We start from the raw sequence: 288,358 nt of genomic DNA on the forward strand, positions 1-288,358 counted from the left end.
TCCGTAAATAAGGCCTTCAGGTTTTCCGAGAAGTTCTGGAGGAGATTTTAAAAGGCAGAATCTTGAGCTAAAATAAACTGGACTCTATTTAAATAAGGAGAAAATCACTCTGGCTTGTAAAACTAGACTCAAGAATCAAGCCAAGAACTGACCACAGCTGGAAATGCTAAATTTCTGAACCCCAGGACAAGTTATCTTTATTTTTCAGTTCTTTACAACTTTGAATAATATTGAAATCGTATTTTTGAAGGTGTCTTTCCTTTTGATATTCTTACAGTTTCTTTCTTTGACAAAAGTAGAAGTTCTCAAAAACATAAATGATGTATATTCAATATACCAACTTGTCCTAGTTTTGGGTTTTTTTCATATTTATTTATTTATTTGGCTGCACTGGGTCTTAGTTTCAGCATGTAAACTCTTAGTTGCAACATGTGGGATTTAGTTCCCTGACCAGGAATTAAACCTGAGACCCCTGCATTGGGAGGTCAGAGTCTTAGCCATTGAACCACCAGGGAAGTCCTTGGAAATTATTTTTGTCCAAAGTATCTATAACCCAGGTTTCCTAGACTATATCCCTTTCCCTACACTGAACTCTTTCTTCCTCTCCCTCTCCCTATATAAACGCAAACTCCATAATGTATCCATTCATCTCTTTATGAATTATAAGAGTACTTACAGTGTCATTCATTGGGCCCTGGTAGTGTCTGAGAGTTTAAAACTCAGGATTTTTTTTTTCTGTTATCGTTCCTTAAAGTGGAATTTATATCATATCCAAAAATTTATAGATATTTTTAGTTTATTTTAGTTTTGTCTGCAAACACGTTTAACATATTTGGGTCAAGTGAATAAAATGTATTTCATGGTAGCTAATAACATAAGCATAAATAATTGCTTCTTCTTCATTTAAGATAAAATTGAATCAGCCAATACGTGAAGATTTACTTTAAACCTATTTAGTTATAATGTACTGCTATCCCACAGATTTGATAAAAACTTATTGTATTACTTAATTGTACTTTGCTCTCTCGGCCTTACTGATCTGCAGGATGATAGACATCAGACACAGCAGCAGTATTCCCTTCATGATTTTAATCTGGTGGAGCAAGTGAAAGTGTGAAAGTGATAGGCACCCAGTCATGTCCAACTCTTTGTGACCCTATGGACTGTAGCCCACCAAGCTCCTCTGTCTATGGAATTCCCCAGGCAAGAATACTAGAGTGGGTAGTCTTTCCCTTCTCCAGGGGATCTTTCCAACCCAGGGGTCAAACCAGGGTCTCCCACATTAAAACAAGCCTTCAAATCACAAATCACCAAAATGACCTAAGTCATCTTAGGGTATTTAGTTATTAGAGTAGATTTAACAGTGAATCTTTTTTTTTATAGAACTGCATTTCTTCAGTTATTCACACTGCCTGCTGGATGCCTTAGCAACCATTCTAATGCTTTATTATCTTCAATTAATTTAGCTGCCCACGAAATACATGCAAATACCGCACCAACAGAGCTCTCCCGACCTACGGTGCTGCTTTCTAGAGCCCGTAATACTGGGTTTTCCAAGTGGGCCAAGGCCTGCGCCCTTGCTCTCTCACGTGTACCTAATATCCGAGTCTCTGTGAGACTCCAGCTCTCACGTGTAGGTACTTGGAATGCTCACAGATCAAACTCCACCCAGGCGCTTCACAGCACGCACCTTTTTGCGCCGTTATTACAGTGCACACCAGTGGCACGGCTCACCCTCAGAAGAGCAGACCTGGGAAGAAGGCAACTCACAGTCCCTGCAGTGAGCTCCAGCCATTGGGGTGGAGAACTCCAGGGTCACAGGTACCCAGCGTACAGTCCGAGGTCAAGGAGTGGGCTACCAAAGGAGAAGGAGTGCAAGTAGCACTCTAAAGCATGGGCCCCAATGCAAGAACCCCCTTGCCCAGGGTCAAGGCAATACCAAGGCCATGTGTGTGAATGCACTCTTAAAAAATAGACTTCTGCTTTGGTCGGTCACTTCCTTTGAGAAAAACACACACACTCATAGATATTCACATTTCTCTAAGCTAAGTTAGAAGCTGTCTTCTCCCTTCCAACACATTTATCACATCACATATAATATTAACTGTGTTTGGAGCTTAGTGTATTCAATAAACTGAGTGACTGAATAATATGAATTGATGAATCAATAAATCAAGTGCCAGTGCAAGGAAATCCTATTTAGATTTTTCTTTTATCCAGTGTCATAGCACACCAGGAGTAGGATTATGCAGGATAAATACAACTACAAAACTACTTTTTCTTCTGCGTCATTGTGTATTCATTCATGTATTATAGATAATTTGAAATATGAATGTTCATGAATAGGCATGGTGTAACTAAAAGACTGATTTTTATGAGGACAGTGAAATAATAACTCACAATTTTTAGTCACACTCCATGAGTACTTTTTAAGTAGAGCATAAATGATTTAGAAGAAATCTTAGGAATCATCTAGTTAATTGCTTTAAAGATAAAGAAACAGCATCAGAATGAATAATAACTTGATCAAGCTCACAAAGTAGTCCATGGCAGAAGCAGGGTCGAATCCAGTTCACTTGATTGCCATCTTATGCATTTTACACCCTAGATCTGCTAGATCTACACTTTCTAATATAGTAGCCACTAGCCAGAAGGAAATGGCAACCCACTCCAGTGTTCTTGCCTGGAGAATCCCAGGGACGGCGGAGCCTGGTCAGCTGCCGTCTGTGGGATCGCACAGAGTCGGACACGACTGAAGTGACTTAGCAGCAGCAGCAGCCACGTGTGGCCATTTAAACTGCAATTAAACACAATTAAATTTAAAGTTCAGTTCCTAATAATTGTACTAGCCACATGTCAAGTTCTCAGTAGCCACATGTGGTTACTGGCCACCATACTGGGTTGAGCAATAGAGACTATTTCCATTATTCCAGAAAGTTCTGTGGACAGGACTGGTCTAGATAGAAAACAGATCTGAACAGTAGATGAGTATATATTAGGGTACTAAATTTAAGTCTTCCTTCTGCTGGTTGTGGGATATTTAAATTTTAGCAGTTAGTGTTTTTTAGCATTGTTGATTTAACATGGGAAAAGCACTTACACGTTACTCCTTAGAAATATTTTTTCCTGAGCATAGTATCAGGTGATAGGCCTCCATAAACCATAAATTTGCTGCCTTTATGGTACACTGGGGAAGTATGCTTAATCACAGAGGGCAGAGGAAGCCTGTTAATTTTTCTTTCTTTCCGGATCATTTCCATTTTGGATGTAGCACTGAGAAACAATTTTTTTTAATATTTAGAAAGGATAAAGTGAGCTAATTTTGGCCCTGGATATCTGGTAGGAGGTGATAGAGTCTCTGTTTGGGGATCTGACCAGAGCATAGATTCTCAAATACCTAGATCTGTCTTAAATCTGTTGGCCGTAGTTAACATTCAATTTTTAGTCCTGGGTCCTTATTTCATCAAGTGGTAAGAAGAATGTATAGCTTCTTTAATTTCCTGAGCATTGAGAGACCTCCCTTAAAGAGGTTGGAGCTTCAGGATTTTGAGAAACACCAACAAATCAATCATCTGGGTTTAATATTTTTCCCCAAAAGTCAGCACATGAGATAGAGAAGTCAAAAAGAATTTATTCTTTAAAAAAATTAATTACTGCATTTAAAACTTTTTTCATCAAATATTCATGAATTAAAACATAGTAACATGTCATCTTATAGATAGGCTCTAAAGGAGACCTGTTTTAGAGAAACCTCTTCAAACAATAGAAATTATGGAGTGATATTATTGAAATGAAAAAATCCCAGATACTTGAACAGAAACAACTGCCTCAAAACTGAAGACTTTAAGGGGAAAAATAGAATGATGTCTAACTTCCCATAAGAAGAGCTTCAGTTCAGTTCAATTGCTCAGTCATGTCCAACTCTTTGTGACCCCATGAACTGCAGCACACCAGGCTTCCCTGCCCATCACCAACTCCTGGAGCTTGCTCATACTCATGTCCATCGAGTGGGTGATACCATCCGACCATCTCATCCTCTGTCGTCCCCTTCTGCTCCTGCCTTCAATCTTTCCCAGCATCAGGGTCTTTTCTAATGAGTCAGTTCTTCACATCAGCTGGCCAAAGTATTGGAGCTTGTCCCATGCATTTTCTAAATAGATAATGATGGATGAATTACCCTAGTGTTTTGATTCTATTAAGTACTACTGTGAGGCAACCATTTTTATTTCAAAATATTGTTTATATATACTGGGAGATTTTTGCTTTTTTAATTTGATTAAAAGTTTTAGACAGCCATCTATTAAAAAAAAAAAACACCAAGTTCTTTCCAGTGATAAGAAGGAAGATAGCAAGACTTGTAAAACAATGGCGGAAGTTTAGTAAATGGAATTTAGTAATTTTCATATTTACTAATTCATTTTCAATGTAGTCAATAATGATTTATTTTCTAGGAACTGACCTAGGTGCTGAGGATGTAAAATATATGACCTGAAGAATTTGCTTCCTAGTCAAATAGATTTTATAAATATGTAAATATATTAAAATTCAGCCAGTTAAAATGTGCTTGAGAAACATGGAGGACAAAAACAGGCTCTGTCTAGGTGGACTGGAGAAGGTCACAGAGGAAGTGAGTGAAGGTTGCTGAGCCTCAAAGAATGATGAAGACCTTTACATGAAGTCTTCATGTGTGAATGACTCGGTGTGACTGAGGAGAGAATCCATGGAGGACTCAGAACAAAACTGAGGCTCTCTCAGCTCAGCTCTGTCCCACTGTTTTTTTGTTTATGCTGTGTTCCTTCTTACCCAGTTCATCTGAATCGTTGGCTTTTGTACTGAAAACATATCAGCACACATTATATTCTAAACATTTCCCCAAAGTTTCTAGTTTGGCATTTCCACACACTTAAGCCATGAAATCTGAATCTTGTAAAACATCACTTGAATTATACTCCAGACTCCCATATAATAGTGGCTAGAGTTTATGTTTCTTGACCCTCTCTCATCAGACATCCAAGCGGAACACAGAATGTTATAAAAGTACATCTTACATGAATCTGTCTTAAGACAAGCTTCTATTAATTATTTCAAATTTCCTCTTACTCTTTATAACCAATTTTTTGTATTTTCTGATCTTGTGACCAGGTTAATAGCTTTCACAAAGTTATAATTAAAGTTCGTTGCAAAAAAATCTTGAGAAAGTCTGACATTTTATGACTCCAATAAGTTAGATTATATGTTATCATTTTTCCCATAGAAACAGACTTTAAAAATATTTTCTTCATTTAGCCTAACTTTTATTAAATCATGGAACAATTCTTAAAAAGGAAATAATTTTAAGTGGCTTAATGGATTGGGGCTTTTATTCTCTCCTTGACAGATGGACCACCACTCTTTCGTTCCCTTTGTTTTTTATTACAGAAGCTGGTTGTATATTCTTGCATCCAGGAATGACCAGCAGCTTTCAGAGCTTCAGTTTTACTGTCAGCCATCAGGGACAGAGCAGGAACTATGTCCGCCCCCTGCTCACACAGAACATCATTTCCTAATAGCAGGCAACCAGAAGTTGCCTTAAAACACCTCCCAAGAGGCATCCTAAAGCACATCATTTAGAAACTCTACATCCTGTTTAAGTAATTAATACCTCAATCAAATTTGTGCTAGCATCGGTAGTGTCAGAAAAATTCATTAATTTTTTTCTATTTCATGGTCTTTCAAACAAAAGACTTTTTAATTAAAAAAATGATATTTTTACAAGCTGGAAAGTGAAGCCAATGCATAATAGCTATAGAAATATCCATTTCTTAACTGCCTGCTTTGAAGTATACCATGGGTTGATAATTCAACCTACTCTTTGCATGATGGCTTTCTGAAGTGCATTAGAGACCTTGGACCTACATTCACATTCAAGACAGTCTCTGAGCGAATGAGACCACATAGCCAAAATGATCTTTGCTTTGCAGTTTTAATGTAGAAACTATGAATTGAATTACTCCACTCACTCTTGCACTTAGAGGTAATCTAGGTGCTAAAGCTGAAACTCCAATACTTTGGCCACCTCATGTGTAGAGTTGACTTACTGGAAAAGAGTCTGATGCTGGGAGGGTTTGGGGGTGGGAGGAGACGGGGACGACAGAGAATGAGATGGCTGGATGGCATCACCAACTCTGTGGACATGAGTTTGAGTGAACTCCGGGAGTTGGTGATGGACAGGGAGGCCTGGCATGCTGTGATTCATGGGGTCGCAGAGAGTCAGACATGACTGAGCGACCGAACTGAACTGAACTGAGAGGCTATGAGATTAGGCTTGTAGCATTAGAATGACTTGGGTGAACAGGAGTGAAAAATCTTGTCATTGTTATTTTTTTCTGTTTTTTTTTAATATTCTTTTTATTTTAAACTTTTTATTTTGTATTGGGGTATAGCCAATTAAGAATGTTGTGATAGTTTCAGGTGAACAGTGAGTGGACTCAGCCACACATATACAATGTATCCATTCTCCCCCAAACCCCCCTCCTATCCAGGCTGCCGTGTAACACTGAGCAGAGTTCCATATGCTATACAGTAAGCCCTTGTTAGTTATCATTTTAAACACAGCAGTGTGTACATGTCCATCCCAAACTGCCTAACTGTCCCTTCACCCTGGCAACCATAAGTTCATTCTCTAAGTCTGTGTTGTCATTCTTTTCTTGAGACACTATTGTCTAAGATATAAGGGGAAACTTGGTTTACTCCATGTATTCATTATTCATTCCTATATTTTTTATCAAACTCAGTTCACTTCAGTTGCTCAGTTATATCCGATTCTTTGCAACTCCATGGACTGCAGCACTCCAGGCTTCCCTGTCCATCACCAACTCCCAGAGCTTGCTCAAACTCATGTTCATCGAGTTGGTGATGCCATCCACCCATCTCATCCTCTGTCACCCCCTTCTCTTCTTGCCTTCAATCTTTCCCAGCATCAGGGTCTTTTCCAATGAGTCAATTCTTTGCATCAGGTGACCAAAGTAGTGGAGCTTCAGCTTCAGCATCCATCCTTCCAATGAATATTCAGGACTGATTTCCTTTAGGGTTGACTGGTTTGATCTCCTTGCAGTCCAAGGGACTCTCAAGAGTCTTCTGCAACACCACAGTTCAAAAGCATCAATTCTTTGGTGCTCAGCTTTCTTTATGGTCCAACTCTCACATCTATACATGACTACTGAAAAAAACATAGCATTGACTAGATGGACCTTTGTTGACAAAGTAATGTCTCAGCTTTTTAATATGCTGTCCAGGTTGGTCATAGCTTTTCTTCCAAGTAGCAGCGTCTTTTGATTTCATGGCTGCAGTCACCATCTGCAGAGATTTTGGAGCCCAAGAAAATAAAGTCTTCACTGTTTCCGTTACTTCTCCATCTAGTTGCCAAGAAGTGATGAGTAAGCACCATTTTGCTGACAATCTGTAGGCCATACACATGTGAGCTCCCCTCGCTCTCCACAGCCCTGCCTTCTACCACCCACCTGTTGCCTCCTTGGTGTTCTTTGAACACTCTGAGCATGTGCCCGCCTCTTGACCTTTGTACTTCCTCTTCCCTTGCCTGGAATATTCTTGCTCCTTCTACATGCATGACTGTCTTGCTGGCCTCTTCTAGAGTTCTATCCAAGTGTTACTTTATCCCTAGGCCCTCACCAAATCCCCAATTTAAAATGTCACCACATATACTTCTCCCAGTTCCAAACCCCCTATTTGCTTTAACACTTACCACCTGACACAACTTTATATTTTACTTGTTTATTTTATTTCCTATCTTTCTTCATTAACTAGACTAGGAAGTCCACAAGGGCTTGCATTTTCATTTATTTTGTTCACTATTGTATCCCCAGTGCCTAGAACATTGCCTGACACTTAATGGGTATTTAAAAAACTGCTAAGTGGATGGATTCATAAATAAACCCAAAAGAACTGAGCGTTTACTATGCCAACTATTGTCCATGATAAGATGTTTAGAGTGAAGAAAGAGGGAACCCAACAATCACAGCTCTGTTGGTAAATTCTGGGTAGAAGTGCAGTCGTAGGGGTAATTTGGAAAACCAAAGAAGGGGACCGAGCCCTGAGAGGGGCGGCCCTGAGCTCTGAATTATGTAATGGGTGGAGGAGGGAAGACCAGAGAGGAAAGGCCATTAAGGGAGCAGACAGCCAGAGGTGCAGAGGTGTAGAGATGAGAAAGCACGGCTTTTTCAACTGAGGAAAGGTATGAACCTGAAAGCCTTTTAAGAAAGCCCCCTCAGGCATTACTATGCAGAAAGGATTGAAGAAGACTAAAAACACGGTGGCTTTTAGCTGGGTGTGACATTAGCTTAGGTGAGAGAGATGAGGGTTGAAGAAGAACAGGGCAATGCTGCTGAAGAACAGGGTGAACTGGAGATTGTTCTCGAGTTAAGTATCTGGAGGAGTAAAAGATCACCCTCAAGCCCGAGTAAGCCACCATTTGGTAAAGGCAGTCACTAAATGGGAACTACGGTATTCCTTTAACTTACTTAACTGACATTATTATACATAATATTTTATATAATCTTTAAAAATGGAATCTTGTGGGGCCTGAACAGGAACGAGAATCAGTGCACTATATAATTTCTTGCTTGTTTATATAACTTTTCTCTTAACTTGTCATCACTCTCTGTAGTTTCTGAAAGAACATGAAAACTCAGGTGCCAACGTTTATATGCAGATGAGTGATGCTTTTACTCCACACTTAGAAGTTTTCAGTGGCTCATTTGATTCTTATGTTTTGAATAGTTATGTTCCCTATGCAAGATCCTTTAAAGAAAAAAGCTCATACATTCTGACCAAGAGCTTATGTCAAAGTGAGTATATTTTAAGATATAGTTTAACACGTCTAGAATTGAACATAAATAAATATAATTTATCATATTGAGATTCTGAATGTTTTCACAATTTTCAATCTGTAGATAAGGACAAAGAAATGATAACAGAAAATAAAAAAGACTACATAGCAGAAAATAAAAGAGAAAACAGAAAATAAAAAAGTCTACAAAGTAAATGCAAACATAAAAGTGCCCACCAAGAAAATACTTAGAAAGGAACAGTTCATTGGTTGATAAGAATGAACTAAAAAGATTGACTCAGTTTTGAGAACTATTTGATTCAAACTTTTAAGACATGGGATAACAATAATAGATTTATTTTAGAAACCTTAGAACATGAGAACAGTTTTAATTTTAGGAATAATAGGAAATACTAGCTTGACTGGTGAATAAGGATTTTATGAGTCTTCATCCAAGTCATTATTCAGGCTAAGAATATAAGTAAGTTTACGAAAGATTAGTTAAGTCAGTCAGTGGTTCTATGGCATTTGCTCACTGTTTTATAAATTTGTATTTATACTAGAGGCCAGAGAACTACTCAGATGTGGACATCTTAACCAACTGGTAGCAACATACCCTAACTTCAAAATCAATTTTTGATCAGTGAAGCTTTCATTGATTGGTAAGCTTAAATTTAATAACCACAATGCCACAGATATATAATGGGATTTTAATCAGTGCATACTCAAAAAATATATACATAAGCGAAATACTGATCAAAATAGCTATGTGTGTGTGTGTCTGTCTGTCTGTCTGTACTTACTTGAATGCATGTCTGCGTCTTACATTCAACACTGCTTTTTCCTAGTTCCCTTCTAATCATAAATGACACTATCTTTGGCTTGCAACCATTTTTCCTGCCAGCACAATCACAGGAGTATATGCATACTTTTGGTAGCTGAGGATATATCCTTGGCAACATAGTTATGAAAATCTATAAGATATGCGTTCCAAATTCAAAATTAATGCTACATCTTAAAACTGCTTTTACTTTTGGAGTTTAGCAAAAATGGCAGTAGTTTTCTAACAGTGAGAAAATATGATTTTTATAACCTCCTTGGACTTTTATTAAGTATTGTATTAAAATATGCAACTAATAAGATTTCACAGATTTCAGAGCTATGAGCAGGTTTTCTAAATCTCTGACTTACTGTGATCATGCAACAAAGACAAAATTAGAAAATACCAGACATGTTCATCTCCAGTTAAAACATCTGATTTAAAATTTGCTCTTATTTTCATCAGAAAATTTCCCTTCCAGGGTTATATGTCAATGTACAAACTGTCCAATTTAATGAACAGTATTCTTTCAAGTGGCAGTTAGGTTTAAAATGGGAAACAAACTTTTTGAACATATACATTCTCAGTCTAAACATTGAATTAATGTACTTTTTGTTATATGATTTCCTTTTCAACATCAACATTTTAAAAAGTGAAATACTCTGGAGACACTTGGAAAAATGGAATCCTAGACAATGATGAAACCCAAGTCTTTTCTTCACTCTCAGATCTCCTATCACCGCAACTTTGAGATTCTGCCTTTGCTTAGCATTAACATTCACTTCCCAAACAATTTACCCAAGTGAGGAAATGATTACACATGTTTATGTGCTAAGCGGAAGGAACCCGTGCAGAGCAGGAGGCTCTGATATGGTTACAGAGATAATTGATTGAGAAAGATCCCTGAGGATGGAGGCAAGGATGGATCCCAGAGTCTATGGATGCCTCTGCCCTGTGGGAGGAGAGCATCTTCCCCCTCTGATATAGGAAGGAGAGCCACATGGGTTTGAGTTGATGAGAGACATGATGTTGGGAAATTTATTCCTGGAGACTTTGTTTTCTCTGCAAAATCTAAAAAAGAGAAATTTAAATTGAAGGAGTACGATAAGTGAGAGTACATCATGAGGAACACTGGGCTGGAAGAAGCACAAGCTGGAATCAAGATTGCTGGGAGAAATATCAATAACCTCAGATATGCAGATGACACCACCCTTATGGGAGAAAGTGAAGAGGAACTCAGAAGCCTCTTGAGGAAAGTGAAAGAGGAGAGTGAAAAGGTTGGCTTGAAGCTCAGCATTCAGAAAACAAAGATCATGGCATCTGGTCCCATCACTTCATGGGAAATAGATGGGGAAACAGTGGAAACAGTGTCAGACTTTGTTTTTTTGGGCTCCAAAATCACTGCAGATGCTGATTGCAGCCATGAAATTAAAAGACGCTTGCTCCTTGGAAGGAAAGTTATGACCAACCTAGATAGTATATTAAAAAGCAGAGACATTACTTTGCCAACCAAGGTCCGTCTAGTCAAGGCAATGGTTTTTCCCGTGGTCATGTATGGATGTGAGAGTTGGACTGTGAAGAAGGCTGATTGCCGAAGAATTGATGCTTTTGAACTGTGGTGTTGGAGAAGACTCTTGAGAGTCCCTTATACTGCAAGGAGATCCAACAAGTCCATTCTAAAGGAGATCAATCCTGGATGTTCATTGGAGGGACTGATGCTAAAGCTGAAACTGCAATACTTTGGCCACCTCATGCGACGAGTTGACTCACTGGAAAAGACTCTGATGCTGGGAAAGGTTGGGGGCGGGAGGAGAAGGGGACGACGGAGAATGAGATGGCTGAATGGCATCACCAACTCTGTGGACATGAGTTTGAGTGTACTCCGGGAGTTGGTGATGGACAGGGAGGCCTGGTGTGCTGTGATTCATGGGGTCGCAGAGAGTTGGACACGACTGAGCGACTGAACTGAACTGAACCCTTTACCATGCTTTAAACTTTTTCTAATAAAAAGGAAAAAAAAAAAATTTCACTTTTCTTTCAGTTCCTAGGCTTGTAGGCCAGTGTTTTTTCATATGTCTGAACATTCCATCTCCTTGCCTCTATTGTCACCGAGTCAATAAAGCTACATCCTACATTTTTTAAAAAAGGAATATATAAAGGTGATATTGCACAGTGCACTTTCAAAAACCTCAGGCTGATTATATGAGGAAATTGTTAGTCTTCCTGAGGATTGCAAAATAATTTACGAGGAACAGATTCTCTGAATGTTCTTAAACACTGTGTATTTTTAATTAAAAATTATGCATGACCAATTCTTCCTCTAATTACCATTCTCTTGCTTTATTTTATGGTAGAGTCCAATTGTAAGGTGCTGATTAACTGAAATGTCACACATTGAAAATGTTAGCCATTAAGTGTAATGGAATAAAGAGCTTTTTATTAATACATGGAATTATGGAGGATCTATAACTGTTAAAATACACTGAAGCATTTTTGAAAGAATTGGAAGAAAAGTGCTTAATATTTTTATTTAAAAATAGACCTCAGTAGTTAGAATTATAGCTATCATTGTGCTCTTTTTCTACCATCTCAAAGAATGTCTTGCTCTAAATAAAGCCCACAGATCCCCAACATTGACTTGGCGGTCAAAGCACTCTAAATCTCAGAACTGCCACATTTCCATTTTAAATGTAAATATTCCCATTCATCTTCCTAAATATTATATTTCTTCCCCCCCTCCCTCCTACCCCGGTGTCATAGTTTATGCAACAGCTGACAGCAGCTTCTGTTCCGTTTTGGTGCACACTAGTTGCCACAATTGACTTTGGCATCCCCTAGTTTGGAAACAAGGTTTTGTGCAGGTCGATTGGCCACATTTCCTAAGAGGAAGAATAGAACAATACATGTTTCTTCATAATTCCATTCAATGATTTCCTTTGCAAATCTGCTTCCTGAAGTTTTGCAGATGCAGAAGTCATAGAACAAGTCAGTGGGCTGGGAACTGCATTGCATTTTAAGTCCTTCTAGAAGCAACATCTCCAGCCTTTTAAATGAGACTGAAGTGATAGATCTGCAGGTATTTGAAGAAACAGATGCGCTGGAAAGGCAAAGGCTATTTTTAAAAATTAATTTATAGTTGATTTACAATGTTGTGATTCTTTTTTTAAAAGCAAAAATTGGGATCCCAGTGCATAACGTTCTTCAATAGAGAATAAGAGAGAAGAAAAGACCCATTGTGTACTTCCAACCGAAAATTCTCATTTTCCTTGATGTACACAACATCAGCGTATTTCAGCAAAGAGAACCTTATAGAATAGCACAACTTTAATCGGCCACTTAAGTTTAAAATGGTTACAATATTATGTTAATTGAATTGTTTTTCTCTTTTAGGGTCCTCTGGGTCCTCCAGGACAAAAGGTAGAGTATAAACAATACTGTGAAAGTAATTATATCCCCATCGCCTAATGACTGGCCTGAGAAGGGAACGGAATTAGCTACTGTGAGCCATACCAAAGCAGTCTGGTTTGTGCATTCTGCTTTCTAAAAATACAATCATATAATGTGAACCATTAAATTTCTAATTGACTCCATTATAGAAAGTCCAATAAATCCAGAGCAGACTCTTTATAAGCTATCTGCCAAACATGTAGGTTTTTGAGTTTTTAATTCCAATACTAGTAAAACATTGTGACAAAACTTAGAAATCTGAAGGGTCATAAGACATAGCAAATTAAATGCATGGTCTTGCACAAATATTTGATTGTCGAAGAACCATTAAACAGACTAGAACAAAGAATGTATTTGTTGCTTGATGGCTATATTCAAGTAGCCCACTAGTAACTCCCTTTACTGAAGCAACCCAAAAAATGGCTTCCCTATTGTTATTTTAACATTGTCCAGACCATCAGACTTGACCCTTTACATTCTGGAGAAGAGAGTCTAACACTTCTAAAATTACATCAATGCTACAGTAGTAAATGCATCAATAGCAGGTCGATGGCCCTTTGCGAGCAAAACATCACTAAACCCCCACTCCCCATCCACCTCCCACCCTACAAGGAGGACAGAAAAGGATATTTAACCTGCAGAAAACCAAAATAATAATGATAATAATTGTATTACAACAGGTGGAAAAGTGATTATTCTTTATCTTTGGAATCCATCAAAGATAGAGACGTTTATCCCCCAAGCCTGGGCATGTGGCATCTGTTGAAACATGATCCCACAAACCAAGTAAAAGCCAGTGTGTAGTGAGACAACTTGTGTATAGGAACACTTTGTCCTTCGCAATAATGTCTCTATTAAGTATGGTGTGAAATTGTAAAGCTACCCTAATCCACATGCTACCAGGATAAAATTACTGCCTCAGGCTCTGGGAAGTCCTTTAATGACCCACTCAATATAATCACTAAGAAAGCACTAAGGAACTTGCCATCTCATTTTTTTTTTTTTTGCATGAAATGAGTATATTTTTAAGACTTTTTTTTAGAGAAGTTTTGGATTTCTAATTACTATTTTAATCTTTTCCATTATTCTTAAAAAATTTAATATCACACACCTACTAAGAAAAATCTGTTTTACAGTGCTAAACAAAAAATAAGCACATTGTATTTAAAAAATGATTTCTCTCCAGAGCCTCAAAGGAAGGTGTGTGGAGGAAACTGACGTCACTATTTGAAAACATTTGTCACTGTTTCTGTATCTAGTTAAACGTAAGGTTTTCTCAGGTAGTTACTACTTTTCTTTCCTATTCTCATCACCCCAGTGCTCATGTGTGCACACATCCAAGTGCATGCACACACACACAGACAACATAATATTCAATGTATAGGACTAGTATTGTTCCCAGCCTGTGTTCACCATTGGCGACATCCTGTCTAGTCTACTTTGGAAGACATATTCACCCTCACATGGTTTAAACATACTCCCTGAGACTGGGGGAAATGCTTCAAATACAACAAATTTCACTTTGCAACGTGGGTCCCTTATAGTGGTTGTTGTTTTCATTACCTTTTATTTTATGGTATTTAATTTCATGAAATTCAAGAGTTACTGGTACAGCTAAGCTTTTTTGAGATGAAACTAAGCCTATTTAATTCTCAAAAGCACCCAAATTTGGAGCCATGAGGCCTTCTGATAGCTTTGGATCTCAATTTATGATATGAAATTCTTTAAAATCATATTAGGGTTAAGTAGATATTTACAGACATGGTGAGATTTAACCTCATGGCTTCTGGAAAAGCTTGATGATTCTGTTTACATTATTGTGTGTTAGAATACAGTGGATAAGATCTGAAAAACATAGCCTCTCAGTATGTTTGAGTAAGATAAAGTGTTAGCTGACATAATTAATATGACATAAATTTAGAATTGAACTATTTTGTGCTTATGATATCAACTTATTTTAATCATTTGTCTCCTTAGGGTTCTGTTGGAGTACCTGGAATTCCAGGGATGAATGGACAAAAGGTGAGTTCCATAGACTATACTACTTTTGATCATTTGAAGAGGATTAAAATCACAAAGTTGTTCTAATCAGTAATGTTGGTAATAAGTTTATATGCTTATTAAAATATTATATATACTTTTGAAATATAGGAAAATTATGTTACAAAGGATCAAATTAGTTTAACTTTTAAATGAATGCATTAAATAGCCAAAAACGCTTACATAATTTTTCATTTTATTTGATATATATGAGATACAGTGGTATCTTTCTCATAAATATATTTGGAGTAGGAAAAATATAGTATTTAACATTGATTGTGATAAATGTGGTTTATTCTTGTTATGGCAGACTAATATGTGTTATTTCTTGCATTAACGAAAGCTATTCCTACAGAGAGATGCTATTGGAATCGTGAATTCAGATGCAAGCTTTTTTTTACAGCTAAGCAAAATTAAGAATTAGATTTGCTAAACTCTGATAGTATGCTTTTATTGTACTATTAATAATGAAGGGGAAAAAAGTTAAAAAAAAAAACAAAACAACCCACAGCTCTCCATAAACATATCTACGTGCCTGTGTGTAGTTTTTCCTGCAACATACTTGCCAGTGGGACAAAGCAATCATCAAAGTCCTGCGGCCAGTCTGCCAGGGGCCAGGGAGCTGAGCCAGGGACTTTCCTGTCTCCCTCAGAGCTTCTGGGCTGGCCCTTTGAGATCCTGTGACCCAGCTTGTCTTCCCAGAGGACTTGAAATCCAGGCATTCTGAATTGAAATCATAAAGGGCACAGCCCTTACGGACAGAATAGACCTCCTCCTGACCTCTTCTAGCTCGTCCATCTTTTTCTCCAATGAGACATAGACAATGGCAATTTAAAACCTACGAAGTGACTAGCAACATGGATCTACAGCTCAGAGAATGTAAATTTTGACCAAGTCCTTGAATTCTCTGGCCTCAATTTCTTCATCTTTAAAAAGGAGACAAGCAATTCCTACCTCATAAGGTTACTGTGAGGATTAAATGAGGAAATAGGCATAAAGCCTTTATATCCATGTCTGATATTGCTATTAAACTTTTTCTTCAGCTCATTTTAGTGAAATCCTGGATATTTGATTGACCTCTGTTGTAAGAGACTCTCTATTTCCAGAATTCCTTGATTCCCAAGTAAAATTAGTGTTCTTAACCAAATCTGACGGCAGCCTGTGATCCATAAGTCAAACACTGGGCACTCATCAGTAGTTCAATGCCCATGTCAAAGATCTGTTTTCCACTTAGTAAAATGCATACCTGTTTGCTTCACAGATCCTGATAAAGACAGAGGATTAATATTCCATTTAGAATATTGTATATCTTGGAGGGAAACATAAGTAAAAATTTGAGAGCATATTCATTCTATGATGAATTTGAAAATTTCTAAATTCTAATATTTAGAAAGGACAAAATATATATATAACGTAAATGTTGTTTTTAATATTCGTACATATAAGGTTAATGTTTTGCTTTTACTTCGTTTCTTTTTCAACTTTGAGATAATCATGAAAATTTATAGAAAACTTCACCTTGAAACAAAACAAGTCCACAAGTTTAAAACTGTCACATATATGCTTATGAAGACTGCATATTCTTTCTTTTTCCAAAGGGAAGTATGCAATTTCCTTAGCAAGAGAAAGGAATGTGACATTTTCTTGTCCTAGTCACCAAGTTTAAATTATATTTCAAGGAAATAGTTAATATTTGCAGCTTTATGTCTTGTTATACATCTTTATGGCATTTTTAAGGGTTTTCTATAAAACCTAGGGAAGCTAAATGATTTCATACTTTTATGAAGGTATCAGCAAAATGTAGTTCAAGATTTTTTTTTTAATTTATATAACTTAACTAAAACTTTGTTTATAGAATTTCTTTTAATGTTAACCATTATCTAACACCTGTAATATTTGCTATATCATCTTTAGGACAATAAAGTACAAAAAAACCTAAGTCCACATCACTGAAGTAGCAGGTCATTTAGACAGTAAAAACAAAATTGAAAATAGAGTAATATTGATAATTTAAGCTATGAACTTTGCCTTGGTTCTCTAAAATTTATTTCTCTAGAAAGAGAGCCTAGAATCACTTTAATAATTTTTTAAGCACCTTGATGTTCTTAAGCTGTCTAGGGAAAATATCTTCTTTGCATGATACAATTTCATTTTTTTCCAGAGAAGTACTTTTGATGCTTAGATCATTTTCAAGTACTGGTTAAGGAAGGATATTATTTCTAAGCTTTCAGAAACATGAGAAATAACTAGAAAAATTTTAGAAACTTCTCTATTATAAGAGAGAAAGAAAATGACTGTATTAAGCAAATATTTTACTTGTCTTCCACTAAAATATTTTCTATCCATTCAGATTGAGGTGATTGACTTTGGCCAGTAACTTGATGGTGATTTTTTTTTTTTTAACATTATTTTCCTTTCAGTTTTGGTCAGCTTGATTGTTAGTCTGAATATTTCTTATTTTTGTAATGGTCCTCCAGTTCTTCAGATCACATTAGGAAAACAGACTTACAGAAGCAGGAACATGGCATTAAACTCCAATTTAGCCCCTTCTAGCCCAGGGACGGCGGAGCCTGGTGGGCTGCCATCTATGGGGTCGCACAGAGTCGGACACGACTAAAGCGACTTAGCAGCAGCAGCAGCAGCCTTATAATCTGTCGCGGGCTACTAAACGCCCTTCTGTGAAAAGCGGGAGACAGTGTGGTGTGTGGTCTCTGCAGTCTGAGAGAGGGGGTTTCAAGCCTTTGTCCTCCTTCGTGTGAGTTGCTCAGTGTTTCTGAGGCACCAATATAAAGTATTAATATAGCCTTTCAATATTAACAAGACAGTATGTCTAAAGTGAACATATGTAATAGCTACTCAATAAATATTATCAACTATTTGTAGTATTAATATATAACACTTCAAGAATTTCAACAAATGAGCCCTAGGCTTACCCTCTAACAGGACAAGAAGCCAGGAAGAAAATGAAGGTGTAAACTCACACAGGAAGGTATAATATTTCTCTGCTACCTGCTATGTCTCCAGTCGCAATGCACCCCATTCCCAATAGTAGGAATACAAGTTCCATAGACAAGAGTAAGACATTTCTCACTCACCGGTGTGGGGTCTTGTAGGAGTGCTGTCTGGAGCCAGATTCTCTGTGCTCCTACACCTCATGTGCAGCCTTTGAAACTTCTTCCTGTATGGGCTCAAGGTGGCCTCATTGTAGAGTGAGAGAAGGGGCTATTCTAATTTCTGTCTAAGTCTCTAAGAGATACTGTGCATCCACAAAAAGTCACAGGTGTCTCTTTTCCATTCTCTGTTCCCAATGCTAAAAGCAGTTGTTTCCATAATTTGAACTTGTTTCCGATAGCCAAAACAGTTAGGGAAAATTTAATGCTAGGTCTTACCTAAAAAGAAATAAATGTTGCCTTCTTTGCCTCTGGCTAATTTATTTAGCACAGAAACTTTTGTAATTCTCACAAATAGATCTTGTTGGTTCAAAGATATTATAAACATTTTATTTATGCTATTTGATTCATTCCCCCTCTGTCTCTCTCACACACACACTCAGGCACATTATACATACATGAAGAGATACATATCTGCATGTGTACATGCTCAATCGTGCTCAACTCTATGTGACCCCATAGACTGTAACCCAACCAGGTTCTCTGCCCATGGAGTTTTCCAGGCAAGAATACTGGAGTGGGTTGCCATTTCCTACTCCAGGGGATCTTCCAGACCCAGGGATTGAACCTGCATCTCCAGCATTGGCAGAGAGATTCTTTACCACTGTGCCACCTGGGAAGCCCATATCACTGAACGTTTGTCAATTAAACTGAGCTTCTCAGATATACTGGAAAGTGGGCTTCAAAATAATTTTGTGGTAAAAAAATTTTTAGACTAAATAATGCTCGACACAATAAATGGCTGGCTATAATTTTTTGTATGTATATATATGTATATCTCAGAACTTAAAAATCTCAACTCTTAACTTGTTATTAGAACCCTGAAATTTTCTACTGCTTCCACGTTTTCGCATTAGGAATAAATCATCATAATAACAATGTATTTGAACAGCAAGCAGTGCCCCGCACTGTGCAAATGCCATAGGTGAAGAGAGCTAGGGGTAATGAGGGTACATTACAGGTCTACTGTGTGCAACCCTTAGCTTCACATCCTTAGCTCTGTTACCATAAAATTAACATTAACGAGTTTCAGGATTAAGAACAAATTATTTTGTTTAAGCAGCCTAGAATTTTTCTGAGGACCCAGAATCATAGGGATTGTTTCCAAAGCAAAAGATAAGTATCGGATGATCTTGTTTCATGTATTTTTCAAATGCTTGCTAGGGTTTATTATATCTAAAACTTCAAATACAATATAAATAAAATATTGATATTAATGTATCATCCATGAATCTATCCCAGATAACTATGTGATTTTTTTAAGTAACATTAAAATTTAATTAGTTTATGGCTATGGTATTTAGAGTTCCTTTTCATCTCTTATCCATGAGTCTCACAATTTTTCACTGACATTAATCCTCACAGCATACTTCTAATGGCATTTTTATTGTAAGTATATTTAGAGAGCAGATAAATGGAAGCCTTCAGACTTTCAAAGGTCAAGCTGTTTCTTCAAGTCTATACTGTAAGCTGTATACAATGAACTCAATACTTTTTTATTCCTGATTCATTTTCTGCAACCACTAAATAAAACTCTTCTCTTTTGCAACCTTGACTTTATCATTAAAATGTCTGAGTTAAATTCCTGAAGGATTTGAATATGTTATAGTTCTGTTTATTTCCTGTCTGGTTAGCTTAAATTTACCCAGTGATCTATTACCCAATATATTTATAATTTTCCAATTTTACACTTTAAGAAAAGATGTATAGTGTAATAAAGTGACTGATTTTTTATTCCAGATTAATATCTTGGGGAAAGTGTGTTACAGCAATTTAATACTTTGCTGGTTACAGTGGAGAATTAAATTATTTTTATTAATTTTTCTATCTTTGAAAGTTGGTGACTGTGTACATGATAGTTCTAATAATACATGATTGTGTTTTATCTGATAACTATGAAAACAGTATGCTTTCTTTCTTCTTGAAGCAGCATCATTGCTTTCCTATTATAGGATATTTCTCTTTTTTCTAGTTTTATTGAGATAAGGTATACAGCATAAAGGATTGACTTCCATATATAATGAAATGATTACCACAATAAATTTAGTTAACATCCATCATCTCATGTAGATACAATAAAAAGAAATGGAAAAAAACTGTTTCTCCTTATAATGAGAACTCAGGATTACTCTCTTAACAACTTTCACACGCATCGTGCAACAGAGGTAACTGGAGTCATTGTCTCGTGCCTCACATCTCCAGTATCTCATAAATTGGAAGTTTGTACCTTTGGTGAAGGTCACCTTTCCCAGGAGGGTCACCTTCCTTCAATTCCTCCTTCCCCAAAACCTCCAACCCCGACCTCTGAGAACTACAAATCTTATCTCTTTCTATGAGTTTGGTTTTTTTGTTGTTTTTGTTTTAGATCCCACATAAAGGTGAGATCATAAAGTATTTTCATCTTTCTCTGTCGGACTTATTTTACTTAGCATAATGCCGTCAAGGTTCATCCATGTTGTCTCAAACGGCAGGATTTCCTCGTTTATTATGGCTAAATAATATTCCATTGTGTATGTACATACACCATAACTTCTTTATTCACTCATCGTCAATGGACCTTAGGGTTGTTTCCATGTTTTGGCTATTGTAAATAATTTTGCTGTGAACATGGGATGCAGGTGTCTTTTTAAGTTAGCGTTTTCATTTCCTTTGGATATATTCCCTGACGTGGAATTCCTAGATCATGTGGTAGTTCTGTTTTTAAATTTTTAAGGATCCTCCATCCTGTTTTCCGTAGTGGCTATAGCAACTTACAATCTCACCAACAGAGTACAAGATTCCCTTTTCTCCACATCCTCAGCAGCGTTTGTTATTTTGTGTCTTTTTGATGATAGCTGTTCTGACAGGCACCATGAGATATCTCCTTGTGGTTTTGATTTCTATTTCCCTGATGATTAGTGATGTTGAGCATCTTTTCATCTGCCTGTTGGCCATTCATCTACAGAATATTTCATATAGTAAAATCACATCATCTCTGAGTTCTAGCATATACCCAGAGGCATTTTTATATATAAGCTTACTCTTAAAGAAACTTTTCACTTAATTTTACCTATTGAGTGAAACAGAAGATATTTCTATCCTTTTTATAATTAAATTTAAGTTCCTTTAGAAGGGAATAAAACGTTGGTTGAAGGAAATAATGTAATGCTTCCTGACTTGAAATTTAAAAAATGATGGTAATTAAAAAAGAAATACACTTTCCCTTGACTTCATTTAGGCATGTTGCTATAAATTTTAATACTCATTACCATCCTACTAAATGAAGATATTGGGAGAGGTAAGAATAAATAGTTGCGGAAATGGGATTGGTGGGGAAATCCAATAGGACTGGGTATGAGAGGGAAAAAAACTGGTCACAGGATGTTGCAAAACAAAGCAACAAGAAGGCAAATATCTTTGACTGAATTATGACTTCAAGTCCACTTATATTACATTTTAATTGAAAAGGCACTATATTTTATAGATAGGATCACCAAAATATTATTTACTAAATCAAATTAAACTACATATATAACCTGATGATTTTGGGGGAAGAAAACTTACGTTAAATATATTCGTTGATTATTTGCCAGTTTCTTCAATCTTTCATTCAATAAATCTTTTTTCAGTCCTTACTAGTAAGTGCAAGGCACATCTGAGCACTGACATTAAAGCGGTCTCTGCCCTCATGGAATTTCAGCCCATAGGGTGATAGGGACATAATATAAACAGGTACACTAAAAATCTGTTAAATGACAATACTGTTAAGTCCTACAGCAGAGAAGCACAGGGCAGCAAAACGGCAAGGAATGCTTCCCTGAATAGGTGACTTTAGGTGCAGCTTAAATAGTGAACAGCAGTTAGCAAAGGGAAGGGAAAATATCACCATGTTACAGTACTTCCAGATCAAGTTAGACAATCTTGGTCTTAGAATTTTGTTTCTAAAACACCATATTATTAACCACTATAGGACCTAGACTACTTTTTTTTTTTGCAAATTTCTTACCATTAAAATAGTTAGTTGATATAAATCACAAAGCCTGTTCTCTTATCATTAGATCTGATCTCTGAACGACACTCTTGATTTTGAGATTTGCGTTAAAAATAAGGCTTCAATGAAATAACTTATTTCGACAATTATAGTGGCTTAATTTTTACTCAGTTCCCAGCTGGCTCAGCAGTAAAAAAATCTGCCTGCCAGTGCAGGACACTGAGATGTGAGTTTGTTCCCTGGGTGGGGAAGACCCCTGGAGGAGAAAGTGGTAACCCACTCCAGTGTTCTTGCCTGGAGAATCCCACAGACAGAGGAGCCTGGTGGGCTACAGTCCATGGGGCTGCAAAGAGTCGGACATGACCAAGCACACAGGCGCGTGCACACATGCACGCACACAAACACACACACACACACACACACATCTGTTCCATACCAGGCGACATTGCCAAGGGAATAGGAACCATTATCCAACTGTGAAACAGCATGTGTATATGTGTGTGTAGTAGCTCAGCTGTGTCTGACTCTTTGCAACCCTGTGGACTGTAGCACACAGTCCACGGGGTTCTCCAGACAAGAATACTGGAGTGGGTTGCTTTTCCCTTCTCCAGGCAATCTTCCTGACATAGGGCTCGAATCTGGGTCTCCCACATTGCAGGCAGATTCTTTGCTGTCCAAGCCACAGAGGAACTGTGAAACAGCATCAGTGGGGTTAATTTAGGAGAGATCAAATTTCCTTCTGGACCTTCTGTGTCTTCTCTGCCTAACACAGACGATAGAAGAGTGCAGTGTGTAATATTTACTAACATGTATTCAGCATTGACTGTCAAGCTCTTCCTAAGTTTACCTCACTTATTCCTCACAGCAGTGCTGTGAAGTGGACACTATTATTATCTCCACTGCATTAATGAGGAAACCAAGGCACAGAAAGGATATTTTGCCTATGGTCACCAAGGCGTTTGTAGTAGATTTCAACTTCCAAGTCAGTCAGTCTGCTACAACTGTCAAGAATATGGATTTTAAATTCAGGGGATCCCAGGTCTGTTCTTCAGTATTTGTATGGTCTTAGACAAGTTACTTTCCTTCTCTGAATTTAGTTTCCTCATTTGTCAAATGAGGATTGTCATGTTTACTGCAAAGTTTAACTGGACAAAACAAAGGAAGTAATGAATGTAACTGTTTAACTTAAAACACTGTTAAATAAGAAAAGACTATTTTCCACTTTGAATTGGGAGTGTTAGGAACTCCACGACTCAGAAACCTCCTGAGTATGTAAGTGAATGTTTGTAAGGGCTGTTGTCTCTTTCTACTACTCTTCACTGATCTTTTTTGAAAATTATGTCTTATTTTCCCATTTCTATGAATAATTAGGCACACCTTTTCCCAAGTGAAAAGAATAATGCATCGGCTTACTATTAGGACTTATATTTAGGAAAGAAGAAATTAGCTGGGATTTTGAACTTTAAAAGTGGGTATATTATCAAAGGCATGTTATATTACAAGTCATAGAATACTTAACCGAGCCAGTTTTTTAAATACAGGTATTTATTGGTCTGTAACGTGGAATTCCAGGGCTTCCCTCATAGCTCAGTTGGTAATGAATCAGCCTGCCATGCAGGAGACCCCGGTTTGATTCCTGGGTCAGGAAGATCCCCTGGAGGAGGGACAGGCTACCCACTCCAATTTTCTTGGGCTTCCCTGTGGCTCAGCTGGTATAGAATCTGCCCGCAATGCGAGAGACCTGGGTTCAATCCCTGGGTTGGGAAGATCCCCTGGAGAAGGGAAAGGCTACCCACTCCAGTATTCTGGCCTGGAGAATTCCATGGACTGTATAGTCCATGGGGTCGCAAAGAGCTGGACACACTGAGCGACTTTCAGTTCACAACGTGGAAGTCCAGCACTAACGCAGCCTTCAGCGGTGACACCTAAGCTTGTCACTTCCATTTCATCAGTCTGTCTTTCATGTTGCTGCTGTCACCCTAACTCCCTCTCTCCTCCTGGTTCGAAGGGAGCTGCTAATCACGCCTGCGGCTTCATTCTTTCCTATCTACATCCAGAGAGTGAGTGTCTTTCCCCAAACATCCAACACCGCTTTTGAGTTTCCTTGTTATTGGATACACATAGGTCCCCTCCTCCTCCTCATTTCCCAGCTAGGGGAACGCCAGATGCTGATTAGCTATTACCACTGCAGTTCCTTTTCTAGCAACCCCAGTCATGTGGAAAGTTGCAGTAAACACTAATTATCTAATTTAGGAGAGATTCGTGTAAGACACCGGAGCTGAGCAAGTGTGTTGTTTCTGACTTACCCCAGCCCTAACAAACTCCTCCGCATCACGTTCCCCCTTCATCCATTTTGATATTTTGTCTTCCTGAAACATAAGCCTTTGTTCTTAATCTGTTTCTCTCCGTAAGAGTCCTCACAGAGAACAATGTCTCTGATCCACAGAAAAGAGAACCCCACCCCCTCTGTGACATCATGCTCCCTGGCTGGGTTTTGGCATCTTTTACCCCTTTTATAAGTCATTTAAGAGGGAATACTGGACAGTGCTTTCCTTAGACCCGGGCAGTGTTCCTCTTTGCTCCCCTTTGTCCCTCTAATGGCGTGTCCCCCACCACAGGGTGGGGTCCATAGGGCCTAGGAGACAAGCCATCTCAAAGCCCAGCTCCCCAATTGTAGATCACAGCCCAGGTACCCAGGACCCAAGAACTCCTGCTTTCCTTGTGCTGAGTCTGCTTCCATTGTAGTGGCCTCTTCCTCAGGTCCATTTTCCCAAGGGTGAACCACCAGCTGGCGTGTACACCCGTATACTTGTGAGTGGCCTGGAGCAGTTAAGGGTGGGGAGCTGTGGGCAGAGCTTGCAGGCTGTGGTGTCTACTCGTGACTCCCAGGCCCTTCCTGAAGAACAAGAGAACTGGAAGAGACGGGAGGGAGACATTAGCAGGCAGGATTGGGATGGGGGGGTCATCCGTGTGTACTCTCCCTAGACCTTTTAGGGGTGTGCTCAAGGCAGATCATTCTTCTCATTTGTGTAAATTTCACCCAAATAAATGCAATTTAACTGTTTTCTGTGACCCCTGAATTCTTAGCTATATCTTTGCATTTGAATTTCTTTGTTCAAATTATGTTTTGTACATTTCTGCCTGCATTAGCAGTACAGAAACTCGAATAAAAAGTGTTAACCACAAACTTACTTCTGAAATAGTCCTTACTGTAGTATTATTGACAATAAGATGACTATCAAGTTTTCTTAGTTACATTTTTATATATTTGTACTTTTTTAAAAGTATAATGAATGTTTGGTTATTTAGGTTTAGCTTAAGTATTATGTTAAGCAGTTAAACCCATTTTAGTAGATTATCTGAAATAAGATATTTTCATTGTTTCTGACTGATAGAACCATCTACTTTTCTACTGTTATTCATATTACCAAGGAGGACAAAGAGATTTTCATTTTAGGGAGGGAGTTTGCTGACTGGATAAATGAGACAACGCTCCCCTATAGGGATGTCAGTTCTCTGATGTATGACCAAACCCAACTGGTCAGAGTTTTCTGTTTCTCTTCCATGTGTAACAAAGCCTCTGCCTCCAGGAAACAAAAGAAGCATTCCATTCGGTCGCTCAGTCGTGTCCGACTCTTTGCAACCCCGTGGACTGTAGCCTACCAGGCTTCTCCGTCCATGGGATTCTCCAGGCAAGAATACTGGAGTGGGTTACCGTTTCCTTCTCCAGGGGATCTTCCCGACCCAGGGATCGAACCCGGGTCTCCCGCATTGGAGGCAGACGCTTTAACCTCTGAGCCACCAGGGAAGCCCCAAAGAAGCGTTAGGCGCTGAGTATGCAAGTAGGAGCTACAAACTGCTGAATTGCTCCACATAAGAGGAGCAATACTGAATTCCCAGTATGGCTGAGGAAGGTGGGAAGGAAGGAAAGAGGAAGGTGAGGTGGAAGCGGAAAAGAGGAAAAGGCAGCGAGATGAGCAAAGTCTGAGTGCTGTGTGATGACACACCTTTCAGGAACACCAGGTATTCAACCCTGAGCTCACAAAAGGCCTGAGAAGAGTGAATTTCCTGAGGCAGCTGAAGAATCACTGGTCTGGAGCAAAACAGAGAAGACATACAAATGCAAGAACTTGAGCACAGGACCCCAAAGCAGGTCCTGGGCATCCATAGTTGGTAAAATTGGGACTTGAAGCAAGTTTAATCAGATGTCTGAGGAACACAGAGCCACCACTGACATCTTTAGTCCAACAAAACAACAGCTAATAATAATTAAAAAACAACTAAATCTTAATCCTTTAAACCTGAGAGAGGGTAAGCATTTAATCTGCCCGGAAACACTGCATAGAATAAAAGCTAAACCCCATGGAAGCTCAAGCAGTTTGCTGTGTCCCAGGACCAGAAGTAGAAAACTTAAGATTCGATTGGAGGCTTCCTAATAAGCCACTTTCTTATTTTATGCAAAAATGAAAGACAAAAGAAACCCAATAAATACAAATGAATTCTTCAGACACGAGTTATTCAGATAGAAGGAACACACAATAGGGAATTGGAAGACCTGGATTCTAATCTTACATCTCCCTCTTTGCAGCATTTTGTTTCTGAAAAAGGTTCTTTCCCTCTCGGAGTGTGTTTCTTCATCAAGAATGGCTCACTTGGCTGCTTTCAACTAAAACATTGCCCTTGTGACTTCCCTGGCAGTCCAGTGGTTAAGACTCTGTTTCCTCTGCAGGGGGCATGGGTTTGATCCATGGTCAGAGAAATAAGATCCCTCATCTAAGATAATAAGAAATAAGATCCCCCATATTATCAATGATAATATTGTTCAAGTTGACTAAATCCTATTGGTTTTATATTTAACTTGCTCTATTAATTACTGAGTGAGGGGTATTGAAATCTCCAACCATAATCGTGGGTTTGTCTGTTTCTCTTTGTGGTTCTATCAGTTTTTGTTTACATATTTTGAAGCTGTATTATTTAGGATTAAATACATCAAAATTTAGGATTTCTATGTCCTCTTGATGAATTGACCCCATTGTCATTATGAAATGATCTTCCATATTCCTGGAATGTTCTTTGCTTTGAAATCTACTTTGTCTGAAATTAATAGGTGGTGCTAGTGGAAAAGGACCCACCTGCCAATGCAGGACACATAAGAGATGTGGGTTCAATCCCTGGGTTGGGAAGATCCCTTGGAGGAAGACATGGCAACCCAATCCAGTATTCATGCCTGGAGAATCCTGTGGACGGAGGAGCCTGGAGGGCTACAGTTCATAAGGTTGCAAAGAGTCAGAAAAGAATAAAACAACTTAGCATAAACTCACTAGTGATAATCATCTTATAAGCAAAATGTTTTTGTCAGCATTTCTATGTGAGGTCAGCATTGTTATTATTTCAAAAGTAGAGAAGACATTACCCGCCTCTCCCCCAAAAAACACTATGAATCTATATCTTTCATGATCATAGATGCAAAATTTCTAAGCAAAATGTTGGCTAATAATAGTTTTCGTTGTTCAGTTCAGTTCAGTTCAGTCGCTCAGTCGTGTCTGACTCTTTGCAACCCCATGAATAGCAGCACACCAGGCCTGCCTGTCCATCACCAACTCCCGGAGTTCACTCAAACTCATGTCCATTGAGTCAGTGATGCCATCCAGCCATCTCATTCTCCGTCGTCCCCTTCTCCTCCCACCCCCAATCCCTCCCAGCATCAGGGTCTTTTCCAATGAGTCAGCTCTTCACATGAGGTAGCCAAAGTATTGGAGTTTCAGCTTTAGCATCAGTCCTTCCAATGAACACCCAGGACTGATCTCCTTTAAGATGGACTGGTTGGATCTCCTTGCAGTCCAAGGGACTCTCAAGAGTCTTCTCTAACACCACAGTTCAAACGCATCAATTCTTCGGCGATCAGCTTTCTTCACAGTCCAACTCTCACATCCTTACATGACCACTGGAAAAACCATAGCCTTGACTAGATGGACCTTTGTTGGCAAAGTAATGTCTCTGCTTTTTAACATTCTATCTAGGTTGGTCATAACTTTCCTTCCAAGGAGTAAGAGTCTTTTAATTTCATGGCTGCAATCAGCATCCACAGTGATTTTGGAGCCCCAAAAAATAAAGTCTGACACTGTTTCCACTGTTTCCCCATCTATTTCCCATGAAGTGATGGGACCAGATGCCATGATCTTAGTTTTCTGAATGTTGAGCCTTAAGCCAACCTTTTCACTCTCCTCTTTCACTTTCATCAAGAGGCTCTTTAGTTCATCTTCACTTTCTGCCATAAGGGTGGTGTCATCTGCATATCTGAGGTTGTTGATATTTCTCCTGGCAATCTTGATTCCAGCTTGTGCTTCTTCCAGCCCAGCGTTCCTCATGATGTACTCTGCATAGAAGTTAAATAAGCAGGGTGACAATATACGACCTTGACGTACTCCTTTTCCTATTTGGAACCAGTCTGTTGTTCCATGTCTAGTTCTAATTGTTGCTTCCTGACCTGCATACAGGTTTCTCAGCATGCAGGTCAGGTGATCTGGTATTCCCATGCAGTTGGTTAACTCTGCCAATGTGGAACCCTCAGATACAGAGGACTGACTACATGGAACTTGAGCATCTCTGGATTTTGGTATCCCTGGGAGTCCTGGAATCAATCCCCTGTGGATATCTAGCAACAATTTTATGTAAAAACAGTAGCTTGTCATGACCACATGGCATTTATACCAGGAATTCAGGGTTAGTTTAGTATTTGAGAATCAGTCAATGCAGTTTTCCACTTCAGCAGATTAAAAAAGAAAAACCATATGATCATATCAATTTATGCATAAAAAACATTTGACAGATGTGCTTCCCTGGTGACTCAGTTGGTAAAGAATCCGCCTGCAGTGCGGATCAGGAAGATCCCCTGGAGAAGGAAATGGCAACCCACTCCAGTATTCTTGCCTGGAGAATCCCGTGGACAGAGGAGCCTGGTGGGCTACAGTCCGTGGGGTTGCAAAGAGTCAGACACAACTTAGCAACTAAACCACCACCATGTATGTATATGTTGTCCTATTTTGTGAGTGCTTCTGCTTAGGGAAAAGCAGATGTTAGAGTGAGTCTGTAAGGTAAATGATGACACGCCAGGGTCTTGGAGGAACTTGAGATGACATGATAAATTACACAACTGGCATTGTCTCAGGTGCCACTCACCCTTCACTGAGGCACACAGGGTGCGGGAAGGAGCAGATGAAAGCGGGGCGATAACCGAGTAGGTGGAAACATTTGTAATGACTGGGTCCCCGTCCGCACAGGTACAGCTGCTGGAGCCTCCTGTCCGCCAGGCAGCCACTCTCCCCGACAGAGCCCTGGCTCAGAGCTTCTCCTTGGCAGCCGTGGACGTTCTGCTCATTCTCAGCACCCTGCCTCTCAGGGGCCTCCTCCCGCCCTTCACTGACCCCAGGCTATCCCTCTATTTTTCAATTCCATTTTAGGCTGACTTGTGGAACGTGGACGTGTGACTGCTGGGTCAGTGTCTCTGCCATCTTCTTCCTGGGTCCCCATCTCTTTTCGCACCACTGCCTTCTGCCAAAGCTGAGACAAAGAGCTGTCTCTTGCACCAGAGTTACTGGTCTTTTCCAGTTTCCCAGCAGAGAAGACTTGCTGTCCCTAGCTCTCACCAGGCCTGTATGGGCTTCACATTTCCATATCGGCTTAACATATATTGTTTGCGCCTCCCGTATTCATTCATTCCTCCAACACAGATGTACTGAACAAGTATTATGCGCAAGGTACACTTCCTAGGCAATGTGGAAAGAGGAATAAACAAGAGAAACCAAGTTCATATTCTGGTGGTGGAGACAGGGTGGGAGATCGGGGCACCAGATCAAATATAAAATGCTCAATCAAATTTGAATTTCAGATAAACAAACAGCCCGTCATTTTTCATGTGCTATGTCTATTCGATATTTAGGATACATTTAATTAAAAACTCTTCTCTTTGTTGTTTATCCAGAATTAACATTTAACTGGGTGTCTTATATATTTTTTTTCCCAAATCTGGCAATCCTACCAGGGGAAACAGAAAAGAAAAAAGTTTATCTTAGGTGGCAATTAGTGCGGTAGAGGAAGCAAAGTCAGACATAGGTGGACATAGGGAGTGGTGGGGTAGGGATGGAATTCTGGACAATCCCTGTAATAAGGGGACAGTTGTGCCAAGGATAAGAAGGTGAGACTCAATCCCTGGATATCAGAGGGAAGATGGTCCATAAGAGAGAAGCCCAAATGCAAAGACCCTGGGCAGCTCCTGCTTAGAATCTTGGAACAAAGAGTTGAGTGTGGCTGGAGTGGTAGGAAGGGAGGTCAGAGAAACAGCAGAGCCAGACCTTGGCTGGGACCCTCACTCTGAGTGCGATGGGACAGCCTTGGCGAAAACCAAGGGAAGGAATTCATAAGCTTGCCTTGTTGTTTCGGAGAATGTTGCAGGTGGGTGGGTGGCAAGGAGATGGGTTAGGAGATTGTTAGAGTCAGCCTCTAGCCCTGCCCTGGCTGTGGCTCCCCCAGCCTTTCGGCAGCCTCTGCTTCAGATCTGCCCTCTGCTCTCCACCTACTGACCTTGGCAGAGTCCTGTGATTGATTTTAACACCACGGTGGGCATCTCCATTCTGAAGTCTCGCTGAACATTGACTTGCTTGAATACTGATGTGCTCATTCTCTGCTTTTAAAGGCATTTTGTTTATCATGCCTTATAATAAGTACAGAATTTTATAGTTTAAACCAATGCAGTTTGATAGAAACATAAAACGAGCTCCAGAGACAAGCCATAAATGTAAATATAGACGTTCTAGTGCCACATTTTTTAAAGTGTCTGAAAAGGATTTATTAAGAGCATGAATGACACTTTAAAGTTAGGGGTAGGAGTCTTATTTTTTTATTTGTGTGTGGTAAAATGATACATTTCTAGAGATTTCAAGGTCAAATATGTTGGTCGTTTTCTACCTCCTATGTTCACCCAAGTTTGTGTTCATCCTCACTTGCATTAGGGACTAGTGTGGAAGACTAAACTACACTGAATTGCTTGCCTGCTTACTCATGCCCAGCTCTTTGCAACTCCATGCCCGCCCAGCTTCCCTATCCATGGGATTGTTTCCAGGCAAGAATACTGAAGTGGGTTGCCATTTCCTCCCCCAGGGACTCTTTCCAACCCCAAGGATCAACCCACATCTCCTGCATCTCTTGCATTGCAGGCGGATTATTTACTACCAAACCATCAGGGAAGCCTCTAGAGAAAGAGAATAAGTAGGAATGGAGAACAGAAACCCCATTTTCCTGACTCTTTCCCGGATAGTTCTAGCTGGAAGTCCCCGTGGGCACTTCACTGCCTTCAGAGAATCCTCCTCTTCCAAGGGTTATCTACCCAATAGCTGCCAAAGCTTCTCAAGCCCTGAAGCCTCATAAAAGGTCGCCCCCCTGCCCACCATGACTGCCTGCAGGAGAGGAAACAGCAGCGGCCACTGAGATCCTTCTGGGGAGTGTCACTGTCAGGAGGAAAGACCCAGTCCATCCAGTGCTGCCCATTTTTAGTCTTCATTACACATATGCACCAACCACACCAACTCCAGAGGTAGGAGAGCAGCCTTAAGACTGACACCGTGTTTTGCTCAATATCACTCATTTCATTTGCTGCTGGTGCATGTTCTGCACAGCAGCCCCGCCTCCTTATCTGCAAGGAGTATGTTCCAAGATCCGTAGTGGATGCCTGAAACGGAGGAGAGTACTAAGCTCTATGTATACTAGTTTTTTCCCTATATGTGATGCCTAGTTTAATGTAGAAATTAGGTACAATAAGAGACTATCTGAACTACTCACATTTGTGGCCATTATTAAGTAAACTGGGCTTCCCTGGTGGCTCAGACGGTAAGAATCTGCCTGCAATGTGAGAAACCGAGGATCAGTCCCTGGGTCGGGAAGATCCCCTGGAGAAGGGGATGGCTACCCACTCCAGAATTCTTGCCTGGAAAATTCTATGGACCGAGGAGCCTGGCAGGCTACAGTCTATGGGGTTGCAAAGAGTTGGGCATGGCTGAGCGAATATTAAGTAAAGTAAGGATTACTCCAGCACAAGCACTGTGATGCTCTGACAGTCGATCTGATGACCTAGCCTGGCTACAAAGTGAGTAGCCAGCAGGATATGGTGGACAAAGGGACAATTGATGTCCTGGGTGGGATGGAGCAGGATGACATCAGATTTTAGCATGCTACTCAAGACAGCACCCAGTTTAAAACTGTTTGTTTCTAGAATTTTCCTTTTGACATTTTCATACCTTAGTTGACCTTGGATAACTGAAACCTTGGGTAGCTCAGTAGTAAAGAACCCGCCTGCCAATGCAGGAGACATAAGAAACGTTGGTTCAATCCCTGGATCAGGAAGATCCCCTGAAGAAGGAAATGACGACCCACTCCAGTATTCTTGCTTGGAAAATCCCGTGGGCAGAGGAGCCTGAAAGGCTACATTCCATGGGGTCACAAAGAGTTGGACACGACTTAGTGACTTAAACAGTTGAAACTAAAGAAAACAAACCTAAGGATAACGTGGGCAATTGCAGTTATTTTCGTCTTCTGTTTAGATGAGTTTTTTGAAAATGTAGTACTTAAAGGAAACAAATATATATTGACAAGGTGAATGTAAAATTATACTATGCTAAAAATTTTAAGCAATAACTCACTTTAAATTCCCATTGTGATTGAAGTGACAGGGAGCAGTATTACTACTAAATGACCTGTTTCTCTTTAGCACTCAGTTTTGTAAGGAAACTACATTCCAAGTATTCTTTCAAATTGCCCCTGAATAGCTGTGCCTGAAATAATTGTAAAAGCCTTGAGTGATGTTAGAGTGTCTGTTTTAAAAAGAAAAGAAAGTAGTGTCATCCTTCTCAAAAGTCAGTTCAACTTATTTTTAGCTTAAATGCACAAATTGTCATTTAAGAGTAATGCACTGGGAATTTAAAGTATAATAAAGAAAAATCTATTAGTCTACCTGTAGTTAAGATGTTAGCTGCTATTTTTGTTGATTACTATCTTTATAATGTCCTTCAGTTTAGTTCAGTTCAGTCGCTCAGTCATGTCCAACTCTTTGCGACCCCATGAATCGCAGCACGCCAGGCCTCCCTGTCCATCACCAACTCCCGGAGTTCACTCAAACTCATGTCCATCGAGTCAGTGATGCCATCCAGCCATCTCATCCTCTGTCATCCCAGTCTCCTTCTGCCCCCAATCCCTCCCAGAATCAGAGTCTTTTCCAGTGAGTCAGCTCGTCGCATGAGGTGGCCAAAGTATTGGAGTTTCAGCTTTAGCATCAGTCCTTCCAATGAACACCCAGGACTGAACTCCTTTAGGATGGACTGGTTGGACCTCTGTGCAGTCCAAGGGACTCTCAAGAGTCTTCTCCAGCACCACAGTTCAAAAGCATCAATTCTTCGGCGATCAGCTTTCTTCACAGTCCAACTCTCCCTTCTATACATTCCGTTCCGTTCAGTCGCTCAGTCGTGTCCAACTCTGTGACTCCGTGGACTGTAGCCTACCAGACTTCTCCGTCCATGGGATTCTCCAGGCAAGAATACTGGAGTGGGTTACCATTTCCTTCTCCAGGGGATCTTCCTGACCCAGGGATCGAAGCCGGGTCTCCCGCTTTGAAGGCAGACGCTTTAACCTCTGAGCCACCAGGGAAGCCCTAACCACTGGAAAAACCATAGCCTTGACTAGACGGACATTGGTTGGCAAAGTAATCTCTCTGCTTTTTAATATGCTATCTAGGTTGGTCCTTGTGAATATGAGATGCATTCAGAAACAGATGAATAGATTATCCAATAAACACGACACTATTTCTCCACATGCGCGCACACACACACATAAAACCTAATTCCTCTTTTTTTGGTCTATACTTTTCTGATATATTTCTCTGTATATGTACTTTTTGTACTGTATTATGTACAACAATAAAGTAATATAATTGTTACTATTTGAGGAGACCTCATGAGATTAATAATATTCTGTCCTCATATGGTAGAAAATACTAATACACTATATGATGTATGCTTTATTCTTCATTAAGACTTTCCTTTGATTTCTATTTATTATGCCTCTTTATGAAGAAAATTTTGCTCAAAGAAAAATGTTCCATCTCAATTTAGATATCCTTTTAAGTTATTTATGTAGATATCTCTTTTCTTACTCAAAAATAAGCTCTCTAGGTACAGACACCTGTCATGTCTATTTCATCTTTTTATCCCAGGAAACTCTGCTCAGAGTAAAACATGTAGTAAATCTTCACTAAATGTTAATTGAATGGATTAATGACTTCCAGAATCCTACTGCTTGGCCTTGGTACTCAAAGTTGTGCAATGTTTCATGTAACATTACCACAACCTGGGAAACTAAATTTGAACAATAATAGAATGTTTCATAACCTCCTAATCTGCATTTGAGTGTATTTTTCTTATTATAACTTTTTATAAAGGTAAAATGCTATGAGTCACTTTTCCTTCTTTTTATCTTGCCTTGCTTCATTCAGGAAACAGCCTTATTCACTTTTTAGCTTTAAAATCTTGCTGGATACCTATTTAACCTTACAAGGGATAAATGTGGAACTGAACCTCAGGAAGTTCTTATCTGTACTCATTAAAATAGCCACAGAAGTAATTAAAACTATGATCTAGAATGCTGATGAAGTTGGGAAAAATTAACAGAGTGAGTGCCTGGAAAAGCAGATAAAGCTCAGATCCTGTTTGGAAAGCAACTTAGAAATATTTACATAGATGTTTAATTTATCTTTAATAGCAAAAATTGGAAACAATGTAAGTATTCAACAATTTGGGACAGATTAAACAAATGATCAGACATGACTTTGATAGATGATAAACTATTCGTAAGACACAAATACTGTGTAAAACCAAACATGCAGTATAAAATAATAAAAAATCAGTACATCAAACTATGTAATAAGCTTACGATTGTTTGAAATATGTAAGCATAAATTTAAGAGACTAGAAGGAAACAGGACAAAATGAAAACAGTTATAGAGTGATGGGATTATGGATGCACTGTTTTGTTTCCTTTTACATTAAAAGATTATTTTAACAAAACATAAAATCAAAGGAAAAAAAGGATCAAGTTTTAGTCCCTCGATGTTCATATTTTAAGAAGGATGTTATGCAGATACCTAAGCAGCATTTGTCTCCCTTGTTTCAAAATCTCAGCATGTATTTTGTCTGGTTCCAGGGGCTTAACCATTTAAAAAAAAAATAATTCTGGCTACCATAGTTATTCTCTGAAAGTCTAAACAAAGTTTGTATTGTTCCCTGGCAGCATTTCTTGTTTGCATTAAACCATGAGTTATGATATTAGTGTATCCTGTTGTAGGTTCTTTGAAGAAGCAGACTGTATAGCTCTTTTTATGGTTACATGGTAAATGAGAGTACTCTTTAGGGGTGTATTTGATTTCCTTACCCTTGTGTGTGCTCAGTCACTCAGTGGTGTCTGACTCTTTGCGACCCCATGGACTGTGTGATCCACCAGACTCCTCTGTCCATGGAATTTTCCAGGCAAGAATACTGAAGCAAGTGGCCATCTCCTCCTCCAGGGGATCTTCTAGTCTTACCCTTGGTTATGTACAAAGGGCATATCAAAATTTTCTTATAATGGCCACCGTTATTCTAAGTCAACATTTTTGCCCTTTTATCGAGGAAAATGCAAATGATTGCAGTGTAACTTTATAGAGGAAGCAGAATTTCTTCCATGAGTTAAGACTTTAGCAATTATAGTACAACAACCCAGGATAATCATAAAACATTTTTTGCCCTTTTAGAAAGACACTATAATATAGCTTCACATTGCCTAGTTTATCTGGTAGGTGTACAAAATCATCTTTAAATAAGTTACATTTAGTCAGAAGGTTTGTATACATTCTGAAAGTCATTTATTAATGGGGAGTATAAACCAAATGATAATGAGGATAGAAATATTCATCACCCGTCCTCCCAATTTCTAGATACATTCATTCACCAATGCATAATTGTATTAAGAGCACAACCTCTTAAGGCAGAGTTGTGTAAATCTGGAAAAATTACTTACCTTTCTGTGCCTTAGTTTCTTCATCTATGAAAAAGAAATAAAGATAGTACTTATCTCATAGAAATTTGTGAGAATTAAGTGAGTTAATGAATGTAAAATTCCTGGCACTTAAAAAACGTTACCATTTTACTAGGGTATGTGTTTTTGACGGTAACAGCACAGATATTCAGTTCAGTTCAGTTCAGTTCAGTCGCTCAGTCATGTCCGACTCTCCGCGACCCCATGAATCACAGCACGCCAGGCCTCCCTGTCCATCACCAACTCCCGGAGTTCACTCAAACTCATGTCCACAGAGTCGGTGATGCCATCCAGCCATCTCATTCTCTGTCGTCCCCTTCTCCTCCCGCCCCCAACCTTTCCCAGCATCAGAGTCTTTTCCAGCGAGTCAACTCGTCACATGAGGTGGCCAAAGTATTGCAGTTTCAGCTTTAGCATCAGTCCCTCCAATGAACATCCAGGATTGATCTCCTCTAGAATGGACTGGTTGGATCTCCTTGCAGTATAAGGGACTCTCAATAGATATTAAAATGTCACAATTTCTGCCCTTCAGGTAGCTTAGAGTGAAAGTGAAAGTCATTCAGTTGTGTCTTGCTCTTTGAGACCCCATGGACTATACAGTCCATGGAATTCTCTAGGCCAGAATACTGGAGTGGGTAGCCTTTCCCTTCTCCAGGGGATCTTCCCAACCCAGGGATCGAAGTCAGGTGTCCTGCATTGCGGGCAGATTCTCTACCAGCTGAGCCACAAGGGAAGCCTAAGTATACTGGAGTGGGTAGCCTATCCCTTCTCCAGTGGATCTTCCTGACACAGGTATTGAACTGGGGTCTCCTGCATTGCAGGCGATTCTTTACCAACTGAGCTATCAGGAAAGTCCTAAGTCAGGCAGCTTAGAGAACATTCTTAAAAAATCAACTAAATTTAGTATGAACCTAAAACTGCTCTAAAAAATAGTCAACTTTAAAAAAACAAATCAACTAAGGAACAACTTTTTAACCCTCAGTGGAAAGAAACTTGCCCAGTAGTTGAAGCACATAATAAATGACTTGGGAATGTTTTTAAATGAAATTCTAGTTGCTGTAAGTTTAAGCTTCATGAATAGCAAAAGCCACAGTGCTTTCTGTCTTCTCCGTTATTGAGTTACAACTGATATATGACGTTGAATTAGTTTTCAGTGTATACCATAATGGTTTGATACGTGTATATGCTGTGAAATGATTACCACAGTAAGTTTGGTTCACATCCATGATCTCACATAGTTACAATTTTTTTCCTTGTGATGAGAACTTTTAAGACCGACTCTCTTAACAGCTTTCAAATATACCATAGAGTATTGTTAACTGCAGTCATCATGCAGAATAGTTTTCCTTTGCTTCTGAGCACTTGAAAAGGTTTTTCCTCTTCTCTTTGGGAAACAATTGTTGGTTCAGAGTCTAGAAAGACTGATATACCTCATTATCTTTCTGAAATGTGTAATCTTCCTAGCTAATAGACATCATTTTCTCAAATACCTGTCACTCAATATGACAATGAAAACCACAACCCTAAATGTTTATTTTAATCACCTTTACATTGAAACTGGGGAGAGAAATCAAAGCCGTTTTTATTTTTGTGTCAGATGTGTCTAAAGGAATTAGGTAGATGTATGTATGCTTCAAGATTTAGGTTTGGAGATGCTCATTTTTCTTAATTCTAATAAATACAATGATTTAGTCTCTGTTCCTGAGCTGAGGAATCACTTGAAACTTCTCCATCAAGTCTTAAATTTTCAGAGGTCTTTTACTCATTCATCAAATATTTAGTTGGTGTACCTAGCACCATGCTAGATATTCATTTCCACTGGTAATTTGCTTTTGCTTTCTTAGTAAAGAAAAGACTGAACATAAGAAAATTAGCCCTCTTGTGTCCCTGGGCCATAACACATGGAATTTTGACCCAGACAAGCTAACTTGTATAACTAGTTTAACATACTATGTACTTCTTGAGTATTATTGGATGGTTGGTTATATCCTCTCACAATCTGTATAATGTGTTGATTTTGTGTGTTTTACTTAGCAGTATCTCTTTTTTTATTTTGAGGGTGAACCTGGGTTGCCTGGAGCAGTAGGACAGAATGGAATACCAGGGCTAAAGGTTGGTACAAAGAAAACCAAGCAGAATCATTTGAGGCATGATTTTTCATGAAATTTTAAGCTGTTACAATTTTTTATATCCCACTGGTTTTACTTGGATGGAATCTTTTGTCAATAGTAAAATATGTTATAGTATAAAACTTTGTGACTATATAATAAATGATGTTCATGATTCTCATTATGTTAAAAACACAGAGTGTAGGATATGATTGTCTAAACTTTGACTTCTGGGATACTTAACATGAGAAAGCCTGTATTTCAGATATCACTGTTGTCATTTTACCACTTGATGAGTGCATTAAAACATAGGTCAGGTCCACACTACCAACGTTTGCATAATTTTTACAAGACATACTAAAGAAAATGTTTACAGTGCCATTGTGACTTTCCCTTCAGATTTGGCCACCTCTAAAACTTACATAACCCAACAAGTTAATCAAATGAAAAGCATAATAAAAATGTAGCATGTTTGAAATTTAAAAATGGATGTAGTCTGCATTACTAAATAGGGAAAAAATGTAGTGGAGATTTGGGGGGTGATTCCAGATTTCCTTCGTTTCTGAAGAACAAATGAATCTGTTAAATATAAAAAGGTTGGTGACAGTTTAGTTTAAACCAGATAGGCAGACAAATCCCAAATCCTTTGATGAGTGACCATCCCTTGAAGTACAGAACTAATGTCTAATCCCATCAGCTGTGCTGCTGTGTATCCATACCCACAGATGCCCGTCAGCTGATTTTACAGATCACATTGCTATTGACAGGCGCCTAGAACAGACCTAAAATTTATAGACCTGTCCTTTGTCCTGCAGGAGAAGAAAGAAAATATTCCTTGTGGGACTACAGCCATTTTCCTGTCTTCTTTCCTCTCTAGCTCCATGCTAAAAAGTCAAATGATAGGAGTTAATGCTTAATGCTTGTTCTCAGTACTGTTCTTCTGTTGCCTAGCAACCATCAGGATGGCTGTTAAGCAGTGAAAGGTAACCAGAAATTCAAAAAGCCAAAGGGTCTGGCCAAGTTTCAGGGAGTGAAAGGAGTGTTGCCTTCAAAATGACTTCAAGAGTGCATTAAGAGTTTTAAAAAATGCAATAACCACCTTAAAAATAATTTTTAAAGCAGTGTGACCTTATTGCAACACCTTCTCAAGCTTTTCTTAAGAAAGATATTATTGTAATGTGTGCGATTTGCTATAGATTTACTCTCTGATTCTGTTCCCCGTCTCTTCCTGGGTAAAATGAAAATGAGATTCTTTTCAGAACACAGTTTTGCATTTTAGTCTTTATATTTTGCCATGATCATCATTTTTGCGTAAAGACATCTCTCCTAAACTCACTTAGATTCTGTCTCAATCTAGTATCTTTTCTGAAAAAACTGACTTCTAAAGTACACCTGGTTTAGAACACGGTGGTTAACAACAGATTGAAGAGCATTCATGACATTGTGAAAGGGTCCAAGTTCAGGCCTTAGTCATGTCAGGGCAAGATATTCTGGCGAACTAAACTGGTACTCCAGACCCCAGAAATAATCCATGCACCAGGGGGTGCCTTGAATGAAAGATTTCACGGACAATGCTAGCTTACCTTACTGAGTCTGAGTCTGTTCGGAATAAGATGTCATAATCTCAGAATTGCTTCAATATTGCTCTCCTTAGTACCCTAAAAGCCAGGCTTTGCTGATCATCTTAAATCTCTCTCTTTAATCTTCAAAAGAAAAAGAATTAAGGTGACATTTGCTATTGATATCCATATTCAATTTTCCAGGAAATTCATCATTTGCTTTTAGAAAGCAACTATATACTGGCAAAATAGAAAATATCGCATGTAATTTAACTAGTATGCTCAATATTTGATTTTGTTTGATGTTGCTTAATTAGGTGTTTCATAATTTAATGTGTCACTCGCTCTTTGTTCTTTTGTGCAGGGAGAACCTGGAGAACAAGGAGTAAAGGTGAGATGATTCTGCCTGTTTTTAATCTCCTCCCCCCAAGAGGTGCCAAACTCAACTGCATTTATATCTGGGCGGACAGATAAGCACAGGCATACAAGTGTATCTTGGAGACATTGCAGGTTCCATTCCACAGCACTGCGATAAAGTGTATATTGCAATAAAATGAATCACGTGAACTTTTGGTTTCTCAGAGCATGTAAAAGTTATGCTATACTGTAATCCTCTAACAGTTCAATGGCATTATAACTCAAAAACAGTATGCATATCTTAATTGAAAAATGATGCTGTTAGAAAAATGGTGCCTTTTGTCTTGCTTGACACATGGTTGCCACAAATCTTCAATTTGTAAAAAATGCGGTGTCTTCAAAGTGCAATAAAGCAAAGCACAATAAACAAGCTACGCCTAGATACAGATGTAGATAGATATACCGGCCACTGTTTCAAACTGCTAATTAATGGAAGGAGAAAGTAGTGTAATTCTTATGTATGTTCAGAAGTTTGGGAAAAAAGATTTAAAGAAAGGAGAAAGGAGCAAATTTAAACATTCTGTCAGGCTTTAAAATGGCTTTCAAAAACCTCTAGGACTGCAAAATTTCTGTTCTACCTATTTGCCAATGCCATTCCAGTACTGTTCTAAGCATCCATACCTCTATTACTTCTTAGGTCACTAGGTTAAAGGGATACAGATGTTTACCTGCAGCAAACATACTGAAAGTTGTCCCACAAAGAATTCCCATAAAAACCTAAAAAGAGAAACAAAAGGGGAAGCAGGGTGCGAATGTTAAACTTCTCTCAGACAGACATCCTTCTTCCCACTTTGGGGAATGCTCTAACGCTATGTGCTTTACCAGTGTTTAGACGTGTGTTGTCTGTGTAGGCAATTACCAAGATATCATATGATGTTCTTCATAAGTGATATAATCTTTCTGACAAATCAGTATCATCACCACTAATCCCAAAAGAAATACATCTACAGATCCAGGAAGCTTTGTGAATTTTTGACTGTTGTAAAACAAAAATAAAAGAGATTGATTTAAGTGGAAGGTGAGCAAAGCAGAAGGGTGGCTTTTCTCAGTCAAACCCTTTGCCTCCTGACCACCCTGAACCAGTTTTCCTAGTAAGAAAGTTTGTTTTATTTGTTTTGTTTTTAAACAAAGGGATTTCCAAGCAATTTTTTAAAGCATGCTAACGGGCTGCCTATCAAAAGTCCTTCATAACTGATGATCAGTATATTTATTTGGCATCCAACCAGTTCATGGTAATTAACGTGAAATTAATTAGTCATCAGATGACTCTTTTGTGTAGAAAGTAAGGAGGGGAAAGCAGTAGTGCCAGCATGGTTCCAGGGGCTCATGGGATGAAATGGCTCAGACTCCTGGGCTCTGTGGTATACCCGCCTCCATAAAAGAATCCCCAAGCAGGTTAGCCTCATGCTTATTTGAAACAAGAAGAGAAACTGAAGAGAAAAAGTTAAAATCTCCCTCTCTCAACACCCCTCCTTCTCTCAAGGAGATCATTGTCAACAGCTTCTCTCTTATTTTTTGGAAAATGTTAAATGATAGAAACGGGACCTCCTATGGGAGACAGAAGGGTATTCTTATGGAATACAAGAACAATAATGCATTGTTATTGCTAATGGCCATCGTTAACAGCTTATGTTTTGTCAGCTCTAGTCCTAGTTGCCTTAGACACAGGAATTATTTCTTATAACCCCGTAAAATATTCTCGTCCTTATGTTGCACATGAGAAATTTGATGCAAATAAGATTTTCACTTGCCCAGTAGGTACTGGAGCTGGGCTAGGTCTCCGGCTACAAAGTCTATGATGTTTCCACTAGAACATGCTGTGTGACTTAAAGAATTCAGAATTTAGGACACAAAACATGGATAATGCACAAATGACTTGTTTTCTACTACATTGCTTTGTGGGTAGAAAGGAGATGTCGGTGACAAAACAGGCATAGGAGCTCTCAAAACTAACAAAGGAAACATAAACTCAAATTATTTTGCTGTGATTTTTGAAGATTTTCTAATAAGGTAAAATTTTTATTTATTTACTTTATTAAAACATTTATTTCTCAATGAAAAACATGTATGCCTAGATAAGTCAATATTCACTGCACAGTTTTGAGGTCTGTGTCATGCACTTTGAGAGCCTAGAGATTTGAGGTGGGCTTGAAGACAGAGTAGAATTTACATAGACAGAAGGGAAAGGAGAGGGCAGGAGTCCAGGAATCAGGAATGGGAAAAGAAGGAGACAGAAGGGATAAAGCAGAAAGCATATGGAGGGAATCAGGAGAAAGTCTTTGTTGGAGTGACTCTTTGAGCAGAGAAAACAGAAAGAGTTAAAGCAGCTGTAAGTGCCAGAATAAGCTATTAAAAGTCAGAGAAATTACTTTCTGTTAATATCATGGAATAGTTTAAAACTATTCAGTCATCTTCATTGTAATAAAGTTTATTTGGACGGGTTGATATCAGGCAGTTGGTCAAGTAAGGTACATTAGCTCTGTTGAACATTTACAACAGCTATTAATATATAGTGCCTCTGAAAGGAACTTAAAATAAGGAAAACTCAAAATAAGGACACTCATTGCTGAGTATCACCACTATGTTTTCATATATTTCTTTTCTCCCCACTTAGGGCGATGCTGGAGAGAATGGCCCCAAAGGTGACACAGGCGAAAAGGTACAGTATTTTTTAAAAATAGGAGAGCATGCATATGAGCAAGAATATTATTTCATTTACATGAAATGGGAGATTTTGAGAAAGTTGAGAGATCATAGCTTAATATGACAAGATCAGAGATAATTTTACAAGATTAGAAAGCATTTAAATATTTAATTGATAAGAGGTGATTAGTCTACAAATTCCTAGTTACAAATTTAAATATTTTAAAAGTAAAATGGTACGTCAAAAATTCTAGAAAATGTGTAGTTGGGTTTCTAGTAATATGACTCAAGACAAAAACACCCCACTATTTATGTATAAATAGAGCACTCCCTTTATACACAGAGATGTAAAAATAGAGTTCCTAAAGTGATTCCATTTGTCCCAGTTTTAGGACAGAAGATTGCAGGACTGGGATGGGGTCTACGAGTTTGATGAAAGTTAGTGTCCCTTGCAGAGAAGGCAATGGCAAGCCACTCCAGTACTCTTGCCTAGAAAATCCCATGGATGGAGGAGCCTGGTAGGCTGCAGTCCGTGGGGTCGCTAAGGGTCAGACACGACTGAGCGACTTCACTTTCACTTTTCACTTTCCACTTTCACACATTGGAGAAGGAAATGGCAACCCACTCCAGTGTTCTTGCCTGGAGAATCCCAGGGATGGGGGAGCCTGGTGGGCTTCTGTCTATGGGGTCACACAGAGTCGGACATGACTGAAGTGACTTAGCAGCAGCAGCAGTGTCCCTTGATTAAAACCTCTAATGCAGTCTTGAAAATTTGCCTCAACTTAAAATGTACCAAACCTGAATATTTTATCAGCTTTCATATTGTCCTGTTTGTAAAAATTTAAATCGTTACTAGCATTTACATTTCAGTGATCTTTGTTTCATCTCCCTACCTCGTGTTTTTTTTTTCCCCCAGGCTATCACAGCTTTAGCTTGGTTTCTTACTTCAGAGACATCTCTGACATAGAAAGAAAATTTTTACTTCATTTGTGGTATATGTTAAGAATTGTGGAACGTGTGTGCTCAGTTGTGTCTGACTCTGTGACCTCAAGAACTGTAGCTGACCAGGCTCCTCTGTCCATGGGATTTCCAAGGCAAAAATACTAGAGTGGATTTGCCATTTCCTACTCCAGGCATCTTCCCAACCCAGGGATCAAACCCAAATCTCTTGCCTCTCCTGCATTGACAGGCAGGTTCTTTACCACTGCCACCACCTGGAAAGCCCAGATGAAAATGGAATAGTCAGATTTAATTTAAATCAGGCTAATTGATGAGACAAAGAACAATTCATTTACGCTTGTAGTTGAGAATAAGAATGGTCTAATTTGAAAATTATTACTGTACAGATGGATAATTGTTAGTCATAAAGCCATACCCATAAAATAAAGAGAAATTTGTCTTTCTTATTCTTATAAATATTAATATAAATATGGCATGGGTTGTAGGGATAGATTAATGATAGTGTCACTGAGTAGCAATTGTGTTTGTATTCAAGGGGTAGTCTAGAAGTTCCCTGGCACCAGATGGCTCAGTGGTGAAGAACCCGCCTGCCAACGCAGGAGACACCAGAGACACGGGTTCGATCCCTGGGTTGGGAAGATCCGCTTGAGTAGGAAATGGCAATCTGCTCCAGTATTCTTGCCTGGGAAATTCCATGGGCAGAAGAATCTGGTGGGTTACGGTCCATGGGGTCACAAAGAGTCGGACACAACTGAGCACACACACAGTCTAAATGTTAGGATAGGCTCTCAGTTTCTTGCAGACCAGGGTTTCTTAACCTCAGCACTACTGACATCCAGGGCTGGATAATCCTCCATGGGGTAAATGTCGGATGTTCAGCATCATTCCTGGCCTCTCCCACTAGATGCCGATAGCATTCCCAAGTTGTGACAACCAACCTTGTCTCCAGAGCTTTCCAGTTGTCCCCTGGGGAACAAAATTGTCCTGCACTGAGAACCACTGCTGTAACCCATTTTATTATCTGTCAGATTCAAGTATCACACTGCAATCCACCACAACCTGAGTATGTTTTAATACTAATGAGATCAATGATATACCTCTATGACTTTTTGAAGTAAAAATTTCAACCCCCAGATATATAAACATGGATATTATATTTAACTTTTTGTTTTGCTTAAAAGCAGAGGTCAGCAAACTTTCCCTGTAAAGGACCAGAAAATGAATCCTTTAGTTTTTGTGGGCCATATGGTGTCTGTCACAACTACTCAACTCTGTCATCAGAGCGTGAGAGCAACCGTAGACAATATGTATACTGATGAGAGTGGCTCTATTCCAATAAAACTTTATTTCTGGACACTGAAATGTTAATTTCATGTGCTTTTCACATGTTGCGAAATATTATTCTTTTGACTTTTTTTAACCATTTAAAATGCAAAACCCATTCTTAGGTCTTGGGCCACACAGAAACAGGTGGCTAGCTGCATTTGGCCCTCAGGCCATAGCTGCCCACCTCTGCTTAAAGAAAGGAAATCTAAACGGAGAGCAGTTTCTTCAAGTGAAAACAATCTATGCCAAGTCTGAGCTACGCCTATGTGGATTTATGTAGAGAGGTTTAAGCTTTAGAAGATGTATTTTTAGAGCTTCATATTTTGAATGTAGGCCAATAATTATTTCTTTAATCACACATTTTTAAAATTTAACATTGTAATACTAAAGCAACTTTTTTACTTTGTAAAGGCTAAATTCATCTCAAAGGAATACTGTTCTTATTTTTTATATTAATGCAAATCACTTACCATACTGACTCACACATAGTAAACTCTCAATAAATGTTAGCTTTCTTACCACATGGAAATGGAAATCAACTAGATTGGTTATTTTTCTTTTTTATCAAAAAGTTTTATTAGTCAACTGAAATTAGGTACAAGAAATGCTTCAGTTGAAATGGAAATCATTTCTATAAACTTTCAATGAGTCTAAACAGAGGGTTGTAAATAGGAATATGTAACATATAATATGTAATCTGACCTGTAGCATTCATTCCCAAGAATGCTGTAATTGAAATATAATTTTTGATGTGTTTTTTAAACATTTCCTGCTTCTGTCATATAATTTGTTTCCAGCATGTTAGAAACACTCTTCTCACGGCCTTTGGGTTCAGTATGTGAAACTCATTCATCATTTACCAAGTTTGAGATGTAAAATCAAAAAATGCTTCTTTTCTGCCATTGATGTAGTAAATTACATCATCGGCTGATTCACTTTAATAGAATATTTTTCCCTTTGATCCAACTCAGTGCCTTTGGATGGTAAAGCAATCTAAACCTTTCCAGACTGGTCATCTGGAAATGCTGTGGGACTGCTAAAAACCTCTGGACTGGGTTTTCTCTGTGGCCAGCAGCTACGATGCACTCTGGACTTAAGAATGACCTGCCAAAGACTGATTTTAATCATACGTGGAGTTACTGTGGGAAGGTTAGGTTCTGCTCTTGGAGTGTTAACCTCACCAACTAACTTAGAAATGGATTTCTTATCATTTATTCCCACACTTGAAAGTAAATGTTGGTGCATTTAAGTCACTTCAGTCATCTCTGACTCTTTGCAACCCTGTGGACTGTAGCCCACCAGGCTCCTCTGCCCATGGGATTCTCCAGGCAAGAATACTGGAGTGGGTTGGCATGCCCTCCTCCAGGGGATCTTTCCAACAGGGATCAAACCTGCATCTCTTGGGTCTCCTGCATTGGCAGGCAGATTCTATACATATATACCAGTGATTACCGTAGTCCATTGGTATCCCCAGGGGATTGATTCCAGGCTCCTTGAAGATATCAAAATCCTCGGATGTCCCCTATTTAAAGTGGGGTAGAATTTTCCTATAACCCATGAACTTTCTCCCATTTTCAGTTGACCCTTTATCAATGTGGGCCTTAGGGGTACTGGGACTCTGCCACATTTGAAAATTAGGATGTAATTTATAAAAGGCCCTCCTTCTACATGGTTCCTTCATATCCCCATTTCCTCCATATTGTGGTTCTGCATCTGCCAAATTCAACCAACTGCAGATTGTGTGGTACTACAATATTTACTGTAGATGGTTTTGAAAAAAAATCCACATACAAATGGACTTTTGCAGTTTAAACTCATGCCATTCAAAGGTCAACTGTACTTTAGAAAGCATCTCTAGATCACTTATAATACCTAATAGTATGTAAACAGTTGCCAGGGACCCAGGAATTCAAGTTTTGCTTTTTGGAATTTCCTGTAATTTTTTTTCCCCAAATGTTTTTGATCTGAGGTTGGGTGAATCCACAGATGCAGAACCCAGGGATATGGAGGGGCACCTGTATTGTGAGCACAGAACAATGACAAGGTTTGAAACTCTGTCTCCCTCTCTCCTAGTATCCCTGCATCCAGAACATGGCTGGCCCAAAACCGATGCTCAATAAATACTTATTGAATGAATTAATGACTGATAGAAATGTCCCCACATTCATGTCATTTATCTACATATCAGTGTCGTGTTTAAAAATAATCACAGCCCAAAACAGAAACTTTCTGTACTTAAATGATTGATTTGTTGTTGTTGTTCAGTCCCTAAGTCGTGTCCGACTGTGACTCCATGGACTGCAACACGCTAGGTTCCCCTGTCTCCCCGAGTTTGCTCAGATTCATGTCCACTGAGTCAGTGATGCTATCTAACGATCTCATCTCTGCCACCCCCTTCTCCTTTTGCCTTCAATCTTTCCCAGCATCAAGGTCTTTTCCATCAGGGTCTTGTAATGATCAATAGCAAAATCAAATTCATTTACCTCAAGTATCTTCTAAAAGTATTTTTCGTTTTATGATTTACCCTGTAGATTTACCCTTTCATTTCAAAACCAACGGATTTATGAAGCTAAGAGTATACTTAGAGAGACACAGTTGGGTGTTTTTCCTACTTTAATCCCGTATTCATCTTCACTTTTAGAGGAAAGAGGATTATAAACACTGTTTTATTTTCACTACTTGCAGCATCATCCTTTAAAATGTTTAACTTAGAAATGTCTTACAGCAGTAGCCTTACCACTTCCTAAAAGTTATAAAAATTCCTTGAGATTTCGCAGTTCTAATTTTTGAAAAGAAAATTGAAATATCACTTATAGTTGTCCATCAAACGAAACTACTCCAATGTCCACAAATAATTCAGCCTTTCAGGAAACTGACCTTTTCTTCATATTCCCTTTCTCTGAGAACTAAATCTAGCCCTTATTCTCATTAGTGGATTATCTAGTCACTTTCTGCCTTCAATGCTGTAGACCCGGGTTCAATCCCTGGGTTGGGAAGATCCCCTGGAGAAGGGAAAGGCTACCCAGTCCAGTATTCTGGCCTGGAGAATTCCATGGACTGTATAGTTCATGGAGTCGCAAAGAGTCGGACACGGCTGAGCGACTTTCACTTTCACTTTCTATTAAAACACTGGAATGAAAAAGTTTTTATTTACAGTTAGTATAAGCAATTTCCTTTTATTTACAAGTTTACAACAACCATTATGCCTTGTTGTCAAAATGAGATAAACCAGTAATTCTTCTCTTATTCTAATTTTAAAAAGCACATGGCAATAGCATTTAAGAAGTCCAGCTAACTTGAGCACTTAGCCTCAAGTTGCTTCAATATCCTCATCTATTGAGAGTAATAATATCTGTCCTATCTCTTGGGAGTGTTGTGAGGTAAAAATGAGATGAAAAAAAGGGACTTAGCAAAGTCAAACTTGCTTTTATGAATACAAAGGTCTTATTGTGCAAACTATTGCGGCCCTGACTCACTGGTGTTGATGGCTCTCAGATTTGATTTAGTAGAAATAGAAATAAGTACTATTTTATTAACCACGTTTATTTCACTTCCCATTCAGAGCTCAATTCAGTGTTAATGTTGGGGAAAAGAGACCAGTATCATTTTACAGTAAGACAGTATTTGGGGTCCTCTTCTATATGTTTCATCATGTTTTAATTTTTCCTTGAGTAATAGTAACTACAAGTGTCAAAGAAACTCATATGTTTCCTCAAATAAGCTAATTTATTATTTCATTCTCCTTCCTAAGCTTTTTTTTTTCTTCCTCAAGATTTTTGTGTTTTCCATTTTGATTCTTGACTATTGACCTGCTGGAAAACATTCTTTCTGAGATATGTTCATTCATTCACTATATATGTATCCAGCATATTTTAGTTAGACACTGAATAAAAATAGGTACTGAGCCTGCCCACATGTAGCTGATCTTCTAATGGAGGAGCAAAGAAAGACTTGGCAGAAAACATACACACATAATCCATAGGCAGTGAGCGCGCAGGGCACGCAGAGATGCTGCGGAGTGAGATGTGGATATGAGGGGCGAGTGTCTAGGGTGGTCGGTGAGGAGTTGAGGTGAAGCCAGCCACTTAAGACTTGAACAGACAATCTGCCAGCCGTGGGAAGATAAGGCAGCGACTGAGGAGGGGAGCAAGTACCTCATGTAAGGAGGCCTGAGGTTTACCTCTTCTCTAGAAGAGACTGATGCGCAGCTCTAGAACGAGGAGGTAGACCCTGGCACTCTGTGGGCACTTGCACAGAGAGATCAGCCGAGGAGACCCCAGTAGGCGTCTCTCTCCTTGTGGCTCTTTCTGTTTTCTTAACAGTCATCGTCTACCTTTGCTTCCTTTTGTTTTCCCTGTAGCGTGTTCATGAAAGAGAGGACCAGAAGGAGCCTGGAAAGGTTAAACCTTTGCCTGGCATCACCTCAGAAATAAGCAACATCCCAAGCACCCCCTGAGTTCTCTCCCAGCAGTGTCTATCTGCCCATGGAGAGCAGATTTGCCTTAGGAATGTAGTCACCCTGCATGAAATCCAGATGGAATACAATGCCTTTTAGAAAACCAGATTCTATCTCAAGATTTCCTCTCAGATCTTCCGTGTGTCCCTGTCACCCACAAGTCATCCATCATCCTGTAAGTTTCCGGTGACCGTGTCACAATGAAATAAGTGTAGGGCTCGAAAAAACGTGCCAGTCCTAACTGTGGTGTGCTTCACGAGGAAAGCAAACTGACCGGCTCTGTGGCTTCTTCCAGCTCAACATCATTAACCCTTTGACTTCATCTGCTGAACCCTGACTTTCTAAAGACCGAAAGAGTTAGGGAACTCCTAGCAAATGATAACCAATGACATTAATACGTTCCAGAAATGGAGAAAAGTAAACTTCCAGATCGGCTAGTGTATGGCTTTAGAATACAACTGTAGCACTCTATCAGGGGAAGAGGTTCATATTCATATATTTCTATTTATTTCAAGGAATGTAGTCCTCATGCATTTTGCATTCAAAGTAGTTTTGAAAGTATATTGTTGGTCTTGGAAATTATCGGCGTCTTCACAGCCATATGGATACAGATTCTTGGGGAGCATAGTGTGACCCATTAGCTGGGGCATTTCCCTCAGGCGCTCCTGTCAAAAACAGCTTTCTGTGTGTTTGTGTTTCCTCTTCTCATAACTTGTAGAATAATCTCTCCTGGGTTTCATTTTAGGGTGACCCAGGATCGTCTGCTGCAGGAATTAAGGTAAGTATATGCTTGCAAGTGTTTGTACCCCAAGAGTTACAGTTTTGACTTTTGTATGTCTCTTATTTCTCTTCTCTTTTACCAATTTGGATGGTTCTATCTCTGTTTCTATTCTCCTGCGATAATTGGCTTCCAAACACAACATGGAGTATCTGCTGGAAGTCTAATAAAGGCTTAAACAATCCCTTTCTGATTGGTTTTAATGGAAATGTGGATTTTCACATAAGCTTTAGATATAATCAAAGCAGAAAAAAAGTTCCTAAGTCTAGTAATATAGAGAGTAATAGAATGAAATGCATGTGTCATCAGGGAGGCTGAAAGTGTCAGGGGTCTAAGGGCTCTGGGAAGTTCTTTTAAGACTGCCTTTTCCATCTTTGGTTTTCTTTGGCCAGGGAGAACCCGGAGAATCTGGTCGTCCAGGGCAAAAGGTAATATCCCTATTCCAGTGTGGTTTTAGTACTAGTTTATAGACAGCATTTGACCATGGCTACTATCCACTGTGTACTATGAGAACAATTATTGAAAATGATGCTGTTTTCATGTTTTGTATGCAGTTATTGTTTTTCATTTTAAAAGGCAAAAGTACAAACACATTCTGTACACGTGAAAGGAAGTTTTATGAACTAAACTCTGCATGTACTGAGCTGTTTAAGACTAACAAGGATCATCTGGGTTGGAATGCTAACAGCTTATCTTGCATGTTTAAAGATACTCTGCATGTTTCTATCTTTCACGAGAAGAAATGAATATTTATTAAACTGTGTCAGTAGGGGATGATGGACAGTTCTTTTAAGATTATATTCCTTTCCTCTCATTTCAGATACTTCCCAGCTGATAGTTTTTTATGTGAATAATATCTACCTAAGCAATGAATGTTATGTTGTACAAAGAGATTTGTTCATGAACTAAATTTTAGTTGGAGGCACTAGCCAAACCACTTTAACCAATAGGTAGTCACATACATTATTTTTTTTTATCATTTGTGCCTCACTTTAGTGATAAATTAGAGGACATGCAGTGTTTTATTCTCATTTGAGTCTGAAGCTGGAAACAACTGTTAGTAGTTTATCGTCTAAGCATCTGGATATCAATGCCCAGTGCAGATTTTAGATAACACATGTAGCTAACAAGTAAATGTGAATTCCACACTAGGTTCAATCTCCTAAGATCATGACTCTGCCTTTGTCTAGCAGTAACTGATATTATAGAGAAAAAACCTGAATAGAGACATAGAATATACCTCATTAGTATAAAGAGAAAGAATAAATCCCATTGTAGTAGTTTGGAATCTTAAAACATAACATTAAAAACTATTCCCACATTCTTGAAGTTATTGAGAGGATCATTGCTTTGTTTAAACACTTAGGATTAAAGTGTTTTTTGAGAAGGTCTTTCACCTCTTTTAATATTTCCCCAATTTAAAAATAGGTTTTTCTCTTGAAATTAAGAATCTGAGAGAAATGATTCATTAAGCCTAGTTTTAGATAAACTTGAGACTTTTCTGAAAAGCCCAGCAGAACGCTGCAAATTTTTCTGTCCAAAGCCTAAAATTTCCTGCTGATTCTTTATGTAAGAAATTTGAAATTAGTTATGTCACAGAGATCCATGATCTGTTTTGGTGTGAAAGAGCATCTGACTTTCTCTAATGAACTAATTTTAAGTTCCTTAGTCTTTAAAAATTGAAGGCTAAATTTAAACTGCTCTCCAAATCTGTGATAAGGTAAACAAAATGTCTGCAAAACTGGTATGTCTTTTTAAAACACAAAATAAATTTGCTATAATTTCATATAGGTTTCACTATTTTCAGAGTAGAAGATCCAAATTGATTTTCAATTGGTTAATGAAACAGTGCCTTATCATGATTATTTAAAAATACATTTTAGATTCATTTCTGGAAGTTTGTAGGTTTACTTATGGAAACATTGGCTTTTCTTTGCATTTTATTTAAAACCTATTTCAAATTATATTGAAAGAATTAGATTATATCTGAATGAATATGTGTATGAATATTACAACTCATCTGAATGAAAATGTGCCCTGAAATGAGCAATATCTTTTTCATTAATATTTAGGCCAGATTCTACCCTTTGATGCAATATCAGTTTCCCACAATATTTATGACTTCCTTTGTTTAATATCTGAATTCGGCAATACTTACTCCAACATTGATTTAAAAGTAGAGTGTTCCCATGCTTCCTGGTTGCTTAGGTTGGAAAATGACAAACAGAACTGAGTACAGAAGCCATTCAAGGACTCTTCAACCACATTTGTCTCACCACTGTAGAACTGTGTTGTGGGTTCTTTGATGTTTAAGCTTCTGCTTTGGGGATGTTCTCAGAAAGTAGAGGATATCCTGACAGAATTGAAGTGCATTGATTAGTTCTCCCCTTTCTGGTATTTTGCAATATGAAAGTTTGTTTTTCAGTAATGTAGGAATGATTTCATTTCAGTTTTTTTTTTTTCTTTTATAAACTCAACAGGATAGTCTGTGATTGATATGTGAGTTAGGGTATATATATTATAAGGTGAGTGTGTAGATTTATGAAATAGGCATTGTGTTTAATCACATGATTTTTTCCTTCCTAACTTCTCCACATCTTTTTGAAATATATATACTTTTTAGTTTTAAAGGAGTGAAAATGCTTGTTGCTCCATTGAAAGGGACCAGCACAGTAGAAGTATATCTAGAAACACCAGGCATTGTCACAGGGACATGGGGTGAAAGCAGAGAACTGACTTATCAGTAGACTAGGTCTCCAATAATGGAGAATAAAGAATGAAAGGGAGAGAAAAAAAGAAAACCAGAAGTATAATATATCAGTATAAAGTATAATCTACTTGGACAAGTAGTCTTTGAGTGGAATAACAAACCAATTCTTAGTTATGACCCAGACCTGACCTTGGGCTGTACATGCCCAAGAACTCAGCTCAGAGAAACTGAGTTAAGAAATGGCAAGAATGGAGACATTAACTGAAAAATTGTCTCTTAATTAAAAGATAAGCCTTGATGGTATAAAGATAGAGAATTTATATAAGAAGAAACATCTTCCTAAAAGTGTTGAGATGTTTCTCGAAGGGTCAAATTAAATGTTTTATAATCTTTTATTATGTGAACTTTTAAGTAAACATAAATTTGGAAAGGTCAAATTTATAAAAATCCAAGACTATGAAATATGGAATTATGGAAATATTTGTTCATTAAATAGTACATTTATAACCTGTATACCTACATACGTATGCATATGATATAGGGAATAGCTAAATGCTCAAACTCTGTAAGTATTCAATCTATATTGTAAAATATTCCATAATGTCTTATACATCTTTCTCATTGTGAGAAACATGGGTGTGTGTCTATGTATGCATGTGTATGTACATATCTTACTTTAGTCATTGATCTTTTTATTTTGGTGGGAGGGAAGAGTTTAGTGAGAAAGCTTTTGGAAAAACAGTGTTACAACCCATATGTTTCCACATGTCTTAAATAGGATGTCTTGAGTTTGGGAGCGGGGCTTTTCTAAGACAAAACAAAACTATCAACTTGTCAGTAATATGCTTACTTTTATTGGTTGCTTATTATACTGCAGCTTGCTGTATTTTCAAGGGTCTTAATACTTTTTTCTTCATAAAAGAGAATCTTCAGTGAAATATGGATAAGATCATTTTACTAGATCTTCCTAAAGTTATTTATTGAAGGGGAAAAGGGAAAGAAAAAAGAAAAAGGTATAATGTTGTATCTGTGTAAAGTTTAATCTACTTGGATAAGTATTCTTTGAATGGAATATTAAATTCTTAATAATTATTCTTTCTTCTCTGGCTTAATCTCATCTTAGTCTTGTTCACATGGCAAACTTTTATTCACGTAGTTTCAGAAGAATAGCTTTTCTTTTGCATTCCTGAAGCACCTTTGACCTAAACCATTAGGAAAGTCATTGTTCTATGTCTAATCATACAGCTTCATGTAAACAGTATCTGAAGTCATTTTGTGATCATACCAGAGCAAATTATAGTTCTCCATTGCTTGAAAGTAATAATATTAAAGATCAAATGTCTGATTGCTGTTAGTAGACTTTCCTTGGAATAAGGATTGTTCAAGCGTTTAGAGTAGAAAGAGTTTGATGCTTCTGTCTCTTTTGGTATAGTTGTCATAGCACTGGCTTGCAATCCTGAAACCGTGTGAGCCTTTTACCTTCAAATGTTATTTCCACAGTATTTGATCACCTCAGCCCAACACGGGATGGGCTTTCATTTTCTCTAGCAATTTTTTAATGTTTTTTTAGTGGAATTCAGGAGATTTTCTAAGCAATAGAACTTCCTGTCAGTATACTTTGTGCGTAAAATAATGTAGACAATCCTGTGAAAATGAGAAGATTTAGCTTGACTCCAGTGTGCTCACCCAAAATGTACCGCTTAATCTCAAACCTGTATTCAGAAACAGCTGCATGGTACCATTAGCTCTCAGTGGCTAAGCAGGGCTACCCGACTCAACAATTGTCAGCTACATGGGCTGGAGTTCAGTATAATCTTAACCATGCATTTATCTTCTCATCATTCAGGAATGGAAAAGAAATACTGTTATACTTTTTAAGTGAGGAAGACTTTTCATGTGTATTGTTTTGATGTGACCATCTGTTCTTACAGCCAACTCTTGATTATCTGAGGTAAGAGACCTCTGGAGTAGGGTGCATTGTTCAAATGCAAGTAATCCTCATTTCAGCTGATAGCTTCAGCTTCCGCAGAAAATCATTTACCAGACAGTAATAAAACATAGGGGTTCCTTCTCCTTTTCTCCCTCTCACATTCTGATAGTAATGACAATGAGCAAGGAACTGACAGGGAAAGGGAAACTCCTGAAAAATCCGCATAAGGGTCAACCCATCCCTGAATCAAGAGTTGACTGAACTGTATAATCTCACCAAATGTCTTGAAACTAGACAGTATATATTATATATATATATAATATATATATACCTACAGAAAGAATTCAACTGGGAGCATTTTCCATGTTTTTCTCAGATACTGTACCTGAGTGAATACTGTTCTATAATGCTGTGTGATTTTCCTATCTATGTAGGGTGAACCAGGGCTTCCTGGGCTTCCTGGACTTCCGGGGATAAAGGTAAATACACACTGACAGTCTTGGCGTCATAGAAATGTAATTGCGGGAGTCACAAAAATGAAAAAAAAAGTGAAAGCTAAAAGTATACTGCTGTTTTTTAAATACTCACCAGCCATTTCAACCAATTAAAATTTTTAAATTAAAAACAAAGCACAGGTAGCAGAAATAGAATTACGGACAGAAAACAAACTTATCATTACCAAAGGGGGAAATGAGGAGGGGGATAGATCAGGAGTTTGGGATTAATTAGACGCACACTACTACATGTAAAACAGATATCCAACAAATCCTACTGTATAACACAGGAAACTATACTCAATATCTTATTATATATATATATTAACTGAATCACTTTGCTGTATACCTGAAACTAACACAACATTTTAAATCAAATATACTTCAATTAAAAAAGAAAATGAAACACAGGTATTTCTGAGTTTGTCATGGCTATTTGGATATATATTCCACTATATAACCTACTATGCCCCTTAAATAAATGTAAAAATCATTTCACTTGAAGTCATAGGAATTCTTTCAAGTCTAGAATGTCTCCCTTCACTTTTAAATTTTACTCTTAAAATCCTATCAGATTTTGACCAGAATTGGAGTCTTAACATCCCATAAATCTAACATCCGGGCAGCTGTTTTTGTGATTCACCCGTTATAAGAATCCCTCGAAAGTGTTTTGTGCTTCCACTTCCTGTCAATAGTTCTCACTGCAAGCTACAAATCATGTTACTAAGCTTTACTGACCCACGTACTATTCCCGTAAAATTTGTATGTGCCTTTTTAAATAACTGCTTAAAGCTTAGTTTGAAAACGTTGTTTTACACGTTTTTAAATCATCTAAAGATGTTAAGAAATGAGGTTTTTGTTTAAAATATTTCATGTGGCAACTGACAAGGCTTAAAAATTCTATTGCCTTGGCTGTAGTCACTCCCGTAAAATCAGCTTCTTATTTTAAGTTTATTTTTAATTCTAGAACTATTTGATATAACAGAATGCAAGTAGATTTTTGTTTACATCGTTCTTATAGGATTTTAAATTAATCTCAAGAGTGCTTTCAGTTCAGTTCAGTTGCTTAGTTGTGTCTGACTCTTTGCTCTAGATGATTCTAAAATTAATGTTCCTAGTTTCAGTAAGAGAGTTGTATATGCTGCTTTATGAAGATTGTATTTGAAATGTCTTACATGCATAATATGATTTTAGAATAAATGTATTAAATTACTGAGTTCCCATATATCATATGGTATAATATATAGTATTTTATGAGGATCTTTGTTATAATTAGCAGATATGAAAGCTGGGAATTCCCGGTTGGCTCTCAGAAATTTGGGTTTTTGTTTGATGTTTGTTTGATATTTCCAGTTTAGTATCATAGATGTTTGGATAGGTCCTTTTCAGTTCAGTTCAGTTAAGTTCAGTCACTCAGTCCTGTCTGACTCTGCGACGCCATGAATCATAGCACGCCAGGCCTCCCTGTCCATCACCAGCTCCCAGAGTTCACTCAAACTCATGTCCATCGAGTTGGTGATGCCATCCATCCATCTCATTTTCTGTCATCCCCGTCTCCTCCCGTCCCCAATCCCTCCCAGCATCAGAGTCTTTTCAAGTGAGTCAACTCGTCGCATGAGGTGGCCAAAGTATTGGAGTTTCAGTTTTAGCATCAGTCCTTCCAATGAACACCCAGGATTGATCTCCTTTAGAATGGACTGGTTGGATCTCCTTGCAGTCCAAGGGACTCTCAAGAGTCTTCTCCAGCACCACAGTTCAAAAGCATCAATTCTTCGGCGATCAGCTTTCTTCACAGTCCAGCTCTCACATCCATACATGACCACGGGAAAAACCATAGCCTTGACTAGACGGACCTTGGTTGCAAAAGTAATGTCTCTGCTTTTTAATATGCTATCTAGGTTGGTCATAACTTTCCTTCCAAGGAGTAAGCTTCTTTTAATTTCATGGCTGCAATCAGCATCTGCAGTGATTTTGGAGCCCAAAAAAATAAAGGCTGACACTGCTTCCACCGTTTCCCCATCTATTTCCCATGAAGTGATGGGACCAGATGCCATGATCTTTGTTTTCTGAATGTTGAGCTTCAAGCCAACCTTTTCACTCTCCTCTTTCACTTTCATCAAGAAGCTTTTTAGTTCCTCTTCACTCTCTTCCATAAGGGTAGTGTCATCTGCATATCTGAGGTTATTGATATTTCTCCCAGCAATCTTGATTCCAGCTTGTGCTTCTTCCAGCCCAGGGTTCCTCATGATGTACTCTGCATATAAGTTAAATAAACAGGGTGACAATATACAAACTTGACGCACTCCTTTTCCTATTTGGAACCAGTCTGTTGTTCCATGTACAGTTCTGACTGTCGCTTCCTGACCTGCATACAGGTTTCTCAAGAGGCAGGTCAGGTGGTCCGGTATTCCCATCTCTTTCAGAATTTTCCAGTTTATTGTGATCCACACAGTCAAAAGCTTTGGCATAGTCAATGAAGCAGAAATATATGTTTTTCTGGCACTCTCTTGCTTTCTCCATGATCCAGCGAATGTTGGCAATTTGATCTCTGGTGCCTCTGCCTTTTCTAAAACCTGCTTGAACATCTGGAAGTTCACGGTTCACATATTGCTGAAGCCTGGCTTGGAGAATTTTGAGCATGACTTTACTAGCGTGTGAGATGAGTGCAATTGTGTGGTAGTTTGGGCATTCTTTGGCATTGCCTTTCTTTGGGATTGGAATGAAGACTGACCTTTTCCAGTCCTGTGACCACTGCTGAGTTTTCCAAATTTGCTGGCATATTGAGTGCAGCACTTTCACAGCATCATCTTTCAGGATTTGAAATAGCTCAATTGGAATTTCATCACCTCCACTAGCTTTGTTCGTAGTGATGCTCTCTAAGGCCCACTTGACTTCACATTCCAGGATGTCTGGCTCCAGGTGAGTGATCACGCCATCTTGATTATCTTGGTTGTGAAGATCTTTTTTGTACAGTTCTTCTGTGTATTCTTGCCACCTCTTCTTAATATCTTCTGCTTCTGTTAGGTCCATACCATTTCTGTCCTTTATCGAGCCTATCTTTGCATGAAATGTTCCATTGATATCTCTAATTTTCTTGAAGAGATCTCTTGTTTTTCCTATTCTGTTGTTTTCCTCTATTTCTTTGCATTGATCTCTGAGGAAGGCTTTCTTATCTCTCCTTGTTATTCTTTGGAACTCTGCATTCAGATGCTTATATCTTTCCTTTTCTCCTTTGCTTTTCGCTTCTCTTCTCTTCACAGCTATTTGTAAGGCCTCCTCAGACAGCCATTTTGATTTTTTGCATTTCTTTTCCATGGGGATGGTCTTGGTCCCTGTCTCCTGTACAATGTCACAAACTTCCGTCCAGAGTTCATCAGGCACTCTATCTATCAGATCTAGTCCCTTAAATCTATATCTTACTTCCACTGTATAATCATAAGGGATTTGATTTAGGTCATATCTGAATGATCTGGTGGTTTTCCCTACTTTCTTCAATTTCAGTCTGAATTTGGCAATAAGGAGTTCATGATCTGAGCCACAGTCAGCTCCTGGTCTTGTTTTTGCTAGCTGTATAGAGCTTCTCCATCTCTGGCTGCAAAGAATATAATCAATCTGATTTTGGTGTTGTCCATCTGGTGATGTCCATGTGTAGAGTCTTCTCTTGTGTTATTGGAAGAGGGTGTTTGCTATGACCAGTGCGTTCTCTTGGCAAAACTCTATTAGCCTTTGCCCTGCTTCATTTCGTGCTCCAAGCCCAAAATTCCTTTTAACATATATTTAATCTTTTGTCTTCTCCATTGAAAAGTACACTCTATGACAACAGTTTGCTAAAGAGTTGAATTAATTTCCTTATCTTTTGATATTTAGCAAAAATAACTTAATAAATTGTATGTGATATCATACTGTAAATATGGGATTAGTAATCCCACGTTACACATCTTCAGGAATCCCACACATAAAAAAAAAATACTTTTTACTAATATTTGGAAAATCATAGATTTTTTTAAACAAATTTAAGAAAATTATAATTAGCACTAATTTAAAAGAACCTGATAGCATTTTAAATAAGAGGGGGAGGGGTGCATTTAAAAGGAGGAGTGTTTTGGAAAGACTAGGGCAGGATTTCCCGCACTACTTGCTTGTAGGTCAGCCGGGCTCTGCCATCAACATCAGTCACATGCCAGGAATCTCAGTGCTGCGTGGAAATCCGGTTGTCCTTTCTCCTGAGCGTGAACTTTCTCGTTGAGAGACAGTACATAAGGGTGAAGGTATTGGGTTTTTTCCCTTCAAAACAAACAAACTACTATTTTTTTCTCATTACCTTTGATTTCCATCCTCCGCCATGAAAAATATACCAGTGCATTTCCCTAGTCGTCGGTGGACCAGTCCAGAGGTTTTGAGCTTTTACAAATTGGCAAAGATGGTGATTTAAATTGAATACTGGCAAGTTACCCAACAGCACTTGATAATTACCTAGAAAAGTATCTCTAGTGAATGATAGAAATGTTTTTGTCAGTCTTTTCACCATAGTCACCTGTCAGCTTAGAAAAACAATGGAAAATGTCAGCTATAAGATTTCAACAAAATTTAAATCACCAGTTCTATTTTTGGATTAATAGCTCTCTCTTCTCTAGTTCAGAATGTGAGCGATATGCTTGCCTTATAGTGTAGTACATGCTCAATATAAATGAGTAATTTTGTAAAGGAGACAATTTAAAAACACATCATAGTTGGTAGTAGTCATTGGATATTTTTAAATATAGAGTTAAAAGTTTATAAATTTATGATATAGCTTCATTAACGGGATATTCTTCATTCCTTTCATATGTCTTGCTTCTACTAGGTAGCTAGTCATAGGACAGTTAACCTTGATTTCACAGTTTGAATGAGTGATAATATTTAGAAGATGAAACCATAATGTATAGATTTAGAATGCATGGTAGCAAGAGCATTAGTCATAAACTTCCTAAACCTGTGTTTTTGTTTATCCTTTGGAAGTACTTCCTGTTGCTATTTATCTCCTTATCTGCTGGTACTCCAGAAAGCATGCAAATGCCATCCATTATTTCCAAGACATTGAGGAAACCAGCCATGACATACCAGGGAAGCTTTGATTGCCACCTGTTGCTCTCCGGGAATGGTTGGAAACTTAATGAGCATCCACATGCCCATGCACATGGCTCTCAGGAAATGAGCAAAGTGCCTAAGGACAGACAGCAGACTCATCTATCTATCACCTCAGAGTCCCACTCAGAGAAAAGTGCTAATACCTTTGGCATACATAAAAGTCACTAAGAGCAGGCATTGCTTAATTTCAAACTACTCTCAAGCTTCCTGCACAAATATTGGAAAGTGCGCTCACCATGTGGAAGACATTTGGAATTCCTATTTCATGCATTCATGGTTCATATACTGTTAAGATGTTCAACTGGGAAAATTAAATTATGCACAATGTACCATGCAAACATTGGTCTTCTGGATTAAGAATTGAGCTTAGAACGTTATTTTTATAAATAAGCCTTTAAATACATTTTTTATGGGTAAAGCTTATTGTGACTAGCTTTTCCAATATCACTTAAAAGGTGAAGATTTCAAAGTTCCTATTTTTAAACATTTTTTTCCTTTCCATACATTTTGAAACATTATTTACCCTTTTCATGGTTATGTTACCCTAGTCATTAAGTCACAACGGGCAGTGATCAAGAGCCTTGACTTTAAAACCAGACTGCCAGTGTGTAGATCCTGGTTCTACCCCTCACCAGTTTGTGAAGCTGTGGCATGATACTGGGCAAGTTACCTAATCTCTGTGTGCTGGGTTTCCTTATAAAATGGAAATTATTATTGTATATAACTCAAGGGGTTGTTGTGAGGATTAAGTGAATTAATATTTGTGCAGCTCCTAAAACAGTGCCAAACATATAGTAAAAGAGATATAAATTTCAGCCATTGTTATTTCTTTCTCTTGGAGCAACCTAGAATATTGGAAACATTGTTTATGCACCTGTTCTATATAGAGTCTTTCCTCCTGTGAGTCATTTCAAACTAGAGATCTAAGGCCATTTATACCCTACAGGCTCATAGATGTAACTGAAAACTCCTCTGCAGTGATGGTTGAATGTTACCTTTAAGAGCAGTAAGATAACCTACTTTCTTACACCATTCATCTTTTCCTCTAACCCAGTACACTCCAAGAACAAAGGCTAAAGGAGCACAGCATTCTGGGCATAAGACACGGTACTAAGTTCTCCTTCCCAACGCTGTTCACAGGAAAAGCAAAAGCAAAACCTGACATGTAATAATGAAATACTCTAGGCCCCATTCATAGCGTTGCCTAACCCCAGACATTTTTTATAGATATGGATTTTCAATGCTGGCTTTTCTCCTTTCAACACTGACTACCAGTTTATCTCATCATATTCAGGAAGTAAATTCAGAAATAATTATAGCTGATACAATAAAATGAATGCAGTAGGGAGACATAATACAGTGAAAATTACAACAAATCAGAAAAACAAATCATTTATGTGGCAAAGAAATTTTTTACAGTGTTTTCCCTCAAAGCTTGATATTTTTGTTCTGGCTTCCACATTAGTGAAAATTTGACATTCAGATCAAGAACTTGAGGATTGGGAGACAGTAACTAACTCATTATATAAAATCATCCTTGACACTAAATCATATAAGGACTAACTTTTACAGATGGCAGAAATGTTGCTTTGTCATTCTTAGGATTAAAAGCAGTGCTCACTAACCTATGGAAACTTACCTTCTAAATCAACTGGAGATGAGGTTCCTTCCTCAGAAATACCAAATCACATTTTAAAAATGAAAGAACAAAGTTCTTGGAAGTAACAGGGGATGTGTAATGAATTCCTAAAGGAAAAGGAAGAAATACTGATTGAAAGGATAACATTGTGTTATTGTTACTTATAATTATTTCCTGCTTGCACAAAGTGTGTCTGAGCAGTTAAGTAGTTTCAAAATTCAATTTGGAAACTCATACAACCAGAAATCAGAGAGTTTTTCACAGCCATAATGAAACCTCGAATAAATATAAGTATGCTTTCATGATGCAATCCCATTAAGAAAAAAAAAATCAGAAAGTTTTGTTTTCAAAAAAAAAAAAAGAAAGTTATGTTTTCTGAGTTTTAAATAAACTTGCTATTGTATTTCATTTTCATCATAGCCACCAAAATGTTTAATTTGTACTCAAATGTGATCCTTCAGGGAAGTAAGTGTTTTGGGGACAGATTTCACTTTCTCATTCTTCCCCTCTCCCTCAATAGTTTTACAAATCAATCATTACCAAAACTGACTGCCTGGAGGTTCTTATTACAACAAGTGTTCTTGCTGTTATCCTCAAAAGTAGGTATCATGCTGACTTGAATTCTAATTAGCCCTTAAGCTGGAAGAATACTGTATGGTTAATGCATTCGGTGTCAAGACAAATTAATCAAAATTATTGGTGATGCCTTTAGCACCCAGGCAAATCAGCACATATTTTCCAAACCCTGTTGTACTATTTTTTGGGCAATGAAAATTGGATGTGTTCAGGATAATAAATATCATGGAAAGCATGACTTGGTTTAAGCTGATCTATTAGGTTAAAAAAATAATATCTTTTATTCCTTAATTGATAATGACATAAAAATAAAACAAATGGTAATAAATGAAAAACCAGAGAATTTCCTATGGGCAAGAACTAATCAGTTAGGACTTTCTGGCCACCATTCCCTTTAACAGATGATAGGTTCTAGAAGTTTATAGGGAAACAACTGCTGAACCATTTCTGTATGAATGAAGCTGTCTCTACATTCTTACCTTGACTAGTAATTCCATCAACATATTTTTTGACTCTTCTCACCTATATGAAGAACACTCTTTTTGTATTTGACCAAAAAGAGGTATTAAATGAACTGTCCCAATAGCCATTTGAAACGTAAAAATACTTTCTTGTACATGTATATATGTATACATGCTGTGCTTAGGGTCGTGTCTGAACTCTTTACGACCCTTTGGACTACAACCCACAAGGCTCCTCTGTCCATGGAATTTTCCAGGCAAGAATACTGTAGTAGGTTGCCATGCCCTCCTCCAGGGGATCTTCCTGACCCAGGAATTGAACCCGTGTCTCCTGTGTCTCCTGCATTGAAGGCAGATTCTTTACCTGCTGACCCTACTTTCTTGCCATGTATTAAATATGAGTTTGCCCAACAGGATAAACCCAAGGCGAAATACTCCAAGACACATATTAATCAAATTAACAAAGATCAAACACAAAGAACAAATATTAAAAGCAGCAAGGGAAAAGCAGCAAATAACACTCAAGGGGATTCCCATAAGGATAACAGCTGATCTTTCAACAGAAACTCTTCAGGCCAGAAGGGAGTGGCAAGATATACTTAAAGTGATAAAAGAAAATAACCTACAGCCCAGATTACTATACCCAGCAAGGATCTCATTCAAATATGAAGGAGAAATCAAAAGCTTTACAGACAAGCAAAAGCTGAGGGAATTCAGCATCACCAAACCAGCTCTGCAACAAATGCTAAAGGATCTTCTATAGACAGGAATCACAGAAAGAGTGTATAAACTTGAACCCAAAGCAATAAAGAAAATGGCTACGGGATCGTACTTTTCAATAATTACCTTAAACGTAAATGGGTTGAATGCCCCAACCAAAAGACAAAGGCTGGCTGAATGGATACAAAAACAAGACCCCCATATATGTTGTCTGCAAGAGACCCACCTCAAAACGAGGGATGCATACAGACTGAAAGTGAAGGGCTGGAAAAAGATAGTCCATGCAAATAGAGACCAAAAGAAAGCAGGAGTAGCAATACTCATATCAGATAAAATAGACTTTAAAACAAAGGCTGTGAAACGAGACAAAGAAGGAAACTACATAATGATCAAAGGATCAATCCAAGAAGAAGATATAACAATTATAAATATTTATGCACCTAACATAGGAGCACCGCAATATGTAAGACAATTACTAACAAGTATGAAAGGGGAAATTAACAATAACACAATAATAGTGGGAGATTTTAACACCCCACTTACATCTATGGATAGATCAACTAAACAGAAAATTAACAAGGAAACACAATCTTTAAATGATATAATAGAACAGTTAGACCTAATAGATATCTATAGGACATTTCACCCCAAAACAATGAATTTCACCTTTTTCTCAAGCGCACACGGAACCTTTTCCAGGATAGATCACATCTTGGGACATAAATCTAGCCTAGGTAAATTCAAAAAAATTGAAATCATTCCAAACATCTTTTCTGACCACAATGCAGTAAGATTAGATCTCAATTACAGGAGAATAACTATTAAAAGTGCCAACATATGGAGACTGAACAACACGCTGCTGAATAATGAACAAATCATAGAAGAAATCAAAAGAGAAATCAAAATATGCATAGAAATGAATGAAAATGAAAACACAACAACCCAAAACCTCTGGGACACTGTAAAAGCAGTGCTAAGGGGGAAGTTCATAGCAATACAGGCACACCTCAAGAAACAAGAAAAAAGTCAACTAAATAACCTAACTCTACATCTAAAGCAACTAGAAAAGGAAGAAATGAAGAACCCCAGGGTCAGTAGAAGGAAAGAGATCATAAAAATTAGGGCAGAGATAAATGCAAAAGAAACAAAAGAGACCATAGCAAAAATCAACAAAGCCAAATGCTGGTTCTTTGAGAAGGTGAATAAAATTGACAAACCACTAGCCAGACTCATCAAGAAACAAAGGGAAAAGAACCAAATCAATAAAATTAGAAATGAAAATGGAGAGATCACAACTGACAACACAGAAATACAAAGGATTATTAGAGAATACTATCAGCAATTATATGGCAATAAAATGAATAACCTGGAAGAAATGGACAAATTCCTAGAAAAGTACAACTTTCCAAAACTGAACCAGGAAGAAATAGAAAATCTGAACAAACCCATCACAAGCACAGAAATTGAAACTGTAATCAAAAATCTCCCAGCAAACAAAAGCCCAGGTCCAGACGGCTTCACAGCTGAATTCTACCAAAAATTTAGAGAAGAGCTAACACCTATTCTACTCAAACTCTTCCAGAAAATAGCTGAGGAAGGGAAACTTCCAAACTCATTCTATGAGGCCACCATCACCCTAATCCCAAAACCTGGTAAAGACCCCACAAAAAAAGAAAACTATAGGCCAATATCACTGATGAACATAGATGCAAAAATCCTTAACAAAATTCTAGCAATCAGAATCCAATAACACATTAAGAAGATCATACATCATGACCAAGTGGGCTTTATCCCAGGAATGCAAGGATTCTTCAATATCCGCAAATCAATCAACGTAATACACCACATTAACAAACTGAAAAATAAAAATCATATGATTATCTCAATAGATGCAGAGAAAGCCTTCGACAAAATTCAACATCCATTTTTGATAAAAACCCTCCAGAAAGTGGGAATTGAAGGGACATACCTCAACATAATAAAAGCTATATATGACAAACCCACAGCAAACATTATCCTCAATGGTGAAAAACTGAAAGCATTTCCCCTAAAGTCAGGAACAAGACAAGGGTGCCCACTCTCACCACTACTATTCAACATAGTTCTGGAAGTTTTGGCCACAGCAATCAGAGCAGAAAAAGACATAAAAGGAATACAAATTGGAAAAGAAGAAGTAAAGCTTTCACTGTTCGCTGATGACATGATCCTCTACACAGAAAACCCTAAAGACTCTACCAGAAAACTACTAGAGCTAATCAATGATTACAGTAAAGTTGCAGGATATAAAATCAACACACAGAAATCCCTTGCATTCCTATACACTAATAATGAGAAAATAGAAAGAGAAATTAAGGAAACTATTCCATTCACTGTTGCAACGAAAAAATTAAATACTTAGGAATATATCTACCTAAGGAAACAAAAGACTTGTACATAGAAAACTATAAAACACTAGTGAAAGTAATCAAAGAGGACACTAATAGATGGAGAAATATACCGTGTTCGTGGATTGGAAGAATAAATATTGTAAAAATGAGTATACTACCCAAAGTAATTTATACATTCAATGCAATCCCTATCAAGCTACCAACAATATTTTTCACAGAACTAGAACAAATAATCTCACAATTTGTATGGAAATACAAAAAACCTCGAATAGCTAAAGCAATTTTGAGGAAGAAGAATGGAACTGGGGGAATTAACCTGCCAGACTTCAGGCTCTATTACAAAGCCACAGTCATCAAGACAGTATGGTACTGGCATAAAGACAGAAATATAGATCAATGGAACAAAATAGAAAGCCCAGAGATAAACCCACGCTCCTATGGACACCTTATCTTCGACAAAGGAGGCAAGAATATAAAATGGAGAAAAGACAGTCTCTTTAACAAGTGGTGCTGGGAAAACTGGTCAGCCACTTGTAAAAGAATGAAACTAGAACACTTCCTAACACCATACACCAAAATAAACTCAAAATGGATTAAAGATCTAAATGTAAGATCAGAAACTATAAAACTCCCAGAGGAGAACGTAGGCAAAACACTCTCCGACATAAATCACAGCAGGATCCTCCAAGACCCACCTCCCAGAATATTGGAAATAAAAGCAAAAATAAACAAATGGGACCTAATTAAAATCAAAAGCTTCTGCACAGCAAAGGAAACTCTAAGCAAGGTGAGAAGACAGCCTTCAGAATGGGAGAAAATAATAGCAAATGAAGCAACTGATAAAGGATTAATCTCCAAATTATACAAGCAGCTCCTGCATCTTAATTCCAGAAAACTAAGTGACCCAATCAAAAAATGGGCCAAAGAACTAAACAGACATTTCTCCAAAGAAGACATAAAGATGGCTAACAAACACATGAAAAAATGCTCAACATCCCTCATCATCAGAGAAATGCAAATCAAAACCACAATGAGATACCATTTCACACCAGTCAGAATGGCTGCTATCCAAAAGTCTACATGCAATAAGTGCTGGAGAGGGTGTGGAGAGAAGGGAACCCTCTTACACTGTTGGTGGGAATGCAAACTAGTACAGCCACTATGGAGAACAGTGTGGAGATTCCTCAGAAAACTGGAAATAGAACTGCCATATGATCCAGCGATCGCACTCCTGGGCATACACACCGAGGAAACCAGAATTGAAAGAGACACATGTACTCCAATGTTCATTGCAGCACTGTTTATAATAGCCAGGACATGGAAGCAACCTAGATGTCCATCTGCAGATGAATGGATAAGAAAGCTTTGGTACATATACACAATGGAGTATTTCTCAGCCATCAAAAAGAATGCATTTGAATCAGTTTTAATGAGGTGGATGAAATTGGAGCCAATTATACAGAGTGAAGTAAGCCAGAAAGAAGAACATCAATACTGTATATTAACGCATATATATGGAATTTAGAAAAATGGTAACCTGAACCCTGTATAAGAGACTGCAAAAGAGACATAGGCATTTAGAACAGTCTTTGGGACTCTGTGGGAGAGGGTGAAGGTGGAATGATTGGGGAGAATGGAATTGTAGCATGTATATTATCATAAGTGACCAGTCCAGGTTCGACGCATAAATTTTCCTCTGTTCATTTCTTTGCATTTGTGCTTTTTTAATAAAAATACTTTTAACTGTAAAGAAAAAAAAATTATAAAAAAATAAATAAATAAATAAATAAATTTTGAGAAAGTCACAAAAAAAATAAAATAAAATAAAATTACGTGAAATTCAAAAAATAAATAAATAAATAAATATGAGTTTGAAGAAAAATCAGTCAGGATTTTATTATGGAATTCCAGGATTTAATGACTTAATGGTATATTGTTAGATTTCAGAAAGATCATGTTTTTAAGGGACTTCCTAGCTTTTTTTTACCTTTTTGTAATAAAGCCAGATTTTGTTCCCTTATTAGTTGGTAACGATTTTTGTTTGCTTTATTTGGGGGTTTTTTGTTTTGTTTTTCAGGGCTTTTTGGCCAGAATACATGGAACTTAAGCTATCTCAATAGACTGTTTAAATTTTTTTTAGGTGATGGTGAATGATAAGTGGCTTCAGTCAAAAATCTTATCTTTACAACATTTTATCTTGCAGAGTGAATAGATCCCACCTTCCCATAACTTAATTATCTTTTGGTTTACTTTATTTCTCTGTATACATACTGCCAATTTATAGAAGAAAACAAAGAGATGAACTCTAATATTGACACTAATCAACAGGGGAACGTTTTGTTGGGTACGAAGAGAAGATAATTTTTCAAATATAGCCCATTTCGAATGACTTATGCTCATTGAGCTTTATGTTATAAGATCAGTGCTGTGGCTGCTGAAAGGGTTAGCTACAATTAGAAAACTCAGTGTGAGATCCTTAGGCCCTCCAAATTTGGTCATGTATAAGTACACCTTTGATTTCAGCTATAACTTTTCTTTGTAGATTTGGTTCTGCATCTTTAAGTACCCCCGCTGTTTAAAGTTCCCATTCAAATTAGCAACCTGTGTCAGATTTTCAGAGAGATCTGTTTGCTGCTACTGCTCCCAGTTTATTTCTGGACCTACCAATTGTGCTTTATCCTAAATTAATAACATTTATTCTGCCCAGCTCAAATCCCAGTTTACTTGGCCAAAACCACAGTCACCCCATTATTCACCTTTTCTACCAGCTCAACACAGGAAGATGTGTTACCATCTTGGTGTTGAGACCTAGTTTTCAAACTCATTGGTGGTGAGCTAATTAATTGATGTTAAGGTGAAACAAAGGACAAAACTCATGAAACAACTAAAGATCAATATCTAAGATAAGACAGGAAAGTTAAACCAGTTTTTTTTTCATTTGAAATTTGATGCTGCATTAATGCCATTTCCAATAGCATGTACATAGCTGAGATTTCTGTTTCTCTGACAACCATTTGACCACTGACAGGCATGTGGTTTGGGTAGCAGAATTTGGTGGCCAGCCATTACTTGTGTTTTAGCAATTAAAAGGTTGGATTGTATTAAGGGTTCTGATAAATAGTGTTTTGTTTTGCTTTTTTTCCAGGCTTTGGTTAAATCGCAGCTCTGTATTTAAGAGTCAGCTATTACACTGTTTATATTTTTCTGTTTGCCAAGAGGTTAGATCTCACTGGACATTGCCAGGACCAGTGAAGACAAAACAGTAAGAAAAACAGCGGATTTTCCTGGGTTTAATCGTTATGATCATGGTAGAAGAATAGAACATTTTAAGATGCTTGTTCCTCTCCATTCTTCCCCTCTTCTCTTCCTCCATCTTCCCCCGGCTAGTTATTTGCCTTCACTCTTTTAATTCACTTCCAGTGAGATCAACAACTCCAATATGAATGGAACTCTGTTTTACTTTGTAATCTTATTCTCAATAATAACAAAAGTAAAAACCTAAAATGTTATCACACTTGAGATAGTGAATGAATAGGTAGAGAGATGAAGGAAAATTTAGTATATATATGTATGTATATAAATGAGATGTGTGTGTGTGTGTGTGTGTGTGTGTGTGTATAAGTAAAGCAATTAAAGTGGCTCTGAAGTAATTATACTCTTAAGTTATTCCTATGCTATTCATTGATGTCCTGGTGTTCATAACAAACCAACGTTTGATGCCTCTGACTTTCCCTCATTTTCTTGGACATTTTTTGGTTGTCATTTTTTTTAAAAAAAGCATAACACATCATAAACTGAAAAGATTAATATTGTTTCAGAAAAGGTCATATTTTATTGTTTTCACTTGAATGGTAGAGCTCTTTTACTTGCTGTTTTCCTGTATGAATCCACATTTCTCTGATAACGACAGCCAACGTCTGCCCGTTTCAAAGGATCACTGCCTCTTGTTCTCATGTTATTCCAACAGTGGCCCACTGAAATTATAATTGGGTTTTCTAGTTCAGGTAATTGCCTTGTAGAAAAGTAAAGGAAAAAAAACTCTGGATATGATTGTTTCTTAATTAAAAGTATGATAGGAGCTTAATTCCATTATGGTGCCAATTTCCTCTATTGCATCTCTCCCACACTTTGTCTACTCAGGCAATCTGTGTGGATACTTCTAATTTAGCAATATTCTATTTCCTGTTGATTATATGAGATTAGATATGTAAAAACAGCTCTGTGAATCATCATACAGTTCAATAGAAATAGTTACTTCCCCTGCATATTGTCCTGAAAAGTTACCAAAACTCATTTTTGTGGAGTCTGATTTACTTCAAAGATGATTTTGCAAAAGCATTTTGTGTTTGAGTCATATTTTAGCTGTTTTCCCCTACCTTCCTTTGACTCAGTCTCCTTCCTTTATCTTGGATAACTAGAATTATGGCTAGAGTAGAATAACCAGTTGCTTATTTTATTAATCACGTCAAAGTATTCATAGAACCATAGGTTGTCATAACCTTTCTGCTAGACATTTTAGGAGATTCTAGGACCTGTAAACTCTATATCAATCCCTGCAAAGAGGCAAGATTTTTTTTAAGGATTACATTATTTAGGGAAATTCAACAGGTATGACCATTTTCTCCTTTTCTTTTCTTACAGGAAGAAAACTCATTCTTAGTAATCCTATCATTTGTCTACCTTACATGTGTTTGGCTTTTCAATCCTAAATGTTCTGGCAGATGGATATTGACTCATAAAATGATTACATAGTCACATGAGAAAATTTAGGGTTACTTCTCGAAAGGAGTTGAAGAAGTACTGAATATAACCCCGTGCAGGTTGTAAAGTATCAAGAAGTCAAAAAAAAAAAAAAAAGAGTCAAGAAGTCACCACGTTTATTACTAACGAGCTATTGAGTTGTTGTAATAATACTACTAATATTAATACTACTACTACTAATAATAATAATGGTAGCTGGCATTTTTGAGCCTGTAAGATAAGAGCAACAATAACATTTATCATTCACTTACTTTGTTCTAGAGTTGGTGCTGATTGCTTTGCTCGCATTATCTCATAAGTCTTGACTAAGCCACCCCCAAATGACACCAGAATCTTATATTATTTGGCACCTCAGGATTCCAGCTTGCAAAGTCAGGCTTTAACTCAATTCTGTACCTTTGTACCAACAGTTCTCAAAGATTTAACTTCAAAACCCTTTTACACACCCAAAAATTAAGATTTAAAGAGTTTTTATTTGTTTATACCTATTGATGTGTCTGTATTAGAAATTAAAATAGAGAAATTTAAACATGTCATTATATGTTAATTAAATGACATTTTATGAAATATAGCTGAGTTTTACAAAACAAACAAAAAATTAACAGGAATAGCGACATTATTATCTTTTCATTTTTTATTTTTTTCAAATCTCTTCAACATCTGGCTTAATCAAAGGCAGCTTGATTCTCTTACCTGCTCCAGCTTTCCTTCTGTTGCAGTTTGTCTTGGTTGAAGCACATGAAGGAAAACCAGTCTCATATAGATATGTAATTGGACAAAGGAAGATTATTTTAATAGACTTTAAATAAAAGTGTGAATGTTCTTTTTTAATACTACACCAAACTCTACAAGTGGTAGTTTCAACTTAAAGGTTAGGTACAATGTGAAATCCGAAACCATGTCAATGAAACTTTCCTACTCTGTACAATAGTAAGGGTAAGTGAATAGGCACTCTGAGACTCTGGTATAAGTCTAGGAAAGTAAGAAGCAGCTCAACCAGCTTAAGACCATGAGTAGACATTTATGCCTTATTTACTTCAATAATTCTTTCAAGCCTGAGACAGGAAAGGGACCAATGATTATTTCCTCCCCATCCTGCCAAGACAGACTGGATGGACACAATGTCTCTGAAGTAATTGAGAGCTCTGGAGTTAAGTAATCATAAGACTGTGATCCAAAAGTTAAGTGTGCTATTGTTTCCCTTGAGTAAATTGAAGGGAGAAACGAATGTATTGAGATGGCAGGTGCTTTCTTAGAGTGGTATGAAAATGTATAACTAATCATACTCAAAGTCTTTAATACTAGCCAGTATTAATAGTGCTAAAGTTGTTGAGAGTCCAGTCCTTTGCTAATTTTATATCTTGAAATAAAAATTTTTACCCTGAACATTCTGCTTGAAGGAAATTTCTTTCCATTTTACTCAGGAGAACTTAAATAGATTCTGTTTTTAGAAAGGAAGAAAACACTTCAGCCACTGAGATCACAAAGCCTTATTTATTTGTGAATTATGAAACTGCATGCTTTGTCTTTTTGTAAACTAAACACGTGACTGAATAAGAAAAACATTTTTGTAGCATTTACTCTTTTTTCTTCTCATTAGTATGCTTTAATGGTTCTTCCATTTGCTTTGCTAGCAGTGAAATCTTTATTTCCACTTGAAGATACATGAGTCTTGTTTACCTTTAAACTTTCCACCTGTTAACTTGCATTATATTTTCATGACAGAAAGTGGTTACTAATAATATACATTGACTTTAATACAGCCTTTTTTCTTGAGAGTGGAAAGGGAAAATTTTTGTGCTTTTGTATATCATCTTATTGAGAGAAATATCTTACATGTAAATAAGTGTTTCTTAACTTTTTTTGCTATTGTTTCAAATAAGTTAAGCTTTTTTTTACAAGAAGTAGAATGGTCATTATTGATTTTTCTGAATATAGTTGATTTTCATTTTAGGCCATTACGAGATCCATCCAAGGTTATTTGTTCAGCTTTTCCTCTCCATTATGTGTAAGGGTATGGAGACAGGTAGAATAAAGTTATAGAAATTTCACAAACAATAAACCTAGAGATTAGTTCCCCTACATTTTTTTTTCTTAAACCAGTAACATGAGCATCAGAGCTAGAAATAAATCCATTTGAGTTATTCATCAATGTGATACATTTTGCAGTACTGATATCCTTTTGTTCCCTACCCAATACTAAGGTTTAATATGGCATATATTTTTTAAAAACTCAGTATTTCAAAAATATTTGATGGCATTCTAACACTTCATATAAAACATCCTCTCTGCATCTTTCTGCTCAGTGCTAAAAAAAAACAAATGTTGAAATATAGCTACTTTAAAAGAAAATGAAATTTATCAAACAACATTAGCAGAAATAATCCAATGGGGAAAAAAATAAGCAAACATATCCCAGGAAATATGGGAACAGAGTCATGATGTTTTTGTTTTGTTTTTCTTTAAAACGTCATTACAGATTTCAAGAAGTTAGAATTTTACATTTGAGCTCATGTTGTTAAGAAGAAAACAAAACTTTACAGTTTATATGTGAACACTGGTCTTGGGTGTTCACTGGTGCCAAATATATGGTGTTTTTCCAACATGTTATGCAACTCTGATTCTCTGACACCAACTCATGTCCTATTGTGACACTCACTGCTCAGAGTTAGCATCAGATTCCACAAGTTTAAGGGTTCAATCCCACAAGACTGCCCTCACTTCAGACCCCAGTCCAAGTACCACCCCCTCCTTACCTGCACTTCCATCTGACTTGGTTACAAAGTCCAGGGTACTCACAGCCACCCACTCCCACCCCTATCCACGCTCGATAATATGCTACAATAACTTGCAGAACAAAGGAAAATGCATACTTACCATCACAGTGTAGTATAAGGGCGAAAGTGAGCAGCCAAATGAAGAGATACAGAGGCTGAAGGCCAAAGGGTCCTGAGTGCAGGAGCCTGTGTCCCTGTGGAGTTGGGCCGTGCCATCCTGCTAGCACATGGATATGTTCAGCAGCTCAGAGGCTCTCCGTCCCCATTGCCTGGGTCATCTCACGGAGGCTATGTTATGTTGGCATGATTGATTAAAGCCTTGCCCACTGGTGAGTTAACTCAGTCGCCAGCCCTCTCCCCTGTCTGGAGATGGTAAGAAGAAGGGAAAGGTTGAGAGTTCCAACCTTCTTATCACAGCCTGATCCTAAAGCTCTCTAGGGGCCCACCACAGTCACCCCATTAGCAACAGGTATGTTTAAAAGGAGCTTGTTGTGCATAACGAAAGACGCTCCTATTTACTCTTCAGTTCAATCACTCAGTCGTGTCCGACTCTTTTCGACCCCGTGGACTGCTGCACGCCAGGCTTCCCTGTCCATCACCATCTCCCAGAGCTTGCTCAAACTCACGTCCATCAAACTGGTGATGCCATCCAACCATCTCATCCTCTGTCCGCCTTCTCCTCCTGCCCTCAATCTTTCCCAGCATCAGGGTCTTTTCCAATGGTCAGTTCTTCACATCAGGTGGCCAAAGTATTGGAGCTTCAGCTTCAGCATCAGTTCTTGCAATAAATACTCAGGACTGATTTCCTTTAGGATTGACTGATTTGATCTCCTTGCAGTCCAAGGGACTATTACTCTTACTATTACTATTCAGGAAATTCCAAATATTTTAGAAACTAGGAACAAGACCAAATATATTTTTCTATTATACCACAACTGGGTTTCCTCCGGTAATAGAGAAGAGATTTTGGAGATGTGGCAAGGGGAGATTTTTTTTTGCTTTTTGTGATGAACATTCTTGAATCTCTTCCCTAGCCACACCCACTGAATCAGTCATGTATTGCTGCCTATCATATAAGCGTCCCAAACTGCAGCGACTTAAAACTACAGTCAACTCACATTTGGGGAAGAATAAGCATCTGAGTGTAGCTCAACTGGGTGCCTCTAGCTCAGTGTCTCCCGGGAGAATGCAATCCAGCCAGGGCTGTGATCTTATCTGAAGACTCTAATGGGATGGAGCACCTGCTCCTAAGTTCACACATATGGTCATTGGCCGACCTGGGTTCTCACTTTGGGAACCTGTCCATAGGGCTACTCACAGCATGGCAGCTTGTTTTCTCCAAAGTAAATTGACTCAAGTGAGAGAGAACAAGAAAGAGCCCTCAAGATGGAAGCTACAGTCTTTTTATAACTTAGTCTCAGAAATGATATCGTATTACTTCTTTCATATTCTGCTCATTAGATATGAGTCAGTAAATCCTTTGCACACTCACGCAGAGGGGTTTTGCAGGGGAATTGAATACCAGCAAGTGGTATCATTGAGGCCCATCTTAGAGGCTGCCTACCACATCCACCCCGACATAATGGACCTGATTTGGTAAATGATAAGAAGCACAAGACTAAAGATGAGAAAGAAAATTGTAAAGACATTTATCTGGTTTCTTTGTCACTTTTACTTTTCAGAGCTTCTCCAAAGTTTTGCTCAAAGTGTTGTCACTGATCAAAACCAATTCTAATTAATTTTATAGTTAGTATCTGGATCTCAGCAAAGAAGTAAAATCCCAGTGAAGTGAAAAGTGAATGTCACTCAGTCTTGTCCGACTCTTTGCGACCGCATGGACTATGCAGTCCGTGAAATTCTCCAGGCCAGAATAGTGGAGTGGGTAGCCGTTCCTTTCTCCAGGGGATCTTCCCAACCCAGGGATAGAACCCAGGGATCAAACCCAGGTCTCCCACATTGCAGACGGATTCTTTATCAGCTGAGCCACCGGGGACGAACAATAGTTCACATATTTACTGTCAAACATGTGGTGATCTCATCTGTCCATTTTTTTTTAAAGGGAGAACCAGGTTTCATTGGTCCTCAAGGAGAACCAGGCTTACCAGGGTTACCAGGAACAAAGGTAAGTGGAGTGTTTTCCCCTTCCTTTCTTTCTGAAAAATTTTTGTGACATATATTTAGTCCATTTTGTTACTCAGGTGGCCAGATAGTTTTGCCTAATAGAGAACTAAATCAGCTTAGCACCCATTCCCAACACTTCTAATAGGAATAGCATGTTATTATAATTAGAGTAATAGGAAGTTAATTCCAGAAAGCCTTAGGCAAGGCAACAGGGTGGTGGAATACATTCATTGTTCCAGTTGCCCCCCAGTTGCACCTAAATTGATGTGATGCTGTTAGTCTTCTGGCCATATGGAAAAGTGAGGCAATTCTGAGAAGGAGAGGTAGAACTCATTAACTCCAGCTCCTCGTTACCCATTTTAAGACATACTTGTAAATCAAAAATTATTAGTATTCCCCCATCACTCCCTAGATTTCAAAGGCAAGTACTGACGTCATATAGATTCCTAGTGCCTCATCCTGAAAGGATCCATCCTGAAAAACGTCTGCAGAAAATTTCTGTAATGAAAACCATCTCGTGATCTTCCACTTGGCAACCCAAGAGAGGGCCCTGAAAGCAAAATCTATATGCCGCCTTATAAAAAATTATGTTGCTGTGGATACAGTCAGAGCCATGGTTCCCTTTTTATCTACCCGGAAAGACATAAAAAGGTACCGTTCAGAGGATGGAACTTTATTCATGACAGACTCATGAATCAAAGAAAGAGCAAAATTAGATCAAACTACATTCTTTTATTTTTAAACCATAGCAGTCTTTGCCTCAGTGTGTATTGCATTCACCAGAAATAAGCCAGGATGATTTCCAAGAGCTCGAGAAATATGTTCCTGGTCTGTTCTGACAGAGGAGTCCTCATTTCCACTGGTCAAGAGAAAATAACTCTAATCCTAGTAAATGGAAACTATGCATGGCCTAAGGGGGACTGAAGCTCGGTTGAATTTACACAAAATTGCTCTTTTTTCAGCAAGTTCTTTTTCACATAATGAGCTGACAAACTTATTAACAAAATATGAGGAATGCCTGCTTTAGCCTGAACAGATTTACACACAAAATGCACTTTCTGGAATCAAGAGAGCAAGATCAAGAGGATAATGGGCATCCTGTGTTCGTGTCAGAACTGTTGTATGGCTTGCAGCCTCAGAGTCAGGCAGAGAAGGAGGTGGCTTTGTGGATAAGTGCAAAGAAGCGGGAAACCTGCTCAGTGCCAGAGAGGACCAGGCATGAATGTGATTTCTAAGTGTTTGTGGCATTTTGTTTGTGAAACAAGGGAAAATAGAAGAAACACAGACAGACCCCTGGAGAGTAGAGTTCATCCCTAAATATCTTTTCTTTTGTTCATTTATTTTAAACTGTTCCATAGTCAAAAAATTCCAGATGTAGAACTATAAAATCAACATTAATTACTGTTCATGAAGAACCTGGGCTGATTTTACAGATCCCATACTTTTATAACAAATATTACTTTGCACTCCCAATAAAAGTAAAGACTGTACTGTAACTGCTTTGTAGTTCCACAAGAAAGAATGTGAATAAGAAATTCATTTAAGAATATTTTGAAGTTAATTTTTGGCGAAATTGCCTAACATGAAATTGGTATCATAATGGAAAAATCATGATTATTTAAAAATCTCTTTCAGTCAAATATTAGTCTATTCCAGTCATGTAGACAGTCTGGATTTGTAACAATAAATTCAGATTTTTTAAAAACTAACACTGCATATTTTATCCCCAACACAATGAAGAAAGAGCATAATGAAGAAGATGTATAATGGTATCTAAAAACCTGTTTTATGTGCTGCTGTATTCTCAGCATCTGTATCAGTGCCTGCAAGAAATCTATCCCTTTATCATGAATAATTTAGAAAACTTTGAATAATATTGCTTATTCATTAATTCAACACATTTTTTGCCAGACATTTTTCTACTATTGAGAATGGAGATTAAATGCAACAAAAATAGTTTCTACTGAAGCTTACACTGCAATATGTGTGAGAAAGTGATGGAAAGAAAGAAAAAAAAAATGTAATTCCAGAGAATAATAAGCAATTAATTAGGGGCATGATGTTAATAACTGATTCTAGGTAAACATATATAGACTTCACACCTGTGATATATATACTATAGAGAAATTATTTTCTAAGATTTTTGCTTTTCCCTAAAATAAGATTATAGTTACCATTTTAGAATTCATTTGTAGAATATTAAGCAAATAACCAAACATTTATATATGTAAATTCCATATACCAGTAGAAGCACTTCAGTTTCTAATCCCTGGAAAATGCCTTCTGGAGCATCTTTTCCATCTCCTGCCTCCAGTCAAGTTCCAGCTCTCCATTCTCCTACTCCCTTTTGATTCATACTGAGGAATTTTCTGAGTCTTCCATAATCCTGTCCCTAATCTATCCCACCTCCCCTGCAAACCACAGAGTCTTCCCAGAGTGGGCATGATACAGATAAAGATCTTGGGATTCAAAGCTCTCCATCACCCATAACAAATCCAACCCTATTTTCTTTTCTTTTCCAAGATGAATCCATCCTTTAGTGAGGAGGATGCCTCCTTCATCCATAAACATGCCATCACCAGAAGTCAAAGCTTGTTTGATTATTGAAATTCTACCCATCACACAGGAAGCTGAACACTCTCAACTCTGTGTTCAGGGAGTGTAAAACAGAACCATCTTCCCAGAGGGTGATTTGACAAGATTTTAAAATGTTTTTATTTTTGACACAGACATTTCCCCACTAGGAATTTATTCTAAGAAAATGATTCAGTTCAGTTCAGTTCAGTCGCTCAGTCGTGTCCGACTCTCCACGACCCCATGAATCACAGCACGCCAGGCCTCCCTGTCCATCACCAACTCCCGGAGTACACTCAAACTCATGTCCACAGAGTCAGTGATGCCATCCAGCCATCTCATTCTCCGTCGTCCCCTTCTCCTCCCGCCCCCAACCTTTCCCAGCATCAGAGTCTTTTCCAGTGAGTCAACTCGTCGCATGAGGTGGCCAAAGTATTGCAGTTTCAGCTTTAGCATCAGTCCCTCCAATGAACATCCAGGATTGATCTCCTTTAGAATGGACTGGTTGGATCTCCTTGCAGTATAAGGGACTCTCAAGAGTCTTCTCCAACACCACAGTTCAAAAGCATCGATTCTTCGGCGATCAGCTTTCTTCACAGTCCAACTCTCACATCCATACATGACCACGGGAAAAACCATTGCCTTGACTAGACGGACCTTGGTCGGCAAAGTAATGTCTCTGCTTTTTAATATACTATCAAGGTTGGTCATAACTTTCCTTCCAAGGAGCAAGCGTCTTTTAATTTCATGGCTGCAGAAAATGATTAGAGATGTACAAAATATTTGCATACCAAAACATCTATGCAAAAATTGAAGATTGAGTACAATCCATTCTAAATTACAGCTCTCCCATGTTAAAGGCTTTGGGAAAATTACTTAACTTCCTGAGCTTCAGTTTCCTCATCTGTAGACTATGGATACTAACACCTTTCTCACTTGTCTTGAGAACTCAATAGGATAATGCATGTTAAGTGTTGTGTGCACTCATCAAAACGATTGTCATAAGCATAATAATTGTAAAATACACCCTACCCATCCTTCAGGACTTGACCCAGGTCTCAGCAAAAAGTCAGTCCAGACTGTTGAAAACCCTGTGGAGTTTCTTCTTCTCTCACATATGACTTTACATTATTCCTGAACTCTAAACTATTTTGTTCATGTGGATCTTATCTTACTAGAGCACTCACCCCCTGAGGGCAGTGACCACGATCATCCTTCCCAGATCTATAAATATAGCAAAAACTGTCATACCTACATGTCTTGTACTGTGACGAGGACTTTTTATTTTAAGTTATGAAACCAGTACTATAATTTTCTCCATTTTACAGAGGAAACAGGCTTTCAGAACTTAATTAATTTTCCCCAAAACACAGACCTGGTAAATTACAGAGCCAGGATTAAAGTAGAGAATGTCAAATTACAAAACCTGGTGCTTAGTCTTTTTGCCATGCTTCTTCCTGCTGCTGCTGCTGCTAAGTCGCTTCAGTCGTGTCCAACTGTGCCACCCCATAGAGGCAGCCCACCAGGCTTTGCTGTCCCTGGGATTCTCCAGGCAAGAACACTGGAGTGGGTTGCCATTTCCTTCTCCAGTGCATAAAAGTGCAAGTGAAGTTGCTCAGTTGTGTCCGACACTTCGCGACCCCATGGACTGCAGCCTACCAGGCTCCTCCGCCCGTGGGATTTTCCAGGCAAGAGAACTGGAGTGGGCTGCCATTGCCTTCTCCATGCTTCTTCCTAGTAGATCTTAAAAAGTCACTGCAGGGTGAAGACTATGCCAGTGCCTGTGGTGAGGCTTAATGATGGCCCTTATCAGTTCCCTTTAAAGGTCCTTCTATCTACCGACGTAGGTGTCTGACAGGCATTTACCAAACCATTTCCTTGTCTATAAAATGGGCATGAAAATGCAAACACTGTATAATTGTTTTGATTATTAAATGAGATAATCCATGTTGAGGTTAATACCATGCTGAGTATGCAGTAAATAAATAGTAACTACTTTCTTTGATTTTATTCTCTTCACTCATTAATCTACAGCGACCAGTTAGGGGGAAGATGGGTCTCCATTTACTTATTTTGTGATTTGTGACAGGGCGAACGTGGGGAGGCAGGGCCTCCTGGACGAGGGGATCGAGGGGAGCCCGGAGCCCCTGGACCAAAGGTCAGTTATTCTCACACTGGAAAACAACATTCTCAGTTTGGAAATGTATACCACTTACGTTTAGAACATGCAACTAAAATAAAATTATTCAAGGGGTATTAAAACAGCCCCAAATCACAAATAATTCATTGAAATGGATACCAACTTGTTATTTTCTAAAAGGGGTTTTACAATTCAACTTTTCTAGTTTACTCCATTCTATTCAGTCAAGCAATTTAATAACACATCCAAATGTCAGTGGGGAGGGACTGTCACATTAACACATTACCACTCAAGGCATACTAAAACCTACTGAGTCCAGTGGTTAGGACTCTGCACTTTCACTGCAGAGGGCACAGGTTCAACCCCTAGTCAGGGAACTAAGATCCCACAAGCTGAGTGGCCTGCCAAAAACAAAAAAATCCCTGCATTAAAAAAAAAAAATATATATATATATATATAACAAAAATAAACAAGCAGACAGAAACCTACTGAGGGAAATGTGGATCCAGACTGCGTTAGTTTCCATGGTAACTTGATGGCGTGTAACACCTTGAAAATATGAGAACTAAGGATTTATCTGACTGTTCAATCTATTCCTCTAAACTTCCTGCAAACTGATATGGTAACACTTTATTTTAATAACCCACCCTAGAGACTGGGAAGTGACTTCCTCTTTGATGAAAAGGAAATTTGTAAGCAAACACTTTTGAGACTACTGAGAATTATCTACAGACCTCTTCCCATCCACCAATGGGTGGTAGGTCTTTAGAATTATGACGACGTGAAGGTTGGTGGAGAGACCAGGGAGTGAACTAATGATGTGGTGGTGATGCTTATGTTCAGCGTTGTAACAGTTTACATTATATAGAGCCATATATTAAAGCAGTTAAAATAAAGTGTTTCCATTTTTCTTCATTATTCTGAGTCACTGCTAATTTCTTTTTTCTATTGTTATCTCCCTCTATTGTTTTCTCTTTTCCATCTTTATATTCTTCTATAATAGGGGAAACAAGGTGAATCAGGAACTAGAGGCCCAAAAGGGTCAAAGGTCAGTAACCGGGTAACCATTTTAACATAACATGAGGCCATCAAGAGCTATGCTTCTTGCCTTTTCCACAGGAAAGTCATGTTTTGGATTGGATGCTTTGACACACTGGCATTGCAATAATTTCGCCCTTATGATGATATCTTGGTTTGCTTCATCTTGTTTTTGTGTTCTTGTGCTTCAGACCATTCTTTAAGAGAAAATGTACTTCCTGTTTCATAAATAGAGCTTATTTGGAAAAAATTAAGTACTTAGTTTACATTATGTGCAATATAATATTATTTTTTATTTCCTGGCTGTCTTTGTGATAAATGTTCAAATATGGTTTGCTTTTCAGTCAGTTGACTCCCTTCATTGCATAAAATTTCACCACCAATGGAAATTCCCTCTTTTATCATGTTCTTATAGAACCTGCAATGATCTGTATACTATTAGCAGAATCATGTTATTTGAGATTCTATTCATGAATAGCATGGGAAATGGGGAAAACAGAAAACAGATATTAGTAATTCTCCATTCAAGCAAATTTAATTATTATGGTCCATGTTACTAGCATATTGTGGATAGAAAAAAATCATAATCCTTTTAACTGCTTATCTTCACTGGTCCTTATCCAGTTTATGAGGATATGTAGAAAGATACAGAAAAATGCTTTGAATTCTGTTTAGGAAAAGAGCTCTATAAATTTTAGGCTATTTGAAAGAACTCTCAGTTCTACACAGGTTCAAATCTTTCCTCCAAATTTTCTGTTGAGATTTCCGAGACTTTCTGAAGTATTCTTAGTGATACATTTTGGAGTTTGAGGCTTAGGTGATTCCTAGTGTCTGTCTAGGGAGGGGGGTGAGGTGGCAATAACACTATAAATGGATATTTAAAGACTTTTCTTATTACACTGGAAAAAAGAGAGAGAGCCAGGTTTGCCCAGCTCTTGACCTTCAACCTGGCCACCCTGGTCTAACCCTGCTGTCCTCTTCAGCACTTCCTAAGGAGAAAAGTTTTCCTTAGATCCTTATCATCAGAGGGAGACCCAGCTGGGGACCTTTCCCTCCTAAATCTCTCAACACTGAGCTCCCCGTTGATCTCTCTCCCTTCCTTGTCCTGATTGTCTACACTCTTTCTTCTTAGAGAACAGACAACCTATTCATTGGTTGGCTCTTTTCCCCCTTGCACCAAATCTCTTCATATAAAGGCAAGAACATGGCTCAATCTGAGAGATAAAAACTTCACTTTGAGTGTCATAGAAGCCACTTGCTTTGCCTTTGAAGATCCCTAGTAAACAAGTAACTGTATGTATTGTCATTTCAAGATACTCTGTCATCTGAAAGGGGAAATTTAATTCACTTTAACAAGCATCTTAAAGAAGCGTTTGCCATGTCAGGGGTTATTGTATTTCAAGTTGCTATTTTACATTTCAAAAGTTCATATTAAGGATGATAGTAAATACTTGGATTAAATACATCAAATCCTTGGATCTGAGATATTTGGGGACTGTTGGCCTCACTACTAACTAGGTTCTTTTTCTCTTTTCACCGGGGAAAGGGCGATCGTGGAGACAAAGGGGACTCTGGAGCCCTGGGACCAAGGGTGAGTGTGTCTCATCTACAGCTTTGGCCTCCAACAAGCCTAGATTTGAAGTATGTGTCTATGTGGCTTTTCACAAGGCACTTGGATTAATCATACCCAATAATAGCACAGGAGGTAGACTACTGTAATTATTCCTGCTACCCCTCCCTTTCTTCCTATTTTTTATTGTAGTCACTGGGAGCACTGAGTCTATAAATTTGGACACATAAGATAAGCTCCACAAGAAGAAGTAAAGAACTCTGTCTACTTTCCCTCTGCTAAATGAAGGTTTGCCCAGCTCTTGACCTTCAACCTGGCCACCCTGGTATAACCCTGCTGTCCCACAGCCATCTAACAATAGAACTTTCCACTTTTCAATTAACTCAATTATAAAGAAAGAAATAGTCCAAATTTTCAGAACCTTTTTAAGACACAGAGAATTAGGACATAACTAATGGAAATGCAGTGGTAGAGCTACTGAGTAGGGTAGACATCTTAAAAATATTTGTTCCCTCCATATATATATATTCAAATATATATATGCATACATATTTATTCCCTGTTTGATTCAGTTTTAATGGAGTTCTATTCCTGTTGGAAAAGCAAGCATTTCCTATAGTATAATGTTCTATCTTCTTCAAGAATGAGGAAGCAGTCTTTGTGGTGTAGATGAGGAGAAAGATGTCAGGGGTTGCTTTAATAAATATAGATAAAGCAAGCAAAATTTTGTCAGTCAAATCAGATTAGCCTACATATAATAATTTTCAGGGAGCAGCTTTTGATATTGAATCTTTTTTCTTTTTTATCTGATTTAATATCTTTAACATACCACAGGCAGGAAGTTGGAAGTAGTTTGCCTGCTTTGAAATAAGGACAAACTTTGAACATGGTTTATTTATTTTAACATGTATTTGGGCCTCAATTGAGAATTGATGGTCAGGGAGAGCGTGCGTGTTGCTGTTTCTGTTTCTGCCACAGTCCCTTCTCCATCCTAGCCTAAGGCTCTGTTGGTTTATTTTTTCATAGGGTCCACCTGGTCAAAAGGGAGATCCAGGAGCCACCGAGATCATAGACTACAATGGCAACCTCCACGAGGCCTTGCAGGCAAGTGACTGCTCCCATCCTGCCACAGACAGGGACACCGCTGAGACCCGTGTAGTGAGTGGAAATATCACCCTCCGCCTGCCTCAGCTCTCAGAGGGCTCTACCGCTCAAAGCATACCTTCCTCCTAATCTCTTGAACCCAGCTGCTTCTCCCTGGCCTGGTTTATCCTCTTTATTTCCTAATGTTTTTCAGTCCTTCCTTTTATTTTCCTTCTGCTCCCAGATATATTTAGCTTTATCTGGTTTAACTTATTTGTTTTCTTTCTTGAAAAGTGAACTTAGCAAAACCATTAAGAGCCCTGTGGTTCTGGGGTTGGAGATGCCTGGGTTCAGACCTCTTGCTTACTAAGTGCGTGAGCTAGAGCAAGTTATTTAGTTCTCTGTGAAATGAGGACAGTAATAGTATCTGCTTCAAAATGTAAATAGGGTTGTTGTGAGAAGTAGGTGACTAAATACTTGGAAACGTGCCTGGCACGTGAGTCCTCTGTAGTTGCTTCTGAATACTGCTACTGTTAGTTCTTTTTCTTGCATCAAGTAAAAACACATAGAGGGTAGTCAAGAGGGTTACTCTTCTGATTTTCCTGAATTATCACTATTTTGATGACCCAATCTGTTCAGAAGCCTCAGTGACCCCCTTGTCTACGCTATCAAGTCTAAGCATCTCCATCTGATGTTTAAGGCCCTATAATCTGTCTTTTCTATACAGGTTTTTTATTTCTCCACAACATAGTTATCATATCTATAAAAATCGCTCCTTTTTTTCCTGGTTCATCTTTTTCCTTTCATTCATCTCTAAATCCTCTTCAACAGTTCCCTGCTACCACCCAGATGAGTTCCTCCTCTGAATCCTTTTAATATTAGCAGTCAGGACCCAGTAGTTTAACATTTAATTATTCTCCCAAATCCCCTAATTTACTTTAGTCTTGCCTCTTACCAAATTGTAAATTACTTATTGACAGAAAACTTGTTGTATGATTATTTTGACTCCCATAATGTGTCCAATCCAGGTCTGGGAATGTAAATATTAAATAAACTTATTGGTTGAATCAGTGATTACACTTCGCTATGCACAATCCATTTCTCTGCTCGAAAGTCAAATTAGTTGTTTTAAATATTTCTCCATTTTGTACTTGTTTGAATTTTTTCCATCTCTATGATTTCACTAGCATTACCAAATTATGGTAGATCTACTGCACTTCTATGGGTCCTTTGTTACAAGTGTTATTTTAAACTAATAAAGCATTTATTACATAGTTTTTATAGAATCTATCTTCAGCTTAGCCTATTTTTCATTCTTTTTCTTCTGGTAAAGCACAGAGAAAAGCATGCTTACTGCTTGGAGAAACATCCCTTGGGCAGTGTGTTCAGTCAACAGCTTGCATGAGTGTTCCTCAGCACAGGTGGATTAGACTCAAGCAGTAGATTCTGGGCTCCTGTCAAGTTCTAGAACATGCTTTCTAAATTGTCCGCTGTTCCCCAGAAGTTGCTGTCTGCATGTATAAAGAAAGAAAAGAACAGGAAGTTTTGGTTACCTACTATGTTGTCGGAGTTCTTACTTATAAGATGTAGGGACACATTTTCAACTTTCTGACCAATCTTGTCAGTTTCCCTTGAACTGCTTCCAGTGGCACCATGATTCTTTTAACTACCTATAAGAGGTATCCATTCTCTTATCTTCCAAGATATGCTCCAATCTTTTTGGCCATGGCCATTTTATGGAAAAATTGTGGAAGAGTTTTAAAGCCTTTACATGAACAGAGATTGGCATGAAGCCAACTACCCTTAGTCTAAAACAAAAATCTGCTTTGATTTCCCCTCTGTTATTAACTAGGTGTGTCCCTTTGGGGAAATCACAAAATGTCTATATTTCATTGATCTGATCTATAAAATGAGAATGTTTCTAAATGGATCTTTTCTAAGATCCATAAAATCTAATATTATGCTTATAGTTTTTTTTTTTAGGAACTGGAATATTCTTTGTTGATGTGCCTGAATACACTGTACTTTTAAAAAAATTTAACACCTACATCTTGATGTGAAAGAAGAGATGTGCACTCACTTTCTTGTTTCACCTTGAGTTCTATATGACTGTGAACCAGTCAGTATCCGTCACAACCAACTAGGTCATGTTTATCTCTCAATCTTCAGCCAGTCAGCTCAGTCTCTCAGTCGTGTCCAACTCTTTCTGACCCCATGGACTGCAGCACACCAGGCTTTCCTGTCCATCACCAATTCCTGGAGCTTTCTCAAACTCATGCTCATCAAGTTGGTGATGCCATCCAACCCTTTCATCCTCTGTCGTCCCTTTCTCCTCTTGCCTTCAATCTTTCCCAGCATCAGGGTCTCAATGAGTCAGTTCTTCGCATCAGGTGGCCAAAGTATTGGAGCTTCAGCTTCAGCATCAGTCCTTCCAATGAATATTCAGGATTGATTTCATTTAGTTTTGACCGGTTTGATCTCCTTGCAGTGCAAGGGACTCTCAAGAGTCTTCTCCAACACCACAGTTCAAAAGCATCAATTCTTCAGCACTCAGTTTCTTTATGGTCCAACTTTCTCATCCATCCATAACTACTGGAAAAACCATAGCTTTGACTATATGGACCTTTGTTGGCAAAGTAATATCTCTGCTTTTAATATGCTGTCTAGGTTGGTCTCAACCTTAAGATTTATTATTCTTATGGAATTGTTTAGACAGCTAAGCATTGTGCTTGTAAATAGCTTATCATTATTTTTTCACTTCAATACTATTTCTTTGTTTTCCCAATATAGTACTCTAGCAGACTGAGTACTTAATAAATAAACTAAATAGCCATTAGATTGAGAGGAAGTAATAGACACTTGTTCTTCTAGTTCTCTAACCAGTGATGGATAGTCACAGTTTTGCAAATTCTATGTCACTATTGCCTCCTCTAAAAAGAAGGCCGGCCAAAAAAAAAAAAAAAAATCTAGAGTAATTAGATAAATAAGACCATATTATAGTTACAAAATATCACCCTAGAAATATAAAATTTTACTGTTGCCTCTATTGAAAATTGTTACAGGCATACCTCCTTTTATTGTGCTTCACTTTATTGCACTTGGAAGATACTGCTTTTTTTTTTACAAATTGAAAGTTTATGGCAACCCTGTGCCAAGCAAGTCTATTGGTTCCATTTTTTCAACAACGTTTACTCACTACATGTTTTTCTGCCACATTTTGGTAATTCGCACAGTATTGCAGATTTGTTGATTTTGATTATATTTGTTATGGTGATCTGTGATTTTTTTTCCTGGCCCTGCCATGTGACTTGCAGGATCTTAGTTCCCTGACCAAGGATCAAACCCCAGGCCACTGGACCACCAGGGAATTCCTTTTGATCCGTGATCTTTGATGTTATGGTTGCAAAAAGATTATGATTATGACTCTCTGAAACTTCAGATATAGTTAGCATTTTTTAGTGTTATTTTTATTGAAGTATAATTAATGTACAATATTACATATATTACAGGTAAACAATATACTGATTTGTCATTTATAAAGGTTATGGTTATTGTAAAATATTGGCTGTTGTACTATATATCCTTGAGCTATAAAGTATTTTTCAATTAGGGTGTGTATATTGTTCTTTAGACATAATGCTATTGCACACTTAATAGGCACATTACAGTTTAAACATAACTACTTACACCGGGAAATCAAAAATTTGTATGACTTGCTTTATTGCAATATTCACTTTATTTCAGTGGTCTGAAACCCTAATCGGCAATGTTTCCAAGGTATGCCTGTATTTACATGGACATTTGTCATAAGTCATTTATTTTTTTTAAGGTGATTATGTTTCCACAATTAGCAGCAAAACCTTTTCATTTAAAAGTTCTTAAAATCTCTAACTCAAGCTTTTAAAATTTCTCAACACCATATAAACTAAACCTGTTCTCTAGGGTAAATCAGAGGTGATTTTAAGCTTGCTTCATTATAAGACATGAAAGAAAATAACCTTTAATCCTAAAGAGATTCACATTAGCATCTCAGAGAATAAATCACCCGGCATCTTGCTAGCCTTCAACCAATTTACAGCTTTTCTATCTCATGCCTTCCATTTCACATCGCAGTTCAGTAGAGAATGACATGGCTTTCTCCATCACTACCCAAAATTCTGGTTTTCAAATCATTACTGAAGTTCAGCAGAGAACCCAGCTGAGTTTATGTCGTGTTAACTTAGAGGAACCACATACAAGAAATCCAAAGTGAGCCAACATATTTGCGAAGTTCCTGAGTGTCTACACACTGGTTCTTCAGGATGGCAGTAAACATTATGTTTTTGAGAAGTTAGCTTAGTTTTCTGCCATTTGTTCTTCTGTTAACTGGGTGGAAACTACCCTGTATAATTTTTAGGTCTCACAAATATAGTTATTTCACAAAGTCATTTAAGCCCCATCTGTTCAATAGTTCAGTTTCCAATAATAATATTCTTTCATTTTTGCAATTCATTATAAAACATGTTGTTATCCTTAAAAAAAAAGAAAACTAGTTTTGCATTTCATTGGAAAATGAAGCATGTATGGCACAGGTTGGAAAACTTCTGAGAGTTCAAATTTTAAACTACTCCCCTTTCTAAGCTTTTCTGAATTTGCTTTCTAGTTAAAAAAAAAAAAAAAAAAGGAATTTTTAGTTGGAAGGCTATGGCAAGGAAATTATTTCTGCTCAGTAATTTTCTAATAGCCTTTTTAAAATGACTCATCTATATACAGGAGCTGAGAAGTAGCTTTCTCATAACCATAAATTCAACTCTTGGTCTAGGTGAATCCTTTAAGTATAAAATTAGTGCTATCTTACGTTACATATATATGATGGTATAAAAATCTGGACCTTGATTTTTTTATAACCTTGCCCCCAGTTTGTGGCCGTTTTGCCTTTTATCTTGGAAGCACTGGATTGTTTTTTCCTACCCTGTTCTCTCTGAAGCTGTAATGACTATGATTTTACCATAGAATACAAACTTGAACCATCTCTACATGTGCATAAATACATTGCTTCTAAGAAACGATGACACTATATCACTAAAAACTCAAGTGTCTGAAGTGAGATAGATGGATAATGTTTAAATTATTTTTTACAACACAATAAAAACAGCACCTTGAATTAGATAATGGAATGGAGTAGCGGTTGGTGATGGACAGGGAGGCCTGGCGTGCCGCAGTCCATGGGGTCGCAAAGAGTCAAACACGACTGAGCAACTGAGCAACTGAACTAAACTGATGGAGGAGTGGAAGACAAAGGGATGGAGTTAAAGTGATATTCATAAGTTCACATGTAACTAGACAGTCTTTCTTTCTAGGACCAGAGCTCCTAAGAGAAAATGTTCTCCCCTCTAAAATCCCATACAGTGGCACAGACCTTCAGGGGGCAGTAAGCCCGAGCACCACTAGTACTGTTCGTGCTCTACAGCAAGGGAAGCCATGACTAGCGAGTAGCCCCTGGTTGCTGCAACTAGGGAAAGCCTGAGCACCGCAATGAAGACCAAGCTCAGTCAAAAATAAATAATTTTTAAGGAAAAAAACTTTTTTAAATCACCAAAAAAGAAAAGTGGTGCAGAAAAGAAAAGAAAAAAGTGCCTTACAGAAGTTTTGGTATAACACCTGGACAAAACACTTAATACAAAAACATTTCATGGATTAGGGATTGGCTGTTTTAGAGATTCACAGTTTGAGAGACTATATTTTGATACAGTATTCAAGCCCTTTACTTTAGGAAACAAGGTGAATCCCTTGTTTCAAGATAAGATAGGATGTCAGTCCTGTCTTAATCATGTCACAAACACACACACACTTAAGCTAATTATAATACAACAAACAAGATACAAACTAAAAGAGAAAAGCATAACTTGTACAGTTAGATATTTCATTTTCTCTAATCAAGATACTCTAGAAATAGAGCTTTGATGAATAGCAAAGTTTCTTAGCTCAGTTATGCTGACAGACCACAGGTGCATACTATTTTACTTCATAGTTTAAGTCAAGTGAATTAAAATTTTGACATTTTCTTTCTCCTTTATCCATAGGGTTTTAAATAAAATTCTAAAAATAATTTGTGAAAAGAATCTTTACAATCTATGGTATTCGTTCAAAAATAGGATGATATGTTCTCAGTTTCTTGTCAGTTCTTACCAAAACATAATCCAAAAGTTGATTATTTCAGAAATGTATTACTGTACTTTGGCACACAATTAGGTAACTGTCTTTATCAATACGTTTTCCCAACAGAGGATTACCACCTTAACAGTCACGGTAACTCCTATTGCATGATTTCTGTGGTTTGTGACTTTGTATTCAGTGTCGATGCATGCCAGTCATAATGGTACTAATGTAGCCTTTGTTTTTATCTGATAGTTAATATATTTTCTTATGTCAATAACCTTTTACAACATTTGCTCCAGTTGAATCACTTTGTCAGCTTAGTTAAAAACAAAAAGTCAAGAAAAAATTTATTGCTATTTTTCTTGTCTTTGGCCTTTTCTCAATAATACAGCTTTGTTCTTTAGTGTTTGGGAAATTAAAGCCTTTGTGGCAGGTGGGAAAAGTGTTTCTAGAAACAGAGGAAATATCAGGAAGTTAATTCAACACTGAAAGATGAATGTGGAACAGGGCAGCAATGATTTTACATTGTCTTACAAATCAACTTGAGAGCATTATTTTAACCCAAATATGGTGGGTTGTGGGTTGTTTTTTTTTTTTTGCATATATGTAGGTAGTTTTTATAAATTTGTAACTAGTGAAATGTTTCCTCTTTGCAAATCACTACTGGAGGATATTTGATTATGATAGAAATTAGGGAAGAGTATAGTGTGCTTATTATTTAAAGTATACATTTTAATACAGACAGTTGCTATCTTTTAAAACTTTGTCTTTTCTGGATTTAGGGTCCCCCTGGACCACCTGGACCTCAAGGACTACAAGGGCCAAAGGTTATTTTTTGTTTTATTTGTTTCCATTTACTACATATGGTGCAGAGAATCCATATTAAATATGTGTGTCTTGGAAAATCAGTCTTACGAAATACTGGAAGAGCTGAGATCAGCAATATTGCTTAAGAGAGCTGAAAATAGAAACTGAGTTCTGGACTGAAGGCAGGATTAGAAAAAAATAAAAATTAGGAAAGAAATGAAAGAAATAGAAATGGCATTAAATTTAGAGGGAGGACACTCAGAAAAACAGAGTATTAAACAAAGGAGAAATAAGTTTTACAGAAATGGTAAGTATAAAGAAACACCTAATGTGGTATATGGAAAAAAGGCAAATGTTTAAATAGAGAAGGATTGAAGGAAGATTTGCTCTGACATTAAAAAAGATCCTTATCTTCAATTCTTTTGTAATAAAAAGAACAAGAAAAGTTTCAGCATGACACATTCACAAATGATAATTTTTGAAACAATTTTCAGTCATGTTTACAACACATACTGTTTATATATTCAATTGTTCTGCCATTTAAACTTCATCTAGTAAAACATACCAACTATAAACAGAAGGAACAAAATTACTTGATTATATCAAAAATTTGTTAGTAGCATTAGCTTTTCCTCCCCAAACTAAAGTTTATTCAGCCATGCTCAGTTAACACATGGCCAGCAATTCTGTCTTTTCAGGACTGAACTACATATGTTGAAATATGACTTTTATCATTGGGTTTTTTGTAGGTGATTCAAGTGGTGTCAAAATCCATCTTTTATTTATGCCTCTTAAGGCAGTTTGTTTTCAAAATCTATCACACACACACACAAACGCACACATCAGTTTTTGTACTTTTCTCTTTCAAGATACTTAAAAACAGAAAACTGGCACATAGAAACAATTATTTTTCTATTAGAAAAAGGAATATGGAGTAAAATATTACTAAGATCCTTGGCTATGTGAGATATATTTAGAACATAGACTCTAATTTCAAACAGATTTCATGTATAACAAACATTAATGTAAGTTTGGGGATTTTTTACTTTTTATTTCTCCACCACATTCTGGTCCCTAAGAGATTTAACACAAAAAAAATGCTCCAATAATATACAGCCTATATTCCTGGTAAACAAGTTGGCCTGGATCCCTATTCTTTATTTTTTTTCTAGATTTGAACATTTAATATAATTCACTAAATTTACAAAAAAATTAAACTTTCAGGTTTAATTATATAATTTATTTAAAATATTGGTAGTATAAATAGTTTGTAATTTTTGTAATATAGATTGCTTCAGTTATTTTAGAGACAAGAAACATTTTTTAAAGAAATAGAACTTAAATAGTATATTCATTTAGAGGTTCCTTAAAGAGATGGTGACAATCATGACATACAGAGTGGTTTATGTCATTAAATTAGTCTATCTTTTCTTTGATAAAAGAAATTCATGATCTGCAATCCCATTGCAGTATTTGACATGGTATGCAAAAGTCATTGGATCCCCGTTCTTTAATATCTTGGTGAGCTTGACTAGAAAATCTAAAAGAGAATCTGCAGATTCCTTTTTTCTCTGTGTAGAGTCAACCAAGGTCTGAGTTTCTTGCTTTATCCCCTCACTTGACTAAGTCTCCAGAAGCAAAATTGTCCTCAATGCTAAATGTGTGCCTTATTCTGTACAAACTTCATAAAACTTGAGACTTGACTCTTCTCTATAGCTCAGAGGCCTGCAGAAGCCCAAATGGACTTGACCCAAAAGAGGCAAGGACTGCCTAGCCAAGAAATCTATGTTGTTAAAACCTACATCCCTGTGCTTTATAATTCAACTGCTATTCATCTATTAATCATATCAATCAATAATTAATTGGTGGACCTCTATTCCATGATAAGTACTAATATCTAGTAAAGACAGGAGGATATAGTAAAGGGTTTCAACAAGGAGTTCTCAGTTCAAGGATGGAGAAAGGAAAGTAAAGGCACAGTTATTAGTAAATAGAGTAAGTGCATTGGGTAAGAAGCATATAGGAAATGTGCTGTCTGCCTTGGGGTCAATAATGCCTTTGAACTGAAAGTGAAAGGCAGCAGAAATTGGCCAAATGAATGTCTAGACAAGTAGGGTGGGGACGGGGTTAGTCATCCTCCTTTACCTCTTACCTGCTACCCTTCCCACCTTGCTGGCACTCTGGCCCACCTCATACACCTGACGATGATCTTGTAATTGGGACCCTGGGTTAGCTCCTTCAGTCTTTGATGCTTTCCATGAGCTCGCCTTGAGAAAGTTGGGATAATTGCAGTGAGATGTGCCTATGACCTGGAGTCAGCAAATGCAGTGTGAGTCAAATATAAAACTCATTCCGGCTCAGGACTCAGAGCCTCAGACTGAATGTGAACGAAGTCAATTAGTATTTCTCCTTCCTTTATCAAGCAAGGACTGTTTGACTTCTTATATATCAAATGTACAAGCTGAGTTGCTTCAGTAGCGTCTGACTCTTTGTGACCCTGTGGACTGTGGCACATCAGGCTCCTCTGTCCATGGGATTCTCCAGGCAAGAATACTGGAGTGGGTTGCCACGCCCTCCTCCAGGGGATCTTCCAACCCAGGGGTCGAACCCCCGTCTCGTATGTCTCCTGCATTGGCAGGTGGGTTCTTTACCACTAGCGCCACCTGGGAAGCCCTATACATCAAATAGCTCTTTACAAACTACATTTGGTGGGTGAAGGATAAATAATTCATGAATTGTGTTTTTGTTTTAAACATTTGTGAGTCACAGTTTGAAAGGAAAAGCGTAGCAACAATTATCCAACCCAGAGTGCTGACAGATATTCAGATTGCATGAAACTAGGGCTTAACCAGTTGCATCCAACCTCAGCAGACTTGTTTGTGCAAAATAAACTTTGCCACTGCCGCAGAGAGCAGGAAATCTAGAATTTAAAGAAAAAAAAAGATTTTTTCTTTTTTTCATTTGTTTGTCATGCCTTCCTTTAACATTTGGAAGGATCAAATTTCACACTATGACCAAACAGCTCTTAAAGTTTTTACCAGGGAAAGAAGCTCCAACCATTTCAATATTGTGGTTTATAACATCACCAAACAAGCCTTTCTAGAAAAACAGCCTCAAGTCAGCTCCCTTGGAAATCTGTCTGTGAGGCAAGCCATTCACTCACTCCAAAGAACTGGTTTTACAAAGTTTCCATGGTGTGGAAATCAGAGATATTTATACTGGGATCTACCTAAATGACCCATTGATATAATATCTTGTCTTTCAAAGAATTTGCTTGTTCGGTACGTTTCTGATTGAAAGGTGACTGGACATTTGTTGTTTGAATAAATCTCTAGCACATTTTTAAAATTTGTTTTTAATGGAACATCTTCAGTTAAGAAAAATAAATCCATATATTTGAGGTTTGTCAAGGGTTCTAATAAATCATAATATGGATAGTGACTTTAGTTCATTCCTAGCATAGTATAGGAAATTGAATTGATCCCAAAATAATTTTCTGTGGATTAAGATATTATCTGATTTATTATATCCTTCAGTGAGGCTTATCTGGAAATAGCACATTCACAATCATTATGAATTTGTATTCGCTGTTCAAACAATGCCAGGTAAAATGTTATAAATGTATGTGGCCTTGCATGTTATTTTTTCTTAACTGCTATGTTTTTGCTCTTTTCTCAAATTTGAAAATAAGAGACATCATACAGATTTTTTTAAGGAGAAAAAAATTAACTAATTGAGGCATATAGGTTGTTGCTATAGGATATGCTCTACCTTCAAATGATAGCAATTTTTTTAGCCTGAATCTCACATGAGGGGATAAAATAAAAAATAATTGCTGGATCTTAGTTCAGTTCAGTTCAGTCGCTTAGTCGTGTCCGACTCTTTGCGACCCCATGAATCACAGCACGCCAGGCCTCCCTGTCCATCACCAACTCCCGGAGTTCACTCAAACTCATGTCCATAGAGTCGGTGAGGCCATCCAGCCATCTCATTCTCTGTCGTCCCCTTCTCCTCCTGCCCCCAATCCCTCCCAGCATCAGAGTCTTTTCCAGTGAGTCAACTCTTCACATGAGGTGGCCAAAGTATTGGTTAGCTATGAATAAATATTATTATACAGAATATTCAAAAATTGTTATTTCACTTTGTGTAATGATGTGGTATATGTAGTAACATATTCAAGTTTGGATGAATTTGCTGAAAGTTAAATTGTACTGTTACCAGCTAGCATCATTTTTTGCATCATTTTTAGTGTAGTATGCTACCAACAATAAATAAGAAGCTAGCCATTAATTTTTATCTTAACAGGGAGAGCCAGGATCTCCAGGAGTCCCAGGAGTTGATGGAGAGCAGGTAATTTTCAAAGTTATATACTGTCATTTAAGGCATCATTATTAGTCACCTTTTATTATAGATTTGAAGACATTGTTGATATATAATATTCTCTTTTTTTACCTTCTGTTCTAGAGACTACATTAACTTTAAAAAGCAATTGGTTTTAAATTAGACATTGCTTTTCTTTGTAGAAACATACAAGTTATATGATACCTTAGATTTGCCTTAATAACTCTGGTCAATCTACCAATGACATATCCATGAATTTTTATTAGACTTGTGAGATCATTACCAATTTAGTAAGAATTATCTAATTCTTATCAGTGAATACAAATTAATTCAAGATTTAAATCTGTGACCATAGTTTCTATAAAGTTAGATATTGCTTACACATGTTACTTTGATATTGTTTTATTTTCCCAAATAAAGATTACACCTAATTTTCTAGATCATTAGAAAAGACAGAAACAAGCAGGACACTTGTAGTTTTGTAGAATATGACAGTATCTCTGAGGGTGTCCCCCTAACACAGAGATTGGCAAACATTTTCTATGAAGGACCAGGGAGTAAATGTTTTTAGGCTTTACAACCCATATACATTCTCTATCAAATTTTTAAATTTTATTTTAAACAGTCAGCCTGTACAGAAACAATTCCTGAGCTGAATTTGGCCCTATGCCATGGTTTGCTCACCCCTGAAAGAAATTAATCTGACCAGGCAAATGTGGACAATATTCAATATTCAGAGAGTCTAATCACAAGAATTAGTTTCAAGATATCTGATGTTTTCTGGGCTTCCATAATTTACCCAAGAAATGACTAAAATCAAAAAGATCATAAGAAATCAAGGGCATTATTTATACAACTTGTGGAATAAACTCCTCAGAAGATTGTATTAAATAAGTAAATTAAGAGAAGGGTTATTTTAATATCAGAGTTGTATATTGAAATCATATAATGTCACACTAAGTTAACACGTGGTAGCTAAGAAAAGACTTTAGATGATCCACTGTATCCATCAGAGATCACATTAGCATTTAAAAACCCAGTGGTATTTCCCCAGTTAGTCATTATAAATAATTTGATATATATTATGATATACTACATAGACATCCCTACACATACAATACCTGAATTTCTTTCTATAGGCTTTACAAAATCTTCTATACTAGGTCCATTGGGTTGGCTATCCTGCTGCTATTACTGGATTCCTAAAACCAACCAGGATCTGATTAGCTTTAAGATCCATCTATCTATTTAGGTACCCCCCCCTCCTCCTAATAGATGACTCTGAAGTAGGTGCTATGAAATAGATGCAAGTAACAAGAAAAGAACCTTCCTATCCTTAAGTAGTTTTTAGTACAGAAAAGTTGGACAGGAAGCCCTATAATCATAACTAAAATAGCTATAATCATCATAGCTATAATCATCTCTGCTGAAGAGTGGGCCATCTGGTCATAGTGAGTAGGCCTCCTTGGATGAAAATGCTTAATGACGTACATTAATTTCAGTATTAGTATTGCAAAATTCTTATGTTTGCCTTCAGAATCCACATATATCTATTTCCTCACTGTAAAACAAGAATAAAAATCACATCCTGGATCACCTCATAGAGATGTCATGAGAACAAAATAAGAATACAAGTGGAAGTATTTCTAAGCATTAATTGAACATGAGTGTGTAATGAGGGATCTCCCAGTCTGTAGATTGAACCATTGAAAACTGGTGACCAGAACTTCTGCCTACAATTAAGGAAGGATAGGGATGTATAATGAATGGAGATTGGAGAAACGTATTTGTACCTTTTTCACTATAACCCTAGGTCCTGGTTCAAAATGTGTACTGTTCTGTTTATGCATTAAATCCATTAAGTTGTTTTCAGGACTGATGACATAGAATTAGCTACCAGGTTAAAGTGTGGAATCAGAAGAAATAATGTCAACACTTATGCTTATGGTTTTCATACTTCAATGGCCTAAGTAATAGAATTTAATCTCTTCCATTACAAGGGGAAATTATAGTGATTAATGTAGAAGGTTGCTATAAGAGATGACTCTACCTAAAAATGAAAATCAGAATCATCTTAGCATAGGATTCATTTATTGACAAAATTGATCTGTAATTATGTTTTCCCTGCTATGTAACCATCAGTGGTCAGTATGATTCTTAAGTGCAAATCATGTCATTTGTAGGGACTCAAAGGCTCAAAGGGAGACATGGGGGACCCAGGTATGCCAGGTGAAAAAGGAGGAATTGGACTTCCTGGACTACCGGTATGTTTATACTTTTAAAGATGTGTTCATATTGAGATAAATTAAATAATCAGAAAATAGTTGTATTATTAGCTGCAGTCTCTTAGCAGCAGCAGCAGCATCCAATGATATATATAATGTTTTTATTTTTAAATATTTGAAGTATTTTTGGTTAATAACTACAACTAAGGCACTGGAAGAAGTTTTAAAGCATCTAACCAAATGAATTACAAAATAAACCTTTATGTTTTCTTGAATTATTTTCCCTAGAAGATAATAAAATAGAGTTGGTCATTAACATAAGGCGTAACTGATCATTTTTAAATAAATCATAATTTTAAAACCAAAAAATACAGAATAATTAAAAACAAATTACAATAGAAAGTGTCCTCTTTATGTGTGTAGTATTATGGGGTGATGTTTTTATGGTTTTTCCCATAATTTTTGCTGAGAATTTGGAGAGGTAAATGTAGAGAAATATAGGAAAAAAATATAGAAAACCTCACTGCCCTAGATCATTTTTTAAAACAAGGAAATGTGTAAATGTCAGTGAAAACTAAAAGACTGAAATTTAAAGTCAGCACCACCATTAAAATATAATAGTTATAATAGGACATATTTAGCAATGTATAATTTAACCCATCAAGCATAACTTAGTTTTTATTTGCCTTATAGTTTATTTCACAAATCATCCACAATCCTAGGGATTTGAGGAAGCTTGCTGTTTAGCTTGAAACTAAAATGCAAGAAGATAAATCCTTGTCTTATATATTATGTGCATGATCTTACAAAAATTTCAAGAGGATGATGGATTTGGGGAGAAAATTCAGCTGTTCCTTATACTTTGCAAGTAACTTGACTGGCTCCACTCTTAATGGTTATTTGTAGGGTGCCAATGGAATGAAAGGAGAAAAAGGAGACTCGGGATTGCCAGGTCCACAGGGCCCTTCCGTAAGTCCGTGGTGGCTCAACGTTCATGGTTCCCAAAAAACCCTGAAATGGGCCAGTTATTCACCAACTTCAACCCATGCCAGATGGCTTATCAACGGTAGAAAGACCATGATCCTCTTGGTCTGTCAAACTATACAAGAAATATCTGTCAGCCTTCTACAGGGAGAGACAAAAGTGTCTCAGAGGTCTGAGTTAGAAGCAATTTTTCAGAGGACTGTCTAATCCTGAGGAGAAAATCAGTGGTTTTCCCATGATGCTTGTGGGTCGAGCTCTGTGCATGTAGAACCTACGTTTTTTCTTGTTTTTTTCTCCAGAGCATAGTGAAATATTTGAGAGTTTGATCGTGGTTGTAGCATTTCTTTATAATCAGTTGCTTCCTTTTCTTTTAATGTGCTTTTGATTTATTCTGGGTTTTGTAGAACAACTGTATTTTTTTGTTTGTTTCTTTTTTCTTTTTCACAAAGGAATTTCCAAATGTAGAGAATCAAGCACATTACTTCCTCCAATATCATTCCTCTGCAACCATTAATGGCCTTAGCAGAACCCTAGCTTGAGACTCAAGCCTAACTGCCTTATCTAAATGAAGTGACCAAATCCATGTTTATTTTTCTGACATGCAGGTCATAGGCCCACCAGGCCCGCCAGGTCCCCACGGCCCACCAGGCCCCATGGTAAGTTTCCCTTCTCTCCAAAATGGAATCATTTGTTTAAGAGCATACCTCCAGAGAAAGCATGAAGTCATCCCTCAAAACAGCCAGCTTGTATCTGGTACTTCCCAGGCAGAAAATAGGAGGTGCTTTTCTGACTTTACAGTGTTGTCTTTCACTCTCCCAAACATATCTGTTGGAAAGCAATAGGGTGGTTTTGTGATAAGAAAGTTGAAGAAACAGGTTCTGCAAGTTTTACTGTACCCTGTCTGGTAACTAACATCATAAAGAATCTGCAATGTGGTAGACCCCCATTTGATCCCTGGATCAGGAAGATCCCCTGGAGAAGGGAATGGCAACTCACTCCAGTATTCTTGCCTGGAGAATTACATGGACAGAGGATCCTGGCAGCTATAGTCTATAGGGTTGCAAAGAGCTGGACACGACAGACCAACTAACACTTCACTTTCACATAGTATGAACACTGAAAAATCATTTTAACCAACCACTGTTCTAGGCCATTAATACCATAACAAGATTAATAATTGTAGCTATTAATGAATGTTTTTAACAAACTTTGGTGGAAGAGAGGGGACTGAGCCCTGAGTGACTTTCGAGATTTTAGTTCCCTAACCAAGGACTGAACCTGGGTCCTCAGTAGTGAGAGCTCAGAGTCCCGACCACTGGACCACCAGGGAATTCCATGTTTCTAACCAACTTTGGAGAAGGCAATGGCAAGCCACTCCAGTACTCTTGCCTAGAAAATCCCATGGATGGAGGAGCCTGGTAGGCTGCAGTCCGTGGGGTCGCTAAGGGTCGGACACGACTGAGCGACTTCACTTTCACTTTTCACTTTCACACATTGGAGAAGGAAATGGCAACCCACTCCAGTGTTCTTGCCTGGAGAATCCCAGGGATGGGGGAGCCTGGTGGGCTTCCGTCTAAGGGGTCACACAGAGTCGGACAAGACTAAAGTGACTTAGCAGCAGCAGCAGCAACCAACTTTGAGTGCATTGGTGGCTCAGAGGTTAAAGCATCTGCCTCCAATGCGGGAGACCTGGGTTCGATCCCTGGGTCGGGAAGATCCCCTGGAGAAGGAAATGGTAACCCACTCCAATATTCTTGCCTGGAGAATCCCATGGATGGAGAAGCCTGGTAGGCTACAGTCCACGGGGTCGCAAAGAGTCGGACACGACTGAGCGACTGAACGGAACGGAACCAACTTTGAGGGTTGTGACCCTTTAATGAAACATTCAATAAGAACATTTTAAAACAATATGAAAACGGAAGCTCACTTCTACACATGATAATATATTGTTGGATCTTTTTCTTTTCCCTTTTTACGTACTTTGGCAAATACAGTGTTCACTGCAGATAACTTTCAGTGACCAGTGGAGAAATGACTATGTCCTCATAGAATTCATGTTCGGTGAAGAAGGTAGCCGTTAAACCAGCCATTAAACCATAATTCTCCAAATGTCTACCTAATGACCGTTGTATTAAGGCTGGAACTAGAAGGCAGAGTGTTCCAGATGCTTTTGACTGGGACAGGTTGGGAACAAGTCAGGCAGCCTCTTGGGTCACGTTCATCTTGAAGGCGTCTCCATAAGCCACACGTCTTCAATCCCAGAGACTGAACAACGTGTCAGTCAGTCCTCCCTCCAGTTGTGCTTCAACAAAGAACATCAGTGGAATGAATGGTCTGAACCACAGAGGAGAGCACGAGATCCCAATCATCTACCAGGTTTCTACTTCATGCCACAAAACAGTTATAATTAACCATACTTCTGTAAAACTAAACAGTTCCTTAAGAATCAAGAAAATGGCATACTTTTGGCTTTTCTGTACTCCTACCACTTTGTTAGAAAATTAAATTTAAAATGCTAAATCCGTTCATATTACAAAATTAATTAAAGGAATTTAAAACCACTTCTAAAATGAAATAATACTTGATAAGATGACCACTTCCTGAAAATGTTTATCCACAACTTATTCAAAGGGAAAATGTTACTCCAAAGTAGACATGTATAACAAATCTATCTATTGCGTGATTAAAAAAAAAAAAAACTTTTTCTTCTTGTACGATTTTGCTGACAAGTATTTAAATACTCCTGTCTCTAAATAGTTTATTTAAATGATATTTAAAGAAATCCACAGTAACCTTTATTTAGTTAATTTAACTTAGCTAGTTAGTCTCTATATTTAGATTTTCCACAAAATACATTTGAAAAGCCCTGACTTATGGATGTGTTATGTTATAATTTCCTTCCGTTGGTAAAGAGTTATTACATTTGAGCCTTGAATAATTCACCTTTGTAAAAATAAATGCATTCTAAATAATAACGCTTAGCACTCCTCCCCTAGAATCCTTTTCTTAGCCTTAAATTGAAGAAACGATCCAACAGGGTTCCAGACTTGACTGTCAGTCTCCTCACTTTGTTCCTCTTCTAGATTTTTCACCATCTTGGGGTTAGAGGAGTTAATAATTGAAAAGATCCCCTCTACCGGTACTTAGAGTTCCAAACATACTTTTAGCAAATTTCTGTCTTTTAAGGCTGGCCTCTATTTCCTATACATTCATAATGTATCTCATATAGTCCACCTAGTTTTTTTTTTAATAGAAATTTGAGAAATAGAAGTAGTATGGGTTCACAAACACTTTTTTCTGTGTGTTTATTTTTTCCCCTCCCTTGTAACCCTGGCAGATTCCCCTCTCCCTGTCAGAGATACTCAACAGAAAGAACTGCTATTGATGAATTTCCTATTACAGAGCCATCCAAGAGCGGGAAGGAACTTTCACTGAGTGTTAACACCCACTGGCCTGCCTCTAGCTGTAGATCAAACAAGATTCTCGTTTTACATCTCTTTTGTTACTTCATGTAATAGTCACTTCTGCTGAGAAACAGTGATTCAATTCTTAATTAAAAGCTGTGTTTTCCGTTTTCAGGGACCCCATGGACTTCCTGGACCAAAGGTAATCCAACAACTCCCTTGTTTGTTTGATTTCTATTTCATTGTTAGTCATGGAGAAGCATGACAGACGCATGCCTGTCCTGTCTTATTTGTCAAGTAATGTTGATAATCTTTAAGCCTTTAAGTATCCAGATGTTTAAATTTCACAAGGAATGACTTACCACAAATTTAAGTGATATCACCTGGAGATTAATTAGTCCTCATTTTGCCTTTTTTCTTGTCACTATGTCAGTTTCTTAAGTTACTAATCACAATATACTCAAAATCAACATTCCAAAAGAAAAAAAAATAGTGAATCTGATGAGGTTCTGAGACTAGTCCAGATGCTCTTTCTTGGAATGGTGTCTCTAGTTATATATTCAGATGTTATTGGCTGATACTTCTTGTTTGTCATATAGCAGTACTGCATCTAAATGCTTTGATTGTCCAGCATCTTAATTTTGTATTTCCCTGTAGGTCACTAGTGTAGAATGAGGTAGGGCATATCAAGTGTGCTATACTGAGAAGATTACATCACATACGTGTATTCTACATTTGAGCTAACATGAGAACAATGGAGGATAGCCCTTCCTTGTCAGAATTATTGCGGTTCAAATTGTGAAGATGGATGAAGATGTGTCTTTGCTTTCGTGTAGACCAAGAGGACACCTTGGAGGATTAATATGAGACAGACTTCTTCCAGGGAGCATCTGTGATAAGGACCCATGTTCTAATCTCAGCTTTGTCGCTGGTAGGCCATGTGTCACCTTGGGCAGATTACTTCCCCTCTCTAATCCTTCCTTTACTGGAGGAGTTAACTTGCCTCAGAGCATTGTGATGATTGGATGAGGTATGATTAGAGAACACTTAGCAGTAGGTCTGGTGCAGCTGTTGATAAACACCCACTAAATGTCAGCTATTGTAGCAATCTTCTGTTTTGATGCTTTGTTCTAAACAGAAAAATTTAGCTAGTCCTCAAGACCGCTTGGCTCCGACGGTAAAAAATCTGCCTGTGATGCAGGAGACCTGGGTTCAATCCCTGGGTTGGGAAGATCCCCTGGAGAAGAGAATGGCAACCCACTCCAGTATTCTTGCCTGGAGAATCCTGTGGACAGAGGAGCCTGGCAGGCTATAGTCCATAGGGCCACAAAGAGTTGGATATGACTGAAGCGATTTAGCATGCATGCATGCATGTGAGGCTGCTTGAGAGAAGAGTCACGACTCTTGACAACTCCTCAGTAGTGAGTTGGTGCATTTAGTGGAGATGGGTTGGGGAAACACATAAATGCCACGTTGGCACTAAGAGTCGAAAAGCACATAGGCAGCCCACTGTCTCTTCTGAGGACTCCCTCTGGCCCACCCAGCTTTAGGGGTGGTACAGGGATTGGTCTGACTCCAGAAACCTGAATTTCCTTTTTGAGGTAAAGCAGGTGACTCAGGCAAGAAAGGGAAAAGTTCATGCCTATTTATTCTTCTTAGAATACTTTACCTTCTGGTAAGGCCAATGAGTGACAGTGTCTCAGTGGCATGAATGATAGTTTAAGATAAGGGCACTGTTGTAGGGGTCAAAAGAGAGAGCTTATCTACCAGCTTTGTGGTCTTAGTACTTATCTAACTTCCTTGGACCTCTCTTCCCACACTGGACTAAATACTATTTCCTTCTCTTGGCCTCTCTTTGGATTTTAAGGTACTGCTAAGGACCAGATTAATTGTAATGACTCAGGCCAAAGCCACCAAGATCATTTTTAATTCTATGAGTGATTCAATTACTCCATCACCATTAAATATCCTTTTGATATCTACAATGCAGTGATTTACTTTGCTTACACTTAACTTCAATTGTTACTTAAATCATAGATTTCAGAGAGTTGAAAAGTTGAAAGCCCCACATAGATTACCTGTGCTAGCCCCTTGATTTTATAAATATTAAACTATAGGCTCAGGAGATTTAGGTTGTTTTCCCTAAATTACACTGCTAAGTAAATGAAAGATCTGGGACTAGAATTTAGGTTCACAGTTGAAATTTGAAATTTTTGCCCCAAAATTGGGAAAGGAGTATGACAAGGCTATATATTACTTAACTTATTTGCAGAGTATATTATGCAAAATGCCAGGCTGGATGAATCACAAACTGGAATCAAGATTGCCAGGAGAAATATCAAGAACTTCAGATATGCCGATGATACAATTCTAATGGCAGAAAGTGAAGAGGAACTAAAGAGCCTCTTGATGAGGTTCAGAGGAGAGTGAAAAAGCTGACTTGAAACTCAACATTCAGAAAACTAAAATCATGGCATCCGTTCTCATCACTTCTTGTCAAATAGAAGTGGAAAAAGTGGAAGCAGTGACAGATTTTATTTTCTTGGCTCCAAGATCATTGCAGACAGTGACTACAGCCATGACATTCAAAGACTTTTGCTCCTTGGAAGGAAAGCTGTGACAAACCTAGACAGTGTATTAAAAAGGAGAGACATCACTTTGCTGACAAAGGTCCAAATAGTCAAAGCTATGGTTTTTCTAGTAGTCATTATACGGATGTGAGGGTTGGACCATAAAGAAGGCTGAACACCAAAGAATTGATGCTTTCAAATTGTGGTACTGGAGAAGACTCTTGAGAGTCCCTTGGACTGCAAGGAGATCAAACCAGTCAATCTAAAAGGAAATCAGCCCCGAATATTCATTGAAAGGACTGATGCTGAAGCTGAAGCTCCAATAGTTTGGCCACCTGATGCAAAGAGTTGACTCACTGGAAAAGTTGACTCACTTTCCCTGATGCTGGGAAAGATTGAGGGCAAGAGGAGAAGGGGTTGACAGAGGATGAGATGGTTGGATGGCATCACCGACTCAACAGACATGAATCTGAGCAAACTCTGGGGGATAGTGAAGGATAGGGAAGCCTGGCATGCTGCAGTCCGTGGGGTTGCATAGAGTCAAACATGACTGAGTGACTGAACAGTAAGCTACCTTCTCAATTAATGCTCACTGCTATCAATGCGTGATTCCTCACCAAAGAAATTCATGGCTTACCAAGGCTGCCCTGTCTATTCATCGTCTCAAGATCACTTGCTAAATCAAAGTCCATACACATACAAAGCCGTGAATCTCAAGTTTAAATCAGTTAGCTGACGTTGATTGCTGATCTCACATTGACTCTAGCTCTGTGACAGTCACAGGATCATACTTCACTGACCATAGCACGTTTGGATTTCCTGTAGTGGCAGTATTGCAGACTTCCTATCTCAGAACTGCCTAAATCCACTAGGTCATGCCAATGTGTGTATTATCTTGTGACCCCTTTGAAAGTTCAAATATAGAGCATGGTTCCATGGATGAGTCTGGCTCACTGTTCCCTAGAATTTCCTGATGAGGAGAATCACCTGGGGGACATTAACAATATTGTTCCTGTGCCACTGTGGCCTATGTGGGGCCCTGGACTCTTTACCAAGCACTGCACTGACTTTCATCTTCAGGCAAATAGGGGAGAAATACTGCCCAGGTTAATAATCCTTCCTGCCATGCAGGCATAATCTCTCCCCTCTCCCACCTCACCACTCAAGACTGTATAAGGCATTTGAAAATGAAACCATCTTTCTTCCTCAAGTCTTTCAAGATCTTATGATGAAATTAGTATCTATGCTTGAAAGGTGAAAAGTGGACAGGTTACAATTCTATTTCTATTTCTAACATGCTGCTGCTGATAGAAAATAGTGTATTGCATTTTTAGATTTTTAAAAACAGAGTTGAGAATTTATCACTTTTCATGACTTTTATAATGTCACATTAAGTTAACTTCAAACCTCCTTTATTCTAACATTGGGAAGATGCATGGTTAGTAAAACCAATAAAAGTTCTGTGATGTTCACATTCTCTTCCAGGGTTGGCTATTTGTTGTCTATCCTATCAATTAATCCACATAGGGACCTGACTTGGCAATGTCCATGAATGAGGAGTCACCAAATGGCATTACCTCAAACATTGGCCACTACATTTATCACATTCCCCTGGACAAAATGCTTAAAGGCTTAAAATATTCGTTTATAACACTGTCCTGCATATTCCAGTTTTCTATTCCAGCAGAGTGGCTCTTTCCTGCTGAACATCCTTGCACATCCTCCACTTTGACTGTTTTGATTTGCTTGGTCAGAACAATGTAGCATAACACTAATTTCCTTGAACTAAAACTGAAAATATTGGAGCTCAGCCATATATTTTTTGGTCATAAGGAGCACATTTTCTAAGGAGTTTTGCTTCCTAGATAATTATTTAATTCCAGCTTGACTGTTTTTTCCATTTTTAAAATTAGTTTTGAACTGGTGCAAGACAAATCTAGCCTGACTCTGCTGTTACCTAAAACTGGAATCTGCAACCGTGTCAGAGACTGGCTCTCTTCTCTCGCAGTTGAAACACCCATGATAGCAACCAAAATTGGCATTTGCTTTTGCATTTAGGGTGAACCAGGGTTAAATGGTGTTAAAGGATTGAAGGGTGAACCAGGTCAAAAGGGTGACAGAGGACCCCTTGGTCTTCCAGTAAGTAAAGAAAACTTTCCATTTCAGTGCGAATCTCAGACTATTCTCTCTACCCTAAGTAACAACTCTGGATTACTCGGTGACTATCCTACAGTTGAGATTTCTGTAACTAGAAAACATCTTGTGTTCAAGCAGAGCTCAGCAAGTTTTATTTTCTCTGATGTCTGCTCATGTGTCAGAGGAAGACCCCATAACAAACAACACCATGAGTGTTCAATTACATACGTGCCAGCCTTCCTCTTTTACAGCTGACGATTCTTCCCCCATCACCCTCCCCTTAAAAAAAAAAATGTTATATGGATTGTTTCATAATTTCTCCCAAATGCTTTTATAGCTTAGTGTAGTGTAAGATCCTCCCTCAATTTTTATTTTTTCTTCTTCGATACTAGAAAGCATAGCCCCTTGTCGGTGGCAGGTATGCAATTGGCCATTGTTGAAGGTGTGAGTTCAGTGCTGTGGCTCCTTACATTGATCAGTCATATCGTGGTCTAAATGTTGTGTGTTGTTTGTGTTGGAAATGCCCTCTTATGAGGCTCTTGTGACATTTATGAATAGTATGCAAGAAGTATTTTGCAGTTATTTAGAGACTTTTATTTTGAATGGAAAGATTGCATCTTTCATGCACTTCATGCTAGTCTTCTTTCTGCAGTGACTAAAAAGATACTGTTAAATGATCATTAATTATGAGGGGTTTTTGTTTTGGGCCACACTGTGTGGCATACAGGGTCTTAGTTCCCTGACCAGGGATTGAACCTTGCCCTTTGTAGTAGACACGCAGAGTCCTAATCACTGAACTGCCAGGGAATTCCTAAATGTGAGCTTTAGTTTCAAGCTTTTATTTTAGTTTCAAGCTTTTTAATATTCTTTCTATTCAGTGAATACAGATAGAAGTCAGTAGAGAACATTATAGTTTACATTATTAAAATATGACATAAAAATGGTAATAGAAAATATTACATATACATATTTTATACATAAAAAATTGGTGACTACTTATTTTACTTTTTCCACAGGTACTGTATTATAAGTACTAAAGTATTACTCTTGATAGCCAATGCCTTACATAATTTCAGGCATATAGTAGAGGCTTTATATGCATTCATTTATTGAATGAATGATCTAAGTCTTACATTAGAATATAGGTTAAATCACACCAATTAAATCATGCCACAAGTGTGAAATCCAAAACCTCTATAATGACTGTGAGTCAGGAATTCACATTCCAGGTAAATATTAATATAATATTATTTGTGCAAAAATTTTATCATCACCCATTTATTTATAAATACTATAATAGTGGTGGCTCTGAAGAAAGCAAAATAAAAATTTAGATTTCTGTTTTACTTAAACCCTCAATCTGATTTCTTAACCCTCAATCTGATTTCTTTGAAGTTTGCCCTAATTTCAAATCTAGGATGATCGACCATTTTTGTGCAACATTTAGCCAAAAGCTCTACATCTTCTAGCTCTAAACAAAAAATAACATATATACTTTTTAAAATTTTAATCATGTCTACCTAAATTAAATCTTGCAGTTATAATCTGATTCACAATAGGATTGTACAGAAGGAATTGTAAAATAAAAAAACTAAAAGTACCCCCCAAATGTATGATGTAGCATCATTGGCAGAGTTTGCAGCTGGAATAGATTGTTTTTCTTCCATTTTGTATTATTAACTACATCTGAAGCATAAAATGGGGAAATAGTTCTGCAACCTTGCCAAGAGAATTTATAGAACTAGTGCATTGTCTTTCTTAAATACTCCTTGATCAAATCAACATTTTCAAGGACTATAAATAAACATTTAAGTTTTGAGATACAAAAGCCATATTAAAAAAGTAATTGTGCTTACTCTTGAAACAAGCACTGAAAATGTCATCTTTTGGTCATACGTTATACATAGCCTAGAGATGAAGGAAAGAAAAGCGTGCGTTGCCTGAACACGGCATTCGATTTTTAAAGCATTTCCCACTCAGACTCTGGTGCTTGATTATTTGTAGTGAGCTGAGGAACAATGTTTGGGGCAGTTATTTTTCTGTCTGGACTCATGAAATTTTTCCGCCTTTTTCCCATTCGTAGAAGTCCCTCTAGTGGTGACTAACGTGAACACAGTAAGAACAACGCAGAAACAATTAATGTTTGTGTAAAATCCAGAGTCACCCTGACATGTTAAAATTCTGCATTTGTTTTTCATAAATGCTACTTTAACAAGTAAAACTAGAGCTCTTTTCTTCTCCTCTGAAATTCTAACTTGATTATTATAATGAGCCCTCACCTAGGAGACTGGCCATTATCTTTTTTCCAGAACCTAAGGAAATATATTGTGAATAGCACGGTCTTTAGAAAATTTAATTTCATATGGAAATTAGCAACCCAGACTGTTACTGGTAACTATTTCAAAGCCCACTCTATAAATCTCATTCACTTGATTTCCAAATAAGAATTTGCTGAATGGAAATGTCATTAAAATGCCATCATCTGTGGGGTGTTTATTGTCACGTGTTTTGTTTTTTTTTTAACTAACAATTTGTAGCAATGTGATTTTCATCTCAGAACCCTGTGACTGCGTATTATGTTGTTTGAAGTGTTACATTTGTTCATCAGCGCCTCATACTAATCTCTGTTCTTGTCATTTGTGTCACACCACCAACCCTGCTACACACAGGGAGCATCTGGCTTAGACGGAAAGCCAGGATCCCGGGTGAGTCAGCACCTCAACTTGCTCCAACATGTTTTGTGGCTATGGATTTTATGCCTTAGGACAGACTCCCATCAAACGATGAGGGGTACATGGGACTGGAGCGGAAGGAGACAGTGGACAAAGAGAGGGACAACAAAAGGCAGAAGCAGAGAGAGCCTGGGTTGCAGGCCTGTTTGATACACAGCCTGCACTCCAGAACATCTTCTGAAGCCTGGGTTCAGGTCCAGATAACTTGCAACACGGGAAGAATGACCAGTCTGATTGACTTCATTGTCTTAGAATCCCAGGCAGATTTTTTCATAACCAATGGACACACCCTGCAATTCCATGTGAGAGGCCCTCTGAAGGAATCAAAATCAAGTGAAATCATTTTAACTTGCTTTCCTTTTTTATGTTCATGTCTATATTAGAAATGTAACTTCTTCCTCGGAACTAACTTTCAGATCTCTGTTCATCGAAATGATTCATCCGTCTTCTGTCGTTTTGTCTCTTTTCTATGGTTCTTCAGAGCTCCCTCTCTTAAAGTTCAGCTTCATGTCTTCAATATTTAGAAGTTTTCTGAAGGTGAGCTTGGAGTTCAGGCAGCAAGAAAGAGATCAAACTTGATGATAATCCAGCAACACTAGAATGAGTTTAAAACCCTGAATTATTTCATGTCACAAGGCTCTAATATTATAAACAAAAAGAGTAAAAGAGAAATACGAATACTGTTTAAAAAATTGTGCTGGAATAATTCCTATGTTTGTAAATGCCATAACAAATTCATTACAAATCTAAGCATAGTCTTCCTGAAAATGAACAAATATATCTGAGGTCCTTGCTAATATTTTTAAATAATTTTATTTATCTTATTTTTATTTTTGGCTGTGCTGGGTCTTTGCTGCTGCTCAGGCTTTTCTCTAGTTGCAGAGAGTAGGGGCTGCTCTCCAGTTGCAGAGCTCTGTCTTCTGATTGCAGTGGCTTGTCTTGCTGCTGAGCACGGGCTCCAGGGTGCGTGGGCTTCAGTAGTTGTGGCCCATGGGCTCAGTAGTTATGGTTCCTGGCCTCTGGAGCGCAGGCTCAATAGTTGTGGAACAAGGGCTTAGTTGCTCTGTGGCATGTGGGATCTTCCCAACCCAGGGACTGAACCCATGTCACCTGCGTTGGCAGGCTAAATCTTTACCACTGAGCCACGAGGGAAGCCCCTTGCTACATTTTTAAGCATCAAAAGGAATTCCAAACTCCTCAATTTATTTACTTATTTTTTATTTTATTTTATATTTTTGCCACACCCCACGGCTGCAGGATCATTGAGGTTTCCTGACTAGGCCTTGAACCAATGCCCTCTGCAATGGAAGAGCAAAGTCCTAACCACTGGACCACTGGGGAATTCCCAAGCTCTTCAATTCTTAAAAACCTGTTTCAGAACATTAGTATTTTCACTGGACCTCAGTGTTCCTTTGTTCATTCAAATATTGCCTAGTCTGCCACAAAAGTCCTAATCCTGAATCAGAAGGCCAGAGGGCAATTATGCCATTACATCACCTGGCTGCCTGGTTTGTGCCTTGCAAACCCACAGACCTGAGCCACTGCACCTGAACCCATGAGAGGAATTCCTTCCTTCTAAGCCCCTTGCTCCTTCCAACAGAGCTGAAGAAAGTTTGAACAGTTAAAACATTGTTCTCATTTATGTAATTTTTTTTTACTTATATAACTGTTTGAGCCTCTTAAGCAACTGAAAACAAGACTTCAGAGCATTTGTGGCCAAGAGGAATGGGGGGGTAACTGTGGGGCCAGAGAATGGATGTGAAGAAGAGGTGATGTGAAGCAAGAACAATTACATTTTTCTTCATATGGTTTTAGGGGCAAAGTGAAGATGTTCCATTTAGCCAGGGAGGAAATAGATAATTAAAGTTGATGCACAGTTTTGTGTGTGTGCCTTTCATTGAAATATGCAGTTATATAAATCATTCCTTTTGCATGAGTTTCTTGAAAACTACTGGCCTGAAAGAAACAAGAATAAAGCAGTTTGAAAGGAGATGTGTTGTCTTACTTTCTAAGGTATTATTCACCCAGGAAAAGTCCAGGATAAATTATAACTGCATTTCTTATAACCCTTGGGATATGTCTCATATCTTCTTATTTTTATCTTTTTTTAGGGTACAGATGGCCCTATGGGACCCCATGGCCCTGCCGGTCCCAAAGGAGAAAGAGTAAGTCACTCTTGAGGTTATAGAGCTGTGACCTAAAGAAAACAAAGTGTGGCTTTTCCTTTTTAGCGGATCTGACATGTTCATTTCCCAGAAGAAATAAAAGACCATCTAATAATAAACGGAAATAGATACCATCTTAAGTTCTACTCAGAGTCCTCACACAGGGAGGATGACAGAGTATTAGACTATGACTGCTTTAATAAAAAGAAAAAAGCAAAAGCAATGCATATATTTTCATAGCTAAAATAAATAGCTCAGACCATTGCTTCTTAACCCTTAAGGAAGATATTTTCATTTGGCCTTTATCCAGAAAGTTGAAGACAATAGGGCTAAAATTTCTGGGACTATATAATCTGCTTGACAATCTTTTATATAAAGCTCCTGTATTCATTCAGAATAAGTTATAACCTTTTTTTAAGGGAAATTACAAAACCTAAGTGTTCTCTGCACAGTTACACATGCTTCTTTTATTTTAAGCAAAAAAATAGCCTTTCTTTAATCATAAGGAAATAATTTTAGTGCTTTATAAAACAAAAACCTTTTACAACCTCTCTGTATCTTTGGGGGTGAGGGGGAAGACACTCAGAGTGGAAGATAAGATGGATATAAAGAAAGTATCCTAATAGTGGGGTCTTCAAAATGTTAGGATGATTTACTGTGTATGATTGTGGTCCTTTAAAACTAGATGAGAGTTTCATCAGTCTGGGATAATTTGCTTTAAAACAGAGAGCCATATAGAGATTTCCTTGGCATACATTCCAATCCCATAATATCATGTCCTGTAAAGTGAATTCACTTAGTAAATATTTATCACATTCAGTTCAGTTCAGTCGCTCAGTCGTGTCCGACTCTCTGCGACCCCATGAGCCACAGCACGCCAGGCCTCCCTGTCCATCACCAACTCCCGGAGTTCACTCAAACTCATGTCCACAGAGTCGGTGATGCCATCCAGCCATCTCATTCTCCGTCGTCCCCTTCTCCTCCCGCCCCCAACCTTTCCCAGCATCAGAGTCTTTTCCAGTGAGTCAACTCGTCGCATGAGGTGGCCAAAGTATTGCAGTTTCAGCTTTAGCATCAGTCCTTCCAATGAACACCCAGGATTGATCTCCTTTAGAATGGACTGGTTGGATCTCCTTGCAGTACAAGGGACTCTCAAGAGTCTTCTCCAGCACCACAGTTCAAAAGCATCAATTCTTCGACAATCAGCTTTCTTCATAGTCCAACTCTCACATCCATACATGACCACGGGAAAAACCATAGCCTTGACTAGACGGACCTTTGTTGGCAAAGTAATGTCTCTGCTTTTTAATATACTATCAAGGTTGATCATAACTTTCCTTCCAAGAAGTAAGCGTCTTTTAATTTCATGGCTGCAATCAGCGTCTGCAGTGATTTTGGAGCCCAAAAAAATAAAGTCTGACACTGTTTCCACTGTTTTTCCATCTATTTCCCATGAAGTGATGGGACCAGATGCCATGATCTTTGTTTTCTGAATGTTGAGCTTCAAGCCAACCTTTTCACTCTCCTCTTTCACTTTCATCAAGAGGCTCTTGAGTTCCTCTTCACTTTCTGCCATAAGGGTGGTGTCATCTGCATATCTGAGGTTATTGATATTTCTCCCAGCAATCTTGATTCCGGCTTGTACTTCTTCCAGCCCAGGGTTCTTCATGATGTACTCTGCATATAAGTTAAATAAGCAAGGTGACAATATACAGCCTTGACGTACTCCTTTTCCTATTTGGAACCAGTCTACAAAACACAGTGTACTCTAGTGTGAAGTGGAAATGCTCTCCTCCCATTTGTTGCATAGTACCATTATAATTGATTCATGATCCTATAACCTTTTATTAATACACTGTATATATTTACTCAGTACAGTAAAGGAATCAGCTATATTCCATGATTTAAAAGAGTTTATAATCTAATTGTAGAGGAAAAAATATCTTCAAGGAATAACTTAATAATGATGCCAAAATGAATACAAATAGAGCAGACTGTGGATTCAGTGATGAGGAAAGCTGGCGTTACTCAAGAATGCTTCTAGAAAGAAGTGACTCCTAAAGGAAGAAATCATATGAACCTGATTATCACTGTCTTATTCCTAAGATCAAACCAATGACTTATGAAGATCATCTTACTTAGAAATATTTAAAAGCCAAGAGTCTCACACTGCTGATGCATTCAAGCATTGTATCAAGAGATCCAGCACGTGGACTAAAAATGGAGCACCAAATCTCAAGTAGTCTATTGGCAGAAGGCCCTGGGACTCAAGAGGGTTTACTGTTTGGTAAATCAGCTGTTACTTCCGAGAGCTCTTCAGTGTCACAAGAGTATCAGGTCTCAGCGCTGGGGCGGAATGCACCAGGGGAGCAAATGAAATGACGAAGAATTTGTGCAGGCATAGTTTAAGTCAAATGGTGTGCAGTGCAAAGAGTTATGCTTATATTTACTCGGAGTGTTAACTATCTCAGCTGGATCAGATAGAGTTCTCTCCAAGTGTCCCCTAAGTGCTAAGTGGAGTGTGATTCTCAAAGTTAATTGGTTGAGGTGCCATCTGGCCTCTCTTGAAAAAGTTTCAAATTTTAAAGAGGCAGGAATCAAGAAAGGGGGCCATTCTAGATTAATCCCTCAGTGTAGACAGGCAAATTAAAAATCCTGAATGAAAGGAGACCAGCCTAAAAGAAACGAGGCGTTTGATGGACAGTATTGTTTGAGATTGTCAAATACATGACTAGCAGTGTTAGTGTACAGTTCCCCCAGAGCACCTGATGGTCCTGCCTTCAGCTGATCTCTTCATCTTGGCCTTGTAACTACTTAGAAACTCTGTAGAGTGTGTTAAATTTGAGAGGTTCAGCATTCTTTTGGAAAGAATTAATCCAGGAAAAGAAGTGGTGCATTCAAAGCCGTATGTTGATATTTCATTCCTGAAAGTTTTCAAACGAGGACCATTAGGATGCTTTTGGTTCTATGTGACAGAATCCCAACTCAAGATGGCTTTAAACAGTAAAGAAATTGATAGTTTTATGTAGCAAAATATTCAAAGGAGGAAGTCTAGTCTTTGCTTCTGTGCCCTTTCCATGAGCTGGCTTTGCCTTTTGGCAAGCTGGTTACAGTGGTTCCAGACTTCCCTTCTGGAGAGGTATCAGCAGAGAACCAACATAGGGACCCTCTTCTCCTTTACCTTCCTTCGCATCAGGGAAGCCTCTCCCCACGCTTCCCAGTGACCTCCCCTGACACCTCATTGACCAGAATTGGGCCATATGTCCATTTCTGAAGCAGTCACTGGTGAGGGGGATGCAATTGTCATTATTAGCTTAAAGTAGTTATTTGGGATGGGCAGTTCTATAAACGGAGTTTTCCATAGACAAATGTTTCGTGACAGCTTAATTCAAATCAGTCACGGTGTTATTAATTTTAAAAACAATAAAGCTGATGTATTTAATCAGAGGAGGAAGGAGGGACTAGGTATATCTTAATAATCTATGGAGATATTTCAAACTAGATCTACTCTAATCCACCGAGTTTTTTCAAATTATTCAGGCTCCAAGTTATGTGAATTCTCCTTCTAAGTCCCCACCTCCCCCCGCCACACACACACACCCACATCATCATCGCCAGCACCACTATCTTGTAAAAAAATCATAAATAACACTACCAGATGGCAGCATTTATTTTGAATAAGTACTCTCTGGGTTGCCAAGCCCTTTTCATTAAAAACAAGACCTTTAACTGTACAATAACAATGATAGTTACTATTTATAGACATATTATTTGCAAAATATATCCTATATTTTATAATAACATTTAATCTTTAGAAAAATTATTGCAGAAATATGTATTCTTCTGATTTTACAGCCAATGTAACAGACACAGAAAGGTTAAGAAAGTTACTCAAGGCCACATGACTAGTAAGTGCCAGAACTGGCATTCAAATTTAAATCTGTTTCATTTCAAAGCCTGGCTACTTTACTGAATGCAACTCCTGTTCTTTCAGTAATGAACATGTAGTAATAATCAGTAGGAGATCCAACCAGTCCATTCTAAGGGAGATCGATCCTGGGTGTTCATTGGAAGGACTGATGCTAAAGCTGAAACTGCAATACTTTGGCCACCTCATGAGACAAGTTGACTCACTGGAAAAGACTCTGATGCTGGGAAAGGTTGGGGGTGGGAGGAGAAGGGGACGACAGAGAAAGAGATGGCTGGATGGCATCACCGACTCTGTGGACATGAGTTTGAGTGAACTCTGGGAGTTGGTGATGGACAGGGAGGCCTGGCGTGCTGTGGTTCATGGGGTCGCGGAGAGTCGGACACGACTGAGCGACTGAACTGAACTGAATAATCAGTAAAAGTTCAGCAAGATTTTATTGTATTTATCCCCATTAATCCTCCTGATACTATATGTGCCTCGAAGTGAGTGTTAATTAGCACCAACAACTCCTAAATTTAAAGAAGATTGTTAACAGTGACTTGAAATTTGCCCCCATGGGAATCTCGAGAGTAGAGAAACACAGAATAATCCTTGGGTCTGTATGCACAGTTATCAGCTGAACTTGTCATTTTACCCTTGAAAAAGACAGCACCTTTAAACTTCCTCAAGGGTGGTGATAAAAGAAGGTAACATTTTCTGTTTGGCCCTTATATAAACATCACTGTTCCTCCTGAAGTTTTCATACTAGACATTGACAGTCAAACTTTGGAGCTGGCAGCAGAAGAAAATACTACTTGAAATGCAGAGCATTTATTTCTTTATTATTACAATTATATTCCTGGGACCACCTCCAATTGTACTTATTTTTTATAAGTGTTCAGATTATTGTCTAAACCAAGGCAAACTATTCTCCTTCAATAGGTACATGGAGAGAGCAATGAAGGCAGTAAATTCCTACATTATCAAGCATTGAAGAGAAGGCATAAAAGTTTTTAAACCCTCTTTTTCATAAAGGAAGCAAAATGTGCATGACTGTATTGATTTGACTTGATTCATTAATTCTACAAATATTTACTGATGTGCCACACACTATTTAAGCTGTGGGCATGCAGTAGGGAACAAAGCCAGGATCCGGATACCCTGATGTACATATTCTAAGGAGGGACTCAGCAGAGAATGGACAATTTATAACGTGGGTGTGTCTCCCGGTATATGAGCACTCTCAAGTAAAATACAACTCAGTTTAAGTAGGATGGAGGGGAGGAGAGGAAAGGAGGAAAGGCTTGCTGAAGAGGAGACATTTGGTAGGAGGAAAAAAACCATTTTATCCTTACATTTTTGAAAGAGTAGTAACTTAATTAATAATGAATAAACATTTCACGAATGCCAAAGAAGCCCAAGCACGGCACACTAGATTGGCAAGTCCTTCTGCACAGCTGGACAGGGCAGTCTGACCGACAGCCCTTTCAAAGGTGATTCTGTAAAATGCACTAATACTTTCTTTTGTTGTATCACTGGCAGCGACCCTGGAAGAGCCTGCCTTTTTAGAAGTTTGATAGAATGATGCTTCAAATAGAGGCTTCAGACACAAGGCATTGGAGAAAGTGTATGAATGTAGATGTTTGTGTATGATTGGAACTCTCATCTTTTATTTTAGGGTGAAAAAGGAGCTACGGGAGAGCTGGGACCCCGAGGGCCGTATGGTCTGCCCGTGAGTTCTGTGTCTCGCGATGTCCCCCTAGCATGTGTAGACGATCTGTTATTGGCGCAGTTAACTCTCCCCTCATGGGCAGACTAATCCCATCAGAGGAGCAAAGAGCAACCCACTAATCCTCTTCAACACCAGTGTAACGGTGTGTTTCAGAGATAGGTCATGTCTGTGCCATATTCTCACACTCAGGTACGCTCATCCACGTGCTTCACAAGACAGAGGATCAGAGGCTGTCCATGAGATGGACGGGGCTAAGCTGAAAGCAGGATTTGGGGCCATGCCTGGGCCATCTGACTGGACCCAAAATCAGCCCTTCCTTGGGAGGTCATTGTACCAGAAGTGGGTGTGGAAACTTTAAAACAACTCTCTTTAGACTTTTTCCCTTCTCATGGATAGCTTACAAAAACTGTTCAACAAAAGTTATTTCTAAATTGATATTTACAATGATTTTGCTGTTTCTGACCTTTCCTAGTCACTGTGATGACAAGTGATCTGCAGAACAGAGAATGTTGATAGTGTTCTGTCTTCTGAAAATGCCCAATCACCCCCACTTCAAATTGAGGGCCTGGGGTCTGCTTCAAAATATCCTTTTTAGGATAATTGTGAATGATGCAATGGGGTAAGATAGGACTTCAATAGAAGCATATACTTACTGTCATCTCAAGGTTTTTAACCCCTGTGTAGCTTCCACATAACTTGCACAATAAACTGAAATAAAAGCGTCAGCCATGATTATTTGAGTGCTAAAAAAGATGCCGATTTTGAAATAGATTTCAAAATCTAATTGATGGAATCAAGCATCTTCTCAGCAACTTTTGGGTGGATCCATTGTATGACCTTAGTCATTACCCTGAAAATCTGCTCCACAGGGGTGAATGGATAGGGGACCGTTCATCTACAAACAGTGTTTAAATTGTGAGCTTCACACCCTCAATATTTATAGACAAGGTGCACATCTAGACAAATTAAAGCTGTATTTAACAAATAGTTTTCACATTCTTTGCTCATTTATAATGTATTGAGCTGTCAAAGTAGTTTTGATTTGCATATTCTATTAGTGCTTGTGCATTTTTAAATCAACTAAACAGTATTTTTGCTTTTGATTTACTCCTAGATAAATAACTTGTATACCAAGAATCAAGCTTCAGCAAAATATCACACTATTTAACCTGATACATAATAAAACATGTTCATGACCCTTAACTGCAACATTAACAATCACTTCACTTGATTTAGTGAAAGAAATTTGCATTACTAATCAATAGAGGATCTTTTCACTTTTCTGAATTAGTTGCTTTAATACTAGTGTTGCATGTCCAGGCAGCCTTAAATAGAACAATAACCTATTCATGAAACTTAGGAACACTAATGTAGCTACTGTGGTTCTTTGGCAGGGGAAAGATGGAGAGCCTGGTCTTGATGTAAGTAAAGCATACAATCAACATCTTCCCATTATAATAGATGCTGATGGTCTCCATTGTCAGTCACAGCAAGAATAGTTCTAACTTTTTTCTGTGCACATAGTTACGCATACAGCATAGATTGCTGTGCCTGTAGACAGCAATATGAAATCTACCACTAGTGTCTGTGTGAGATAGACATGGAGGCAAAGACCATAATTATTTTGGTATAAAATTAATAACTGACAGTTGATATACTCCAAAATACTTCCCCAAATTAGAGACACTCAACATCTGTGGCTGAACTACTTAGTTTAAAATATGCATAAAATGGAAACATCTTTTACATGCTACCCTTAGGGAAATGGCATGTTTATTTTCAAAACGGTTATCCAGTAGTTTTCTTTTTAGCATTAAAGTCTCTATATATCTTAAAGTAACATAATTCTCTAAAAATAATGCTAAAGTCAGTCCCTCTTAAAGTGTTTGCTGCTCACCCTGTCTTATGTGGACAACAGCAGTAGCAGCAGTGATAGTGGTAATTGTGCATCAGGCGCCTGTTGTACACAGACATCATCCTGGTACTTTACATACATCTTCAAGTTTAATGCTCACATTGGCAGTCCTGTAGTAAATATTAACCTCATTTTCTGGTCACAGGACTAAAATGCTGAGATGAGTGATTTGCCCACAGCCACACAAATCCAAGAGCTTGCCAGGATTCAAACTAGGGTCCTAATATTCTCTCCACTATTCATTTCTTCGGAGAAGCAGCAAGAAACCCTTTGTTTATAGATACTTGAGATGTTGCTGCTGCTGCTGCTGCTAAGTCGCTTCAGTCATGTCTGACTCTGTGCAACCTCATAGATGGCAGCCCACCAGGCTCCGCCATCCCTAGGAAACTGTTATTTCCAAGTACTACTTTACCCATCTAAGTTTTGAGATTTGGGGCCACGCCATGTTTCTTTGTATTTGTGTTCGGAAACATGAAATCTTGTTTCTTTCAATATGGTTTTGCCACAGTTACATCAATAGATCTTTCTGGTTTGCTTTTTATCCTGTAGGGTTTCCCTGGTCCACGAGGCGAGAAGGGTGACCTGGGAGAAAAGGGAGAAAAGGTGACCTCTCCAACCCAGCATGTGCCTGTTTGATTTTTCTGCTTATGTCTGCTGTGCTGTTCACGCTGTGTGATTCTTTCATACATCTCGTCTTCCTCCATCCTGTGCTCCAAAATCACACCGAAGTCTGATCTAATGAACCAGGTCTTCACAGAGGAATAAAGAAGGCTACACTGAAAGAAAGAAGGCCAGAAGAAAATAATTATAATCCCCAGAAAACCAGGCTACAATTTTTGGACTACCTGACACCAATTAGTTGAAAAACTGAAGTTTCCAGGAGGTGTAAAAAATGAGAGGGGCAGGCATTTATTACATTAATAATATTAAATACCACAAATCTGCAACAGTCTTCTGGCAGAGCTCACCTAAGCCTATAAAGCCAGCACCTCATTTATCTCCACAACATTCCCGGTAGAGACAGGATATGTCCTGTATCTTGATTTTTTTAATTGGAAAATGGAAGACAAGCATCGTTTCTGAGACCACTACACAGGGGCCAGGACTTGTTGCCTTCAAACACGGCAGACATTTTAAATGAAGATATTAGTGTATTCTATGAGATTGGTTTTTAGATTCTATCTCAAGATAGATAAGGAGCCAATATCAGGCAAAATGGTTTTATGTCTGGAAACAAAGTTTGGATTATGGCTATTTTAAACCACTTTTTCTTCTTTGAAGAATAGTTATATATAATTATATATATATATATATATGACACAGATGAAGAAGGGGGAAAAAAAAGAAACCTCTGTAGAATAATGAGAATCTTAAAGTGGCTGAAATTGTACTTCCACAGTTCAAATTTAAACCAATTCTCTTTCTCAGATTGGGCTTCCCAGGGGACTCAGTGGTAAAGAATCAGCCTTCCAGTATTGGCAGGAGATGCAGGTTCAATCCCTGGGTCAGGGAGATCCCCTAGAGGAGGAAATGGCAACCCACTCCAGTATTCTTGCCTGGAAAATCCCCTGGCCAGAGGAGCCTGTCAGGCTACAGTCCGTGGGGTTGCAAAGGACATGACTGAGTGACTGAACACACACAGTTCTCAGATTAATTTATGCTCTACTTAACACACTATTTTCAAAACCCTATAAATTCTCTTTAAGAGTGAAGTTCATAGATGTTAAAAAGCAAGGCCAAATGAGAGTTGCCCCAGAAAGGATATTAAGCCTCTGTGTATTCTTTGGGCTTTAAACAACACTTAGCTTCCCACTGCTAGGAAAGCTCACGTGAGTGGTTATATAAAATGTCACCATCATCATTGTCAATATCATCATATTTATTGATGTGTTTTTATGTTTTTCCTAGAGCTTTACATATGAGAGTCTTTTACTCTTCATAACAACCCCCTAAGGCTGGTGTTATCATTGTCCACATTTCATAGGCAAGGAAACTGAGGCATAAAAAAGTTCTTTTATTCCGAACTGTAAATTGTAACTATAAAATATACATGTTTTGAGGTAAAAGCTTTGGGCCCAAGGTGTGTGTGTGTGTGCCTTCAAGATTATAGGCATTTATTTTATACTTACCTAATGGATTGTACGGGGAGAAGGCAATGGCACCCCACTCCAGTACTCTTGCCTGGAAAATCCCATGGATGGAGGAGCCTGGTGGGCTGCAGTCCATGGGGTCGCTAAGAGTCGGACACGACTGAGCGACTTCACTTTCACTTTTCACTTTCATGCATTGGAGAAGGGAATGGCAGCCCACTCCAGTGTTCTTGCCTGGAGAATCCCGGGGACGAGGGAGCCTGAGGCTTCCGTCTATGGGGTCGCACAGAGTTGGACACGACTGAAGTGACTTAGCAGCAGCAGCAATGGATTGTATGAGTCTAAAACTTCATCCACTCAAAATAATATTATCATTATGAAGATATTTATTCTAATGATCTTTTAAACAAAGAAGAAATTACCAGTATTATAACTTGTGAAAACCTAAAGCTACAAATTTAATCCTCAGAATAATGTTAATCACTCAATACAAAAGTATTTCTGTACTTCAGATTCCATTATTAGAAGTTTTATACTTAGGAAATTAGATACAAATGTGAGCACTTTATGTATATCGTTCTTTGACATTGGAGATAAAAATTAGCAAGAGCCCTTATATATTCAAACCCACAAAGACATAGTTGCAAAACTATGCTGATTAATAATAACACTGACACATTATTCTCTACAATAGTATCTGTTTTCCATAAAGCTTGAGGTTCACCAAGAATTGTTGAAAAATTATTCCCTGAGCCTGTTAAAGTCAGCATTCATATGACAATGCTTTTTCATTGAATGATTAATCTGAGTTGATTAACCAATCAAAGAAGGAATGGAGTCCTAAATTAATAACACCCAGCACACCTGGTGTCAGTCACACCTATGTGAAGAGAAGTCCACTGCCTCCCAAATAAGTCTAAATCAGTTTTATGTCACAGAACTGGTGTTATTTGCTGAAGAAGAGTGTTGATTCATCTTGCATGAGTGAGCAATTCACTCCCAAAACTCCTCGCATGGTACTTCCTGTCACACCTGCTTTCGTTTCATTTCACCCTGGCATCTCGAATCTGTTTTTGCTTGTGATCAACTAAACCACACAGAATTTCTCTTTCCCCGATATTAGAGAAACCCAACTGGTTTTGATTCTGAGCCTTCTGATGCAATCTTTTTGGCACACGGGAGATCAATGTGGAGTTTCACTCACACAGTCAGAATGAATGCATTAATTTGAATGCATATCTCATCTATATCTGTTATGTATATGTCTTTGAATGTTGATGCTGTTTTGCTTCTGAAATTATTCAGATTTACTGTATCTGTCGTCCTGATTGCAGAATGAATACACTCATTTAAATATGTATTGCATAGTATTTTGTATTCCGCACTGCACCAGCTTCTTGTCTATAAATATGCAGAGACATTTATGTTAATGTGAAACAGCTGAGGTACATTCCTTCCTTCTCCTCCTTTTGCCTCCTTTCCTTAATTCCTCCATCCCTGTGACCCATGCAGACTTCCACAACCTTTACCTTGATTCCTAAATACTAATTCCCATGGCTACATTCTCACTATGTAATTATCCTCCCCACCTCCTTTTTAGTGCTAGCCCAACTGAATCCAAACTGCTTTTCCCCTCTGGAACAAAACTTTTTTTTTTTTTTTTGCTTTTGTTACCTTGTGAGTAAGCTGGAAACCCATTTACCATTGTGAATACTTGGCATGACATCAATAAGCATGAATTAAAAAACAGCTCTTGGTTTATAAATAAGTCTGTTTCTCCAACTGACATTGCTAAGAAATCTTAGCACTTTTAAATTTTATTTACCTGGCTCAATGTATTTGTTTTTAGTTTCCCTAAAAAAAATGTTAAAAGAAAGAGAAGTATCTTTTTAAGACACTATGCTTAAATGAGAGCTACAAAAAATGATGTCAGAAAGTTGGATACATTTCAAAAAGATACAAGCTGTTAATATTTTTTCCTTTTCCATGGCTCATGTAGCTTTCATCTCTGATAGGATTAGGGGGAAAAAGTTGGCAGGTACTGCAAATTGGCTGTGCATTTATTCCTCTCAACTTCCCCTGCCACCGGCTGACTTCAATACAGTTGGTATCTGCCATCTTCACCGGAACGGTGGCGGGAACACCTCATTCACAAGGACCTTGGCACTGGGTCTAAGTCAGCACTGATCCTCCTTCCTGATGTGTCAGCTTTTAAGTTCTTCTTTCATCTTGCTGAGTCTTTTCAATGAAATCTTATATTTCACTCCCCAGAGTCCGTCACCACACTGAAAGTCTCTTTTTTCATAACGTCATGCCTTATCTAAACCAGAACACGGTGGTAAATGCCCTTCCTGACTTTCACTGGCTAAACCATCTTTTGAATCACCATTACTTCCCCTCACCCCAAATAAAAACTGTCTTTTATTTAAACCCTTGTATCCACAGGGGGAAAAGGGAAAGAAAGGCAAAAAGGGGCCTAAAGGGGAGAAAGGAGAACAGGGTGCTCCTGGATTAGATGCACCGTGCCCATTGGTATGTCTGACTTGTGCAACTGTCTCCAGGTGTCCCATGTGGAGGCTGAGCTGGGAGAGGAGCAAGCTGGAGGGGCCGTACCAGCGCAGTTCTGACGGGGTCTTTTTTCAAAAGACAAAAAGCGTTTTATTTTGTTACGGGAGCATAGCCGATTAACAATGCTGTGATACTTTCAGGTGGACAGCAAAGGGACCCACCCATACACATTATTGTACCCACTCTCCTGATTGGGGTCTTTTACCATAGACTTTAAAGTCCCTCAGGTTCTCCTGGTGTGTGCCACCCCTTGCCTCTGGCCACCAGCTCTTCCTGGGTTTCTCAGCAATCAAGGATTGATGTGCATCCAGGGCGTGAATGCAGGATCAGAGGAGGAGCCAGGACTCTTCCCTCCCGCTCCCCAGAGCAGGTCCAGGTGCCCTGACAAGCCCTGGTTACAGGACCACATCAAGCTCTGTTTTCTTTTGTCCAGCCTCGCTGGCTGTTACCTTTCCCTTCAGAGTTGCTCCTCTCCCGGTCTTTTGTTATCGTGGTTATTTCTTTAGCAGGATTTGTGCTCAAGTGATTTCTTCTGTTTAGTAACGTTATGAGTTAATCTTTACAAACAGGGATTCCGTGGCGTTAAGGGGGAAAAAGGGGAGCCAGGCCAGCCTGGCCTGGATGGGCTGGATGCCCCTTGCCAATTGGTACAGTATTTCTCTTTCCTACCACCCTGCATGCCGTTCCTTTGTTTATTATGTATTCACCCCTCTCAGTGTAAAGTGGTACTTCCAGAGCAAGCTTTCCATGATAAACACGTCAGAAGCATGTGCATGAACAGCTCCTTCCGTGCCTCTGCAGAGTGAAGAGAGCAAGCATGTGTGTCCATCAGTGACTGCGCACTAACCTCCTGACATTGTCCTCACAGCTGACATGGCCGCCATGTCCGTGTTCTGGGGAATGTCAGTTTATCCAGTAACTATTTCAAGATGACGGTAAAAGTACATTAAAAAAAAGGTACAGCTAGGCTTTAACCTCAGGTTTTTCCCCTAAAGTTAACTTTTTTTCTTTAAAAGAAATAAAGGCATTTTTGCCACTTCCACTAAATTTCTATCAGGCTCTAAATAAGGCCAGATCTACAAAGTTAAGCTTCTGTGGTCAAGTTTTAAGCAGTTCAAGGGAATGCTGTTAAGAGACCACAGAGACAAAAACCAAACTTGTTGAAGCTTCTCAAGGTGATAATAGTCTGTAGCCCATATCCTCCTCTTTGTCACATAACCTTTTCAATTTAATGGCCTCTCCTTTTGAAACTCACTTTCCTAAAGCAGAAAGATCTTCCCTACCTCCATTTGGCATGAACTCAAAATCCTTCTTACACTAAAATCTAAAATTTTCTGGGTGATCCTTCTCCTTGTACCAATCTGGCATTACCGATTTTTTCCCACATATAAAGTCATTTTAAGGTTTATTTTGGTTTTTTTTTTTTTTTAGCAATTAAAAAGAAAGTATATTCTGACTTTCTGAGCTGTAAAGGAACATTTTATGATTGTGTTGATGGTTATATTTGGTCTGCATGTTCTTATATTATTCTTAAGTACTAAGCATGATTCTTTAAAGATAAATTTATGCTTCTCAAGTCTTTTAAGAGATTGCATAATAGAAGAAATTTTTATTCAGTCAATAATTGCAGTTAGAAGATTTCAATATGATGTGCCCAGTCTTTTATTTTGTTTGCTTGATATTGACAATAAATAATATTTTACAGTCGTTTTGCTGGGAGAAAACACAAGCATGCTTCATAGTATGTCAGTTCTTCTTGTCTTATTTATATCATTTGTATCTGAAGAGTGCTTACACCTTAAGTGAAAATAAATTTTGCAACATTTAAGAATCTTTTGTTTATTCAGGACTTGTTAATTGGCTTCTGAAGAATTTCAATTAAAAAATTGACAAAGACTTTGGATAACATTTTACCGAAAAGATATAGACACTACTTATCTTTTAATCCAATCACTTTTTCTGCTTTCAATCTTGAAAAGTTGAAAGATATGCCATGTGAAGAGCTATAAACTTCAGATAGAAATGGTTCATCACTGATTACTCATCATTATCATGCATTTAGCCATGAAACATAGTGATCAGGAAGAGAAGTTATTTTCAGTTATTGAATAAAGATAACTACAAAATGCATTTTAGTGAAATTAAGAGAAATAGTACAGATTTATTATCTAAAGATATAACTAAGTAGACCACTAGGTTTTACAAATCATTGTTCAACGTTAAGAATAAATATTTTCATATTTTATTTATTTGCAAAATGTGTACTCACTTTGGAAAACATTTGAATTTTCTTCATCTTAACTAGTGTTGGGTAGTCTATTAGGGGTGGATAAAAGACGCCTATGACTAAAGCCACCTAACAGCTATAAATCCATTTTTAAACCTCTGAGCTTATTAATTATGAAGTACGATCACTTTTGTGGAAGCTGAGGAATTTTTATTCTTCTTTTTAAAATAGGGGCCAGATGGATTACCCATGCCTGGCTGTTGGCAAAAGGTAGGCATTACAGAGTTATTTCTGAAAGAAGCAATCTCCCTTTCTCTTCACCTGGCCTAGCCCTTTCCATTTAGAACAGATTTTTTTTTTTAATTTGACATTCCTGGAATGTATATGGGCATTAAAAAGCGAAAGATTCCATCTCTAGAATACCTTTTGATGGTGTTTACTGCTGATTTACTTCTAAATGGTTGAGTGAAAATAGTACCTAACAAACACTGTAATTTGGACCTCTCCCTATTTACTCTTTTCTTCAAAATGGAAAGGGGCAGTGCATCTTGACAATGGTTTGCTTGTGTCAAACTCCTTTTCCTCCTGTTGTTTAAAATGATTCTTAATTGTGATTCCTTTTCTATTTATACTCAATTACTTAGATAAAATGTGCAAATACATGGTAGAACCCTGTCAATCAATATTAGTCACAAAGCTGAGAAAGCAGAAAATGTAAGAATGATTTTTTCTTCAAAGATGCCTTGATTTATTTAGGAGAATATGGTTATATTTAAGTTGATATACTTTATGATAGCAGTTTGCTCTAGACTCTACTTGTGGCCACCCATAGTCACTGTGTGTGGATTCAGTAGAGAAGGGAACTATTCTTCATAGAGAACCTGTATACAAAGGCTGTGTGATAACCCTTTTCATATGGGTGACATCACTTTATTTAATCCTCATCATAATAATATAGGGTATCACTGGGCTTTCCACGCGACTCAGTGGTACAGAATCCACCTGCCAATATTAGCAGGAGATGCAGATTCGATCCTTGGGTCAGGAAGATCCCCTGGAGGAGGAAATGGCACCCGACTCCGGTATTCTTGCTGGGGAAATCCCATGGACAGAGGAGCTTGGTGACACAACTGGGCACACAGCACAGGGTATTATTAACCTCAATGACGCTCATGAAGGAAATGAAATTCAGAAAAGTTAAGTAACTTCCAAGGGCACAGACCTAGTATGTAACAGAATTAGGAGTAGACAGTGGAAAGCAGTGGCAGAACTTTAAGGAGGGAAGAGATCTGAGTGCTGTGCTGTCCAGAGAACACCAAACCTTTACACTGTAACGGTGCAAACCTCAGCATGCTCGTGTGCTACCTAAGGTTAAGGAATTCCACTGATGTGAAAATGAGCTGAGGGAAGTATACATGCTCTTTCATCATTTTGAATTTTTTCCCTAACACTTGTGGCTTATTCAGTCATTTTTTAAAAAGTTTATTGAAGTATAGTTAATTTAGTGTATAATATTGTGTTCATTCCTTCTGTACAGCAGTGATTCGGTTATACACATACATATTCTTTCCCATTATGGTTTATTGCAAAATACTGAATATAGGTCCCTGTGCTGTCCTGTAGGACCTTGTTGTTTATCATTTTTCGGGCGTTTTGGACTGGCAGGCTTCACAGGCAAAACTGTAGGACGGCAGAGGACGTGGAGAGGCAGGACTCTTATTACCTCTCATCTCATCGACTCTGTTGGTGAGGAGATCCTGTGAAACTCACTCTCTTGCTTAACTACTTTCCCACCCCCTTGGCCAAGGAAAGAAGACCCTTCTGTCCCAGTCATTTATTCAGGAGCTTCCCATACTCCACTTTCAGCCTGTCAGACCACTAGCTCCGTCACATCGGAGGTCAACCGGTTCTTGGGAAGATGAGCCTGTCATCATAGTCTTCTTCACCTGAGAAAACTATCCTTTCACCGTCATAACCCCTGTTCTCAGAATTTTTAATGCCACCCTGAGCTGGAATTACCATCTGCTCTTTAACCTTGGCCCTATAATCTGATCCTGTCATGATTTTTTAATCCAGTCATCTGAACGCTTTACATGGAAGATGTGAAAGGCCTACCTTATTCAGCCTCTGACACTACTCAGAACTTGGTCGAAACCATGTCCCTTTTGTGAGACATAAAAATAATGGCAACAAGCAAAAGATTCATTATCTTGTTGGTTCATAAAATGGCCAGACCATTTTATGAGTTAATGTGAGTTGCTCAGAAAATCAGAAATGTCCCTTTTCAGTTCAGTTCAGTTCAGTTCAGTCGCTCAGTCGTGTCCGACTCTTTGCGACCCCATGAATCACAGCACGCCAGACCTCCCTGTCTATCACCATCTCCTGGAGTTCACTCAAACTCATGTCCACAGAGTCGATGATGCCATCCAGCCTTAGGTACTGATTTTTCCACATAATATATACTATGCCCTATATAAGATTAAGGCTCTCCTAAATCTAGCCTCTCTTTATATAAAGAATATACACAACATTTAAATCAATTAGACTTCAATAAAATTTTTAAATAGTAAAGAGAATAACTCAGTGATAAAGCTTCAATATTGCTTACCACATTCCCCAACACAATCAAATGCAAACCATTGTGATCATCCTCTCCCAACATCTTCCTCCACCAAAAGGAGAGAAAGGAAACAATTAGACGGGGTTGGTAGAGGCAAACTATTAAATTTAGAATGGATAAACAAGGTCCTACTATATAACACAAGAACTATATCCAGTCTCCTGGGATAAGCCATAATGGAAAAGAATATTTTTTTAAAGTGTATCCATGGGTAAAATTGAGTCACTTTGCTGTAACAGCAGAAGTTGGCACAACATTGTAAACCAACAATACTTCAATTAAAAAAAAAACAATTAGAAAAATGAAATGTTCTAAAATTTCTTCTGTGGCCAACTTCAGTTCAGTTCAGTCGCTCAGTAGCGTCCGACTCTCTGCGACCCCATGAATCACAGCACGCCAGGCCTCCCTGTCCATCACCAACTCCCGGAGTTCACTCAAACTCCTCTCCACAGAGTCGGTGATGCCATCCAGCCATCTCATTCTCTGTCATCCCCTTCTCCTCCCGCCCCCAACCTTTCCCAGCATCAGAGTCTTTTCCAGTGAGTCAACTCATCGCATGAGGTGGCCAAAGTATTGCAGTTTCAGCTTTAGCATCAGTCCTTCCAATGAACACCCAGGATTGATCTCCTTTAGAATGGACTGGTTGGATCTCCTTGCGGTATAAGGGACTCTCAAGAGTCTTCTCCAACACCACAGTTCAAAAGCATCAATTCTTCAGCGATCAGCTTTCTTCACAGTCCAACTCTCACATCCATACATGACCACGGGAAAAACCATAGCCTTGACTAGACGGACCTTTGTTGGCAAAATAATGTCTCTGCTTTTTAACATATTATCAAGGTTGGTCATAACTTTCCTTCCAAGGAGTATAAGCCATCTCAAATATGCTGTTGGTCAAATGAAATTAATTTTTAAGTGATATTATTTTAAAAAGGCCAGTAGATTACTTAGTCCTGTTTTAGTGGACCACTTTTTTGAATATTACGTTTAGCAGTCTCCAGAGTGAAGCAGGTTCAAACCCTGAGTTGGGAAGATCCCCTGGATCAGGAAATGGCAACCTGCTCCAGTATTCTTGCCTGGGAAATCCCAGGCACAGGAGCCTGCTGGGCTACAGTCCATGGGGTCACAAAGAGTCAGATATGACAGCACACACACACAGTCTCTAGAAAACAGTGATAAAGGTTTGACTGAAAATTCAGATTGTAGCCATAGTAGAAAGCACTGTGATTAATGAACAAGTCCTATTGTTTTTATGCTACTCTCAATAATAATTTTTTTCATGTAAAACTATTTGATCTTTATTCAAGTCACTTTTCTTTCTAGATATAGTTCAGTTATCTGTTTTTGAAGAATAATGATGTATCAATTCACATTGTAATTCATACAGTGAATAAAAGGCAGAACTCTTGGTTCAGAAAATCTTTACAAGCTGTTAAAGTTATCATCTGTCCTTATCCAAGATTAAAAACCACTTAATAGGAAAAATACCTATAGCCTTCACATTTTTAAATGTTTCGTGAAATTTTGTTTTTTCAGATAGGGCAGGCTTGCAACAGAATCTTCCTAAAGTAAGGTGACAGATTTTTTAAATTAAGTTTTAAAATTTGGTGGGAAAAAAAGGATCTTTAAAATTCTGGAGACTATTTACAAAACATTGGTTTCTCAAAAAGTGCATTTGTTTGAAATTTGAGGTGAGCGGGAGTGTGGAGGAAAGAATAATACTTCCTGTACACATTCTCTGGCCTTAACGTGATGTGTGTAACACTAAGTGAACGTCATTGCTAAAGATCACAGAGTACCCAGCCTCTTACGCATACTTAATATAGCATCTGTTTTTACTGGAGAGATAAAAGCAAATATTTTTAATTAGTGAAATGAAAGATGACTCTGAGGATGAGTCACCATTGTGATGGGGAGATGAGAGATCTTATCATTGTCCTTCTCTGGACATTCTACTTTTCTCACTGATTTTTCTTTGCGAAAAAGTCAAGTTTGTCACCAAGATCTGCTCTATAAGTTATACCTCAAAGTTCTTCTATTCTCTCCGACTTAAAACTTCAGCTCCAGGGCAACCTTAGTAATTATGGCTGCCCAGAACAAGGAACCGGACATTTCTAGATCTTGAGATCACAATAGAACCTGTCATACAGCTTGAAGACTTGACAACAGAGGTCGCTACTGCACACCCTTCACAGCAGGGCATGGCCAAAAAGAGGAAATAAGAACATGGACAGTAGAGTGTTATAGTTGAGTGTCAGTGAAATAAGCAGTGCCACTGCACTTGTGTTTTAATGCTTGGAGACGATTATATAAGCCATGCATAGAACATGGATTTTAATTATGGTGTGTCTGTGATAAAATTCTAATTTTCTGCTTTCCCAGAATAGTTACTGAGGCAAACACTTCCCACAGACTTCTCAGTAGCAAAATAAAAATGTGGGTTGAACCTAGGATAAAATGTTTGATGAGTTTTAGAAAAGTAATGTATAGGACATATCAATTGGCTCATTGATTAAAAAAAAAAAAACTTCTATTCAGGGTTCTACCAGTTTTCTTAAAAGCCAATTGGGAATTTTTATCCTAAACTACTAATTCTCTATATTTCTCTTTTTTGTTGTTTGTTTTCCTGCAGTGACGAATCTAACCTTCCGAGCATGACGTTGTGTATATAATGGTCCACTTTTTATATTTATAGTTGAAATTGGATTGCAGATTGTACAAGTCTGAGATATGTTTACATGTAGCTGCTTCTTCCTGTTCGCTGTCGTACACATATCCATCTTTTCTTCCCTTACATCTAAAATCGGGCAAGATATGAAACCAGTAAGAAGCCTGCAGAAAATATAGATCAGTATCTCTTTATCTTATGTGAAGATATGTATTTATATGGACCCAGTGATAGAAATTGATTGTTCTTGCTATTTTCTTACCTTGGGTTTGTTAATTGCATGGGCAAAAAGCGCCATGAGATAGTTTACATGAAATTGTGACCAAATATGAACTCAAAGTTATGAAAATATACTATACTGACTGATATTAGAGTTTGCCATTGCAGCCCTACTCACCTTTGCTGTTCACACCCATGCCGCCCACTGAAACTGACTAAAAGAGCATGATCGTGTGCCAAGCCTGCTTGCTGTGCACCTTCAGATGCTAGCATGCCGCGTGATGAGTCATTTGATCACAACGGAGCTTTTGTTTCTTTTGTCATCTCAAGGGGGTTACACCGTGGCTTATTGCCAAAAAGTGATAAGGTGGCGGAGAGCACACATACAAATGGTCTTGTATTTTACGGGCGCTGCAGTCCCAGCTACAGATCTTCAGCTTCCAATATTGTGGGCTCGTGTGGCCTCCTTGGTTAAAACGTCCAGGGGCTGAGCGGGTTGCTGACACCAGTTTTCCTTGGGTTGCCCTTGGCACTGAAGACAAGGATAGAGGATTGGTTCAGCCTCATGCGCTGTCTCTCGTGTGACCAAGTAGAAAAGAGGTTTACAAAATGGCGGGCACCCAGAATAGTGGATTTTTTTTTTAAATAAACCAAATTCCAGCAAGTGTTAAAATGGGTGCGTTTGGAAAATGACAGAGGCATATAGCACTTCTTTGGGGTAGGAGTTTCTTGGAATGGCAGTCCCTGTTCCTGAAGACAAAGCATGTGTACATCTCACCAAAGCTTGGGATGCTGAAGAAATCACAAATCCCGGGAAGGGGGTGGATGAGACAACCTTTCCTGAAGATGTAGGAGAGTTCACCCTACATTATCTACAGAAGCTGATGTGAGAGCTTGCTCCCATCCAAGATCCAACCCGTGTTAAACATTTTCTACAAACTTCTAGAAACAGATATTTTCCATTCTTTTTAATACTTTTTTCTTTTAGTCCCAGGAATATTCAGGAAACTATTTTTTTCAGCTTTTGTCACATTTATTTTGAACAATTTTTTTTTTTGTCTTCAAAGCCTTGCAACTTGGTACACCAATGGTCCAGATGAGCTTTTGCTAACCTCTCTTGTTCTGAATAATTGAGGAGAATATAAAAGAAGCTCCATTTTTAGTTCAGTCATTGTAAAGCATCAAAGTTAAGCCATTTTTCAGTGCTTTTTGACTTTTTTTGTAGGATGAATATAACATACACAGTGATTATCAGTTCAGATAAAGTCAAGATTTGGTCACATTTGATAGTATTAACTCTATTTCTTGTAGTTCTATTTAGATCTAAGTTGTATCTATATTTAGATTTCTTTTATCTTTTTTATATTTCTAAATGTTTGTCTTATGCACAGACCAAATCTGAGATCTCAGAAAGCTGTGAAATATAGTTGCCATTAAAAGTATTTTTTCAACTACTTGCTCACAAGTTACCTAATTGTATTAGACTGAGCATTCTTTGCACAGTGAAGAGTTGCTAGCATGTTTTGAAATGACTTGTTCTAGTGGAAGGATTACATTAGGAGGAACATCATCAATGAGCAGTCACTCTTTCAACCCATTGGACAATGTAATTTCTCATTTTGGGCCGTTTTGTGGGAAATTTTCTGGCTTCATGTATAGGTTTTCACCAGCAGAGGGGAAATTACCTCACCATTCGCTTCTGGTGACAACAGTTAAGATACGATTGTAAGACAGGGATCCTAAGATCCTTATGATCTCTTTCAGATTATGTAATCAAATGCTCAATTATACAAAATGCCTTCTTTTTGTTTCTATTACGTTTTCGAGAACTGAAAGATGTTTGAATGAATCTATCAATCAAATTGGTAACATTTCTAGTAACATTCCACACTTGGAAACCAATTTAGCATTTTTCAAACGAAAGAGGGCATTTTCTACCCATCTCTTGTATGAGCTGGCTAGGATATGGTGTTTTTTCAATGTCTGAAACAATTTGTCTTAAATGGTTTGGAAAAATGAACTAAAGCGGGTAAAGCTACAACCTCTTCAGGAAAACAAACAGTAGTGTCTTGAGAAAAATCTGGTGGCTGTATTTCTTCCTATCTATCTTTCTTTCTACTCCTCTAGCAGAAAAAGGAATCAAGATGGATCACTATTTAAAACTTGCACAGCTTCAAAAGAAAATACCTCAACATCAAAAGAAACATTTCACATACAAAAAATATATATATATATTTTAAACACGGCCCTTTAGAATACTGTTCTATCCTATGTGTATATTGAGGTTTTGCTCTATAACTGATTTGACAATTGATTTTTATTCCATGATTAAAGGAAGCTGTAAACTTTCAATATATTTATTTCTTTGGGGAAAACCAAAGGACCGTGGTCCTCCTCTTTGTTCCATGGAATTATTAGGTCTTAATCACCATGCATAATTTTCAGCTTTTGTTATTAAAATATTTTAAATCATCCATTTTGTTATCAACGTAGAAAATCCTCAAGTAATTGCCTAATGAACTCATGAATGTGTCTGCTGATATATGTGTTGGCAGATACATATCTTTCTTTAAGTTTTCTTTCTTTTAATTTCTCATTGGATAGAAAATTAAGAAAAAATACATGAGAGGCACATTGGAAATAAGTCAAGATCAGGTTCTATTTCTGATAAGCATCTTTTAAGAATGTCAAATTGGTATGTGTTTTAGCTTTTAAATTGTTTTCCATTTATGTTGGTGCTAATGTATTTCTCTTTCTTTATGGAAAATGCAATTCTACTATGGATAATTTCATTTCTCTGTTTAATAGCATTCCTAAACTGTTAGTGTGTGATTTTAATTTTAAAGTTTATGGATTTACTATAATTATGGTTCAATGACCAGTCTTTCTTAATGTAAAAGAAAACAAAACAGCGTACCCTTAGATGATGTGTGTTTATTTGGATTGTGGATCCTCTTATTTCATGTTCATTTCATGTATCATATGCCTTTATCAACTTTCATCTTTTAGCTTATATAATTTGATTGAGTGACAAAACCAACATTAGACAAGTCTGCATACATTCATAGAGTACCTGACACATAAATATGCTGAAATTTTTCTTCTAGTTTTCATTTTCATTATGAAAAGCAGTCATGAAAGGTTTTTCTTTCTTATTTGATTTCATAGAAAACATGAGAATATCTTTAATTTCTACCAAAAATTATCTGTTCTTAAACCTTGTGCATGATGTTCTGATGAGACAGTAAGAACTCTGATTCACCCAGTAGTTCAATCTATATATGCTTTGTCTACTATATATATATACACACACACACCTCTCTGCTAGTTTGGAAATGATCAAATCAGCATGATCAAATTAATGGAAAAATTAACTGGTATCATATCTTTATCACTGAGAAAACATGCTTAATTTTCCAAAGTTTTATTTTTAATGTTTCTATTGTAGCAGAAAAAGTTAACACAATATTTCATTCTTTTTTTTGACCATTGTATATAATCTGGCCCAGAAACAAGCAATGCTCGTTAAGGTGGGTCATATTTTTATGTCTCCTAATAAATGATAATAGGAACATGCAGATATTGATATTTGAAATCTTGTTTTTCTCTACTTCTTGATAATGAATTTATATTAATAGTATTACCAAAAATGAACTTTTAAAATTTTTACCAAAACAAACAAAACCTTGCTATCTCTAAAAAGTCAGGACCACAACAAGTTAATCTTATAGTCTCAAAAATAATGATTAAGTCACCTGTGATTCTAGCTGTTAAAGCAATTCATTCCTAGTGGAATTAACATACTTGACCAGTTATGATTCTGCTAAGTTATTTTAGAATATAAAGACCTTCAGTCCCTAATCTTTCCCGTTTTTGTTGAAATAGCTTCATATCAGCTGGATTTCCTATATGCCATAGCAGAGATACCCTTACAACTTAAATTTTAAGTGGATTTTGTTTTTGCTAATTCAATACTGAAACACTTTAATGGCATTTCTCATTTTTTAATGTATTTAAATGCAGAAGTTACGCTATGCTACTTATTGACAAAACTGTCCTTTGGGGAATAAGAAGACTTTTTCAACCTGACCTATTACATTTGATTTACTGATAACAAAGTACCAACATTTCTCAAAATGCAGTGGATATTCTCATATATCTCAGAAATATTAACAAATTGGATTCACAAAAGAATGTCTTACATATTATTGACATTTATGTGAATATTCTTTATACTGTTGTAAATGTTTCATGCAATTTAATAACATTTTTAAAAGATGTATGTATCTGATTTTCCTTTAGAAAATATATTTTTATTTGTATTTTTTACATTTTAAAGTTCATCTCTATGTGCAGCTATTTTTATATTGCCAAAAAAGATCACATAAATACAAAATGAGAGAAAATGCAAAAAAAAATATTTTGGCAAGCGTTATACTGCATATTTTTCTTAATGTTTTGTGGGCCAGTCTCATGTAATTGATTATTCTAAGAATGTGTTGTGTCTTACCACTGTAAATATGGCACAAACCTGTTTTTCTTGATAGTGTAAATAATTGAAAGATTGAATTCTCCCTGTTTGATTTCTTGTTTCATTTCACTATCGTTTCTCCAGCTGAGATTACTGAATCAAAAGACACAAATGGTTTTTTATTTGCAGCCTGGAGATAACTGCCTTGTGTTCAGTTTCTAATTTGTTTTTATTTGCTTTTTTAACTTGTTTTCAGGGTTCCTAGTTTGTGAGAAGTTGATCTTCATAATTATTTTTACACTATTTATGACTTATTTTCATAATGTAAAAAGTGTGTAATTATTACAATATTAATCCAAACATGGTCATGAATTGTATTGTTATAAAGTTTTATTGATGTTCACAAACACCTTGGTCTGTCTTCTCTGATTTAAACACAGTCCATGAAGAATCTTATTCTACTTTTGTACGGTATTGTAACACTGCCATTCAACTTAGTGCTTAGCTACAGTGATTTTCTAAAAAAAAAAAAAAAAAGACTCATACTTTCTGTTAATTAGATCGTAAAAACTATACTGAGCTTCTCCTCCAAATTCACTTTTCTTCCAGAACTATCCATCTTGAATTAAACTCCCTTATATTCAGTTGACTCTTATCTGTACCACATCAAATCAGGGATTAGAATGTAGTACCTAGCAGTCACATCAATGTATTGAATAATGAGTGACTGAATGCCTCTCTAAGGTCATCAGTTATTTTTAGGTCCTCACTAAAAGAGCCCTCATCTTTCTTGCCCTTACCAATAGCGTTAGATGCAGGTGACAATTGTGTGTTAGTCACACAGTTGTGTCTGACTCTTTGTGACCCCATGGACTGTAGCCCACCAGGTTCCTCTGTCCATGGAATTCTCCAGGCAAGAATACCATTGCCACCCTTTTAAACACTCTTTCCTTTAGTTCCCATATCATGTCCCTTCACTCTTGTTTTCTCCTACATTTAAAAAAAACTTTATTCAAGTATAGTTGAATTATAATGCTGTATTATATTAATATCTGCTGTATAACTGATTCAATTATACATATATATATACACATTCTTTTCCATTATGATTTATTACAGGATATTGAATATAATTCTTTGTGCTATACAGTATGACCTTGTTGTTTATCCATTCTATATATAATAGTTTGCATCTGCTAATCCCAAACTCCCAATCCTTCTTTTCCCCATCGCCTCTCCCTTGGAAACCACAAGTCTATCCTCTGTGTCTGTGAGTCTGTTTCATAGTTATCTTCATTTGCGTCATATTTTAAATTCCACATATAAGTGATATCATATGACATTTGTCTTTTTCTGACTTACTTTGCTTAGGGTGATAATCTCTAGGTCCATCTGTGTCACTGCAAATGGCATTATTTCATTCTTTTTTATGACTGAGTGATATTCCATTACTCATGCTCTATATCCATCCATCTGCCAATGGACATTGAGGTTGCTTCCATGTCTTGGTTTTTGTGAATAGTGCTGCTATGAACATAGTGTAGCATGTATCTTTTTGAATTATAGTTTTGGGGGGGGGGCTTCCCTGGTGGCTCAAATAGTAAAAACATCCACCTGCAATGTGGGAGACCCCGGTTTGATCCCTGGGTTAGGAAGATCCCCTGGATGAGGGCATGGCAGTCCACTACAGTATTCTTGCCCAGAGAATCCCCGTGGACAGAAGAGCCTGGTGGGCTACAGTCCATGGGGTCACAGAGAGTCGGACACGACTGAGCAACTAAGCAGACACATGCCCGGGGTGGGATTCCTGAATCATATGACAGCTCTGTTTTTAGTTTTCTGAGGAACCTCCATACTGTTCTCCATACTGGTTGCACTAGTTTACATTCCCATCAACAGTATATCTCCTGCTTTTCTTTCATTTCCTTCTGCCAGCTCTTTCCCCTCTACCTGACGATTAAATGATAATCCTCAGGATTCTGACCTCCACGCTTCTTTTGTTCTTCTCCACCATATTTTTTCTCCAGGAAAGCTCATTTACTCCCACAAAGATCAAGGTATTATCGGCAATGCAGATTTTCTTCTGACTTGCAAACCAACTATTGCAGACACGTCTACCTGGACGTCCCACAGGCCTCCCTCATCGTCACACCCGATCCTCTTCCAAGCTTCCATATTACCGTGAATGTATTGTCCCCCACCTGCCATCTAAGCAAACACGACGGAAACGTCAGACTCCTTTAGACACCACCTGCCTCTCATTACCCACCCGCTGCTGCACACGTGCAGCAACTAACTAACAAATCCCTTCAAGTCTCTCTCCCTAATATCTTCTGAGATCCACCTCCTTTCTCCTCATCCCCATTACCATTGTGTCCATCTAGGCTTCCCCCAGTTCTTTTGGGGGGACTTTTAGAAGAACCTTCTAAATGGCCTCCCTGCCTCTAATAACCAACTCCCCTCCACCTCATACTCCATGTCACTCTGAGGGTGATGATTTAAAGAAAGCAAATATGGCCGTGTCTTATTTATGAATTTATCTTTCTATTTCATTTCCTATAGAATTTGAAGTAAATTAAACAAACACTTATAAAGAAAATAAATACATACATTTAAAAATAACCAAGAAAACCAGACTTAAACAAAGTTCAAGGTCACAAAGAAAGTTGTAATGAAAAGATAGGAGTTAAAATTGTAGGACTCTGAGCTTCCCGGTGTCCATAACAAAAAAGAATGTCAATAACATGTTTACATCATCTGTAAAGTGAAAATACTAATTCCTCAAAAGAATCAAAGCTGATTGACAAGAAATACCTTATGTGAGATTTCTCATGGAGGGTGCTATTGTTTAGGGCACAACTCCAATGAACCTAACAGCAGATTTTTGTAATGTTCTTCATTATATGTCAAATGCATGTGCCAAAACCGTCAATGAAAACAGTCATTCAGAAAACTAACCATGCCATTCCCTTGCTTAAAATCCTCTGTGGTCCCCCATTATCATGCAGATATTTACTTGGGGATAAAGTAGCAAGCCCTCTGTGATCCCACTCTGCCTAGCATCATTTCCTGCTGGTCAGCAACCCTCACCCCATGTTAAACTATATGAGGATCCCTTTGCCTGCTTCCTAGGCCTGAAACAGTCTCCATCCCATCCTCACATTCCATCTGAAGAATTCGTGCTTTTTTTTTTTGCAGCCAATTAAGCTGACCTTCCTCTTTTCCCCATGGGGGCCCAGTGTGCAACAGCCGCAAACAGCAGCCTCCTTAGTGGTGTATGCAGCCAGTGGCCTGAATGGGCTGCCCTAAGGGACCTTGGAGACAACCCTTCTGGTGGATATTTATAACCGCCTGCTATCTCCAGTCTAGGCTCCAGACGGGTATGTGAGGTGCCTTTGGAAAGCCCCAGGCCATAGTAGCCATTAACCAAAACATTATGTCCATCCACACCAAGCTGCAGAACAAGGAGCATGTGGTTGAGGCCCTCTGCAGAACCAAGTTCAAGTTCCCTGGCTACTAAAAGATCCATATCTCCAAGAAATGGGGATTTACTGGGTTTAATATGGATGAATTTGAAAACATGGTGGCAGAAAAGCAGCTTATCCCAGATGGCTACAGGTCAGATACATCCATAATCATGACCCCTGAACAAATGACAGTCTCTGCAGTTAGGAGAGCCTTAGTACCATCCCTTCCTTGCTCATAGTTTTTGTTGTGTGCTCAGTCATGTCCGACTCTTTGTGACCCCATGGACTGTAGCCTGCCAAGTTCCTCTGGCCATGGAATTTTCCAGGCAACAATACTGAAGTGGGTTGCCACTTGCTACTGCAGGGGATCTTCCTGACCCAGGGATTGAACCCAAGTCTCTTGTGTCTCCTGCATTGGCAGGTGGGTTCTTTACCGCCAAGCCACCTGGGAAGACCTCTCCCTAAGCATCAGTTCAGTTCAGTCACTCAGTCATGTCCAACTCTTTGCGACCCCATGAATCACAGCGTCCATCACCAACTCCTGGAGTTCACTCAAACTCATGTCCATCGAGTCGGTGATGCCATCCAGCCATCTCTTTCTCTGTTGTCCCCTTCTCCTCCCACCCCGAATCCTTCCCAGCATCAAAGTCTTTTCCAGTGAGTCAACTCGTTGCATGAGGTGGCCAAAGTATTGGAGTTTCAGCTTTAGCATCAGTCCTTCCAATGAACACCCAGGACTGATCTCCTTTAGAATGGACTGGTTGGATCTCCTTGCAGCATACCCACCAGTAAATCCTACTTTTCTGTCAAAAAAAGAATTCTTGCTCTTTCAAGACCCAATCCATGTGTCAACATCCTAAACACCCCTTCCTGCCAACTTTAAATTCTCCATCTTCGATGCTCTAATAATTACTTTTGTCACTGCTGAAACACTTATCAAGCTGTTGATAATCACGTTTATCTCTCTCCTCTACCAGATGGCATACCGAAGATGAACCCAATTTTTATAGATTTTCCGTAAATATTTTTAAATGAATAGATGAGAGACAAAAGTTACAAAAACAACAAACTCACTTAGACTTACCTATTTTATTAATATATATAATGGATAAAGCACCCATCTTTCCTGGGTGATAGGAATGTTTTTGTTCAATGAGGTGACTCTGGGTGGGTTCTTGGATGGGACTGATCATCAGAAAGCCCAAATCATGATTAGACAACTTGAAATTTTCAGGCCTAACCCCCCTTTCTTATGAGAAAAGAGATGGGCTGGAAATGGAGTTAATGTCTTTGATGAACCACCATAAAATTCTAATAGTATGGGATTCAGAGAGCCTCTGGTTTGGTGAATGCATGGAGATTTGGGGAGACTGATGGACCCGAAAAGGGCATGGAAGCTCTGTGCCCTTCCCACATACCTTGTCCTATGCATCTCTTCCCTCTGGCTCTTCATCTACATCCTTTTATAATCAATCAATAAACAGTAAGTAAACTTTAAAAAAAGATTCTCTGGCCTTAACTCTCATCATTCCCTCCCCTGTACTTTTGCAACCTGCCCTTGTCTTTCAGTTCTTCACCCAAGCTCTTCTCTGTCACTTCCAGAGCCCCAGTCTGTCACTTTCTCATCGCCTCTTCACCTGAAACCCCACTTCACCTCCCCAACTCTCATCTAGACTTTGTGTCTCAATTTAGACGTTCTTACCTCTGCGCTCCCTTTGCATTTTGCGTTTAATTTCTCCCAGCACTCTCATGGTATGCTTCCACAGAGAGTCTCTGCTGTTTACTCATCAGTCCTGAATGTCCAGCACAATGCCTGGCAGGGAGGTGGCACTCAATAAATATCTGTTGAATAAATAAGTGGAAGAAAGCAATAACCCAAAGGGATACAATAACCCAAAGGATATTATGAGCAACTGAGTGTGAAAATATGAAACAGTGAGAATACAATTCTTGCTAAAAACTGCATGATTATTCCATTAACTCAGACATGATAACATAGTTCTATAGGCCTGTTCTTTTCTGTTCTCTTACATCAATATCCAATCAATAACAATGTCAAATAGTGAAAACAAAAAAGACTTAAGGGATCTATTCCTTATTTCTTTTGGACCAAGTTGTGTTCTCTAGAAATATCCTCTGAACTAGTAATGGGTATTCCACACACACACACAAAAAAATCATTAAATAAAGAATATGTACTGGAATATCCATGAAAAGGATAAAGGATACAGTCTCCAGAGAACACTTTGGAAAATGCTGCTCTCCAATAGCATTTGACCTAAATCAACACCCGCCACAGCTCAAGACATGCAGGCAGTCCGCATGCCTTATGTCTTGTCTTGTAGCTCAGTCAGCATTTCTATCACAGGGGCCGCTCCAAGAAGCAGCTCTATTCAAAGCTGTCCTCATCCATAACACCTCACTCTCTGGCATGCTTTTCCACTCCACCTTTTCATCTTCATTGCTATCCTCAATCCTCGCTCACATCTCCACTCTAAAATGTACTCGGATTTGCTTGAATTGGAACTTGATTTGAGTGTCGACTCAAATCTATCATTCAGGCAATGACAAGATCCAAGAGTAATAAAGTCCCATGTGGAAAACGTGTTTCAGCAGAGCATACAATAGGCAGCCAACCAGACACAAACTTTTCTAGCTAATTTATGAGTTTGTACTTACAAGTGGAAGGGCAGGTTGGAATATGAGAACAAGAAAAGCAGGTGAACCATGTTTATATTGAACCTGTATATCAAGTCACAGGCTGAACAGATAGGCACATTGATGTTGTCAGACTGTGGAAGAAAGAGCTGCTGACTCCACCTGTGGCTGAAATGACGGGTAGATTATCAAAATATCAACTATCTGAGCCACATGGTGTTGAATAACTGTGGCGTTTCCTATTCAGTCTCCCTTTCATAAAATATCAGTACAAACAAACATAAACAAACGCAAGGGGTAATGGAAAAATTGGTTCAAAATGTTGGATGAGAGCATTTATCTTTAAAGGTTTTAGTGATGTATTTTGCACTATTTGCTACTTTAAGTTTACTGTCCACAATATACTGTCATAATGAGCTCTCACTTCTCTTTTTTAATTCATCTAACCATTTTAGCAGTGCTCTGAGAGTTCCACAACAGTAAAGATACCTTTTTTACTTAAAGGGCCAAAGGACTCTTGATTTTAAATGAGTACTTTCCTCCCTGACTCATCACCCCTCCCAAAAATATAGGATAGGGAAAAATATCTAATTATGTTATGCTCTTGATACCAAAAAAGAGGGAGGGAGAGGAAATACATAGCAAAAGAATGGAGAGACTGAAATATAGCATTTGATAAAATTCAACAGTTATTCCTGATAAAAATCAAAAAGAATTGAGTTTCCTTAACATGATATAGGGATGAATATATTAGAAACCTACAGCAAATATCTTTCTTTTTTACTCTTTTTTTTGGCCGTGCCACACAGTTAATAGGATCTCAGTTCCCCAACCAGGGATGGAAACTGCACCCCCTGCATTGCAAGGGCAGAGTCTTAACCACTGGACTACCATGGAAATCTACATTTTTCTTAAAAAAAAAAACAAAATGAGAACACTGTCTTGGGAATTCCCTGGCAACCCAATGGTTAGGCCTCTGCACCTTCACTAGAAAGGACCCAGGTTCAAACCTTGGTTGGGGAAATAAGATCCTCTAAGCCATGCCCAGTGACCAAAAAAAAAAAAAAAAAAAAGAATCACCACAATCTATAAACAAGTTTCTTAATAGCAAAATGTTAGAAATATTTCCTTTAAAATCAAAAACAAGAAAAGGATATTTAATATCACTACGGCTATTAAACATTGTATTGAAAGTCTCAGTCAATGCAATCAGAAAATAAAAAGTGAAGCAAAAGTGTTAGAAAGAAACAAAACTGCCTGTGTTCCTTGTCTCTGGCAGCTGTAATAAATTAGCAAAGTTTAGTGGCTTGAAACAGCACAAATATATTATCTTATAGTTCCATAGTTTGGAATCCAAAATGGGTCTCACTGGGATAAAGTCAAGGTGTTGGCAGGTCAGCATCCCTTTTTGGTGGCTCTAGAGGCAAAGAAAGACGTATCCTGGGAATGTCCAGCTTCTAGTGGCTGTTCACACCCCTTGGCTCATGGCCTCCTTCCTCTGTCTTTAAAACCAACATCAGGCCAACTCTTGAGGCTGCCACCTCTCTGGTTCTTCCTTTTCTGCCACCCTCTTCCTCTTTTAAGGACCTTTTGATTACACACGTCTACCTGTATAATCTAGGATTCACCCTATTGTAAAGTCAGCTGATTAGCAAACTTAATTTTTCTGCATCTTAATTCTCCTTTGGTGGATAGCTTAACATATTCATATTTTCCAGAGATTTAGGACATGGACATCTTTGGGGGTTCATTATTCTGCTCACTACCTGCCATTATTCACAGATTATATGAATTGTTTGATTGTGTATATAAATACATTTAAAGGAACTACAAATTATTAGATTTTGTAGTATTGTCATTTGCTAAAATTTTTTAGTTATAGCTCCAATATATTTTGTAAAATAAAGATGCCATCTATATCTTGTACCTTTCTCATGCTATACAAGTAAGAATACTTGAAACTCTTCACAATATGGTAATACTTAAATATTTATTGACTTCTATTCATCTCCAAAATATTAAGCTATTTGAGGATTTCCTGAAAGAGCATGTGACAGGCTGTTATTTTACATACTGCTACACGCAATCCTCACAAAGCTGAGAAGTAAATATTATTCTCTTTTACAAATAAAAGAGCTGAGACTCAGAGAAGTTGGATCACTGGTTATCCAGAAATAAGTGACCACATGAGTATCTTAATGCAAGACAAACATTACAGCTCTGGAAAGTTCTACCGCTGTACAGTTCCATCTCTCTGCCCTCTCGGAGGTACTTGGTGCCACCACCATTTCTTCCACCCTGAAATGACATGAGTCCATATGTGACTACTGACAGTAAACAACAATAACATCACTTTAAATTTACATAGCATTTTGTGTACTTAAACCATTGTCATATCAATTACATCTGATTCTCACAACATACAAGATGAATAACAGTATATTAATATTTTATGTGAGAAAAGGATTCAAAGAGGAAGATTGGCCCAGATGACAGAGTTTTTCCTAGCAGACCATAGAACCAGAGTTTCCTAACTTCTAGAACACTGTCCTACACCAAGAAATTAATGTGAAAACTCGCAAAACAGACAATGTTCCAAAAGACTTTTTAACATCCATGAGATGTTTGGGGGCAGGAAATAATCTATTCTAAAGTCTCGTCATTTTCTTCTGAGTTTCTTTTGAGGGGGTAATATTAGGAGTAAATTATTTCTAGAATGTTCTTAATTGATGTTTGAAGTCTTTCTTGGCATTCAAAAGGCAAGTCATTTAGTGTTTAAGAACTCAGTTGCTGGAGTCAAAAGGCCTGTATTTGAATCCCTGTTTGACACCTTACCATAGCAATTTATCTCATCTCACTGGGCTTCAGTGTCCTAGTATGTAGAATGGGAATCATTTCACTCCCTCAAGGTAGTGAGTTAATACAGACTTCCCTAGTTCCTCAGATGGTAAAGAATCTGCCTGCAATGTGAAAGACCTGGGTTAGATCCCTGGGTTGGGAAGATCCCCTGCAGGAGGGCATGGCAACCCACTCCAATAGTGGAGAATTGCCTGGAGAATTTCATGGACAGAGAAGACTGGAGGGCTGCAGTCTCTGGGGTCGCAAAGAGTCAGACGTGACTGAGCAACTAACTCTAGACTAGACTAGTGACTTAATATGTACACAGGCTTAAGTCAGAGCCTGACCCGGAGTCAGTACGCAGTGAGCACTAGCTTTTATTCTCTACAGAGCAGAAGCCTTGCGTATCTATTATCTTAGTGAAAGATTACAGCGATTAGAAGGTTCCAATCTATATTCATTGTTAAAAGCCAAATGTTTACTCTTGCATTTCAGTGATGCCTTTACTGTCACAAAAGCATCTGTATAACGTAAGCACCAACTCTGATAGGAGAGCTAATGAGAAGGGTAAGTAATTTTCTTCTCCCCTCAACCCAGCTTTAATGAAATATAATTGACAAATAAAAATTGTATATATTTAAAGTATACAATATGATGTTTTGATATATGTATACATTTTGAAATGACTGCCAAAATCAAGCTAATTATCATATTCATCACCCTGCATGGTTACCATTGGTGTGTGGGCATGATGAGAATACAGTATTATTAACTATAGTCATTAGACTCTACATGAAACTGTACACTAGACCTCCAGAATCTATTCATCTTACATAACTGAAACTTTGGACTTTTTGCACCCATTTTGCCTACTCCTTAGACCCTGGAAACTACCATTCTACTCTCTACTTTAATAAGTTCAACTTTTTCAGAGTCCACATATAAGTGAGATCACACAATATTTTTCTTTCTTATATATATCACATCTTTATTCATTCATCTGTGATAGACACTTAGAGTGTTTCCATATCTTTTCCTAAACTTTTATTTATTTATTTATGGCTGTGCTGGGTCTTTGTTGCTGCGCAGGCTTTGCTCTAGCTGCATCGAGCGGGGGCTACTCTCTAGCGGCGGTGCCTGGGCTTTCACTCGAGTAGCTTCTCTTGTTTCAGAGTAGGAGCTCTAGGGCACATGGGCTCAGTAGTTGTGGGTCCCATGTTCCAAAGCCCAGGCTTAACAGCTGTGGTGGAAGGGCTTAGTTGCTCCAGGCCTGTGGGACCTTCCCTGATCAGGGATCAAACCCGTGTTTCCTGCCTTGGCAGGCGTATTCTTTACCACTGAGCCACCAGGGAAGCCCCTCCATATCTTGACTATTGTAAATAACACTGCAGGTAGTTTTCCTGTACAACTCGAGTTCAGAAACAATGAATGTCACCACAAAAGATAGTTTATTATTGACAGGAGAAATACTCAGGAAAGAGCAGTGAGAGGAAAGACCATCAAAAGACAGCTGCATTAAGAACCACTGAAGGAGAGGCCTTTGGGTACATTTTCACCTGTGTGGTTTGCACAGTCTAATCAAAGCTGGACAAGCTAGAATTCCGCTGTCTCTCTTGAGCAGTTCCACATGCTAGAACACTCTGAGCTTTGGCGTTCCAAGGCTGGCACTACACGATGTACTGTAATAGTGACAAAGACAAAGAGATTAGCACCAAGCTTAGGGTACTGAAATGTTCATGAAACAGTCTCTTCCTGTTTACGTTAAGAGTGCAGAATTTTACTGACACTCAATAAAGGTTAACTCATAAACCCTTCTGTCATATAGCAGTTCAGTGCACGCTTGTGTTCTCTTAAAGACATTTGCATTTTATCTAAAAGCCAGCTAGCACTGAAGCTCAGCAGGAAGTCAGTAAGTAACTCTAATGACGTTTCCTCTGCAGAAGCCAGGCCTCTCGTTCACATGCACTTGAGCTATTTTCTAATACTAGCAATGGGTTCACAACAAACCGAGAAAACACTCTTGTTCAAGGTTCTTCGAGGCCAATGGCTTGAATCTAAGGGATCTCCCAACCCGTCCAAACCTAACAGGGTTCTTAGTTCAATATCACATGGGCACTGTGACCAAACTCTACTCCATCAGTTCAGCTCAACAACAGTCACAGAAGTTGCCTTCAAGGTCTGTAAAAATAAGACATAAAGGGATACTACAAGTACAGAGGTAATAGTAATAGCTGTCATTTAATGAGTGTGCACTGCCTACCAGCATGCTAAGTCATCACAAACATTATCTTGTTTATATCACCCTGGGATTTAGATATGATTTTAAAATTTCATTTATGTTTATTTTTGGCTGTGCTGGATCTTCACTGCTTGACGTTTCATTCTGGGCTTTCTCTAGTTGTGCTACACAGACTTACTGCTGTGGCTTCTCCTGTTAAAGAGCATAGGCTCTAGGGTGAGAAGGCTTCAGTAGTTGCAGCAGAGGGGCTTAGTTCCTGGACCAGAGATAGAACCCGTGTCCCCTGCACTGGCAAGAAGATTCTTCACCCCTGGACCACTAGAGACCAACAACAGAAACTATTGGTCTCAGTTTACACGTTACAAAACTGAAAGAAATCTTCAGTGATTTCCTCCAAGCTCACACAGCTAGAAAATAGCAGAGCCAGAATCTAAAACTAAGCTGATTCTCCACGCTCACCACAAGGCTAAAATGAATGGCCGTGCAGTCAATTTAAAGTTAGAGGTGTGTTCAGGGTATATAGTGTGGCACAAAGGGACATTTTGGCAAAACCACCTTCATTTCTCACTCTGCATGCCAAGAATGCTGAAAAGGATTATGGCTGGATTCAAGGAAGGAAGCTGCTGCTAAGTCGCTTCAGTCATGTCTGACTCTGTGCGACTCCATAGATGGCAGCCCACTAGGCTCACCCATCCATGGGATTCTCCAGGCAAGAACACTGGAGTGGGTTGCCATTTCCTTCTCCAATGTGTGAAAGTGAAAAGTGAAGTCACTCAGTCGTGCCTGACTCTTAGTGACCACATGGACTGCAGCCTACCAGGCTCCTCTGTCCATGGGATTTTCTAGGCAAGAGTACTGGAGTGGCTTGCCATTGCCTTCTCCGAGGAAGGAAGCTACAAACCCTAAAAGACTCCAAATGTATGCTTCTAACAACTGGGAACTGGAAGGGTGATCATCCCCTCCTCTCTAAGACCAGAACCAGAATTAGGAATCACACTACTTGCTAAAAAGGTTTTCTGTCCTCCCATCACAGAATTCTGAGGGGTAAAGGCTTCTTAAATAGTGTATCTCACCAATAGAGGGCAGACCCTGAACGTCCAGAAAACTGTATCCTTAAATGCCCTTGGACCCAGTTTCCTTAAAATCTCACATATAATAAAAAGTTATAGCTGCCAGTCCTTCTGGTTATATTAGTGATGCCAAATTTATTTCATTTATTTGAAATAAGGTCTTATTTTTAAGAGAACAGTATCAAAAACAAACTACATGCTTCTACAAGTTCCAAATCCCAATAATGCAAGAATTAGAACAAAACTTCCATATACCATTAGCAGGCTTTCCCAGCAAACCCAAGGACAGATGTATATTTGATAAAACTCAGGAATCTGAGGCCTAACTGGCAAAGATCAGTTAAAATAAATAAACTGTAAACAAAATATTTGCCCTAGAAAGGCCCGCCCCTTGAACACTGGCGGAAAAAGAACTTGCCTTCAGTGCAATCGCTGTCGTGTCCGACTCTTAGCGAACCCATGAATCGCAGTACACCAGGCCTCCTGTCCATCACCAACTCCCAGATTTCACCAAAACTCATGTGCATCGAGTCGGTGATGCCATCCAGCCATCTCATCCAATGTCGTCCCCTTCTCCTCCTGCCCCCAATCCCTCCCAGCATCAGAGTCTTTTCCAATGCGTCTTCACATGAGGTGGCCAAAGTTTCAGCCTCAGCATCAGTCCCTCCAATGAACACCCAAGACTGGTCTCCTTTAGGATGGACTGGTTGGATCTCCTTGCAGTCCAAGGGACTCTCAAGAGTCTTCTCCAGCACCACAGTTCAAAAACATCAATTCTTCAGCGATCAGCTTTCTTCACAGTCCAACTCTCACATCCATACACAACCACTGGAAAAACCATAGCCTTGACTAGACAGACCTTTGTTGACAAAGTAATGTCTCTGCTTTTTAATATGCTATCTAGGTTGCTCATAACTTTCTTTCCAAGGAGTAAGCGTCTTTTAATTTCATGGCTGCAATCAGCATCCGCAGTGATTTTGGAGCCCCAAAAAATAAAGTCTGACACTGTTTCCACTGTTTCCCCATCTATTTCCCATGAAGTGATGGGACCAGATGCCATGATCTTCATTTTCTGAATGTTGAGCTTTAAGCCAACTTTTTCACTCTCCTCTTTCACTTTCAAGAGGCTTTTTAGTTCCTCTTCACTTTCTTCCATAAGGATGGTGTCATCTGCATATCTGAGGTTATTGATATTTCTCCCAGCAGTCTTGATTCCAGCTTGTGCTTCTTCCAGCCCAGTGTTTCTTATGATGTACTCTGCATATAAGTTAAATAAGCAGGGTGACAATATGCAGCCTTAACGTACTCCTTTTCCTATTTGGAACCAGTCTGTTCTTCCATGTCCAGTTCTGTGCTAATATTCTTTTTTAGTTTTATTTTATTTATTATTTATTTCTGGTTTCACTGGGTCTTCATTGCTGCATTCAGGCTCTTCTCTAGTTGCAGTGCTTGGGCTTTTCATGGGGTGACTTCTCTTGTTCTGGAGCATGGGCTCTGGAGCACGGGCTGGGTAGTTGTGACCTACACTAGCTTAGTTGTCTCATGGTATGTAGGGTCTTCCCACTAATAAATCCTTGATTTTTTAAAATTAAATGAATTATGTGCTTTTTAAAACAATAACTAATAACCTTATCTTTTATAAAATTACCATGACTGATTTGATAGCCATTTCTAAAATTGTAATTAATATAAAACCATTTGATTGTTCAAAAAATGAAAATTGTCTAGTAGCTGTCTTTCAATATTTCTCAAGATACTTTCCCCACCCTACACTTTATTCCAGTCAAAAACACTTTAGCACACAACACATATAAAGCTCCCAGATATAATGAGCAAGGGAAGTTCCTGTTCTCAAGGTATGTGCAATCTATACAGACACCATCAACCACTGGAAAGCCATGGGCGCATATAATAAATTCAATAATGGTAACACAAAGAAAATGTTGTGGGGGAAATCAAGAGAAATATTAAATAGTTCTTGAACTCATGGTTCTTAAACAGAAGAAAGGTGCTTTCACATTCAGTTCAGTTCAGTTGCTCAGCCGTGTCCGACTCTTTGCAACCCCGTGGAACTACAGCACACCAGGCTTCCCTGTCCTTCACCATCTCTCGGAGTTTGCTCAAACTCATGTCCATTGAGTCGGTGATGCCATCCAACCATCTCATCCTCTGTCATCCCCTTCTCCTCCTGCCTTCAATCTTTATGGTCATGATTTGCAAGCCCTGAGTCAGATTTTTCTTAGCAAATGAAGACATTCTGACTGGAGAGGAACAGAGGTTCTGGTCCACTTGCAAATGAGTTTGTGTCTGCGCAAAACCAATACCCAGTTGTGGATGTGACCAGTAATATAAGCAAGGTCCAGTGCTGTAAAGAGCAATATTGCATAGGAACCTGGAATGTTAGCTCCATGAATCAAGGCAGATTGGAAGTGGTCAAACAGGAGATGGCAAGAGTGAACATAGGCATTCTAGGAATCAGTGAATTAAAATGGACTGGAATGGGTGAATTTAACTCAGATGACCATTATATCTACTACTGTGGGCAGGAATCCCTTAGAAGAAATGGAGTAGCCATCATGTTCAACAAAAGAGTCCGAAATGCAGTACTTGGATGCAATCTTAAAAACGACAGAATGATTTCTGTTCATTTCCAAGGCAAACCATTCAATATTACAGTAATCCAGGCCTATGCCCCAACCAGTAATGCTGAAGAAGCCGAAGTTGAATGGTTCTATGAAGACCTACAAGACCTTTAGAACTAACACCCAAAAAAGATGTCCTTTTCATTATAGGGGACTAGAATGCAAAAGTAGGAAGTCAAGAAACACCTGGAGTAACAGGCAAATTTGGCCTTGGAGCACAGAATGAAGCAGGGCAAAGGCTAATAGAGTTTTGCCAAGAGAACGCACTGGTCATAGCAAACACCCTCTTCCAACAACACAAGAGAAGACTCTACACATGGACATCACCAGATGGTCAACACCAAAATCAGATTGATTATACTCTTTGCAGCCAAAGATGGAGAAGCTCTATACAGTTAGCAAAAACAAGACCAGGAGCTGACTGCAGCTCAGATCATGAACTCCTTATTGCCAAATTCAAACTTAAATTGAAGAAAGTAGGGAAAACCACTAGACCATTCAGGTATGACCTAAATCAAATCCCTTATGATTATACAGTGGAAGTGAGAAATAGATTTAAGGGACTAGATCTGATAGAGTGCCTGATGAACTCTGGACAGAGGTTCGTGACATTGTACAGGAGACAGGGACCAAGACCATCCCCATGGAAAAGAAATGCAAAAAAGCAAAATGGCTGTCTGAGGAGGCCTTACAAATAGCTGTGAAAAGAGAAGTGAAAAGCAAAGGAGAAAAGGAAAGATACAAGCATCTGAATGCAGAGTTCCAAAGAATAGCAAGGAGAGATAAGAAAGTCTTCCTCAGTGATCAATGCAAAGAAATAGAGGAAAACAACAGAATAGGAAAAACAAGAGATCTCTTCAAGAAAATTAGAGATTCCAAGGGAACATTTCGTGCAAAGATGGGCTCAATAAAGGACAGAAATGGTATGGACCTAACAGAAGCAGAAGATATTAAGAAGAGGTGGCAAGAATACACAGAAGAACTGTACAAAAAAGATCTTCACGACCAAGATAGTCACAATAACGTGATCACTGACCTAGAGCCAGACATCTTGGAATGTGAAGTCAAGTGGGCCTTAGAAAACATCACTACGAACAAAGCTAGTGGAGGTGATGGAATTCCAGTTGAGCTATTTCAAATCTTGAAAGATGATGCTGTGAAAGTGCTGCACTCAATATGCCAGCAAATTTGGGAAACTCAGCAGTGGCCACAGGACTGGAAAAGGTCAGTCTTCATTCCAATCCCAAAGAAAGGCAATGCCAAAGAATGCTCAAACTGCTGCACAATTGCACTCATCTCACACGCTTGTAAAGTCATGCTCAAAATTCTCCAAGCCAGGCTTCAGCAATATGTGAACCGTGAACACCCAGATGTTCAAGCAGGTTTTAGAAAAGGCAGAGGCACCAGAGATCAAATTGCCAACATCCGCTGGATCATGGAGAAAGCAAGAGAGTTTCAGAAAAACATCTATTTCTGCTTCATTGACTATGCCAAAGCCTTTGACTGTGTGGATCACAATAAACTGTGGAACATTCTGAAAGAGATGGGAATACTGGACCACCTGACCTGCCTCTTGAGAAACCTGTATGCAGGTCAGGAAGCAACTGTCAGAACTGTACATGGAACAACAGACTGGTTCCAAATAGGAAAAGGAGTACGTCAAGGCTGTATATTGTCACCTTACTTATTTAACTTCTATGCAGAGTCCATCATGAGGAACGCTGGGTTGGAAGAAGCACAAGCTGGAATCAAGATTGCCGGGAGAAATATCAATAACCTCAGATATGCAGATGACACCACCCTTATGGCAGAAAGTGAAGAGGAACTCAAAAGCCTCTTGATGAAAGTGAAAGAGGAGAGTGAAAAGGTTGGCCTGAAGCTCAACATTCAGAAAACAAAGATCATGGCATCTGGTCCCATCACTTCATGGGAAATAGATGGAAAAACAGTGGAAACAGTGTCAGACTTTATTTTTTTGGGCTCCAAAATCACTGCGTATGCTGACTGCAGCCATGAAATTAAAAGACGCTTACTCCTTGGAAGGAAAGTTATGACCAACCTAGATAGTATATTAAAAAGCAGAGACATTACTTTGCCAACCAAAGTCCGTCTAGTCAAGGCTATGGTTTTTCCCGTGGTCATGTATGGATGTGAGAGTTGGACTGTGAAGAAAGCTGATCACCGAAGAATTGATGCTTTTGAACTGTGGTGCTGGAGAAGACTCTTGAGAGTCCCTTGGACTGCAAGGAGATCCAACCAGTCCATTCTAAAGGAGATCGATCCTGGGTGTTCATTGGAAGGACTGATGCTAAAGCTGAAACTGCAATACTTTGGCCACCTCATGCGGCGAGTTGACTCACTGGAAAAGACTGTGATGCTGGGAAAGGTTGGGGGCAGTAGGAGAAGGGGACGACGGAGAATGAGATGGCTGGATGGCATCACGTACTCTGTGGACATGAGTTTGAGTGAACTCCGGGAGTTGGTTATGGACAGGGAGGCCTGGCGTGCTGTGATTCATGGGGTCACAGAGAGTCAGACACGACCTAGCGACTGAACTGAACTGAACTGATGGACCTTTTATATAAAAATCTTTCATATAAGGAAGTGTAGAAAAACTCACATTACTGATGGACACTGTACAGTCAGAACAGCAGCCTGTCCTGGATAAAACCAGAGTCCTGGGGCTTGTCCCTGAAACCATGGGTGACTGGGCATTTGTGACCCTCGAAGTTAGAAGAATTTGAAATGGGGTTTCCTACCAAACATGGAGACTCGTAGTCCTGCTCAGACTTACAAACATTCCAGGAAAGAGTGCAGCTAGATTGAGGAGAACGGCATGCACTTTCTCCCACAACCTCTACTAACGAACAGCTGTGCTTCCTGAGCTGCAAAAGAGAAAGCAGATCAAGGGTTCCAAAAAAGAACAGACATTTGGAAATAAAGAAATTTTCACTCATTTTGGAGCTTGAAATCAACTACCTGTACCATGATGCCTGAAAATAAACCCCTTTAACACTCTTCAAGGTTATCCAAATTTAAAACACATGGATAGTTTAATACCACATAATTATCCACCCCCCAAAATCTCTATCTTCCTGCTTCAAATCATATACTGTGGCTAATAATCAGCAAAAATCGACTAACATGTATTTCACAAACTTTCTTGGGTATAGAACCTTGCTCAGTGTGACCACCATTGCAAAAGGAAAGGAATTGGATGCCTAAAAGCACCAGCATTTTGACTACAAGCAAAAACGAACTCAAGATAAGCCTGGGTATTTATTACTATAAGCATTATTACCAACTTATAACGTATTTTTCTAACATTTCGCAATTTAAAAATCATTTCACATTGATTTTATCATCAAAATCTTATAGAATCTATAAGAACCAGTTGGGGAAAGTGAAATGGCCTGGCTTTAAGTCCCCCACAGGAGAGGGGACTGAATCCCACCCCAGGCAGGGGAAAAGACACTGGTCTGAGACGATCTCTGGACTGCGGGTAATGAGGAGGGAGGATCAGACCCACTTTACACAAAATTAAGAAAGCGACATGCCTTTTCAGGACTGGGGAGTAAGACTAACCTCCAGCTCTGAGCCTTTCCTAGCATCCCAGCGCTACTAGATTTCATGACTTCCTGAGCCAGGGGTGGGAAAGAGTCTGGTTTGGGGCCCGAAATAATTTACTAAAGTACCGTAGCCATTAACCGCAAGACCCAACACTTGTAGAGCATTAACCACATCTCAGGACTATACAGACATCTGTTTCCTCTCCCTCCCTCCAGCATCAGCTATCCTACTTTACCCGAGGAAACTGAAGAAGAGAAAATGTAAGATCAGGCTTTGACCAAGATCACTCACCTAAGCTCAGAGCCAGACCCTGAACTCAGGCCCTCTGCCCACCTAGTTATGCTTACCCCAGGAGGGACCACCACAGCCAGGGCACTAAAGAGTGCCACTCCACAGTGACGGGGCCTGGAAAGCTTACTTGTAAAAACCCTTTATTTAGAATGGCTTTCACGGGGCTTTCCTGGCAGCTCAATGGTAAAGAGTCCGCCTGCCCATGCAAGGAGCCATGGATTCAATCCCTGATCCAGGAAGATCCCACATGCCGTGGAGCAACTAAGCCCAGGAACCCCAACGTCGGAGCCCATACATCTCAGTCATCATCTAGGGCTCTGAGAGCCCTAGAGCCCATGCTCCACAAGAGAAGCCACCGCAATGAGAAGCCCTCACACTGCACGGAAAAGTAGCCCTGCTCACCGCAACCAGAGAAAAGCCCACACAGCAACAAAGACTTCGCCCAGCCAGAAATAAATAAATACAGTTATAGAACGGCTTTCACAATCTTGGCATGTGAATGTTGCAGTTTTGGTAACAACTGGACTTCCCAGGTGGTGCAGCGGATAAGAATCTGCTTGCCAGTGCAGAGGCCATGGATTCAATCCCTGGTCCAGGAAGATTCCACGTGCTGTGGAACAACCAAGCCCGTGTGCCACAACTACTGAAATCCGCATGCTCCAGAGTCTGTGACGAAGAGTAGCCCTCACTCTCTGCAACTAGAGAAAACCCTTGAGCACCAGGGAAGACCCAGCACAGCCATAAATAAATAAAATTATATTTAAAATAAAGGAAGTTGATAACAATCAACCTAAAGTAATATAGGAATCTACTTTTTTAATATTTATTTATTTCGCTGTGTCAGGTCTTCGTCGCGGCACTCGGGATCTTAGCATCAGGTAGGATCTTTCGCTGGGTTACACAGACACTCTGGTTGTGGCACGTGGGCCCTGGAACACACAGGCTCAGTAATTGCAGCATGTGGGCTTAGTTACTCTGCAACACGTGTGAACTTAGTTCCCCAATCAGGGATTGAACCATGTCTCCTGCATTGCAAGGCAGATCCATAACCACTGGATCACCGGGGAAATCCCAATAATATTAATTTAAATGTAAGAAAGTCAAAGAGCATCAAAGGCAGAGCAGACCCTCCACACGGAGAGCATGAGGCCTGATGATTTAAATTACAAGGAGATTTGTTGAAGAACCAAGAAAACATAGGATATATTTCTTAAAACTGACAGCATTGTTTTTTTCCAAATAAAAATACTTCAGTATCAACAGCATCTTAAACCCCTTAGTGACAGATCTTTATGAAGGATAAAGTGAGGGAAGAAATGATTAAAGCTTCTACGAACCTTCATAAGTGATATATGTGATCAGTTGATTTTCTTTTAGTTAATTCCTCAGGGAAAATGAGATGTCTGTAACATGGGAATTTTCAGGTCTTCCATTCCTACAAATTAAAGAGCAGAAGTCATTAATTAATGTCCTATCAAAACCAGACATCTTACATATATAATAATAGTAACAACAGCAGTAATGGCTATGGCTAACACTTATTAAACACTAGCTCTAATGCCAGGCATAATTCTAAGTGCTTTACTGTTTTATCTCATTTGATCTTCCCAACAACCTAATTTTTGCCTTATTTTTCATAAAAGGAAATTGAATCATTTACCCCAAAATTAGACAGCCAGCAAACAGAGGAGCCAGGATTTGTATCAAGCAATCTGACTCCAAGACCTAAACTCTTAACCCATGTATGTATGATATGTCATTTAATTTAAGCCTACTCATAATCCTGTCCTGGGAGATGCTTTTTACAGCTCACAAAATCGTGACTCAAATGGGTTAAGCAGTTGAAACAGAGCTCAAAGTCAGGTCAGTCTGTCTCCAAAACTCCTGTTCCTTCTACCATGGTTTCCCTAAAAGGAAAAGAGATGTCAAAGATGAAGATGAGGAACAGGTCTGGGAAAGGAACCCTCCACAGACACAAACCAGATGTCAGCCGGGGTCTCCCCTGCCCCTTGAAATCTAGGAAGCAGTGTCTATAAACTCTTTTGTACACGTTGGGAGAAGTCCCGGGAGGGGTGGAAGTGTTGTTTTCTCCTGGCCAGCTCGGCTTCCAGTTTCCATCTGTGCTGAGTCCGGGTCCCCACTCTCCACAGTGGACCCCATTCTGGAATTCAACCCCAGCCCCTTGATTCCCACAGCAGTCCCCAGGTGTGTGTACTAGGCAACCCTGCTCTTTAAAAAACTGTTTCCTTGACTTTTTTCACCTACACCTGAGCTCCAGCTCCCGCTGATGACCCTCCTCTCTCTCCCTCCCCCTGCTCTCTTCACTTTGAACCCCAAATCTCCAGGACAAGAATCCCTCCACTTTCCCAGGTACTCTGACCAAAGACCCTCCCTGACGCCTGCAGTCCCATATCCAGAAAGCCCCTCCAGGCACTTTCCTCTGCGCAGTGGAGGAGGCATGACTCTGGCTCTTGCAGCAGCAGCTGCCCCCACTACAAAACCCACCGCGAATCTTCCCATCAGGCGAACCTGGACTGGGGAGGAATTTCAAGCAACCAAAGCTGAATGTCAAGAAAACCTCAGCATATTTTTTTTTCAAGTTTATAGTTTCAAACTAGACACCAATTTACTGCCATTTTAAAAAATAAAACATATATATTACATAACCTTGGCTGCCCGGCCTGCATCTCCACATCCCTCAATCGCAGCAGCAAGTGGGGAAGAAAGGAATCTCGCTGACCAAGTCCTTGGCAGCCACTTGGCTCCTCAGGCCTGCCAGTTTCTGGGGGCTGCTTGCTGGTGGCTGGCCTGGGGCCCCGGCACTCCCATCTCCCCTGGGGACTTTTTGTTTTTTGGATGCACTGGTCTTTGTTGTTGCATGTGGGCTTTCTCTAATTGTGACAAGCAGGGGCTACTCTTCACTGCGGTTCATGGGCATGTGGGCTTCAGTAGTTGCAGCATGCCAATGTGTTCCCTTCCCAGGGAAGTCCCTAAATTTACATTTGAAGTGAAGTGAAGTCACTCAGTCGTGTCCGACTCTTTGCGACCCCATGGACTGTAGCGTACCAGGCTCCTCTGTCCATGGGATTTTCCAGGCAATAGTACTAGAGTGAATTGCATTTCCTTCTCCAAAATTTACATTTACTCTTAGAATATTTTTGAGTACCTATTATATGCCAGGCTCTGGACAAAACACGAGGGATACGGTGGGGGAAAAGTCAGACCCTGTCTCTGGCCCATGGACCTTTAATTCTTGAGAGGAAGAACTAGGCTTTAAACACAGCTAATTTATTAATTACAATCATGACGAGTGCTACAAAGCGAAAGGATGAGATGCTGTGAAAATACTGGAAAGATAGGCTGACTCGCAGCCGCGCTGGCTTCCTAAGTGGGGAGCAGCGAGATTGATGGAGGTTGAAGACACCAGTCTGGAGCACAGTTGAAGCTGGGGTCTGCGTGGAGTTGCAGAGATGAGGGTAGGGTGCACATCACGACAGCAGCTCCAGGCAGGGCCAGTGTTCCTGGAGATGAGCTGAAAAGAGGGAACAAGCAAGAAACAAGGCTGTGGGACACGGGGCTAGCAGCCCTTGCTTGGGACTGTGGATTGTGTTCCGAAGATGAATGTGAAATCACGAAGTATTTGTGGGGACGTGGAATGACCCAGCTCTCATGCTAAACGTGTCTCTTTGGCTGCTCTGAGGATGAGGTGCTGGGAGGGACCCATGAGGAACCCTGGAGCAGTAATTAAGAGGCTGCTGGTATAATTCAGGCAAGAGATGATGAGATATCAGACTAGGAATAACAGCCATGTTGAAATGGCCCTGTGGCTCTAGCCTCTCTCCTATTGAAATGTTCCTCACACTTGCCTGATAAGAATCTATGACGTTCATTTAAAATACAAGTTCCCAGAGTCCCATGCTGCAATAGGGTGGGGTTTGGGAATCTGTACTTTAAACAAACTTCCTGAGGGATTCCTTTCAGTAGACAAACTTGTCCCGTGTTACCCTGCAGTGTACACTGAGAAACAGATCTTCCTTTCCCCTGCAAAATAATTCAGTTTCTAGAGATGGTGCTTTTCATGACCTCAGCCAGCAGAGGACACAGGAGAAATCTCACAGCTCACAGAATGCATTCCCTACTTGACACTGTAATACAGATCCAACATTTAGGTTACCTACATTTGTGGTCTTTAGGTGTGTTTCTTCATATATGAGCTTTTTTATTTTTGTTTTGGGTTTTTTAAAAATGATTTATTTGTTTTATTTTTGGTTGTGCTGGATCTTAGTTGCTGCAGGTGGGCTTTCTCTAGTTGCAGAGAGCAAGGGCTACTCTCTAGCTACGGTGCATGGGTTCTCCTTGCAGTGGCTTCTTTAGTGGTGGAGAATAAGATCTAGGAGCTTGGGCTTCAGTGGTTGTGGCACACAGGCTCAGTAGTAGCGGCTCCAGGACTTAGTTGCTCTGTCGCCTGAGACCAGGGATTGAACCCGTGTTCCCTGCATTGGCAAGAGGATTCCTATCCACTGTACCACCAGGGAAGCCTTTTTTTTTTCTTGTAGTATTAATTGATGTGCAGCTGTCAAGAGAGGCAAAAAAGAGGTACTTCTGCAAAAAGTACCAGGAACAGCAGGATTGTAGAACAATAGATGGAGCTAGAGTCTAGCTCTATCTTCATTCTATAAACATCCTGCGGTACTCAGCCCATCTCTCCCGACCATCAGCTGCTGACCTGGGGATGCCTTACTTGCCCCCAACCTCTGCCAGCTTCTACAGAGGAAAACATCAAGACCTTGCCTGGATTATGTCCTTGGAAAATGCTTTCCAATATCGTCTTAGTTGCATATGATCCAGGTGGAGTAAGAAGGAGTTTTCTGCACTCTATCTATCCAGTTACCCTCTATCAATTTATCTGCACAGAGAGCACAGCACAGTGAGTAGAAGGAAAAGTTTCGGAATCAGTCTACCAAAGTTCAAGTCCTGACTCTCTCAGTTATTAACTGGAGAAGTTACTTAATATCTTTGCTTTTCAGTTTTCGCACATGAAAAACAAAATGATTATGGTATACTACTTTGTTCAGGCTGTAATAATGAAGTACCACAGATTGAATTGAGACAAGAGGCAAGGGGGAGGGGACAACTTTTTGTTGTTGTGCCACCAGACATGTGTAATCTTAGTTCCCCAACCATGGATCAAACTCATGGCCCCTGCTTTGGAGGGGTGGGGTCTTAACCACTGGACCACCAAGGAAGTCCCCCATTATGTATTTATTTATTTGACTAAGCACTTCATGCAGAACTTCCCCAACTAGGGATGGAACCCTTGACTCCATTGGAAGCACAGTGTCTAAACCAATGGACTATGAGGCAAGTCCCAAGGGCAGAACCTTTAAAAGAATAGCCTTTGAGGATACCACAAACACTGGTTACAAAATGTGCCCACCACAGGGAACTTTGCTCAATATTATGTAGTAACTTGAATGGGAAGAGAGTTTGGGGAAGAATGGATACATACATGTATAAATGTATGTTGCAGGAAGGGGGACCCCTTCCAGGGCCTGAAACTGAGCTCTTGTCTAACACTCAGAAGAGAATTGAGGAGACACGTGCTGACAAAACAAGAGACTTTATTGGGAAAGGCACCCAGGTGGAGAGCAGTAGGGTAAGGGAACCCAGGAGAACTGCTCTGCCACGTGGCTCGCAGTCTCAGGTTTTATGGTGATGGGATTAGTTTCCAGGTGGTCTTTGGCCAATCATTTTAATTCAGAGTCTTTCCTGGTGGCGCACGCATCACTCAGCCAAGATGGATGCTGGCAAGAGGGATTCTGGGAAGTGGACGGACACGCGGTGTCTCCTTTTGACCTTTCCCAAACTCTTCTGGTGGGTGGTGGCTTATTAGTTCCATGTTCCTTACCAGGATCTCCTGTCGTAAAACAACTCATGTGAATGGTTACTGAAGGGCCTGGCCAGGGTGGGCAGTTCCAGTCAGTGTGCTGCGCCTAACATGTATAGCTGTGCCACTTTGCTGTGCACCTGAAACCATGGCAACAGTATTAATCAGCTATATTCCAACATAAAATAAAAGTTAAAAGAGGGGAAAAAGAATGCAAGGATGGGCCAGTATTAGAAAACTATTGGTGTAATCTGCCACTATTAATAAATCAAATAATAAAAATCATATGATTACCTGAAAGGAAAGAAAACGCTCACTTTGGCCACACATTTACTAAAATTGGAATGATACAGAGAAGATTAGTATGGTCCCTGAGCAAGGATGAATGAGTATTCATGAAGCATTCCATATTTTTATTAAGGTGGGGGGGGAACTGGTTACAACCAATTAGGCCCAAGATGGCAGAAGATTCCACTTCCAGTAGACTTTGAACTTCACTATACTCTCATTGTAATATTAGCATATGCTGAATGACAGTTCCCAGGCTGACTATAAAAGGTCAAAAAGTAGGTGGTGGCCCAATTCTTGGAGATTCCTGCCCTTTTTTCAAAATAGTTAGCATAACTATTAGCATAACAAAATAGCATAACAGATATTCCTCTTTTTGTTAGCATATAAAATTACCCAGCCCATAAAAACTAAATGACCCCATACCCCGGGGCCACTCTCACCTTCTGAAACAGACTATTTTTGTTGTTGTTCAGTCCCTAAGTCATGTCCAATTCTTTGCCGCCCTGTGGACTCCAGCATGCCAGGCTTCCCTGTCCGTCACTTTCACCCTGAGTTTGCTCAAACTCATGTCCATTGAGTCAGAGATGCCGTCCAACCATCTCATCCTCTGTCACCCCCTTCTCCAGTCTTTCCCAGCATCAGGGTCTCGGGTTTTGACCAGGTGGCCAAAGTATCTGAGCTTCATCTTCAGCATCTGACACAGACTACATTTTGTCTATATGATGTGGATTTAGATAAACTCACTTTCCCTTCACTGTGGCTCACCCTTGAATTCTTTCCTGCATGAAGCCAAGAACCCTCACTTGGTGGCCTGTCCCAAGGATTTGCCTGGGACAAGGATTTGACCTAGAATGTGACTGTTCTTTCATGTCCCATTCTCCTGTAGAATGGCATGGGTGTTGTTGCTATTTAGCCATTCAGTTGTGTCCAACTCTTTGCAACCCCACTGACTGTAGCCCACAAGGCTCCACTGTCTATGGAATTCTTCAGGCAAGAATACTGGAGTGGGTTGCCATTTCCTTCTCCAGGCGATCTTCCCAAACAAGGGGTCAAGCCCAAGACTTCTGTCTTGCAGGCAGATTTTTGTTGGTAGGAAATAGAGTTCATTCAGCCTCCTTGACCTGCCCTGAGCTCCAAAGAGCAGATTACAAGAGAATACTGTACACATGGACATCACCAGATGGTCAACACCGAAATCAGATTGATTATAGTCCTTGCAGCCAAAGATGGAGAAGCTCTATACAGTCAACAAAAACAGACCAGCAGCTGACTGTGACTCAGATCACGAACTCCCTATTGCCAATTTCAGACTGAAATTGAAAAAGTAGGGAAAACCACTAGACCATTCAGATATGACCTAAATCAAATCCCTTATGATTATACAGTGGAAGTGAGAAATAGATGTAAGTGACTAGATCTGATAGAATGCCTGATGAACTATGGATGGAGGTTTGTGACACTGTACAGAAGACAGGGATTGAGACAATCCCCATGGAAAAGAAATGCAAAAAATCAAAATGGCTGTCTGAGGAGGCCTTACAAATATCTGTGAAAAGAAGAGAAGCGAAAAGCAAAGGAGAAAAGGAAAGATATAAGCATCTGAATGCAGAGTTCCAAAGAATAGCAAGGAGAGATAAAAAAGTCTTCCTCAGTGATCAATGCAAAGAAATAGAGGGAAACAACAGAATGGGAAAACTAGAGATCTCTTCAATAAAATAGGAGATACCAAGGGAACATTTCATGCAAAGATGGGCTCGATAAAGGACAGAATTGGTATGGACCTAACAGAAGCAGAAGATATGAAGAAGAGGTGGCAAGAATACACAGAAGAACTGTACAAAAAAGATCTTCATGACCAAGATAATCACGATGGTGTGATCACTCACCTAGAGCCAGACATCCTGGAATGTGAAGATAAGTGGGCCTTAGAAAACATCACTATGAACAAAGCTAGTGGAGGTGATGGAATTCCGGTTGAGCTATTTCAAATCCTGAAAGATGATGCTGTGAAAGTGCTGCACTCAATATGCCAGCAAATTTGAAAACTCAGCAGTGGCCACAGGACTGGAAAAGGTCAGTTTTCATTCCAATCCCAAAGAAAGGCAATGCCAAAGAATGCTCAAACTGCTGCACAATTGCACTCATCTCACACGCTAGTAAAGTCATGCTTAAAATTCTCCAAGCCAGGCTTCAGCAATACGTGAACCGTGAACTTCCAGATGTTCAAACTGGTTTTAGAAAAGGCAGAGGAACCAGAGATCAAATTGCCAACATCCAGTGGATCATCAAAAAAGCAAGAGAGTGCCAGAAAAATATCTATTTCTGCTTTATTGACTATGCCAAAGCTTTTCACTGTGTGGATCACAATAAACTGTGGAAAATTCTGAAAGAGATGGGAATACCAGACCACCTGACCTACCTCTTGAGAAACCTGTATGCAGGTCAGGAAGCAACAGTTAGAACTGGACATGGAACAACAGACTGGTTCCAAATAGGAAAAGGAGTACATCAAGGCTGTATATTGTCACCTTACTTATTTAACTTCTACGCAGAGTACATCATGAGAAATTCTAGGCTGGAAGAAGCACAAGCTGGAATCAAGATTGCCGAAGAAATATCAATAACCTCAGATATGCAGATGACACCACCCTTATGGCAGAAAGTGAAGAGGAACTCAAAAGCCTCTTGATGAAAGTGAAAGAGGAGAGTGAAAAGGTTGGCTTGAAGCTCAACATTCAGAAAACGAAGATCATGGCATCTGGTCCCATCACTTCATAGGAAATAGATGGGGAAACAGTGGAAACAGTGGCTGACTTTATTTTTGGGGGCTCCAAAATCACTACAGATGCTGATTGCAGCCATGAAATTAAAAGACGCTTCCTTCTTGGAAGGACAGTTATGACCAACTTAGATAGCATGTTAAAAAGCAGAGACATTATTTTGCCAACAAAGGTCCATCTAGTCAAGGCTATGGTTTTTCCAGTGATCATGTATGGATTCAGAGTTAGACTGTGAAGCAAGCTGAGCGCCGAAAAATTGATGCTTTTCAACTGTGGTGTTGGAGACGACTCTTGCGAGTCCCTTGGACTGCAAGGAGATCCAACCAGTCCATTCTAGAAGAGATCAATCCTGGGTGTTCATTGGAAGGACTGTTGTTGAAGTTGAAACTCCAATATTTTGGCCACATCATGCAAAGAGTTGACTCACTGGAAAAGACTGATGCTGGGAGGGATTGGGGGCAGGAGGAGAAGGGGACGACAGAGGATGAGATGGCTGGATGGCATCACCGACTCGATGGACATGAGTTTGAGTGAACTCCGGGAGTTGGTGATGGACAGGGAGGCCTGGCGTGCTGTGATTCATGCAGTCTCAAAGAGTCGGACATGACTGAGCAACTGAACTGAACTGAACTGAACTGAACCAGGGGAGGAAAGGAATGGAGAAACAGGGAAGAGCACTCAAGCAAGGAGATCAAACCAGTCAATCCTAAAGGAAATCAACCCTGAATATTCACTGGAAGGACTGATGCCGAAGCTGAAGCTCCAATACTTTGGCCACCTGATGCAAAGAGCTAACTCACTGGAAAAAAACCCTGATGCTGGGAAAGGTTAAGGGCAAGAGGGGAAGGGGGCAACAGAGAATGTCATGGTTGGATAGCATCACTGACTCAATGGACAAGAGACTGAGCAAACTCCAGGAGAAGGTGAAGGACAGAGAAGCCTGGCATGCTGCAGTCCGAGGGATCGCAGAGAGTCAGACCTGACTTAGCGACTGAACAACAAGAAGTCAAGAAACCCAGTGGGTTCGGGTCCTGATTCCTTCTCAGGGAATACCCATAACAATATATCTCTGAGTTCTTCTGCAAGAACTAAGCCTCTTCCTCCCCTTGGTGGAAGACGGTGACTTCAGGTTAAGCATAAGATTCCTGTTACCTCACCACTAACCAGTCATTAGAAAGTCATATACCCTGCAGCCCTAACGCCAAATTTTGTCTATTAAAAACCCTTCCCTGAAAAGCATCAGCGACTTCAAGGTTTTTGAGGACCCGTTCTCCTTGTTTGGCTCTGCTGTAAATCTTTCTCTGTTCCAAACTCTGACATTTCAGTTTGTTTGGCCTCGCTGTGCATCGGACACACAAACTTGGGTCCGGCAACAGCTGGAGAACCTCTGTTGCTGGGGACATAAACTGCACTCACCTTTGCATGTTTCTCACTGAACAAAACATTAAAACCTGCTGTTCAAACTCTTCTCAGCAAACTACTGAGTGGAATTCATTAAGTCCACAGTATGGGCTGTGCTTTCTCATTTCAGTCATGTATGTACCAGTGTGGTTTGTTTGATCCAGCTTAGGTGGTTGAGAAATCAGTGATGTTTGGGTCAGAATCCACTCAGCAGGGTGAGCCAATCAATAGGGTCAGGACCCAAGCTGAATGAACGTCAATCTGTGGGGAGGAAGGCACTTCTGCACCCACCCCTAACCAAACAGTCCTAGGATGGAGAAGCACAGGAGAAAATATATCAAAAATACGTCTGTTATTTGACAAAGTATCACATAGGGCAATCTGTTGACTTTATCCATCTTTATTTTGGTGCCATTATGTGTCTTTTATTTAAAGACCATTTGTAGTACCTAGTTAATATTATATATCCCACAGTGTGAAATACATTAAACAATTTGGGAAAATGGTGTTTTATGTTAACTTGCTTTCCCATTAAAGACAATGAGTCTAAGTATTTCTCTCCTAAAAAAATGGTTAAGAGGTAAGCTGGCAGTCAACACACAAGAGCTAAGTGATGGTAAGAACTTTAAAATCTTTAAAACAAGATTAGTAGGTCTTTAAATGGGTTTTCCTTTCAGTATGTCAACAAACATTTATCAGTCTGCCATACACCCTCGAAGTTCAGTTGGTAAAGAATCTGCCTGCATTGCAGGAGACCTGGGTTTGATCCTTGGGTGGGGAATATCCCCTGGAGAAGGAAAAGGCAACCCACTTCAGTATTCTTGCCTGGAGAATCCCATAGACAGAGGAACCTGGCAGGCTACAGTCTATGGAGTCTCAAGAATCAGACACTACTTACCAACCAAACCACCACCACCATATGCCAAGAGTTGGGCTAGCGCTGGGGTACATTGATGAATAAAACAGACAAAGACCCAACAAAGAGGGAATAAAGACAGAGGAACAGGAGAGACATTAGCTTTTTATATTCATTAAGAACTGTTTGAAACAGAGAGACTATGGAATATAAACTGAAACTAAAGCAAATATAGTACATGAAGTGATTAAAGACAAGGGAGATAGATGTGGTGTGTGTGTGCTGGGCGGTGGGGGTGGGATGGAAGGTGTTGAAAATGAGCCTGGAGAAGAAAGCTGGAAGTCCCTGAGGGTTTTAAGGAGGGAAGGGACACTGCATAGGGTTGGAAGGGGAAGCAAGGAAATGAGTTAATAGAGTGTATTTACAGAGGGTTGGCAAAATACAGAAGGCTTACACAGGGTGGTAGTAGTTCAGGTGATAGCACATAGATTTAAAGGTATATTTTAAAATGGAAGCAGCAGGACTTAAAAATAATTCAACAGGAGGACAGAGTTGAGAAAAAGATAAGATTATCCTGGACTCCTAGTCTTCTGGCTTAGGATCATTTCCTTCAGTTTATTTCCTTCAAAGCATTTACCACAAGTAAAGCTTCTTAAGTCATTATCTTGATTTGTTTACTTTCTTACTGAGTCCAGCAAAGGAGAAAAGGAAAGATATTCCCATCTGAATTCAGAGTTCCAAAGAATAGCAAGGAGAGATTAAAAAAACCTTCCTCAGTGATCAATGCAAAGAAATAGAGGAAAACAACAGAATGGGAAGGACTAGAGATCTCTTCAATAAAATAGGAGATACCAAGGGAACATTTCATGCAAAGATGGGCTCGATAAAGGACAGAAACGGTATGGACCTAAAAGAAGCAGAAGATATGAAGAAGAGGTGGCAAGAATACACAGAAGAACTGTACAAAAAAGATCTTCACGACCAAGATAATCACAATGGTGTGATCACTCACCTAGAGCCAGACATCCCGGAATGTGAAGTCAAGTGGGCCTTAGAAAGCATCACTACGAACAAAGCTAGTGGAAGTGATAGAATTCCAGTTGCGCTATTTCAAATCCTAAAAGATGATGCTGTGAAAGTGCTGCGTTCAATATGCCAGCAAATTTGAAAACTCAGCAGTGGCCACAGGACTGGAAAAGGTCAGTTTTCATTCCAATTCCAAAGAAAGGCAATGCCAAAGAATGGTCAAACTACCACACAATTGCACTCATCTCTCATGCTAGTAAAGTAATGCTCAAAATCCTCCAAGCCAGGCTTCAGCAATACGTTTACTTCCAGATGTTCAAGCTGGTTTTAGAAAAGGCAGAGGAACCAGAAAAAAATTGTCAACATCCAATGGATCATTGAAAAAGCAAGAGAGTGCCAGAAAAACATGTATTTCTGTTTTATTGACTATGCCAAAGCCTTTGACTGTGTGGATCACAATAAACTGTGGAACATTCTGAAAGAGATGGGAATACCAGACCACCTGACCTACCTCTTGAGAAGCCTGTATGCAGGTCAGGAAGCAACAGTTAGAACTGGACATGGAACAACAGACTGGTTCCAAATAGGAAAAGGAGTACATCAAGGCTGTATATTGTCACCCTGCTTATTTAACTTATATGCAGAGTACATCATGAAGAACGCTGGGCTGGAAGAAGCACCAGCTGGAATCAAGTTTGCCGGGAGAAATATCAATAACCTCAGATATGCAGATGACACCACCCTTATGGCAGAAAGTGAAGAGGAACTCAAAAACCTCTTGATGAAAGTGAAAGAGGAGAGTGAAAAGGTTGGCTTGAAGCTCAACATTCAGAAAACGAAGATCATGGCATCTGGTCCCATCACTTCATGGGAAATAGATGGAATAACAGTGGAAACAGTGTCAGACTTTATTTTTTGGGGCTCCAAAATCACTGCGGATGCTGATTGCAGCCATGAAATTAAAAGACGCTTACTCCTTGGAAGGAAAGTTTTGACCAATCTAGATAGTATATTAAAAAGCAGAGACGTTACTTTGCCAACCAAGGTCCGTCTAGTCAAGGCTATGGTTTTTCCCGTGGTCATGTATGCATGTGAGAGTTGGACTGTGAAGAAAGCTGATCGCCGAAGAATTGATGCTTTTGAACTGTGGTGCTGGAGAAGACTCTTGAGAGTCCCTTGGACTGCAAGGAGATCCAACCAGTCCATTCTAAAGGAGATCAATCCTGGGTGTTCACTGGAAGGACTGATGCTAAAGCTGAAACTCTAATACTTTGGCCACGTCATGTGAAGAGTTGACTCACTGGAAAAGACCCTGATGCTGGGAGGGATTGGGAGCAGGAGGAGAAGGGGATGACAGAGGATGAGATGGTTGGATGGCATCACCAACTTGATGGACATGGGTTTGGGTGAACTCCGGGAGTTGGTGATGGACAGGGAGGCCTGGCGTGCTGCAGTTCATGGGGTCACAAAGAGTTGGACATGACTGAGTGACTGAACTGAACTGAGTCCAGGAAGAATAATGCTGTCCAGGTGAAAAGCAATGCTTTATCCAGCAATCCCGCCCCAGGGCATATACCATAAAGGGATATATGCACTCTAATGTTTACAGCAGCACTATTTACAATAATCAAGACAAGGAAGCTCCTAAATGCCCCTGACCAATGAATGGATACAGAAGGTACAGTTCATATATACAATGGAATATAACTCAGCCATAGAAATGAATGGAATAATGTCATTCGCAGCAACATGGATGAACCTAGAGATTGTCATAGTGAAGTAAGCCAAAGAGAGAAAGACAAATATCATATGATGTTGCTTATATGGCAAAAAGAAAAAAAAAGATACAAATGAACTTGTATATAAAACAGAAATAGGCAGGCCCACAGACAGAAAAAAAAAAAGACTTATGGTTATCAAAGTGGAAAGGGAGAAGAGGGATAAATTAGGAGTCTGGGATTAACCTATATACATTACTGTATATATAAATTTGGAGAAGGAAATGGCAACCCACTGCAATACTCTTGCCTGGGAAATTCCATGGACAGAGGAGCCTGATGGGCTACAGTCCACAAGGTTGCAAAGAGTCGGACATGACTTGGCAACAACAACATATATATAAAATAGATAACAAGCAAGGACCAACTGGGCACAGGGAACTACAGTCGATATTTTGTAATAACCTGTAAGGGAAAATAATCTCAAAAAGAATATGTTTATATATAAAGCATATATATACATATCACTGAATCACTTTTCTGTACAACTGAAAATAACACACCATTGTAAATCAACTATACTTCAATTTTTAAAAAATAAAAAAAAATAAAAGTAATGCAAAGCACATAGGTAATTTAAAATTTTTAATTTGCTAATAGTCACATTAAAAAGATGTGAAATTATATATGTTTGGTTTAAATTATATATATTATATATATATATGTGGCCATGCACCATAGGATCTTAATTCCCCAATCTACAATAGAACCCATGCCCCCTGTGATGGAAGCACTGAGTCTTAACCACTATATATTTTCATGATATATTTTACTTAATCCCATAAATCCAAAATATTATTTCAATAAACAAGCAAGATCAGAAATAATGAGAGATTTTACTACTCTTTTTATACTGAGTCTTCAAAATATGGTGTGTCTTTTATACCGACAACACATCTCAAGTCAGACTAGCCACAGTTCAAGTCCATAATAATCGCCTGTGGCTGGTGGCTTTGTACTGGATGGGCACTGCAGATCTGCAGTAGCAGGCACTGAAGGCAGACATGTTCAGTCTGGTTCACTGTTTCTCTCCAGCAACTGAAACATTCAGTGGCACATAGTATTTGATATATTGAGAATGAATGAACAAATGCTTAGTGATGGGGCTTTACTGAAGGTCATAGTTTTGGGGATGGGTTCAAAGCTTCCATCTTGGATTCATCTTGGTCCAGACAACTTGGTCAGAGGTGTCTAAGAGACCTCAAAATGGAGATGTCAAGAAAGTAAGTGGGGTGGGACTTGGTGGTAAAAGAACAAGAAAGAGAGAGGCAGGAAGGAAGAAAGAAAGAGGAGATGAGAATCTGGGACTGAGAGAAATCTGAGTGAAGATGTAATTTTGGTATTTGATGGTTTTTAAATCCAAGGGAATCATTTCTGGATTACCTGAGGAAAGAGTGCAGAGCAAAGAGAAAGCCTAGGACCCTATCCACAGAGATACCAACATTTAAATGTTGAGAATGTTGAGCGAGAGAAGAAAATCAGGAATGTGGTCATGTCAAGAAATCAAAAAATGAAGAGTTTCAAGAAGAAAGGAGTAGCCAGACCTGCCGAAAGTTCCAGTTAATAAAAAACAAACAGAAAATAAAAAACGAAGAATACAAGAGCATCGAGACCTTAACAATTATCCTGACACACATTTCACAATCATGATCTTTTTTTAGTTCTCCTTGTGATGCTTTTAGTTAGAGAATGATTGAGGATTTTTTCTTTAATACGAAATTTGAACATTTTAAAGAAATATGGCCTCCACAAGGTCAGGAAACCCAGCTAGTTTATGCAAGAACTAGTTCAAGAACCCAAGACCCTAGGGACTTCCCTGGCGGTCCAGTGGTTAAGACTCCAAGCTTCCACTGCAGGGTGCATATGTTTAATCCCTGGTTGGGGAACTAAGACCCCCACATTACAGCAGGGCAGCCAAAATAAATAATAAAAAAGAACTCAAGACCAGGATTATTTATTTAAAGAACATACTTTAAAGCACTGGAAATAACTGGAGGTTTATGGAGGGAACATGCCTGTATGTGGCTTCACTAGCCAGTCTGAGAGCAGATGTACACTTGGCAATATACTTTCAAGTGTGGAACAAGACCAAGATTACATGACTGGGATTTCTTGCAAGTTTCCTAAGTGTCTTCTCCCCTTCATTGATAACACCTAGAATTCTTAACACGTTTTTCCTCACAGAACTCCATTTCTCAACCTATCTTAGGCAATGAAATAATTCCACTAATCATGCAGGACATTAATATTAATTAATAACTTCATTCAAGAGAAAGGTCAGTTACAAACATTTATCAAGCATGTTCTTACTGGTAAAATAGGCTTTCTCTGCTGTCTTTCGAAACACAAAGAATGAAATGATCTCATCTAAACTCTATGGCTAAGCAGTTGTGTGACCTTGAATAATAAGACTTTACCTTTCCTGTACCTAGGTGTCCTTATCTACAAAACACAGGGGATAAATCAGATGATCTCTACTTCGTCAAATAGTTTATGATTTAATGTTATAGTTAATTAGGTTTCCTTCTGTCCACATATTTAACTTTAAATTTGATCAGTGAGAGAAGAGAATCCTAAAGGAAGTCAAGAAACCTAGGAATGAATTCAGGTTCACCATCAGGTAGACCTGTAATGACTGTTCCCATAAGTTAAATAAGGTGGTAACTTTCAGGCTTACCTCAGTCAGCGTTGTTATGATGCCTGAACCCGATAAATCAAGTGAATGTTTTGTCATCTGTACCGTTTCAGAGAAACTACAAGTGCAGTTACCTCTAAAGCAGGTGTTTGAAACAGGGGTATATATTATCCCTCCCAACAAATAACAGGCTGAGTTCCTGTGATTTATCCTTTGGGCATGTGACTTGTTAGTCTTGTTAAGTAGATTTTGGTATCGGAACTTACTCAAAAGGAGAAAGGAGACCAAAGTCCTGTTATCTCCAGTGAGTGCCTATCTTTGAATGTGTACAAATACAGGGAGAAAGGAAAGAAGGGAGGGAGGAAAGAGAAGAAACAAAAAAAGAAAGGAGGTCTTCCCTGGTGCTCTGGTGGCTAAGACTCCCTGCTCTCAATGCAACCGGCCCAAATCCTGCCTGCCACAACCAAGACCCAGGGTAGCCAAACAAATAAATAAATATTTCAAAAAGAGAGTGGGAAGGAGGGAATTCATAGGCAGAGGAGGAGGAAAGGCCATGGCAAGGCAGGCTTAGAAAAATAAAAGGCGAGTTAGAAGAAGTAACAAGAATGGGGAGGGGAAGTGGCGGGGCAGGAAGAGAGCGAGTTAGCCTGGGGCCAGAGCGGGGGCGGGGGTAGGGGGTGGCGACTGAGCGGCTAGCCCTGGCACTTGCCAGGCGGGCACCAGGCGGGCACCAGGCGGAGGAGGGGAGGAGGAGGGTGGGGCTTGGCGAAGGGCAAAGGCGGGGCAAGACTTAAAAGGGAGATGACCCCAGCTGGCTGACACCGACCTCGACCTCCGACGCCCAGGGCCAGGGGACCCAGCGAGGGCAAGCAGGGAAGGGCCGCGGCTCCAGGCGCAGGGCCTGGAGAGGGGAGACCTCTGGGGGCGCCCGGCACCCTGCCACCATGTGCGAGCTGTACAGCAAGCAAGAGACCCTGGCGCTGAGGAGAAAGCACATCGGGTAAGGGCTCCCAGCCCAGACGAGAGGCGCCGAGAGCGGGAATCACCAGGTCGCCAGCGCGGGGAGCCGAGAGCTGAAGCGGGGCCGGGAGCTGGCTGGCTGGGTCCCGCGGGGAGCGGGAGCGGCCACCTGCCGCCGCACCTGCGCGCACGCGCCCCAGGGGCTCCCGTGCAGCCGGCTCCCGGCTGAGCCCCGCGCCTGCAGCCTGCGGGGAGCGTGAGGGCTGCGGGCCGGCTGGCGGGATTGGCCGCGCGGATCGATAGCCACTGAAGAACAGCGTTCCGGGGCTGGGCTCTGCAAGGGAGAAGGGTAGTTCTCCGCCACTCCCACCTACTCGAAAGCTTTCATTAACTATGAACTCTGAAATATTTTTGACGATGGCTATGAAAACTCATTCTGACAACTTTTGTTGAAAGCGAACTCTTCCTTCTTGCACGCTTGGTTAAGAAGTAAAAGGTTAATCTAGCCGGTGGAGGCGGGGGCAGCAAAAAAGCGTTGACCCTTTTTAAAGAGTAAGATTCCCTTACTCACCTTGGTCTCCCCAGATGTGGCCGCACTACATTGTGAAGATGCAGTGTTCTCCAGGGTCTATTTTCGTTTTGCTCCCATTAATAGTATACACGACTTGGTGAGTGAGCGAACAGGACCCATACTTAAGTCAGACCTGGGCTCTGGTCCTAGTAGAGTGTCAAGTTACCTTGTGACCTCTGTCACATTAAATTCCTTTTCTATGAAAATCTGAGTGGCAAGGTGGGAAGTACATTGACAAAGAGGCAAGGTCAAGTCCACAGTTTTCAGCCCACATTCATAGGGAAGAATTTTTCAGGATTTTAACTTGTAGTTATAAACTAACAACTGAATTTGAACCAATAAGAAATTTTCATTATTAGTTTCATTTTAGATGATGACACTTAATCTGAGGCATTTAAAAAATTTTATTACTTATTCACAATAATTACAATACTTTCTAAACTGTTGTGTATCAATTTAATACGTAACTATTTACCCTCTAAACTATCTCCAGTGCACATGGGAACCTGTTTTCTGTGCATGTAAAGCCACCAAAATAAAACTATATTTGAGGAGCTTTTCTGGTGGTCCAGTGATTAGGACTCCTTGCTTCAAATGCAGGGAACTTGGGTTCAGTCCCTGGTTGGGGAACTAGGATCCCACATTTCCTCATGGTGTGACCAAAAAAAAAAATAAATAATAAATAAATAATATATTTTGTTTAGTTTCTAAACATCCATGGAGCCAAGATCAGAAATGTTTGTAAATGTTTACATGTTGCTAAAACTTGTACTCCAGACAGCCATCCAAGTAACCATAAATAGGGATGACATTTTATTAGGCTCGAAAGAATGGGTTAATGGGTTAGATTAATAATTGGATCATATTATTTAAGAATAGAAAATTCATTTGCTGCAGAGCAAGAACCAATTAAAAGACATGAAAATGATCTGTAAAATGTCCTGCACACTATTTAACACTAAGTTATTTGTAGTAGCTTTTAGTGCTATTCATTTCTTTACAAGTAGGTTTGAGAGAGAGATTAGATGAGCAAGCAAGCTCTATTTTAGGCATTGGCATATGACAGTCTTCTTTTTTTCTTCCAGTTTTATTGATATGTAATTGACATACAGCACTGTATTAAGTTTGAGTTTTACAGCATAACCGTTTGACTTACATCGTGAAATGACTATCACAGTTAAGTTTGGTGAACATCCATCGTCCCATTAATACAAAATTTAAGAAACAGAAAATCCCCTAGGATTTGCTTTCTTAACAACTTTCGTATAAAACAGTGTTATAATTAATCATGTTTAAGGGTAAGATGCCCTTATCATGTTGTACATATAAATTATATCCGTAGTACTTATTTACCTTATAACTGGGAGTTTGCACCTTTTGACTAAATTCATCTGTTTTCCCTGCCTCCCAACTCTTCCCAAGAAGTGTAATCTCTTTTTTCTATGAGTTTATTTTTGAAGTATAATTCAAAAATATATTTATTTTTGAAGTAGTTAATTCCTACTATGCAACATAGTGATTCAATATTTCTATACATTTCAAAATGGTCACTGTGATAAATCTAGTTACAATCAAGACAAAAATCTACTTTCAAATTCTGGTTTTCTCTCTTATTGGCTTGAACCAAGCTTCTTGATTTTTCTGTGCCTGTTTTCTCACCTATAAAAGTGCGAATGATAATAACTCATATTATTGTTGGAATGATTAAATGAGATAATATTTGTAATAGCTATCAGTTCTTAATATATAGGAAGGCTCAAAAAAAATTGTTTTATTTTTCCTAGTTGAACAAAATTTCCCAAAGGAAAATTAGTTATTGGTTTGTGTAATTAGAGCTTTCAGAGTTGATCCATGTGCCTCTAAAAAGTATTGTCAGATCTTGGCAAATTTAATATAACAAGCATAAGAAATGTGAGCAATGTCATGGATGGGGGATTAAGGTAAAAGTTTCCAGGCTAATATGAAATTGAAAAAAAAAAAAGTATGTCACCTAGGTTCTATTTTCCCTTTCTTTTATGTAATTGTAATTTTCCACTCATCGTGACCTTGATTAAGAAGGGAAAACACTAAGCAGTCCTACCAGACCAAAGTGTTTCCTTTCATTATTTCTAGGCCTTCGTGCAAAGTTTTCTTTGCTGCGGATCCCATCAAAATAGTGCGAGCCCAGCGGCAGTACATGTTTGACGAGAAAGGTGACCAGTACTTGGACTGCATCAACAACGTTGCCCATGGTAATGTGCTGTCTTTGTTGTGCCTTGAAGGATGCGTTTATGAATTAAGGCAGCCTTGGCACCATTAATATTTGTCCCAGGATTTGCAGCGGCTGCAGTTCCTCGGCTGAACAGGGCCCTTAGTCCTGGGCTGGGAAAAGCAGAACAAAATGTGGGAGAGGAACAGGATCAACTTCTCTTCTTTTTTTTCGCTTCAGAATCTGCCTCACTTCCCAAGCGTTTTGAATTGGAACTAATTTTGAGGACTTTTGTTTTCTAAATTTCAGTAGGACACTGCCACCCAGAAGTGGTCAAAGCTGCCCAGAAACAGATGGAACTGCTAAATACAAATTCTCGATTCCTCCACGACAACATTGTTGAGTATGCCAAGCGCCTCTCCGCAACCCTGCCGGACAGACTCTCTGTTTGCTATTTTACAAATTCAGGGTAGGTTTCAAGATTTCTCCAGCTATCCCTATTCCCATGAATCTCTTTGTTTCCTCCCTCACATGTCTTTTCTATTTTGATTGCTGGTGGAGCAGGAATATCTAAACAGGTTTCCTGAGATTCTTACTGATGACCCTGCATGGGGGACCTGACCTCCTGGTTCTTTCACTTGGGCCCACCAGCTCCTTGTAGATAAGGTACCTGACATTGTGTTCCAAGGCGCTTGATGCAGCCTGTAACCTCTGTCCCATGATTAACATGTGAGCGTCACTCGGGACTTTTTACTACCACGCATCTTTGGTGAAAGAAGGGCAAGGTGGGGTACTCTTTCTACCCTCTTCTGATGTCTATGTCAGAAGCTTTCTCTATCTCCTTTATGCTTTAATAAAACTTTATTACAAAAAAAAAAAAAAGAAGGGGAAGGTGCACCAGTAGGGATCCCTAAACATTTCCCCAGCACAAACACAAAGGACGAGGGAATAAATTCAAGTGAATAGATATGTTACAACTTTTAAATTCTGTAAATTCAAATGTTTGTATCCATTCTGTTGAGTATTATGCAGACATTAAAAGGTATGTTTTGGGGGGAACCCCCTGGTAGCCCGGTGGTTAGGACTTCAGGCTTCCACTTCAGAGAGCCTGGGTTTGATTCTTGGTCAGGGAACTAAGATCCTACAAGCCAGGAAGTGCAGCAAAAAAAAAATAAAGTATGGTTTTGAAAATACATGTTTAAAGACAGGTGAAAAGCTCACCTATTGGGAGGAAAGCTGTCTATATAGCACAGACTCTTATTTTTAAAATGATATATATGTACATATATACTAAAACTGTAAGAGATTCTGTGATTCCTTTTCTTCTTTCTGGCCATGCCTGAGGCTTGTGGAATCTTAGTTCCCCACCAGGGACTGAACCCAGTCCCCTGCAGTAGAAACTCGGAGTCCTAACCATCGGACTGCCATGGGAGTTCCACACTTGTCTTTTCAATGAGGTATTTTAAAACCCAACTTATAACCAGAAAATTGTTTTTTTTTTTTCTTTGTAAAGAATTAAGTCATTTTAGGATCTAATTTGTTGTTTTAAAGCGTTCTTGCCTTCAACGAATTAAATGGCATAGTATTTGACTTTCCCTTCCAAAGAATCCTATGCTGTCAAAGAATGACTAGCCTTGAAGAACACTGTCACCAAAGGCTGGAGGTGACAGAGCCTGGAATCGTATTAATACAGAGAACAATCTTGAAGTTAAACAGGCTTCAGTCAGCACTGGCTCCACCTCTTCTTAGCCGTGAGAACTTATTCTTGTTACTTAACCTCTCTGAGGCTTCACCCATAAAGAGATGACAATACTTGCCTTGAAGAGCAGTTATGAGAATCAATATAAGTAAAGCAGTATAATACTTGGCACATGATAAACATTCCACAAATGATTACTTTCCCACCTGCGTCTGAGTAGTATATCTAGACTCTCTACACCAGATAGAAAGATTACGATCTTCATTTTTTAGAGTCTCGTTTATCTGTCGATCTATTTATTTTTGGCTGTGCTGATTCTTCGTTGCCGCTTGGACTTTTCTCTAGTTGAACTGCTCTCCAGTTGTGGGATGTGGGCTTCTCACTCTGGTGGCTCCTCTTGTTGCACAGCGTGAGCTCTAGGTACACAGGCTTCAGTAGTTGCAGCAAGTGGGCTCAGTAGTTGTGGCCCATGAGCTTAGTTGCTCCGTAGCATATGGGATCTTCCCGGGCTAGGGGTTGAACCCCTTCTCTTGCATTGGCAGGAGGATTCCTTACCATTGAGCCACGAGGGAAGCACTGATCTTCATTTTCCAGATAAGAAACTAATCAAGTATTCGGTCAGCACAACACAGTTCAGTGGCCCTCCGGTTAGTGGGACCTTAGACTCCGTTTCCTCCTATTGAGATCACACTTAATATAGGTTTCTTGGGCTCCTCAAACTTAGTCACCTATGATATGGCTGAATTCGGCCAGAGTTTGAAATAAGCAGAATATCCTTAATTTGTGCTGAGTTTCCTTGTGCGTCTCATTCTTTTTTGAAGACATTTGGGGAACTTAGGAGGATGACGTGAGATGGCTGGTTGGGCAAGATTGAGGGGGAAGAGAGGACCTCAACTTATTTATTTATACAGTTCTCTGTAGTTGAAATCCTCAACTTTGAAAATAGCATTTCAAAAGATTTTAAAAGAGCTTATGTCACATTGTTCCTCTCTCTCTGCTATCTTAATAGATCGGAAGCCAATGACTTAGCCTTACGCCTGGCTTGGCAGTTCAGAGGCCACCAAGATGTGATCACTCTTGACCAGTAAGTCTTGGACATGAAACTTCTCAGCAGGAAAGTCCTTAAGAGACGAAAACACATTGATCCTATCTACACTAATACCAGAAGTATGTACAGAGGAGGCTGGATGGATGGCACAAGGATTTTTTTTATTATTATGTTTAAGATTTCAAGGCCAACTAAGGCCTAGAGAACACTTAATTCTTTCCAAGCACCTGGAGGCTCGTTTGGGTCCTGTGGTCACGGTCTCATGGGCTTTGTATGAATTAGAATTTACTTTCATACATTAACTATTTATTGAGCCACTACAATGTGATTATCCACTGTAATTAATTTAAAAGACAGTAATTTAGAGCAAATTTTAATGACTACAAGCAGCCAAGTTAAAAAAAAAAAAAGGTTTTTTTTTGGCCACATTGTGCAGCATGCAGGATCTTAGTTCCCCACCAGAAATCAAACCCAGACTCCCTGCATTGGAAGCAGAAGTCTTACCCACTGGACCGCCAGAGGAGTCCCAAATTCATTACATTTTGAACAAGAAATTTGACAAGTTCTATCTTAACTGAGATTTTTTTTAATTGTTTCTGCCTCCCCACCCCACTAACCTCTCACACAGAGGGTGGAACTGAACATGCAGCTCATTTCCTGCCCATCTGTAGGCTTCTGTGTTCTGTGTTGGTTGATGTATTCATTCTCCATTGTCACTGCAGCAAATTATCACAAACATGGTGGTTTAAGCAACATGAATTTATTCACTTACAGTTCTGGAGGTCGGATGTCCAAAATGGGCCTCACTGGGCTAAAAGTTAGGTGGCAATAGGGCTGCAATCCTAGAAACTCTAGGGGAAAATGTGTTGCCTTGCCTCCAGCTTCTAGAGGCTGCCTGCCTTCCTTGGCTTTGGGTCCCTTCATTCACCTTCAGAGCCAGCCGTGCCATCCCTCCAGCCTCTGCTTCCATCACATCCCTGTCTCTGACCACCATCCTCCTGCCACCTTCTTTCACTTATAAAGACTCTTGTAATAACATTGGACCCTCCAGGATTATCACCCCATTTCATGATGCTTAATCACATCTGCAAGGTCCCGTTTGCCATGTAACATGTTCTCAGGTTCTGAGGATTAGAACGTGAGCATCTTTGGGGAGGGCAGGCATGATGCTGCCTATCACAGAATGGACACTGTGACTGCCCTCTATACCCAGTTACCACAGGCAGCACTGCAGTTAGCACCCTCAGACATGTGCCTTTATGGACCTTTCTGAGGATCTCTTAGGAATAAGCACCCAGAAACAGGATTTCTGGGCCAGAGGGGTACTGTAAACATTATTGATTTGACTAAATGCTGCCAGGTAAGTCTCCAGAGTGGTTGAAACACTCTACCCAGTGCATGAAATGTTCCATTTCCCCATATCCTGGGCAAAGCCTGAGAGTATTGTGCCTTTTTTTCCTTTAATAGTTGATGGTCTAATAAGTATAAAATAATATCAATGTTGTTTTTATTTGCAATTATGAGATTGAGTATCTCTTCATATACTTATTATACATTTGTGACTGCCCTTCTAAGAATTAGCTTCACTGGTGGCTCAGATGGTAAAGAATCTGCCTGCAATGAAAGAGGCCCAGGTTTGATCCCTGGATTGGGAAGATCCCTTGGAGAAAGAAATGGCAACCCACTCCAGTATTCTTGCCTGGAGGATCCTATGGACAAAGGAGCCTGTCAGGCTACAGTCCATGGGGTCGCAAAGAGTCAGACGCAACTAAGCGACTGACCCACTTTTTTTCTGAGAATTATCTGCTTATGTTCTTTACCCATTTTTTCTGTTGGGATTCCCATCCTTGTTTTTGTGGCTGCATGCATAGACTAGATCAGAGGATCTCAGCCTAGACTGTGTTTTAGAAATAACTGGGGAAATGTTTTTCTTATAATGCCAGTGTCCAGGCCCCACCCCAGACCAATTAAAGAGAGTCTCTAGAGGCAGAGTCCAGGAAACCACATATATTTTAAAGTTTCCCAAGTGATTCTTATATGCAAACAGACCATTTTGGAACTTAACCTCTTTTATTTGAGACATTCAGTTCAGTTCAGTTCAGTCGCTCAGTTGTGTCCGACTCTGCGACCCCATGAACCACAGACATTACACATACTTTTTCCCAATCTATCACCTGCGTTTTAACCTGGTCCATGGCATCTACCTACCTAAAAAATTTTGATTGAATCAAATAGCTTGCATTTTCATCCTGTGGTTTGGTTTTCTAACTTTTGTTAAAATCTTTCCCCCTGTACATACCCATCACCATCCCTCAGATCACAAAGATGCTCTTCATTTTCTTCTATGTCTGTAACTGCTCCTCAGTTAAGTCCACCTAGAGGCCACTGTGTTGCCATTTACGTATGGCTGAGCTTCTGTCCCAGTCATAACTTTGTTCTTATTCCAATACCATACTAATTTCATTGCTATTGCTTTGTAGGATGTTTTAATCTATGGTAGAGGAAGTACTCCCTCTTTGCTTTATCTACTCATGGGCCTTTTATAATTTCCAGAGAGAGACAAGAGAGACACAGAGCCTGTTATGTGCTGGCACAGAAAAAGAGAGATCAACATTTGATCTACTATGTGTGTGCATATGCTCAGATGCTTCATCATGTCCGACTCTTTGCAACCCCGTGGAGATTCTCCAGACAAGAACACTGGAGTGGGTTGCCATTTCCTCCTCCAGGGGATCTTCCCAACCCAGGGATCAAACTCCTGTCTCTTATGTCTCCTGCCTTCACAGGCAAATCCTTTACCACTAGCACCACCTTGGAAGCCCTAATAATTTCCTGATATGTAAGCAGGAAATTATAATATAATTATAATGTAATATAATTTCCTAATTATAGGGATTTAATTTATTCCTAATTATAGGAATAATTTATAATTATTAATTATAATATAATTGCCTGATATATATATAATCAGTCTCCTGATTGTATATATCTGAGAAGAAAAAAACATTAAGGGGAATATCATAGACACCTGTATTTTAAGTGAAAGGAATCTCACAACCTTAGGAAGAACTAAGGTTGATGACCTCTCAGCCTTAGTTGTTTTTGGAAAAACCTCCTATTCTTTACCAACTTGCATTTGTTCAAAATGTGCTATTGGACATCCTTTAGAAACCATCCTAAACAGAAACACAGCCCACTTGATGATATAAATTTGTTTTTAGAATTTACTAGACTGTAACTATAAAATACATTTAAAGAATACATACATCTGATATTTCTCATGAAACTATAGAAAATAATATTTTACACTTAATCTAATTTAGCAAAGCTAATACAATCCAAAGAAATTAAGATTTTTCTGTCTAAAAACTGCCTACAAGGATACATACTTGGCTTTCTATGTGTTTTATTGCCTGAATCAGGAGAACTGGACAAATTAATGGCCGGTCCTACCATGAAAAATTGGATTCCATATAGTTAAATCTGGCACCAATGTTGAGATTCTCCCTGGATGCTACACAATACTATTTTTCATATCCTGGAAGAGCATCCTTCTTTGAATGATGTTCGTTACCATTTCTTTTCATTTCAGTGCTTACCACGGTCACCTATCATCTTTAATTGAGATCAGTCCATATAAATTTCAAAAGGGCAAAGATGTCAAGAAAGAATTTGTGCATGTGGTAAGTATCTTGGAATTCAAGAATCAGAATGTTACTACTGGAAGAGTGCCCAGTGATAATCCAGACCAATCTTTGCATTGAAATGAAACTGTGAAAAAGGAAATTAAGATACAGAGCTGTTATATGACTTGCTAAAAGTCAAGCAGCTAGTTAATGACAAGATGCGGGTTAAAATCCATGATGAGTACCATACAAATCAGTATAGTGGTAGTGACAGCTGTTATTCACAAGCTTTTATTTTATTTTTCTTGCCCCTGGATCTTCAATTACTTTTTCTATCACTGAAGCCGATTTGAAACTCAGAGTTGCATCAGGTGTGTATGACTGTCTTAAAATTACTCTATGCTAAATTATTATATAAATTTATTAAGTCAAATAAATATTAAATGAAAGAAAATAAAGAAACCAAGTTGTTGAAACAGTAAAACTCATTTGGCTTAATTAAGGATCAGTGGACATTTTTAAGAGACTCATGAATGCATTCTTTCAAAATTTTAAGATCTGAAATTACTGCTAAAGCACTCTGGCTTTCTGAATGATTACAATTTGCCAGATAATTGGAAAGTGGTAGTTTATTTTCTTTTTTAAAAATATTTCTTGGCCTTGCCAGACAGCACGTAGGATCTTAGTTCCCCTACCAGAGATCGAACCCACACCTCCTGCTTTGGAAACTCAGAGTCTTAACCACTGGACCACCAGGGAGGTCCCTATTTTTGACATAGAATAGTTAATACAGTTTCCATTCATTGAAATTTTCAAATAACATAGTCACATTTGTTGTTTGAATTTTCCCCTTATGTGATCAGGGATGCAATTTTGACTTCCAAGGGCCTAGAAGTAAATCCAAGCTCCTGTTCACAATGCAAAAATTTCAAGTGTCACTGAATTCTGAAATGTTAAGGAAAAAGAGCAGAAGAACCTCGAGTCACATAAATCCATAGGTCACCTTTCTATTATGCTCTTGTGGGGAAATACCCTTTCTTAAAAACTCATTTGTCCAGGAGAAAAATCATGAGAAACTGTTATCTCTTGATGTTTTCAGGCACCAGCTCCAGATACTTACAGAGGAAAATACAGAGAAGACCATGCAGACCCGGCCAGTGCTTATGCAGATGAAGTGAAGAAAATTATTGATGAAGCTCATAACAGTGGAAGGAAGGTTTGTATTTACAGCTTTGGAAACACGTTAACATCTTTCATAAAATAGATTGAAATCATCATGATACACTAGAGAGGTGGAAAAGGATTAGACGGCAAATCCTTTCTGTTCTTCTCTGGTTACATTTTCACTTAGTTCATATATCAAAAAATGCATTATTGTAGTCATGCCTCTAAGACTATTTTTATTTATCCTGGAAATGTAATTACCGTACCTGTTTCAGAACTGGTGGTCTAATTCTAACCTTCCCAGTGGGATGCAGACTCTGGTGCAAGAGGATAGGAGGAGAGAATTAAGAAAGGTGATAGCCCATGGACAGAACATTCCAAACGAGAGAGTAACATGAGGGGCTAACAGAAGGTGAAGGGAGGGGACGAGGCAGGGTAGCCCCAGGGCCTCAGGATCAGTGCAGGCTTCTGGACCCTGGGAGCCTTGGCTTTCCCTAGAATTGGTTCAGCTTTCCTGCGCTGAGCCTGGGTAAGACCAGGCATGAAAATGCTCTTCCAATCTGTGTCTGCACTTTTTTTAAAAATCTTCATTGAATTTATTACAATATTTCTTCTGTTTCATGTTTTGGTGTTTTATTTTGTTTTGTTTGGCTGAAAAGCATGTGGAATCTTAGCTCCCTCTCTGGGGATCGAACCCTCACTCCCTGTATTGAAGGTGAAGTCCCAGCCACTGGACTGCCAGGGACATCCCGGTGTCTGCACTTCTAAAACAAACCAGAATCCTACCGAGTAGGAAGAGTTTTCATTTCCTCAGCCTACTATCTTCCACCTTCAGCCTAATGTTAAATTCTCAGCCCCGGTAGGGGTTACTTACATGGAGTTTTAATGTGATTTGACATATGCGTTGCCTTTAAATTGATTTATGGCATCAATATGGCCATTAAAAAAAACTTTTTAATTGAGAGAAAAATGAAGACTTTGTGTTTTCCAGTTCAAGTATTTTTATCTTAATGACTGGAAAGTAGTTTGCCTGTCTTAGCTATTTTCTTCTTTTTCTTCCCAACCCATTCATTTTTCATATCTTAAAAGAGGTAATCTAGAATAGAACCTTGGTTCCCTTGTTTGTTTTTAATTGAAGTATAGTTGATGGCTTGACTTCTTAGCTCATACTATTTCCATGCTTTCTCTGAATTTAGGGATTTTTTTCTTCTCCTTTCTTAGCCTCTAGAACATTTCCTCTGCAGTTCTATGGTGAATTGCCTACATTGGTTAAGTTGTAAGCCTGATTCAGGGCAAGAACCAGAAAGAGAGCACAGTAGCTAAGGTCTGTGACCACAAGTCACCTTCTCACCTCCCTGGTGCAAATTCCAGACTTGGGCAGTCCTAATTCAACAAGTTGAGTAAATAGGCATTACAGTAATATGTTTGGAACCTGGGTAATTTTATAGAGCTCATATCAAAGACTGATCAAGATATCAGTCTTATTCAGTTGATCCTAATGCAAACACTGCATTTAAATTAATTATGGAGAGGTGGAAAGCACCTTTCATTTAGTTTCATAAGAAACCTAAAATTTCAGAAACTAATGCTTCAGATCACTTGTTTTTCCAGCATGAACATCTTTTCTTTTTAATCAAATGGCCAATTTGCCTCTTGCCAGGGGTCCGTTCCCAACCATGTTTAAATCACCGGCTCTATAAGAAGTCCTCTTTTTTTTTAGGGGGTACGGGAGGGGGACCGAATGGACTTTGACCCCATCTTCTCTTGTATAGATTGCTGCCTTTATTGCTGAATCCATGCAGAGTTGTGGCGGACAAATAATTCCTCCAGCAGGCTACTTCCAGAAAGTGGCAGAGTATGTACTTGGGCATCTTTGGTCAAACTGAAGGAACTGTGGCAGTTCCGCAGGGTCATCTGGTTGTTGGCGAAGTACGGAAGTACTTCCCATTGTTGTTTAGTAGCTGAGTCATGTCAAACTTTTTTGCGACCAACTGCAGCCCACCAAGCTCCTCTGTCCATGGGATTTCCAGGCAAGAATCGTGGAGTGGGTTGTCATTTCATTCTCTAGGGGATCTTCTCAACCCAGGGATCAAACTCAAGTCTCCTGCACTGGCAGGCAGATTCTTTACTGCTGAGCCACCAGGGACTACATGGTAAATAGCCACTTGGGAGAGCCTGCCGCCCAGGACTCCTGGAACTCCTCACCTTCCAAGATCCCAGCTAATAAAGGATTTGCACACAGTCTAGCTGGGGGTCCTTGAGGGCTCTGCCCCACTTTACCCACCTGGCTTCCTCTGTGATTGATTGGTGTCCAAGCTTTACTGATTAGTAAAAAGTTGAAGATTAACTCCGCTACCATTACTTTTTGTTCACTTTTTTCTCTTGCCACTTAAAATACTGCAGTAGAGCTTACTTTAAGCAGCACAAACCCAAACAACATAGACTATATCTTATCTGGAAATGATGTGATTATGTTTCAAAGTCAATGACATCACATAGATGTCATTGGGGATTTGAGCACTGAAATGTTTTTAACAAAGATTATAGACTTCAGGTTAACACCATTCTTTTTAAGTCCTCAATAATCCTTATCTTGAAGGGAGGACATGGGGGCTGTCAGTGACCTGAAGGTATCATGCTGCCCTTTTGCTTTTCAGATATGTCCGTGGAGCAGGAGGTGTGTTTATAGCTGATGAAGTTCAAGTAGGCTTTGGCCGAGTTGGGAAACATTTCTGGAGTTTCCAAATGTTTGGAGAAGACTTCGTTCCAGACATAGTCACAATGGGAAAACCAATGGGCAATGGGCACCCAATGGCATGCGTGGTAACAACCGAAGAAATTGCAGAAGCCTTCAGTGCCTCTGGGATGGAGTATTTCAACACGGTAAATTTTGACTTCCCACTTTAATGCTAAGAGGGAAAAATGCTGTGTTCTTACATTTCTTTCCAATGTAATAAAGAATAAATCTCACTGTTGCCAGCTAATGACCCCAGAACTGAAGCCAGACTTTGATCTAACCATATTTCATTCTGTTTGGCACAATCCTCCTTGTATTTTTTCTTGTATTTTTCCCCTTCCTAAAATGTTCCTATTGATTGTTCCAGTGATAGATGGCTGCCTTAGTAAACTCTAGAGGTTATGATATTTCATTAATAGATGATATGATCTTTTTTTGTTTTGTATCACATTTAAATCCCCAAAACACGTCTGAAATGTTTTGATGATTCAGTACTATAAATATTATATGTCTGTCATAGGAGATACTAACTAATTTCTATCTTTGGGAAATTTTATTTCCTTGATTTTGCCCCCAAAAGTTGTAAGATTCTCAAGTTTGGAAAGACTTTGATAGTTTGTGCAATATGTGTAATAGGACTTGTTGCAGCTAAAAGTCAGAATCAAAATCTAGGAGCATAAATTATTTGGAGAAAATGTCATTTTTTGACTTTTTTTTCCACACAGATATTTAAGTGCTGCAATCCACATCCCTCTAACTAAACCACACTCTGAAATCCTTAATTCCCAACACAATATCTGTGTTTGGTGTGGATGAATTTATAGATTCTCCAGTAGTCCTTCATACCAGTTATGTAGCATATGTATAATTTAGAATCATATGCTCAATCCTGAATGAATAGAATCATGCTGTATTCTAAACTTAAAAAGATAATATCACAAGGGAAAATTTTATTGAAATTATATCTTTACTTGCTTAAATATGAGCCAGATTTCTCATAGATGAAGCAACAGCATGAATTCAACTAGTCTGTTTTCTCATTTATCTTTCTTCTGCAGTATGGAGGAAATCCAGTATCTTCTGCTGTTGGTTTGGCCGTCCTGGATGTAATAAAAAATGAAGACCTTCAAGGAAATGCCACAAGAGTAGGGAATTATCTTACTGAGTTACTGAATAAGCAGAAGACTAAACATACTTTGATAGGAGACGTCAGGTATGTTTATCAAGGAATTGTAGTTATTCATATGTCCAAATGAATAATGGTGATCTTATAAATTTAAAATAAATTACACAAGGCCAAATCTAGAAAACACTGAAAAAAACGTTTTTCATTCAGAACCCAGATATATCACTATTAACTTTTGGGTATATATCTTTCCTGACTTACACTTTAAAAAAAAAATTAAGCCAGGATAATTTCAACAACTAGAAGATGAAAAGAAGAAACTTAAAGTAACTCTATATGATCTATGAAAAAATAATTTAAATGACATCTAAGAAACATCACTATTTTTCATATATGTATTTATCATCATTGATGTCATATGAAACTAAATAGTATAAGGTTGTTTTAAAGCCTTTTTTTTCTTTGCAATTATGTGATGGAAAAAAAAACTGGATTACAAAAACTAATTTCAGAAACTAAGAAGTCCTGTGGACACTGGATTGGTATCATGGATTAATTAGAACTAGTAACAATTATCTTTAAAGAGACTCATATTCAGCCTCAAATCACACTTGAGTTTGACGACTGTGTTCATTTTTTGTGACAATGTGGTGCTTGATGGAGTGTATGTCAAGTTTCCTTTCTTTATTTCCCTCAGGGGCGTTGGCCTTTTTATTGGGATTGACTTAGTGAAGGACCATCAGCAAAGGACCCCCGCCACAGCAGAAGCTCAGCACATCATCTACAAGTAAACCACCCCTCACCTGTGTGGCATCTCAGCTTGAAAGATGTCCACCCACTTGAATGTTTTTACTTCCTCTCTTCTCCCCGAATAAGGAAAGTTTAAGACTCGTGCAATTACCAACGTGACTTCTTACATGCATATACTAGATTGCTGTCTGTTCACATCATTCTGAAATCGTCTTAGTTATTGCTTGTATGCACTCACATGTATTTCCTGCACTAATTAGGATGAAAGAAAAGCGAGTGCTTCTCAGTGCCGACGGACCTCATAGAAACGTACTTAAAATAAAACCACCTATGTGCTTCACTGAGGAAGATGCCAAGTTTATGGTGGAACAACTTGATGGTATTCTAACAGGTCTGTCCACAGATCTTTAAACAAGATGTCCCCTACACCTCCATCCTGGTCATACATGACCGTGCATCTTGCTGTCCATGTTAGAAGTGAAGGAGGGTGGAAATGACTGTATAAATGTATATTATCATTTATTTTCACTTTAAAAAAATAATTGCATGTCTTCATGGTACCACAAACCACAGATGTTGCAGCGTAAGAGTCTTTGAGCTTTATACCCTGAAAATACTTGAGATGTTGTTAATAAAACTTATAGGCTATCGGTTAACAGTTATTTGCTATGCCCTGACTCATTTGACTTTGCGCTTCACTTATTGCAATTTCATTTTTGAGGATTTGTTCATCATTCAGAATTATAGCCTGCCATAGGAATTAATCTTTTGTTGACCTCTGTTAAATAATGAGGTTGGGCTTCCCAGGTGGGGCTAGTGGTTAAGAATCCACCTGCCAATGCAGGAGACACAAGAGATGCAGGTTCGATTCCTGGGTTGGGAAGATCCCCTGAATTAGGAAGTGGCAATCACTCCAATATTCTTGCCTGGAGAATCCCCATGGACTGAGGAGCCTGCTGGGCTACCGTCCATGGGGTCACAAAGAGTTGGACATGATTGAGTGACTGAGCATACACATTAAATAATTAAGTTAATTTATTTTTCATAAATTGAGATTAGCTAAGTAAAGCGTCTGCGCCAATGCGGGCGACCCGGGTTCGACCCGGGGGTCGGGAAGATCCTCTGGAGAAGGAAACGGTAACCCACTCCAGTATTCTTGCCTGGAGAATCCCATGGACGGAGAAGCCTGGTAGGCTACAGTCCACGGGGTCGCATAGAGTCGGACACGACTGAGCGACGGAACGGAACGGAACAGAAGTAAGGGAGCAATGTAAAACTATACTGAAAAACATAAAGCCCTGTCAAATGTTGGAGCTTTTGGGTATATTTTAAGATTTTACTTCTCTGCTCCCTCTCAGCCTCTTGGGGTTGGGATAAGGCAGGAATCAGTGCAGTATACAAAATAGATCATTAATATTAGAAAGTTGAGAGTCAGCCCCAAGTTATTTGTAATACAGTCACTGTCTTTGAACTAAGAGACCCCCAAACCTGGCCAGCAGTCCTCACACACCTGTTTCCTCTGGTCCCTTGAAGGCCAGGTGGAACACAGTACAGCTTGGGACAAATGTCACTATTACTTAAAATTCAGCTCAGAGCTTGAACAGTTTTAGCAGTGGGGCTGGACAATTCTTTTAACAGCATGAATGGGGCAGAGCTAATGCAGGCTGAGTGTCACGTGTAATGTTGAAATGCTGCAAAAAAAAGTTGAAGAGGAGCGATTTTAAAACTCTATTTTTCTCTAGTAAGAGTATCCCTATAGTTACCAAAATGGGTTTTTTGTTTTTCTTAAGGATTTTTTTAATGTTTTATGTTTATGTTTTCTTTGTTTTATGTTTTTTTTTCATCTTATCTACTATATCTTCCTTGCTGAAGGTTTAGAAGAAGCCATTGGAGCTGAAACTGAGAGTGTGATCTCTAAGAATACTCCTTGCAGAACCAAGGTAAGAGTCACTTGCTTAATATTTAAGGGAAAAGTTTAAAATTGGGGAAATTTAAGAAAAAGGAATGCAAATGTTTTAAAATTGTACAGTGACTTTTAGAATAAACCCACCTTTGCTAGAGTTGGCTTACTGTTGCAATTCTGAGTGCACAATTAAATTCCAAGGCAAGTGTCATGCCACTTGACATCTATAAAAGCAAAGAACCATTTTTACAGGGTCATTTCCATGCTGAAAATAATCATAATAACCCTCAGGCTTGCAAAGAGGGCCTTCAAAATAGAGAGAGGATGAGCTCCTTCCTGTTTTTCTGAGTGATGCTTGACACTGCTTCAAAGTCCCACATCCCACTTCTTAATCAACAAAAGCTTCAGCAGTGTGACTTCAAAATGCCAGAGTTCGATCCTCCACTGAATTAAAGTAGAAACTTCGACTGGCAGCAGGGCCTGGGAACTGTCTGGCGCTGAGTAGCCTAGTTTCTGCATTTGATGTGCTGCCAGCAGAAGGTTTCCCCATTCTCTCCCTAAGCTCCCCAGGCTGTAAGAAAGGGCTCCCCGGGTCGGGAAACAGAAAGGCAAAAACTTGAGAGGCTCTGTTGCATAATTTGTTATTTGTTTATGACTTTGACGCAGAAAGGAACTCTCGGTACCTCATGTCCGCCTGCACATCCAGTGTAGTCAGAAAAGGCCTTTCCCTGAGTGAAAAGCATGAGGCCCTTTGAATGAGGGCAAATGATTAGCTAACAGAGTGCTTCTGCTTCTTGGTGCACCACAGATCAATGCTAGGGATCAGTTCCTCTCTGCTGTGTGAGAGTCGCATAGAGAGTCTGGGGCAGAATCACGGCTGCCTGGACCGAGCGAGTATTGGAAAGTGCTCAGACCCTCAGTCGTGTCCAACTCTTTGCGATCCCATGGACTGTAGCCCACCAGGCTCCTCTGTCCGTCTTCTGGCAAGAATATTGTAGTGGATTGCCATGCCATCCTCCAGGGGTTCTTACCAACCCAGAAACCAGTCTCTTTCGTCTCCTTCATTGGCAGGCGGATTCTTTACCACTAGCGCCACCTGGGAAACCTATAAGCATTGAAAAGGAGCTTGTTGAAAAGGGACTCTCAAAAAAAGAGAGTTCCCCCACCAGAAACACCACTGTGGAATTAGCAAAGTTGGCACACCTTTCTTGAGTTTGGCTTGGACTCCCAGATTGTAGGTTGCCATCACATTCCCAGTGTCTGTGGCAGGTAGAAATCAGGGTTGGTGAGGAACAGCCCCCTCACACAGCATTCCTGTGTTGTGTGGTGTTTCTGTGTTCTCCCACATGCCGCGTTCCTGTGGAGTTAGCCCTGCGGAGGCTGGAGGCTGGGCGCGTTAGCAGTGGGCTGCCCTCTGGAGTTTGTACGCTTGTCTTACAGATGCCCAAGGAAGCACAGTCAGAATTGCTCAGAGACAGCAGCCTGGACCCCAGAGAAAATCCCAGCCAAAAGAGAAATGGATTGTGCACAGATTCACTGCTCAGCAAGAGGCTCAGGACGTGAGAGATGAGCATTTACAAGATAAATGTCCGGAGTTACAGAGAATGAGTGCAGATGTCCCTTCTGTTAAGGCTCTGTTGTACCCTCTGAAAGAAGTGTTTGCATTTACTCAGAGGTATAAAGTCAATGAGTCATAAGATTAATCCAAATGATAATCAAACCATGTCAAGACTATTAGTCAGCATTTAGCCTATTAATTCCTTACTTGAGATTTCTGCAAGTACTTCCTTTATTCTACTCAATTTAAGCTTCAGATGAAATATTTATTAAGTTGACAGCTTTAGTTCTCATATTTTAATCTTTGACATGACAGAGTAAAGTATAGTAGGTTCTTGAACTTTGGAGACTTAGTGCCTTCAAATATTGAATTCTTTAATGATTTAATTTATAAATATTTATGGCTATAATAAAATAAAAGATGATATGAACCAAAAAAAATTTTTTTTGACTAGAGAAGTATGTACTGTTCTTTCTTGGAGAATCATAGAGTTGGGTTGTAAAGTCAAAGCCATTTGGGGAAAAATCACATAGCAAATGTGAAGAAGGGAATGAATAATCTGGACTCCTGTTGGGGGAACTAGGTTAATCATGAACCTCTGGGGATGAGAGCACAGGTGCAGAGACCAGACAAGGAGCAGACCCAGAAGCACTCCTAAAACATGGAGCTGGAGCAGTAGCCAAAGCACCACATTCACCTCGGCTCTGGCTAACCAGACTGTCATCTTGACAAGTCACTTAGCTACTAGATGAGAAATTAACTTTTCAAGCAATCCTCTTCTCCTTCTTATCCAGCTTATCACCTATGCACACACCCTGACACACAGAGATAACTTCAAGAATCTCTTCCTTAAATGTGCAGGTGCCATGAGACTTGGAGGCTTGTGTGAGTACTGACCTGGAAGAAATTTGACTTTTAGCCTTGACTTCTCATTATTTCTCAATTGCCCTCCTAACAGCTTTTGTGTGTTGAGTTTTTTTGGGGGGAAGCATTGTTTGTTTTGGGGTTGTGCCTCATGACTTGTGGGATCTTAATTGCCCAACCAGGAATTGAACTTGGGCCCTGGTAGTATGGTAGTGAAAACACAGCGTACTAACCACTGGACCACCAGGGAATTCCCTGTGCATTGGATTTTGTTGTATAAAGATGAGTTAAATAACTTTGCTATGACTGTTTCATGATAGCTGAGAATGATGTTGGGGGAAAAATTAAATGTAAAAAGTTTCCTTTATGAGTTCACCATAATAAAATGCTGTGAAAATGCAAGGTCTCATTGTTAAAATAGTTTTGTCTCCTAAATGTATAATTGACTATGGGTCTGAGCTGGATTGCGCTGAGATTGATTCCCAGGTAGAGAGGAGAGAGCGTGAAAGTCTCTGCGGTTTGCTTCTACGAAACCAAGGTTAATTCCAAGGCTGTTAGACCTTTTACAGCACAGGTCAGTACTCCTGGGAACACTCCTTGTGTGCTGAGAAAGTGCTTGTCTCCTTGAAAGAAACTGTTTCCATCTCTGCCGCCCTGGCCACCCTGCTCATGTGCCATTATGCCTATTCTGGGGGTGTCTAATGTCAAAGTGGCTGATGTCAACCGGCCGAGTCATTTTGTCCGCTTGGTTGTTCAGTGCCTTCTTCTATTAGTGGATGCTTTTTGGTGGACGTGAACATGTGATACAGAAAACCTTAACCTGTGGTATTTATTCCATATATTCATTCATATGCCTCTTCCTAACACCTCCTTTTGCCACACACTTTCTAACTCTTTCAGGCTCCTGAGCAGCCATGCAACCAGTCACCACTGCTCATGATTTCATATATAGGCTCGCTTTTCTTTTTCCACACAACATGGAAAAACAGGTGCACCTTTCAAAGTTCTAGCACTAGGAAGATTTTCCCTGGCCACTGCTTTTCAAGGCCAGCACTGAGTGTGCCTATCACGGGGCCATCATCCACTTTACTGAAGTGATAGATCCATTATTCTTCATAGGGTTTATCTCCCATCATCTTGAGCAAACGTGTCTTACTGAGGCTTCCAGAAGATCAGCTGCCTCTCTTTCTACAAGATGATCCCTTCTTACTAACTGCTCATCAGAGAATCCAGTCTTCTCTTTAAGGAATTACTTTTACTATGTATTTTTTTAATTAATTAATTTTTTTAATTGAAGGATAACTATGTATTTTCTTAAAGCCACCTTATATTATCACTTGGATTTCATTGTTAATTTCCTTCACATCTATAGCCTTTTTTGGTTGTTATATTTTAATTTTTTCTATATATTTTCCCCAAGTTTTTATTTAGAAAATTTTTTAACTTTCAGGAAAGTTTCTTATATTTCATTTAGCCTTCATCAGTTGTTCAAGTTTTGCTCCATTTATTTTCCTATCTGTGTACCTACGCACATACTTTTTGGCTTTGACTAAGTCATTTGGGCCATTGGGAATTTTAATTGCTGGCACCAAGGCAATTCACCCTCAATATTTCACTTTATCTTTCCCCAAAACAAGGGCATTCTCCTACAAATCAATTATTACATTAGGGGCATTTAATATTAGTTTATAATAATATTTAATATATAATTGATATTCACATTTTTAATTATGTCAATAATGTCCTTTGTAGATTTTTTTTAAAAATTCAGAATTCTTTTTGGCTGAGATGTGCAGCATATCTCATATGTGGGATCTTAGTTACCCAACCAGGGATCAAATCCCCTCCACCTGCGGTGGAAACACAGAGTCTTCACCACTAGACCATCAGAGAAGTCCCCCAAATTCAGAATTCTAGCAAAGATTCTCCATAGCATTTAGTTGTCACTTCTGTTTAGTCTCTTTTCACCTAGAATACTTCAACCAGTTAGACATTTAGAAGAATTTCTCTCAGTTTGAATTTATATAATATCCCCATGATTAAATTCAGGTTAAACATTTTTGGCCAAAAAAAAAAAAATTACATAGGTGATGTATACAGATTAATTTTCAAATGTGAAACTAAACTGAAATCAACCCAATTTGGTCATAATCCATTATTTTATATTTATATATAGATTACATATAGGATAATCTATTCTATATATTAGCAAAATCCTAAACAAAATTCTAGCAAACTAAACCCATACTCATTAAGAGCCAATATGCAGGACTTCCCTGGTGGCTCAGTTGTAAAGAATTTGTGAGCCAATGCAGGAGACATTGGGTTCGATCCCGAGTCAGGAAAGATCCCACATGAGGTGGAGCAACAAAATCCATGCGCCACAACTGTTGAACCTGTGCTCTAGGCCGTGGGAACTGCAACTATGAGCCCATGTTCCTCAACTACTGAAGCCCGTGTGCCCTAGAGCCCTGCTCTGCAACAAGAGGAGCCGCTGCAAGCAAGAGTAGCCCCTGCTCACCACAACCAGAGAAAACTTCGAGCAGCAATGAAGACTCAGCACAGCCAAAAATAAATACATTAACATATATAGAAAAACCAATATGCAATGCTGACTGGGATTTTTATCCTCTTCCAGATCAACGCAAAGGGCTTCCCCAGTGGCTCAGTGGTAAAGAATCCACCTGCAAAGCAGGAGACACAGGAGACACAGGCTTCATCCCTGGGTCAGGAAGATCCCCCTGGAGGAGGAAATGGTCTCTCCAGTATTCTTGACTGGAAAAATCCCATGGATAGGGCTACAGTTGATGCAGTTGCAAAGAGTTGGATCCAACTGAAGCAACTGAGCTCACATGCACGATCAATGAAAAGACTTTAGAATATTTTTATTTATCTCCCTCTGATGTTACTATTTTGTATTTTAAATCTGTAATTTTAGGCATATATATATATATATATATAGTTTAATATGTATGCTTTTTATTGTTCTCCATTTCTTCGTGCCATTTCAAATTATTTCCCCTATTTTCTTGAAGAATGCCCTTTTAGTATTTCCTTTAGAGTGGGTCCTTGGTTCGGCTTCCTAGTTTGGTGGATAAACTGAAGGCCACAGATGTTGAGTGGCTGGATGAGGTGCCCACGTCTTTGAAGCTGGGACTGCCACCCAGACCACTGACTCCTAGGCCAGTGATTTTTCCTCCACATCATTTTTAAATGTTGGGATCAGAGGCATAAAAGAGTAAACAATGCCATGGTTGGTTAAATCTATTAATGAAATGTTCTAAAACCAGTTATTTTTATGAATTGGGTTTGAAATATTAATTTTAGCAAGCAAAAGCAAAACAGTTTATCAGCCAGTGACAGACACCAAAATGTTAATTAGGAAAACCCATTCAAGTGATGCAGTAACAAATACACACAATACTACTAGTTAATGCTGACAAGGGTCCGTCTAGTCAAAGCTATGGTTTTTCCCGCGGTCATGTATGGATGTGAGAGTTGGACTGTGAAGAAAGCTGATCGCCGAAGAATTGATGCTTTTGAACTGTGGTGCTGGAGAAGACTCTTGAGAGTCCCTTGGACTGCAAGGAGATCCAACCAGTCCATTCTAAAGGAGATCAATCATGGGTGTTCACTGGAAGGACTGATGCTAAAGCTGAAACTCTAATACTTTGGCCACCTCATGCAAAAAGTTGACTCACTGGAAAAGACTTTGATGCTGGGAAGGATTGGGGGCGGGAGGAGAAGGGGACGACAGAGGATGAGATGGCTGGATGGCATCACCAACTCGATGGACATGAGTTTGAGTGAACTCCGGGAGTTGGTGATGGACAGGGAGGCCTGGCGTGCTGTGATTCATGGGGTCGCAGAGAGTCGGTCACAACTGAGCGACTGAACTGAACTGAACTGAATGCTGACCTAAACATAATGAAACATGGGCCACCAAATGCTGACTGCTACATCCTTACTATTTTATATACCAATAGCAACATCATCTCTGACCGGAAATAGTTACAATAAGGAAAGTAAAAATCCAGGGTACATTTTCCTCCCCTGGGAAGAAGAAAATTGCAACAATAACATATAACTTGAAGTGGAAATAGGGCTGTAGAAGCAGAAAGTACAGCTTTAGAAAGCAAAGAGGACTTGCAGAGAGCCACAGGCTCCTAACACTTGTTCCTTCAGAAGGACCCTGAGGACTCCCTGATTTTAACTGGCCCTGATGCATCACACATAGTTTATGTTCTTCTTGGTGAAGAACAAACTTAAAAAGGAGAAACAAAGAAGATAGAGAACACTAATCACCCATTCCTTTCATATATTCAATTATTTGCTTTTATTTTTCACTATTCCCAAAATATTGCTCTGTGATATTCCTGAGATTCTTAACCTATGATGTCTATCTTGGGATTTCCAATTTGTTGTATTTTTTTTTTTCTCACACCACGCAGCTTGTGAAATCTTAGTTCCCAACTAGGGACTGAACCCCAACCCACGACAGTGAAAGCTCTGAGTCTTAATCACTTGACTGCCACAAAAGTCCTTGAACTGCTCCTTTATTTATACCTCTTTTCTAAAGGATTTCTATTGTACAGATTGCTTTTATAGAAACACCAGCTTTTCCGTGATGGGCAGATTCAATCACTTCAACACTCTTGTGATTGTCCAATACGGCAACAAAGTGGCCTGGTGACTGGGATGGAGGTTACTCAGAGACTCAGTAACAGGGGCTTCCGCTCACCCAGGTCAATCCACCTGCAGCCACTCCTGAGTGCTCAGTCTGCCAACAGCAGAGGCCAACACTGAACCACCAACATGGCACCATTCCCCAGGGAGTCAGCCAGCTGCCTGGTAACGTGTTGCTTAAATTATCCTGCTTCAAACATGGAAGGGGTAGTGCCTTATTTTACTAGGAGACAGTTACTCTGGATATGGGTTTTCCTTTCCTGCCTGAAACGCTTCTACCTAAACCATCATCCACGCATTTACAGAGTCATTTTCCACTGCCATGGTACCACACACTTCTGAGGAATGCGTTTCAAAGAAAACAAAATGTGGAAGAGGGCCCAGGATCACAGAGTTCACTAGTCTTCCCATGTTCTTCCTCCTGAAACAAGAGCACACTAATACATTCTCTATTAGGTGAAGGTTGTCTTAGGTGGGGTTCCCTAGGAGCAGAGTCTGAGACAGGGATTCTAGTGCAAGTGAATTATTGGAGGTGCTCTCAGGAGGAGTAGTTTAAGGAAGTAAGGTGAAGCAAGAGGTCTAAGAAAGAAGGCAGCAAAGATATCCATAGTTGGAACCCAACTAGATCTTCTGAATGTAGATGACCACCTACAATTGAGCCTGCTTCAGGCAAGGGTGTGTGTGTGTGCTGTCTCTTCAGTCATGTCTGACTCTTTGCAATCCCATTAGGCTCTTCTGTCCATGGGATTCTCCAGGCGAGAATACTGGAGTGGGTTGCCATTTCCTTCTCCAGAGGATCTTCCCAATCCAGGAATTGAACCCTGGTCTCCTGCATTGCAGGCAGATTTTTTACTGACTGAGCTACAAAGGAAGCCCCAAAAGAACTGACCCCTCTGAGGTTCGAACTCAGGACCTACAGATTATGAGACTGATGTGCTGCCTGCTGTGCTAAGAAGGCAGAATTGAGAAGCTCCTTGGGGCTTCCATACCAGGCGGTCATTGGCTGTAGGCCAAAGAGAAGACAAAGTTTCCAGACAACTCTAGAAAGCCAGCTCCCTGGGGGAGAGGATAGTTCTCCAGAGAAAGGGGAGCCCTGAGCCATCAGCAACTATTGCTTAAGAGCAGTCGGAAAAGGGACTTCGCTGATGATCCAGTGGTTAAGAATCAGCCCTTCCACTGCAGGGGATATAGGTTCCATCCCTGATCTGGGAAACTAAAATTCCCACATACTCCAGGGCTACTGAAGTCCAGGCACTCTAGAGCCTGCACAGCCTAAAGAAAGAAATAAAAAATAGGGCTTCCCTGGTAACTCAGACGTTAAAAAATCCACCTGCAATGCAGGAGACGTGTGTTCAATCTCTGAGTCTAGAAGATCCCCTGGAGAAAGGAACACTCCAGTGTCCTGACTTGGAGAATTCTGTTGACAGAGGAGCCTGGCAGGCGACAGTCCAAGGGGTCACAGAGAATTGGACAGGACTGAGTGACTTTCACTTTCAGGAGTTGGGGGATGGGTACACCAAGCTGATGAGTCTGTCTGGGTGGGGTCGCACAAGCATCCATTCAAAGGGGTTCCTTCTTTGAAGCACAGAAGAGATTTTTTTGTGAGGCTGCTAACACATTTTATTTGGAGACAGGGAAGCATAATCCTTCACTTAGGTATCTGAACATGTAAACAGCATTTTAAAACTGTTTTCTTGTGCTGTCAGGGAAAAAAAAATCAAAGACAAAAAAATATTTTAAAAATTCTACGTATTAGGCACACATCTACTCTTAAGCAGGAAACAATGAAGTGTGCTCCAAGGTGTCAACTCGAAAATACTTACATATCCCACCCAGATGCTGAGCAACTGTGAATTCCTTCACCCCAAAGACTGAGGTTGAAAAAAACTGGTGAGAAAATAGAGGAAACAGACTTCCCTGAGTGGGAGTGTTTTGAATTTAGTGTCCCAAGGCAGGGTAGGGTGGTCTGGGAAGAAGGCAGTCCAGCTCAGGATGAAAAGGAAACAGGAGGGGCCATGGTGGGCTCTGCCCTGGCTCCACAGCTCCATTGCCTTGGGACACCCACAACCTACCGATCTCCCAGGTGTCCTACAGATCTACACTGCTCCAGGTGTCCCAACAATATTCACTTCAGTCACTCAGTTGTGTCCAACTCTTTGCAACCCCATGGACTGCAGTATAGCAGGCTTCCCTGTCCAAAGCCAACTCCCAGAGCCTACTCAAACTCACGTCCATTGCATCGGTGATGGCATCCAACCATCTCATCCTCTGTCGACCCCTTTTCCTCCCACCTTCAATCTCTCCCAGCACCAGGGTCTTTTCAAATGAGTCAGTTCTTCGCATCAGGTAGCCAAAGTATTCAAGTTTTAACTTCAGCATCACTCCTTCCAATGAATATTCAGGACTGATTTCCTTCAGAATTGACTGGTTCGATCTCCTTGGAGTCCAGGTGACTCTCAAAAGTCTTCTCCAACACTATAGTTCAAAAGCATCAATTTTTCGGTGCTCAGCTTTCCTTATGGTCCAGCTCTCACATCCGTACATGACTACTGGAAAAACCATAGCTTTGACTAGATGGACCTTTGTTGGTAAAGTAATGTCTTTGCGTTTTAATAGGCTGTCTAGGTTGGTCATAGCTTCTCTTCCAAGGAGCAAGCGTCTTTTAATTTCATGGCTGCAGTCACCAACTGCAGTGATTTGGGAACCCAAAAAATAAAGTCTCTCACTGTTTCCATTGTTTCTCCATCTATTTGCCATGAAGTGATGGGACCGGATGCCATGATCTTAGTTTTCTGAATGTTGCATTTTAAGTCAACTTTTTCAGTCTCCTCTTTCTCTTTCATCAAGAAGCTCTTTAGTTCTTCTTCACTTTCTGCCATAAGGGTGGTGTCATCTGAGGTTATTGATATTTCTCCCAGCAATCTTGATTCCAGCTTGTGCTTCATCCAGACTGGCATTTTGCAAGATGTACTCTGCATATCAGTTAAATAAGCAAGGTGACAATATACAGCCTTGACGGACTCCTTTCCCGATTTGGAACTAGTCTGTTGTTCCATGTCCAGTTCTAACTGTTGCTTCTTGACCTGCATACAGATCTCTCAAGAGGCAGGTCAGGTGGTCTGGTAATCTTATCTCTTTAAGAATTTTCCACAGTTTGTTGTGATCCACACATTCAAAGGCTTTGGCGTAGTCAATAAAGCAGAAGTAGATGTTTTTCTGGAACTCCCTTGCTTTTTTGATGATCCAGCAGGTGTTGGCAATTTGATCTATGGTTCCTCTGCCTTTTCTAAATCCAGCTTAAACATCTGGAAGTGCACAGTTCATGTACTATTGAAGCCTGGCTTAGAGAATTTAGAGCATTACTTTGCTAGCATATGAGATGAATGCAATCGTGCAGTAGTTTGAACTACTTTAGTATTGCCTTTCTTTGGGACTGGAATGAAAACCCACCTTTTCCAGTCCTGTGGCCACTGCTGAGCTTTCCAAATTTGCTGGTATATTGAGTGCAGCACTTTCACTTTCACAGCATCATCTTTTAGGATTTGAAACAGCTCAACTGGAATTCCATCACCTCCACTAGCTTTGTTCATAGTGATGCTTCCTAAGGCCCACTTGACTTTGCATTCCAGGGTGTCTGGCTCTAGGTGAGTGATAATACCATTGTGGTTATCTGGGTAATGAAGATCTTTTTTGTATAGTTGTTCTGTGTATTCTTGCCACCTCTTCTTAATATCTTCTGCTTCTGTTAGGTCCATACCATTTCTGTCCTTTATTGAGCCCATCTTTGCATGAAATGTTACCTTGGTGTCTCTAATTTTCTTGAAGAGATCTCTAGTCTTTCCCATTCTATTGTTTTTCTCTATTTCTTTGCATTGATCACTGAGGAAGGCTTTCTTATCTCTCCTTGCTATTCTTTGGAACTCTGCATTCAAATGGGTATATCTTTCCTTTTCTCCTTTGCCTTTAACTTCTCTCCTTTTCTCAGCTATTTATAAGGCCTCTTCAGACAACCATTTTGCCTCTTTGCATTTTTTTTTTTCTTGGGGATGGTCTTGATCACTGCCTCCTGTACAAGGTCACGAACGTCCATCCATAGTTCTTCAAGAACTCTCTATCAGATCTAATCCCTTGAATCTATTTTGCACTTCCACTGTAAAATTGTAAGGGATTTGATTTAGGTCATACCTGAATGGTTTAGTTCTAGTGGTTTTCCCTATTTTCTTCAATTTAAGTCTGAATTTGGCAATAAGGAGTTCATGATCTGAGCCACAGTCAGCTCCTGGTCTTGTTTTTGCTGAATGTATGGAGTTTCTCCATCTTTGGCTGCAAAGAATATAATCAATCTGATTTCAATGTTGACCATCTGGTGATGTCCATGTGTAGAGTCTTGTCTTGTGTTGTTGGAAGAGGGTGTTTGCTATGACCAGTGTGTTCTCTTGGCAAAATTCTGTTAAATTTGACCTGCTTCATTTTGTACTCCAAGGCCAAATTTGTGTTTTACTCCAGGTATTTCTTGACTTCCTACTTTTGCATTTCAGTCCCATATAATGAAAAGGACTTTTTTTTTTTTTTTGGTTGTTAGTTCTAGAAGGTCTTGTAGATCTTCATTCAGTACAGTCCAACTCTTTGTGACCCCATGAATCACAGCACACCAGGCCTCCCTGTCCATCACCAACTCCTGGAGTTCACTCAAACTCATGTCCATCGAGTTGGTGATACCATCCAGCCATCTCATTCTCTGTTGTCCCCTTCTCCTCCCACCCCCAATCCCTCCCAGCATCAGAGTCTTTTCCAGTGAGTCAACTCTTCGCATGAAGTGGCCAAAGTATTGGAGTTTCAGCTTTAGCATCAGTCCTTCCAATGAACACCCATGATTGATCTCCTTTAGAATGGACTGGTTGGATCTCCTTGCAGTCCAAGGGACTCTCAAGAGTCTTCTCCAGCACCACAGTTGAAAAGCATCAATTCTTTGGTGATCAGCTTTCTTCACAGTCCAACTCTCACATCCATACATGACCACGGGAAAAACCATAGCCTTGACTAGACGGACCTTTGTTGTCAATGTAATGTCTCTGCTTTTTAATGTACTATCTAGGTTGGTCATAACTTTCCTTCCAAGGAGTAAGTGTCGTCTTTTAATTTCATGGCTGCAGTCAGCATCCACAGTGATTTTAGAGCCCCAAAAAATAAAGTCTGACACTGTTTCCACCATTTCCCCATCTATTTCCCATGAAGTGATGGGACCAGATGCCATGATCTTTGTTTTCTGAATGTTGAGCTTCAAGCCAACCTTTTCACTCTCCTCTTTCACTTTCATCAAGAGGCCTTTGAGTTCCTCTTCACTTTCTGCCATAAGGGTGGTGTCCTCTGCATATCTGAGGTTATTGATATTTCTCCCAGCAATCTTGATTCCAGCTGGTGCTTCTTCCAACCCAGCGTTCCTCATGATGTACTCTGCATATAAGTTAAATAAGCAGGGTGACAATATACAACCTTGATGTACTCCTTTTCCTATTTGGAACCAGTCTGTTGTTCCATGTCCAGTTCTAACTGTTGCTTCCTGACCTGCATACAGGTTTCTCAAGAGGCAGGTCAGGTGGTCTGGTATTCCCATCTCTTTCAGAATTTTCCACATTTTATTGTGATCCACACAGTCAAAGGCTTTGGCATAGTCAATGAAGCAGAAATAGATGTTTTTCTGGAACTCTCTTGCTTTCTCCATGATCCAGCGGATGTAGATCTTCATAGACCCATTCAACTTCTGCTTCTTAAGCATTGCTGGTCAGGGCATAGACTTGGATTACTGTGATATTGAATGGTTTCCTTGGAAATGAACAGAGATCATTCTGTCATTTTTGAGACTGCATCCAAGTACTGCATTTCAGACTCTTTTGTTGACTATAATGGCTCTTCCATTTCTTCTAAGGGATTCTTGCCCACAGTAGTAGATATAATGGTCATCTGAGTTAAATTCACCCATTCCAGTTCATTTTAGTGCACTGATTCCTAAAATGTTGATGTTCACTCTTGCCATCTCCTGTTGGACCACTTCCAATTTGCCTTGATTTATGGACCTAACATTCCAGGTTCCTATGCAATATTGCTCTGTACAGCATCAGACTTTACTTCCATCACCAGTCACATCCACAAGTGGGTGTTGTTTTTTGCTTTGGCTCCATCTCTTCATTCTTTCTGGAGTTAGTTCTCCACTGATCTCCAGTAGGAAATTTGGCACCTACCAACCTGGGGAGTTCATCTTTCAGTGTCCTTTCTGCCTTTTTATATTGTTCATTGGGTTCTCAAGGCAAGAATACTGAAATGGTTGCCATTCCCTTCTCCAGTGGGCCACGTTTTGTCAGAGCTCTCCACCATGACCTATCTGTCTTGGGTGGCCCTATAGGGCATGGCTCATAGTTTCATTGAATTAGACAAGGCTGTGATCCATGTGATCAGTTTCCTTAGTTTTCTGTGATTGTGGTTTTCATTCTGCCTGCCTTATGATGGATAAGGATAAGAGGCTTATGGAAGCTTCCTGATGGGAAAGACTGACTGAGGGGGAAACTGGGTCTTGTTCTTGCTCTGCTGCTGCTGCTGCTGAGTCACTTCAGTCGTGTCCAACTCTGTGTGACCCCATAGACGGAAGCCCACCAGGCTCCCCCGTCCCTGAGATTCTCCAGGCAAGAACACTGGAGTGGGTTGCCATTTCCTTCTCCAATGTGTGAAAGTGAAAGTGAAAAGTGAAAGTGAAAAGTGAAAGTGAAAAGTGAAAGTGAAGTCGCTCAGTCGTGTCCGACCCTTAGTGATCCCACGAACTGCAGCCTACCAGGCTCCTCCATCCATGGGATTTTCTAGGCAAGAGTACTGGAGTGGCTTGCCATTGTTCTTGCTCAGTAAATCTTTAATCCAATTTTCTGTTGGTGGGCGGGGCTGTGTTTGACCTGAGGCCAAACTATGGTGGAGGTAATGAAGATAATGGCAACCTCCTTCAAAAGGTCCCACGCGTGCACTGCTGCACTCCATGTCCCCGACCCTACAGCAGGCTACTGCCAACCCACTCCTCCACCAGAGACTTCTGGATACTCACAGGCAAGTCTGGGACAGTCTCTTGTGGGGTCATTGCTCCTTTCTCTGGGGTCCTGGTGGGCACAAGGTTTTGTTTGTGCCCTGCAAGAGTCTGTTTCCCCAGTCCTGTGTAAGTTCTGGCAGCTCTATGGTGGGGTTAATGGTGACCTTATGGACACTTAAAAGAACAAATAAATATATCTGCATAAATCATCTTTGCAAGGAGTCCTTAAAGAAGATTGGACTTCAGGGGACCAATAACCACTCTATGTGTGTCTTCTAGAATGGCAAAACAAAGCCCACTACAACTCTCCTGAAGACCACTAGACTACATATTGTACATTTCCTCAGGAAATTCAGTCCATGGTTGAATCTAAGTTTTTTTCCTTTTTACAAAATATAATGGTGCATAGTGACCTTTAAGGTGGAGGGGAAAACTGGCATTTATTAAACATTATTAAACAATTCACACATTTTTTTCTAAATGAAACAAACCCATTTATTTCAGTCTTTCTTCATCGAAACCTGTTTCCCAAGCATTAATTTTTTTAAAATCTGAGTTTAATTATATATGAAGCATCATTTATACACAGTAAAATTCACTCTTTTAAGCTATGTAGATTGATAACAGTATATTTGTATTTGGCAAACATATATGAAATGACTGTGAAAGCCAAGACCCCTTCTTTCTGATCTGTGGTCAAAATGTGTTTGACTCCAGAAACTGTGTATGCATAAAGTGGCTCAGAGTCAGACCTAAACTGTGTTTGAAAGGTCAGGGGAGAGAATCTCCCATTTCTACAGAAACATGCAGAGGCATTCTTTGTTTATAATCAAGCCTTGAGGAGGAAATGTGAAGGTCAGCTGTTTCTGTGGGCAACACATGAACTGCGTCTTTTCTTACCCCCATTCAGCTTGAAAAGTTTCAGGTTGAGACTCCACACTACAGTACGAGTCAAGATCCAAAGTTCAATTTATTGAAAAATCAGAGCCTTCCTAGCTCTTGGAGTCCACAGTCGGATGCATGACAGCTCAGGTTAATTTAATCATTTTTATTCTAAACATTGAGGTCATTATGCATCTGCTTTAAAAGGAGCAAAATGATGAATTTTCTCTGATATTCAACGTTATAAAAATCAGAAGTCAAGATGGCTGTGATGCATTTGAATAAAAAATAAAACATCTACAGTTGGTAATTTAAATGGAGTTGGCTTTTCTATGAAAATGTGAGAAGTTATTGTTACAAAGAACTGCTTCAGGATCCTCAAACAAAAGAATAATTTACATATTCAATGGGAAAAATTTCCAGTGAATAATACAAAATTGTAACTGAATCTTCAAATTGAGTCACTTTATTCTAAATAAATAATAAAGTATCAAATAAAAAATCTATATGGATGAGGAAATGGCAACCCACTCCAGTATTCTTGCCTGGAAAATCCCATGCACATAAGAGCCTGGCAAGCTACAGCCCCTGGGGTTTCAAAGAGTCAGACTTGACTTAGCTACAGAGCAGGAATCCTTAAATAAAACATTTTAGGACTGAATTTCCTGAGGAAATGTACAATGGGTAGCATTTTTCTTCCATGTTGTTCCTGACCAAGTAGTTTCAAGGATTCTTAGAAAAACATAAAAAACAAATAAAAAATTCTATTCCAGGGCATTCTCTTGCATCAGCTTTGCCCTTAAAGTGTACAAACACGTGAAAAGAAGGTACGGGACAGAGCTTAAGTATAGTCAGTAAAAGTTCAAAGATTTGATAATGGCACAAGTGGCCTTTTCTTAAGAATGGTGTTATTAAGAGCCGGAGCTGAGTCAAGAGGGTAACAAGACGAGCAGGGCGTGAACACTACAAGCCCAAGAGACCCACAGGAGAATACAGAAACTTGTGACAAGTAGGGGAGTGAGCCTAACGACACAGGAGCAAGTGGTAGGGCACGGTGTGGCAGAAATCTGACATACGAAATAGTAAACCATTGCCGCTCAGCCTCCCTCCCCGCATCATGCTGACTGAGAGTGAGAGAGTGAGTGCTTCACGGCTTAGCCGGCAGGTTTTAGTGGCAAAAATTCAGCGAACTTCAAAAACAGATAAATTGTGGTTTAAGAGAATATGGTCACAAATCAGGGCAGATATGTTTAGGGGAAGAAAGACGTTTATTCACTCTGGCTTTGTAGGGTGTGCGATGCTCCTGCCAAATCTTGTTTTAAAATTAATCAGAGAAAGATTTACTGTAAATTCAAATAAGATCCACCAGAAAAGCCAATATATTACAGTTATGTTGCTGCTAAACTGGTGTGGTTTTGATGTGGTGTTTTGTGGTTGAACATACAATCAAATAAGTGCCCATTTATAAATGTTGTATAAATAGTTCAACCTATCACAGTTGAAAAATTCATTTAAATGAAAAGAAACAACAAAAAAATCTGATGCTGAACAACCCATACACTGATTTAATGTTCAGGACAGTTCTTAGAACCTGTTAACATTGCAACTTTATCTTAGTTTTCCAGAGTGAGTTTATAGTATTAGGTATATGTTATGGCCTCATGTTGAAAACTGTGATAAGTTTTGGGGTCTATTAAACCTTAAAGGATAAATCTAAAAAAAAAAAAAAAAAAAAAGGAAGAAATCTGTAGCCCTGGGACTTCCCTGTTGGTCCAGTGGTTAAGAATCTGCTTTCCAGCACAGGGAATGGGGATTCCTTCTCTGGTTGAAGAACAAGAATCCCACATGCCACGGGGCAACTAAGCCCTCACACCTCAACTAAGACAGTGCAGCCAAATAAATAAATGAAAAGAAAGAAATCTAGACCTCTGAAAATAAAACCTAAGAGTCCAAAATCCTCTAATATGGCAAGACCCAAATATAATTTGAATAAAAAAGCTTTGCTCCAAAAATGCATGAAATCTTTTCATTGTGATTGTTTCCATGTGTCTTTTTGAAAGCTTCACAGGTCAAATCCAAGAGTGATAGAAAACAGTCTTTATTTTTTTAATGACATGTTTGCATTAGATAGTCCTACATTAGTGTTATATCAGATCTGGCTTGATTCTGGGTGTTATAACCTGGGAATGCAGGAAGACATGGTCCCTCAAGAGGGAATTGCTGCCAGCTGGGGAAAGAAAAACAGGTACCCTCAAAGTTGCCAGATGATTAGAATAGGCAGTGAGACTTCTAAATGAAAGGATAGGAAAATTTTCTTAGCTTCATCTCCTTGATTAAGTCACAAAGACTTGACTTTCACTAATGTGTAACCATGAAGTTTTAAACAATGCCTTATCTTGGGTTTTCTGAAAATTTGACCCTGAGACAAGAACCTGGGGGCAGATGGTTTTTTCAGGAGTAATCCCCAGAAGCAGACTTAAGGAAGTGGGGAAGGCAAGCCTGGGAAGGGTGAGGAATAATATTGAAGGAATCACCATCCTCATGTGAGGTTTGTTTTTTTGTTTGTTTTTTTTTTTTAAGTACTTTGAAATCATTAAAGGCTAAAAGGCTTCAACAGTACATGAACCGAGAATTTCCAGATGTTCAAGCTGGATTTAGAAAAGGGAAAGGAATCAGAGATCAAATAGCCAACGTCCGCTGGATCATCAAAAGAGCAATAGAATTCCAGAAAAGCATCTACTTCTGCTTCAATGACTATGCTAAAGCCTTTGACTGTGTGGATCACAACAAACTGGAAAATTCTTGAAGGGATGGGAATACCAGACTACCTGACCTGCCTCCTGACAAATCTGTATGCAGGTTAAGAAGCAACAGTTAGAACTGGACATGGAACAATAGACTGGTTATAAATAGGAAAAGGAGTACAACAAGGTTGTATATTGTCACCCTGCTTATTTAACTTATATGCAGAGTACATCATGCAAAAGGCCAGGCTGGATGAAGCACAAGTTGGAATCTAGACTGCTGGGAGAAATGTCAATAACCTTAGATATGCAGATAACACCACCCTGAATGGCAGAACGCAAAGAAGAACTAAAGAGCCCCTTGATGAAAGTGAAAGAGGAGAGTGAAAAAGTTGGCTTAAAACTCAACATGCAGAAAACTAAGATCAAGGCATCTGGTCCCATTGCTTCATGGCAAATAGATGGAGAAACAGTGGAAACAGTCAGAGACTCTGTTTTTTGGGCTCCAAAATCACTGCAGATGGTGTCTGCAGCCATGAAATTAAAAGATGCTTACTCCTTGGAAGAAAAGTTATGACCAACCTAGTCAGCATATTAAAAAGCAGAGACATTACTCAGCCAACAAAGGTCCATCTAGCCAAAGCTATGGTTTTTCCAGTAGTCATGTATGGATGTGAGAGTTGAACAATAAAGAAAGCTGAGTACCAAAGAATTGATGCTTTTGAACTACAGTGTTGGAGAAGATTTTTGAGAGTCCCTTGGACTCCAAGAAGATGGAACCAGTCAATCCTGAAGGAAATCAGTCCTGAATATTCATTGGAAGGACAGATGCTGAAGCTTAAATTCCAGTACTTTGGTCACCTGATGCGAAGAACTGACTCATTTGAAAAGACCCTGGTGCTGGAAGAGATTGAAGGTGGGAGGAGAAGAGGATGACAGAGGATGAGATGGTTGGACGTCATCACTGACTCAATGGACATGAGTTTGAGTAAACTCCAGGAGTTGGTGATGGGCAGGGAGGCCTGGCTTGCTGAAGTCCATGGGGTCGCAAAGAACTGGACATGACTGAGCAACTGAACGGAACTGATGTGAAGAACTGGCTTATTGGACAAGACCCTGATGCTGGGAAAGATTGAAAGCAGGAGGAGAAGGGGATGACAGAGGATGAGATTGTTGGATAGTATCACCAACTCGATGGACATGAGTTTGAGCAGGCTCCAGGAGTTGGTGATGGACAGGGAAGCCTGACGTGCTGCAGTCCATGGGGTCGCAAAGAATCAGACACGACTGAGCAACTGAACTGAACTGAAAGGCTGACTTTAATTCCCCATGACTTGAAATTCTTATCTATCTTTTCTTCTAAAAATATTCCCATGCTAGGTCTGCTCTTCCTGTATTTGTGTCCATAGATACAAGGTGTGTGCTCAAACTAAGGGCATCCTTTGGCCCAGCCTCCTACTCCAGCGCCTCCTAGAGCATTTCTCAGGCTTGAAAGTCTATGACTGAAGCGGGGTGAAAACCTATGAAGACGTAGGTCTGTTTGGTAAATGTCAACTCAGAGGAACCATCGAAAAGCCCAACTACACTGCACTAGAGGAGGAAAAGAGAGATGGCATGGCTCACTGGAGCCTTAGAGGCTGGTTGGGTGACACAGTCATGATAAGTGATCCCTTTGGCAAGCATTTCTTGAGCTCTTCTGGTTTTCTCGCCTAAGATCAGTGCCTTTCAGAAGAATCAGATGTAAATGGCACGATGACAACACCCGGCAGTATGTGTTATTGTCGCAGGGGAAAATTGGGATGTGAGAGGATGGTCATGTCCCAGGGCTCAAGTGAGTCCCCTGAGACTGGCTGCCAAGTGAGGGGCAAGCCAGCCATTGTAGAGTAAAAGTAGGTTTCTTTAGAGATAGAATGCATTCTGTCTCAGAAAGGGAGAGCAGGCCCTAAGGTGTGGGGGTGGTTAGTTTTTATGAGCAGGGTAATATCATAGGTTAATGAGTGGGAGGACTGTTTTGGGGAAGGGATGGGAATTTCCAGGAATTGGGTCACCACCCACTTTTTAGCCTTTTATGGTCAGTTTCAGAACTCTCAGGGCTTCCCTGGTGGCTCAGAGGTTAAAAGCGTCTGCTTCCAATGCAGGAGACCTGGGTTCGATCCCTGGGTCAGGAAGATCCCCTGGAGAAGGAAATGGCACCCCACTCCAGTATTCTTGCCTGGAGAATCCCATGGGCAGAGGAGCCTGGTAGACCCCAGTCCATGGGGTCACAAAGAGTCAGACACGACTGAGCGCCTTCATTTTCACTTCAGAGCTCTCATGGTACCTGTGGATGTGTTGTGTGGAACACGTTAATATATTACAGTGACATACAATGAGGCTCAAGATCTACTGGAAGTCAACTCCTCTGCCATCTTGGACCTAGATGGTCCTAACCAGATTATGTAATATTGTCAACTGCTATATCAGTCTTTTAGAAGTTGAGCCCTGCCCCTTTCCTGACTCACTGTCAGGAAGGTGCACCTATCATCAAGGTGCATAGGGAGTGTGATGGAAACTTTGAAAAGAGCAATCAACTCTATCCAGGACAGTCCTGATGTCTTCATGGTCCAGGAGACCTTGAAAGAAACAGAGAAGGGTGACACCCCCTTCCAGACAGAGAAACAGCACTGCAAAAGCTCAGCTTCTAGAATGAGAACCAATGAAAAGAAAGAGAAAGGGAAGACAGGAGGAGGGAGCAAAGGAAAGGGTGGCGAAGGTATATGAAGGCATTTTATAAAGGAATTTGGACTTTATCTTCTAAACTATGGAGTGGCCTGTGAAGAGCTTTAAGCAAACATGTTTGCATTATATATTACCTAAAATGTATAAAGCTGAAACTCCAATACTTTGGCCACCTCATGCGAAGAGTTGACTCACTGGAAAAGACTCTGATGCTGGGAAGGATTAGGGGCGAGAGGAGAAGGGGACGACAGAGAATGAGATGGCTGGATGGCATCACTGACTCAATGGACATGAGTTTGAGTGAACTCCGGGAGTTGGTGATGGACAGGGAGGCCTGGCATGCTGTGATTCATGGGGTCGCAAAGAGTCGGTCACGACTGAGTGACTGAACTGAACTGAACTGAAAATGTATAATCTAAAGATCTCTCTAAGGTGGCTGCAGGGTAGGGAGCAAAGGGGTGAGTTTGAAAGTAGAGGAGAGGTACTATGTTAGTTTCCTTTGCTGCTGTAACAAATTATCACAAATTTAGTGGCTTAAAACACAAACTTATTCTCTTTGTGTTCTGAAGGTCAGAAGTCCAAAAGGAATCCTAAGGGGTTAAAAAGCAAGGTATTGGCAGGGCTGGTTCTTTCTGCAGGCTCCAGGGGACAATCTGTTTCCATGTTTTCTCCAGTTTTTAGAGACCACCTGCATTGCTTGGCTCTTGATCCACTTCCTCCACCTTCAAAGTGCCTCCCTCCAACTTCTATATCTGTCATCCCATCCCCTCCACCTTTGACCCTCTTGCCTCCTTCTTATTAGGACCCTTGTGATTACAGCAGACCCAGCTGGATCATCCAGGGTAATCGCTCCATCTCAAAAATCCTTAGTCACATCTGCAAAGTCCCTTCGGATATAAGGTAATGTTCACAGTTCCAGAGATTTGGACAGGACCTCTCTTAGGGGCTATTATTCAGTCTACTACAATGACAGTTTGCAAGTGAGAGACAAGTCGCACGAACACCTCAAATACATGGGAATATCCTAAAATAAAGGAGATCTAGGAAGGAAAAATATGTTTCATTTTCTCTTCTCCAAAGCAGAATGAGAAACTTGTTACAAACAAATATAGTCAAACAAAAAGAATTAGAATCTTAGATGTTCTAGGTTTCTTCTCTTCTTACCCAATGCTTCCTTTACATTTTATGTGTGGTTGTGTTTTCACTAGATAACTGCTGTGATTCCAGAGTGCAAGTTCTGGGGGCTGGTGATGGACAGGGAAAACTGGCGTACTGCAGTTCATGGGGTGGCAAAGAGTCGGACACGACTGAGCCACTGAACTGAGTGCCCGTAAGTCAAGCAAAATGTAACATTGTTCTCTCTCTTGAGACTGATAACAGCATAAAAGTTTGGGAATAGTGTACTGAAAGCACATTGATGTGTAGTCATTCAGGAAATAAGCCTTCTCTCAACTATCTCCCTTTGAGGTCCTGGAGAGCACCAGTGCTCTAATTTGTATTTTTATCTCCAGTGAGCGGAGCACAGGCTTCCCCAGTGGCGCCAGTGGGAAAAGAACCTATCTGCCAATGCAGGAGATGTAAGAGACGCTGGTTCGATCACTGGGTTGGGAAGATCCTCTGGAGGAGGGCATGATAACCCATTCTAGTATTTTTGCCTGGAGAATCCCATGGACAGAGGAGTTTGGCGAGCTACGATCCATAGGGTCACACAGAGTCGGACATGACTGAATTGATTTAGCACACACACATACAGAGTGGAGCACAAACAATTTCTACACTAAATGTTTCTCATCTGCTGCTCCAGCACACATTTCTTCTTTCCCTCATCTTTACAGGGCTAGATTTCCAAATGGATGTCCAACACTCACACATACACACACTTGTCAGCGTAGTCAGTCAGCATTTCCCATTTCTTGGCCCACAGTCCATGGACCACTGGCCTAAGCTGTTCCCAACAGAGTGAATGCTACAACAGAACTCTTCTGTTTTGAGGATGTGAATCTAAAACTTCTACAGACACTTAGGCAGCCTAAGGATAAACGTAATACCACTATGAAGAGAAACACGTCATTGAACCACTGAAAAAATCAACCCTAAATCCTACTCTTCCTCTGGACATTCCAGTTAAATGAGCCAGTAAATCCTTTTTGCTCATTAAGCTAATTTAAATTGTTTTCCTATATTTGCAAGCCAACATTTGCTAACAGGAACATATTTATTCGTTGGTGAATGAAAGTGAATGAATAAATGAATAACAAGAAAAATACTTTCATTATAACCTTCTTCTTAATGCTACTCAGAACATTTCTAGTGCTGATATCATCAAAATATCTGCTTCCCCCCCTCCCCCGGGCATTGGCATAATTAGGAAAATACAGTCTCATGATTTTTAAATTATATATTTATTTATAAATTATATATATGTCAAATAAAGATACTTGAAATGTGGTTTTTCTAGGTGCAGGGTTTAAGGGGCAGAAATTCCAATCAGATTGCTGAGAATTAGGGTCCTGGTCTTAGAAGCTTTTGAAAGGTTAACACTTTGCTTTCCTTTCCTTATTGGAGCTTGAGGTTGACTTTGGGGAACTCTTAGAGTTTATGAGGGTGTCAAGGTTACTTCTTGTGGCCTTTACTGGTTCAAAGGTTGCTGCTCCTCACTCCTTTTCCAAAAATCATTTAGTGTAGTTAAATATTAAATAAAGAAATGGTAAAATCAATTATAGAAAAGGAATCCAGTCCCAAGGCTACTTATCATTATACTTGTAATGTTTATAGGCAGGTAAGGAGAATGTAAGGGGTAGTGTTTCACCCTCTTACATCACCAATTCAGTTTAATTTTCTCCATTTGTATGAAAACCCATTTGGGGCAGAGAACTGAGCATTTTTGATCCCACCAAAATAACAGAATTGGCCTTACCCACCTACATTTTGACCTGAAAAAGCCCTTTCAAAGTTGCCTCCCTCCAAGATTTGTCTTCTGCAGATTCATGTATCTTGCTGCTTTTCTTAATTTGTCTTTATCTACTCACAGAGGAAAGTATATGCAGCTTCTCAGAGGCTGAAAATTTCCGCTGGCTTTTCATAAATGTTGCCAACTACAAATTGGCACTTGCCAAGAGCACTTGCCAGTGACTGAGCAACAACAAAAAGTGCATTTGAGCCCTGTGCTGTTCCACCTTCAACGCGCACTGAGGGGCATTCAGGGTAGAGAATGAGGCACTCTGTGCTCCAGGGAAACTGGTGGAACAGGTCTTTAGACAGTCAGGTATTTCCAGGAACTGACTTCATGAACCCAACCCTTGCATCTCCTCCTATCTAGAAAAGCAGTAAATCCCTTCACGGTGACATCAGCTCCTTGTGACAGGCAGAAAATATTTTGTAAAATAAACTCCTGACTGCACTGAACTCCCCCTTCAACAAAATCACATATTAATATATTGACCTTCCCCCATTACTTCTTTGAGCAGAGTCTCAGAGCTATCTGAGGGGCTCTCTCCTGGGCTTCAGTTCTTATTTTGCCCCAAATAAAACTGAAGTCTTAACTCTTAAGCTAGGCATGTTTTTTAGTCAACAATGCTGTTTCAGCTGTCTTAACTATTTTAATCAAACATTGCTAGTTTATTCTTGTATCCTCACTACACTTTCTCACGAAAGCCACAGTTTTGTAACTATGAATATATTTAAGCATATTGAGCAAATTTTTTTCCTGAGTAGTTTGTGTAGTATGTATGTAAACCTATCTGTTACTCTTCTGTAGCAATACAACTAGCAAAATACATGTAAAAACTCAAAACTATAGATAACACACACTTAGTCTTTTTTTTAATATGTATTTATTTGGCTGTGTTGGGTCTTAGTTGCTCCACGTGCCGCCTGTGGAACCCCTGCCCCCTGCATTGCCAGACAGATTCTTAACCACTGGGCCGCCAGGGAAGTCCCGCATCTAGTCTTTAAATTGCTCATAACTGGTAGCTTATTTCTTAATGGGGCTGGGAGAGCTAGGCGGCCTCAAAGAGGAAAATGAAGCGAGATCCATAGTCCAGACCTTTCATTTAGTTAAACACCCTTAGGTAACAGATTAAAGTATTTAAAACTAAACAAGTTTATTTTAAAATATAAATAACCATAAAAAACAAAAATCTTTCTAAACATGTTACACAATTTAGAAACCAAGGAAGAGAAGACTGAGAAATGCTACCATGAAAAAACTTTCTTGTAAAAGCTCTCAATCTAGAAAAAACTTTTTCTTCGGAAAGAGCTGCTGCTGCTGCTGCTGCTATGTCACTTCAGTCGTGTCCGACTCTGTGTGACCCCATAGATGGAAGCCCACCAGGCTTCCCCATCCCTGGGATTCTCCAGGCAAGAACACCGGAGTGGGTTGCCATTTCCTTCTCCAATGTGTGAAAGTGAAAAGTGAAAGTGAAATCGCTCAGTCGTGTCTGACCCTTAGCGACCCCGCGGACTGCAGCCTACCAGGCTCCTCCATCCATGGGATTTTCCAGGCAATAGTTCTGGAGTGGCTTGCCAACGAATTATTAGCAAGGAGTAGTTAGAGCAATGTGATTCACACACTAATTTTCCTGTTGTATCTGTGTGTGTGGGGGGGTGTGTGTAGAGTAGTTGAGTCTACAGAGCAACTCCCTTCCCTGTCTTTCTCTGATCACACCAAAGTCTGTATCCTCACACATGGTTGAAAAAGTCTGCTTTGCTGACATAGAGAGCGGACTTGTGGACGCAGAGGCAGGGGGCAGATGGAGGGAGCAGCACTGAAACGTATCTATTACCAGACGTGAAACAGGCTGCTAGTGGAAAGTTCCCATGAAACACGGGGAACTCGACCCGGTTGTCATTGTTATCCAGCCGCTCAGGCGTGTCCAACTCTTTGCAGCCCCGTGGACTACAGCACAGCAGGCTTTCCTGTCCATCACCAACTCCCACAGCCTACTCAAACTCACGTCCATTGCATCGGTGATGCCATCCACCATCTCATCCTCTGTCATCCTCTTCTCCTCCTGCCTTCAGCCTTTCCCAGCATCAGGGTCTTTCCCAATGAGTCATCGCTTCGCATCAGGTGGCCAAAGTGGTGGAGCTTCAGCTTTAGCATCAGTCTTTCCAATGGATGTTCACAGTTGATTTCTGTTAAGATTGACCGGTTTGATTTCTTTGCTGTCCAAGGGACTGTCAGCAGTCTTCTCCAACACTGCAGTTTAAAGGCATCAGTTCTTTGGCACTCAGTCTTTTTTTGCTGTCCAACTTTCACATTCGTACATGACTACTGGAGAAACCATAGCTTTGACACTACAGACCTTTGTTGGCAAAGTAATGTCTCTGCTTTTGAATACACCGTCTAGGTTTGTTATTGCTTTTCTTTCAAGGAGCAAGCATCTTTTAATTTCATGGTGGCAGTCACTGTCCACAGTAATTTTGGAGCCCAAGAAAATAAAGTCTGTCACTGTTTCCATTATTTCCCCATCTATTTGCCATAAAGTGATGGGACCAGATGCCATGGTCTTCACTTTTTGAATGTCGAATTTTAAACCAGCTCTGTGACAATCTAGAGGGGTGGGATGGGATGGGATGGGATGTGGGTGCAGGGAGAGGCAAGAGGGAGGGGACATGACTGATCCATGTTGTATGGCAGAAATCAACACAATATTGTAAAGCAATTATCCTCCAATTAAAAAGATGTCTGCTTTCCTCCTGCTCCATCCTCCTTTGCACTGAGACAGGGGAGATAAGAGGAGGTGGCAAAGAAGAAAATGACTACCGGCTCCTTGTTAAGGGGCAGGGAGTTGAGTTGAAAGCTGGCTTCCTTGAGAATGGAGAGGATCCGCAGTGCTATCTGTAGTCCCAGCCCAGCTGTCACCTCTAGCTATCTGTGAACCCTCTGGCACTGGTCTTCCCACAGGAAAGCTCTCCTTCACCTGACACCTGCTGTTTGAGAAAATTAGAAGGGAGTGGAAAGAGGAAGTGTTCCATAGGTATGGTTATTATTATAAAGAACAGTTGCAACAACATGCGGCTTGGAAATTGGATCTATGTTCACCGTTCACTCCAGGGTAGGATCTCTGACGGTTCCAGGCCCAGGAATTCTGGGGAAAATACAGGGACGTGGCAATGGGTGACCTTTTGATGCAGAAAGCCAGCGGTGGCTGTGCTTGCTGAAATGATTGCCGGGGGGACAGAAGGGGCTGTTAGAGGTGGGAGGAGCCTGGGGTGGCACCCGGAGGCCAGGTGGGTGGAGCCATGGTGAAGTGGGAGGAGCTCCAGTACCCCGCTCACTCTCCAAAGGAGACAGAGGGAGCGAAAGCTTAGAGCCTTGCCAGAGTGTGAGCAGCTCAAAGTGTGATGAGACTTGGGTTCGACCGGCGTTGGAAAACAATCTGACGTACACTGGGGCATATAAGTGGATAGCTGACAGGGCCGGGAGGAGCAGAGAGAGAGTGCAACTGAAGAAAGCTTGTTTATTCACTTCTCCCTGCTCTTGTCATCTAGGGTCAAGTTCACAGTTAAAATAGAAGAGCATGAGCTGTCTGTCACTTGGCAGGAAGGTGTGATATGTTGCAAGGAAGGGAGAAACTAACCAGCAAGTAGGATCCATCCGGTTCTAATCATCTGCCTACCTCCTACACGGTGTCTGCGATCTCCCTTTCTTCCAGGGGTTCAAAGAGACAGAAAGGTTCCATCCAGGCTGCTTGGACTGCCCTGCCCTTGAGCCACCGTCATAGTTTCCCTAGTCTGCTTCCAATTTCCAGAAGGAAAATAATGCAAACCAATTTGAAAGGAAAGGGATCGTCCCTAAAATGTGGCAGTTCTCCTGTAAAATGTCTCTCTCACAGTTCCCAGAAATGGTTGTCCGTCTCTAGAGAATGTCATAGAATGTGAAAAGGAGTTTACAGATGCTCAGATTGAAGCTGGAATTGACCACAAAAGTGTTTACTCCCAACTCCTCATTTTATTTGGGAAGAAATAGAGACCTAGGAGGGCTTCCCTGGTGGCTCAGAGGTTAAAGCGTCTGCCTCCAATGCAGGAGACCCGGGTTCGATCCCTGGGTCGGGAAGATCCCCTGGAGAAGGAAACGGTAACCCACTCCAGTATTCTTGCCTGGAGAATCCCGTGGACGGAGAAGCCTGGTAGGCTACAGTCCACGGGGTCGCAAAGAGTCGGACACGACTGAGCGACGGAACGGAACGGAACAGAGACCTAGGAAGGTCCAAGGGACATGCCCATGGTCAACTAATCCCCATCTCTAGACATCTTTAGGTGGATCTGTCAAATGCACTAGCTAATGACCTCCCACCACCTCCTTTGCGAATTTAACTTAGTACGGGTAGATCCCTATAGCCATGTGGGTGCTCTGTGAACGTAGTCCACTTGCCGTAACTGATCAGATCGGGAGTACATGCATAGTTGTGTCATTCATCTCTCAATATTTGAACCCAAAAAAAAAGAAAAGAAAAAATGTGAAACTGTTAGTGATCCAAAACTTTTTATATGGCTGGAAATACAACTCACATGTCTGTTAAAGAGGCATATGCGCCTGTCACATACCTGCGCACCAAGGAACAAGGAAAGGGGTCCGCAGAGTGAAGCAACTGTGCCGAACATGGTAGGAAAACGTGAAGAGAGTGTGAATCCTGGGGCCGTGTAGATCCACTTTCCAGTCACTCACTGCACTTGGCCGCATCCCGCTCTTGGACATATCCCTCCGCCCCCACCCCTTGTCCCCGTGTTACAGTTCAAGTTGTTGTTCGGTCGCTAAGTTGTGTCTGACTCTTTGTGACCCCAGGGACTGCAGCATTCCCTGTCCTTCAAGTTACTTGCTTCTGTTACTTGCAACCAAGGAATACTAATATCCTCTCACAGTGGGAGTAGACGTGAGTGCCAGCATGGCTCTCTCAGCTTGCCCTCCTGGCGATCAAGCAAGGAGCCCGCCTGAGCCTCCTTTTCCCCATTGGTTGCTGAGGAAATACCGGCAGAGGGCCCACTGGGAACTGCTTTCTGCACCCAGAAGGATACAGCATGGCAGGGATGGTACTAAGCACCCAGATGCCCACATGATGGGGATGCATATAAAAAGTCACAGCTGAGCCGTCTGACCATCTGAATTACTGCCCCCAATCCTCCTGGGACAGCCCAGCTCTGGCTTTCCCCTTTTCTCTGTCTGAGATCCCGTCATGACTACTTTCTTAGTCTCTGTGTGTTCTTAGATTAGTCCTGACAGCCATTTCTGAAAAATCTAGCTAAGTCCAGGTGTCCTGCCTGGGAGCAAATATTCTCTTACTGCAGCTCAGGATTACAGACCTCCAGTCCCTGGTTCCACATTTCTCAGGTCAGTCATCTGCTTTCTTTTGCCTGGGCCCTGATCTCCAAGGTGTCCCATCCTCCCAGGTCTTAGGTTGGGTTTCTCGGGAATAAACCCTTTGTGCCAGTGGATTATCTCAAGGAGTGCTGGCAGGGAGATGGGAGGTGAGGGAGGGAGGGAAGGCAGCTAATCATCTGTGTTAGGGAGAAGGTGACTACTTTGGGCAACTTGGGTGCAATCCTGCCCAGGGGGCTTGAGGGACGGTGGGAAAATGCCTCAGAGTTTACAGAAGTTTCCTAACATTCAAGGAAGCTAAAATCTATTTATCTTCCAGTTCCCAAGCAACGTGAGCTGATGGCTATTCCTGGAGGATCAACTTGCCAATACCACCGGCTAGTCCCACACTTGGATTGAGAATAAGCAGAAGAGATGCAGGTCCTTGCAACAGGATGCATTCCACATATGTCTCATGGTGAGGTCCCAGGGGATGTGGGCAGAGCACAGCAGTGTCCACTACAGCCCACGTGTCCCAACTGTACCTGGGCTTTGTTACATGATTACACAAGCTTGGCATTGTCCAACAGGAATCAAAGACAAAGCATTCAGATACGAGGACCCTGGAGCCCTGTTTCCAGCAGAGACGAACTCCAGAACTTGAACCTCAGGCTGGTACTCATCCCCACTCATCTTCAGCCCCTGGAAAGCTGAATCAAATCCATTCCACACAATTTTGCACAAATGGAGATGTTACTTTGTGATGTTACTCACATATGTATAAAGTTAATAGTTTTGTGTTTAAGGAAAAGCCTTATTTCCAAGGCTGTTTCAAGTTTTTATCGTCTCTCTTACTCCTTTGCCCTCCATGAATGTAAATACAGGATCAAGGAATGCCACAGGACAGAGATACTAATATTTGTTCCTCTACTAAAGCATGACACAGTCAAAAGAGCATGGACTTTGGAACGAACCAAGCTAGTTTTATTTCTGCTTTTGTGTCTTAAAAAATCCTTCTCAACCCTGAAGTCAGGAAGATATACTTCAAGTATTTTCTAAAGGCTTTATAGCCTTTCACATTTCGATATTTAATCCAGTTAAAATTGATTTTTCTATCTGAGCTTTTTTCCAGTTTAGATTACCCAGTTGTCAAAGAAACATCTATTGAAAAGACCATCCTTTCTCCAGCGTATCACCTTGTCATATATCCAGTGTCCATACAAATGTGAGTTTGTTTTAGATTCTACTCTGCTCCACTGGTTTATTTATCCATCCCTGGAACAAAAAACAATGTGTTAACCAGTATGACTTACAAGTCTTTTCATCTAGTAGGACAGGTTCTCCTACTTTACTTTTCTTGTGGACTTCCTCACCAATTCTTGCCCCTTTGTATTTCAGTATAAACTATAGAATCAGCTTCTCAAAGTAATTGTTGGAATTTTGATTGGGATTGCTGAATCAATAAATCATTTGGGGGAGAACTGACATACATACAGTACACTTCCTTCCATTTATATAAAGTTAAAAGCTCAAAAAACTACAGTGCTTAGAAATTTATCAATTTAAAATACAGCAAAGAATCAATTACCATCATAATCAATGGAGTGATTACATCTGAGAGGGAAGTAAGAGGCTTTGATTTCGAAGGGATACACAAGAAGCCTTTTATTTTTTGACCTGATGGTAGTTATATGAGGGTCTGCCTTGTAATTATTTATTAAAATGTATATCTATGATTTGCTTAATTTTTATAGTATTGTTCATGATAAAATATTTTTAAAATTCTAACTCTTGCTAGTTATTACATTAATTTTTGTTATGTTAAAAAATGTAACAGTTTCTCTCTAAGCCCTAGTTTTCCCATTTGTAAACTGGAGTTCATACCTACATCACAGATTTATCTTTTCTTACAACATTTCAAACAACACATACTACGATGCTTAACACATGCTAGATCATCAAGAATGCTGATTTACTTCCCCCTCCCAGGCAATCTCTAGTAGAATCATCCAGAAGCTAAATGTCAACATCTAGGAGGATTATGTATTCAGGAGGCCCCTGCGTGCAGCTTTGGACTTGAACTCTGTCCTGTACAAAACGGATGTTGACTGGACAGTGAGGTTATCTCTTGCCCTTTCTGGAAGTCATGACATCTGTCAGTTTTGTCACCTTAGGTGTAGAGCAAAGTGAAGTCCGTTCAGTAACGCTCACCTCTGAACCAGCCTTCTGCTGAGTCACCGATTGGCAATGGGCTTTCTCCCCAACCCTTTCACTGTGTCCTTGGCTTTAGAGAAACGAACCTGTAGCCTTTGACCCCCTACAGGCAGGCACTGCCAGACTGCAAATGGTAGGGAATGGTGGTAGGGGTATTTAAATATCCATTCTGAATTGAGATCCCTTTAAAATAATGCCTGGGCCAGGGCCGTGAGTGGGAGAAGGGGAGGGGAATGGGTGTTTTGCGATAGACACACACACACACACACATATATATCTTCTTTGCAGCAATTACAAGCCAGGCACCAAAGTTAGTCTCTTAATAATAAAAATTAAAACAATAATGGCTAAGATATGAGTGATTGCTAAACATGCCAATCATTTTGTTTTGTACTTCAGGTGTATTATTTTATTTAATCCTCTCATGATAATGTGTTCTTTTTATCCCTTATTTTTCAGTGAGGGATACTAGCTTCACTTACTAGCTTTACCTAGTAAGCTGGGTCTTAGAGAAATTATGACTTGCCCAGTGTCTCATACGGAGAAGGCAATAGCAACCCACTCCAGTACTCTTGCCTGGAAACTCCCATGGACGGAGGAGCCTGGTGGTCTGCCGTCTATGGGGTCGCACAGAGTCGGACACGACTGAAGTGACTTAGCAGCAGCAGCAGTGTCTCATAACTAGTAAACTGTGGGGACCTTAATTAGCTGTGTATCTAAATTTGTGTAATGGCAAGTTAAGAACTGAAGTGGTGGAGATATACATACTCTGTATGCATGCGAACTGGCTTTTATGCTATGTCTTCAGTTTCTGTAATGAATGACTGTCGCAGAGTGGTATGTTCTCCCACCTGAGTCATTTCTCTGTGACTGGTGGATACGTGAGTGAGTGAGTGAGTAGGAAAGTTGCTCAGTCGTGTCCGACTCTTTTGCAACCCCATGGACTGTAGCCCGGAACGCTCCTCTGTCCATGGGATTTCCCAGGCCAGAAAATTGGAGTGGGTTGCCATTTCCTTCTCCAGGGGATCTTCCCAACCTCGGGGTCAAATCCAAGTATTCTGCATTGCAGATTCTTTACCATCTGAGCCACCAGGAAAGCCCTGGTTGACACAGAACAGTTCACTAAGAAATGACCACAATGAGTTTCCTGCTCAGATTGGCTTTGTGAGAATTAATCATGGTAAAAAGGAAATGATGGAGGACGAAAAGGACATAAGTTTTAACCCCACTTATCGCAAGTGCATTTTATAGCCAGTTGTTCCACATCTGAAGGAAATAAAATTTCCTACTGTACACAAATTAGTTGCTGGTTAGGCCTTGCAGAAAGCAATTGTCTGTGGTCGAAAGAAATATCTGACCCCAGACCGTTAAGAGCACCTGCTGCAAAATTTGGAATTGGACAAACAGTTGGTTTGAGTCACTTTGTTTAGCCAGAAATTTAACGTGTAAACTTGGGAGCTGTGAGGGAGCGATGTGCCCCTGTGTCCAGAGGAGCAGAGAAATCTACCCACCATAGAAAGAGCAGTGAACCATAGTGCACAAAGAGGTCAGAAAGCAAGGTTAAAAGGAAGAGCTCTGAGGACACGGTGGGTCTGCCTCTCAGCCCCTCCTAGCGCTCCCTGAACACCTGTCCTGAGGCCTCTGAAATGGCCTCTACCCTTTTCATTCGGGGCTTCCCTCCTGGCTCAGATGGTAAGGAATCTGCCTGCAATTCAGAAGACCTGGGTTTGGGAAGATCCCCTGGAGAAGGGAATGGCAACCCACTCCAGTATTCTTGCCTGGAGAATCCCATGGACAGAGGAGCCTGGTGGGCTACAGTCCATGGGGTCACAAAGAGTCAGACACGACTGAGTGACTAATACACACACAACAATGCTTTTCATTCATATCCAGTTGATGGCTGGGCCTTGCAGTTGACGGTTGGTTCGCTGGTTTTTGTCTTAAGGCAGTTTGCATGTGAAAGAGGGGTTTAAAAGGAAAGGTCCTCCCCCTTGTCCTACAGTAGAGCTTAGAGAATTGCTCTAAGGATCCGCCAGTCCTTCCACAGAGCCTCCTAGCGTCCCTCAGTGTCTGTCCCTGTTATGGTGGCTCTTCACGCTCCACCCAGAGCTTCTGTTTCGAGCTCTACACCCATGCAGTGCATGCTGGGAACTTTAATCACCCCTTTCTCAATTAATTCCTTAAATGAATCCAAGCACTGGGTTCATTCATCACTACTGTTCACCTCATTAAGTCAAGATTTACCCAGAAACATCCCAGAAGATTTCTTTTGGTATACCTTGTTACCATGGTGGGGGTAAGCTGCCCATCAGCATGTCCTTTGAAACTTATCTTGCACCTAGCCCATGAGACTGCTAGATCACTTACTAATTTACAGGTATCCCTAGATTTCTTGGCCAAGAAAATACATGACAACTGACTGACCCTTGTTTATCTATTGGCAGAACAAGGAGAGGTTTGTGCAACTGCTAATACTTTCTGTTGCACATACATCAATACTTCTTTCCAGGCAAAAGTCAACACTGAGGAAATTTGACAACAAGCTACTTGGCTTCATTAGACAATTAACCACCAAAACTTGGTATTTAATATGGGCAGGGAAATTGAAAACTGGTTATCTTGTTTGTTTGCTTGGATCCCACAAGGTTTAAAAAACTTTCCAGCAGGAGGTTTTCATTTTTTTAACTTTTCTTTCCAGTCATGCTGATTTATACCATATTTTGCCCAGTGCTCGGCCATCTTCTCTACTCTTGTAAACCTGTGACTAAGATTTTTCAGTCCAAGAAGGTGACCTAGGACCTCCAGGTCCAGACCTTCTATTCTAAAAATAGATAAACATGTTAGACTTGAACCTGAGATTAACAAAATTACATATCAAAGCAGAATGGCTCCTTGGCAGGGGTAACATCACCCCTCCTACCTGGTCAACATTTAAGGAAACCCTCCTAAAGTTAACCTGGTTCCTTCCTTTCCTGCTGCTGCTGCTCCTGCTGCTGCTGCTGCTAAGTCGCTTCAGTCGTGTCCGACTCTGTGCGACCCCATAGACGGCAGCCCGCCAAGCTCCCCGTCCCTGGGATTCTCCAGGCAGGAACACTGGAGTGGGTTGCCATTTCCTTCTCCAATGCATGAAAGTGAAAAGTGAAAGTGAAGTCGCTCAGTTGTGTCCGACTCTTAGCGATCCCATGGACTGCAGCCCACCAGGCTCTTCTGTCCATGGGATTTTCCAGGCTAGGTCCTTTAATAGGTATTGCTGTTCTTTTTAGCCCTTGTTTGTTTAACCTTTTGGTTACATTCATGTCTTTTAGGCTCCAAAAGTTTGAGGTAAGACACATGATGGCTCAAGGAATCCAGCCCGTTCCAGCAGAAACAGGCTGAAGGTTGCTTAACAACAGGTCTCACCTGCTCCATCGTGTGACCCTAATCAAGGACTTACCAGATAGAGCCCATTTTTATAATAAACCATTTTTTACAATGAACAGAATAGATACCAGAACCTGCCCCTTTTCAATAAAAACAACCAAGGGACTTCCCTGATGGTCCAGTGGTCAAAACCCCATGCTCCCACTGCAAAGGGTGCAGGTTTGATCCTTCGTTAGTAAACTAAGATCCTGCATGCTGGGGGTACAGACAAAAAAAAATTTTTTAAATAGATAAAAACAACCAAAAAAGTAGACTCCTCTCAGTCTCTAGAGGTGGCATGACATAGCCATGAGCTGCTGTCCAGAAAAGAACTAAGATCTCAGGAGTCACTGGACACAAAGAAAGGACAGAGAATGAAGGAAATATCGACTGGATACACACGGGAGTCCCCTTGGGAATTAAAAATCATGACATCGTGGTACCATCCCCAAGAGATTTTAATGCGGTTGGTTTGGGGCCCTGGCATCAGGATTTTAAAAATTCCCCAGCATCCCAAGGGGTTCTAATGAGCTGTCAAAGCTAAGAACCACTGACATAGAGGAGAAACATAATTGATAGGAAGTTGGGCAATTTTAGGAAAAGACAAAGGTGATGAGAATTATGTTGATTAAACTTTTTAATTTTTTTTTTAGCTACACTGCATGGCATATGTGATCTTAGCTCCCCAGCTAGGGATCCAACCCCTGCCCCCCTGCAATGGAAGCACATAATCTTAACCACCAGACCACCAGGGAAGTCCCTTGACTAAACTTTTTATCCTTCACGGCAACTTGTTTTAAGTAACAACCGTCTATTCAGCACCTGCTGTGTGCAAGGAACTGTACTTCACATTTGAACATTCCTCACAGTGACCCTGGAGTTTTCTAGCTGAGGAAGTTGAAAGTCAGGTGCGGAAACTCCTTTGAGGACAAGTGACTCCTAAGTTGCAGGCTGTGTCTTTCCTTTACACCAGTTGCTCCAACTTTAGTACGCATCAGAGCCACCAGGACACTTGCTAGAAAAGCCCTATCACAGGGGTCCCCAAACTTTTTGGCAGCAGGTTTTATGGAAGATAATTTTTCCACAGCCAAGGGCTGAGGGGATGGTTTCGGGATGTTTCAAGCAGAGAGATGGGGAACAGCTGTAAATACAGATGACGCTTCTCTCACTTGCCCGATGCGCGCCTCCTGCTGTGCGGCCACAGCCCAATACCAGGGGTTAGGGCCCCCTGCCCTCATCACACAGGGATGAAATTAAATAGGTTTCAACAGGCTCGAGCCTTTCTCCCCAGGTTAGTCTGATGCACGTGCTTGACAGAGAACTTCTGAGAAAGAGTTTCCCACCTACACTGTTTCCTCTAGCACAGGGCTCCCAACATAGTAGAAGCTCAAGAAAAATGTGCCAGAGGTATGGACAAGAGGGGCTTCCCCAGCGGCTCAGCAGTAACGAATCCACCTGCATCGCAGGAGACATAGATTTGATCCCTGGGTCAGGAAGATGCCCTGGAGGAGGGCATGGCAGCCCACTCCTGGAGAATCCCAGGGGCAGAGGAGCCTGGCGGGCTACAGTCCACGGAGTCGCGAAGAGTAGGACACGACTGAGCGGCTTAGCATCCACATGCAGGCTGGGAGGGAGGAAAGAAGGAAAGGAGGCAGGAAGGATACACTTGGGACTATACTGATAACTGAGTAAAATTATTAGTTGATTAACTGAGTAATAACTAGGATGACTGTAGGGCAGTAGTCAAAATATTAAGGAATATATCTGTGGGGCTTGCTTGTCTGCCTTTTTTCCTATTTGGTGTCCAACAGCTACAATGAGAAACTCTGAAAACGGGGGTTTAGAGGCAGAACAGGGCCACCCCAGGGGTGGGAGGCAGGCAGGGTGGGTGTATTCTTCCACCACGGTGGCTCGAGAACACCGGGAGGCCAGTTCCAAAGCCTGGGCTCTTGAGCACAAAGGCGCTTTCTTGTTCACACACCTATTCTATTTAACTTGGTCTTGACATCCATGAAGAAAAACATCCGTTAACACACATAAAATTGCAGAGGCTCAGGCTTGCAGTTCCAGCTGGCATTTCAGCTCTATTTAATGAACAGTACCATCCAGCAAGAAGGATTCCATCCTTTTAAAGAAAAGGTCATAGGCAAAGTGACAAGAACAAAATAGATCTGAGAGTTAAATGACTCTGCCTGCACAAGCAGGAGAAAATCACTCTAAGTTATATACCATTGCCCCCAAAATCTCTATATCGAAAAAGTAATAATTACCAAGTTTCAGCAGCACATAATATTTTATCTAACCACATTTGTGGCCAATAAAGGAATCCGGACAGTCCCTGAGAGTCTATTCACTGCCAAGGATAGAATTGTGTTGTACTATTGACAGAGAGCCAAGCCACATCTCTTCCTGCCTCACCCTCCCCCCAAGTTCTATGCAACCATCATTAATTGCCTGTCAAAACCAATGACAAGAGCTGAACAGTGACCCAGAGATAGAAATTCACTGATTATTTCCTCTTTCAACTAAATGTATTTGTGGGTTTCTGATGAACTTTCAGTTCAGTTCAGTTCAGTTGCTCACTCGTGTCCGACTCTTTGCGACCCCACGAATCACAGCACGCCAGGCCTCCCTGTCCATCACCAACTCTCGGAGTTCACTCAAACTCATGTCCATCGAGCCAGTGATGCCATCCAGCCATCTCATTCTCTGTGGTCCCCGTCTCCTCCCACCTCCAGTCCCTCCCAGCATCAGACTCTTTTCCAGTGAGTCAACTCGTCTCATGAGGTGGCCAAAGTATTGCGGTTTCAGCTTTAGCATCAGTCCTTCCAATGAACACCCAGGATTGATCTCCTTTAGAATGGACTGGTTAGATCTCCTTGCAGTCCAAGGGACTCTCAAGAGTCTTCTCCAGCACCACAATTCAAAAGCATCAATTCTTCGGCGATCAGCTTTCTTCACAGTCCAACTCTCACATCCATACATGACCATGGGAAAAAGCATAGCCTTGACTAGACGGACCTTGGTTGGCAAAGTAATATCTCTGCTTTTTAATATGCTATCTAGTTTGGTCATAACTTTCCTTCCAAGGAGTAAGCGTCTTTTAATTTCATGGCTGCAATCAGCATCTGCAGTGATTTTGGAACCCCCAAAAATAAAGTCTGACACTGTTTCCACTGTTTCCCCATCCATTTCCCATGAAGTGATGGGACCAGATGCCATGATCTTTGTTTTCTGAATGTTGAGCTTCAAGCCAACCTTTTCACTCTCCTCTTTCACTTTCATCAAGAGGCTTTTTAGTTCTTCTTCACTTTCTGCCATAAGGGTGGTGTCATCTGAATATCTGAGGTTATTGATATTTCTCCCAGCAATCTTGATTCCAGCTTGTGCTTCTTCCAGCCCAGCATTCCTCATGATGGACTCTGCATATACGTTAAATAAACAGGGTGACAATATACAACCTTGACCTACTCCTTTTCCTATTTGGAACCAGTCTGTTGTTCCATGTCCAGTTCTAACTGTTGCTTCCTGACCTGCATACAGGTTTCTCAAGAGGCAGGTCAGGTGGTCTGGTATTCCCATCTCTTTCAGAATGTTCCACAGTTTATTGTGATCCACACAATCAAAGGCTTTGGCATAGTCAATGAAGCAGAAATAGATATTTTTCTGGAACTCTCTTGCTTTCTCCATGATCCAGTGGATGTTGGCAATTTGATCTCTGGTGCCTCTGCATTTTCTAAAACCTGCTTGAACATCTGGGAGTTCACGGTTCACATATTGCTGAAGCCTGGCTTGGAGAATTTTGAGCATGACTTTACTAGCGTGTGAGATGAGTGCAATTGTGCGGTAGTTTGAGCATTCTTTGGCATTGCCTTTCTTTGGGATTGGAATGAAGACTGACCTTTTCCAGTCCTGTGGCCACTGCTGAGTTTTCCAAATCTGCTGGCATATTGAGTGCAGCACTTTCACAGCATCATCTTTCAGGATTTGAAATAGCTCCACTGGAATTCTATCACTTCCACTAGCTTTGTTCGTCGTGATGCTCTCTAAGGCCCACTTGACTTCACATTCCAAGATGTCTGGTTCCAGGTGAGTGATCACACCATCGTGATTATCTTCATCGTGAAGATCTTTTTTGTACAGTTCCTCTGTGTATTCTTGCCACCTCTTCTTAATATCTTCTGCTTCTTTTAGGTCCATACCATTTCTGTCCTTTATCGAGCCCATCTTTGCATGAAATGTTCCCTTGATATCTCTGATTTTCTTGAAAAGATCTCTTGTTTTTCCTATTCTGTTGTTTTCCTCTATTTCTTTGCATTGATCGCTAAGGAAGGCTTTCTTATCTCTCCTAGCTATTCTTTGGAACTCTGCATTCAGATGCTTATATCTTTCTTTTTCTTCTTTGCTTTTCGCTTCTCTTCTTTTCACAGCTATTTGTAAGGCCTCCTCAGACAGCCATGTTGCTTTTTTGCATTTCTTTTCCATGGGGATGGTCTTGGTCCCTGTCTCCTGTACAATGTCATGAACCTCCGTCCAGAGTTCATCAGGCACTCTATCTATCAGATCTAGTCCCTTAAATCTATTTCTCACTTCCACTGTATAATCATAAGGGATTTGATTTAGTTCATATCTGAATGGTCTAGTGGTTTTCCCTACTTTCTTCAATTTAAGTCTGAATCTGGCAATGAGGAGTTCATGATCTGAGCCACAGTCAGCTCCTGGTCTTGTTTTTGCTAACTGTATAGAGCTTCTCCATCTTTGGCTGCAAAGAATATAATTAATCTGAATTCGGTGTTGACCATCTGGTGATGTCCATGTGTAGAGTCTTCTCTTGTGTTGTTGGAAGAGGGTGTTTGCTATGACCAGTGCGTTCTCTTGGCAAAACTCTATTAGCCTTTGCCCTGCTTCATTTTGTGCTCCAAGGCCAAATTTGCCTGTCACTTCAGGTATTTCTTGACTTCCTACTTTTGCATTCCAGTCCCCTATAATGAAAAGGACATCTTTTTTGGGTGTTAGTTCTAAAGGTCTTGTAGGTCTTCATAGAACCGTTCAACTTCGGCTTCTTCAGCATTACTGGTTGGGGAATAGACTTGGATTACTGTAATACTGAATGGTTTGCCTTGGAAACGAACAGAAATCATCCTGTCGTTTTTAAGATTGCATCCAAGTACTGCATTTCAGACTCTTGTTGACCATGATGGCTACTCCATTTCTTCTAAGGGATTCCTGCCCACAGTAGTAGATATAATGGTCATCTGAGTTAAATTCACCCATTCCAGTCCATTTTAATTCACTGATTCCTAGAATGTCGACGTTCACTCTTGCTATCTCCTGTTTGACCACTTCCAATTTGCCTTGATTCATGGACCTAACATTCCGGGTTCCTATGCAATATTGCTCTTTACAGCATCGGACCTTGCTTCTATCACCAGTCACATTCACAACTGGGTATTTGTTTTGCTTTGGCTCCATCCCATCATTATTTCTAGAGTTATTTCTCCACTGATCTCCAGTAGCATACTGGGCACCTACTGACCTGGGGAATTCCTCATTCAGTATCCTATCATTTTTGCCTTTTGATACTGTTCATGGGGTTCTCAAGGCAAGTATACTGAAGTGCTTTGCCATTCCCTTCTCCAGTGGGCCACATTCTGTCAGGCCTCTCCACCATGACCCGTCCGTCTTGGGTTGCCCCACACTGCATGGCTTAGTTTCATTGAGTTAGAGAGGGCTGTGGTCCATATGATCAGATCAACTAGTTTTTTGTGATTATGATTTCAGTGTGTCTGTTCTCTAATACCCCCTCCCAATACCTACCATCTTATTTGGGTTTCTCTTACCTTGGTCGTGGAATATCTCTTCACAGCTGCTCCAGCAAATTGCAGCCACTGTACCTTACCTTGGACGAGGGGTATCTCCTCAAGGCCACCCCTCCTGACCTTGAACGTGGAGTAGCTCCTCTCGGCCCTCCTGTGCCCGCGTAGCCACCGCCTCTTGGACATGGGACAGCTCATCTCGGCCACCGCCCTGACCTTGGGCATGGGGTAATTTAGTATGTGTTTATTGAATGCACAAATAAGTCGAAGAATTAATCAACTTAAAGATAGCCTGGGAATCACTGTAAACAAGTTTACATAGGACTTCCCCAGTGGTCCAATGGTCAAGACCCTGCACTTCCACTGCAAGGGACACGGGTTCGGTCCCTGGACCAGGAGGTTCTTCAAGGTGCAGCCAAAAAGAAAAAAAAAGGTTACATAACAAGAAAAAGAAAAGTACTTGGAATGATTCAGAAATGCTGTAGTAGTTGCTTACTAAATGAGTGTTACATAGCAGGGAGGAAAAAGTACTCTTTGAGACACAGAACCAGGTGAAGCACATTTATTGGAAGCCCCAAGGCTGTTTCCAAAATGTGCCTAATACCAAGTGTCCTGTGTTTTTATTAAAAATGCAAATTCCCCACGCTCCTGCTATGCACATTCGATTTCTGCAGATCTACTGCAAAGACTGGAATTCTGTATTTACAAAATTCCTAAATACCCAAGGGCCAAGCTGTTAAGGTCATGTGCTATTTTTCTTCAGTTCAGTGGAGTCTGACTCATTCATTCATTCATCAAACTTTTATTGTCTACTGTATGCTAGGCAGGAAGTTAGGTACCGGGAATCCAGCAAGACCAAGGAACACCAGGTCCGTGTGCTTATGGGGCTTACCTTAAGGGAGATTTGAAACTTTTTCAATGAAATGAGATAACAGCTCAACGGCATTTTGAGACTAACACGCCTTTATTAAGTAAGTCCCTGGTCTGATAGATGAGAAAAGGGAGAGGACAAACAGAAATCTCTTATAAAAGGATTCAGATGCAAAGTTTAGGAAGATGCTAGAATGTGTGCTAATGCTTATTTTCTTATCCTCACCGGCACCCAGGGTGGGGGGCCTGAGAAGAGAAGCATTCCTGTGGTTTCCTCGGGGTCACTGCAGTGACCAGAAGTAGCCACAGGCCCAGAGGTAAGGCCTGACATCCACAACAGGAACGTGTCCCTCCCTGGGGCCTCTGGGACTTGACATAGAAGTGTTTCCAGAAAGTAAATGTTGTAATTACTGCAACAGATGAGTGAACCTTTCACTGGTTTCTGAACAGCATTTGCTGTGAAGGTCTCCTCGGGGAGGCAATGGAGAGCTGGGGCTACGAGTGCTTCTCTTTATCAGCAGTAGATGGTAAATGCGTTCCAGGGCTGAAGTACCAAAAGGCACCAGAATCCTGGCTTCTCCACTTATTTATTGTGTGAGTCAAGGTAACTCCTTGGGCCTGTTTTCTTAGTCCTCAGGATTGTCGTGAGCATTATATGTCAAAAAAACATGTGAAGTGTTTGGCAGAATTGCTGGGCCATGGTAGGCAATTAACAAGTCACTGCAATTATTTTCATAGATGTGCAGAAAAAGGATGATAAAGATATATGTTTTGATGGATACCCGTTTTTCTGGCTGTCATCTTGACAAGTTTCCTACTATGGAAACTAAGTTTCCACACCCATCTTCCAGATTTTCTATATAGAAGAAATGTATGAAAAGCTTTTCTGCACTTCCCTGGGGGTGCCACAGATAAGAAACCACTTGCCAGTGCAGGGGACATGGGTTCTATCCCTGATCCAGGAGGATCCCATATGCGGGTGGGCAACTAAGCCAGTTGCTGTTGCTATTTTAGTTGCTAAGTTGTATCTGACGCTTTTGTGACCCGATGGACTGTAATCTGCCAGGCTCCTCTGTCCATGGGGTTTCCCAGGCAAGAATACTGGAGTGGATTGTCATTTCCTTCTCCAGGGGATCTTCCCGACCCAGGGATGGAATCTGTGTCTCCTGCGTTGGCAAGTGTATTCTTTACCAGTTGTGCCACCAGGGAAGCCCAGCTAAGCTTGTGCACCACAGCTACTGAGCCAGCGCCCTAGAGCCCGTGCTCTGCAACAAGAGAATCCACTGCAATAAGTCTGTATACGGCAGCTAGAGAGTAGCCCCTGCTCACTGCTGCTAGAGAAAGCTTGAGCACAGCAATGAGCGTTTGACTGCACAGCACAGTCAAAAATAAATTAATTAATTAAAAAGAAAAATCTTTTCTCATTCAAAGAGTGTAAGAGTAGGTCCTTGTGGATTTAACACCATTAGAGGATTCCCAGCACAAACCTAACTGAAGATGTGTTTCCAGGGTCTCCACTTTTATTCCTGACAACTAAGAATTGTTCCTGGTATGCACATTTTAATGACAAATGTTAAGCACTAAAGCATGACCAGTATTGAGTTTTAGCTAATCAATTTAGAGGTCAGAAAGAGAGTTCAGAGCATTGGTGGATTATAGAATTTAAACAGTGAAACGAACACCTAAGGAGCTAGGGACAGAATGAAAGCAATGGAGGCTTGGGGTCCCCTTAGAAGGGGAGTCTCAAAGACAAGGAAGGAAAATTATCAAAAGGAGGGCAGAGTATCTCCATTAAAACCCTGGGTACTTTGAGTAGTGCCTGGGTCTCAGCCTGGCACTGAACCCCATCAGGCCATTTATTCACTGGTCCATTCATTGGTTCATTCAACAGGTTTTTTATTAGGGACCTAATGTGCAACTTGCTGATGGACAGGGAGGCCTGGCGTGCTGTGATTCATGGGGTCACAAAGAGTCGGACACGACTGAGCGACTGAACTGAACTGAACTGAACGTGCAACTGCTCATCACAGCAAGTACATAAAAAATTCCTGAACAGGATTATCAGAATGCTCCATGTAATGACTGACTTTGGGCAGGTTACTTTATCTTTGTGCCTTAATTTATTAATTGATGAAATGGGCATAATAGCAGTACTTACCTCATAGATATATGATAAGGATTAAATTCTTATTTAAAGAATTTAAAGTGTAAAGTGCTGAGAAGAGTGCCTAGAAAACGGTAACTCCTCAATAAATATTAGCTACTGCTTATTATGAATAGAAAGTCATTTGGGCATCAAACTAGGAATGCTCTTTTTAGGAGATTATCAAATCTTTCCATCCCCCGATCATCCCCACCACCCCAGCATACACACACAATCCAGTTCAAGGTCATAAGATTTACAGTCAGCGCCATCTTTCCCAGACTTTAAATTCTCAGAGGACTTTCCTTTTCCCTCCTGTAGAAGCCTTGCGTAAGATTCTTCTGATTCACCTCGTTCACATTCCCTCCCCTCATTTTTGCAACTCTAGAACTCCTGCTTCTGTTCAGAGCGTTCATTTTATTCTCATGCTTACTGCTCTTTCTCATGAGTCTTTGCTTCTCCAACACCTATGACTGGAGACAGTTTAAAAGGACCAAATAGAAAGTGCTCAATAAATATTCTTTTCCTTCACTCTCATCATTTCTTCTAACGTGACTCTTAATCCTTGAGATCTATGATCCAAGTTAAAAATGACTGGTTCGTCTTAAGGTGATTAATAGACTTTAATTCATTCTTATGCCCTTAAACTGATGACTCTCACAGGACTCAGCCTAAGATTTACTTATATTTGAGCTATGTCTACAATTTTCTTCAAATCTCCCCGTCACCATTTGCTCACCATAGAGAATGGAAATCTCATCAAATTCCTGCCAACCCCACAAGGGTATTATAAAGGTTAATGAGGCAATTTCCCAGCAGTTTTTTGAGTGCTGAGAGTGTATGAATATTATTATGGCAAAATATTGAGGACTTTCAGTGCTTATAAAATAGCAGACATTTCCCTCAGGCTATTAGATAAGAGTTTTTAATTTTAACTTTTCAGATTTCAGTAAATTCAGTTTCTTTCATCTTTAGAGTTTTGTTTTGATGATATAGAATTCTAAGTCTTCTGTAAATTACACTGTATATGTATAAATAGAAATACTTATATGTATTTATACATGTGCATAAATAATTTCATTTGTATTTAATAAAATACAAATGATTTTATGTATATATAATTATATATAATATAATACTCCAGTGATTTTATGTATAATACTAAAAAAATCCTTCCAGAAATAAGTTTCTGAAAGAATAAATATTAAAGACTTGAGAAAGGACAGCACTACATCTTCAATCTGATGCTTGAATTCCCCCTAGGATATCAGTGGTAAATGTTATCTATGTGTAAATCTCCCCATTGACAACTTGTTTCATTCTAAAAACTTCCTAAAATGTATAGAATTCCTCCTTTTGCCAGGGAAGGGCTATTTCATGTTGTCTCCTCACCCCTGAAAGTTCCAACTCTTCTTCCATCCTCCTGCAGTAGGCAATCTTGATTCTTGCTTTGCTGGGGAAATGAAAGCAATCAGAGGAATACTTCCATAATCTCCCTTCACCACACATTCTGCCTTCTCTCCACCTCCTATGGGTGGATGAACTGTCTGTGCTCGGCTAAGACCACCCTCTCTCCTTGCTTTAGGACCCTGCTCCACCATTCTCCTTTCCATCTTTTGTGTCATCCACTTTCCTCTTATTGAATTATTCCCATCAGCATACAAGTATATTGTGAATTTGCCCATTTTCAAATAACTTTTTAAACCCCACATGTCCCTTCAGCTAATACTCATTACTCTCCACCCTTTTTTATTTTGTTCTTCTTGTGTTTATTTCTTTTTTAAATTTTTATTTATTTTATTTCCATTTTCAGCTGCATTCGGTCCTCACTGATGCTTGTGGCCTTTTCGTAGTTGCGTCAAGCAGGGTCTACTCATGACGATGCTTGGGCTCCTCATTGCTGTGACTTCTCTTGTTGCGGAGCAGGGGCTCTAAGTGTGTGGGCTTCAGTAGCTGGGCGCAGGAGCTTAGTTGGATCTTCCTGGATCAGGGATCAAACCCATGTCCCCTGAATTGCAAGGCAGATTCTTAACTACTGAACCTCGAGGGAAGCCCCTCCATCCCTTTCTGGTGAAAGTCTTTGAAAGTATTGCATGTGCCTGCTAATCCAAGACCTCTCCTCCAGTTCATCACAAATGCCCATGCCATCCACACTGCACTTCTCCAGGTCACCAGGGCCCTCCACGCTGCTAAATCTGCTCACCATTTCTCAGTCCTCATCTCCTGGGACCTAGTGGGGGCTGATGACCTAGCAGATCACTCTCTCTGTCTTGAAATACTTCTCTCACTCAGCTTCCAGGACACACCCCTTGCCTGCTTTCCCTCCCTCCTTTCTAGCTGCTCATTCTCAGTCCCCTCTTTGGTTCTTCCTTTGACATGCTTCACTTCCAACCCCACCTTCAGGCCCCAGCCTTGTCTGAGTTACTATCATCTCTCACTTATGTTATAGCAACTCATCTCACAACCAGTCTCCCTTCAACTCCTCTTGTGGGAGTTTCTCACTGCAGCAGCCAAACTGATCCATTAAAATAGGTCAAGTGGGGGACTTCCCTGACAGTCCAGTGCTTAAGACTCCGAGCTTCCACTGCAGAGGGCATGGGTTCTGTCCCTGGTCTGGGAACTACGACCTCCCCAAAACAAAGATTTTAAAAAATAGAAAAACATTGCTAAGGGTGTAATGAGGTCCCTCAGTCTCCCCAGTCCTGTGGTACTGCATTGTACAGCATGCTGCACACTTCAGTGATACACACAGATGTGGGATTCGCTGCCGAAGCCCACATCCTGAACAACCTACCGTTCAGGTCCCTGCCGACTGTCACTCACCAAAGTAAAATCACATAGCCACATTATCTCCCCGTTGGTACTCATCCTGACCCATCCTTCAATCCAAGTGGAAGACTTGTGGTGGTCATCTCCTGATGACCTTCCCTCACCAACATCTTTATTCTTTTAAAAATAAATAAGCATGCATCTTAAATAAAACAGGTCAAGTTGAGACATTTTTCTGCTCAAAACACTCCAGGGGTCTCCCATTGCATCTGAAGTAAAAGCACAGTCTTTTCTGCCCATTGTGATGGGATCCTACATTACCCTCCTAATCTCTTCTCTCCTGCTCCTGCTCTGCCGCTAAGTTGTGACTGACTCTTTGTGACCCCAGGGATTGTAGCCCGCCAGCCTCCTCAGTCCACGGGATTGTCCAGACAAGAAACCTGGGATGGGTTGCCATTTCCTTCTCCAGGGGATCTTCCCGACCCAGGGACCGAAACTTCGCCTCCTGTATCGGCCTGCAGATTCTTTACCACTGAGCCACCCGGGAAGCCCCTTCTCTCCTGCCACTTCCCCCCTTTGTCACTCCACTCCAGCCGTCTGGGCCTCTTTACTGAGCCCAGGCCTCGCTGCTGCTGCTGCTAAATCACTTCAGTCGTGTCCGACTCTGTGTGACCCCATAGAGGGCAGCCCACCGGGCTCCCCCGTCCCTGGGATTCTCCAGGCAAGAACACTGGAGTGGGTTGCCATTTCCTTCTCCAATGTGTGAAAGTGGAAAGTGAAAAGTGAAAGTGAAGTCGCTCAGTTGTGTCCGACTCTTAGCGACCCCATGGACTGCAGCCCACCAGGCTCCTCCGCGCATGGGATTTTCCAGGCAAGAGCACCGGAGTGGGGTGCCACTGCCTTCTCCGCCAGGCCTCGCTAGTCCTGTTCTATCCCAGGGCCCTTCTCCTTGCTCTCTCTATTCTCCACACAAGCTTCCTCCTTCCTCTCCCTCCCTCACTTCCTTCATGTCCTTACTCAAGAGTTGCCCTTCTCAGGAAGGCCTTCAAAATTCATATTCCCTTTTCAGCTTTTATTCTGCCCCAGCACTTTTCATATCTGTCTTATCTCATTTATTTGTTTATTATCTGTCTTGCACACTAGAATGTAAGCTCCATGGGATGGGGAATTTTTTGTTGTTGTTTATTTTGTTTACTGTTTTATCCAGTGCCTAGAACAATATCTGGAAATTAATAAACATTCACTATAAATATTTGCTGAATAAATTATGAATGAAAGAGATAAGTCAGTTGACTGTTAGGACAGTAGGATGCAAATATTGGCATCACAGCCCCTCTTCGGTGAGGATCAGACCATCTGTGTATGTGCCCTGTACACCCTCAGGGCAATGAAGCTCCTTGGCTGGGTGACCTCACCCTAACCCCAAAACAGCCAGCGCTGACCAGTCTCCCCTACAGAGGTCAGCTCGCGCTCAGAGAGGACAGGCTCTCCACCAGAAGGAATCTGTCAAGCTTATCGCCATGAAGCCATCAACAGAGGCAAATAAGCTTTGTCCTTCTTCAATATGCTGCTAAGTTATCAGGCCTCGATCTTCTTGGCTTTTGTCTCTCAGATTTTTGTTCCCAACTCCAACTGGTGAAGATTTCTATTCAGATTTAATTAAACTCTTCAGGAACTGGCTGTATTATAGTTTTCTGCTCTTAAGAGTTTGACTCTCACTGTCAGGCTGCGCATAAACATTGAAGTACGGTATCATTCATCATTCAACAAGCGTTTATAGAGCTACAAAGTCCCAAGCACAGTGTCATGGAGGCAAGAACAAATAAGGCCCAGTCCTTGACTTTGAGGAGACGGAAGTCTAGAGGGAGAGGGAGACTTAGGGGTGAATTCAATGCAATATTACAAGAGCAGTAACAGATGAAGCGTTACGGGTATGCTGAGCAGAGAAGGATGAAGTTTGTGGGGAGACATGAGTTTTGTAGGATGAGAAGGTGCTTGCTGAGAAGAGAAAGTACATCACAGCTAAAGTACATCGCTGCGGGAGATTCCCTCAAACACAATGATCTCCACCTCACCCAACACAACACAAAAGTCAACTCCTGCTTGCCTTTAGCCTGAACAGTGCTCCACCTAAAAATAACATGGTCTTTTACAAAATGTTATATGTCATTTGATCCATCCCCAGGAATTGCCCCTCTGTGGTGAATATCAGGCTGAGTAAGTACCACAAGATAAAGTCATCAGAGGGGCCCACTTGGTAGGTTTCCCATCTTGGACTCAGACTAGTAGAGCTGTGGCTTGAGAGATTAATTCGCCCAAACTGTATTCTTTCCATTGCTGAGGAATTCAGAGCCTGGGGCCGGGATGGCCCTCCCAGGTGCACCTGGTGAGTTATGTCACGTCATCTCTCAGCAGGATCCAATCTGAACGCGTATGAAGTGAATGAATCAATTACTGCAACTTTCTTCCTGGATTTCCCAAACCTGTCTTGCTGCTCTCCAGACCTGAAGTAGGCAACACTGCTATGAACTATTCCCCTTCCCACTTGCCATTTGGCAGCAAAGAGCCTGCAGAGCCCAGAGAACTGGCACCAGGCGGTCTGTTGGACCACTGCCCCACGCCTTCAGCCATCCTTGAGCCACTCAAAGCTTCGACTTCAAAGAAGCCCCCAGACTTCCCTAGTGGTCCAGTGGTTAAGAATTCACCTACCAATACAGGGGACATGGGTTCAGTTCCTAGTCTGCGAGGATTCCATACGCTGCAGAGCAACTAAACCCAAGCACCACAAGCTCTGCCACAAGCCACCGCAATGAGAAGCCCAAGCACCACAACTAGAGAATCATCCCTGCTCCCCACAACCAGAGAAAGCCCAAGCTCCACAACGAAGATTCAGCATGGCCATAGATAAACAAAATTTTTAAAATAAATGAGTCTCTGAATGGGTTTCCAGGACTGTGAAAGTGAAAGTCGCTCAGTCACGTCAGACTCTTTGCGACCCCATGGACTATACAGGAATTCTCCAGGCCAGAATACTGGAGTGGGTAGCCATTCCCACTGGATCGAACCCAGGTCTCCCGCATTGCAGGTAGATTCTTTAACAGCAGGGAAGCCCGGGAATACTGGAGTGGGTAGCCTGTCCCCCTGGAGAAGGAAATGGTAACGCACTCCAGTGTTCTTAGCTGGGAAATCCGATGGACAGAGGAGCCTGGCGGGCTACACACAGTCCATGGGGTCGCAAAGAGTTAGACAGAACTGCGCGACTAAACAACAACAAAAGGGAGTTGTCCTCTGTCCTTTGTGCTTTAAGATAACGCCTATTAACTGAGCCAGTGTCAGTAGCTTTAAGCTGATCTACCACGCTGTGAATATTTATTCGACAGAGCTAGGACCAGGTAGGGAAGACAAAGTCCTAAGCAAAGAACCAAACTCCAAATGCAGGTCTTTGTTGGGGTATTAAAACCTATTACATCTTGGCATTGAAGTGTTTTGTTTTGTTTTTTAGATTCCTCAAGTATTCCTCACTGAGCCAGATTCCCCAGAGTTTGTCCTGATTTGGGACAACACAGGGAATGGAAAAAATGACATGTTCTTTGCTCAGGACTTTGTCCTCCCTACCTGGTCCAAGCTCTATCGAATAAATATTCACAGTCATGGGTAGATCAGCTGAAATTTAGTGACATTTGACTCTTTCAGCTTCAGTAAATAAGTTACCTTAAAGTACAAAGGACAGAGGACAGAAATCCCTTTCATTGTTTCTGTTGTTTAGTTGCCCAGTTTTGTCTGGCCTTTTGTGACCCCATGCACTGTATGTAGCCCGCCAGGCTTCTCTGTCCATCGGATTTCCCAGCGCGTTGCCATTTCCTTCTCCAGGGGATTTTCCTGACTCAGGGATCGAAACTGGATCTCCTGCTTGGCAGATAGATTCCTTACCCCTGAGCCTGCTGGAAAGCCTCCAGGGCATGTTCAGCAGTCAAATAAAGAGCCTCGTGCAAGCAGGGTAAACTGAGAGACTGGCAGTCCGGCAGTTCCTGAGTCTGGGTCATGGAGTCATGCCTGCTCTGGTGCCTCTACTGTTCCCCTTGCCTCTCCCTATTTCCAGTTAGCTGTCTTTCCTGCTGCTGCCAACTCCCATTTTAAAACATCTGATCATGCCATTTTCCACAATCTAATGTCTTTTATTTCTGTTAGTCTTTGTATGGGTTAGTCTCTACATAGCTGCCCTTAGCTCTAGAAGCATCACACATGAGTTGAGATCAGGGCAGCTGAGCTACAGGGCTCCAGGCATGGAGACCTGGGCATAAAGAACTGCCTGTAACCACTTATCTCATGAGGGGGGTGGTGTCAGGGGCAGACCAAATGGCCTGTCCATTACAGTTTCCAGCTCTTTGTTGTCTTTGAACCATTTCAAGAGAAACAGCATTTTTGAGACCTATCAGATGGAAGAAACTGCAAGGGCTTTGCACGTGCATAAAGTAGGCAAAGATGTTTCTTCTCTTTTTCAGTTTTTTCTTCTTAATACTCGGGTTTAAAATATCCAACTTACAGAATAGTTTGAGGGATCTGAAAGTGCTGAACACAGGGCCAAGTACGCAGTCACAATTTGACATGAATGCCCATTCCCTTCCTTTGAAGCGTACAGGCAGTCACACACGCAGTCTTTAAATAGGATGGGTTCCATCTTAATGGAGCCGGGTTGGCCATGCCTTTGGGCTTAGATGAGGGGAAATAGTAACACCTAGTGTTTGTTGAGGGTTTTTCCTGTATTAAAACCTTTAATCTCCATATCCTGATTTTTCTTCATAACACTTGTCTGTCTGACATTATATGTTGACTAGTTTGGATATGTCTCCCCTTCTAAGACATAATCTCCACGAGGATCTTATCCTCTTCATGTTGTTTTCTTCTATCACCAGCATCCTGAAGAATACTTGACGGTTCTTTAAACATTTGTTGAATAAATAAATTTAATCCCCTAGCAAACTATGCTATAGGGAATAGGTAATATGATTACTTTTTATTTCAAAAAAAAAAAAAAAGCTGAGGCACCGAGGAGTCACGTAAGCTGCACAAGGTCACAGGGTGGGTGTGGAGGCCAGATTAAAACCCAGACTGACCCGAGTATCCCCACACTCTGCCGCTGTGCTCTCCTGCCTCTGGGAAGAAAGACTGCCTTTCAGCCCCTGTCTCTATGAATTAGACTCACACTTGTTTGTTTTTTTTTACGAAATAATTGTTCCCTTCGGAACTGATGCTATCTATCAGCAGCAGTGGCACAACTTTTACCTCCCCCACCCCACTCTTGAAAGAGGAATAGCGTGACAATCACTGCAATGAGAAACATGTCTGGTCAAGAGCCATTGCCAGGTCCAAAGAGCCAGTGTAGCCCTGGGACCAAGGCTGAAATGAAATACCAGCATCTCAGAAAGTTAAGACAGATGATCCTGCACAGTGGTTGCCCAATGGGGCTAAAATCTGAACTATTGTACAAAGAGGACCTTCTGACAGCTGATTCATGTTTTTCCAAAAGATGAACTGTCTTCATAAACTGTAAGGAAAAACATGCCCCACATTTCTAGCCTGAGTGAGACGTGTCAGGAGCATTTCAGTTGCAGCCTGTTGGAATCGTCACGTCAAGATTGTCTCAAAGGATGAATCTTCATGTGTATCTCAATCAAAACGAAATCTTCAAAGAACACAAGTGGCTTGAGGCAAAAGTGCTACAGTTGGGCAGTAATACTTTTGTCATGAGTAAACATGTCAAGAGAATAACCATAGAATTTAAATAGGATCAGAATGATAGAATATGAACTAGGCTCATAAAAGACTCCTCATAAAAATTTATGAAATGTGGCTGAAATTTATGGAATCTGAAATGAATATTCTGCTTCTGGCCTAATAACTATATTCTAATACATTAATTTATTCAACATGATTTATTTGTTTACAGATAAATATGTATCTCATTATCTGGGGTTGACTTCAAAATAACCTGGCATGGGAGTGGAGGGATGGGGTGAGTATCTCTGAAATAAAATTGTGCCTGAGTGTTTCGTTTTTTAGTGTCTAGTTTTATTTCTCTATTTGGCTGTGCCAGGTCTTAGTTGCAGCATGCGGAATCTTCAATCTTCATTTCAAGGTATGGGATCTTTAGCTGAGGCATGTAGGATCTAGTTCCCTGACCAGGGATCGAACCCGGGTCCCCTCCACTGGGGGTGTGGTCTTAGCCACTGAGCTACCAGAGAAGTCCCAGCACCGAGACTGATTTGGTGAAGCTAAGAATGGGCAGGAGGAGAAGGGGATGAAAGAGGATGAGATGGTTGGATGGCATCACTGACTTGATGGACCTGAGTTTGAGCAAGCTCTGGGAGTTGGTGATGTACAGGGAAGCCTGGCATGCAGTAGTCCATGGAGTCGCAAAGAGTCAGACACGACTCTGAGAGACTGAACTGAACTGAAGCAATGGGTAAGGAGATTTATTATACTATTCAGTACTCTTTCATTTCTTCAGTGTTTAAAATTTCCATAATAAAAAGCCACAGTCATCAAGACAGTATGGTACTGGCATAAAGACAGAAATATAGATCAATGGAACAAAATAGAAAGCCCAGAGATAAACCCACACACCTATGGACACCTTATCTTTGACAAAGGAGGCAAGAATATAAAATGGAGTAAAGACAATCTCTTTAACAAGTGGTGCTGGGAAAACTGGTCAACCACTTGTAAAAAGAATGGAACTAGAACAATCCTTAACACCATACACAAAAATAAACTCAAAATGGATTAATGATCTAAATGTAAGACCAGAAACTATAAAAATCCTAGAGGAGAACATAGGCAAAACACTCTCTGACATAAATCACAGCAGGATCCTCCATGACCCACCTCCCAGAATATTGGAAATAAAAGCAAAAATAAACAAATGGGACCTAATTAAAATCAAAAGCTTCTGCACAGCAAAGGAAACTATAAGCAAGGTGAAAAGACAGCCTTCAGAATGGGAGAAAATAATAGCAAATGAAGTAACTGACAAAGAATTAATCTCAAAAATATACAAGCAACTCCTGCAGCTCAATTCCAGAAAAATAAACGATCCAATCAAAAAATGGGCCAAAGAACTAAACAGACATTTCTCCAAAGAAGACATACAGATGGCTAACAAACACATGAAAAGATACTCAACATCCTTCATAATCAGAGAAATGCAAATCAAAACCACAATGAGGTACCATTTCACGCCAGTCAGAATGGCTGCTATCCAAAAGTCTACAAGCAATCAATGCTGGAGAGGGTGTGGAGAAAAGGGAACCCTCTTACACTGTTGGTGGGAATGCAAACTAGTACAGCCACTATGGAGAACAGTGTGGAGATTCCTTAAAAAACTGGAAATAGAACTGACATACAACCCAGCAATCCCACTGCTGGGCATACACACCGAGGAAACTAGAATTGAAAGAGACACGTGTACTCCAATGTTCATCGCTGCACTGTTTATCATAGCCAGACATGGAAGCAACCTAGATGTCCATCTGCAGACGAATGGATAAGAAAGCTGTGGTACATATACACAATGGAGTATTACTCAGCCATTAAAAAGAATGCATTTGAATTAGTTCTAATGAGGTGGATGAAACTGGAGCCTATTATACAGAGTGAAATGAGCCAGAAAGAAAAACTCCAATACAGTGTACTAACACATATATATGGAATTTAGAAAGACGGTAACGATAACCCTGTATGGGAGACAACTAATCTTTGAATGTATAGGCATAAAGTTGTTTCTATTATTTATATTCTTAATGCTTCTATGAATAATTCACATTTTGAATATTGTTTATTTGCATGATTTTTCTTGTTGATTATTGTTACCCAATGTTTCGCTTTTTAGAGAAGCTTTTTCAGGCAGCTTTGACTCTGTTGAGCCTCTCAATTTTTATTTTTATTTCATTAATACCTGGTATGTATTAGATGCTTTCTTTTCGATTATTCTGCTTATCTTGCTAACTTCTTAAACTGGCTGTTTACTTGTATACTCATTGCTTTTTCATGTAAAGTCTACTACATTTAAGGCCTCAGTGGATAATGTTTTTCATATCCCATAGGTTTAAAGACTTTGTATTTTTGTTATCTTTCTTTAATGATTTTGTTTTTAAATGCCATGTACTCAGTGATATAAACCCATTGTAAATTAAAATTTTAAAAAAAAGTGAAAAGATCAAGAAAGCCTTCACACAAGAATTCTTGAACACTTCTGATTTGCATGAGCGTCCCTGGTAACTCAGTTGGTAAAGAATCGGCCTGCCATGCAGGAGACCTGGGTTCAATCCCTGGCTTGGGAAGATTCCCCTGGAGAAGGAAATGGCAACTCACTCCAGTATTCTTGCCTGGGAAATCCCACAGACAGAGGAGCCTGGCAGACTATAAAGTCTGATTTGCATAGCACCACTGTGCTTCATGCAGTGGAGTGTGTGCAATCCAGTTCTACCTTGAGGAGTCCAAAGTCCTAGTAGGGAAATAGAGCAGGCACTCAGGGATCCCAAATCCCAAGTGAGCTTTGGTACCTCAAGAGAGGCAGAGCGAAAGCCCAAGGAGGTTCAATTTCCAGGAGCCTGGTTAAGCACTGTGTTCATTGAGACAGTCTTGTTATGAAGATTTTAAGTACTATTCCAACCTAACTTACAGTGCCCCCGACACTCGTCACAGAGAACAGACATCTGTTATCCTACGTGTCCTGGGATGTGGAGGGAAAGTAGAGAAGCTAATTTTCTTCCTGGACAGGACACAGCTGTGCTGGAGTATACTATTTGAAAAGAAATGCAAAGATTTGGCTAGGAAATCAAGCTGGGGGTTGGAATGAGGGACAGAAGGGGTGCAGTCAGGAGTGTGTCAGATGAAGATGGTTTTGCAGTGATTCAGTTCAGTTCAGTTCGGTTTGGTCGCTCAGTCGTGTCCGACTCTCCACGACCCCATGAATCACAGCACGCCAGGCCTCCCTGTCCATCACCAACTCCCGGAGTTCACTCAAACTCATGTCCATCGAGTCGGTGATGCCATCCAGCCATCTCATTCTCTGTCGTCCCCTTCTCCTCCCGCCCCCAATCCTTCCCAGCATCAGAGTCTTTTCCAGTGAGTCAACTCATCATATGAGGTGGCCAAAGTATTGGAGTTTCAGCTTTAGCATCAGTCCTTCCAATGAACACCCAGGATTAATCTGATTAAGTGATCCTAAATATGTCCCCCAAATGAGAGCTCAAGCACTTTTCTCCTTATTGAAATCATCTTGCCAAACAGGTAAATACTCAAATCTACCAGGCAAAGGCTTCCAAAATCCTGCACAGTGCAGGAGAAATCTTGCTGACTGCTTTGGGGATGTTCTTTTTCACAGGCCCGGCCAACCCTGCCCCTTTTATCATTTATCTACCTGCAGACCGACCTCGGAACAAGGGGACAAGTGTCCAGAACTTACACCTAGCCCACCCATTGGAGGTGGTGCTCCCAAACTTTCAGTTCTACATCTGCAGTTTCTTGACATAATCCAAGGTAACTAATTACCTCTATTACAGGATTTTCTACCAGTTAAATAAGAGTGCTCTCATTTCCCTTTTTGTAAAGTTCTTAATAGATCTCCTCATTGCTGAAGCCATGAACTCCCGACATGAACAAATGCCTTGATTCACTTTGCTCTCATACTTGACTATAAAATGAAAGGAAGATGCTACATTATAAAGAGGAAGTAAGGGGAATTCTCTGGCAGTCCAATGGTTAGGACTTGGAGCTTTCACTGCGGTGGACCGGGTTCAAAACCCAGTCAGAAAACTAAGATGCTGCAAGCCTTGAGGCATGGCTATAAAAGAAAAAGGAAATAAGGTACATACATATAATCTGGTACATATAATTCATGTACAATTAAACTAACATGCTTTCAGATAAAAACTGCATAAAAACATACTTTGCTAAATTCCAGCTAAATAAATGCTGTGTGAAATATCTCTAATTAGTAATCAGTGGAGTAAGAGACATGTATTTTGTAAACTTTAAAAGTCTCCAAAAGTTATTTCTACTTCACCCCCAAACATAAATTAAGTTCTTATTATATGCTGAGTATTGGGCACATTTCTCAGATGCAAATGATGAGCCTAAACTGATACAATATAAGAGATACAGCAGGTGAATATGAATATTATATGCAGGGCTATGGCATGGAAAATATTGTAAAAAAATAAATAAGAAACAGGGTCAGACCCTGAAGTAAAGTAATTTTCAGTCTAGTTATTCTGTTTTATAAATATTTAAAAGTTTTCTATTCCTTTGAGGTCAAATAAGGACACATTCCTGGAACGTTCCATTGTGGTGAAGAGCAGAGGCTCTGGGTCCATCACCTACTGTGCAACCTTTAGCAAGTGACTTGACCTCTCAGAGTTTTCTCAGCTACAAAATGGGCCAAATACTACTACTCTCATAGTATTGTTGTGAGATTGCAGTGAGGTGACATATGAAGAATGCTGGGGGCAATGCCAAGCACACAGTACGCTCTCAATAAATATTAGCAAATAGCTAATATTAATACCTACCCAGGTGGCACAGTGGTTAAGAATCTGCCTGCCAATGCAGGAGTCACAGGCTTGATCCCTGGGTTGGGAAGATCCCCAGGGGGTAGGAAATGGCAACCCATTCCAGAATTCTTGCTTGGAGAATTCCAAGGACAGAGGAACCTGTCAGGCTACAGTCCAAGGGGCCACAGAGAGTCGGACATGACTGAGCAACTGAACATGCAAGAGCTTGAACAACAACTCTTTCCAAGGTAGAAGAAAGTCCTCTCAAGAAAAGAGTTAGGGATTTAACAGGTTAAAAGTCCTACAGAATGGAGCACTGTATTAAGACTAGAGAATCAGCACTTTCCCGTTTACTCCCCAGCTGCTCAGAAACACTGATTAACATGCTCAGAGGAAGAGCTCCAAGACAAATTCCAACGACAAGGAAAACAACCAACTTCCCTGGTAGACAGGCAGTTCCTTTATTAAAGTTCCATTCTAGTAACAAGCTGGTTATGCGACATTTTGGGTGTCAGAGGGGAAGCGAGAAGAAACAGCATATCTTCACATGCTAGGCCCCAAAGACCCATACAGCTTTTTCTGGTACATCTGTCTTTGCTTCTCAAAGTGCTGACCAGGCATGGCCCAGGGCAAAGAACATGCAGCCATGCGGACCCACATAGGACAAACCTGTGGCAAAGACTTGCATGGATTACTCAACCTCTGCATGCCTCAGAGAAGAGGTGCTTACACCAAGTGCGGGGGTGACCTCTCATGGCCAAGCTCAGGGAGTGGAAGAGCTAGTAGTTTGTCCTGGCCTACCTTTGAGAGGTTATCTAAATATCTGACGGATCTTCTATTTGATTGTTGAAGCAGACTCTTTTTTGGCTGCCCCCTGGTGGCTTATGGGATTTTAGTTCCCTGACCAGGTATTGAATCCAGGTCCTTGGCAGTGCAGAGTCTCTAACCACTGGACTGTCAGAGAATTCACTGTTGAAGAGTTTTATATGGCATTTCCAGCTACTGTGCAGCTCCTATCTTGAGACCTCTCTTAGAAATGTTAAAGAACAATAAAGCCACCACCCTATAATTGCTTCCCTGGCAGCTCAGCTGGTAAAGAATCCACCTGCAATGCAGGAGACCCCGGTTCAATTCCTGGGTTGGGAAGATCCCCTGGAGAATGGAACAGCTACCTACCCCAGTATTCTGGCCTAGAGAATTCCATGGACTATATAGTCCATGGGATTACAAAGAGTAGGACACGACTGAGTGACTTTCACCTTCTATAATTGACGGTGGCTCTGTATCAATAATTGATATAGGAAAACCATAAGAGAGCTTGAGAAACAAAGAGAATACAAATTTTCAGAAGCATCTGGAATATTCCACTTCCCATTGTGAAGCATTATGTATTGAATAGCTGGTACCTATGGGTGAAAAAAAAGATGGTATTAGTATAGATGAAAGATTGTATTAAAAATATATCTATAAATGGAAAATATGCTTGAACTCTCAGTGGCTTCGGTATCCTATTTATGATCACAAAAGCCTTAATAAATTGAAGTATCTAGCCCCTGAGCTCCTGGGAGACATTTGAAAGTCACAGAAGATCAGACACATCAGCTCCTTCACAAGGGAGTCCTGGACTCCTAAGGTCACTTAACTCTGGACATCAAATCATGGCACTTAGCATTGGGAGACAGTTTAGTAATCATTTAATCAATTATTCCAGGGGAAAAGTTCCTTCTTGGTAAAACAGTAAGGATTCCTTTGAAAGTTTTAACCACATGTAAAAACAAGAATTTGAAATAGGCCTAAGAACATAGTTACATAAATCTGAAGCAAAGCAGGGTTGCACCCAGGCCTGGCACAAGGTTGCTCAGTCCTGTCTGACTCTTTGTGACCCCCTGGACGGTAGCCCTACAGGGTTCTCTGTCCATGGGATTTTCCAGGCAAGAATACAGGAGTGGGTGGCCATTTCCTTCTCCAGGGGATCTTCCTGACCCAGGGATCAAACTTGCATCGCCTGCATTCCCCACATCGGCAGACAGATTCTTTTGTGACTGAGCCACCTGGGAATATTTGAAAGTGTTAGTCGTTCAGTCATGTCTGTCTCTTTGCAACGCATGGACTGTAGCCCAGCAGGCTCCTCTGTCCATGGAATTCTCCAAATACTGGAGTGGGTAGCCATTCCCTTCTCCAGGGGATCTTCCTCATCCAGAGATCAAACCAGGGTCTCCTGCACTGAAGGCAGCTTCTTTCCTATCTGAGCCACCAGGTAGGAGCTCAATAAATCCTTCTACCTATTTGATTATCAACAGCCCCATCTGCTGGTCAAACAGCATTCATTTGCAACCCTGCAGATACTGTTTAGAAAATCCATGTCAGAAAATTAGAAGAGATGAAAGGAATATTGAAGGTGAAAGAGGCTCTGGAGGTCACCTGATCCGATCCATTTATTTCACAAACAAAGAAGCTTATTATAACACTGGTGTATTCTAACTAAAAGAAATGGAGAAAGTCAAATAACTTATCAAAACTATAGTTCATATAAAATATTGACTGTGAGACAATGAGTATGAAATTTTTTAAAGTGAGAACATTCCACACATTGAAGACGTTTTCTGATTTAAAGCTGATACCTGTTCTTCTCACAAAAAAAAAAAAAAAAGGTAAAAGTTTGACTTGGAATTAAACTAAAGTGTGAATTGAGGTTTTACCCCTGATGTTTCCTGGTTTAGGTACTTACTTCTCTGGCTTAACAGACTTCATCCTAAATACATAATAAGTTAACAATCCTTCATAATCCTCCTCTATAAGGATGTAAAATCACTGTCTAAAGCTTAACAACAGGCACAGAGTCGGAACCCCAAAATTGCTATTAATACTGTGAACTAACAATAGCTTCCTATATAGGTCTAACACCAGGATTGTCAGGAGAATTTGGATAATGTATATAAAAACTCTTCAAAATTGAAAACTTACAGTACAACTAAAAGTTACAGTTTTAATTTGGACACAGAGCAATGGTGTCTAAAATGTAACATTTTTAATCATCAATTTAACAAGAAATTCTTTAAAAAAGAAAAAAAATGAGGGAAAATTTCCCCGGCTGTCCAGTGGTTAGGACTCAACACTTCCATTGCAAGGGGCATGGGTTGTCTCTGGTCAGAGAACTAAGATCCTGCAAGCCTTGCTGTATGATCAAAAAGGAAAAAAAAATAATAATGGGAACATTTCTTTGATAAACTACGTTCTTAAAACACAAGCTTTCATTTGCTATCTGGAAAGAATGGTCTGCTTTCTCTATTTCTCTACACTCCAAAAACTGAACTGAATAGAGCCTCCTTTGGTTCACCTCGCTCTCCTCACATTTCATTAGCTCCAACAGAGGCTACAAAAAGCCAGCAGACACTTTCTACTTTCTGCCTGGAAATCTCCACCTTGGATCCGTGGGTTCCTAGGAAACCCTAGGTTTCACTGGGTGCCCTATTTTCCATGGTAAGAGCAGGCAGCAGTATTAACAAAACTGCTACCTTCCATTCAGCTTCCAAGGTCATTTTCCTCACTGCCTTCAAGCCCTTGTCGAACTTCCCTGGAGACCTGTCCCTGGGTCTTCTCGAAGCCCTTCTAGTGGCATCCTCCACCTTCTCAAGACCATACATTAGTGTCCATCCACTAGTCAGTGTCCATCATTAGTCAGTGTCCATCACTAGTCAGAGTCCATCACTAGTCAGAGTCCATCACTAGGCAGTGCCCATCAATAGTCAGTGTCCATCCACTCAGTTCAGTTCAGTCGCTCAGTCGTGTCTGACTCTCCGCGACCCCATGAATCACAGTACGCCAGGCCTCCCTGTCCCTCACCAACTCCCGGAGTTCACTCAAACTCATGTCCATAGAGTCGGTGATGCCATCCAGCCATCTCATTCTCTGTCGTCCCCGTCTCCTCCCACCCCCAACCTTTCCTAGCATCAGACTCTTTTCCATTGAGTCAACTCGTCGCATGAGGTGGCCAAAGGATTGGAGTTTCAGCTTTAGCATCAGTCCTTCCAATGAACACCCAGGATTGATCTCCTCTAGAATGGACTGGTTGGATCTCCTTGCAGTCCAAGGGACTCTCATGAGTCTTCTCCAACACCACAGTTCAAAAGCATCAAGTCTTCGGCGATCAGCTTTCTTCACAGTCCAACTCTCACATCCATACATGACCACGGGAAAAACCATAGCCTTGACTAGACGGACCTTTGTTAGCAAAGTAATGTCTCTGCTTTTTAATATCCTATCAAGGTTGGTCATACTTTCCTTCCAAGGAGTAAGCGTCTTTTAATTTCATGGCTGCAATCAGCATCTGCAGTGATTTTGGAGCCCCAAAAAATAAAGTCTGACACTGTTTCCACTGTTTCCCCATCCATTTCCCATGAAGTGATGGGACCAGATGCCATGATCTTTGTTTTCTGAATGTTGAGCTTCAAGCCAACCTTTTCACTCTCCTCTTTCACTTTCATCAAGAGGCTTTTGAGTTCCTCTTCACTTTCTGCCATAAGGGTAGTGTCATCTGCATATCTGAGGTTATTGATATTTCTCACAGCAATCTTGATTCCAGCATGTGCTTCTTCCAGCCCAGCGTTCCTCATGATGTACTCTGCATAGAAGTTAAATAAGCAAGGTGACAATATACAACCTTGACACACTCCTTTTCCTATTTGGAACCAGTCTGTTGTTCCATGTCCAGTTCTAACTGTTGCTTCCTGACCTGCATACAGGTTTCTCAAGAGGCAGGTCAGGTGGTCTGGGATTCCCATCTCTTTCAGAATGTTCCACAGTTTATTGTGATCCACACAGTCAAAGGCTTTGGCATAGTCAATGAAGCAGAAATAGATGGTTTTCTGGAACTCTCTTGCTTTCTCCATGATCCAGCAGATGTTGGCAATTTGATCTCTGGCGCCTCTGCCTTTTCTAAAACCTGCTTGAACATCTGGGAGTTCACGGTTCACATATTGCTGAAGGCTGGCTTGGAGAATTTTGAGCATGACTTTACTAGCGTGTGAGATGAGTGCAATTGTGCGGTAGTTTGAGCATTCTTTGGCATTGCCTTTCTTTGGGATTGGAATGAAGACTGACCTTTTCCAGTCCTGTGGCCACTGCTGAGTTTTCCAAATTTGCTGGCCACTAGTCAGTCCCAAAGCCAAGGCTGTACTCCCATTCCAGTTATCTATGCTGCAGTCAAAGCCACCCCAAAACGTAATACCTAAAAGCAACGGCTTATTAATACTTCTCCAGGTCTTCTAGGCTAAAGAGGGGCAGTTCTCCCTCGGTGTCTTTCGAGCGGCTGCAGTCACCTGCAGCTGGGGCTGGCTGTCCACAAGAGCTCACTCCCGACCAGTAGTTGATGGTGGTGCATGGGGCTCTGCTGGCATCTCTAGCGCGGTGTGTTGGTGGTGTGTGGGCTTAGCTGCCTGGAGGAATGTGGGATCTTAAGCTTCCCAGTCAGCGCTGGAACCCCTGTCCCCTGCATTGGAAGGTGGATTCTTAACCACTGGACCCCCAGGGCAGTCTGTAGAAGTGCCCAGCTGTATAGAGAGAAAAGCATGAAGCAGACCCGCAGGATGCATCAGAAGCAAACAGTGGCGTCCGCAGAGCCCCAGGTCTCAATCCTGGCACTCTCAACGCCCAGCACCCCTGTCCTGACCATCGTCACACCCCAGCGTCTGAATCATGTACCCTCGCTGCTTAAAACAGCTTGAATGTTTCTCTCACTTGCAATTAAAAGTCATAGTACAAAAGGAAAAACAAGAGATGAGGGGAAAATGTATTTGTAACCTTGAACTATTTAGGCAGATGAGTGGCCACTGTTCTTACAAATTAAAGGCTTGTCTCCCCACAAGTCTGGGTTTAGGTGCTCCTCTCCTGTGTTCCTGTGGCCAAAAGAATTGGTCCTTTGGTGTACAGTCAGTGGAGAATAAATTCCACATGAACAGAGGCTGTGTTTTCCTTGCTAATATAACCCTGCATCTGGCATTCTTTTATTAATATAAATAAGTGTGTACTCGTTACTACCTTCAGGGACTGATCTGTATTAGAAACAGTGCATAATGAAAAGAACTGGTCTGCTTTGCCAGACCTGTGTTCTAGTTCAAGCTCTACAATGAATCACCATTTTCTTACCAGCAAAGGGGAGAAATAACCTTTTTTCCAGCGTTAACATTAGTAACTGGAATATACCAGTTACTAAGAACCTAAGTTACTTCACACTTTCCACTTCAAAAAAACGTTAACAAGCATAGTACCATTCTCCTTTCTCCTTTTATAAGCAAGTGAATGTCTGTCAGTGTGTCCCACTCTCTGCAACTCCATGGACCGTAGCCCACCAGGTTCCTCTGTCCATGGGATTCTCCAGGCAAGAACACTGGAGTGGGTTGCTGTGCCCTCCTCCAGGGGATCTTCTGGACCCAGAGATTGAACCCAGGTCTCCTGCATTGCAGGCAGATTCTTCACCATCTGAGCCACCAAGGAAGCCCCTTATAAGTAAGGTATCCAGGATTTCCTCATTGTGATCCTATAAAGAGGGTATTCTCTTTCTAAATCTGTGGCAAACAGAGATGTGCTGCTCAGACCTTCCTAATGGCTAGCTGGAAGGAGGAGCCAGCTGACAGTCTCCAAACTTTGTCAGGTTTTCCTCACCTTTCCACCACACTAGTCTCAAGATGGCACCAGGCCAAAATTCGAAGAGGCAGTGACGGGTACAAAGGCCCAGACCTTTCCACCCAACATGTTTCTGACAGGCATTCTTTCCTCTGGAGCGCCCCCTGGGCTGACAGCAATTCTGTCAGCTGTGTATCACAGGATGGCAGCTTCTCCTGGCAACTTCTGCATCTTCTTTACCTCTCACTGGAACTGTCATTGTTTAGTCACTAAGTTGTATCTGACTCTTTTGCAACCCCATGGTCTGTAGCCCACCAGGCTTCCCTGTCCATGGGATTTCCCAGGTACCAATACTAGACTGAGTTGCCATTTCTTCCTCCAGGGGATCTTCCCCACCCAGGGTTCGAACCCGAGTCTCCTGCATTGGCAGGCAGGCTCTTTACCACTGAGCCACTGGGGAATCCCTTCACTGGAGTCACTCTCCACTAAACCATTTTGCCCTTCTAACTCCATTGTAGCATACACCTTCTAGAGAATTCTATAATAAAATCAAAGACTAGTTTGTTTCCAATCTAGGTCATTAATTTACTCTATCTCATTTATTTAACCTCTGCTGACATTAATACTACTTGGCAGGCATTTTATCAGGCTGTTAACATTTTGGCAGTGTCCCCAAAAGCAAAAGTCTAGCACAAGGCACAACTTTTTCCTTCACATAAAACATTGAAATTTTACCAGTAAAGACATTTCATTGTGTTTAGTCAAGATACCTTACTATACAAACAAAAACAAAACAAAAACCTTAAAAGCTATGACATACCCCGAACCTTATTGTGTTTAAATTACTTAAATAATAAACACCCCAAACCTTAACAGCGCCATCTGGTGGTGCTTAACAGGAACTTCTCACTGTTCAATCTCAGAAAAAGACCTATGGAAATCATAAACCCTTTTTGTCACCTTGTCCATCTAGTTTAATCAAGGTTTTAAAATAAGGCCAAAAAACAGAAAATATAAGTTAAATCAAGCCTTTAAAGTTGGCGAATACATACAGGTCTTGTTTTCCTTTTTCAGAGCTTTGGAGTATAGTTACCACCTCTCATCACTATAGTAGACTGTTCTTGCGTTGTTTTTGTTGGTTGTTATTTATCAGTATCCGAAATTTTATAAACATTTTTTAATCTTTCAATAATTTGGCTTCCTTACAAGAACATAAGCTCTGTGCTCCCTGGCATACGATAGGTTCTCAAAACTTTCTGGATAAATAATCTTTTTAATGAACAGCTACATTTAGATCAGCCCTAGAATAAGGGGAAAAAATCCACCTGAGTAGAAATTTTACTGTAAACTTAAAGATCTTAGGATAAGAATTGAGACCCTCGAGAAGTGTTCTCCTCCCAACCTCCATGACAACCACACGTCTGTTCCCTACAGGCTTCCCAGGTGGTGCAGTAGGAAAGAATCCGCCTGCCAACGCAGGAAACACAAAAGATGCAGGTTGGATCCCCGGGTTGGGATGATCCCTGGAGGAGGAAATGGCAACCACTCCGGCATTCTTGCCTGGAAAATCCCAAGGATAGAGGAGCCTGGTGGGCTACAGTCCATGAAGTCGCAGAGTCAGACACAACTAAGCAACCGAGCATGCAGGCCCAACCCACTGTGGGAACCAAAAGCCCTGGCGAGAGGAAATCAGGGGCAGACCAGACTAGTCTACAGATGTTTTTATGTGCTCAAAACTGTATTAATTACTGGAAGTGAATGCTTGACGGGAACTTCATCTAACACAATCACATTTAAAACAGATATGGCTGCGTAGCCCATGCTTGAATATTTATAGGGATATGGAGCTGCCACCTCATAAGCCATCCTGCCACCTACACCTGGAGACTTCAAACTACCAACAGTAGCTTGATAGTTACAGGATGGGAGTGGATTAATCACAGACTGAAGATTAATACCATCAGTCAATGAAAATAAACAAAAAGTTAATTAGAAAAATTATTTATTTCTGCTCCTTTCATACATCTTATTGTTCCTGAAACAATCTTCCATACATATCTGAAATGATGTACTGTCACACACTCTGCTTAAAGGCAAAGCACCACTGGTAAAACTGATCAGCTGTCCAGAGTTCTCAGCTGATCAGCTGTCCAGAGTTCTCAGCTTATGGGATCACGTGTCCTGATTTTACATTCATTTCTGAAGGTCAGAAAAGTCACCTCCAAAAAATGTTAAGGGGTTTGTAAAAAATAATCACTTTATTCAATATTATAGCTATAGAAATGAAGTACATTTTAAGAAATGAAAAAAAAAAGAAAATGTCACTTAACATCATTGGTACGTCAGTGAAGGCCAGCAGGAAAAAATACTGATAAGCTTGTCTCTGACACCAAGAAGACATTCTAGTCCACGCTTTAATATGCTTCCTATGTTTTCACTAGATGTTTCTTTTCTGCTGCTTTTCATCCTTCTCTGTATTTCATATCTGAGGACTGGTACAGCCTTTAAAATTTCATTAACAGGAGCAAATTCAGTACCTGCTGATTTCTTCTCAAAAGGCACTCTAACCCATCAGATAGCCCCTGTAAAACATAAAATTTATAAACACAAGAGTGAAAAGGAAGCAACATTTCAAAGTGTCCCAAACAAACTTTATGATGAATCAAAGGACAATCTGAAAATATAAATGTGTGATTCTTCGTTATGGTTCTTATTTCATATCTTGCCCCCTCAATAAATAATTACTGGGCCTTGGTTCCATTATCCTTCCCCTTCAAAGGACAAATTTACAAACCAATATGCTAAATGACACCAGAAGAGAAAAGAAAGAAAAGAAAATGTTATGTAAAAGTTAAAGCTAAGAGTTAGAATCAATTTCCTTTGGACTCTCACAATTCCAACAAGAGTCACAAAGCTTTTTATAGAAAGAAGCTTGTTTCGATATCCTAAAAAGCCTAATATTACCAAAGGAAAAGATGGATGGACCAGGAGCTGTCCATGCCTGGGAAGTGAGCCCTGTTTCTCTAGGAAATGTTCTGATGGTAGGCAGGGGCGTTAGCTGTAGCTGTTGAGCAAGTCAAACTTCACAATGATCAAATAGGAGATCCTTTTACTAAACGCACAAGGTAGGCCCTGAAATCTCCTTTAAATTCAGGTATTAACAGTCTGCTTTATAAAGATCCAAACTTTTTCTTTTGCAATACATCCTTGCAACCTATTAGGATCCAGAGAAAAATAGAAAGGCTGTCTAAAACTATCCACGTTAAGAAAGGGTTGAAAACATCCTGTCCTCATTGATGCCTTTAGAACTTCTCTGCTTTTGACCCTGCTTCTAACATGAGTAGATAAGCTTGGGCAAACCTCAGTTTCCTCATCTGTAAAATGGAGTTACATCAAAGAATTTTAAGGATTATATAAGAGAATCTACCAATATAGTAACTGCTATTCACAGCAGTAAGCACTTGACAAACATTAGCTACTATTAGTTCAGAGTCTCAAGTTTCTTCCTCTATAAGGTGGCAGCAAAAACCTGCATCATGGGTTGATACCTCACATCGTGCCTGACACAGCACAGACACTCAGGAATGTGATTTTCCTCCTTCCGGCTCCTAGACCCACCTCACTCCCTACAGGTGTTGGGGCTACACGCAGCCTAAGTGATCTCCTTAGAACTCATTTATCCCTTTCCTTCTGCTCTACTAGCCTGGCCAATTCACACTCTTGAGCACAAAGATACAGAACTTTAATCTCACAACCCTGAGACAACACAGGGTTGAATAAAAAATAAAAAGGCTCTTGACATATATATTGATTTTGAAGATCTCCACATAAATTTGCTAAGGTAACGCCTGATACTTCACAAAAAGCATACTTTGAGACCTCAGCTTCACAAGTACCTACTCTGAAAGAGAACCAATACATGTACGTATATAACTGAATCACTTTGTTGTACTCCTGAAACTAACACTGAACCAACGATACTCCATTATTAAAAAAAAAAAGATTAAACCTATAATAAAAGGTTCAGGAAGATTCTAAGAGAAGTGTCCACCACCAGTGTCGGCACCAAGGGAAGCTGCTCAACAGCTCGCTCATGCTATGAAACAGAAGAACCGAGGATTCTTTAGGGACAGCTGTCGGTCATCTGCATGTGCTGATATGCAAACATACACTTTTGGACATTTATCTCTTGATACAGTTATACGCTGTGGTATTCTTCCTTGTAATCCGTGTCAAATAAAGCCATGTTTTAATGTTTAAAACTATGTCAGTAGGAAGGACATCAGGTCTTTTAAAAAGCACAGATCAGAAAATATAAAGCAGGTTGTACCCTTTCACTGCTATTGTTTTCTCAAGGTACCTCTTGTTAAGGATATCAGATTCTTGGTGAAAGCGAGTGCCACCCTGCAAGTTATCTTACAGCATAGCCATCTTTTATCTCAGATGCTAGCAACTTATCTGATGTGAAAAAATTCCTGGTTACTGGTGTTTTTTTACTGTACTGTTGTTGCTGTCTCATTTATTACATATCTAACTGCTTATATATGGTGGGACATCAAAGAGAAGATATGCCCAAGAACACACATCCCTTCGCTGGTGGCAGTAACCACACCCGCCATGAGGAACATGCAGGCCCACAGATCTGGCTCATCACCTCTCTGGGGCCTGCAAATATGCCAAAAATGCAATACTGTTGCGTCCCTTTATTTTCTAAAACTGTCCACTGTTTCTCCCCACGCCACACTCAAGGTACCAGGCATTAGGAGTGTAGATGAGGAAACCATATCAGAGAGTGGACCATAAAGTCCTTCCTCTTTAAAATTTAAACCTTAGATTTGGCTGCTCGATATAGAAATCAGCAATGTTTTGTTTAGACTACTGTTCTGTTTTGACTACATCTATCTATACCTGAAACCCAGAGAGTATACTCCTGTTTCTTACTTCCTATTGTTAGATCTTAGTCAACTAACTTGGAAACTGGCCTACAGAATGCAGAAGACAAATGTTTACATAAATAATTACAAAAGTAAGATGAAAGCAATCCAGAGAATTAAAGATTTTCAAAATTTTTTCCTAAGCAGGAGATAGCTCAGCTCTGTAATCCTATCCTTCAAATGCCGCTTTCTTTCTTTTCTGGGGGGGGCAGCGCCACACCACACGTCTTGGAGGATCTTAAGTTTCCCAAGCAGGGGTCAAACATAGGCCCTGGCAGTGAAAGCACCAAGTCCTAACCACTGGACCACCAAGGAATTCCCAAATCAATTTATTTTTGCTTCAAAGATAACGTAAGCTTTCTGAATGAAAAAAAAAAAATATATATATATATATATTTAGAAATAATGGAATATGTATATGAAAGTCTCTTTTCCGTCCAAGGCTTAATGGATTTTCCTCCTATCAATATTCAGAAAGCAGCAGCAATTAATGGCTTGAAATTACTATTATTATTACTACTACTATGGGAATTCCTCCATAAGTTACAGATTAACCAAAAAGCACTTTTAGCAAAATGTCTCCATCAGTGGTCACTGATGGTACAGCAAAATAACTGCATTTTCTCATGAACATACATGGAAATAATAGGAAGATCTATTTGTTTCCATTTTGTTACTAACTAACCTTAAGCAAGTCACACATTTCTTTAGTTCTAAAAATGTTCATCTATTTAAATGAGGGTTAAATTAAATCTCCTGATTTCACGTGATCCAGATAATTATTTTACCAGTTTGCAAGTTAAGATATTGATTATACAAAGCACTGGAAAACTTACGGCAGCTTCATTCTCATGAATACTCTAGCCATGAAAAAACTCAACAGGACACACACGAATCCAATGAACAGAAGAAGAAACCTATTGAGTTTGGGAATGTTCGGTGCATTGGATCGGTCCAGGATTATAAACCCTAAACCTCCCATTGTAAACAGGAAGCTGGAGGCAAGTCCTTCCATAATATACTGTCCATTTACTCTGAAAAAGAAAAAAAACAGCAAAACGGTCAATGAAAATTTCCAGAAAAATAAAAAGTTTTTTCCTCAGATTGAAATTCCCATTTCTGCTGAAACATTTTTGTGTTTATTTTTTATTCTTATAAGTGTTTTACCATATTTCTGGCTATTTATTCCAATAAATATTTACTGAGAGCCTATTATGTATCAAGTACTGTTTTAGGTTCTGGAAATACAACAATGAACAAAATGAGAAAAATCTTTCATCTTCATGGAGCTTATGCTCAGAAAAAAACTTTAAAACTCAACTAACACAACTGTCTATATAAGATCAATATGCACATTTTAATTATTAGCTTAAAAAGTCAACTACTATAGGTACATGAACCTTTTACTCAGAATTTTAATTTTGCTTTTAAAGAAGTTATGTTACTTAAATGTCTACTATCAGTTTCAAATTGTGAACTGGTTAGAAATGTTTCCTGAGTTTTATAGTAATTAACAAACCTCTTATTTCAAAGGGAAATTTTTAAAAGCAGGTTTTCTTAATTAAGGCCTCGTGAACTCCACAAAGATTTCCAGTAACCTATAAACTCTTAAGTTTCTGTATATACGTGCCTATGATTTTTCTAGTGATGCGTGTGTGTGCGTGCTCAACCGTGTCCAACTCTTTGCGACCCCACGGACTGTAGCCTGCCAAGTGCCTCTGGCCACAGAATTTTCCAGGCAAGAGTACTGGAACGCACTGCCATGTCCTCCAGCGGATCTTCCTGACCCAGGGATCGAACCTGAGTCTCCTGCATCTCCTGCGCTGGCAGGCAGATTCTTTACAACTGTGCCACCTGGGAAGCCTCTTTCTAGGGATGAAGAGCTTTCAAATTCTCAAGAGTTTGTGGACCCCAAAAGGCAAATTTCTCTGTTAAACATATGATTTATACAAAGACACATGTAAAGAAAGTATATGCATGCACATGTGTATGTATGTGTATATATACATATATTTGCTAAACTAATTGCTTTAACTGAAAACAACACACACAGCAGTTTCAAAATTCAAATTCAAATGTCAACCCTGAGAAAAGTCTCCCTACGAGCAGGATCTCCAGCCACCCAGATCCCCCCTCCCCACAGAGAATCACAGTAATCTTTCCAGGAATATTCTCTGCATGGAATACCATTCATGTAACTGTAAATATAAATACGTGGCTTCCCTGGTGGCTCAAGAGTAAAGAATCTGCCTGCCAATGCAGGAGATGCCAGTCCAATCCCTGGGGAAGATCCCCTGGAATGGGAAATGGCAACCTGCTCCAGTATTCTTGCCTGGAGAATCCCATGGACAGAGGAGCCTGGCGGGCTACACTCCTTGGGGTCACAAAGAGTCGGACACCACTGAGAGTGAGCACACACACACACACAAATACAAATAAAGAGTTATCTTTAGGTAGACAGTTACCAAGTGGATTTTATAAGGCAATACAACAAACACTGTTCAAGGGAAATAAACAACAGGAACTCTCAAGTCTCAAATATTATTTTTCTTATTTAACAGTATAGGGTCTTCCCTAGTAGCTCAGCTGGTAAAGAATTCGCCTGCGATGCAAGAGACCCCAGTTCGATTCCTGGGTCATGAAGATCCGCTGGAGAAGGGATAGGCTACCCACCAGTATTCTTGGGCTTCCCTGGTGGCTCAGCTGGTAAAGAATCTGCCTGCAATGTGGGAAACCTGGGTTCGATCCCTGGGTTGGGAAGATACCCTGGAGAAGGGAATGGCAACTCACTCCAGTTTTCTGGCCTGGAGAATTCCATGGACCATACAGTCACAAAGAGTTGGACACGACTGAACAACTTTCACTCACTTCACAACAAACACTGCTCAGGAGAAATAAACAAGACCTCCCAAGTCTCAAATATTATTTTTCTTATTTAACAGTATAATTCAGTGGTCCAATTTTATTTATTTATTTATTTTTGGCTGTGCTGGGTCTTCACTGCTGTTTGAGGGCTTTTCTCTCCTAGTTGGAGTGACTGGGGATACTCTCTTGTTGTGGAGCCTGGGCTGTAGGCGCAGGGCTTCACCAGATGCAAGGGCTCTAGAGTGCAGGCTAAGTAGTTGTGGTGCATGGGTTTAGTTGCTCCACAGCACGTGAAATCTTCCCTGTCCAGGGATCAAACTGCATTGAAAGGCAGATTCTTAACCACTGGACCACCAGCAAAGCCCCACACATTTTTCCTTAAATGGCCAAACAGTATATATCTTAGGCTTGTCAGCCATATAATTTGTGTCACACTTACCACAGTAGCTTCAAAGCAGCCATAGGTAGTATAGAAGTAAATGGCTGAACCTAACTCCAATAAAGCTTTATTTACAAATAAATACGTACCAGTTTACTGACCTCAGAACAGCCTATAAATAAATGTATTTTAAACTGATATCCTCCTTTAAATGAGTGATTATGTTCATCATTGTGAAATATTTCCTAATAAATGGATAATATACTTTTATTCTTGTTCTTGTCCACTTCCTACAATCTCTAAATTTAGCATTTTAAAACAGCTATTGTCAAAATACAAATCGACCCAATAGGTCATACCATAATTTTAAATACGCAGGCATGCCCCAGCAATCTTCTTTCCCACCATCGAATCATTCAAAATGGTATCTTTTACCTGTAGGCCAAGAAAGCGACTGGTCTCTGATGTCCGTGTTCATCAGTCACCGAGCCGACACTCGGAGGTTCAACAATAACATCATAAATGATTCCTAAATGAAAGGGAACAACATAGATTAGACTGGATTTCTAATTTATTTAGTTTTTATCTATCTCTAAAGTGAAAGTATTAGTTGCTCAGTTGCATCTGATTCTTTGTGACCCTATGGACTGTAGCTTGCCAGGGTCCTCTGTCCATGGAATTCTCCAGGAAAGAATACCGAAGTGGCTAGCCATTTCCTTCTCCAGGAGATCGTCCTGACCCAGGGTCAAACTGGGTCTCCTGCATTGCAGGAGGAATCTTTACCATCTGAGTCAACAGGGAAGCCCATCTGTCTCTAGAGGTTCATTTGTATTTATATAATATTTCCTTTTGAGGCTTCCCAGGTGGTGCTAGTGGTAAAGAATCTGCCTGCCGAAGCAGGAGACACAGGTTCAATCTCTTGGTGAGGAAGGTCCCCTGGAAAAGGAAATGGCAACCCACTCCAGTATTCTTGCCTGGAGAATCCCATGGACAGAGGAGCTTGGCAGGCTACAGTTGATGGGAGTCACAAAGAGTTGGACACCACTGAGCAACTGAGCAGAGAAATCTTAGAGCCTGAGTGTTAGAGAAGATTGGGAGCCCATTCATAGAAAGATACTGAAGTTAAAGGAAGTATCTGTCTCTAAAGATGCATTTATATTTAAACAGAACTGCTCTAATGTATTATTATAGTGAAATGAGGCCCAGCTTATCGCCTACACTTCAGATAAACCATTCAGAAATTCAACTCAGTGTTTTTAGAATGCCTTGTAAATCAGAAGTATCTCCAAAAAGAGGTATTTTATGACAGAATTCATTCAGTAACTGTTTCCAAGCTCAAGAATGACTCCACAATGAAGGAGATTTAACATTAAAGGCTATTTCTAATCCAAGAAAAATGTTACACATATGCTTGGATATGTTTCTATAATTAAGAGGTAACTAGAGAATTTTTCCTGCTTAAAAGTGAGACATTTATAATCACATCATGAGGCAGACTGGCAATACTGGAGGCACATGACCATTAATGTTAATATCTTTCATTATGTCTTAATGACCACTTATGTTACTGCCCATCGACACTGTTTTCCAAATCTCCCGCTGTCAACATCTACTCTTTTATCTTCTCCACTGTTTTCCACCATCCTCATTTTTAGCTTTTATTAAGCATAGCAAGACTGTCTCCCTCACCTCCGATAACAAAACCACCGGTTAGGAATTCCCTTATGCTACCTCACCATCAAATCCACAAACTGGACCAGCTTCCATCTTCACCTCCTTCCCTCCAGCTACACCAGCGGAAGGGTCCCTCCTCCTATCACCATGCCCTTTGCAATCATCAGGACTCCACACCCTTACCATTTCAAAGACTGTTCCTCTGGCTAACTCCTCTCTTTCCTGTATTATAACTCCTGTTCCCTACATCAACCCTTCCTTGACACCAGATCCTCCTAGTTAACATTCTATTTCTATGCTTCCTTTTGGAAAGGGAGCTAGGCTTCTTTCTGGAAAAGAAAAAAAGAATTTGGTAAACTTGCTGTCTCCACTTTCTCACTCACCCTTCATTCTTTAACTCACTCCAATCTGACTTCTGCCACCACTGATATTACTCTTGCTAAGGTGGCCAGTGACCTTGCTGTGGTCAAATTCAAAGGACACTTGCAGTTCTCATCTTGAGGTTTCCTAGCAGCACTCCATTCAGTTCACTAAATCCATTTTCTTGGGGGGTGGGAGGGATGGCTTCTTATGGTTTTTGTGACACTCCTGTCCATGTTTTTCCTGCTCTCTCTCCAGCTAAGCCTCCTCTTCTATAAAACCACTAAACATTTGGAGTTCCCTAAGGCTTGATCCACTATTTTCTTCTCTTTTCTACATTCTTTTCCCAACTGAACTAATCCCTTCACATGGCTTTTCTATGCTAATGATCCTCAACGTGCCAACACCTATCAAATGTTAGCACCGTTAAAATTAGATGTAAGCCGGTACTCTTGCCTGGAAAACCCCATGGACAGAGGATCCTGGTAGGCTACAGTCCATGGTGTCGCAAAAAGTCAGACAGGACTGAATGACTTCACTTCACTTCAAGGAGATCCAACCAATCCATCCTAAAGGAAATCAGTCCTGAATATTCATTGGAAGGACTGATGCTGAAGCTGAAACTCCAATATTCTGGCCACCTGATGTGAAGAACTGACTCATTTGAAAAGACCCTGATGCTGGGAATGACTGAAGGCAGGAGGAGAAGGGGACGACAGAGGATGGGATGGTTGGATGGCATTAACGACTCAATGGATTTGAGTCTAAGTAAGCTCCAGGAGTTGGTGATGGACAGGGAAGCCTGGTGTACTGCAGTCCATGGGTCGCAAAGAGTCAGACACGACTGACTGAGCTGAACTGAAGCTCCTTAAGGACAGAAATTCTGTCTCTGTTCTTCAATATCTGGCTTATAGGAGGAGTTTCGAAAACATTTGTTATTGACTAACTTCAATACAAACTTCTTTCCTCACTTCCTATCTGCATACTTGACATTTTCAACTAATTATAGTTGGTTCTGTCCAACTATTACATATCCCAAAGTGACTTCTGGGTTCACCATTCCCCACCAAAAAAACCACTTTATTTCTTTAGTCTTCTCAGAAAATGACATTCCGCCTACTCAGTGCTCAAACCAGACACCAGTAAAATAGTAAAATTCCTTCACGCCATTCTCTCCTTACATCCAATCAATCATCACCAAGATTCTGCTTCCAAGATATCTTTCATTGTATCTTCCTCCATCTCCACTGCCACCATCCTAAGTCAACTGTAAAACCCACCTAATTGGTCTTTTAATCCCATATTTGTTCAAACTTTTCCCTCTGCCCAGATACTCTTTCCCCCAATGACTTTGGCTAACACGTCATTTCTTCAGGGACTCCAACGTAAATGATGTTCCTAACTCTGATTATTTTTCAAAGCCTGTTTTTCTTTTCCTTCAAGGCACTTGTGGCAATCTGCAATGGAAAAAATGTTATGGAGAAAAATTTACGTGACATTTAATGTGTCTCAACCAATGGCATTATAAGCATCAGCAAGGGAGGACCCTTATCTGTTATAGTCATTGTTCTCTCCAGTACTTAATGCCTAGAACTTAATAGGGACTCAGTACATTATTTGCTGACTATTTCTCAGCAATACATATTGTTTATTTATAAAGGTACACTCAGTATTCAGGTGATTCCTTTCCAGTGGCAAAACCAACTCCTGTATGAGACAGCTCATGGCCTTGGCCACTAAAAGGGGTCCTCTCACTGCCTCCAGAAGTTAGGGCAAAGAATCTCCCCATTACAAAAACTGACAGGGAAAAAGGAGCCAGAATGAAAACTGTGAGGTTTCCAGTGAAGGCCCTGGCTCCAAGGGAGGTAAGGGTTACAGGAAAGATTTCTAGCAGATGAAGATTTTTTTTTTTTTAAAAAGCAACATGCACTTTAAATTTTGTTTATTCAGTCCAGCCCCTATTAATGTGTTGAGCAAATGTTAATGCTAATGTTATGCTAGGACAGTATCTAAGCAACATAAAAAGTATTTTAAATGTAACTTATTTTGAACATAAATTAGCTGTCATTATCCTAGATTTGGGAGGAGGGTAAATCTAAAGGTTCATGCTAGAACTAATCCTGCATTTCAAACACCTCCCTCTTCAGTGCCAATTATTCTCACAAAACATCTATGAAAATGACGCTGTCTCCGACTATTCCCTTAAAAATAGTCATCTGTTCTTGCTGTCCCTAATCTGTACAGCTTTAATTTTATCATTTCCAAATTAAGCTCCCCACTTCCCAAAATCCAAAAGTGCAGTAGCACAGTGCTGAGTAAACCATGGAAATGTTGAAGGGGTGGTGGCTATGAAAAGACTGCAGCCGGATTGCCAACTCACCACTATATAAAGCGACGCCCCTTTTGCAAAGAACAGGATAGGGTGATAACGCAGAAGTGTTCAAAAGTAATGCTATCCCCCTTATTCTTTAAATTCTCCACTTCTGCTCTCTCAAATACGACAGTTTCTGAAGATTTATCTCCAACCTCAAATAGTGAACAAGACCGTGGGTTTCGGAAGATTCCATTCATATGTACTGCTGACTGAGGAGAAAGCGACACGAAGCTTTAGGTTTGAGCTAACAAATCCAAAGACTGTTGTTAAGTGTCTACCAAAGTTCCAGGGACCACAGACGGAGAAGGTAGAAGTCCCACACCCTCCTGATCCACAGAGGAAACAGAATGGGCCAGAACAGATTTTCCCAAGGCCTCCGTCATGTAACTCACGGCATGCAACAGCAACAGCAACAATCTGGGCTTGAAAAATACACTATTCAACTCGGATCGTTTGGCCAAGAGGCCAGGAAAGTGAAGGCAATGGGATAGAGAACACGACTCCTCTCAAGACAGGACAGGGCGTGAGGGTAAAGAAACCTCTGGGCGGTGAACACTTAGGACCCCAGAATTTCCCTCCACCCTCCGAAAAGAGTGAGAGCTGAGCGATGCTTTCCCGGGCTGACAGTCGGGGAACGGACGCGCCCCCGGGGCGGGCCGGCTCTGCGCGCCTCGCGGGCCCCGGGCAGGCCGAGTTACCTCCGGTGATGAGGAAGTAAGACACCACCACCAGAGCGTACACCGTCATGGCCGACGGCATGTGCACCCAGGGCGGCTTCTTCAGCTTCAGGTTCGGGCATTCGAGCACTAAGAACGGCACTCGGTACAGGCTCTCCATGGTGGCGGCGGCGGGGCGCGCTCCCGGCCTTCAGCCCCACGCGCCTCCCGGAAACGGGCCCGCCCTCCCTCTCCCCGGCGCGTGCGCAGGGAGGCGACGGCAGGTCCGCAGCGCTCGGAGGCAGAGCATACACCCCCAGGAGAAAAGAAGGAACTATAAAAACGGATAGGTGACGGGACCCAAAACTATGTACTACAGAATCTTGTGAAACATAAATTTGAATGAGAAGTGCAGTTTTTGCCAGTGAATAAACCGGCGACTTATGCACCTTCAAGGACCTGCAGGCCTTCAGACGTGGCCAAGCCGGAGAAGCAGAGTGAACGCAAGCTATCCGAGCCCCGCCCACTCACAGACGCCGCGGACTTTGGACGCTGATTGGACGCGGAGCGCCCTAGGTTCCCAGAGCCAGAGGATGAATGGGGAAGTTTGGGAAATGCGGTCCTTTTTATTAGCGGGTTTTTCAAGAGTTTGAGAAAGTCCTAGGTTGTTGAGCTTTTACTTCCTGATGTAGCAATGGTGATAACAACAGCTGTTAATAATAATTGCTAAGTTATTATTTTGTAACATTTGAAAATATATATCTAATTTAGAGCTATCACAAATGTCAAGAAGACAGCCACAAGATGCCTAAAGCGGAGACGTGAAGTGACCAAAATACTATTTTAAATAACCCGTGTCCTCTGCTCTTTTCGTGAATGCTAAAATCTTTCAGGCCGAAAATCTTGAAATCCTCCTGGTTTCTCTGTTTATGAAACCTCCATGTCCAAAGTATCAACAAATCTTTTTGGTTCTACTACTACTATATATATGTATAAGTGACTGAAAGTCGCTCAGGCGTGTCCGACTCTTTGCGACCCCATGGACTATACAGTCCATGGAATTCTCCAGGCTAGAATACTGGAGTGGGTAGCCTTTCTCTTCTCCAGGTGATCTTCCCAACCCAGGGATCGAACCCAGGTCTCCCATATTACAGGCGGATTCTTTACCAACTGAGCCACAGAGGAAGCCCATATATATATTCATCCACTTCTCTCCATTCCATATTTACCACCCTAGTGGAAGGCACCATCCTATATAACCTGGGCAAGATATTTACAATCCAAGCGGATGCAAATAATTGATGGAGAATTTGTCTTTGGGGAGGGACTAGATGGCCTAAAAAGTTTTTTTGTTTTCTGTTTAGTTTTTCTTTTTTATATACTCTCTTAAGATTCTGCAAATATCTATTTCCTTTTGGGATAAGAGTTCAGAGTGACTGATTATAAATCCGGCACAGACTGACACGTTTATAATTGAGCCCATGTTTTTATGTTTGTGTTTGTTGCTGAGCTCATGATTTTTTACAGGATGGCATGCGTTGGTTCTGCACTTTCAGTGACTCAATGAGAAATTATTTAAATACCATAATAATAAAAATACTTATAAAATAGTAGCATCTAACTCTAAATATAGACAAGGCTTGCTGCCCTTACCAGTGAGAGTCTCCCCAGAGCATTACTCAGTGTGTATTAAGGAAGGTATGTTAATTGTAGATTATGAGAGAGCCACTATTAACACCAATAATAAAAGCTGTTTACACCAGAGCCAGCATTTATACATGGGAAATTCTTCTGGGGACTATACAGCAGAATATTTCTGAAATTCCCATGCTGCTGCTGCTGCTGCTGCTAAGTCGCTTCAGTTGTGTCCGACTCTCCGCGACCCCATGGACTGCAGCACACCACGCCTCCCTATCCATCACCAACTGCCGGAGTCTACCCAAACCCATCTTCACTGAGTCGGTGGTGCCATCCAACCATCTCATCCTCTGTCGTCCTCTTCTCCTGCCCTCAATCTTTCCCAGCATCAGGGTCTTTTCAAATGAGTTAGCTCTTCGCATCAGGTAGCCAAAGTATTGGAGTTTCAGCTTCAACATCAGTCCTTCCAATGAACATCCAGGACTGGTCTCCTTTAGGATGGACTGGTTGGATCTCCTTGCAATCCAAGGGACACTCGAGTCTTCTCCAGCACCACAGTTCAAAAGCATCAATTCTTCGGCGCTCAGCTTTCTTCACAGTCCAACTCTCACATCCATACATGACCACTGGAAAAACCACAGCCTTGACAAGACAGACCTTTGTTGACTAATGTCTCTGCTTTTTAATACGCTGTCTAGGTTGGTCATAACTTTCCTTCCAAGGAGTAAGCGTCTTTTAATTTTATGGCTGCAGTCACCATCTGCAGTGATTTTGGAGCCCAGAAAAATAAAGTCATCCACTGTCTCCACTGTTTCCCCATCTATTTGCCATGAAGTGATGGGACTGGGTGCCATGATCTTAGTTTTCTGAATGTTGAGTTTTAAGTCAACTTCTTCACTCTCCTCTTTCACCTTCATCAAGAGGATTTTTAGTTCCTCTTCACTTTCTGCCATAAGGGTGGTGTCATCTGCATATCTGAGGTTATTGATATTTCTCCCAGCAGTCTTGATTCCAGCTTGTGCTTCTTACAGCCCAGCGTTTCTCATTATGTACTCTGCATGTAAATTAAATAAGCTGGGTGACAACATACAGCCTTGACGTACTCCTTTTCCTATTTGGAACCAGTCTGTTGTTCCATGTTCAGTTCTAACTGTTGCTTCCTGACCTGCACACAGGTTTCTCAGGAGGCAGGTCAGGCGGTCTGGTAGTCCAGTCTCTTCCAGAATTTTCCAGTTTATTGTGATCCACATTCACCTATATATCAAATTATTACTGCCATGTCTTGATGCTAAAAGTTTGTTCCAAGAACCAATTCATTATTATTTTTAATACCTTAAACTTTCAAATATTTTCCAACTTGAGTTTGTAATGTTCTACAAGCCAGGTAAAAAAAGAAATCTTTCATGAGTCAAATATGCACATCTATTACCATCTGTGTCCTAACCAATAATCTTGCCTATAGAAAATGTATTTTTTTTAATACAACATAAACTTTGAGACTGAAAACCAAACAAATAATGAATATAAGCATGGGCATTAGGGAATGCCCTTAAGTAAACAGAATCTAATTCAGTGGGTGATTATTGTATGTAGATGAAGAAGGACAAATTTGAAAGAAACAAATACTTGAAACATCGTGTATTAATCTGAGCCGCGAGCCGGGCAGGAGCAATGTCCCTCTGCCTGCCCAGCCACCAGTGCTGCTGTTTTTCAATAAAATCAGAGTTGATGGATTAAAAAAACACATTTTGTATAGCAGAGCCTATCATTTTAAGCTACATATAAAAGCAAAAATGACTAATTCTTGCTGCGCACAGTCTAATCCATACAAAAGGAGGAAAGGAGCATAAAACGTATCTACCAAGATTTTCATACTTAATGTAAAAACTTTTAATAAAAAGCCTTGAAGTCAGGAATGGCTTTGAATGGCTTCAGCCAGTCAAAAGAGAAGGTAAACCCTACAAATAAGTTTTTTGTTTGGCGGAGCATTTTTGGCTGCACTGCATGCAGAAGCTTAGTATTCCAGCCAGGGATCTAACCCATGCCCCAGCAGTGGGAAGCACAGAGTCTTAACCTCTGGACCACCAGAGGAAGAGTCCACAAATAAGTTTTTAACTAAATTCTAAACAAACCAGATAATATCAAGGCTATTAATACGACTAACTTCAGTCTATTTAAATATATACTAGAGAGGAAATTAGTAACTTTTTAAAAATCAGAGAATAATATACAATTTTATCCTAGATTTATTTCCAAAGATATTTTACAGTTTAGATGACAGTCTCTTGAACTATGCTCTTCCCTTCTGGGTTATGTATAAGCATGAGAATGTTTGTTTCCCCAGCTCAGTGTTTATTGAGTGATAACTCTATGCCAGGCACTGTGTGAATCACTATTATGTATCATGATCTATACAAACTCTTTGCAACACAATACGAAATTGCAGATTTTGTCACTATTGCTGTCATTTCTTTTAAACTTTGAAAATTAGTAAGTAAAACAGGTACATGCCCGTTGTAACAACAGAAACACATATAGAAATATTTTTCTTCATTGTGCTCCTGCTAAGTTGCTTCAGTTGTGTCTGACTCTTTGTGACCCCATGGACTACAGCCTGCCAGACTCCTCTGTCCATGGGATATTTTCTGGCAAGAACACTGGAGTGGGTTTCCTTCTCCAGGGGCTCTTCCTGACCTGTGTCTCCGGCATTGCATTTACTGCTGAGCCACCAGGGAAGCCCCTTTTCTTCATCACTGCTCTCATTTTAGTTCTCCTTCCAGAGGTAGTGAGGAACCTGGGATTGGTTTTGGAATGCACAGTTGAAATACACATACTCAGGGTCAAAGAATCCCCATCCTTGTCCCTTTTCTTTTTTTGCCACCCTAAGCGGCTGGTGGGCTTCCCCAGTGGCTCAGCAGTAAAGAATCCATCTGCAATTCAGGAGACACAGGAGACCTGGGTTCAATCTCTGCATCAGGAAGATATCCTGGAGAAGGAAATAGCAACCCACTCCAGTAGTCTTGCCTGGAAAATCCCACAAACAGAGGAGCAAAGAGTTGGACACAACTGAGCACGTATGCAAGCAGTACTTTGTAACACGTGAGATATTCCTTCCAAGGTAAAGGATAGTTACTGCATCTGACTTCTTCCACCAAGTTTCACAATGCTTAGGGAACTCCTTAGGATTTTGGAGGCAACATATACCTCATTTAGTTATGCTATTCCGGTCTATTTAGTGAGTAGTCCAATAAGCTGCTTGTTTTGAGTAGGACCCAGAACAAGCAAAGACTGTGCAACAGGTCCAGCCTGCCAGTTTGCTGAACTGCTGTCACTTGAGCCTTATGACTCAGCAGATCCAACATCATTGATGATATTGGATTTATGATGTCTGTGGCAGGTAGGGATGCTCTATGAATTTTTTGACAAGCCCCTTGAGGTGAATCACAGCATGAAGCCCTAGAGTTTTAGAGCAAATCTATGCCATCCTTAGCAGGTAAATAATTTCCTTTGAGAAACAGCTTCTGGCTCACCACTGGGTCTTAGTGGAGGCTAAACTATTAATCAAGGGCAACAAGTCCCCATGAAACCTGAACCAGCCATCCCCAATTTGGCATTGTCTGACTTTAGTTCAGTTCAGTCATTCAGTTGTGTCTGACTCTTTGCTACCCTATGGACTGCAGCACGCCAGGCTTCCCAGTCCATCACCAACTCCCAGAACTTGCTCAAACTCATATCCAGTGAGTTTGTGATGCCATCCAGCCATCTCATCCTTTATCATCCCCTTCTCTTCCTGCCTTCAATCTTTCCCAGCATCAGGGTCTGTTTTAAAGAGTCAGTTCTTCTCATCAGGTGGCCAAAGTGTTGGAGCTTCAGCTTTAGCATCAGTTCTTCCAATGAATATTCAGGACTGATTTCCTTTAGGATTGACTAGTTTGATCTCCTTGCAGTCCAAGGGACTCTCAAGCATCTTCTCCAACACCACAGTTCAAAAGCATCAATTCTTCGGCACTCAGCTTTCTTTATGGTCCAACTCTCACATCCATATATGACTACTAGAAAAGCCATAGCTTTGATTAACTAGATGGACCTTTGTCAGTCAAGTAATGCCTCTGCTTTTTAATATGCTGTCTAGGTTGGTCAAAACTTTTCTTCCAAGGAGCAAGCATCTTTTAATTTCATGGCTGCAGTCACCATCTGCAGTGATTTTGGAGCCCCCCAAAAATAAAATCTCTCATTGTTTCCCCATCTATTTGCCATGAAGTGATGGGACCAGATGCCATGATCTTTGTTTTCTGAATGTTGAGCTTTAAGTCAATTTTTCACTCTCCTCTTTCACTTTCATCAAGAGGCTCTTTAGTTCTTCACTTTCTGCCATAAGGGTGGTGTCATCTGCATATCTGAGGTTATTGATATTTCTCCCGGCAATCTTGATTCCAGCTTGTGCTTCATCCAGTCCAGCATTTCGCATGATGTACTCTGCATATAAATTAAATAAGCAAGGTGACAATATACAGCCTTGACGGGCTCCTTTCCTGATTTGGAACCAGTCTGTTGTTCCATGTCCAGTTCTAACTGTTGCTTCCTGACCTGCATACAGACTTCTCAGGATGCAGGTCAGGTGGTCTGATATTCCCATCTCTTTAAGAATTTTCCACAGTTTAAGAAAATAATAGCAAATGAAGCAACTGATAAAGGATTAATCTCCAAATTATACAAGCAGCTCCTGCAGCTTAATTCCAGAAAACTAAGTGACCCAATCAAAAAATGGGCCAAAGAACTAAACAGACATTTCTCCAAAGAAGACATAAAGATGGCTAACAAACACATGAAAAAATGCTCAACATCCCTCATAATCAGAGAAATGCAAATCAAAACCACAATGAGATACCATTTCACACCAGTCAGAATGGCTGCTATCCAAAAGTCTACATGCAATAAATGCTGGAGAGGGTGTGGAGAGAAGGGAACCCTCTTACACTGTTGGTGGGAATGCAGACTGGTACAGCCACTATGGAGAACAGTGTGGAGATTCCTCAGAAAACTGGAAATAGAACTGCCATATGATCCAGCGATCGCACTCCTGGGCATACACACCGAGGAAACCAGAATTGAAAGAGACACATGTACTCCAATGTTCATTGCAGCACTGTTTATAATAGCCAGGACATGGAAGCAACCTAGATGTCCATCTGCAGATGAATGGATAAGAAAGCTTTGGTACATATACACAATGGAGTATTTTTCAGCCATCAGAAAGAATGCATTTGAATCAGTTTTAATGAGGTGGATGAAATTGGAGCCAATTATACAGAGTGAAGTAAGCCAGAAAGAAGAACATCAATACTGTATATTAACGCATATATATGGAATTTAGAAAAATGGTAACCTGAACCCTGTATAAGAGACTGCAAAAGAGACATAGGCATTTAGAACAGTCTTTGGGACTCTGTGGGAGAGGGTGAAGGTGGAATGATTGGGGAGAATGGAATTGTAGCATGTATATTATCATAAGTGACCAGTCCAGGTTCGACGCATAATTTTTCCTCTGTTCATTTCTTTACATTTGTGCTTTTTTAATAAAAATACTTTTAACTGTAAAGAAAAAAAAATTATTAAAAAAATAAATAAATAAATAAATTTTGAGAAAGTCACAAAAAAATAAATAAAATAAAATAAAATAATTTAAAAAAAAAGAAAATAATATGTATTGATCAAATTCTTTGACTTAAGTATACCTCTTTACAATGTTCTAGGTAATTCAACCTTGTGCATTAAATGTATCAAATAAAGATCTGAAAAAAATAAAATAAAATAAAACACCAAAAAAAAAAAAAAAGAATTTTCCACAGTTTATTGTGATCCACACAGTCAAAGGCTTTGACATAGTCAATAAAGCAGAAGTAGTTGTTTTTCTGGAACTCTCTTGCCTTTTCGATGATCCAACAGATATTAGCAATTTGATCTCTGGTTCCTCTGCCTTTTCTAAATCCAGCTTGAACATCTGGAAGTTCACAGTTCACGTACTGTTGAAGTCTGGCTTGGGGAATTTTGACTCATTGGTAGTGGCTAATCATTTGGTAAATGGACGTCTAAAGTGAACTAAAATGAATACAACTGGAAAGGTATTGAGGAGGTCTGGAAGAGAGACATATGGATAAACCTCTCTGTATCAGCATGAAGTATGAAAATATCTGTACCCCGTGTGAATTTCCACCAAATAACCATCTATGTAGAGAAAGAATTTTAGGTGGATGAGATGACCTTCCTGTGGACATTAGTCATCTTCTTTCCCCAGTCACTCCTGTCCTTGTCCAGCAGGTCCACAAACAAAGCGCCACAGTAGCAGGGATGGAAGTTATGCATGGACTTTCACTCATCAAGGCTGATCCCGCTAGAGACACTGCTGAGCACCCCAACTGCCAACAGCAGAAATCAACAATGAGCCCACAGTCTGGCATGGTTCCCCAGGAGGATGAGCCACCCACTTGGTAGCAGGTTAATTACACAGAAACACTTCCAGTAGCACTAAGTTTTCACTGAAATAGCTGTTTAAACTGGATACAACTTGTCGATCGTTGCCCACAGTGCTTCTACCAAAATCACTATTGTGTGGACTTGAGGAATGCCTTAATCAGTATCATGGTAGCCCACACAACACTGCTTCTAGCCAAGAAATTGTTTGACAGCATATGAATTGTGGTGATTGGCTCAAGTTATGGAATTCACTGGTCTCATCGAGTGCACCATCGCCTTGAAATCAGCTCTGTGAAATGGTGGAATTGGTCTTTTGAAAACTCAATTATACTTCCAGATTAATGTCAACACCTTCTAGGGCTAGGATAATGTCTTCTGAGATGCATGCAGCATGTGCTGTAAATCAGTGATCAATGTATGATGCCTCTTCTCCTAGCGCCAGGATTCACCAGTCCAGGAATCAAGTGTCAAAGGTGGGAATGACTCCACTCACTGTTCCTTCTTGTCATGTACTAGTAAAGTTTTTGCTTCCTATTTCCTACAACTTTAGGCTTTGCTGGTCTATAAGGTTTAGTCCCACGGGAGGAATATTTCCACCAAGGGACATTTCAGTGGTTCCATTAAACAGGGTCAATGTGTTTTTCAGCACTGAATTCCTTGGATCTCTCACAGTGCTGGCACATAGTGTGTATGTGAGTGTGTGTGTGTGTGTGTGTGTTATTCAGTCATGTCCGACTCTGCAACCCCACAGACTGCAGCCAGCCAGGCTGCTCTGTCCTTGGAATTCAGCCAGCCAGGCTGCTCTGTCCTTGGAATTCTCCAGGTAGGAATACAGGAATGGGTTGCATTCCCTTCTGCGGGGCATCTTTCCAACCGAAGGACTGAACCTGGTTCTCCCACATCGCAGGCAGATTACCATCTGAGCCACCAGGGAAGCCCATAGTTCAGTTCAGTTCAGTACAGTTCAGTTCAGTTGCTCAGTCGTGTCCGACTCTTTGCGACCCCATGAATCACAGCACGCCAGGCCTCCCTGTCCATCACCAACTCCCAGAGTTCACTCAAACTCATGTCCATAGAGTTGGTGATGCCATCCAGCCATCTCATTCGTTGTCGTCCCCGTCTCCTCCCACCCCCAATCCCTCCCAGCATCAGAGTCTTTTCCATTGAGTCAACTCGTCGCATGAGGTGGCCAAAGTATTGGAGTTTCAGCTTTAGCATCAGTCCTTCCAATGAACACCCAGGATTGATCTCCTTTGAATGGACTGGTTGGATCTCCTTGCAGTCCAAGGGACTCTCAAGAGTCTTCTCCAGCACCACAGTTCAAAAGCATCACTCATTAAATATTAGTTGAATGAATCAACAAACAAGCAGACCCTTGGCTCATCTATCTCTTTGATCCTTCAGTGCTTCATCTTAACAATCGTGCTTAATTAATGTTTCTTCAGTTTGTCCTCTCCTCTCCATCTTCCCCACCATTTAATAGTCCAGACCCACATTGTCTCCTGCTCCATTTCTCTCAACTTTGCAGGCAGGGTGCTCTTTCTAAGAAACTGAACACATTTCAAAAGCGCCCATTAAGACTCCAGCCTTACTGCTAACTAGAGAAGTAACCTGGATCAGAAGCAAAATTTGGTTTCATTCTTTACTATCTCCTTTCTTTCCTATCTCCTAGCTTCTTTCCATAGTTTAATACCTATTTTGTGGAAATTGTGAGTATACTCTTAAAGCATCTGCCTACTCCTTAGGAGAGGTGGGAACCAATAAGGGCAAGCAATAGTGCTGGTCATGATAATGTTCAACATTGTTCATTCTTCAGGCATTTGTGGAGCATGTTGCAGAGACAGCACTATTCTGTGCAATGAGGGGTGCCTGATTCCTGCCCCCAAGAAACTGGCATCATAATCAAAGGAGAAACACATACCCAATTAATGGCAGTGCTGTCTGAGAAGGGCATGCTTATTGGAGGTTTGCTTTGAGAATCCTGGAGGGAGTCACGATCACAGGGAGGAAAATGCAGGCTTACCAAGGAGTTCACATTTGAGCTGAGCATCGAAGGAGGAGTGGGATTCTTTAAGGGTCAGGAAAAAACTTTTCAGGAACAAGGACCAGCCTGAGACAAGAGACAAAGTTGAGAAAGTACAGAGGAAGATGAGTGGCTGTGCATGACAGAAAGTAAAGGAAGAACAGCTGGGGATACTACTCAAAAGGGAAGGATGGAGCTGGACTGTAGAGGGGTTCTCAGGATTCATTTAGATTTTATTATGTAGGCAGTTAAAAAACCACTGAGGCTATGGCTGATTCATGTTGATTTGATAGACACCAACATAATACTGTAAAGCAATCATCCTTCAGTTACAAATGAATTAATTAAATTAATTTAAAAAATGGAGTATGGAAATACAAAAAACCTCGAATAGCCAAAGCAATCTTGAAGAAGAAGAATGGAACTAGAGGAATTAACCTGCCGGACTTCAGGCTCTACTACAAAGAGTCATCAAGACAGTATGGTACTGGCATAAAGACAAATATATAGATCAATGGAACAAAATAGAAAGCCCAGAGATAAATCGACGCACCTATGGACACCTTATCTTTGACAAAGGAGGCAAGAATATAAAATGGAGAAAAGACAGTCTCTTTAACAAGTGGTGCTGGGAAAACTGGTCAGCCACTTGTAAAAGAATGAAACTAGAACACTTCCTAACACCATACACCAAAATAAACTCAAAATGGATTAGAGAGCTAAATGTAAGACCAGATTCTATAAAACTCCTAGAGGAGAACGTAGGCAAAACACTCTCCGACATAAATCACAGCAGGATCCTCCAAGACCCACCTCCCAGAATATTGGAAATAAAAGCAAAATTAAACAAATGGGACCTAATTAAAATTAAAAGCTTCTGCACAGCAAAGGAAACTATAAGCAAGGTGAAAAGACAGCCTTCAGAATGGGAGAAAATAATAGCAAATGAAGCAACTGATAAAGGATTAATCTCCAAAATATACAAGCAACTCCTGCAGCTCAATTCCAGAAAAATAAACGACCCAATCAAAAAATGGGCCAAAGAACTAAACAGACATTTCTCCAAAGAAGACATAAAGATGGCTAACAGACACATGAAAAAATGCTTCATAATCAGAGAAATGCAAATCAAAACCACAATGAGATACCATTTCACACCAGTCAGAATGGCTGCTATCCAAAAGTCTACATGCAATAAATGCTGGAGAGGATGTGGAGAGAAGGGAACCCTCTTACACTGTTGGTGGGAATGCAAACTAGTACAGCCACTATGGAGAACAGTGTGGAGATTCCTCAAAAAACTGTAAATAGAACTGCCATATGATCCAGCAATCGCACTCCTGGGCGTACACACCGAGGAAACCAGAATTGAAAGAGACACATGTACTCCAGTGTTCATTGCAGCACTGTTTATAATAGCGAGGACATGGAAGCAACCTAGATGTCCATCTGCAGACGAATGGATAAGAAAGCTCTGGTACATATACACAATGGAGTATTTTTCAGCCATCAAAAAGAATGCATTTGAATCAGTTTTAATGAGGTGGATGAAATTGGAGCCTATTATACAGAGTGAAGTAGGCCAGAAAGAAAAACATCAATACAGTATACTAACACATATATATGGAATTCAGAAAGATGGTAACCTTAACCCTGTATACGAGACTGCAAAAGAGACATAAGTGTATAGAACAGTCTTTGGGACTCTGTGGGAGAGGGTGAAGGTGGGATGATTGGGGAGAATGGCATTGTAGCATGTATATTATCATATGTGAAATGAATCACCAGTCCAGGTTCGATGCATGATACAGGATGCTTGGGGCTGGTGCACGGGGATGACCTGGAGGGAGGATATGGGGAAGAGGGAGGTGGGAGCGGGGTTCAAGAGGGGGAACACATGTACACCCGGGGAGGATTCGTGTCAATGTATGGCAAAACCAACCAATATATTAATGTAAGGTAATTTGCTTCCAGTGAAGTAAAAAAAAAAAGGCAAAAAAATAAATAAAAATATAAAAATAATTGAAATAGTCAGTTGTGTGTCTGAAAGACAGATGAAACAGCATAAAGACATGAAGCAGAGAGACCTTTCAGGACCTTCATGGGGACTCTGGGTGGGAGCTGATGAGTGTGCGATAGACTGGGGAGTGGAGAGGGCAGGGAGGCTGGTGGTGATGGAAAGATTAAAAAGCATCTCTCACAGGTAAAATCAGGTGATTTTGATCAGCAAATAGATATGAGGCTTGGTAAAAATGAACTGTGTAATAATGGCCCAGGCAACTCTGCAGCTTTGTCCAAGATCTGGACCAAACAGGAAGGTTTTCCTGGAGCAGGAGGAGGAGCCTGGGGGAATGGCAGGTGTCATGCAGTGCTTGCTGCTGCTGCTGCTAAGTCACTTCAGTGTGTCCAACTCTGTGTGACCCCATAGACGGAAGCCCACCAGGCTCGCCCATCCCTGGGATTCTCCAGGCAAGAACACCTTACATGGATACAAAAGCCACGTCGGAGGGCTTTCCCCAGGGACTTTGATTACAGGTGCACTCCCTGCCCATCACCCCCAGCCCACACAGAGGCCCCTCAGAGAGAGATGCAGGGAGCAGGAGGCGGAGGTCCTGCCATCCGCTGGTGAGAACTGCTGTTCTAGGAGGACCCTGCAGGGTTGGACCTTAGTAGGGTTGGGAAAGAGTCTAGGTTTAGAGATCCAGGAGTGACTGGGTAATGGTGGGAGCCATACCAGTGGATGAACTGCTAAGATATGAAATGGAGCGGGCAGGGCTTTTGTTTGGAGGGATCACAAATTTCCTTGCTGATACAAGCCATGAGCTCTCTTCCCAGAAAAGTGCCCTCACACATCCACCGAATGTGGCTATATTTATAGGAGGCTCACAGAGTAAAGTTAAAAGAGTGAGAGGGAAGACAGCCAAAGACGATGCCTAGGGAATCATCCACATGATTAAGAGGTTAATACAAGGTAGATACAGCAAGATCAAAGGGCCCAGGGGGAGAAGGAGCAGATAAAGCTCAGGAGCACCAGCCTCTAGCAAATCACATAGAGTGAAACTGAACAGAAGCCACTGGGTTTGACCATTGGGCATTGGTAACTTTTGATCCAGAGAAGGCAATGGCACCCCACTCCAGTACTCTTGCCTGGAAAACCCCATGGATGGAGGAGCCTGGTAGGCTGCAGTCCATGGGGTTGCTAAGAGTCGGACACGACTGAGCAACTTCACTTTGACTTTTCACTTTCATGCATTGGAGAAGGAAATGGCAATCCACTCCAGTATTCTTGCCTGGAGAATCCCAGGGATGGGGGAGCCTGATGGGCTGCCGTCTATGGGGTCGCACAGAGTCGGACACGACTGAAGTGACTTAGCAGCAGCAGCAACTTTTGATCAGTGAGTATTTTGTTGAGTATACAATATTATGGTGGCTTGAGTAGGGATCTGACTCCATGACTAGGCACAGTCCTAGAATATGGTATCATGATCAAAGTTCGGTGAATTAATTTGCTAATTTTAGTACTATGGTGGCAGGAGAAGCCAGACTGCAGAGGAAAGAAGTGAATGGGAATTAAAAAAAATAAAAGTAGTGAATCAATATAGAGTCTATCCCTCCCAATACAGCTGGGTATGAAAGGAAGAGGAGGTGGTGGCAGAGAGGGGTTTTCAAAGATGGTGGGAACTTGGGTACATCTGGGGGAAAGAAAACTGTGGACAGGGAGGGACTGAAGGAGAGGGGCTTAAGTAACAGAACAATAGTAGGGCCGTGGGGAGAGTGTGTGGAGGGAGCCCACCAGGGGTGAAGCTTACCTTGGGAAAGATTTGACCCATCAAAGAAAGAGAGCAGCAAGAAGGTTAGTGGCATAAGGAAGTCAATCAACACTTAGTGTCCTGTTAAGCTGTCATATTTAAACAACCCAATAGGCATTATTGATTCCATTTTTCCAGGTGAGGAAACTGAGGTTTATAGAGATTGAAAACATACTAAACTCAACACAGTTCGAAAGTAGCCCTGGCTACCTGATTACAAAGCCCACACTTTGTCGTACATTAAAGTTTAAAGGTGCCAAAGAGGGCCAGGGAGCTCCAGAAGCTCACACCTAGTGTTTTCCATACTTTGAGACGTTATTAGAAAACCTGGAGTGAGTGCTGGGCTGAGGAGAGCGGTAAAGACTTTGAGACACCAGTGTGCAGAGTGGATTACTGTGGAACATAGGGATCAGATTTTTAAGAGTTAACTAATTAATATGTAGAATGAATTAGATATATATGGGCTTCCCTGGTGGTTCAGACAGTAAAGAATCTGCCTGCGATGTGGGAGACCCGAGTTCCATCCATGATTTAGGAAGATCCCCCAGAGAAGAGAATGGCTGTAGCCACCCCGGTATTCTTGCCTGGAGAAGTCCATGGACAGAGGAGCCTGAGGGGCTACAGCCCACGGGGTCGAAAGAGTCAGCCTCGACCGAGTGACTTTCACCCACTCACTCAGGGATGGAAGCCGTACTCTCAAGTTATTTGTAATATAAATTATACATGTGTGTGTGTATATATACACACACATTCATTTTACTCTAAATTTGTTGAAGGGAAATAACTGTAAATCTGTACACTTTTTTAACTTTCCTGCAAAGCTGTTGCAATTCAACTCAGGAACCATTTATCTGACAGCTGCCCACATGTAATTCCTTTCTGTGGCCACAGCAGGGCAGAAGTTCTCTTTTATAAAAACCACAGTTTACAGTTTTCAGTTCAGTTCAGTCCCTCAGTCGTGTCCGACTCTTTGCGACCCCATGAATCGCAGCGTTTACAATTTTAACTTCACCCAAATGTATTTTGAAAACTTCACCCAAATGTATTTTTGATACTTTGAGATTTATAAAACAATATTCACTGGCATAATGAAAGGGCAAACTTATTTAAAAGAAACTTGCCTCAATGTCGTGATTAAATAAGCGCAATGAAATATTACACAAATGGAAAAGGCTGCTTCTCACACAGTGAAGCCTATCTTTAAAATGCGAATGGTTTACTCTTTTAATGATGAAAGAAAAATCTTGTGAAAGCAGTATTTTCAGATGAATTAAATAGCAAATCCAGGATATTTACTTTTATATTTAGTTACTTTGCAAATCATACAGACTAAAAGCGAGAACAGAAATGTGCATTTGTCTGGCAAGTTTTAGTTATTAAATCCTAAAAAAGGGGAAATTTCTAGTTAAGGTTTGAAAAGTAAACTTAATAGAATTCATTTTCAATATAGAAATTTTTAAAGAATAAATAGCAACAGTGGCCTCCAGCACCTTCATACAGATGATTTCTGCTTGTTTGGTTTTTTTCCAAATAAGATCACCTGTTCAGAGTTATAAAATTCAGAGTACAAAGGACTAAAAACATGAAAATCAGATGCCATCTCCCGCTTATCATCTCCTTCCTGTCCCCATCCTTTTTCCCTGAAAGTAATCACTATTAGTAAACTCTTGTGATGAAGAGTATTTTCCAAGGAATGTTTTACCCCACGATTAGGAGCAGCATTTAAAGCAAGAGACTTTAATCTTTTCAGAAGAATGCGAACCAGAATGCAGATCGCTATTTAGTTGCACATGTGAAATGTGGCAGTGGCCTGAAAACCGAAGGCCTGAGTAAGCGGCTCACCACACTGCCGCCACCCCTGCCCACACATTTCAGAGTGGAGGAGAAATCAAAGCACCTTCTCACCTCCAGAAACGATCTTTCCAGAGGTGAGCTATCTGGGGGACATTTGAACAGCAGCTGCTCCTGCTGTTTGCCAGAAGCCCAGAGAAAAGAGGGTTGTCTCTGGGGCTGTCAGTTCGGTCCTTCTAGGCACTGAAACCGATTTAACAAAACAAAACAATTCTAGCTTGGAAATGACAAGGGACTCTAGAAGACATTGATTTATCCATGTTTGCACACAGTGGAGAGAAAAGTATGCTTTATATATACCGAATAAAATATCTAACTTTTTAAGAATGTTGTAAAATATTTCCATATGTACATTATATCAAAGTACTTCCCCCCTCCAAGTTCGGTTGAAAGGAAATACCCAGAGCATTAGGCCCATCAGAATAGATGTCTCCAGTTGTGGTTTTCAGATGCCCTAACGTGCTTCTGCCCAGAACTAATCAAATACAGCTTGGCACTTTCAGGCGGGGTGTGGGTATAATTCCTTACAAAGAGAGAGAGAAAAAAAAAATCATTGTGGGTAAAATATGATAGAAAAGGACATCACTTGCCTTTTCAGTCTGTTTCCAAAGTTATCACTTGTCTTTAATCATTCCAAATGCAAAGACCATCTTCATGCACTGCGCTTGCTCCTCCATAAATATATGAGAAGGCAGCTTTGGGGCCGGAAGCAGGAAAACATCATGTGTTCTATGGTGTGGATAACACAGGATATTTCACTGAACCTTGAAGCTAGAGTCTCTTCATTTTATAGGCGAGGTGGCTAAGACTTCAGAGAGAGGAAGACACTTGTTCAGTCACCTAACTGGTTAATGATGGACCTAATACTTAAAGCCACGTTCATCTCACACCAAATTGTGCACAGCTGACCCTTGAACAACACAGGGGGTTGTAGAACATCTGAGCGTGACTTACAGCCAGTCGTCAGTATCTGTGGTTTTGCATCGGTGGATTCAACCGACTGCAGATCCTGTAGTACTGTAGTTTCTATATTTAAAAAAATCCATGAATAAGTGGACCCGCACAATTTAAACCTGTGTTATTCAGCATCAACTGTCCTTTCTACAGTAACTTGGGAAAGGGTGGTCCAAGATCCATCTCTGTGAGGATCAACTAGGATGATCTTGGTAAAGTGCAGGTCCTTGGCCCGATCTTTGGAGCTTCTGATTGAGGAAGTCTTAGGTGGAGCTCAGGAAACTGCATTTAAAACATCTCCCAGGGACTTCCCTGGAGATCCAGTGGTTAAGACTCTGCACTTGCACCGCAAGGGGCAAGAGTTCAATCCCTGAGATGGAACTAAGATATCGCATCCTGCATGCTGAGCAGGATGACCAAAATAAATAAATAAATAACCAAAAAAACTCCCCAGCAGGTTCTTAGAGGCACTATGTGAAGACAGCCGTGGGCTGACAGAAGTAGATAGTGGATTTATATGGCTACAAGCCAAGAAATGTCAAGGACTGCCAGCAATAACCAGGAACTAGGAAGAGTTCTATTCAGGGTCTCAGAGGGAGCAGAACCCGGCCAAGACCTTGATTTTAGTTTGCTAGCTTCATAATTATGAGACAGTAAATTCTGGTTCTTTTTTAAGCAAAACTAACAAAAACTCCCCAGCAGATTCTTAAGTGATCTGGACTGTCTATACGGCAATGCTCAGATTTTTAAAACAGAAAGGGAAGTTTCCTGTGACAATCCTCCTTCAGGCCCCTGACGTCTCTTTGTAAAGAGCTAGTGATTGCAGCTTGCTTTGACCATGACCATGTTAGCTTTGTATTTATATTTAATAGTTTGTGTGTTCCTTGACTCCTAGCAGATTGAACTACTAGCTTCACCTGCTTGAAATTCCTTTAGCAGAAGTCAGTCTGTCAACCCACTGGCAGAAATTTTGAAGCTAAAATGTAAATAGTTCTAGAGGGAACATACTAACTCATGTTCACACACGGCTATTGGCAGATGTGTTCTGAGATCAGTTTTGTTTTTTGTTTTAATTGGTGTATAGTTGCTTTACAATGTTATGCTGGTTTCTGCCATACAACAAAGTGAATGAGCTATATGTGTTAGTCGCTCAGCCATGTCTGCCTCTTTCGGACCCCATGGACTGTAGCTTGCCAGTCTCCTCTATCTATGGAATTCTCCAGGCAAGAAAACTGGAATGGATAGCCATTCCCTTCTCCAACGGGATCTTCTCAATCCAGGGATCAAACCCAAGTCTCCTGCATTGCAGGCAGATTCTTTACTGTCTGAGCCACCAGGGAAGCCAGTATCAGCTATAGGTATACATATTTCCCCTCCTTTTGGGACCTTCCTCCCAATCCCTAGATGGATGACCCCCACCCATCTAGGTCATCACAGAGCACCAAGCTGAGCTTCCTGCACTACACATGAGAAGATTCTCAACATCACTGATTACTAGAGAAATGAGGTTAGGTTTTGAAGAGAAGTGGAAAAGGACCCAGAGCAAATGTTTGTTAATTCCCTGCTAGATACCAAGTTCTTTAAAACTTTTGGAAGTGGAGTATTTTTATACTCATTGGTGACTCACACAGTAAAGAATCTGTCTGCATTACAGGAGACCCGGGTTCGATCCCTGGTTTAGGAAGATCCCGCTGGAGAAGGGTATGGCTACCCATTCCAGGATTCTTGCCTGGGAAATTCTATTGACAGAGCATCCTGGCGGGCTACAGTCCTCGGGGTCGCACAGAATCGGACACAACTGAGCGACTAACACTTGAAGAGTCCATAAAGCAGAGGCTCAGAGAATTTAAGCAACTTCTCAAGGTCACAGAACAACACTAGTGGAACCTGTGAAATTTTGTCGAATACTCCAAGCCACACGCCTACTTGCGTGGAAAGAGGGGTAAGGGAAACAGATGAGAGACTCCAGAAACTCTTCCCAGGGTAAGCACTGGCTTAGTGCCTGCACACAACCAGTGCAGGGTCAATATTTGTTGAACGAATTGATGTCAGTTCTTCATGCCATCAAAGAGAACTCTCTAAACACCAGTGTACTGAAAGCACTTTGGAGTCTCTCAATTGCCAGAGTAATTCTCTCTAACTTGCTCGGAAAGCAAAGCACTTAGAAATCATGGTGCTCTTTTCAGACCATGATCAATTTATACATTAAGCCACAAATTAAGTTATTGTTAAACAGATTTTGTGAAAACAATATCCAGAATCAAAGATTTAAGAAAAAATATAAACCAATACATTCACCCATACATTTACAGTTTTGTCTAGAAATTGTGAATCTTAGATTCCCTTGCAAAACTTTAAAACTTTATTCATTGTTATTTCTTTTTTCCAAAATGTTAAATTTCTCCAGATAATGTTTGGAAGAGAAATATAATCTCCCTGGTTTGACATAGTGCATTCCCAGAAATTTTAGAATTTACTAAAATGATGCAAAAAAACTTTGTTTATATTCAAATGGTGTTTACGAAGGTTGAGATAATTGTAAGCAGGTTTCTCACCTACACAAAAATCTGATTGGGTCCTGGAGAGTCACATAGGACCCAGGATGGTTTGTTGAGCAGGACTGTCCTGTACATTACAGAATATGTCAATCCCCTGACAAAATGCCTCATAGGTGTCATTCCAGTTTGAACCACTGATTTAAACTAATTACACAAGAATCATACATGGCTGAACTAAAAAGCTAAACTACAAGCTCCTGGAAGGCACCGTGTTATCATATTCACCCTCGAGCCCCATCCAGTGGCTGAAGCACAGCAGTCACAGGGCTTTGTATCTTTCCCTGACTTACGCACAGGGAGATGTTTGATATTGGGGCAGGATATCCTGGCCCACATTGGGATGACCTGAATTCAGATATTGGGTTGGCCAAAAAGTTACTTTGTATTTTTTCATGAGGTTACAGAAAAACCTGAATGAAATTTTTGGCCAACCCAATAGAACAGGGTCAGATGGGGGTGATGGCCATTTAAATTTAACATCCTCACCTCTTTTATCTTCCCAAATTGTCAAACGGATCATTCCTGAGAAAGAGTCCCTTGAAAGCAAAGAGGTCAGGGTTGAAAAAGCAGTGATGCCTTGCTTTATCCAGAGGACAAATGGGTGTTAAGACTCCACACTTTTCTCACTTGCTTTTTCTTTCTTAGAGACAGAATTGTGGAATTACCAATCAGGAAAAGACTCCCAACATGAAAACATGGTTTAAAATTCCTTAGAGGAAATGGAATGGTAATATAAGTCAAGAAGGAAGACTATAAAACTTCCAATTGTTAAAAGAGCTTATTCCTTTTTTAAAAAAAGGTTGCTGTGTAACTTCCATCTGATATATTTAAAAAGTGACTATATCAAAATATAGTCATTACATGGTAGAGGGATTTTGAGTAACTTTTATTTTGTCCTTATACTTTTCTGTACAGTTTTGAAAAAAAAAAGTGATAGAATAATTTTGAAAAGAAATATTCATACCTTTACTATGTTTGTAATGATATCCTTTGCAATGATTTTAAATTTATAATGAAAAATTTTGGATGATAATCTAAAAACATGCGAGGGTCTGTATAGCTTTACAAAATTTTTTACAGAATATACAAGCAAAAAAATATTTAAAGACCATTGAACTATTTCAGTGGTATATTGCTGTATAACCAACCACCTTAAAATTTAGTGTGATAGAAAAATTGTTTTATTTTTCTCTCACTGTCCTTTGGGTTGACTAGATTCAACCAGGCAGTTTTCTGCTGGTCTTGCTTGAGGTTTCTCATGTAGTTGGTCAGCTGGCAGCTGTAACTGGAAGCGGGAGTCATCTAGAGCAGGGAAGGTCCACAGTTTACAACTTGCAGGCCACTTTTGACCCAACATCAGTTTTGTAAATAAAACTCTATTGGAACAGAGCCATGACCATTCATTTCAGTACTGACTATGGCTGCTTCCACCACTCCATCGGTAAAACTGAGCAGCTGCAACAGAGACAATATGGTTTACAAAGTCTTTACAGAACTTACTGGAAAATGTAGTAAACATTTGGATTTTCTTTAAGACCATTTATTCGATAGGCATGTCAAGCTGTAAACTTATTTCCAACCAAAGAAAGAGAGAGAAACAGGGCATAGCCCTGAGGCTATTTGCACAGGCCAAGGAATAGAAAAGCTGAGTGAATATCAGGGGAATTGAGTCAATAATTTTGATGATTTTTCTCCTTAATAGTAGGTTGATGCCTAAATTATCTAGGGGATAGCATAATTTAAATATCCTCTGATGCACAGGAGTGTCTTTGCTCCTAACTGAAATAAACAGTTTAGGAAAGCTTTTCTGTCACTGGTCTCACGTAGGAAGGAAAAAGTGGCACAGATCTTTTGACTGCAGGGACACAGGTGGACTTAAATCTATGTGCTAACACGGATGCTCCTTCTCCGTGATTAACAATTTGCTCACACACAAATTTACTGAGCTCTAAATACTGAAGAAAGCTGATCGCCGAAGAATTGATGCTTTTGAACTGTGGTGTTGGAGAAGACTCTTGAGAGTCCCTTGGACTGCAAGGAGATCCAACCAGTCCATTCTAAAGGAGATCAGTCCTGGGTGTTCATTGGAAGGACTGATGCTAAAGCTGAAACTCCAATACTTTGGCCATCTCATGCGACGAGTTGACTCACTGGAAGACTCTGATGCTGGGAAAGGTTGGGGGCGGGAGGAGAAGGGGACGACAGAGAATGAGATGGCTGGATGGCATCACCGACTCTGTGGACATGAGTTTGAGTGAACTCCGGGAGTTGGTGATGGACAGGGAGGCCTGGCGTGCTGTGATTCATGGGGTCGCGGAGAGTCGGACACGACTGAGCGACTGAACTGAACTGAACTGAAATATTGAGAATGAATTGCATTGCATGTATTGTTTTTATGTTTTTTATACAAATTGTTTCTTGACTTAGGGCATTTGGACATGTTGGTTCTTACATCTAAAATGTTCTCCCTTCTTGTCACTCAGCTAACATCTCCTTGCTCTGAGCTTAAATGGGACTTCCTCTGAAAAGTCTGGCTTCACTCCCAATGAGGTTCCTTTCTTACACGGTTTCACAGTGCTGTGTACTTCTTTTTGGTTTTTATTCTAATGTGTGCAATTAAAAACATATTTGTATCCTCATTTAACCAAGTCCCCCACTTACCATGAGAGCAGGGGAAGAGTTTGCTTTGTTGACAATTATATTAATGTTTACCCAGCAACATTGTTCCTGGAATGTAATCAGTTCA

The 288,358-nt window shown here is 40.2% G+C and overlaps 4 protein-coding genes, 1 long non-coding RNA gene and 2 other non-coding genes across 10 annotated transcripts; 5 read left to right on the forward strand and 2 right to left on the reverse strand.

Moving 5' to 3' along the window:
- The first annotated feature begins 15,072 nt into the window (after positions 1-15,072).
- On the forward strand, positions 15,073-81,297 carry LOC129561711 (uncharacterized). The gene is made up of 8 exons (XM_088836181.1): positions 15,073-15,113; positions 38,442-38,495; positions 40,415-40,441; positions 43,082-43,126; positions 50,598-50,630; positions 51,023-51,058; positions 76,272-76,334; positions 80,997-81,297. The coding sequence occupies exons 1-8, from the start codon at positions 15,099-15,101 to the stop codon at positions 81,165-81,167; spliced, it is 444 nt and encodes a 147-aa protein (XP_088692307.1). The 5' UTR covers positions 15,073-15,098; the 3' UTR covers positions 81,168-81,297.
- LOC129562195 (uncharacterized) lies at positions 47,353-173,774 on the reverse strand. Of its 2 annotated transcripts, XR_016037411.1 has the most exons (9): positions 173,621-173,774; positions 156,773-156,870; positions 141,830-141,969; positions 99,938-100,058; positions 86,093-86,249; positions 74,313-74,575; positions 72,129-72,189; positions 62,531-62,637; positions 47,353-52,983 (listed from the first exon to the last, which is right to left on the reverse strand). It is a non-coding gene; the product is annotated as an uncharacterized LOC129562195 (long non-coding RNA). The 2 variants fall into 2 exon arrangements; XR_016037410.1 differs by lacking the exons at positions 47,353-52,983; positions 62,531-62,637; positions 72,129-72,189; positions 74,313-74,575 and having other exon boundaries at positions 81,285-86,249.
- Positions 99,161-120,433, forward strand: LOC148777802 (uncharacterized). The gene is made up of 7 exons (XM_088836182.1): positions 99,161-99,218; positions 99,839-99,889; positions 102,813-102,839; positions 112,187-112,240; positions 117,829-117,882; positions 119,277-119,303; positions 120,347-120,433. Exons 1-7 carry the CDS (start codon positions 99,168-99,170, stop codon positions 120,431-120,433), a joined length of 351 nt encoding a protein of 116 aa, XP_088692308.1. The 5' UTR covers positions 99,161-99,167.
- On the forward strand, positions 139,853-139,987 carry LOC129562222 (small nucleolar RNA SNORA70). Its single transcript, XR_008687142.2, has one exon. It is a non-coding gene; the product is annotated as a small nucleolar RNA SNORA70 (small nucleolar RNA).
- Positions 161,634-161,737, forward strand: LOC129562260 (U6 spliceosomal RNA). Its single transcript, XR_008687174.1, has one exon. It is a non-coding gene; the product is annotated as a U6 spliceosomal RNA (small nuclear RNA).
- ETNPPL (ethanolamine-phosphate phospho-lyase) lies at positions 172,873-191,859 on the forward strand. 2 transcript variants are annotated; one of them, XM_055435256.2, is made up of 13 exons: positions 172,873-173,089; positions 175,733-175,851; positions 176,121-176,277; positions 178,517-178,591; positions 182,148-182,238; positions 183,281-183,397; positions 185,118-185,200; positions 186,003-186,228; positions 187,141-187,295; positions 187,906-187,995; positions 188,219-188,349; positions 189,831-189,898; positions 191,302-191,859. In XM_055435256.2, the coding sequence occupies exons 1-13, from the start codon at positions 173,034-173,036 to the stop codon at positions 191,422-191,424; spliced, it is 1,491 nt and encodes a 496-aa protein (XP_055291231.1). In that variant the 5' UTR covers positions 172,873-173,033; the 3' UTR covers positions 191,425-191,859. The 2 variants fall into 2 exon arrangements, with proteins under 2 accessions (XP_055291231.1, XP_055291230.1); XM_055435255.2 differs by having other exon boundaries at positions 172,874-173,089; positions 176,118-176,277.
- Positions 191,860-246,889: 55,030 nt separating this feature from the next.
- Positions 246,890-266,553, reverse strand: OSTC (oligosaccharyltransferase complex non-catalytic subunit). 2 transcript variants are annotated; one of them, XM_055434767.2, is made up of 5 exons: positions 266,348-266,553; positions 261,677-261,770; positions 258,834-259,031; positions 255,601-255,645; positions 246,890-247,848 (listed from the first exon to the last, which is right to left on the reverse strand). In XM_055434767.2, the coding sequence occupies exons 1-4, from the start codon at positions 266,484-266,486 to the stop codon at positions 255,627-255,629; spliced, it is 450 nt and encodes a 149-aa protein (XP_055290742.1). In that variant the 5' UTR covers positions 266,487-266,553; the 3' UTR covers positions 246,890-247,848; positions 255,601-255,626. The 2 variants fall into 2 exon arrangements, with proteins under 2 accessions (XP_055290742.1, XP_055290741.1); XM_055434766.2 differs by lacking the exon at positions 246,890-247,848 and having other exon boundaries at positions 255,049-255,645; positions 266,348-266,551.
- Positions 266,554-288,358: the final 21,805 nt, after the last annotated feature.

Source organism: Moschus berezovskii, chromosome 5 (genome assembly GCF_049115385.1).
Source record: "Moschus berezovskii isolate FMDL1 chromosome 5, NW_MosBer_1.0, whole genome shotgun sequence".
Lineage (NCBI taxonomy): Eukaryota > Metazoa > Chordata > Mammalia > Artiodactyla > Moschidae > Moschus > Moschus berezovskii.

What these genes read in the sequence shown, in the direction of transcription:
- LOC129561711 (XM_088836181.1), top strand. An exon ending in CTGGTCGTCCAGGGCAAAAG is followed by an intron (nt 51,059 to 76,271) that starts GTAATATCCCTA and finishes TTTTTTTTAAAG; the next exon opens with GGAGAACCAGGTTTCATTGG. An exon ending in CAGGGTTACCAGGAACAAAG is followed by an intron (nt 76,335 to 80,996) that starts GTAAGTGGAGTG and finishes GATTTGTGACAG; the next exon opens with GGCGAACGTGGGGAGGCAGG.
- LOC148777802 (XM_088836182.1), top strand. Translation starts at nt 99,168, where the DNA reads ATGAAAGGAGAAAAAGGAGACTCGGGATTGCCAGGTCCACAGGGCCCT. An exon ending in CAGGTCCACAGGGCCCTTCC is followed by an intron (nt 99,219 to 99,838) that starts GTAAGTCCGTGG and finishes TCTGACATGCAG; the next exon opens with GTCATAGGCCCACCAGGCCC. An exon ending in ACGGCCCACCAGGCCCCATG is followed by an intron (nt 99,890 to 102,812) that starts GTAAGTTTCCCT and finishes TTCCGTTTTCAG; the next exon opens with GGACCCCATGGACTTCCTGG.
- ETNPPL (XM_055435255.2), top strand. Translation starts at nt 173,034, where the DNA reads ATGTGCGAGCTGTACAGCAAGCAAGAGACCCTGGCGCTGAGGAGAAAG. An exon ending in ACTTTGATAGGAGACGTCAG is followed by an intron (nt 187,296 to 187,905) that starts GTATGTTTATCA and finishes TATTTCCCTCAG; the next exon opens with GGGCGTTGGCCTTTTTATTG. An exon ending in GCTCAGCACATCATCTACAA is followed by an intron (nt 187,996 to 188,218) that starts GTAAACCACCCC and finishes TGCACTAATTAG; the next exon opens with GATGAAAGAAAAGCGAGTGC.
- OSTC (XM_055434767.2), bottom strand. Translation starts at nt 266,486, where the DNA reads ATGGAGAGCCTGTACCGAGTGCCGTTCTTAGTGCTCGAATGCCCGAAC. An exon ending in TTACTTCCTCATCACCGGAG is followed by an intron (nt 261,771 to 266,347) that starts GTAACTCGGCCT and finishes CCTTTCATTTAG; the next exon opens with GAATCATTTATGATGTTATT. An exon ending in GTCGCTTTCTTGGCCTACAG is followed by an intron (nt 259,032 to 261,676) that starts GTAAAAGATACC and finishes TTTCTTTTTCAG; the next exon opens with AGTAAATGGACAGTATATTA.